The sequence below is a fragment of the Myxocyprinus asiaticus genome, chromosome 37 (genome assembly GCF_019703515.2).
Source record: "Myxocyprinus asiaticus isolate MX2 ecotype Aquarium Trade chromosome 37, UBuf_Myxa_2, whole genome shotgun sequence".
Classification (NCBI taxonomy): Eukaryota; Metazoa; Chordata; class Actinopteri; order Cypriniformes; family Catostomidae; genus Myxocyprinus; species Myxocyprinus asiaticus.
This window is the reverse complement of record NC_059380.1, coordinates 16,871,193-17,159,550: the sequence shown is the minus strand read 5'-3', so window position 1 is coordinate 17,159,550 and position 288,358 is coordinate 16,871,193. Positions and strand designations below refer to the sequence as shown.

The following is a 288,358-nucleotide window of genomic DNA, read 5'->3' as shown; positions in this document are numbered from 1 at the left end:
AAATTGTGAATTTGGAAGCTCTTTTTTGCTAGGTTTGAAAAGGTATCCATTCCTTTATCAATGAACAGTTGGTGATATCTTTTCAGACCTCTATCTGCCCAAAACTTAAATTTATTATCTAATCTATTTGGCATGAAATCAGTATCTTTGGCAATTTCTTGTAAATTAACTATATCTTTATTAATTGTACTATTTTTCTTTTTTTCTGACCAAATTCTAAAAGCACTGTTAATACAAATATTATCTATTGATTTAAATGTGTTGCTTTGTTTGGGTGGGAACAGGGATATACTAATAGGTTCCCCCATTTGATACATTTCCATCTTCCTCCATTTCACTTTAGATTTTTTGTTCATCCAAATCAATATAGGTTGAATTTGAGCAGCTTTATAATATTTGATTAAATTTGGGAATTCTTGTCCTCCGAGCCTTTTTGACAGCTTAATAGGTTTCCTATTATCCCATATATATTTACAAAGTAGTTTATTCCATTGTCTAATAACACCTTTTTGATATACTAACTGGTAGATTTTGAAAAAGGAAAATAAACTTAGGGAGAATATTCATCTTTATTGTCTCTATCTGTTTTGTAATCAATAGTAGCCTATATTTATGTGTAATAGTTTTGAATGATCAATTCAAACAAATATAAAAGCTTTTATATTTTAAATAAATTTGAGCTTTTAAAATTAATAAGCCTGTGTGTTCTTGTTGTGGGCCTATATGAATTAACTTAAGCATTGATATGCCAGCTATTTTAAATTTGTCTTTATCACATTAAGAATTTGTTTGCAGCAGTCCTCTTGAGCTCTCGTAGCAGCCGCTGTTTCTTCTTGTTGTGTAAATGTCTTTAATTGCTTCAAAATTTTACAGTTATCCCTTGTATTGTGTAAATCATGTGTTTTAAGTCTTCATGATTATATATATAAATTTCGTGCCTACATTTTCTTTCATCTTCATTTGACAAAAAAGGTTTTATTTAAAAATACAATGAAAACTGAATGAAAAGTTTCACTTCACTCCAGGGGGCGGCTGGCTGCTCAGAAAACCGAATCCTCCATTTTATCCGTATTTAACTACCAGAAAGTTTTAAATCTCATTGGAGACAATTTTATTCCAGAATATTTTATATATATATATATACAGGTGCATCTCAATAAATTAGAATGTCGTGGAAAAGTTCATTTATTTCAGTAATTCAACTCAAATTGTGAAACTCGTGTATTAAATAAATTCAATGCACACAGACTAAAGTAGTTTAAGTCTTTGGTACTTTTAATTGTGATGATTTTGGCTCACATTTAACAAAAACCCACCAATTCACTATCTCAAAAAATTAGAATATGGTGACATGCCAATCAGCTAATCAACTCAAAACACCTGCAAAGGTTTCCTGAGCCTTCAAAACGGTCTCTCAGTTTGGTTCACTAGGCTACACAATCATGGGGAAGACTGCTGATCTGACAGTTGTCCAGAAGACAATCATTGACACCCTTCACAAGGAGGGTAAGCCACAAACATTCATTGCCAAAGAAGCTGGCTGTTCACAGAGTGCTGTATCCAAGCATGTTAACAGAAAGTTGAGTGGAAGGAAAAAGTGTGGAAGAAAAAGATGTACAACCAACCGAGAGAACCGCAGCCTTATGATTGTCAAGCAAAATCGATTCAAGAATTTGGGTGAACTTCACAAGGAATGGACTGAGGCTGGGGTCAAGGCATCAAGAGCCACCACACACAGACATGTCAAGGAATTTGGCTACAGTTGTCGTATTCCTCTTGTTAAGCCACTCCTGAACCACAGACAACGTCAGAGGCGTCTTACCTGGGCTAAGGAGAAGAAGAACTGGACTGTTGCCCAGTGGTCCAAAGTCCTCTTTTCAGATGAGAGCAAGTTTTGTATTTCATTTGGAAACCAAGGTCCTAGAGTCTGGAGGAAGGGTGGAGAAGCTCATAGCCCAAGTTACTTGAAGTCCAGTGTTAAGTTTCCACAGTCTGTGATGATTTGGGGTGCAATGTCATCTGCTGGTGTTAGTCCATGAAAACCAAAAGTCACTGCACCCATTTACCAAGAAATTTTGGAGCACTTCATGCTTCCTTCTGCTGACCAGCTTTTTAAAGATGCTGATTTCATTTTCCAGCAGGATTTGGCACCTGCCCACACTGCCAAAAGCACCAAAAGTTGGTTAAATGACCATGGTGTTGGTGTGCTTGACTGGCCAGCAAACTCACCAGACCTGAACCCCATAGAGAATCTATGGGGTATTGTCAAGAGGAAAATGAGAAACAAGAGACCAAAAAATGCAGATGAGCTGAAGGCCACTGTCAAAGAAACCTGGGCTTCCATACCACCTCAGCAGTGCCACAAACTGATCACCTCCATGCCACGCCGAATTGAGGCAGTAATTAAAGCAAAAGGAGCCCCTACCAAGTATTGAGTACATATACAGTAAATGAACATACTTTCCAGAAGGCCAACAATTCACTAAAAATGTTTTTCTTATTGGTCTTATGATGTATTCTAATTTGTTGAGATAGTGAATTGGTGGGTTTTTGTTAAATGTGAGCCAAAATCATCACAGTTAAAAGAACCAAAGACTTAAACTACTTCAGTCTGTGTGCACTGAATTTATTTAATACACGAGTTTCACAATTTGAGTTGAATTACTGAAATAAATGAACTTTTCCACGACATTCTAATTTATTGAGATGCACCTGTATAGTATATATATATATATATATATATATATATATATATATATATATATATTTATTTAAACAATGTCTTGTGCACAGTTTAAATAAATTTTAATTCTTATTTTCATAAAAATCAGCTTTCAGCAGAGAGGTAAATCCCGCAGAGTCTCTCGCGAGAAGTGAATCGCGTTCTCTCACACGATTGGTTGTGCGCTGCAAACGTCACTCATTCATGTGCACGAGCGCGTAATCTAATCTTAAAGTCAGAATCAGAATGGAAGCCTGAGTTGACAGAGAAAGTTGATGAGCTGCATCATGGTACCAATTAAGCCTGATTGGATTGGTTTGAATTTGTCAACCTGAAACCAATCCTGAAACCCTGAGTTCGTTCAGCGACCTTCATGGTACAGGCCTCATGATTGCTAACCCTTCGGAGTGCACTATGGAGGCATATTTTATGCGGTTTGGTACGTGTCAGTGTTGAATGATTGACTCACTCGTAACACAATTGTCGCCATCTGCTGGCGCAAACATGCTACATATATAAAAAGCATTTTGTATTGCATTAAAATAATATATTTTCTGTTTTATTTCGCTGTATCTTCTCACTCTTTACATGTTTACAAGATATGGTTTTCCACAAAAAGTAGGCATCAGCACCTGTCATCTCTACTTATCTCTATGCAACAGGAAAAGGTTGGGCAAGGAGGAGGCGGGAACCAGCTGAACAGTAAACAAAGTTTAATAGTAAACTTAAAACAAACATAACGTGCTCCATCACGGGCCAGCCAAGCCCTCCTCCTTGACACACACCTCCCCCGCCCGATTCAGGCCGGGGAGCCACCGGTCTGACTAACCCCACCCCCCATCTCTGTCCGTTCTGTCAGCCGGTGGCGCACCCCGCCTCCTGTGAACCTGAGGGGAGAGACGAGGGGAGGCTTGGGGAGAGGGAAAGGGCGAGCGGAGACACACAGAGAGAGAGAGAAGAGAGAGAGAAGAACTTGCTTGCCGGCTCCCAGACACGCCGTTGCCCAGTCCTCAACCGCTCCTCCGCCCTCTTGCGGACGGCAGCTCACACTTCCCCCGGCAGATGGCAGCGAGTCTTCCGGCCCCTGGTGGATGGAACCGCTCCTCCCCTTCTCGGCAGATGGCCGCAGTTCCTCCGGCTCTCGGTGGCCGGCAGCAACCCCTCCGTCCCCAGGCAGACGGCCGTGGCTGCTCCCCTGGCAGATGGCAGTGGAGAGGACTTCACGACAGCGCATCCCTCCTCCCTCCCGGGTTTCGGCACCACTGTAACACATAAAGGATGGGCAAGGAGGAGGCGGGAACCAGCTGAACAGTAAACATAAAGTTTAATGGTAAACTTAATACCAACATAAACAAACGTGCAGCACAGCCACGTGCGTCTCTCTCTCTCTCTCTCTGTCGAAGTGGCGCCTCCTGCCACCCTTTATCTCACTCTCCCGCTGATCAGCTGATTCAGTGCCGGCCATGCTCCATCACGGGCCGGCCACGCCCTCCTCCTCATCATCCTCTCATAAATGCAATAGCCTGCAGAGCATTCAGGAGCGGGAATGCATGTACAAGAGCACAAGTTTTGCGAGAGAACGCATAGTGTAATAAATCAAACTAGTCTTTTCCTGTCTCGCAGTGGCAGTTTTTTTGAATGCACAATGACTGGGTCCCAACTCCCAGTTACAATAAATTGATGTACTGTAAATGCATATGTGGGTCATGCTTAGAAAACTGTGCCATTTGTGTGCCATGTGTGTCCTTCTGACTTATTACTGATATAATTAAATGCATGAGCGTTTTGCCAAATAAACATACCTCGAGTCTTTAGTGACCAGTGTTACGGTTTAACTGGTTTTAATGTTAAAGGTGCACTCAGTAATTTTTTTCCTCATTTCAAAAGTTTTACTTCTAAAGAAATTAATAGTAATTTTGAAACATACTGTATGTATAGAATCGTAACCACTCATGTGAGATAAAGAGTTCAGTCATATCAGTAACTTTATAAAAGCTCTCTCTTTTTTGCTCCTTTGAATTTCAATAAAATGAAAGTATTTCTTGAATCTTGATTCACTTTGTGACCAGAAAAAAAAAAAAGAATTTTGGTGTTTACCAAAACATTAAGGTGTGCCTTTAGCCTCGTTGTACCCTACTTGATAGTTTACTTCCATGTTGCTTCTTCGTCAAATAGCAATGTCAAATGCAATCACAGAAAATACAGCATCACTTTGAGTAAGAAAAAACAAGTATAACATGTATGAGTACACGCATTTGAAATACTGATAAATCACTATGAAAATCGATATGATATAGTAGTAATTTGTGTGAATATGGCACTGATTTGTCTTGCAATAAACAAAGAAATAGATATCCTGTGATAGTAATGTAGCCAAGTGGAGAAATTTCATGTAATTTGACTCTGGTCGTAGGTTGGACGTGGCCCCTTTGAGAGTTTTGCGACACCCGCTTTCCGGCACTCTCTCATGTTACACACGTGTGCTGGTTGGAATGTGGGGGCATGTATTGCGCAGAAGAGCTCCCGGTTTTGTTCATCGTTTGGGAATTATTGGGTGGATATCAAATTTTACACAAGATGCTTATGGATTGCATTGGGAGTGTGTTCAGAAGAGTCGTGTGTTGAGGTTGAGTGTTTTTTGTGGATTGTATTTGAGGGATGCGTGTGGATTGCATGTGTGGAGTTTGACCATGTTTTTGCATACATGTGATGGCTGGGTATATAAATGTATTATTAATCATATCTTATTTAATGATTTATAGCCCAGGGTGTTTTCCAATTAAGTGATCATATGTAATGAGAATTATTTTGTTTTAAACTGTTACATGTCCTTAAAGCCTGGTTAAAAATGCATAAAATGCCCTGGTTGTATTTTCTTTTGACATTAGCCTCTAATGTATTTTGTTGAACTATATTTCATTTTTGTATTTTATTTCTTTATATTATATATATATATATATATACTTTTTTCTTCTGTAGAACATGTAGAAATTAAGATGGTCAGAACTCTGAAGGTCCAAATATCACATAAAGGCAGCATAAAAGGCAGCATAAAAGGCAGCATAAAAGTAATCTATACGACGCCAGTGTTTTAACCAATGTCTTCTGAAGCAATCCAATCAGTTTGGGGTGAGAACAAATCAAAGTATATCTCCTTTTCACTGTACATCTTGCCATTGCAGTCTCTTGGCATGATTATGATTTCAAGCTCGATTACACTTCCTAGTGCTTGACTCATGTGCAGAGCGCTAGATGGCGCTATAGGAAGTGTAATAGAGGTCTGCACGGGACTGTTTTTTTCCATCCTGCTCCTGCAAGTTTCTATCCCACACTGGAACACTCCCGCTGAATTTTACTCCATGTTCATCCACTCTATGCCTGCAAAGATTTTCTTCCCGACTGCTCCCATTCCCGCAAACTCACATTTGTTTGCCACAAAGCAAAAGCCATTCAAATAAACAACAAGTTTACACAAAGAACGTTTTTTTTTTTCTGTTATTGCCATTATCAGATGACGTGTGAAAATGACACCAATTTGACTTGCCTGAAGTTGGTTTCTTAACACTAAATTGACCATTTTCTAGTCCAGTTTCACATCCTTTGATGACACAGTGTGCACTTTGCTCTGCCGTTCTTCTAATGCCCCACTGACTACCTGCCTGCTCTAAATATTGGCGAATTTAATGCACAAGCTGTGTGCACATTTATTTTACATTATAAAAAAATAACAATTTTTTTGTTTGTTTGTTTTTGCATTCATTAAATAATAAAAATTAAAATCACATCGTATTTTTCAGGCTATTCTCTGACTGCCCACTCCCATCCATATCTCATGGAAGTACCATCCGATCCCTCCTTCAACTCAGAAATGTAATCCCATGCCGCAAGAAATCTAATCGGTCCCGCAGGCCCTGCAGAAGTTCCATGGGAATGTAGACTTCTAAAGTGTAATCAAACTTGAAATCATGGTCGCCAAGGAGACTGCTGTCAAGATTTAGAGTGAAAAAGGAGTTATATTTTGGTCTGTTCTCACCAAAAACTGAGTGGATTGCTTCAGAAGACACAGAGACTAATGGATTACTTTTTTGCTGCCTATGTGATATTTGGACCTTCAGAGTTCTGGCCACCATTTACTTGCATTGTATGGACCTACAGAGTTGAAATATTCTTCTAAAAATCTTTGTTTGTTTTCAGCAGAAGAAAGAAAGTCATACACGTCTTGGATGGCATGAGGGTGAGTAAATGATGAGAGAATTTTCATTTTGAGAGAACTATCCCAAGGGTTAATTGGACACTGAACTCAGTTGCATTATTTGATAGATTTAACTCTGTTTAGCGTTTAATACAAAATTACATAAATTTTATTATTATTTGTATTTTTTTATCTGCCAATTTGCATGTTAAGGACATCCCCCTTACATTTGAAAAGGATATATAAATAAAACAAAAATTCTACTTTATATTTTTTCCCCATAAATGTTTTTTTAATCCTAAAGAAATTAATTGTAATTTTTTAAACATTTGTATAAAATCATGTTCACTCACATGAGATGAGAACTCTAGTCATACCAGTAACCTTATAAAAGCTATTTTATGGAGGCCTGAGTAGCTCAGCGAGTAAAGACTCTGACTACCACCCCTGAAGTCGCAAGTTCAAATCCAGGGCGTGCTGAGTGACTCCAGCCAGTTCTCCTAAGCAACCAAATTGGCTCAATTGCTAGGGAGGGTTGAGTCACATGTGGTAATCTCCTCGTGGTTGCTATAATGTGGTTCTCACTCTTGGTAGGGCACGTGGTTGAGTTGTTTGTGGATGCCGCAGAGAATAGCATGAAGTCTTCATGGTAATGCGCTCAACAACCCACATGATAAAATGCACAGATTGACAGTCACTGCCACCATGAGGATGTAGAGCACATTGGGAATTGGGCATTCCAAATTGGGGAGAAAAGTTGAGAAATGTTTAAAAAAAAAATAAAAGCCCCTATTCTACATGGGGCAGGGGCTCCCTCATGGCAGCCATTTTAGAATCACATGACCAGCTGAATACTAATTGCTTAATCTCAGTAACCGTCTTGTTATTGGACACTTTCACTCTTGGATTAAATGGCTGATTGTGAATAGTGAATTTTTACAATGGCAGAGGCTGTAACTGAAAACTGTTGATTTTAAATGATGCTGCTTCCACACGACAAGTCCAAGATGACACGAACAAAACCTTACTTTTGTCAAAATTCAAATATACTTTCACTATATATAATTTTTTTCTAAAGTGCTTTAGCTGAAATTTTTTTTTAATAAAACAATAAGCTTACTAACCTTTTCTGTGTAAAGTTATATCCAATACTACAACTTCCTTGAAATGACAATGTACCGCCATAAAGCCTAAAACGACCATGCAAATGACGATTTAAACAACTTTACAGCTCAAATACACAAGTTTTAACAGAAAAATCAATGTGTTGATTTTATAAAATGATACACTTCACATTTCTGCCTTTAAACCCTCTAAAAATTGGCCCCATTCACTTCCATTGTAAGTGCCTCACTGTAACCTCCATTTTTGCTTTTTTGTTTTACAGAGAACTATGATTAAAAAAAATATATATATATATATATATATATATATATATATATATATATATATATATATATATATATATTATTTTTTTGGTAATCAACATTATGCAACAAATGCTGTCAGTTGAGCTTAATTTGATTAAACATGGAATATTCCTTTAAACAATGTGGTCTAGTGCAATTATATTTTAGTCACTTTTGCATCTTTAGTCCTGTAACTTTCAAAAGGAAAACACTTTGAATCATAGAGGGTTAGCACAAAACATGTTTTGAAAAATACATGCCATGGGTTATTAATATATTTCAATTACGATGTGCGTTATTACGAGCCACTAAATCTGAGTGATACCGCCATAATTTACTATTTACTAACCTTTAACTTTATCTTTTCGAAGTACTATAAGTAGACCTATATATACACCTATCAGCCACAACATTAAAACCACCTGCCTAATATAGTGTAGGTCCCCTTCGTGCCACCAAAACAGCTCTGACCCATTGAGGCATGGACTCGACAAGACCTCTGAAGGTGTCCTGTGGTATCTGGCACCAAGATGTTAGCAGCAGATCCTTTAAGTCCTGCAAGTTGCAAGGTGGGGCCTCCATGGATCGGACTAGATGGTCCAGCAGATCCCATAGATGCTCAATCTTTAGGTAGGTGGTACATGTCAAAGTAACATCCACATGAATGCCAGAACCCAAGGTTTCCCAGCAGAACATTGCCTAGAGCAACTGTCTCCACCGGCCTGCCTTCTTCCCATGGTGCATCCTGCTGCCATCTTTTCCCCAGGTAAACGGCGCACACGCACTCGGCCGTCCACGTGATCTAAAAGAAAACGTGATTCATCAGACCAGGCCACCATCTTCCATTGGTTCCTGGTCCAGTTCTGACACTCATGTGCCCACTGTAGGTGGTTTAGGCTGTGGACAGGGGTCAGCATGGGCACTCTGACCAGTCTGCGGCTACGCAGCCCCATATGCAGCAATGCGCTGTGTGTTCTGACACCTTTCTATCATGGCCAGCATTAAGTTTTTCAGCAATTTGTGCTACAGTAGCTTCTGTGGGATTGGAACAGACGGGCTAGCCTTTGCTCCTCACGCGCATCAATGAGCCTTGGGCGCCCATGACCCTGTCGCCGGTTCACCAGTTGTCCTTCCTTGGACCACTTTTGGTTGGTACTAACCACTGCATACCAGAAACACCCCAAAAGACCTGCCATTTTGGAGATGCTCTGACCCAGTCGTCAAGCCATCACAATTTGGCCCTTGTCAAAGTCACTCAGATCCTTACGCTTGCCCATTTTTCTTGCTTCCAACACATGAAATTCAAGAACTGACTGTTCACTTGCTGCCTAATATATCCCACCCTTTAACAGGTGCCATTGTAACGATATAATCAATGTTATTCACTTCACCTGTCAGTGGTTTTAATGTTGTGGCTGATCAGTGTAAATTCCAAACTTATTGTGATTGGATCGAAATAAAGTGGCGTTATAGGGTTAGTAACGATAGGCTAAATAACTACTGGTCCTTTGGAAGGCCACATATGTTGGTGGCAATACTTTCAGAATCAGGCACTGAAAAATATTTGTTGACCGCTATTAGGATTAATGGTAGGCTATGCCCTTGTATGCGTTTGTTTAGGATTGTAGTAGCATGTACAGGTGCATCTCAATAAATTAGAATGTTGTGGAAAAGTTCATTTATTTCAGTAATTCAACTCAAATTGTGAAACTCGTTTATTAAATAAATTCAATGCACACAGACTGAAGTAGTTTAAGTCTTTGGTTCTTTTAATTGTGATGATTTTGGCTCACATTTAACAAAAACCCACCAATTCACTATCTCAAAAAATTAGAATATGGTGACATGCCAATCAGCTAATCAACTCAAAACACCTGCAAAGGTTTCCTGAGCCTTCAAAATGGTCTCTCAGTTTGGTTCACTAGGCTACACAATCATGGGGAAGACTGCTGATCTGACAGATGTCCAGAAGACAATCATTGACAGCCTTCACAAGGAGGGTAAGCCACAAACATTCATTGCCAAAAAAGCTGGCTGTTCACAGAGTGCTGTATCCAAGCATGTTAACAGAAAGTTGAGTGGAAGGAAAAAGTCTGGGAGAAAAAGATGCACAACCAACCAAGAGAACCGCAGCCTTATGATTGTCAAGCAAAATCGATTCAAGAATTTGGGTGAACTTCACAAGGAATGGACTGAGGCTGGGGTCAAGGCATCAAGAGCCACCACACACAGACATGTCAAGGAATTTGGCTACAGTTGTCGTATTCCTCTTGTTAAGCCACTCCTGAACCACAGACAGCGTCAGAGGCGTCTTACCTGGGCTAAGGAGAAGAAGAACTGGACTGTTGCCCAGTGGTCCAAAGTCCTCTTTTCAGATGAGAGCAAGTTTTGTATTTCATTTGGAAACCAAGGTCCTAGAGTCTGGAGGAAGGGTGGAGAAGCTCATAGCCCAAGTTGCTTGAAGTCCAGTGTTAAGTTTCCACAGTCTGTGATGATTTGGGGTGCACTGTCATCTGCTGGTGTTGGTCCATTGTGTTTTTTGAAAACCAAAGTCACTGCACCCGTTTACCAAGAAATTTTGGAGCACTTCATGCTTCCTTCTGCTGACTAGCTTTTTAAAGATGCTGATTTCATTTTCCAGCAGGATTTGGCACCTGCCCACACTGCCAAAAGCACCAAAAGTTGGTTAAATGACCATGGTGTTGGTGTGCTTGACTGGCCAGCAAACTCACCAGACCTGAACCCCATAGAGAATCTATGGGGTATTGTCAAGAGGAAAATGAGAAACGAGAGACCAAAAAATGCAGATGAGCTGAAGGCCACTGTCAAAGAAACCTGGGCTTCCATACCACCTCAGCAGTGCCACAAACTGATCACCTCCATGCCACGCCGAATTGAGGCAGTAATTAAATCAAAAGGAGCCCCTACCCAGTATTGAGTACATATACAGTAAATGAACATACTTTCCAGAAGGCCAACAATTCACTAAATGTTTTTTTTTTTTTATTGGTCTTATGATGTATTCTAATTTTTTGAGATAGTGAATTGGTGGGTTTTTGTTAAATGTGAGCCAAAATCATCACAATTAAAAGAACCAAAGACTTAAACTACTTCAGTCTGTGTGCATTGAATTTATTTAATACACGAGTTTCACAATTTGAGTTGAATTACTGAAATAAATGAACTTTTCCATGACATTCTAATTTATTGAGATGCACCTGTATAATGGACGCACTGTGACATCTAGTGGTTAGCATCCAAAGCACACCAAAATAACACCATCAAACAGAGTTATTTGACAGTCACAGACCTGTTAACACTCCCAATTTTACCGGGTCTCTCCCGTTTTTCCTCCCCTCCTCTTGCTGTACTCCCGATTTACAATTTCTCCCGATAAACTCACGATTTTCCGCATCCACACTTTGCTTATGAGAATGTATTAGACCTCGCGTTCCCACGGTGGCAATGCCACCTGTCCCGAAAAATAAGGGATCGTCCCTTTTTTATATATGAAATGATGCGTCCCGAATTAAATCAATAGTCTACGGGACGCGATTTGTCCCGTAAGCTGGTCAGATGGCCTCACGGAGAAGTGGTTCTAGATCGTTAATGTAACTAGTCTCCATTCACTTTTCGCGCTGTTTTGTTTTAGATAAAGTGAAAAAGCGTTAAAGAAAAATTGAAATGAAATTTGCGTCTTCTGCCTGTTTCCATTCAAATGGCCTTTTATCGATTAAAAAAAAAATGGTGTGCGTTATGACGTCATGCTTAAAAAAAACACACTTTGTCGCATACGTTTTGGTTTATCGCAAAATAAATCTGCTCTTAAGCTGTTTCCATCCAGAAATGTGTGTTTATCGCTAACTGAGTTACTTTTCCTCCTAGATGTCCCTAATTTTTTTCTCCCGAAGTTTTGGTCAAATGGGGAGAGTATTGAGACGATTTATTGAAATTAGCCAGCTTACTGTCATTTTAATTTCACAAATAAATGAAATCAGAAGACGAGGAATTGGAAATAAAAGGGGAGCTGATGTCCTTCTGATAGGACTGTAATATTTGTCCTGATGTTGCTCCTATCGCAGGTTGCCACCGGTTTCGACCCGAAAGCGAATCGTCATGACTCATGGTCCTGTTCAAGCTGGCAACCTGCACCAAGTAGTGGGGAAACTTTCGGTCTTAGTATAAGGACCATCCATCGATGTGTATATACTGTGTGCACAGCTATTAAAGAAAAATGTATGCGGTGTAAAATCAGGGTTTACATATGATACATTCCTGATATTCAATAGGCTATTTTGAACAATCATCTAATCTAAAGCATTGCCATCACAGTTGCATTATGTCCTGTATATTTGTCCCACAACTTTTAACGACCAACTGAACTTGATTATCATCTAACATTTATTTTAGCGTCATAATGCAATTTACATTTTCTGAAGAAGCTCAGCAAATGCGATCCGAGGTAAAGAGGGTTAGATTTAAAATATTTAAAAGTTTTCAAATGTTCAAAAGCTGGTTTTCTGAAAGTGAACTCTATTTGCATTGGACAAATAGTTCTGATAGTTTATAGTCTTGAAAAAGTGTAGAACATACTGAGAATGTCATTCAGCCGACTTTTTTCATCTACAGAACAGGGTAAAGCTAATTTATTTTTGTGCAAAGAAAAGGCAAGTATATAGGCCTAACAATATAATTTTTTCATTTGGTAATTTATTTTTAATTTAATGCTTTATTTATTTGGTAATTTATTTTTTTTATACAGGTAATTTTGCCAGCATTTTTTCAAAAGTAAGCTAAATAATAATTTTATAGAATTGGGCTATATGTTAGTGTTCCAAAAAACACACTGATGCTTGTCTTCTAGTATTGTGTATTTATTTTTAATTTAAAACCACTGTGTGCACAGAAATGAAATGTTTTTTGTATTGTGGGCTAATTCCATGACTGCCGTCTATTATTTTGAATGGTGTTGAAAAGCAACTTTAATAAATAAACGGATGGCTACCGTGATTAAATTAATCGCAAAGAGTGGCCATTCATTTGTTCTCCGTGCATTTGTCGATGTGCATGATACGAGATATTTGTGTTGGCACTCCTGGAAGTGTCATGACGCATGTGTCTGCAGCATCGGATCTGTGCAGGTGTGCCGTTAAGACCAATCCATAACAGTGCGAGTAATGTTTCATGTACAATAAATTGGCTTTCATGGATTTATACCTTGTGGTCATGATTAACACAGGCTAACTATTTGGGTAAATTCTGTCATGTGACTAAACTGTTTGATGCCCTACACCTTTTGTCGCAAAAAAATAAAAACCTTGGATGGAAACGTAGTTTGATACAAGTTGGAAATTTTTCAAACGGTGAGTAAGGGGTCGTCTGAAAAGTCCACACATTGTGCTAAAACTGTGGATTTTTTATAATTTTATTTATTATTATTGTTATTATTATTGAAGAACAGAAGGTTTTATGTTAATATAATGAAGGTTACCTTATGTTCAATAAGGTCCGACAATGTGAATACACCCACTGAGTCATAAAGACAAGAATTACAGGTATAGGAAAAATAAATAAATAACTGAAATAAAGTACATAAAAAAAAACATAAAAATACACTTCACTACATAGCATGCAATAAGCTTTCTTGTGGAAGGCATCTAAATGTGCTTATAAGGAATGTACAAAATTTGAAATGTTCTAATAGAATGTTCATTTAAATGATACTAAGTTTAAGTTCCATGTACATAATCAGATTTGTAAATAACAATTTTCTGTATGAACTGAAATATGTAAGTTATATTTACTCACTTAGTTTAACCAATTAATATGTCATGAAGTCAAGTACATTTTACTTAATATTATACCAAAAAGAAAAACTTGAGAAATAACAATTTGGAAAATCTTGCTAGTAATTTTTATTTATTTATTTATTTAGTGTTGATTTACAATACCTAATTTATCATTTTAATTTTTATTTATTTACGAAATAAACAGATTCTTGAGATAAAGGACATTATTCAAATCAGAGTTTTTATTTTTTAATACTAAATTAATTTTAAATGGATATATGTTTAGACAAAGGTCTCACCTAACGAACCATGTAAGGCAGTGGTATTTGTATAATAATATTTGTATTATTTGCTTAATTTGCTCGATGCATTGCATAATTTTAAAGTTTTGTTAATAAATCCAGCAGGCTTACGCATCATGAATGTAAGACCAAACCTTGCGTTTCTTAAATTTAAGCAGATGGAGGGCTATATCTGGGGCCAATAAAATGAAAATGTGAAGACAGAAACTAATAATAAAAGTGGTATTGTTATTATATTTCAAAAATAAGTGAAAAGTCCAATAATATTGCATATTTTGTCACACACTGAAATGCTCATTCTACATTACAGCATTGATTTTGAGTTGGATGTAGATGTACATTTACTGGTATCAACAACAGTAAGGTCATCTATAATATTTATAAAAAGTACCTAATTTATGTGTCTAAATTATTCTAACAGTGTGACTGAGTTAGAAATCCTTTCATCAGGTTCTTTTTGGTTCAAATGAGTCACCTCTTGGAATTTCTGAAGGCAAACAAAATCAGTTATATTTTCTTACACTCAAAAATATTTTAGCCTATTTTTATTTTAGGATTTATGCATTTCTATTTCATCTAAAAAAAAATGTTTTTAAATTCAGTAGGCCTACTCTAAACACATATAAATACAATCAATACAAAATATAAACATTTAAAAGTTGTAGCAAAAATGTATTATATTCCCTCACTCTCCTAATGTAGCCTATGACATATTTAACAGAGTTGAAGTAGTGATATGGTAATATGTATTATGAATCTATTCCTGCCTAAAGTACAGTTAGTTTTGCTATAATAAATTCAAGGGTGGTCATGTAGAATTCTGTGCCGAATTCAAATGGTTTTTGTGCTTCTCACTAGTTCTCGCAGCGCTGCAATGATCAGAGTGTGCATTTAAGAACTCGAGACCGGTCTGTGAGTAAAAACGCACCTGCTTTTCACTCACGCTGCTCTGTCCATTGAGCCATATCCACCTACAGAGTCATACAGGTGCATTAGCGGAGGTTGTGACTTTGCCTGTCTATCTGACGCTGCTAAACCAGATACTTCAGATGCGTCGCTAGACTTCAGAATCAGATGAACCACGGTACAACCTGTATAGTAAGGCGCTGCTGATACAGTTTTACTCAGCAGTCATTGAGTCTGTCCTCTGCACTTCAATAACTGTCTGGTTTGGTGCAGCTATGAAATCAGACATCAGAAGACTACAAAGGACAGTTCAGACTGCTGAGAGTATTATTGGTTGCCCCCCCCCCTTCAAGAACTATACACTTCCAGAGTGAGGAAAAAGCCTGGAAAAATCACTCTGGACCCCACTCACCCTGCCCACTACCTTTTTGAACTGTTGCCTTCTGGCCGACGCTTCAGAGCTCTGAGCACCAGAACCGTCAGGCACAGGAACAGTTTTTTCCCTCAGGCTATCCATCTCATGAACAGTTAAAACTGCCCCTTTGAGCAATAACTATGTGCAATACACAGTTTAGTCTTTTTTTATATTTATCCAACACATCGAACCTCTTCTGCCATTTCATTCCTCTGAAAAAAAAACAAAAAAACAAAAAAACATTTGCACTGTACATAACAGATTTGTATTTGCACTGTACATAACAGATTGTATTAGATTTGCACTACCCATGTGTATGTGTGTATGTATGTATGTGTGTGTCTGTACGTATGTGTATAATTAGTTTTATTTTTTATTATTATCTATATCATGCTGCTGTTTTTGTATTGCTGTACTCTGGAAGCTCCTGTCACCAAGACAAATTCCTTGTATGTGTAAGCATACTTGGCAATAAAGCTGATTCTGATTCTGATTCTGATTTTGATAATGGAGTCTAGATAACATTTTTAATGCAAATAGGAACTTGACAATAGATTTGATTAACATGATTGATATACGCGCCCCATTTGTAACCTGATGTCCCCCATCTGCTAAATTGCTTTCTGCACCCCCTGGCATCCTTTGAATGCCCACTGGGGGCCTGGGTAGCTCAGAGAGTAAAGACGCTGACTACCACCCCTGGGGTTGCGAGTTCAAATCCAGGGCATGCTGAGTGACTCCAGCCAGGTCTCCTAAGAAACCAGATTGGCCTGGTTGCTAGGGAGGGTAGAGTCACATGGGGTAACCTCCTCGTGGTCACTATAATGTGGTTCTCACTCTCGGTGGGGTGTGTGGTGAGTTATGCGTGGATGCCGTGGAGAATAGTGTGAAGCCTCCACACGTGCTATGTCTCCACGGTAATGCGCTCAACAAACCACATGATAAGATGTGCAGATTGACAGTCTCAGACGTGGAGACAGCTGAGATTCATCCTCCACCACCCGGATTGAGGTGAGTCACTACACCACCAAGAGGACTTAGAGAATTGGGCATTCCAAATTGGGGAGAAAACAAAACAAAAACTTTTTTCTGAAAATTGACATTTATTCACTTCATAGCTTACATCTTACTGTCATTTGTGTAAACTCCATCAGACACACTAAAAAGTATTCTATTTAATTTGATCCATCCAACAAGAGTGTAAAGTCTTTAATTTTCTAATAATAGTGTTCAGTAAAGGAGTTAAGTGTTAAAATACATTCTATAAAAAAAAATCTTTTTAAACTATTCTGAAAATGACAAAATTGAAAATATATATATCCATCTGAATGATGTGTTGTACAACTTTGATAGACAGTTTTTTATGGAAAATATTATTTAAAGTGTACTTTATGTATTGTTTGATATCTTACAGATCCCTACTTTTCATTTGATATTTATATTTATGAATTTATTGCATTTTTAAACACTTTATTTGGCAGTTTAACATTGTGACCGCTTGCTGAGGATGGGTTAATTTACATGTGCTTCCAAGCATTTAAAAAATTTCTTATGAAATTCTTTTAAAATATTAGTAATAAATGTATACGCATTTACTTTTCCAGAATATTTATTATTATGAATTTCTTGATTTGAACATAAAGATGACTTTTGTATGTAAGACATGTTTTGTCCATTATCTCAAAAATCAGTAAAACATTAAAAATCTTTGGTACTTCTATCCTCGAAACAAAATTTCCAACATTGTCATATTTTTGCTATAGCTGTTGGGTAAACAAGTGACCACAATAAAACCACACTGGCATACACTACGGCAAGATAAGCCTCAGTAATGGCCCTATAACTGTCAAGATCCTGTCTCTTTGTCAGTCGTGTTTATTGTGGTGACAGGATCCTGACACCCATGTTCTGTGTCTCTTTGTGAGCGCACGGCTTCGGGTGTTATTTCATTGTCGTGCACTCTTCTGTCTATCTGTGTTTTCATGTTCAGAGAGCATGGTGTCTGGATCCTGTCTCTTCAGTCTTGTTCAGTTTTGTTTCAGGATCTGGACACTCATGCTCCATGTCTCGTCTTTGTGAGCTCATGGCTTCGGTTTGGTTCTCTTGCCATACGCTCCTTTGTCTTGTCCCATTTTTTGTTTGAGCACATGGCTTTTGTCAGATTTGTTTGCCATGTGCTCTCCTGTCTCACGTCCAGGCCATGCCCCCTTATTTTTAAAGCTTAATAAAGTCCTTTTGAAATGTTTGCGCTTGAGTCGTCGCCTCTCTACTTCGTATTGTGACAATAATTATATAATGAAAGCTGAAGTGTTTAATTTCTGCTACTATAATCACTAAATGGAATTGTAAAAATAATCACCGTTTTCAAACAGATTCCAGAACTCTCACGCCATCTTCTATTGGTTGTAAAAACAGTTCCGCCCCAAATTCACGCCATTTGTTGAGCCAATGCAGCTGTGTCAGGCTGGACAGGCCACTCAAACAAACAGAAGAATGTTTTGATAGCACCACAGAGCAATGTGTGGCACTGCTAAGTGGAGTCAACCTACAGCTGTCTTACTTATAGCTGACTATGCATATAAAGCAGGAATAAAGAATTTGAACATAAAAAAAATTACATCAGCTTAAGAGGTAGATTTTAACTGAAAAACTGAACTGTATAGGACAAGGGTTGCTATTTTTCATAAATATAATAAGTCAACTTGAGGCAGGTTGTCACGTTTTTTTATTGGGTAAGTTGTCATCACATCTGTATATGTTGGAAATGTATACAACTTATTAATAACACTAGCCAGTCTGTTGGCTAAAACAATGGTTTGATATTTATATAAAATAATGGTTTGATATTTATATATGTTACCTTGATATTTATACATTTTTGCTATTTCATGAATTACTTTGTGCATTATGTTTTACTGTAAAAAATAGCTGAAAAGCCATTGAATAGCCTAAAAAACATCTTTGCATGTGTTTTGTTGTTGGATTATCTTCTTAGTTGACTTCTTGGAGTTTCTCATCAACAGAAGTGGACACGACTTGACCATCCACAAGCTCCTCCACAATGACCTTCACTCTGCGCTGGACATGAGGGTTATGCTCTGCAAGAGTTAAGCAGACAGATTTGTCTTACAGATTCCATTCATCTCTAATCCACATTTGTTGGGTCATTGATTGAAATGGAGGGACTGATGGATGGATAGATAGATAGATGAATAGACAAAAAAAGACTACAGAAGGCTGAGCGATGGGGTCAGCAAAAAGAATGACTTTTCATTTTACACACCTTCCTCTTCCTTTATCTCCACTGTTTTGGTCACTGTCTCTGTTGAAGTCACTGAAGATTCAGACGTGTTTATGACAGTCCTACACAACACAATGACAAACCCTGTCTCATCACAGATACAGTAACTAACCAAATACATTAAAGCAATTGTTCATGCAAAAATGAAAATACTGTCATCATTTACCCACCATCATGATGTTGTTCATTCTTTTGTGGAATACAAAAGGAGATGTCAGGCAGTGTTGGGCCTCATGTATTCAGATAGAAGACAAAGGCAGGCCTAACACAGTCGTAAAAACCTAACTCAAGCCCCCACATTCCAAGTCGTAAATTATACTGATAAAAATCGAGCCAAAATCAAACAAAGGGAGTCCAAAACAGACTGCAAATCCCATGAAGCCTTGCTCACTAAAGGATTGAACCCTCAACTCCTATTGGATGAGGCACACAATAGAACGTCCCTCAAACATGACATCATCAGGAGTTGAAATACCTCTGAAATGCTTTCGGGGATTTGCTTCCAGCGACTTTGTTTACCGAATATAGACGTAGTTTATCGCTGCTTTCAGGTGCAACCTCGTGGCACAAGGAAGTAACGTCCGACTTGAAACTGTAGCCATACAATCTCAATCTCGCTGGACGAGTTGAGATTACTCTGTGTTCCACCGAACACTCTAACGGATCCGAAGGAGACCGCCGAGCAATTCACATCTTCATCCGTTTGCCTACAGAAGTGAAGAGATTAAAGATTTCTCTTCCATCTTCAATCAAGTCGACATTTCTGAGTTCTCCGCCAGCCCGCCGAGAATCAACAGCCGTACCACCCGCAGACAGAGCGAGGAAACGGTCTCCCGTCATCACCTGAGCCTCAAGGAACCGGGTCAGAGTTAAAGGACGGAGGAAAACACATTCTACCTGTGTCCTCATGCGATTCAAGTAAGAGGTTTACGTCTGGGCAGAGATAGAATATTATAGTGTGCTATTCTTGTGTTTCAAGGTTTTTGCTTGTACAGTTTACGGACCGCCATGTCCGTTCATTATTAATACTCAGGGTATTAATTATCACGATTTTGTTTTGCTGTATTCTGGTCCAACCAAATTGGACTGTTGTGCAATTTCGCCATCGCGGGTGAGACAGGTAAACTGAGTTCATCCATTAAAGAGTCAAAGTACGCGGGACTGTTTACGAGCCGTCCACCACATCTCTGAGCGATGAACTAAACAGCTGCTTTCTCTCCCACGATCGTGAAATCGGCTTTAGGGCCGTCACTTCTCTCTCTCGTACTAACCACACACACACACACACACACAAACCTTCATTCATTGTTTTCTTTTCCCCGAAAATCGATATTCTTCAGATGTCGATTTTCCTAAGAAAACAATCTAATATTGAGACTGTTTTACTATCTGGTTATTAGTCCCTGATTCCAGGGTGGTGCCCCGTCAATGTTAATCCTTATTAATATTCTATTGATTTTTGATAATTGATAATTATCTTTGATGATTGTTGAATTTGAATGCTCAATAAGCTAGTGTTAATTTTAATTAATGTTTCATCGATGTTAACAATTAACGATTATCTTTGATAATTGTAGATTTAAAGGATTAAAAAAAGCTAACATTGATTCTCATCAATGTTCTATTGATTTTAATAATTAATAATTATCTTTGATAATTATTAATTATTGCTAATAACCAAACTTGCTCCTAAACATAGCACACTACATTTACTGGAGCCCCATATGAGGTTTTAATGAGTTAGATTCAATTAATTAATTTAATTATTAATTAATAACTAAAGAAATAATTACTAGTTATTTCTGATAGTAACACTGATCTAAACAACCAGTAAAGCCCTACAGCAGAATGTTAGGCCTCAATCACCATTCACTTAATTGCATCTTTATTCCATACAGTGTAAATGTTGACTGAGGCCTAACATTCTGCCTAACATTTTCTGTTTCAAGAAAGAAAGTAAGTCATTCGGGTTTTGAAGAATATGTGAATGAGTGAATAAATGATGACAGAATTTTCAATTTCAGGTGAACTACCCCTTGAACACCAACACCTGAACAGAGAAAAAATTTAAACATCTAAATCCTACATACGCTCGCGCTTCTCCATCCAGCAGCCTCCTGTATTCAGCGATCTCCATTTCCAGCCTCATCTTGATGTCCAGCAGCAGCTGGTACTCTGAGGCCTGATACTGCATGTTGGCATTGAGTTTCTGTAGCTCCTCCTCTAGGTAGTCTATGCGCAACTGCAGCTGACTCAGCTGGGCCGCATAGCACAAGCCCACATCAGTCACACTTTGCTCCAGCTGATGCTTCTGTGGAAAATGAGAAATTGAGAATATGAAATAGTAAGGAGAGGAAATACTTCAGTGCAAATAAAGTCAAGGGTGTTGATGCACATGTATTTTGCTGATGTCAAAGGCTGTGCATCCAACTGTATGGTATTTTGGCGCAAATTTGTTTGTCACTTGGTAATAAAGCTAATTCTAATACAATGTTTGGCCCAGTGTTTGCTCTATGGGCTGGTATCACACTTCTGCTGTTGTTAATTAATAAACTAAATTCAGCCTAGGTTATGTTAATCATTTTCCATATTATCGGGCATACAAAAATATTAACACATTTCAATGTTTGATTGTAAGGACATAAAGTACCTGTTTACTTTTTGATTATAAACAATTCTGGCACTGTGTTGGGTCGCCACTTTACATCCAGTGTAAAATCTAGGTCCTGAAGCAAAACCAGTTGAGAACCACTGTAGTAGTTCATGTTACAGAGACAGTTCTACCAAGAATGAAAATTCTGTCATCATTTTTCCTCCATGGCACAAAAGGAAATGTTAGGCACAATGTTAGGCTCAGTCACCTTTCAATTTTATTGCATTGTTTTTCCATACAATGAAAGTGAATGTAGGATGACATAAATGATGGCAGAATTTTCATTTTGGAGTGAACCATCCTTTTAAGTACAGAAGCTATTTCAGCTATTTAAGACTTAATTTTTTTGAACATAATTGGTCTAAGCACCACCAATACTGATTTAAAGGGATAGTTCTCCCAAAATTGAAAATTTTCTAATCATTTACTCACCCTAATGCCATCCCAGATGTCTATGAATTTCTTTCTTCTGCTGAACTCAAATGAAGATTTTTAGAAGTATTTCTCAGCTCTTTTGGTCCATACAAATCAAGTGAATGGGTGCCAAAATTTTGAAGCTTCAAAAATCACATAACTCAGCATAAAAGTCTCCTGAAGCGAAATGATAGGTGTGGGTGTGAAACAGATCAATATTTAAGTCCTTTTTTACTATAAATTCTCCACCCTGCTGAGTCAATCTCCACTTTAACTTTCACTTTCATTTTTCTTCTTATGTTTTTTGTGGTTCACATTCTTCATATATATCGCCCCCTACTGAGCAGGGAGAAGAATTTCTATTAAAAAAAAAAGGACATAAGTATTGATCTGTTTTTCACCCACACCAATTATATAACTTCTGAAGATATGATTTTACCACTGGAGTTTACTTTTATGATGCCTTTTTGTGCTTTTCGGAGCATAAAAATTTTGGAACCCAATCAATTGCATTGCATAGACCTACAGAGCTGAAATATTCTTCTAAAAATCTTCATTTGTGCTCTACAGAAAAAGAAAGTCATACACATCTGGGATGGCATGAGGGTAAGTAAATGATGAGAGAATTTTCATTTTTGGGTGATCTATCCCTTTAATACTGGGTAAACAACGTTTTTAAGGAATAAGTAATTGTGTTAACATGAGTGTTCATTTTACACACATTTCTCTCGGAGATGTCAATGAAAAGTAAACAGAAATGTCCAGGTTGCTACTCTCTGAGAAAGATGAGGGGTCAGACAGAGACAGGTCAAGGCTGTACCATTTTGAGAAGCCCTTGTAGTTCTATCTCGAGGCTCTGGAATGTTCTCTTGAGATCAGTAAGTTCGGTTTGAGATGTCTTGATTTCAGTGCAGCTGGTGGTCACTTGAGTCTGCAAAACCTCTGCCTAAAAAACAACAACCAATAAGCAAAGAGAGTTCCATGAAAGATGGCAATCGCAGGCAGCTTTGCCCAATCAGAAACTGTGAACAGACCACTTTAACCAGAGTATTTAGATTATTACCTGCTGTCTGCAAACTGGTCTATTGCTGTACAATCTGATAAACTGTCTCAAGCTTGGGACATTCTGATAGATTAAATGCTATTCTGCCCTTACAATTGTCTAAGCCAGTCAAAACAAAATACTTGACAGTTTTGACAGCAGAGCACAAAAGGCTTTTAATGATTACCTGAATACAATCACATAGTTCCTTTTGTTAATGTGGTGTATTGTAATGCATGTTATAAAGCATCCCTTTCATTGTCAGGGGATTTACTTCAAATGTCAGAGAAAATTAATTACATTTAAATCACTTTACATTGTGACATCTGCTGACCTTTACGAAATGTTAACCTTCCTCTCACCACAGAGCTTTGAGAAAATGCAACAGGTTCTGGCGTTTTGTTTCCTTTACAGGAAGCAATGAACTTGTCATACTGGCTTACCTTGCTGTGGAACCATTCTTCAGCCTCCCTGCGTTTTTTTTCAATAAGGGTCTCATACTGAGCTCTCATCTCCTGCAGCTCCTTGTCAAGGTCTGATCGAGCTGTGCAGTCGATCTCCACGTTAACCGAGCCAGATTGCTGTTCACGCAACAAATGCAGGTTCTGTGGAAAAGTTTTGTTAGAAACATTTGTTAGACAAAATCATTGATTGCTTGAATTGTTTGTGTGGGTGTTTTGTTTCTATTAACAGAGAACATGAATGAATGAATGGATGGATGGATGGATGGAGTGTTAAATAAAAAACGAAATGGTAGTGTGACCTCTTCATGGTTCTTCTTGATGTACAGCAGCTCATCCTTCAGTCCAGTGAGCTGGTTCTCCAAGTCTCCAACAGAAAGTTTAATCTCTCCAATTACCCCCTGTAATCGCAACAAATCTGCATCCACAACCATATGCAAGTTCATCTCAGTTTCATACCTGCCACAGCCATGGGGCAAGAAAGGATTGTATGTAATAATGGCATTTTAGGACTTTCAGCCAGCATTGTAAATTAAATGTTTTGTAAAAGTTAACACAATTTTAAATTTGTAAGATATAATAGTATATCATATCCTCTGATTTGAAAATGTGTACGTATTGGTAAGTGAACACATCACGCACTTTATCTGGAAATTATCAGCTGCAATCCTGGTATTGTCCAGCTTTAGACGGAGATCAGCGTTCTGCACTATACAGTGATGAATCTTTCAAGGACAAATGGGAAATGTTTGATTAATCTTGAGCTTTTATGCTGCCAGTAAAAGTTCAGCTGTTACCCTTCAAATTAGCATGATATATCATATGCATGCATGAAAAGTTACTCAGTTCTCTTAAACCAGATTTCAGGTTTAAAAGCAGTGTTCAGGTCAGTGCTCATAAACAGGATTGACCATTTGTGTTTGTGTTATCTGGTATTTGAAACACAAAATATGTTGTAATGGCATAAGGTGAGGCAGTGGGGAGAATACATCAAGACATTTCAGTCATTTCAGGGGTGTGTCCTGCTTCATGTAAATGACAGCAGCACAACTGTACCTGTGTACAAAGCTCTGAGATGGTTACAAAATAACCGCTCATGTCTTTGCTCTTCAGTGGGTTCTTGTTGTCATGAAACTCCTTAATTTGTAGCTCCAGTTTCATGTTGGCGTGCTCCAAAGTGCGCACCTAAAACACATGCAGCTTTAGATATGGGCAGGCGTGCACAATTCTTTATTTATTTTCAGATCTACATCTTCATTATTTCTGAGATTTAGGTCTTAGAGTAATTTTGCAAGGTTTATATATTTCTTTTAAATTAGCCTTGAACACTTTTGAGTAAAATCATGATGATTGTTTATTGGTAATTCTTAAGAAATAAGAACATTTTCCATTACACTTTTTCCAAACCCAAATGTATCGCAATTTTACTGCATAATCTACATGTCTCTAAAATACGACTGTGTATGTCAAGAAACATCCATCGAGATACAATTTGAAGGCAAAAATTAAGAAAACCATAAAAAACTTTTTTAAATTTAATTATTAATTGATGCATTTGTCATAGATGAAGAATATAATTCTATATAAAAATATCTGTGATTTCTGTATTGTCATGATTTTCAGCATGCTGGTAAGAATTTTGCAAACATTTTTGAAGTAAAACAGTTGAATGAATATATAAAAAATGTTAAAGAATGAAACAGGGACTTTATACACATACAGTAGCTAAAAATTAATTGCAGTTATACTCAAAATATACTTAACATATTTTACTAATGTGTTTTACAGTAAAAAAAAAAAAAACATTCATTAGGATTCAATGAAAATAAAACAAAAAATTGAAAATTATATTAAATTAAGACTAACTTTGTGCTCTACACACAAATTGTTTTTTAGGTACTTGTTCTTTGTTGTGGTAGATTAAACAGTAGAATATATTACCCGCTCCAAATAAGATGCCAGGCGGTCATTAAGATTCTGCATTGTCTGTTTCTCATTGGCATACAGTGTGACCTCGTAAGCAGGCATCACCAAGGACGAAGTGGACATAGATCTGGAGATGCGGACACCATTGCCCCCTGAGCTTCCATACTTCTGTCCAGCAAAAGACAAAGAGACACCTGAACTCCCCAATCCATTAATGACCATTCCAGCAGAGGAACCCAGGCTAGATGACCCGAATGCACTTTGTGTGCTAAAGGTCTTACTGCTGCGAATGACTGACATGGTTTGTCAAGGTGAGAAGACTGTTGAATCAGGATGTCCCTCAGTTTTAAAGTTAAACATCTAAGGTAATTCTAAGTCTTATATAGGCTTTAACAATATGTAAAAAAAATCATTTGTTGCTTCCCACATCGCATCAAATTTCAAATTCCACTGAATAAATGCGAGAGAAGACCTGCATGTGCCTACGTGCAGATTAAACCCACTGACTTACAAAACCTACTGTCACACACTTAACCACCCAAAAAACAATGTAAAATGATTAGTAGCTTCAGGAAGATTGCACCATAACTGTTTGCAATTGTATGAGCTGATATTGTTTGTTTTGGGCAGCTGCCAGTTAAAAAAAAAAAAAAAATGAGTCTCTGTAAAAAATATTTAGTTAAATGTTTTTTCTTCTTCTTTGCATACGGTTGCACTAATCTAATGCAACATGAGGGTTTTATTTATTGAATAACTCCTAAACCCATTTTCTCAGAGAAACAGCAATAACCTGGCTGTGACCCATTATGCATTAGATAATTTTTGCCTACCTGACAAGCATGTTCTCTTTCTCAGATGTATGTTTACTTTGTATTTTCATCACAGCATTCAACAGCTTTGCTTTGCCATTAGTAATAATATGAAAAACATTCAACTTGCTCAAGCTTGGTAAAACCACAAAACCAAATGTCCTGTACCTGAACAATAACCATCAACACCACTCATTATTAATGGGCTTTTCAGTGAATTGCCAGTTGTTTGTTGATTTCAGACCCAAATGAAAGCATTAACTCAGCATTAACATCTGTTGCTTGGTTGGCAGCAAGCAAAATGGATGCCATAAATCCAAATGTCCTGTACCTGAACAATAACCATTAACACCACTCATAATTAATGGACTTTTCAGATGACACTCTGTCATGTGTCAGAACGAAGTGAATAACAGCCCTTCCTCTTTAGTAAACTTGTCTGCCAAATCATTGTCTGGTGCAAAGATTTAAAGGGGAAATAGGCTATATGTAAATGTCTTTTTTTTTTTTTTTTAACATGCATGCATGGGAGAGCTTCATAGGAAATGTTAATGAATCATGTTGTCAGACCATTCTGATTTTAGCTGTCAAAACTTGTATAGACTATAAATGGCATGCGACACCATCCATTCTTTGGAAATATTTCAGTCAATGTTTTTTTATGTTTTTAGATAGGCCTACCCCAAATCTCTCACAAACATACCTTTTTCTTAATAACTAAGGGATGGAATGCATTTGGATTGGTGCAGAAAGAAAGAAAGAAAGGGAACATGCAGACATTTAATTCTGCACCATCTCACGTCATAGGTCCTATATCTCAGTGTATTTAAAGTATTGAATGGTGAATTGCCAATTGTTTGTTGACTTCAGATCCAAATGAAAGCATTAACTCAGTGTAAAATCTTTAGGTACATAAATCTAATGATCCTGAGGGGAAGCGACCGATTCTTCAACCACTATAAAAATGAAAAGCACGTCACAGCTTTTCTCCATCCGTACATTTTTATCAATAAGACGATTTTAAAAATGTTATTACATTTTATGGCACCTCATAAACCATACTGCCAATTAGTTCAATGAAATAATGTGCTTTCCTTTGGATGACATGGAAAATAATATATAGGGTATGTAGATGGTATCGCAGCATCAGGACCCGCACCAGCCGACTCCATGACAGCTTCTTCCCCCAAGCAATCAGACTTCTGAACTCTTGATCTCCCACGATCAAAATACATCAGGACTGCACTTTATTACTTTTATATCTCACACCGGACTGTCATAAATTATATTATTATTATATTATATTCTCTCTTAACAACTGACTATCAACCGACAGCCTGAATGTCAATACAGTACAATACTGTACATTCTATATATACTACTATATATTCTTTTTTTATATATTTTTATTTTTATTTTTTATTTTTATTGAATAATGTGTATCTATATAGTGCGTATTGTATACTGTACAGTGTATGTTATTATTTGTATATTGTTGTGTGTAATTATGTGTATATCAGACGTTTAAATTGTGTTGTGTTAATTTGATGTTATTGTAAATTGGTATATGTCTCATCACTGTCACGACTGCTATGTTGATCGGAACTGCACCCAAGAATTTCACACACCATTGCACTTGTGTATATGGCTGTGTGACAATAAAGTGATTTGATTTGATTTGAGACCTTATTCACGCTAGCGCCATCTTTGATTTTTAATGGAAATGACAACGAGGCTGTGAGGGATGCACTTACAGTCTATTCAGTGGGCTGTACTGCAGTTTAAAGTGTTTCTGGATCGTTCCACGGACAAAACATTGATAAAATATCTGTCCAAGAACATTCAGTAGCCTATACAAAGAACTCCAGACAACACGAGTTGTGGAAAATCAGATGTGATGTAGGAGCTTTATACTGTTCGTGCCATTGAAGAAATGGTTTGTCTATCACCAGGTCATTCCCATTAAAAATCAAAGATGGCGCTAATGTGAATAAGGTCACACAGTAAGTGCCGCCACGTTTTCGATCATTTGGTCCTGTAATGTTTGCTTATAGATAAATTCTCATTAAGATGATCGAATTTCCCAGGTCGTGTTCAGTTTACTGGCATGTCTGACGTGTTCTGTTGAAACTTTCCCCCTCTGAATAATAATAATCTGAATCTATTGATTAACACTGTACATTTTTATCTGAGAGATGAAATATAAAGGGACTGAACAACGCAGGATTACAAATCAGGAGTAACCCTGTCAATAGCAATTGCTTTCTGGCTCGGAGTCGGCACTATTCAGGTAAATCGTTGATTTTCTTATAATTTAATATTTATTAATTACATATAGACTGTCTTTCTGAAAATAGGTTAACTGAGATACAACTGATACTGCTGCTTCACTTGCAGTTGTTTTTTACAGAAATGGACAAATGTATTGCTTTTACTGTCATAACGATGCTGGCGGTGGCATGTGTGGCCTCGCCTCTGTCAGAGGAAACACCTGGACGCACAGATGCGACTGAACGGGAGGAGAGAGGAATACCCGAGACACGTGAGAGCGCCACGGGGACTGAGAGACTGCAGTCCCGCGCCGCGAGGTTAAGGCGTTTCGCGTCTTTACCAGAGGATCAGCGCGAGTTCATGTCCCGGCAGATCTTACAGGCACTGTCAGGTGCGTGCCTCTGAAAATAGAAACACTGTAGAGGAAACGAAGCGTCTCAGTCTTACTTAGCTGTTCTTCGTGTCTTTGGCAGAAATCATTCACCGAGACGACTGCGTTACAGATTATCAAGGCTGGGTAGATTTTGGCCGGCGGAGTACAGACTGACCTGCAAAGTCATGAAAACTAAGCACTCTGTTCTTTGTCAATAAAGAAATTTAAATGCAAGTTTATTTGTTCGTGTCTTGGTGGTTTAGTGACAATTTAGGACACTATAATAGGCTACTAATGTCAATCTTGCGAGAAAGTGTATCCTGAAAATGATAGAAATTATCTGCTGTTGTTTTTAAACCAATATATATATATATATATATAAAACAAGTAGTTTTAATGTTTTTTTAAAGTGCTATCATAAATTAAACAGTATAAGAATATAAAATGAAAAGTAAGTCAAATGCATATATGAAATGACATATATGAATAAGAAAATCATAGTGTAGAACAGGGCTAAAAAAAAAAAAAAAAAAAAAGCCCCCCTTTGCAGGGGCTAAAACTCCCTATAAAACACATTGTTTTTCTTAAGTGAGGGGAATTAATTTGTTTTAAAAAACATTTTAAACTGGGATTAGACTGACTGATTCTATCACAATTGAGATTAATTTTTTTTATAGGATACTTGCAATGTCTTGAAATGCCAATTGTGTTTGAAATTAACAGGAAATGGTTAATCCTTTTCTAAAGTAGTTATTTTAAATAAGCATTATCTTAATTTGTTACTTAAAAAAGCATCTTGCTGTCTCGAAATTATTTGCCCCTACAGTATATCACAGGATATCACAAAAAAAAAAAAAAAATCCAAAGGTTGTTTTGATTAAGATTCAGTTTTTATTAAAAGGTGGCGAGGGGCCTTTTACCCCAAGTGAGAAGGGGGCCTTTTACCCTACACTTGGGGTAAAATGCCCCCTCACCACCTTTTTATAAAAACTGAATTTTAATCAAAACAACCTTTTGTTATCATTTATTTTCTCAGAGTTATGTTGTTGCATAAAAAGAAATTTCTATTTTTTTCCAATCCTGATACATTTTGTGACCAGAAAAAGCTAATTTTTCTGCTGTACCTTATAAAAGAAGAAGCACATGTGAAGTACAACACAGATATGTATGCGCTCTTGACACACACACACACAAACTTGTTTTTATATCATTGTGGGAACTCTCCATAGACTTCCATGCATTTTATGGATTTTATACAGATCTAACGATAATTTCTATCCTCTAACCCTAACCCTACCCCTAAACCTAACCCTCACAGAAAACTTTTTGTATTTTTACATTTTCAAAAAAACATTGTTTAGTATGTTTAATAAGCCATTTCTCTTGTGGGGACTGCTGGCTGGGCCCCACAAGGTAGGTGATCTCAGGTTTTACTATCCTCGTGGAGACATTTGGTCCCCACAATGTAGTATACACACACACACACACACACACACACACACACACACACACACACAGGTTGACTTGAAAACAAACAATAGCACCTTTAAACTCAATTTTGCACTGGACTGGAAGCCAGTGGATAGACATCAAGACTGGTGTAATATTGTCCCTCTTTCTATTTTTTTTAAGCCTGACAGCTGCATTCTGGATGGTGACAAATAAAGGGAGTTAAAATAATCCAAGCGAGAGGATATAAAGCAGATTTGGGTGTAATTATTTTATCAGATTTCAGGGTTGGGTCGAAAATAACCTTTTATTGGTAGAGGGAGAAGAGCCAAAACTAGTACAGTATATTCAGTTTCTGTTTCACCTGAACAGAAAGTGCCTTATAAAAAGGTCAAAATATTTGTGGTTTTTCTACAAAAAAAAAAAAAAACCTCAACACATGCACAGTCTTGATGGTCTAAAGGGATCATCTCTGTTTTATGATTTTCTTGTCACACACAAAAAAAGGCTAATTGCATGTGGCCTACGCCACACTGACTGATTAGGCAGACAAAAGTTTTTCAAAAATGTATATTTTAAAACAAAATTGCTTATTTTTTTAAAGGATTATTCCAAACTACTTACGCCAACATTTTTAGTTTTTCAAGAATAACAGACTTTTAATGAAACGTTTTACTGTACAATCTCTGCATGGCCAATTACACCTCCAAGACATGTTTAGTAACTTAAGGCCTACAAATATATATATATATACAGGGTTGGGAGGGTTACTTTTTAAATGTATTCCACTACAGATTACAGAATACATGCTATAAAATGTAATTTGTATTCTGTTAGATTACTCAAGGTCAGTAATGTATTCTAAATATTTTGGATTACTTCTTCAGGACTGGTAGATTTTTTCACTTGTTTTGAATATAAAAACTCTGCCAGTACAGTAAGACAAAATATACATGTTAAAAATACATTCTCTGAAAAACCTAAATATCTTATGCAGTGTTGTTTCTAAAACAAGATACATCAAACTGATCTTGTTTTAAGGATTTTTAGATATTTTTACAGGAAAACAATAAAAAAATTATCAAGAATAAGATTTTTGCCCTAATATCAAAGGTCTTACTAGAAAAAAATAAATTATGATCTAACGAGAATTTTCTTGATAAAAAAAATATGATCGTTCCTGATAACATGTACATGTAAAATGGCTAGAAATAGCATTTTAGCTTTGTGTAAAGCTGACAATTTACACAAGGTTTATTTCTATTTCTTCTGCTCCAAACTTCAAACTTTCTTCTCTGTCTGCTCGTATGAATGTAACACATCATAAGAAAGTGTTTCACCGCTGTTCAAATGCACTTTGGATCGCATCATATATATGTATAAATGTTTTCCATCTGAAAGGACTAAATATTAAATGAAACAAATGACAATAAAATGCAAAGTAATCTCTTCAGTAATCAAAATAATTTTTGAATGTAACTGTATTCTAATTACCAATTATTTAAACTGTAACTATAGTGGAATACAGTTACTTATATTTAGTATTTTAAATACGTATTCCAGTTACATGTATTCTGTTACTCCCCAACCCTGCATATATAAATATAACTGAAAACATGCTCTGTATAGAAGTTGTATAACTAAATGATTTTATGTAATAATTTCATTTTTTTGTGTGTGTTTGCATTTGGTCAGGACATGACCTTTTAAACTTTTAAATAAAAAGGCTAATCTTGTGTTGTAATTTAATAAATTATATACTGTATACTGTATATTAATTTACCAGACTTTCAGAAATACTCTCTGGTATTAAAAAACAGGTGGAAATACATTGAAATCTTTATTCCCATATAGCACAATGTGTTTACAGTTTACAGTGCGCAAAACACTTTACATTAGATACAGTGAGCTCCAGGGCTTGTCCATTTCATTGTGAGACAAGAGTATCTAAACATTGTTCAAATGTGAAAATAAAATCATTACTCAATATTTAGCTTCTCATATTTGTGTTAATCATCAATTCTTTACATATTCTACCAGGGATTGCATATTGTAGTGAGTGATATTTCAGGACTTTGTTTTTTTAAATATATAATTTTTGTTGTTAAATAAACTTGCAAACAAGAACTTCTCCACACACACATTCAACTTTCACCTCATATTACCATGTCACTGCTCATTAAAGTATAGCCCATGAGTATGAGTTTGGTTGACAGACACAAATGCACACAATGAACTTGATTAGAATGGTCTGAAAAGAATAATAAAAGCTGTGATCATTGAACAATATGCCCTATAGTTCCAGTATCCAGTGACTTAGATTCTGCCAATGAAGACCCTACATACATATTATGTTTCACGGATTGTGCTTACTGCTCATGGCTATAGGCCACTTAACTGCAGATAAAACTTTATCACTATATTTACTTTAAATTACTGCATCCCTGATTCTTGAAACACAATCATATACACTACAAACTTTATAATTGGGTGAAAAAAGTGTGTCTGTGATATTCAAGTTGGTTTACATACAGTACATACGTGTGTGTGTGCGCGCGCGCGCAATGTGTCATCACATGAGGTGTTCTTGAATTTTAGCACAGTAAAAATTCAGAAATGAGCACAACATGATCATAAGTGTACATTTACTTATTTTCGCTCAGCAAGACTGTAAAATGAGGCATCACATTTTATACACTAGATTTATATAGCATAACAGGTACAGAACCCATAACATACCAAGCATTCTCTAGGAATAATCTGGTGGAAAGGAGGAATTCAATGCCCAGAAAAGTGCTATCAACGACATGTGTATTTTCTTTAGAGAGCGGGACGCACCACTGACACTTCTGTTGCTTGGTTGCCAGCAAGCTAATGGATGCCATATAGTGCATGTTCCTGTAGTGCTACTACAAAAGAACATTTTCTACTCGTATTAAAAAAACTGTGATTCCAAGACTGATGGTGATGGACAAATTCTTTACAAGATTAGACATGTTAAAAAAAAGTCAACAAATGTACAGCTATTCCCTTCTGAAGAGTGTTCAAAACACGCTATTGCTACAATGATAAAAAAAAAAAAACCTAGATGTATTTGACCTTTCATGAAGAAAAGTCTTTTCAAGTGCAGTCTGTAGATACAATTCCCAGTGCCACATAAGAGACCATCCTTTCAAATGCTAACACAGGCAACAATCACCACAGAAATACAAACCCGATATGTCTTTCAATAAGGCCCCATAAAAAATTGGGGAAGATAAGTTGCGTGCCAAAAGGAGAACGATGCGCAAAATGGCACAGTGAACAGCTCTGTGTTTCATGTGGGACTGGTATTTGAGTCTGTCTTCTCTTTTCCCCTAGAATCCACCAAGCCTCTCTCAACCACTTTATACAAGCCCAAGCTTCTGAGCTTTTCCACAAGATTGACACTGAAAATGTTTTTCTGTCGTTCCTGTCCTCTGCCTCCTTGTTCACTTCCACCAAAATCACGCTGTCTTTCCCCTGAGGCAGTACTGAGGGTGTTAATGGCTCTATTATGGATAGAGGAGCTGGGATGGGTTGCGGCTGAGATGCCATGCTCTGAAACCAGTTGTAGAAGCCCAAGAGATGAGGGGTTTGAGGTCAGATGGAAATGTGCAGAGGAAGCAGAGATGCTCTGGAGGCCTGATGAAATTCTCACGTGCTCACCGCTCCCACAAGCGGATGCACTGCGAGGCCGAAGGCTGGGGAAACAAACGGGGGAAAGCATAAGGCTGTTAAATGCTCCATGGAAAGACTTGGCCAATCACATAAGATCACATCAGAAACAAACTGGGCAGAACACAAGAGTGAGTAAACCATCCAGTCTTTTCGGTTAGAAACGGTTACAATATCTTATCATGCTAATGAATAAATGAAAATGAAACCTGCACAGGTTGAGCAACCTGAGAAGGAGTTTAATGTAAGTTAACATGCACAGTCTACAGTGAGTAAATTCATTCATCTCAAATAAAACATGATCTCAGCAAACAGGTGTTACATATTACAGGTGTGCAAGCAATGTACAGTATAACGCATCACAGGGCCCATATACTTGACCTAAACTAACAATGGGTTCCAAATGTCTGAGGCTGCATTTCATTTTCTTTTGAGGATTCAAAAATATATTTGTACAAAAGATCAGATTTCCTTTTTTCTGTTGAAGCCCACATGCTCTTTGGAACATTCTGAAATCATGCTGGGATAACATGGATCATCAGGTTTTGCACAAACAAAAACTGCCATTTTTGTCCATCCTTTTCACTCAAATTATTATGCTGATAAAATTTTAAAAAAAAATTCCTGGAAAATGATGCATTAAATTAGAAAAGAATGCAAAATAGATAAAAGCATCACTAGTGGTCTCAGACTTTTGGACCCCACTGTATAACTGTACAGGAAAGAAAATGGAATTACTAATAAAACGAATGAAGCCTAAGGTTAAAGAGAAAGTGAGTTAGTAGTTAGATTTCATGGTTCTGAGATGATCCTAGTAAAGTGTTCAAGAAAATCATGCCTGACACTTCTTACTTTAAGGAGTATGGTATTATAACTGTAAAAAGAGCCGGTTCCAACGCTTCCTGTTTCAAAGGGAAGGAGGTAAATATATAATATAAATAATATAAATATAATATTAATATTAATAAGAAATAAAAAGGTAGAAGACTATGTATTTGAATCCAAAAAGACATTTCTTATCTAATGTTAAAGTAAATAATAGCACATTACCAGGGCTCCTAAAATAATAATAATAATTTAAAAAAATATATATTCTTTTTTTTATTTTGTGCAATGTGTATAGAAATTTAGTTAAGGATGTATAGTTTATACAAAGACAACACCATCTATGTTTTTTTTACACACAAGCATTTTTGTTCAGTGTGTGGGTTAAACTGTCAAGAAATGTCTGTCAAAAAATTCTTAATGATACTGAACTTCATTTTCTGCATTCAAAATATAATTTCTTATTTTTCACTTGATATTGGGGTGAAAACTGACCCAGAAATTTGTTCCTGATCTTCAACCAACTGCCTCATAATTGTCTTTAAATGGGAAAATTAACCCCATTGTCTTATATTAATGCAATATGCATTAATATAAGACAATGGGGTTAATTTTCCCATTAATTTTTCCAAAGGCAGTAAGAGCAAGAGCATTTTGATGGATGAACATCCTAAAATAACCACTGTGTGATAAACAGTGTGATCATGTCTTACCTGGTGGAGGAGGACAAGAGGACAGAGGGATGGAGGATCTGACAGCTAGTATTCGGGTGTGTGGGAGTGGTCTTAGGGAGGTTAGGCCCAGATGAAGTGACTGCTTTGATGTGAGGAAACACACAAACACATGCTAAAACTAAGCTATGCATGACAGTTATCCAGAGCACTACACTACAGGCAGGGTGGATCAAAACTATGCATCACAAACAGATGAATAGCATGGAGAAGGCGAAAAAAATATACTTTTTGCAAAACTTTTTGGTGTCTTGACTGTATCAAAAAAAAAAAAAAAAAAAAAAATCTATTCCTGTAATTCCTGTAACTCCCCCAAAAATCTAACAAATGAATGTGAATCCTACATTAGGTAACAGGGCTCTTACCAACAGAGCCATGCAGGAGGTTGGGGAATTTGGACATGTCAGGCTCATCCTCTTCCAGGTCATTAAGGCTGTAAACATGCTGAAAATCCACATCTAGCTCCCTGAAGTCTTTGGTGAGGACTCCAGGCCTTGGGTGAAGGATGCCCCCAAGATTGGGCTTAGCCAGTTGCTGCCATTGGTGCAGAGTGACTGAGCCTAGGGACAATGGCAAGATTAACTAGATTTTTATGTTTTCCGGAAAAACAAACAACAACAAAATCTGTGCTTGCCTGTGCAAAAAACTTGCCAACATGATGATCTTGGGTGATTGCTATGCAATTACAAGAATGTTCTTGGTGTTTTATTACAGACCCAAATCAAAAGAGTCCCTCCCCAAGTCTCTATGATATCATAATATGGCCCTTCAAGTCTGAGGAATTTTTACACCCATTGAAATGTGCTGTAAGCAATAGGGTTAGCCGTTCTAGAACTTCCACAAGATTTAGCTTTTTAATTAGACTTCCCAAGAGTTAGACAAGTCTTCTGATTGGCTAAACAAAGTTTCCAGCAGTTTCCAGAGCCTAGCGCTGTCACAGAGATAGGTGTGATATTTTAATGGCACCAATTTCAGTGTTATCTGACAGGTAATAAGGACGTTTCCTGCATGTCTTTAAAAACAATCAAACACTTATAGCACCTTTAATTGTCTGTCAGGTACAAATTGCATGTCTGATGGCTTAAAAACTAACATCACCCCCCAAATTTGGAAAAGCTTGTATTTAAGCTATATGTGTATATGTCTCCTCACCCTCCAGTGGTTTAACTATCTGCAGACGTTCGGGTAGGTAGGAGCGAGACGAGCCTGTGCCTGAGGAATGTGTGGAGGTTCCAGAATAGTTTGTTCCAGTGGATACAACGCTGTCATTGGGTGTCAGGAAGCCACTGGACCCACCGCCACTACCGCTGCTTCCATTCTGCAGGGCACGCAGTTTCCTCTCTCTCTCCACCTCGAAGAATGGACGCTCTGATGAATGACTCTCCTGACGTTCTGAGAGAGACCGGAGCGCTGCCTCTAAATCCTGCCCACCTGGTGTACCTGGCTGACCCAAACGCTTAGACTCCAGCAACCTATGCAGGAAATATGTGTTATTATTCAGAATTAATGGATGGACTTCTAATCTTCTAATAATAGATCTGATCAAATCTGTGCAGTATAATCTTCAAAATAGTAAATAAATAAATAAATAAATAAACATCAAAACAAACTTTACAAACTGCAAACACTTAAATATCTCAACTGATGTGTACACAGATATTCACACGACAATATACAGTATACTGCTGTGTGGGGAAATACTGTACATACACGGTTGATTGGCTATTTAAATTGGGACACACCAAGGACTCCTATTGTTATTATAGGAAGCTAATTATAACTAGATAGGTAAAGTTTTATAAAAACAAAAAATATGTTAGCTTGAACAAGGCTTGTCTGAAAGTTTAAACTAGTTTTTAGAATTTTAAGTTTGATGGTTATACAGACATTACAGTAAGACAAACAGATAGCAAGCAAAAAAACAAAACAAAAAAAAAAAAACAGTAAGCCAGACAGTCAAATAGACCTTATTCGCAGCAGCGCCATCTTTGATTTTTTTTTCTCCCCTTTTTCTCCCCAATTTGGAATGCCCAATTCCCAATGCGCTCTAAGTCCTTGTGGTGGCGTAGTGACTCGCCTCAATCCGGGTGACGGAGGACGAATCTCAGTTGCCTCCACATCTGAGACCGTCAATCCACGCATCTGATCACGTGGCTTGTTGAGCGCGTTACCGCGGAGACATAGCGCGTGTGGAGGCTTCATGACATCCACCGCGGCATCCACGCACAACTCACCACGCGCCCCACCGAGAACAAACCACATTATAGCGACCATGAGGAGGTTACCCCATGTGCATCTACACTCCCTAGCAACCAGGCCAATTTGGTTGCTTAGGAGACCTGGCTGGAGTCACTCAGCATGCCCTGGGATTCGAACTCGTGAACTTCAGGGGTGGTAGTCAGCGTCTTTACTTGCTGAACTACCCAGGTCCCCCCATCTTTGATTTTTTTGACATGAGTGACAACAAGGCTGTGAGGGGTAGACGTACCATGGGCTGTACCAAAGTTTGAAGTGTTTTTGGATCGATCCGTGGAAAAAATATTGAAAAAATCTCTTTCCAAGAACATTCAGCAGATAAAAAACTCCAGACAACATGAGTTGTGAAAAATCAGATGTGATCTAGGAGCTTTATACAGCTTTATACCGTGCGTGCCACTGAAGATATTCTAAGTCAATCCCTCACAGCCTTGTTTTCATTCCTGTTAAAATCAAAAATCAAAGATGCCGCTTCTGTAAATAAAGACTATAGATAGTCAGACAAACCGTTAGATAGAGAGAGAGAGAGAAAGAGAGCAACTTATAGCAGATCAAAGGCCTTTTATGGGTTTGTTTCCATTTAAATTTCTGACAATTGGAGTTTGAATTGACCCTTCGCTAAACCCCGCCTTAAAAGCGCTTCTGACCAATCCTGTCTTAGCAACTGTTGGCCTGCCATCATTCCTCTGACATGCGTTTGCTATATTCCAGTGACAGCCTATGGAGGTAATGTGTGTTTGAGTACTTTTAAGAGGGATTTTATAAAAATAATCCAAAAATGTAAAGAACGTTGTACATTTGTAATAGTGACACGAGTTACCCACCCTTACAAAAATTGAGAGTTCACTGCAAATTTGCCGCAAACTTGCCGCAATTTCGCCAAAGAGAATTTTCACATGCAAATGAGCTTTACGGCAAACTTGCGACAAATTCTCCATTGTTGCCAAAGGTTTGCTGGAGGTTCACCACTACCGTTGAAGTGCTGCAAACTTCTGGCAAACATTTGCGGCGAATCACAAGCTCATTTGCATGTGAAAATAAAGAGAGGCAAATTTGCTGCAAAGTGAGAGAGGATACACGCAGTGTTTTTATTTCTTTTTTTAAATAATCTTTAAATAGACCTGGAGGAGAGCATGTTATGGATTAAACTGTGCCAGCCCTTATTCCCAAATGAACATATATCATCTGCAATGACACCTTCATTTGCTCCGAGGTAAATTAAAGCTAATAACTGAACGTTAATTAATTTTTGTATTGCTTCAAGTCATAGTAAAAGTTTGCCTTGATTCTGATTCACAGTCTCCACAGTTTTTAATCAAATGTGTAATTTAACAATTTATTTTAGTAGTTACAGTCATTTAGGGACTTTGACCAAAAAAAAAAAAAAAAAAAAAAAAAAAGTATATTTATATATATATATATATAAAGTCAAACCCATGGGTGGGGTCAATGAACATCAACAGGCATAAAATAAATAGCATTTGCTTTATTTATGAATCATTTTGCCAATTGGGGACATCCCTAAATGTTCCCAAAGGGAAGTTTTGTCAGATTTAGGATAAATGTTTCCCAAACTATAGCTATGTATACACACACACACACACACACACACACACACACACACACACACACTGACCCATCTTCCTGTGTGTGTGTTGGGGGAGAGTGCTTGTCCTCCAAGCTGAAGCTTGCAGAGTCTGATTCGTAATAACTGGTACGTGGAGTACTGATACGACTGGAGCGTAATGACCCAGGGCTCGAACCTGGAACCTGGGGAGAGTGGCTTTGGGAGCGCAGCCGAGCCACCTGATTGGCTACCTTCACTGTCTCAAACACACGCAATGGGTGATTCCTGTGGTGGCACATACAAAAGAATAACATCACATCAAAGTCCAATGTTTCTCAACATTTATGTTATCCTGCTATTTTATATAGATAATAAGCATAATTAGCTGCTACTTGTACTCAGGTTATGACTAACTTGTATTCAGTGGGTGCAGGGCTGTCTAGGCCTTTCCGGAAAGTTCCTTCGATCTCAGCGGCGAGTGAGTCCATTGGGAAGACGGCGGCTAGGGTGCTATAACGCTGGACTGTGCTGTTGGGGAGACTCTTATTGCGCAGGTTCTTTATGTCCTCTTGGGCTTCGTGTAGCATGTCCTCACATTCCGAGTACCGCTCCCGCAGTTCCTTCAGCTACCACCAGAGGGAGACGGAGAGCAGAGGTTTCAAGTATCTAATCAATTAAATGATTTAATACACTGGAAACATGATAATAGTGATAGTGAAAAGAGCCAGTAAAGCAGTAAAATGTTTAAGTGTTTATTTATACAGCTTGTGCATGTTCCATGTTGTGAGTTTCATACCTCTGTTTTAAGCTGTGACTGGGTTTCCTGTGAGGCACCCAGATGTTGTGTCAACTCCTCGTTCTCAGCAGTGAGCTGAGGTAAAACAAGATTTATGGATGTTTAGTCTCTAAGTGATATGCAAGGGAAATGTGTGTACAGGCTAGGCTATACTAATATAGTGACTAATATAGTAAAACTTGCCGAAAACCGACTTGTGAGGACACTTGAAGTGGTCCTCGCTATTTAAAAAGGCTCATGAAATGGCCAAATCATCCTTTACTTGAAATCTACTGATATCTAGAGGTTTTGTAAGGATTAGGTTTAAGGGTATGGCAGGGTTGAGATTTAGCATATATCATGACCTCTGTATCAGTAAATCTCACCATAAACTAACCTATGTTATCTAAAAATGTATGACAATTCCTCACTAATATAGTGAAGTGTGTGTGTGTGTGTGTGTGTGTGTGTGTGTGTGTGTGTGTGTGTGTGTGTCTCTAACCCCTTTGCAACGCTGCTCTAGGTCAACAATTTGTCCCAGAAGAGTGCTAATCTCCTCTTGTTGTCTTAGAGAATCTTCCACCCTCCGGGCCAGCTCCTCCGACAGAGATCTGACCTGTTTATTTGCCGTTGCTGGAGAGAGAGGCAAAAAGAGACGAAACTTCACTCTGTTATCAAGAAAACTTCAATGTGATAGCTGGTAATTGTGGATAATGCTGTGTACTTACTGAGTTCATCCACACACACCATCATAAGCTGCTGCTCTTGTTCCTCATAATGGTTGGTCTCAAATGTTAGCTCGTTAGCCTGAGAGAAGAATGATGGGTATGAAAACACATATCTATGTCCGTACTCACAATTCACAAGCAGCTATTTGATGTTTTTCCAACATTGTGTGTATGTGCATGTGTTTCAGCACACCTCTGAGCGCAATTTGAAGTTCTCATCCTCCAAACCCTTGAGTTTTTGCTGCAGGAAGTCATAATTGACGTAGTGACTGAGAGATAAGGACGAATCATTCCGTTTAAGCCTGAAGGAAGATCAAAAACTTATGAATATTACAGAATCAAGTCCTTGATCACTCTGCGTGCGTGTGTGTGTGTGTGTGTGTGTGTGTGTGTGTGTATACTCACAGTGATTCTGTTGCATGTTCTATCTCTTCAGTGCTGGCATAAAAGTGCAGGAGATCATCTCTCATGGAGAGCTCATGACGCAGCTGTGCAATCTGTAAAAAGAGAACCAGGATCAAGTGGTTAAAATATAACAGAAAGTGCATCAACATTTATAACATCATGGGATTAATGTTATAATCTATTAAAACAACTTTTGGAAAATGTCATTAAACACTTTTTGCAATTTATAAAACATACAAGCATTTTAATTCAATACGCTGTGCTGGCAGACAACACAAAAAAGGACTACAGCTACAGTACATATATGTGTCTGTGTATTACAAGTGCAGAATGCCATTGTACTCCAGTTTGGTGTGAACGCCCCTTATCATGCTAAATTTTTTACACACTGACTTAAGTAGCTTGTTGCTTTTATAAAATAGTGGCAACAGCAATATGATAAAATATACTGATTTTCAGTATATTTTATTATTAATAATAATCAGAATTAAAAATATATATTTTTCTTTCGTAATAAGAAAAGTTTTTCCTTCCAAATCTTCCAGAATTTGTGTTCACAGGTGTGCATTTATATTCATTTTACAACAATGTTGATCGTGACTAATCCAAACAGAATTCAGAGTCTGAGCTGTCCGTTTTACAATATTTATGATTTCTCATTTTATTTTCACATTAAACACAGATTAACCTCTTCCTCGGCAGTTTCCAGCTGTTCATCCAGTAGTTTGTTTCGTTCAGTCAGGTCTTTGTTCTGCTTGAGAAGCGATTGGCCAATGCGGGCTGCCAATTCCAGATCCCGCTCTTTCTGCAGATAAAAACGTGGGACATTTATTAATAAATTATTTGAAACATCATTGGAGGTAAAATTATTTATTGATTACAGGGTTATAATTGTTGATGAAAACTAAAAAAAAAATATTTAATTGAAATATAAATAAAAACTGAAATGACTGTAAAAACTGAAACTAAACTAAAATACTTATTCATAACTCCAAAATGGGGAAAAAATTAACTTGAATGAATTTAGTTTTAGTTTTTTATACACAGTAGGGTGAATATGGGCAAAGTGGGACACTTTTGAAATTTTTACTTTTATTGCCACTTTTAATTATGATCCAAATGCCACATAGTCTGACATTTTCTTTTAAAGAAAGCTTAGGATGTCTCCAACCTTAGTCAAAAGCAAAAATTAAGAAATGCTCAATACTGGGAAGAGGAACCTTTAGAGACCCTCTTTTGACCAAATCCCAGATTTGTTTTTTCAGGCAGTGTTGGCAAAGTGGAACAGAGGACAAAATATTGTATAGAAAATATCTACAAATTATTTCAAGTTAATTTTTTACGTTTATCACACAATTTCAAATCATAAATCATCATATTTAACATTTACAAACATTAAGTCAACTTTGACTTTTTATCAAATTTCTGTCATTTTCTTAACCATTGCTTTTCCCACCGGTCGCATTATGATGTAAAATCATTCATTTAAAACTTAAAAAGTTAATTATTTACCTCTAAAAGATTAGTTTAGTAATGATTTTTTTTCCCGCCTCAGTCCGGTGGCGGAGGATGAATCCCAGTTGCCTCCGCGTCTGAGACCGTCAACCCATGCATCTTACCACGTGGCTTGTTGAGCGCGTTGCCACGGAGACAGCGCGTGTGGAGGCTTCACGCCATCCACCGCGGCAACCACGCTCAACTCACCACGCGCCCCACCGAGAACGAACCACATTATAGCGACCACGAGGAGGTTACCCATTGTGACTCTACCCTCCCTAGCAACCGGGCCAATTTGGTTGCTTAGGAGACCTGGCTGGAGTCACTCAGCACGCCCTGGGATTCGAACTAGCGAGCTAGCGAACTCCAGGGGTGGTAGCCAGCATCTTTTACCAAGTTTAGTAATGATTTTTTAACCATTTAAGGAAATATACACTACAGGTCAAAAGTTTTGAAACAGACTGAAATGTTTCTCATGATCTTAAAAATCTTTTGATCTTGAAGGCGTATGCTTAAATATTTGAAATTAGTTTTGTAGACAAAAATATAATTGTGCCACCATATTCATTTATTTCATTAAAAAACTAAAATGTAATGAAAAAAAATAAAGTTTTTTAAATTGATGACTTGGACCAAATAATATAGAAAAGCAGCCAATAAGTGCCCAACATAGAAGGGAACTCCTTCAATACTGTTTAAAAATCATCCCAGGGTGATACCTCAAGATGTTGGTTGAGAAAATGTCAAGAGTACATTTCTGCAAATTCTAGGCAGAGGGTGATTACTTAAATATAACACAGTTTTGATTTATTTTGGATTTTGTTTAGTCACAACATAATTCCCATAGTTCCATTTATTTTATTCCATAGTTTTGATGACTTTACTATTATTCTAAAATGTGAAAAAAAAAAAAAATAAAAAAAATATATATATATATATATATATATATTTTTTTTTTTTTTTTTTTTTTTTAAAGAATGAGTAAGTGTTTCAAAACTTTTGACCGGTAGTGTATATGGTTAAAATAGGGGTCAAGCTTAACTGTCCTACTTCACCCTATATAGTAAATGCTAAACTGAAACTAGAAAACACTGAGACAATGAAAACTAAATTACAACTAACAGACAAAGTGTGAAAATTAATGAAAACTAAACTAAATTGACAAATTGAATATAAAATAGATATAAAAACTATACTCTCTCTCACCTCCTCAAGCAAATGTGTAACTGCCTCAATGTCATGATATGTCTTTGTGATTTGACCAACTCTCTCTGCGCACAGCACTGCAGAGGGAAAAAAGAGAGAGATTGAGAGGGAGAAAGCAAGAAACAGAGGAGAGAGACAATATGTAACAAAAAATATAGACTTCAGCAAAATGTCACGACACGTGTGTCAAAGGAAACTTATATTGGATGGATCAAAACCTACTTAAAGAGTGTGATCTGTGCAGACATGTGTTCCACAGCACTGTGCAAAGTCAAAGTGACCCAGCCAAGAGACAGTTAAACATAGACGTTTGCGCACTTCCAGTGCCTCTTAGCTTGATCCTTATTAAGGGTTAATTCTCTTATTCTCATCCCTCCACATAAATACCACACAGACCTGCATTTACAAACATCTCCTGGAGGAGTATTATTACCTGGACAGAGATCCAGACCAGGATTAAATCGCTGCTCTAAAATATGGACATCAATTTTACTTTTTTAAGTCTGGAGTTTCCAAGCAGAACCCATATGACTTAAATTATTTACTTTAAATTAGCCCTTAGATTTTAAGTAGTGCTAACCTATGTATAAATGCATAACATTTCACATTCTGTTATTTGGAAATAATTAACACAAGTTAGAGGCATTTCATTATTTTAAAAAGGTCATGTATGTGTTCCATTTTGATCATTTAAATTGAATAAATTGAATAAATTTACGCTTTAAAAATTATAAATTTTTATTAGTTCTATTTAACTAATTAAATTATTTTGCAATTATTATGCGGTGCAGTTATTTAAATGAAAAATGGTGTGTATAAGTAATAAAAGGAATAATCTGGGTCTAATACAAGTTAATCTGGGTCACAGTGAGGAAATTAAAATGGAAGTGAATGGGAAACAATTTTTAAAAGTTAAAATACTCACCTTTTCAAAAGTATAGCCACAGGACATAAACAACGTGTGTTAATATGATTTTTGTGTGATAAAATCACATACTAACCTTTTCTGTGTAAAGTTATTACTTCGTTGCCATGGCAATGTAATGTCAACAAACCTTAAAACCCTAAAGTAACTGTAAAAGTTACGATTTAAACAACTTTGCATCTTAAATAATACATGAGTTCTAACAGAAGAATTCATGTAAGTGCTTTTCTAAAATTATAAGCTTCACATTTCTGCTTTAAACCCTCCTAAAAATTGGCTCTGTTCACTTCCATTGTAAGTGCCTCACTGTTACCTAGATTTTTACTTTTTTAAAAGAAAAGAATGGACAAGTTGAAATTAATTTGTGTGGTAATCAACATTATGCCACAAATGCTGTTGATTGAGCTCAACTTGTATTGAACCCAGAATATTCCTTTAAGGCAATTAACAATGCAAAAGACAGCTAGAACGAGCACAGCAGAATACAGGCTCGAGACACATTTTTCAAAGTTTCAAACTACGTTTAGCTTGACACAATGTCCTAAAAGCACAGTGTTTATGGTTAGCGATGCTGAAGACTAGTGAGAACTACGAGAAATTTCATTTGCCATTGGTATTTCTTTCACAATCTCATGAACACCCTGCAGTTCCATTAGGAACTCCTGGGGGGGTTCCTGCTTGAATCCTGCTTGAAGTAATGCTTGCAAAGCATAATCATCTCAAAATCTATTACATAGTTGTTGGTATTTGTGTGTATGGGTTGTGAGGAGGATATATTTAGCTGTAAATCTTTGTTTAAAGGAGTACATTAAAAAAAGCTACACACAGCAGCACTTGGTAGCGTCCTGCCTTTGCCTAAGGCACATCATATTTCAACTGGAATGAGGCATGTTTTGACTTTGCTAATATAAGAGATTGGAAGCAGTTCACAGCTCTGCAAACTGCAAACAGCAGAGTCCACATTAATTAAGGCTTTAACCTTCTACGCTAGAGACCCTGAAATGCACTGCAGAAATTGGGAACATCACAACAGTGCTTTGGCAAGGCCATGAAAAAACAGCTCCTTGCAATCAGTTAGGCAAACAGAAGGTAACAAAACAGACATGAACTTTTGAAGTAGCGAGGAAAACTATCCACACCTCTTTGCCAATGGCTGGATTAGCTCTTTGATGCAAATATTCAAATAATGAAAGCCTGTTCTAAAGCATTCCAGGTGATGATTGACATTAGTTGCTGACATTTCAATCAGTTTTCCACATGTCCTGGCCAGTGACTGAGCCTCTGCTAAATCTGCTATCTTCGGTTGAAAGCAGTTCAGTTCTGCTGTCATTTGCGTCACCGACAGAATTAAAGACATTAAGGACAGTAAGACAGAGCCTACTAGGTTAGAAAAAGAAACTCTGCATACAGGTTAATGTAACTAAACAGATTATGGTGATTTAAGCCCGTCATTTTGAAATGGTTGGAAATGATCCCTACCTTCAATCAATCAATGTTTCAGGAATATTTCAAGTTCACTACAAGTTAAGCTCAATCGACAGCATTTGTAGCATAATGTTGATTGATTACAACAAAAAATAATTTCAACTTGTCCCTTCTTTTCTTAAAAAAAAAAAAGAAAAAGAAAAAGAAAAAATCTGGGTTACAGTGAGGCACTTACAATGAAAGTGAATGGGGCCAATCCGTAAGCGTTAAAATACTCACAGTTTCACCAAAATGTGTAAACAATATGTGTGTTAACATGATTCTAGTTTGATAAAATCACTTACTAACCTTTTCTGTGTAAAGATATTTCAATTTTACAACTTCATTCCCATCACAACGAAAAACCCTAAAACGGCCGCAGAAACGATTTAAACAACTTTACAGCTCAGATAATACACAGGTTTTAACAGCATAATTAATGTAAGTGCTTTTAGAACATTGTAAGCTTCACATTTCTGCCTTTCAACCCTCCAAAAATTGGCCCCATTCACTTCTATTGTAAGTGCCTCACTGTAACCCAGATTTATTTATTTATTTATTTATTTATTTTGTGGTAATCAACGTTTTGGCAAAAATACTGTTGAATGAGCTTAACTTGTATTGAATCCGGAATATTCAAGTTTTAAGTACATGTTTCGCTTTCAAAAATCATTACAGTGGAAATATATTAGGGCTTTTTTTTAAAGGAGTAAATTAACTTAGCCCAAAATAAAAAAGGAACAGAAAAGACATAGACTATATACTTAAAAAGATCTTTCTTTACAACACATAAAGTGAAACTGCATAATGCAAACAAAGGTGTAGGTTAATCTAGCCCACATAAAACAACAGAAATATATCTGCAATTTACATTTACATTAATCATTTAGTAGATACCTTTATCCAAAGAGACTTAAAAATCAGGAAGAGCACTATCAATTTATCACACAGGAGCCAACAATATTAGCAGTACCACAATACAGCAAAAATATAGTTTCAAGAGTAAACCAGAGTAGTCCAGAGGCTAGAGCCTCATGTCTTTAATTCAAATTTATCCAAGAACACTCCACATAGAGCTTTAGTGATGTGTATCAACAAGGTCACCTCAACTGGTCACTCCAGAACCTTGCTTGATCATTATGAAACAGGTACAAGTCTACTGTAACCATGTTTAAGGTGGAACAGCACCGACAATCTGTCCACAGAGCGAGACATTTTTTTTTTCTGCAGATGTTAATCAGTAGTTATAGACATGCTGTGCATGCAAGTGCAGTTGAGGTTGCCAAGACCCCCAGCAAGTTCCTCTTCTGCAAAAAAAGCCTTACATTCCCAGCCTCTGCAGTTATTATGACCTTCATCTCTCCATTTCACATGGCAGGCTCTCCCTCTCCTCACACCCTCTGCATCAATTATTCCTTCTTTTAGCTCACTGCTACAATTAACTCCTCTCCAATGAACCTGAACCACCTCCATTTCTCTCACACTAATTATCTCCCTACCTTTCTCTTTCAGTTACCTTGTACCAGCTCTCTGCACAGTCCCCCAGAGTTGGGTTCCTCATCTTCCTCAGCTTCTTCAGATTCCTCATCATGGCTTGTGCTGCTGTCTCTCTCGCTCTCGTCCATGCCCGAACTGCTCCACACCTCCATATTCCCTTCTTCCATGTCTGCACTTCAGTTCTGCTCTGCCCACTGTCTTCTGTGCAATGCAGTCTGTCCGTTTGTCTCTCTCTCTCTCTCTCTTTGTTTCTCTCTGCAGTCTGTGCACAGCTGATTTATGACACCAATACCGAATCTGTCTCTGCTTGTGTTGCCAGCCACCCGTCTGTAGAACACATAGACTCTCCCCTAGGCTTTTGATACACTAATACATACAACTGTATGCTCCCAGTGTGTGCATACTGATGTTGTTATTGATTCTGCTGAGAGTGTGTATCAATGCAACTCATGCCTGATGGCAGCTCAGACTCACCTGGCTGCACTGGGCCACAAGAGAAGGGCAACTATGAAATGAGGGGAGGGGAGAAAAGCTAAAGGAAACTTCAGAGAGATACATGGATTTGTGTATATATATATTTTTTTTTTGGTGTGTATATATATTAAGCTTAAGTATTCTGGGAGAATTCTTTTGATTTGATTCTAAAAAGTCTAAAAAGAAAGATCACCCCCCTGCTCAAACAGAATATGGTACATTCCAGATTAATGTCATAATACTGCTGCAGCAAAACAGATGGACACATGTCCAGGAGGAATGTATGTTTGTGTGTGACTGATTTCAGCCTTTATTCTTAATCTCATCGTCAATGTGTTGTGGCACATGTTTGAAATAATATGACTGGCTGAGAAAAAGTATGGTTTCGTGACATTATCTTGAACATAAGCTAATGTGAGATTTATGATTAATTATTTTGTATTATATATACATTTTATGGCATAATACTATAATACTTTAAATCTCTGTTTGATGTTTTGATGATTAATCTCAATGTGATTTAAATTTTAAGATCATTATAATTTTAAACGAGAGTTTAAAAAGAACCACACAGAGTGAGGAAACTTCACAAAAATCACCATTACTTACAGAAGTCACAAAAAAAATCACAATGTCCTAATTTGTCCTACACCTCACTCAAGTCCATCTCTAACTGATGAACATGTTGTAACCAAACACGTTTCCAGCCTGGACAAAAGCTAGAAGTTGATTTTCCTGTTTCATCAGATTCATTTATTTAACCCTTCTACAGTCTTCGTTACAAGCAGACACTCTTAGTATACAGTAAAATACAGAGATGTATTTTATTTTATTTTTTAAAGACATAATAACATTTCTTCTGTCCTGAAGTAAAAACAATACAATTATGCACTTCTTTTGGGGTTTTATGATTTTCAGAAATTATTTACATATACATTTCTCGAGTTCGCCATTCATTTGCATATGCAAATAAGCAAATGTATGTAACTTTGCAACAGTAAAAACCTACACTTTCATAAGATAAAACAAGAAGAAAATATGAGAATGTGTCATCTATTGGGGCAGATTGCTACCAACTGGTGTAAAAAGAAAAATAACATGAATTATGAAAATCATGTTATGACAATAATAGCCAGTAGATGGCTGCAGTGTTCTGTGCAGCCACCTACTGTGTAGTAATTCTACTTTTTAATCACAAGTTATGCATTTGGATACATATTTAGACATTATCAAATGATTATTTGTCAAAGTAGCTGTTTTGAAGAGTCAATGATGCAATGATGTCACATTATTACTTACAGTCAAACCTCACCTGGTGTTACATAGAAAAGACATTGAATAATCATTTTGTTACCAATTACTTATTTGAAATATCAAAATATAATAACTCAAAATAAATTAATAATAATGTAAATAAAATGAAGAGTAATAAACAAATAAACAGCAATGGACTGTTTTTTCAGCATTGTGGTTGATTTATATATTGTATTCGACCAAAAATAAAGAAATAATTTTTTTAGTGTATTCCCATTTATTTCCTTTAACTGGTCAATTTTGATGCAAACAGCAAAGATGTTTTTTTGTTTTTTTTAACGGCCCCTTAGACTTATCAAATCAATTCCAAGTTGTTGTATTTTTGTGTGTATTCAGATGGCAAGTGGAGGTAAAATCACTGCTCAGATAAAGGAAACCATTTTTATTACATTAGAAAAAGTGATTTTGGTCAAAAATGACCGAAGACAGTAGAAGGGTTAACTAATTTAATATAAACACTTTTGCTTAGGTCAATGATGGCAGTAATAAGTGATACAAAAAAGAAACAGCAACTTCCTGAGTAAAAACAGTTGTAACGTATCCCTCAATTGTTAACAATTCACACCTACAACCTTCCAACATACACAGAATTTTCTAATTTTACTCATTTGATACACAATTAGGGGAAGTTGCTCAAGTGTGCCAGCCAATCAGTTTTTCATGAACCTGCCAAATCCAGCTTCAAAATGCAAGGATAAACCGCAGTAAAAAAAAACAAAAAAACAAGGAAACAATAAAGAGCAAAATTCAAATCTGACATAGTTTGGCCATTCAGTTTAAATTTCAACCATGTTTAGATATTAACAGCTGTGTTTAGGCTAAAGCCCAGGTAAAGAGATCACTACACACAAGTACAAGAACATCTCTCCTTGCCAAATGGATTAGAACTGAATTAGCAACACCCTAAGTCAAGCAGACCACCCACAGAACAGTCTGTTTACTTTCCCACCATTCAAACTATTAAATCAACATTGATTAAATTTGAATGGTTGGATTTATTCAGCACTGCAAGTTTATGTGTTCAATCTCTGATCAAAGGTTTATAGAGCCAATGCTATGAACGTATATTAAAGCCATTTGACAAACTTCTTAATACTCCTGTTATATCCTAAAACCACCTGTCAGAGTGTACACAAGCTCACTCTGACCACCTCCCAAAACACAGATAATTTCCTGTTTCCAAAAGGTCCACTACAGTGGCCTAGGTTTATCCAATCTTAGCACAGATACTGCAGTGCTTTGTCCTGCTAACGTCAGAGTGTCTGAGACGGGGTGTGGGCAGGGTGCCAGGCCACAGAGAGAAGCCACTGAAAACAGCAGAATGTCTAATTATCCTTAAGCGGTAAGAAGCTAATCTTCTTGATGGCATTTTGCATCTGTGCTCCAGGAGGAAGGGGAGTGGTGGGGATTACAACACAGCCCTGATCTCCAGTAGGCAATATTTTACTTGGAAACTGGAATTCACATGTGCACATACGTTCAACAACGCTTCGTGCTTCGGCCACTGGGGGCAGTGATTTGAATTTTGGTAAGCACAGACCGATTTCAGCTGAAAACTTTTGACCCACTGTCCCCTAATTCACAGTGAGATCAGTCTGGTTGAATAACAGATGTAGGATATGGCTTTGGGATGATATTATGTGGGTATTCAGTTACTAGAGTACTTTATGCCTTATAGTCAATCTAATTATTAGAGCTAAAATTAATAATTCATTTGGAGTTTTCAGTGCTTTACTGTTGTTGTCTGTTTTCTGGAGGTAGGGATACTGTGGTGTGAATAGATGATTTTGCATAAAATGTTGAGGATGATAATTTAAATTACTAACATATTATAATAATTGGATTTTTGGAGTGTTGTCTTATTATTGTAAATCAATGGATTAGCACCTTCAGTTAAAACAAAAACAGCACGAGTTACCAACTTAAAACTCGTTCCAATAAGTTTCATTCATATAGCATTACTACCATGCCATGAACATATAATAGGTGCAGGGGCGTAGATTCCGTAGACGCCCCCAATAATCAAAACAAGCAATTACAACTACCCCCCCCCGCCCTTAGATTTTAGAAAAAGCACAAAGCAATTGTTTAAAATAAATATTTTGTTGATTTTAGACATTGATTAACATCAGCATTACCATCATGGCACAAAAGGGTTGTTGATAGTCTAGTCTTACAGAACAAAAGGAGAATGTGCTCTTTGAAAGTATACTGTAAGCTGCTTTCAATGAAATGCAGTTACTAAATGACAGGTAACCAATCTAAATTAGACGTGTGTTCGTAGTAACCTGCTGCTAGGAAAAATCAGCATGCAAATGATACCAGACACTATTATATATCACGTTACTAGAATCATTACTCTTTAATGGCCTTCTTTGCTTTCATTAACGTTCTTCTGCAAAGCAAGTTTCTTTGTAAGTGTTTTGTTTTTGTGTTTTTTTTTTGTTTGTTTTTTTTTGAATGCAGGATTTATATAAATGAATGTTATGAAACTATAAGGGAGGAAGGTGTGGACTTACAGAAGTACTTGAGTGTTTCCTCGATCTGCTCCTGTGTAAGTCCAAGTGCGGCCTCTGTTGACACCAGAGGAGTGTGCAGCCAGTCGTCATGCTCATACCCAAACACATGATCTGCCCGCAGAGTGTATTTGGGCAACTCCTCCGTCAGCAAGCTGACTATCTCCACCTCTGGCAAATCCACACTGGAGCACAGATCTATTTGTGTGTAATGAATAGAAAGAGAACCATTCAGTTTCACTGCACTAAAAGTTGATCTAATTATTTTATATGAGAATGTCTCATTAGTTCTGTTATGTATGTAAATGAATGTGTTACATAATTTAGACACTCACAAACTTTCATTGATGTAATGTGAAAAAACAAAACAAAAAATAATAATTATCTTGTTGCCAGACTGAACAACTAACTCATATTCACCAAGTGTCATATTCACAAAGCATGAATACGAGTTAGAAGTAGAAGTACTGCCAGGGCCGTAGCTAATGGGGTGAAAGGTGGTAACGATTCTAGGGGTTCACAGGTCAAGGGGGGCCCACAACAAATTTGTAACTGTATTTTTTTAAATGAAAGGGGTCCAGACCGATATACAGTCAGGGGGCACAGAAATCCTTGCTACAGCCTTGATTACAGCAACAGAGGCCAAAGTGATTACAGCAAAGTGGATTTTTCCAGCCCAAATAAATAAATAAATAACAGCTATTTGCAACAATTCTGTTACAGCCAGCGATTAAGTAAAATGTTAATGTCTAAATGAATGCCAGCTGATTAAATGCAGATGGTTAAGGTTTTTCTGTACTGAGGATAGCTGTCTGTAGTAATGTAAAGTACTAATGTAGCTTTATTCAACAGTCAGTTCCAGTTCTCTAATTTGATTGGCCAAGTGGCCTTCAAGAATCCTGATATTTAGTATAACAGCACTGGGACGCTTACTATTTCTATCACTTCACTTGTCTGCATTCGTCGCTTTCCAATGAAAGGTGGGGATTTTGATTAATTGCAGTGACTCAAGTCTTTAAAGTCCATTCACCAAAGAGATTCCTTCACTGTTCATGACTACAGATTACGTATTTACACCAGCAGGTGGCAACAAATGAGCATTTATGAGTGATTCGATATATCATTGACTTAACTGATTGATTAAAAAAATACTGAAGTAGTTAACCACTGAAACAATAGATTTGAATGAAAAATGTTTGTTTCCTTTAAAGATCTGAGAGTATGAGAGCAGAGCAGAGAGCAGTGTTGTGCTTTAAGCTTCAGCTTCTTTTCATAGGCATGATTTGTGGGTGGGACATGTCCCTAGCACTTTATACATTTGCCAATTTTGTCCTCACTAATTTTTGAAACAGCTTTCGTCAGGTAAATATATAATGCAAAAGCAGCAGGAGTTTCTATTTTGTTCATGTGTGTTATATTAAGTGGCGATCCAGTGCTGGAGTTTGCAATTTAGAATGTTATATAAAGTGCTCATTGCAGCTGTTATCAGTGGCGTTGAAGGATAGTGGGCGACGATGTTCTCTCGTGCACCCAGATGCTTTCAAGTAGGGTTTACTTGCTCCACTGTTGTGAAGCTCGAGCTCCTTCCCTGCAAACAAACAGTATGTGTCCCCGCTCATTACATCCACTGACGTTCAGATGCAATCTTCGTTTATTAAAAAAATAAAAAAAAATAAAAATAACAATTATATTAGGGCTGATAAGAACCTGGATCTCCTTGTACTGGAGGCAAAAACTTTGCCACAAGAGAATTCAGTCATTCTAGCAAAAGATTTAACTGACTCGTGTATTTATCCATTGACTAACAAAATCTCAGTACAACAGTTTTAGATGTATGGATCAAGTTATCAAATTAATATTTATTGAAGCGCTTGAATTGATCATCAAGAATGACTATCAAAACAGTAAATGTTTATTTTAGATTACCTGCACTTCACCTAATTAATGTTCATGTGTTCCACCACTTCATATCATCACGCATTTTGAAACTATTTTTGCTGGAGGAGAAGGAAATGGCCCATTTTTGTCAGAAACATACATTGTTCAGTTTTATATACTTGTTTGATGAACAGCACAATTGTGAGTGTGTATTGCTTCAACAGCGCATGCTGTGAGCTTTTAGAATGGATCATAATTAGAAACTGATGGAGCAACACACAAATTAGAACTTCCTTAGGTACCATACTTTTCCCCACCTTTCCTGCCTTTGTCTGCTTTCTGTTCAAAAGGTAAAACAACAAATTCATATCAGTGGTAGATAGCTGTAGGTGGTAGATAACTATTGTGGAATGCACCCTCGATAAGTGAACAATGTAGTATTAACCTCACCAAATTGAAAAGGCAGGTAAAATAATAATAATAATCATATTTTAAATACATAAAAGAAGAAACCTAACAGATTACTTAAAGCTGAAGTGTATGACTTGTTTGAGTAAAAATACTTTCTCCTATCCCAGCTTAATATGCAGAGACAACTTTACTCAAGTCATTCGTAGGTTAATTTTCACGAAAACTTTCAACACTGTATCTGTGGTGCTATAAACACTGAACCCGTCCAGCCCGAACCAGCAAAATTGGCTGGACCACTGGCGCAGTGTAAATTGGTAACTATCTGTTTGTTCGATCAACTGTAGTTTTCGGAAATCTGTATGAATACAATGTTTTAGCAATATTTTGCAATTCCGTTCAGTGGAGCTAGTAACACGGAAATTTCAAACTCATTTAAAGGAATAGTCTGGGTTCGAACATGTTTTGTGCCAACCCTGTGTGATTCAAAATGTTTTACTTTTGAAAGTCACAGTGCTGAAGATGTATATATAATTGAATATCATTGCACTACACCACAATATTTAAAGGAATATTCCATGTTAAATACAATTAAGCTCAATTGACAGTAATTGTGGCATAATTTTAATTACTACAGAAAATGTCTTTTGACTTGTCCCTCCTTTTACAGTGGGGCACTTACAATTGAAGTGAATAGGGCCAACCCATAAACCTTAAAATACTCATTGTTTCAAATGTATTGCCATAAGATGTGAACAATATGCAGGTTAACATGATTTTATTGTGATAAAATTGCTTACTAGCATTTTCTGTGTAAAGTTTATCCCATTTTTCAATTTCATTGCCACGACAATGTAACACTATAAACTCTAAAACCCTAAATGACCATAAAAATGACTATTAAAACAATTTTACAGCTTAAATAATACACAAGTTATAACAGAAGAAATAATGTAAGTGCTTTTCATAAGCTTCACATTTCTGCCTTAAAACCCTAAAAAAAAATGGCCCCATGCAGTTCTATTGTAAAAGCCTCACTGTAACCTTGATTTTTGCTATTATTACAGAAAAGGAGGGAAGATGAGACAAAATAATTTTTTGTGATCGAGCTTAAAAATAGAATGTTCCAGGTTAAATAGAACTGAAGCTTTCTCAAAAGCAACTGTGGCATGCTGTCGATTACCACAAAAAATTTAGACTTGACCCACAGAATCAAACAAACAGGTGCTTACAATAAAATTCTATGGGAACAACGTAAGTAAGATAATTGTATTTGCCCATTGGGTTTATGTTGCAGAAATTTTAATAAAAACAACTATATGGTAACAGCTTACGTAAAACCTGGAAACAGTCACACCCCTACAAAATCCCTAACTGTACCCGTGAGAGTTGACACATCATGGAAGCTCTGTGTTAGCAGAAGATCCTCATTCAGGTTCCCAGGACTGAGGCAGGGTTCCTGGGCGAGGGTCCTGCATCCCTCTCCCTGCTCTCCATGGAGGATGAGGGCCCCTGGGGACTCCAGGGAGGGCTGAGGGGGGCTGGCAGGAGAAGAAGGAGCAGGATCAGGGTAGTGAGACAGTGTGACAGGCCTGCTGGGGTTCAGGGTGATGGGTGCTTGGGGCCCTCAACAGACTGTTGTGAAATTGGTCTGGAATAGGCAGACAGACTCAAGGCACATGTCTTCATGTAACCTAGTAAGGAAAGACAGAGAGAAAGAGATACAATGCTGTTAATTCGTAAAGAAAAGGAATTTGCTTTTCTAAAGTTGTGCTCTCTCTATCTAGATATTGCGCATTATGGAGTACTTTTATAGTGTATGTTTTTTTTTTTTTTTTTAGAGCTTGAGAGCCACTGGTCACAATATGGTTTCATTGCATGGAAAAGAGCAGTCAGGAGATCTTAAGTCCTATAACTGGTATCATTATTTATTTATTTATTTTTGCTAAGTTCATGGTCCTGTGGTGTGACAAATACATTTTTAAAAATACAAATTTTCCATAGTTTATATGGTAATAACAGCTGCCTGCATAATAAGAATTGAAAGAATTTTCAAAATGCTATTTAAAATGGATTTATATGGAACATAGCATGTCACACCACAGGTCATATCAAATTGTTAAGTCAACTATACTCCACAAAGAGCCAGAGTTCAATGGGAAAGTCATCAGGTATACATATGTCCCTGTTGAAATGGGTAATTTGATTATCTCATGTGACTAAAAGACATTGGATTCTCTTTCTCTTTCTTTTTTCAGTAACACTTTACAATAAGGTTGTTTTTGTTAACATTAGTTATCGAAGAAGTTTACATGAACCATCGATGGCAATGAACAAGACTTTTACAGTATTTATTAATCTTGCTAAATGTTAATTTCTACATTTACCAATATATTTGTTGTATTAACAGTTGTAACATTAGTTGATGCATCATGAACTAACAAGACATTGCAATAGTATATTCAAGGGATAGTTCACCCCAAAATGAAAATTCTCTCATCATTTACTCACCCTCATACCATCCCAGATGTGTATGACTTTCGTTCTACAGCAGAACACAAAGATTTTTAGAAAAATATCTCAGCTCTGTAGGTCCTCACAATGCAAGTGAATGGTGATCAGACCTTTGTAGCTCCAAAAATCACATAAAGGAAACATAAAAGTAATCCATAAGACTCCAGTGGTTAAATCTATATCTTCAGAAGCAACATAATAGGTGTGGGTGAGAAACAGATAAAAATGTAAGTCCTTTTTTTACTCTAAATCTCCACTTTCACTTTTACATCTGAAAGTCACATGTGGTGACTTTTTATTTTCACTTTTACATCTGAAAGTTAAAGTGGAGATTTAGAGTAAAAAAGGACTTAAATATTGTTCTGTTTCTCACCGACACCTATTATATCGCTTCTGAAGATATGGATTTAAACACTGGAGTCATGTGTTTAAATCTACCTACCTTTGTAGTGATTTTTGGAGCCACAAAGGTCTGATCACCATTCACTTGCATTGTGAGGACCTACAGGGTTAAGCTATTTTTCTTAAAGTCTTTGTTTGTGTTCTGCTGAAGAAAGAAAGTCATCTGGGATGGCATGAGGGTGAGTAAATGATAAGAGAATTTTCATTTTTAGGTGAACTATTCCTTTAATACATCACCATTAACCAAGATTAATCAATGCTATAAAAATCATTATTTATTATTTACAGAATACCTAATGCATTAATTGATGCTAACAAATAGAACCTAATTGTAAAGTGTTACCCTTTTTTCTTTCTTTTGGCTCACACTACTTTTGCCCCCATGCACATCTTTTGATGAGAAAATGACATTGTTGAGAAAGCAGAATGATTCACATCATCAGTGAAGGAAAGCAAAATGTAACACGGAAATATAAGCTTATTTCCTATAACTCCTGTCAGTTACAATAAGTTTTTCCTCTGATTTGCATCAGTGATACAGTAGATTGATTGCCCGCAATAAACCATGGACTACATGTTCAGACCAACAAAGGTGTGGCTGAATACAGATAAGAACGAGTACAACAATTCAGGCTGAACCATCAAAATCAAATGAAATAACAACCTAGAAGTGCAGTGCTTTAAACACATTACGTTTAGCCCATTTTTTTTATCATAAGTGCATAAGGAATCATATTTTACCTTCTGCTTGATAATCCTTTACATCCAACCTTTAAATTAATGATCTAACTGGATGGTCTAATTGTCTTATTTCAAAATATTTTGATCAAGTTTAATGTCATGTAATTGATGTTGGCTCTCAATAGCAAGTTCAGGTACATTTTGCTAAAAAGAGATCTAAGGAAAGACTTCTATCTCTGTCTCACAGGTGTGGAGTGGTGGTGGTGTAGTGGACTAAAGCACTGAATTGGTAAGCAAAAGGTTGTTGGTTCAATCCACAGCCACCACCATTGTGTCCTTGGAGCAAGGCACTTATCTCCAGGTTGCTCCAGGGGGACTGTCCCTGTAATAAGGGCACTGTAAGTCGCTTTGGATAAAAGTGTCTGCCAAATGCATAAATGTAAATGATAGATACATTTCCCCTATCCCTGCTGTATCTGTATCTGAGCAACTATCAAAACAATTACCATTGCTGACGAGCAGTCCTACACACACTCTATCAGACTAAAGAGGCCTTAAAAGGACAAACAAATCATAAAAGTGCAAACAGGTGACACAACATGTCCTGCTTTGGAGGAATAGGATTATTACTACAGTAAATGTACAGTAAAAGTTTCCTGGTGCAATCATAAGAAGTACTTGCTGTAAGGATTCAATAAAAGGTTCCAGTTCATCTTAAGGAAGAGCTTTTTGCTCCTGCTTCCATGCAGGAAAACACTTCATACATTCAGGGGTGAAGTAGGCCTCTTTGATTTGTGCTTTTGACTCATTCTGATTGAGGTTTTAATGAATAAAGCTCTGATGGCCTTTTAAGAGCAGACCGCCACAATTAAATTCAAAATGATTTACAGGGTTTATTATATTTTATTTCATTTTTGAGAGGCTAAAAGAGAAAATGCAAAAATGAAAATTGAGAATCACTGAAAATTGTATTCTCCACACAGCTCTGTCTGACCTCTGACTAAAGATGCTGCCGTTTATCTCCGGCATCAGCAGAAAATATAGATGAAAGTGCACGCTTACTGTCATGTTAGGACAACAAACACGCAAACCATACATGTCTAAGAGTCATGACTATGACATCACCTCTACCTGTCCCGCCCCTCCCTTTCTTTCTCACAGGTAGTTTGCTCTGGTTTAATCCTCATTGAATCAGGTCTACCACACAAAGAGTGGGAAATTAAACATTAACTCAAGCACATGTTGTCTGACTAATAAAAAACTTTCCATTTACCTCTAAACGTTTTTTCTAAACACCTATATGAACTTTGCAAATAAAAAGGTACAAATTTGAGCTCAGTAAAGTTTGCATTTTTTCTTCAAAGGTGTACCATGTGAGACCTGAAATAGGGCACAAGAAACCAACAATCTATTCTTCTCACCACAATTGTACAGAGCGGTTATCTGAGTTACCGTAGACTTTGTCAGTTCAAACCAGTCAGACCATTCTCTGTTGAACTCTCTCATCAACAAGGCATTTCTGTCCGCATAACTGCTGCTCGCTGGATTTTTTTTTGTTTTTGACACCATTCGGAGTAAATTCTAGAGACTGTTGAGTGTGAAAATCCCTGGAGATCAGCAGTTACAGAAATACTCAAACCAGCCCATCTGGCACCAACAATCATGCCACGGTCCAAATCACTGAGATCACATTTTTTCTCCATTTTGATGGTTGATGTGAACATTAACTGAAGCTCCTGACCTGTATCTGCATGATTTTATGCACTGCACTGCTGCCACAGATTGGCTGATTAGTTAATTGCATGGATGATTGTTGGTGCCAGATGGGCTGGTTTGAGTATTTCTGTAACTGCTGATCTCCAGGGATTTTCACGCACAACAGTCTGTAGAATTTACTCCGAATGGTGCCAAAAACAAAAAAACATCCAGTGAGTGGCAATTCTGTGGACAGAAATGGCTTGTTGATGAGAGATGTCAACAGAGAATGGCCAGACTGGTTAGAATGGACAAAGTCTACAGTAAATCAGATAACCGCTCTGTACAATTAGCCTCAGACTAAGACTTATGACTAAGGAAAAAAAAAAGAGTAAAACTCCAAAGTAACTTTCTTAAAGAATCTGGAGAGCTGAATCCTTAAATTAGTCTGTTAAACAAAATGTTTTTTTTTTTAAAGGCTGGTCTTATTAAACTACATATAACGTGCAGCTGCCTAAAACTATTGCAATTATGTTATTTGTTCCTAACACTTTACAATAAGGTTCCATTCATTAATATTAGTTCTTGCATTAGGTATCATGAACTAACAATGAATAATTATTAAAAATATATAATAATAATAATGTTTAAAAATCTTGATTATTGTTAATATTGTAAATATATTATTAATTGTGAGGTCATGTTAGTTCATAATTCATTAACTAATGTTAATGAATACAAGTTTTAATGTAAAAAAAAACATAGCCTATATGTAGAAATGAATATTTATCAAGATTAATAAATGCTGTAAAAGTACTGTTTATTATTATTTAATGTTGACTATAGTTATATAAAGTGGAGTGTTAACAAATACAACAAATGTTAACAAATACAAGTTTGTTGTATAAAGTGCTACTTTTAAGTGTTATTTTCGTTTTGTCTTACACTGTGAACTGTAATGTATGTTTTGTAGGGACATTAAAAACAATCATTATCTTTAATTATTAAAATACAAAAACATAACTGTCCCTAAAATGGCCTGCAAACAAACCAATGCAATCTCAGGGCAGTTATTAAACTAGGTGACAAATACAAAAAGTTGTGTCCAAACAAGATTGGCAGACAGATCATTCTTAGAGGATGGAAGTCAATCGGTGCTCCCTCATTTCAAGAATGGTACATCGTATTGGGCAGGGTGGCATATAAACAGTTTGGCAGATTGGACGCATAAGAAATGGGACAGATATTTGTCCTTTCTTGAAGGCTCTCAGTGAGGACCATGTGGATAGAGACAAAATTGTGGTAGTTATTGTGGATTCTGTTCTTTGTGGAATTCTATTTTTTTTTGTTTGTTTATATGTGTGCACTGTGTAATGTAGGCTTTGACCACAGGGATGTTTGTTGAGCGACAGGTTGGGGTTGGGGAGGGGGAAATAATGGGGGTTAAAGTTGATTCTGTATATATATATATATATATATATATATATATATATATATATATATATATATATATATTTCGTTTATTCTGTTTTTTCTATATAAGAATCAATAAAAAGTGTTAATAGCAAAAACCAATGCAATCTCTGCTGATCTCTTTTGTGTATCCAGGGCGACTGAAGTGGACACACACACGCACACAAAACTGCCAAAGACATTTTAAGACATTCAGAATTATTACATAACCTTCTCAGGTAAACATCAGTATCATCCTTTTAAAAAAAAAGATGTTTGTTAAAGACAATGATCAAAAGGGCTATAAATCCAGAGATGTACCAAAGATGCATGCACATGCATACACACATGATCACCATTAATGTCAGAAGCTGACAATGAGCAATGTTGTCAGCACCAGCATTCAGTTAACATTTTTATTTATTCTGTTCTGTGTGCAGATTTGTATCATATCCTTCTGCACACCCAGCAGCACTCAAATAAATTTAATGCTTACAATGCACCAAAATGCAAAACTGTCATTATCTCAACAATGTAACATGCTGAAGTACAACTGAGGGTCCTGTAATAGGACATGCCGACAGCTGAAAGCTACAACTGAAGAGTCAGGCACTTAGCTACTTACAGCAATTGACAGATGATCCCTGCATTGGGTGAAAGGAGAGCCGCTCTCCCAGGGCAACAGACGAAAGGTCACACACAGGAGCTTGTGTCCTTCTTGACAGAGTCCTTAGCCGCTGCTCAAGGTTGCCTTACTCTCTCTTTCTATTGACTCTCCTATGCACTGTGAGCACTTTCTAAACAGAGAAAAAGAGAGAGGGTGGAGTAAAAGGAGTGGGTGAGGGAGGGACAATATGGGCAAGAGAGAGAGAGAATGAGAGAATCTGTGAGCCAGCACTCTGCACCTCATATGGCAATACAGCTAAAAGCAGTTCCACCAGTGCCAGGTCAATTTAATCAAATCACTTATATAAAGTCAGATTCATCTTATTTATTCACTATAGCTGATTAATTAAACCTTATCATTCATTTGACACTAAAGTAGATGATTATGGGCTCTTGTGATGCTGTTGATGAAGTTCTTTAACATGGATAGAAATTAGACTGCAATACTTAAATAAATATTCCAGGTTCAGTACAAGTTAAGCTCAATTGGTAGCATTGTTGGCACAATGTTGATCACCACAAAAATAATTTTGACTCATTCCTCCTTTTCTTTTCTTTCTTTTCTTAAATAAAAAGACATTGAGGCACTTACAAATGGAAGTGTATGGGGCCAATGGAAGTGTATAAAGGCAGAAATATGAAGCTAATAATTTTATAAAATAACTTACATTAATTCTTCTGTTAAAACTTGTGTATTATTTGAGCTGTGGTGTTGTTTAAAATGTAATTTCTACTGTCATTTTAGGATAGCATGTTGTCATGGATTAGATATAACAAATTAGATATAGATAATTAGATATAACTTTACACTGAAAAGGTTAATAAGCGATTTGATCACAGTAAAATCATGTTAATGCACATGTTGTTTACATCTTGTGGCTATACTTTTGAAACGATTAGTATTTTAACGTTTATGGATTGGCCCCATTCACTTCAATTGTAAGTGCCTCACTGTAACTCAGATTTTTGCTTTTTTTTTTTTTTTTTAAGAAAAGGAGGGAAAAGTCGAAATTAATGTTTGTGGTAATCAATATTATGCCACAAATGCTGTAAAACAAGCTTAACTTGTACTGAACCCAGAATATACCTTTAATTAATTTGATAATATTATTGACCACAGACTGAATCAAAATAATCTATATTCTGAGTAAAATTACTCATTTTCTATCATTCATATGATATCATGACTGTTATACCAAGCAATAAAATATTTTCTCATAACAAAGGAACATCTGAAACAAATATTCATGACTTCCAGTTCATATTTCTCCTCATAATGTTTTCCTTGTGAGTGCAGAATCATACTCTATAATCTGAGTCATCACTTTGCTTCCTTTAACAATATTCTGGAAAGTCTGTGTCCCAGTCAATTGTTTTACAATAATAGGAGCACATGCACAAATGGCAGAGATCTCTGTTTTGCATTTGTTGGCAAAGGTTTTATTGAGGAGAGCTGGACTAACCACTCACAGCAAATAAGACAACAGCACAGGTGTGCACAGGCACAGGAGCCGATCTCATGTTATATAAATATATCCACTCTCTGAGGCCATATAAAGAAGAAGAAGAAAAAAGCATTTTGGTACATTTTGCACCAATTTCTAAAATACTGAGAGCTTAAAGGGATAGTTCACCCAAAAATAAAAATTCAGTCATAATTCATTCACCCTCATGTTGTTCTTTCTTTCGTGGAACATAAAAGGAGATGTTGGCAGAATTTTAGCCACAGAACACAATTCACTTTCAGTGATTGGAAAAAAGATGAAAGTGAATGGTGAATGAGGCTAACAGTCTGCCTAACATCTTTTATGTTCCATGGAAGAATAAAAGTCATACAGGTTTGGAACAATATGAAGGTGAGTAAATGATGACAGAAATTCCCTGAAAAATACATGTATTCACACAAAATGTACATTTCCCCTGTTACTAAACTGACTGTTACTTAAAAAACAGGCATTCTCCATTATATGAAGGTAAATGTCATAATTTTCATTAATGAAAATATAATTTTAACCTGTGATGTCTGTAAAAAATATGTCAGTAAAAAACATTTTATTTTAATATTTTAATATATATATATATATATATATATATATATTTACAAACAAAATATAGTATTATAAAAAAATGTCCCCTAAAAATACATTTATTCACACCAAATTTACATTTTTCAGCAAATATTGCTAATTGGAATAAACGTATGACTTAAAGGGGTAGTTTACCCAAAAAAATTCTCTCATCATTTACTCATCCTCATGCCATCCCAGTTGTGTATGACTTTCTTTCTTCTGCAGAACACAAATTAAGATTTTTAGAAGAATATTTCAGCTCTGTAGGTCCATACAATCAAGTGAATGGGTGCCAAGATTTTGACACCATAGGGCACCATAAAAGTAATCCGTATGACTCCAGTGGTTAAATCCACATCTTCTGATGTTATATGATAGGTATGGGTAAGAAACAGATCAATAGTCAATTTTAGCTTGAAATTCTTCTTCCTGCCCAGTAGGGGTATGGATGCAAAATGTGAATCACCAAAAACACAAGAAGAAGAAAGTGAAAGTGAAAAAGTACAGCCTGACTGAGCAGGGAGGAGAATTTATGGTAAAAATGGACTTAAATATTGATCTGTTTCTCACCCACACCTATCAAATCGCTTCTGGGACAGGATTTAACCACTGGAGTCATATGGATTACTTTTATGCTGACTTGTGTAATTTTTGGAGCTTCAAAATGTTGGCACCCATTCACTTGCACTGTGTGAACCAAAAGAGCTGAGAAATTCCTCTAAAAATCATAATTTGTGTTCTGCTGAAGAAAGAAAGTCACAAACATCTGGGATGGCATAAGGGTGAGTAAATGATGAGAGAATTTTCTATTCTATTCCATTAATTTGATGCTACATTTGTGACACACGATATTGAGTTTATGGTACAAGTAGTCATATTAATGAAAAAAAACAAAAACTCTTTTGAGTGTCAAAATTAATCTGGAGTTTGGTAAACTCCAAAGTTGATTTTTGCTGCTTGTTCAGTTTACTTAATTAAAATGAAACCATCACAATTTCAATCAGTGAAATACACTCAAGATTTGTAAAATATCAGTTTACTTAATCCATTTGTGTTGGGACAACAAATTTTTTTGTATTTTGCATTACTATAACTTTAACTGATTTCTAAAACTTAAAAATATCGGTACATTTAGCAGAAAAAGAATATAAAAATGCTACAGTAAAAAAACTTTAAGTGGTTAACAGCTAGTAACATTTCAGGTTCATGTTATGAATTCCAATAATAATATGTTCCTGATTCTTGAGCAGCTTTACAAAGCAAATTGTTCTTTAAATATTGAATGCCCTCTAATGAATAGGCTACAAATCTTCCCAAACACCATAAAAAATGATGTGAAGTGGCTGTTAACAATATTCCAACCTTAATTAACCATGATAGTTTGAGTAACTTTCTCCTACCATTAAAAATGAACAAAGTGATCTGCTAGTTAGAACTGGATCATTCATTCAGTGGTCAGTCACGCAAATACATCATTCAGTAACCCAGGTTCAAATCCTGGTTCATCAAGTGCATCTGTATCTTTGCTTCAGGTTATGATGTACTTTTAATAGATCTATTGAAAACTATTTTGTAAAACATCTACACAATTTATTATTTTGTTTTAAACAAATTTAGCAAACTTTCAATCAAATCTGATAGCCAGTAATCACAGTTTAACCTACTGAATTTTCTGAGAATGGTTGAATTACTGAGAAGAAAATTATGAACTATGCTGTCTATAGTTTACAGACTTTTTTTTTAAATTGTCAAACAGTATATTTAAGATAAAATCTTAAGATCTTAATATTTGGCCAAACAAATGAAATCATTGTTTCTGAAGAACTTTCACAGAGTATCATTTATCATTGGTCAGTTTGGCCTTTGTACATGCTCTCCAGTCTCCACACAAAAACAGAATTGCACTTCTGAAAGATCAACTTTTGGCAGTGTCATGGGTAATCATAAATATACAACATTATCATGCACAGAACCTTTGAAAGGACAGGATATTAATATATCAACTTAATTAAACTGACAGATATTTACTGGGGAATTGAACCTGGGTCTTTTCGCATGGTTACAACCACGCTACTGCTAGACCACCCGGCTTTTCCATTATCTATCAACAATAATTTTCTTAAACTTATACAACAATTTTTTTTTTTTTAATAAACTGAAGTAGCCTAATTTAAAAGTATATGCCTATTATTGACACATTTCAGCCTATGATGTTTTAGTGTTGCAAATTAAAGAGTTCCACTTACGATTTACTGCCCTGACAAGTTTAATCGCCAGTTCCCATTCAAACCAATGTCCCACATTAACATGGGAAACCAGATGTTACCCTGTGAAACTGTTAAAATCACTCTTAAAATTGTGTCAAATTTATTGGAACAGACATCGAACAAAGCGGGTTAATAATGATACCAAATTTTTTTTCATGTGCAAAATGTCTTTTCTTTACTCATTGACAATTCACATTGAACGTATCTGCCGCTAAAGGAGCAAGGTTAAGATTTTGATATTCCAGATGCATTCAGCAATAAACCGTGATAACTCTTAAACGGCTAAGAAAATATTTTCCAAAATAGTATTACTTTAAAACATGGAAAGCTAATATTCTTCAAGCTTGTTTTCATTATTTTCACTCGATATTATGAGCATTTGCCTGCAAAATCCGTCGCAATGTGAGTTACCCCGGGAAGAGGTCCTCCTGTAGCAGCGGTAAGTAAAGGACCATGGAGAAAGTCTTTTTTATTTATTTTTTATATATTTTTTGTAATAGCTTGGTGTGTGAACTGCATGTCCAATATAAACCTTCTTTTTGTAATAGCTTTTTTGTTGAAGGAGACAGAGACACGAAACCAACGTCATTCAATAGACGAGGACAGTGCGCAACTTTCACAACCTTTCCTTTTACCCCTAGTGATTGAATAGGGAACTGCATGTCCAAAATCACCTTTCTTTTTGTAAAAGCTTTTTTGTTGTAAAACAGAAGCACGAAACCAATGTCATTCAATAGAGGAGGACAGTGTGCAACTTTCACAACCATTCGTTTTACCTCTAGTGGTTCACTCGGCGGCCATCTTTGGAGTGCTCCCGGGAGCTATTTTTCTATGTAAACAAGCAGCATGCCGGTTCAGCTCCTATCTACTTGAATGGGGAAAGACCGAAATCTCCAAAACGGTGGGTCTAGATTATGATCAAAGAAACATTTTCAAATCAGCTGTAAAATCTGACTATACTGGTATAATAAATTGTGCTTCTTTACCTCAGATTATGTAAAAAAAAAACAAAAAACTACATTTTCCCGTCTTGTTTAGTTAATGCGCCTGTGTGTTCTCGAGTTGATTGACAGGCGGTGTCTGCATCTAAAAGATGATTGGCTCTTTTACCTGAAGGCGGAACGTCCGTTCTACATCTGTTGACCTTTGTTCATTCCAATTTCTCCCATTCATTTTAACAGAAGTGACTCTTAAATGACTCTAAAGAGTCTCTGGGCTTGCAAACCACACAAACCAAAACACCTCCTAAAGCAGAGTGCATGATATATATTCACTTCCTTGTAACTGTTGTGAAGCAGAGGCTGCAGTTTTATCCCTTGCCTGTACATGTGTCTGAAATTGTGGCATGTCAGCACTTTAAATTATGCCAAAAATATACAAAATTAACAAAAAGCTAAATCTAAAAATTCTGTTTAATAAATGTCTTATCAAATGATCTTCTGGAGGGCACACTCCAAAAACTTGCCTATATTTCAGATTTACGCATTTCAATTTCATAACAAAACTCCATGAGATTTTAAACAAAATTAAATGAATAAAACCTCAATATTTAAATTGTATTCATTTAATTTTTATAAAACTTACTAAATTCAATTTGAAGGAATTTTGTTATGAATTTTGTTTGTTTAAGTGAATGAAATTCTATCCATTTATCAACCTAAATAATGTTTAAGACAACTTCACTTATATCCATTAACAAAACACAGCAAAAGGTAAAAAACAGGCTGTACTCACAATTAGAACAACTGAATGCACCAAGTGCTGGTGTTAAAACTCTTGTCTTGAGGACCGTATCTCCACTTATGTATGCACTTTTTAGTTACATCATTTATATCATTCATTCATCCTTATCCTAGGTAAAATCCTTTTCTTAAATCCATTTCCTTCTTTTAGCCTTTGAGCCTCTGAGCTCTGACTGAATTACATAGCAGAAAACATTTTTCTAATTAGGAAAAGAGAGCAGTTAATTGGCCAGACAGCATAACTCCTGTCCCCACCTTCCACCTGAAATGTTCAATTACTCACTACAAATAGTTTAAGGATTAATTTGCTTGGGGTGTCAAGTGACGCCATGTGAGGTTCGGACGTGTGAACGGAGAGCTTTGCGCACTTTGCTAGTTTTAACACTATTAATGTCATAAACTGGTGAGATTCGATACACTCTGTTCCATAACCATTCTAGGAGGACAATTTGTCAAAGAATTCAAAATCCTTGGGCTCTGGAGACATTAAAAGACACTTACGTGCTCAAGCTGACCCCCCCCCCCCCAAAGAGTCCCCGAGCCCGGGAGTCGATTTGGTCAGAGAAATGAGGGAAATTCGGCGAGAAATGTTGAACATGTCGGCAGTGCTGATGAAGTTTGTTGCTGACTTGGAGAATCTTGCTGTAATACGTCGATCGATCACTGCCATGGAGACGAAATTCAATGAGGTGGTTCAAGAGTGGGGTATGTCGAGAAACTGAATAATTATCTGGAGTCATCGGAGAGGGAATTATCTGCTAATCTGCTAGCAACCAAGATAGACTTGCAATGTGTCTGGGAAAAACTGGAGGATTTGGAGAATCGTAGTAGGTGAAACAACGTCCGAATTCTTGGAATTCCTGAGCATGAAGAAGGTCAAGATATGGTGAAATTCCTAGAAGAACTCTTCCCGAGTCTGCTCGACATAACAAGCCAGTGAGCTCACAGAGTCCCAGCTCGCAGATCCGTGGAGGGAGACAGATCCCGATCAATTCTGGCCAAATTTCTGAGATCATCCAATAAAGATCTCGTGTTGCACGAGGCGAGGAGCAAAGGAAAGCTTTTTTGGAAGAACAACAGCATTTTCTTGTTCCCAGACTTTGAGAATTCAACAGAGAGAAACGTGATCGATTCAAGGAATGCAAGAAACTCTTACATCAATGGAAGATCGTTTTTGCACTTATGTTTCTGGCCAAGCTGAGAATAGATATTAAGGATGGCTGCAAAATATTTACATGTCCCCAGCAAGCATTGTCTTTCATAGAGTCAATGGGGTGAGTTAGCCATTTGGTGATTTTCATGTGGTCCCCAAGTGAGCTGTCTTGCTGTACATACTCTTGACTGTCTGAGGAAGCTGGGTGCCTTTTTTTTGTTTCTTTTTGTGTTGGTTCCACCTAGCGGCTTGAGTTTGTTTTGTGGAATGACACTCCTTCAAGAGGCATTTGCATCGACGGAGGATCGCTTTTGCACTGATGTTACCGGCAGGGTTGAGAATGGATGCTAAGGATGGCCGCAGAGTATTTGCATGCCCACAGCAAGTGATGTCTTTCATAAAATTGATGGGACTGAAGATATCATGGTGTGTTTCTCACATTGCCTCCAAGTGAGTTTGTCTCGCTGAACATACACTTGATCGTCCGAGGGAGCTGGATACCTGTTTTGTTTCTTTTTGTGCTGGTTCCGCCTAGCAGCTGGAGTTTGTTTTGTGGAATAACACTCCTTCGGGACAGTTGTGGATGAATCTGCACATGCCTTGTGCTTATGCCTCCTGTGGCCTGGAGTTTGTTTTGTGAAGTATTTTGTGCAGGTCGTTGGAATGATTAGGTCATCTGCTGCACTTATGAAAAAGCTGGCTCACTCAACATTTGTTTGTCTGTCCAAGGAAGCTGAAAGGCCCTTGCTTTTTTTGGGCTGGTTCCGCTAGATGCTGGAGATTTTTTTTTAGGAGGAACACACCTTTGATACAGTTCTGGGAATGAATCTACATGTTCTTTGTGTTTATTCTGCCTATTGGCTGGAGTTTGTTTTACAGAGTATTTTCTGTTATGTAATTCTGCCTCACAAAATTTGTACAGAAACACTGGACTTGAGCAATCCGATGGCAAAGTTGTCGCGTGGACTCTCGTAGGCGTACATGGACTGTTTGAGTTTTGAGGGATGGATGCCGGTTGCCGCTGTCGTGTGCAGGGTTAATGCGCACGTTTTTCTTTTCTTCTGTTTGTTTGGTTCGGGGGGGAAGTTCGGGGTTTGATTGTTGCACTAATGGGGAATGTGGTCTTTATAATCTTGTTTCTGACACACAATCAATTTTTTTCTAATATGTCAAAATGTCAAGTGTTAATATGAGTGGACTGTCTTTCTCCATGTGGAATGTGAATGGGTTGGGGCACCCCATAAATAGAAGGAAGGTTATTTCTTTTCTTAAGTGTAAGAAATATGATATAGTGTTTCTTCAAGAAACGCATCTTTCCCCACAGGAAGCTGAAAAATTTGGGAAGATATGGGGTGGGCATGTTTTTTTTAGTGTTGGCTCAAGTAAGAGCAGGGGAGTCATTACATTGATATGTAAACATCTACAATTCAAATGTCTCAAACAGATTAAAGATAAATTAGGAAGAGTCATTATTGTTTTAGCTGAAATTCAGGGGGAAAGGTTGATTTTGGCTAATATTTATGCACCTAACGCTGATGATCAGGGCTTTTTTATAGATCTTGAAGGGATATTGCAAACCGCAGGCACCACTCATGATATAATATTGGGAGGAGACTTTTATCTACTGATGGACTCAGTCCCTGATCATAGTGAAGCAAAAGTGTGTAAGCCCCTTAGTGTAAAATTGACGCTTCACAGGATGTGTAAAAATCTTGGTCTTGCAGCTATTTGAAGACTTTTGAACCCATCTGGTAGGGACTATACATTCTTTTCATCAGTCCACAAGATTTATTCTAGAATAGATTTATATATATATATATATATATATATATATATATATATATATATATATATATATATATATATATATATATCCAAGTCCCTCATTTCATCTGTTGTTGACTGCTCAATTGGAAACATCTTAGTCTCAGATCACGCCCTGCTGAGTTTAGAGGTGTTGTCACATATGAAGAAAAAGAAATCATATAGTTGCCGCTTTAATGTATCACTTTTGCAAAATCCTGATTTCCATCAAATGTTAAAGGCTGAAATCAATGTGTATATGGAGACCAACTGGTCCTCAGTATCTTCTGTGGGCGTGGCTTGGGAGGCACTTAAGGTGGTTCTTAGGGGTCGGATCATACGGTATGCCTCATTCATCAAAAAATCCAAAATATGGAAGGGAATATTAAAAGTGTTGAGGCAGAGCTGAGGCGCCGAATGTCTTCTGATGGCCTCAGAGAACTGACCCAATTGAAATACAGATATAATACTATTTTGTCAAAGAACGTGGAGTTTTGGTTATTCAGGGCAAGATAGCCATACTTTGAGTCGGGGGACAAAGCAGGGAAGCTTTTGGCTAGATATATAAAGCAGAGAGAGTCTTTTTCTACCATTCCCTTAGTGAAATCTGCTGGTAGTGAAATATTTACTTCAGCCATTGATATTAATAATGCTTTTAAAGAGTTCTATTTTGATCTTTATAGTTCCATGTCTTCGTCTACTGATGAGGATATTAGAAACTTTGTGGAACCATTAAAACTTCCTAAACTGACAGCTGAGCAAAAAAAAATCTCTTGATTCTGAGATAATCTTGGAGGAGCTTGCAGAGGTAATTAAGGCCAATTGACAAAGGTGGACTAGGCCTACCCAAGATTTTACAGGCAAGGCTCCGGGGCCAGATGGCTTTGCCGCTGAGGTTTTTAGATCTAATACTACAGAACTGGCTCCAATTTTGCTAGAAGTTTATACAGAATCATTAAAGAATGGAAAGCTTCCAACAACCATGATGCAAGCCCAGATCAGTCTGATTCTTAAAAAGGACAAAGATCCAAGCGAGTGTAAGAGTTACTGTCCAATTTCCCTGATCCAGCTAGACGTTAAAATATTGTCAAAAATTTTGACTAACCGATTAAGTAAAGTTATGACATCTTTTATACATATAGATCAGGTGAGGTTTATTCGGGGCTGTAGCTCTTCTGATAACATTAGGCGTTTCATCAATATCATGTGGTCAGTGGCAAATGATCATACTCCGGTCACTGCCATCTCAGTTGACGCTGAAAAGGCGTTTGATATGGTAGAATGGGATTATCTTTTTAAGATTTTGGAAATGTATGGGTTCGGGAATACTTCTATTTGTTTATTGGAGTTTAAGTTACTTTATAGACACCCGGTAGCGGCGGAACAAACTAATGAATTAATTTCAGATTATTTTACTCTGTATAGGGGCACCCTTTCCCCATTATTGTTCTGTCTTGCCCTGGAACCATTAGCAGCCATGATAAGAAAGGAGGAGGATTTTCCAGGGCAGGCGGTGGGAGGTGCTTTTCGCAGATGATATTTTATTATTCGTCACTGACCCTACTAGATCTATGCCTTGCCTCCACAGAATTATTAATTCCTTTTCTAAGTTCTCGGGATACAGAGTTAATTGGTCTAAATCCGAACCCTACCAGGGCATTAAGTATTTGGGCATTTTATTCCCAGAAAATTTGTGTGATTTAGTTAGAGTTAATTTTGACCCTTTAATAAAAAGGTTTTCGAGCAATGTGGGCAGGTGGGCTTCATTACATTTATCTATGATTGGGAAGGTTAATGTTATTAAAATGAATTGTATTCCCAAATTCAACTACCTGCTACAGTCTCTCCCTATAGATGTCCCCCTCTCTTATTTCAAGCAATTTGATAATATAGCGAAGTCCTTCATTTGGAATGATAAATGTCCCTGATTACATTTCAGTAAGTTGCATAGGCCGATTGACAAAGGTGGACTAGGCCTACCCAAGATTTTATTTTATTATTATGCATTCGGTCTCAGACATTTGGCTCATTGGTTGCTTCCACCTGAGAGAGCCCCTCCCTGGTTTTGTATTGAACAGGAAGTTCTTTCCCCTATTTCGCCATTGCAAAGCCTTTCTATCAAACTAATCTGAGAAGTTAAGTTACACCCCGTTATCTCGCATTTGTACTCGTTATGGACAAAAGTGTCCAGAGTGTTTAATTCATACATTTATTTAAATGTTGCCTCAAGTATATGGCTGAACACAAAATTACGTATTAATAAGTCCCCTTTCTGCTGGTCAGAGTGGATTGTGAGGGAGGTGAATACACTTGGTGATCTATATGAGAGTGGAGTGTTGAGATCCTTTGGAAATTTGGTTCAACATTTTGGGATTCCCAGATCTCAGTTCTTTATGTATTTACAGCTGCGCCGCCTGCTCTGTACTATTTTTGGGAGTAGCATACACCCCCCTAAAGTGGCAGATACTCTGAGAGTGGTGATTACTGTCTTTGGAAAAAGTCATGAGGCATCAGAGTATTACTCCCTGCTAATTCAGAGTCTAGGGGATGGAGCTTTAACTTCTGTCAAGAGACTATGGGAGAAAGACTTAAACATGGTATTGGAGGAGGGAGTGTGGTCTAGGATTCTAAAAAATGTTAAGGGTTTGCCTTATGCAATTCAAGATTTTACATAGATTCTATTGGACCCCCTCTAGATTGTATAGGCTTGATTCTTAAAGACACACCCACCTGCTGGCAATGCCAATCAGAAGCTGGAGACACAACCCATGTTTTTGGTGGTGTGTTAAGATCCAAGAATTTTGGTTGAAGGTTCAGAGTATTATGTGCGATGTATAGGGCACTCAAATTTCATTTTGCCCCAGGCTCTGTATTTTAGGCGATGGGTCTGTCATCAATATAGGGGATAAACACGTTAAAAATTGGGTCCTAACCAGTGTTATGATCAGCAAACAAATTGTTTTAAGGGGATGGAAGTCGGCTGGAACGCCCTCATTTCAAGAATGGTGCATGGAGGGTGGTGGCTTTTGAGGAAGTGTTATGTAGAATTGGGATTCTTTTGATGAGAAATGGGGCAGCTATTTGGCATTTTTGGAGGGCTCTCGGGGAGGGCAGTGGAGAGAGAAGTTTAGTTTTAAATGTGTGTGATTATTATATATATATATATATTGTGTGTGTCTATAATCATGCGTGACCACAGGGATGTTGTTGAGGGTCAGGGTGGGGTTGGGGATTGGGAGGGGGGAAGGGGTAATAGTGGGGGTTAAACTTTGATTCTGTGAATATATGTTTTGCTTTTCTTGTTATCTATATTAATCAATAAAAAATGTTAATCAGTAGGATTAATTTGCTTTACTTCTTTAATTTATTTTGCAATTTAGTTGAAAATGTAGGCTTGCAAAAAAAAAAAAAAAAAGGTAAAACACATTTAAGATATAATAACTAAATTATAAAAAATGGTTCAAATACAACATTTTGACAGAGGGGGCACAGTTGTCTGACTGAGAGAGCACTGCTAAAACTAAAACTAAAAACTAAAATGACCACTCAAAAGTAATTTATTGTTATTCAATGTTATGTCAAGAACGGCTTCAATAAGATAAAACAAACGACAGTACATCATTATTTTTATGACATAAAGGTCAGTCAAAATGGACAATTGCAACTACTTTGAAAGTATCGTCAAGTGCAGTCGTCTAATCCATAAAGCGCTGTTATTAAACTCTCATGAGGTCCGCCACAGGAATATAACATCCTGAGTTAAACCTGCTGGAGAGGATAAGCTCATTAGATTTACCTGCCTCAGAAATCTGAAATTAAATGGGATTGCAGCAAAAATAAATGTTTCAGAGTTAAAGAAACTGACAATTCTCAACATCAAATGTTCAGAGGAGACTGCATGAATTAGGCTTTCATGGTAGAATTGGAGCAAACAAACCACTACCAAAAAGGACAACAATAATAAGAAGAGACTTAAGTAGGCGCAGAAATAAGAGCAATGGACATTAGACCAGTGGAAATCTGTACTTTTGTCAGATTATTTCAAAGGTCAAAGATGTTTTAGTATCCAACCGCCTTGTGTTAGTGAGACACAGAGTAGGTGAAGGGATGATCTCTGTATGTGTGGATCACAACTTAAAAAATGGAGTAGGAGGTGTGATGATGTGAGGGTGATTTTCTGTTGACACAGTCAGTGAATATATTTAAAATTCAAGGCACACTAAGCCAGTGAGGCTACCACAACATTATGCAGCAATATGCCATCACATCTGGTTTGTGCTTAGTGGGTCTATAATTTATTTTTCAACAGGACAATGATACAAAACACAACTCTAGGCTGTGTAAAGGCTAACTGAGCATAAGGAGAGTGAAGGAGGGCTGCATTAAATGACCTGGCCTCTACAATCACCTGACCTCCACCTAATTTGAGATGGTTTGGGATGAGTTGTACCGCAAAAATGACAGAATAACAAGATTGTGCAATGCTATAATCATGGCAGTGGGTGGCTACTCTGAAGAATTAAAAATATAAAATATATTTGGATGTCTTTCAAAGGTCACTTTTTGCTACTACATGATTACATATGTGTTATATCATAGGTTTGATGCATTCAATATTATTGTACAACGTATAAACTATTTAAAATAAATATAAAACATTGAATGATTATTATTGTCCAAACCTTTGACTGGTACTGCATTATGCACAAACATTCTTAACTCCACCATACTGTATGCTAAAGATATCCGTCATTTGAAATGCTCACTGTCCTCCTATTAAAAAGAGAAGGTTAATTTTGGACATGCAGTAAAATGAAAGGTTGTGAAAGTTGCACACTGTCCTCTATTGAATGACGTTGGTTTTGTGTCTCTATCTCCTTCAACAAAAAAGCTATTACAAAAAGAAACTTAATTTTGGACATGCAGTTCCTTATTCAACCACTAGGGGTAAAACGAAAAGTTGTGAAAGTTGTGCACTGTCCTCCTCTACTGAATGACGTTGGTTTTGTGTCTCTATCTCCTTCAACAAAAAAAGCTATTACAAAAAGAAGGTTTATATTGGACATGCAGTTCACACACCAAGCTATTACAAAACGGAAAAGAAAAGAAAAGGAAAATTGCACATTCTCCACGGCCCCTTACTTACCGCTGCTACAGGAGGACCTCTTCCCGGGGTAACTCACATTGCGACGGATGTTGCAAGGCAAATGCTCATAATATCGAGTGAAATTTATGAAAACAAGCTTGAATATTATTAGCTTTCCATGTTTTACAGTAATACTATTTTGGAAAGTATTCTCTAAGCCGTTAAGAGTTATCACCGTTTATCGCTGAATGTGTCTGGGAAATCAAAAACACAACTATCTTAACCTCGCTCTGAAAGCGGCGAGTAAAATCATTCACATGCACGCGCACATCCCCATTTAACATGATCCCCAGTTGATCCATAACACCGGCACTTATGACGAACTGCTTGCTATGATTCCGGCAAGCACCGGACACATAAATGCGTTGTGTGTCTATTCAGTACCATTTAACATCATTAAAAAGAGTACGACAGAATAAACAAACCAATACAGTTCTGTCTTAAAGCTGTCCATTACTTAACCTTATCTGGTAGTGAGGAAGTGCACTAGGCAAAGAACAAAGTAAATAAATCTATTTTCGCTGCATTAACATTAAACAGAATAGGTGCGTTTAATACCATTAACCATTATAGAAAATATACGCAAGTCAACTGTGGTGCTAGATGTTTGTAGTCCCAATGCATGAGTAGAGATAAAAAAGCCTCGAACCAAAAAAAAAAAAAAAAAAAAAAAAAAAAACGCCTTAACGCCCTGCCAAACAAAGGGAACAGTAGGCTGTTTCGCTTCCACGGACCATTGGCCAAGCAGGTCAGTCTATTGACAATTCATTTATGAACACTTACTTTATCTCGTTTGTCCTGTTTTGCCCATGTATCGCTCAAGTTTTGCCCCGAGTAAAGTTTTTGTCGGTAGCGCCTCGGGCTGTCATGAGTCACTGGTCAGATCTGTTTCACTCGGCCGCTGCGGGAGCACAGGATTTAAGAGCGCGCGGTCCATTAGAGGTCGCTCCATCACTGAGGAATGCTCAGCTGTTCTTCTCAATACAGTGTCTCAGATGTGCTGTCAGAAAACCGATTTGAGTGGATTAAAAACTGACAGCTGAAGCAACTGTGTAAGACATTTAAAGTAGGCTGAATTCAGTTGAATTGGGCCATTTTTGCATGAAATTGGTGCATTCTAATTGAGTTGAGTTGGCTTTTTTTACATTTATAATTTTCTTTCAGTTAACTGTAACTTTAATGTCTTGTATGTTATATAGTGTCAACTAAATTGTGTGTATGTATATATATATATATATATATATATATATATATATATATATATATATATATATATATATATATATATATATATATATAAAGATGCTTAGCAAAGAGGAGCTAGTCTGGATTTCACGGCATATTTCTAGCAGTTTAAATTACACCCCTTCTAGCCTCATATTTAACCCTTAAATGCATGGGAATTTCACCAAACCCTCTACAAAATATCCAGATTGTGTACAATTATATGAAGCATTTTCAAGACAATTAGAAAATAATTGAATAGAATATATTCTGATTCATTTTTATGTTTTATTTTTCATATATCAAAGAGATGATGCAACAAATCAGGACATATATAACTAGATTTGTTACTTTCACACTGAGATTTCATGAGACACAACAGGCTGTCAAACACATATTGAGCTACACATTACACATAAGTTACACATAAGTATTTTCTCAGGCACATATTAAGTCTTATTGAGTCTCAGGCAGTTATTTAAATAGATGCACAACTTAGATAATTTCAATAGTACACCCAAATGACAATAGTCATATCATACTGTTCATGTGTTGTACTTGCTATAGTTTACTTTCATGTTGTTTCTTCATCAAATAGCAATGTCAAATGTAAATCAAGTCAATCACTGAAACATCAGCGCCACCTTGAGTAACAATTAGCCTGCACAATATGTATGTGTACATGCATTTGGGATGCTGATAATTCAATATTGTTGCACAGAAATATGGAATATGGTACTCGTTTCTCTTGTAATAAACAAAGAAATAGATATCCTGTGATAGTAAACTTATATACATATGAAATGATCATAAAAACATAATGCAAAAAAAGAGACACTATTACATACCTAGGGTCTCTAAATAACCTTTTTTTTTTTTTTTTTTTTTTTTGCAATTTTGGGGGAAAATATGGTGTTCCACTATTTATAAGAGAAAGGTTGAGGAATACTCAAGAGGTGTGGGCACAACTCCAAAAAATGGATGAGGGGAAGGGGGTGGAATGAGGTCCCGGTCACTAAAGACCCAAGTTATGCGTTTAAGGGTTAACGCTTGGATTGAAGTAACAAAGGTTATATTCAACAAGCATGATTTTAATTTGAATTCATATCAAGAAACATTTGGCATCATGAGAATTCAGCCAAAACAAAACTTGAACAGCTTAATCTATCAACAAAGACTCCTTTTTATTACTACTAGCACTAATTGCTTTTGTTCACATTACTTGCAGTAATTTGGATAAGAATATTCCTTCAAGAAGCATGTCCATATGGCATCTTTCTCCTATAAGACAATAAGAGCTGTTTATTATGCGATGTCTGTCTAGCTTGTTGAGGCGTATGAATGAAATCCCCACAAAAGAGACTGTTCAGTGCAGCTACAGTATGTGGTTGCGGAAACACATGTCTGTGTCTGCTGCACATGTTGAGCTATTTTGGCTCTCTTAGCTAAGCATGAAAGGCAGCCTGGGAATGCCGGCCTCTGACCTCTATTCAGACTATAAGGAATTTTATTTTATTTTTTGTTCACAAACTGAAGCTGTTGTGTCAGTTGTATTTTGTTGTTACTATGTACTTATACTTATGTAACTTTTGGAGCAAAAATCCAAAATACAACATTTGCAGCCTACAGTCCAGCCTATTGCGGGTCCTTTTTAAAAGCCATTTACACAACAATCTAATTGTTTTTATGCATTTCACTCTGTTTCATTCAGAATCAGTATAAATAGATCAGCATTGATCATAGAAGTGTCAGTTTTGATTGCAGCATTGAAACTAGCTTTTTTGAGCTCTTTTCTGTTTGTCTTCGTCTTCCTGATTTAATGTTAAAAAGCAGAAGTTGTTTTTAGTCCGAAGAAATGTACATTATCTAACATGCAGTTGTGCAGTTCATGCAGTTCTTTGTTAAACTTCCTGAATTTTGAGCAGTTGATTTGTACTTTCTTCTTTGTTTCAAATGTCATGCATTTAACACTAAGGAGTGGCCCTGCCACACCCTTTTCCCTCCTCCACCCCTTCATGATTTTTTCTCTAGCTCCTTTTCTCTCCTATTGCACATGACTAAACAATCATATTAATCACTCACTCCACAGCAATTAAACCACTGCCAAATGCAACACTAGCCTCAACAGGTGTTGTTGAGCTAATTAGAATGAGTAATGAGCAAGTGGTCAGTGTCTTAGTATATTTTAAAATATAATTAGATCTACTACAACTACGGGTAAATCAGGATATTATTTTATGATGTCGGTAAGCAGCTCATAGGCATGAGTGCTAATAGATATGTTGCTGATTCCTTATAACTTTGACAAGTGGTCAATTAACAAACATATAAACTTGAGGTGAAAAATAAGAAAAAATGATAAACATTGTCGGGTAAATTACTTCTGAAATGTAATCTGGTATACTGATTACAAATTCCACAACTAAAAATGTAATTAGTAACAATTTTTAAGATTTCGGATTGCTTTGCAATACTCCTTTAGTACAGTCAATGAAAGGGCTATAGTTAGGGCGGTGCAACTGATGCAACCCCGCACATCGAGGGCCCCCAGTAAGGTGGTCGCTACCAAAGGCCCCCACCCCCACCCCCACCCCCAAGCAACCTCTCTCATCTGATTCTTTGCCAGAGTCAATGGCAGGCACATGCACAGACGTTGCACACAGACGAGGACTGTCCATGTGTTGAGAAAATCTGGGCTATGCGCTGACAGTCCACACGGACTGTGCTGATGTCGAAATTTGCATCATGCATACTGTCCGCAGAGTGATCAACAACGCAGACAACCGAAGTATACTTCGGCCTTAAAGGGACAGTTCACCTATAAATGAAAATATTGTCTGGTTTACTTACCCTCCAGGCATCCCAGATGTGCATGACTTTCTTTCTTCTGCAGAACACAATTTAACACAATTTAGTCATCTGGAGTACTTTTATGTTGCCCTTATGTGGATTTTGGAGCTTCGAAATTTTGGCACCCATTCACTTGCATTGTATGGACCTACAGAGCTGAGAAATTATTCTAAAAATCTTAGTTTGTGTTCAGCAGATAAAAGAAAGTCATACACATCTTGGATGGCATGAGGATGAGTAAATGATAAGAGAATTTCCTCTTTTTTGGTGAACTAACCCTTTAAGCCCCCTCACTTTTTAATGAAAAAATAAACATAAAAAGTAATTTATCTGATTACACATCTGATTACATAATCAATACATGTAGTCCGTTACTTTACAAATTAAGATTTGATCGTTTATTTATTGAACCCTGACAACTATTCATTTTATAACAGAAGAACCATTTCAATGGAGAACTGTAAAGTTCACGAGGCAGACATGTCATCATAATACCTTGCTTTGTCTGAGAATCTCGTAACTCATGACGCAGCGACTTGTATGTCGAAACATCAAGGTGCGGTCGCTGTTGTGGGAATATGCCCTACAGGTAGAAGATCTCACTGCTTAATGTAAGGACTGAGATGCCTTACTTGTTTAAATCCTTGTATGTCCATGCATCTTAACTATTTCAAAAGTATGAGCACCCAAACCAATCAGATTTTAATGTAATAAAAAAGTATATGCAGAAAGTGTCCAGTGCAATGTGTCTTTTTGCCGTACGTGTTGCTAAAGAGAGTGCTGGGGTGTGGGTTTGGGTGTGGTGCAGGGCTCGAATAGTATCGGGAGGCGGAGCTCTGGAAGAGACTTTGCTCTCTGCCCAACGCATTGTTCAGCCTCATTTGAATGCAGGAGAAAGTGTCGCGCTCACTGGTACTCTGCGCAGTGGGGGAAACTAAAATACTCTTGAATCACTGTCAGCAGCAGTGTTTGGAGACGAGTTGTTTAAAGGTAAATCAAAATATATTATTTTACATTTGTATTCAATAAGGGCACAGGCTGTACTATTGTGTTGTACGCTGTCGATGCGAGTTTAAAACTGTTCTGTTCTTTTTTATATTCAGTCCACATCTTTGATACTCCTAAATCAGCTTTAAATTCGTATTCAGATCTCTTGGGAATTTCTTTTATCGTGGTGATCTGGGTTGTCGGTGTTGGTTTACCTACCTGTGCGACATTCGCTCCCACTACCGTGTGTTACAGCTGATATACAGACTCATTTACTCCGCTAAACAATGACTAATTAATCGCAATTTAACACAATATTTACTTAGTGTAGATGAACATTCACTTATATTTAACCTATACACAAAGGAAGAGCACATTGGGAATACAAAGAGACGGCTGATCTTTTCCTTTTTCGGACACTGGCAAAAACAGCCTCCCCACATTCCCCAAATGTCAGTTTGAACTGTTGACATGAACCAGAAGTAATGGCCTAAGATCATTACAAATAACAAGTACAAAATATAAGTAAAATACTGTAAACTTAAGATATATCAGCTCTGGATTAACCGTCTCACTTTTTGTTGAGGATATAGTTTAGTAGTGTATAGTGGGCTAGCGTTTATTGTATAGTTTTTGTTTAAAATAGCTGACATTGACAGGTATACTGTTGACATATACATATTTGACTGGATAAACATGCAGGTGCATAAACACCTGCATGTTGTGAGTGTTGCCATACATTTAACACCTTGCAGGGGTCCTGTTGAGTTTCACTTACATGTTTACTGTGAGTCTATAGGCTACAGTGTGTGTGAAATGTATGAATTTAAGTATATTCATTTAACATTGTGTATGTCTTAGTCTTTACATTGATAGCCTGGGTCTAATGTTGTGTGTGAGAGTCTGGGTGGGGTTGTTGCATGTTTTATTTACTGTACTTCTCAACTGAGAACACTAACATTACAAGATGACTTAATCATCTGTGTGCGTTCATTCTAAAGAAATATGAGTAACACTTTAAAATAAGATTACATGTGTTAACAATATTAGTTAACATGAACTAACAATGAACAATACTTTTACAGCAATTATTAGTCTTCGTTAATTCTATTTTCAACATATACAAAAATGTGTTTATGTTAACATTAGTTAATGCACTATTAACTAACAATGAACAATTGTATTTTCATTAACTAACATTAACAAACATTAATAAATACTGTAAAAAATGTATTGTTCATTGTTATTTCATGAAACCTAATGCATTTATTAATGTTAACAAATGTAACCTTATTATAAAGTGCTACTTATTATAGCACCTTATTATAAATTTTTCTCACAGTTCAGTAGTTGTTGAGTGGTTTCTGCATGTTTCAAAGAAATCATTTAATTAATCTGCCTCCAAGGAAATAACGTTCCTTATGATACACCCTTTCCTTTATGTCTGGTTAGCAAGGAAGCCAAAAGACTTGTCCTTGGTCAGTGATTTTTCTCTTAAAAAAGCAACTAAATTCTGCAAACATTAATAACATGGACTTAGCCAGCATGACCAAGTCTTAACAGTTTTGGCCGGATGTACTCAAAAGAGAGATTTTTGGATGGCATCAGCATGACCTACTGGCACATAGAGTTTGGCACAGATAATTGTAAGACTTGGATATGTCCTCTTCCTCGCTTACACAATATAATATGGGTAGCCAAAGTGCCATGTGACAGTCTATTTTTACAGTATATTTAAATGGGTCAGTTACAGTAGATATTAACACAGACAGTATGTGGCATTTGCTCTTTGAGGGAGTTCCTGAGTTGTGCACATTGTGATTAGTAGTGCAGTCAGGGGCGGCTGGTTCCTTTACCGACTGACTGGCGTGGTTTTAGGCTGAGATTTACTGCATGTGGGCTCACACATAGCCGTTAATCCCCCTACAGGCACAAATCCCTGATATTGTCCTACATTAGGACAGCAAGGGGTAGTGTGATCCCACTTCATAAATACACTTTCAGAGGGGGCAAAGGAGAAAACCCATCAGCACCATTTGCTCAGAATATCTGTCAGTTATGCTGGTGTTTTAAAACTTTTTCAAATCAACTAGCTTCTTTCTTTTTCTTTCTCTTTTTGAGATGTCCCAGCAAATGATGGTCCCAGAACTGTAATCTGCTCTTTCCATATATTCATACCTAATGTGCCATATGTCCTCAATGAATATGGCATAAGATCCATAGCTGTGTATGAAATCTACGATGAGTGCCCAGATGGCTCTGAAAAGTATCAAATGATATGGTAGCTTCATAATCTGTGTAGGGTTAAGCCAATTGCTTCACTCTTCTACAGAACATTTAATAAACCCAAAACATATCTTCCTCTAAAACCCTTCCTGAACCAATGAATATTTAAAGGCTAGTTTGCAATGCCCAAACAAGCGCCACCAAACACCAAATTCCAACTGTTGTTGGGTTTTGTTAGATCAGTGTGTTTGACCATGACATTTGTTTCCTAACACTCTAAATCCAACAGTCAACTTTAGAATGATTAAAATGTTAGAACCACTGATTATTAACTGCATAGACATAACTTAGATCTGTTGGCCTTTAGATTCACACTTAATTAGTTTTACCTCTCTAGGATCTTATTCCACACTGCTTTCTTTTCCTACCTAATCTTGTCAGACTTACATAGTCAGTGCTTCCGTCATTTGGTCAGCTCTTCTCTCATTAAATATTAACAGAGTCCTCCTCAGATGTCAATAAACAGCTCCAGCACCAGCACAGACCCACTGAATTAAACCTGCAGAGTCACAAAGGAAAACAGAATGTCCCCTATGCAGACCCCCTCCCCGTTGTCTCCTCAAACTCCACTCTCAATATAAAACCAACATCAAGTCCTCATCCTGAGAGTCAAAGTGAGAAAATAAGTTTGACACTGCCATTAACATGAATAATTGAATGAATACACCTCTGTGGACTAGTGGCTCTATAAAGGGAATATTTCTTGTTGCAAACCCCAAGTATTACTTCAGTTTAAACTGTGAAACTGTTGATGTGCATGTGTAAATGAGCTTAAAGGGTAGTTCTACCTACATACGACAGACTTCCGACTTGAATTTCAGTATTGGATTTGCTTGATTCGATAAGTTTAACAAACCATGTGGGTGAAGTTTTGGGTGTAATATCAAAATTAGTGATAAGTGTTGTAAGGTTCTATATCAGGACCACTGTACTAAACCACTTTGAGATTCAGCCATGGGAGCAGCTTCACACAACATGAGTCAAAAGTTGTGGGAGGGTTTGGGCATGTATCATCAACACAGACCATCTCAAATCCTTAATTCAGCTGTACCGGGAGGTGTAGAGTAACCAGAGAGAGGTGGAGAAAGGGGCTATTCATGGAAATGAATCATAATTGTGAAGAGGCCTCCTTTTATTTCCTCTCGGTAGCAAAAAACATTCCCTTAGTCATTTGTAATATAGTTGTTCTCTGTTAGCCCCTGTAAGGTATTAAAATAAATACTACTGCTAGCATTTCAAGTCCAAAAGCAAATGTTTGTTCTACAGATCTCTGTAGATAGCATAGTAATTCGTGGAGGATTTGTTTGCTGTTAACCCCTGTGAGGTTTTTAAAGTAACCACTATGAAAGCTACTAATGGCTTTTTACGGCCAAAACCAAATGCATGCTTACTAGATCTCTGTAGATATCAGCAGATATCACTGTACCAGTGAGTCACTAGACTGATCTCACAGTGAAATCGGAAACCGTAGGTTGACTTTTCTTTATCTAAAATCGGTGTGTGCTTTCTGAAATTTGAAACACTGCCCTCAGTGGTCAGAGTGGTAACTGTTGTTGGGCGTATGTGTACGTGTGAGCTCCATTTTCCAGATGAATTGTCCACATAGGGGCACCAAATGAGTTGTGATGCAAGTTGTTTTCAGCCGTAGAGGCTGTAATGCAGTGAAAAGGAATGCACATAACCAAAACCTAACCATCTGTGGAGTAAAAATGCAATGCTAGAGGGTAAAATGCAACCTCCTAATCACATTCATCACAGATTATGTGAACGAGATTACTTCTTGGTTTTAACGTGAACCTGGGTCTCCCACATTGCTTACGCAACACGCTTCCGGTCGTGCCACAGGTGAACGTAAACACGCTGGAGCCGATGCAGAAATGTCTGATTGATGATCTTGCTTGTTGGAGAGTCAGTATAATAGGCCCTTTCCCACTGCAGGTACTAAAGCCTGTTTTAGGTACTTTTCCTTGGGACTAGTATTTTTCATTGCTTTTGCACCTGAGGAACTATAGTTCCTCGAAGCCGTTTTAGGGGAAATTTTAGCTCCTACTCTGGGGCAGGTACTTTTGGGGCTGTGCGTTGAACATGCAATACACGGACGCATTTAACGGTTGCGCACCATCTCCGTGTCAACAACTGCATCTCCCGTTGAAAGTGTTTAGATGCGCTCCTCCCGCGAACATGGATAGGGGAAAATGGGGTGGCGGACACCACCTGGGCCCCATAGGAGTTGTGGGCACCTGGGCTTTAGCCCGTGTAAGCCAGTGCGTTAATACACTCCTGGTTGTTGCTACTGAATCGCGCATGCAAATAACGTTACAAGAAAAATGGTAGATACTACATGATGTCACTACAGGGGTTACTTTGGTGAGTGCGAATGCAAGAGGGGAAGAGTCTCCTTGGGTGTACCATTCCTCTTCAGAGTTCTCATCTAGAAAGATACTAAGGGAAAAGTACCAGGACTTTAGGTGGGAAAGAGCCTAATGTGACCGATCTTGGGGTACCGAAACTCTCATGTGTGATCATGTTGGAGTCAAAACACCAAAAGGGAACATCAGTAAGAATTTGGTAAACAGTGTGGAATATAAACAAATTAAACTATATTATCTAGATTCTGTTTCCTTTCATGAAATATTTCAAGTGCCAGATGCAGTTATACTCCAGCTCTTCATATAGCAGGAGCCCAATTCAGTCTCTTCTCCTGTGAAACATTAACCAAGATGTCTTCCTGAGTTTAACTTTCTCTAGAATAGTGTGGTGTCCTTCCAAATCCCTTCAGATTTATGCAGTGCCAGTGAAGTTTCCCTTTGGATGTCTCGGGCTGATGAAATATTTAACAGCTGTCACATTGGCTCAGTTTTGCTCTACAAACTCATGCATACATGTGATGAAGAAGCTTCCTTGAAATGACCAGGCACAGTGGACTAAACTCATGACATTTATGTGCACAACAGACACCAAGATGTTCATGATAAATGTGTTTCCTGAAACATTGACTGAATGCTGGTAAAATGTCAAACTCTGACTCTGTCTCAGATAACGCCTCACTTACCATCAAGTGGCTCTCCTAATGACTCAGATGTGAAACAACTTACAATAATGTAAATTGTGACTGATAGTCCATTAAGCCACAGGCAGGCATATAGCTGACCACATTAAGTCAAGTCCTCCATTCATACAAAAGAACTCTTTTGATTCAAGTGGCATAAAACAGATGGGGGATTATGGGATGGATGTTTGAAAATTTACATGATACTGGAAACTGAATTTGCCCACTGTCCTGACTTTCTCCTATTGCATATGTTGAAATCTATCACATCGAACAGGGAAAGGAGACTCAGGCGTGCAGCGAGCAGACAGACAGCATTTGTCAATGCTCTGTCTCTTCCTGTCTGAGTTAATCTAAGCACTTACTGCAAGTGACACCCATGACCAAATACCTATCGTTTAGCTGCAATATGCTTTTAAAAAGCGTATAAGTGGAATGGTATGGATCATGTAATCTACTCTCTCTATAACACAGATTCACAGATTATCTGTGTTAAAACTGGATCGTTTAAATACTTTAACTGTCCTTGAGGTTGCTTTATGCATTGTATGCATCCATTTATATGCATTTATTTTGTCATAAGTCCTGACAATTTTCATCCTTTTTCTAGACTTGTTTGTCATTTAATGGCTCTCATGGTTAGGTAGAGTCTGAAAAAATGCAGCCTGTCCGTACATGCTGGAGACCTCAATGTGGTGTTATCTGACATTTACTGCTTCAAGAGCAGTTTTCATGATATTCCAAGATAGGCGTTATGCTACAGTGGAGTTGTGCAACAACATTGCTGTGTAACATGAGCTGGATTTGCATTGTTTTGCGCTGATTGGCCACAAGAAAATAATATGTTCACTGAAGCAACAATTCCAAGAAAGTGTCAAATCTGTCTCGAGCAATTTTATCTGAAATGTTACATTACATGTATTTTGGAGAATTTTCCATATGGAGTATTTGAAGTGGCTAAATGGGTGCAGCAACAATATTATTGCATTAGGAGGAGGCAGTATAGGGAGTGATCCTGATGCTGGGGTTCATTCTATCAATGTAAACCTTAAAGGCCTATTCACACAAAGAGTGAGACAAAAAAGTGCTGCAAGTTGCAAAATGTGAAATGATTCTCACCAAGAACGTGAAAAAAGGGAGCAAAACTGTTCATGCAGAGAACGAAACGATTTGCAAACAACCAATGAACAAAAGAACAGAATAACTACCTAAAATGTTTGCAAACAGACCTAAAAAGGAAAAGACTGAGAAAGCAAAGACAACCGTAGTGCCACGCCCATCTTGGATTATGGTTCTGCATTAGTGCCACCATGTGCTCTGGAGAATGGAGCAATGGCTCCAAATACGTTACAAAAAATCTTATCAGCCAATGAGATTTTTTCTCCAGTCCAAGGGGAAAAAAACGACCTTATTTTTAACCACTATTTGAAGAGGCCCATTGGAATGCACAAATCTTGTTTGCAGTATTTAGTCTGTTGTGAATAGGGCTTTAGGCCCTCCAAAAATCCTTTCTAATAAGCAATTATCCAAGATTATAATCACATATTCAGGATTGGGGGTCCAAGTTTAATAGTTTAAGAATTGGCCATTGAAAAACCCATATTGGTCGACCAATAATCTGCATTAATCAGATATTAATCTGAGAGGATGTGTCCTTCTAAATGTCTGTGGCGGTTACGGCCCTGCACCTATCCATTATTTTGGGACTGTTCAGCTCATGTCAGCCATGTAGAATCTAGTTTGCAGAGTGATCATGACCTACTGTGTTAACAGTGTAATTGGATGTGCCAGTTGATGGATCTGCATGTTGAGAGGCCTCTCCTATTTTGCCTGGGGTTAAAGAAACCCGATGGCCAGAGTCAGGGCAGACCACCTGCTTTCCCACTCGTAATCTCCTGCGGAAGCAAACTGATCGTCTGGGGAGCCCTCAGACACAGCAGGCTCTTAACAGTAGGGGCTCAGCTGGCCATTGCCAGGTCGCAAAATCATTACCAGTGTATGTGTGTGTTTTTCTGTGTGGGAGGCTTTGGATTTCATCCTACTGAATGAAAGCTATGAGGCATAGCAGCTGTATAATCTCTGGAGACAGACTCTGAAATCATAAGGGCTGCTTTTTGCCGGCAATTCAAAAGTAAATGTGGTAATGGCTCATTATGGTGGGTGTAAAAATACAGACAAGCCACAGCCTGAATATGGGTAGGCCTAAATGTGAGGAATTTGTTACATTTGTAGTGGCCGTTGTTTATCATAATGGGGAGTAAAAAAAATTCTGTTTTATTTTCAAAAACGCAAAAAGAGTGTGAGGCATTGGGAGGTGAGAACCCTAAAATAACAACATCAGTTTGATGCACATGTATTTTCAATCAGCTCTTTTTCTTATTTATCCCCCTTCTATGTTGTTTGATGTCAAATTGTCAAAAATCAACTCGCTTTACTATGGTTTGAGTGTGTATGAATTTCAGGATCCTAATAGTTACAGCTCCATGATCTTGTGTGCATCCGGCCTTAAAGAGGTTGTCACACACACACACCCATACACACACACCCACACACACACACACACACACACACACACACACACACACACACACACACACACACACACACACACACACACACACGTAGGTGCGGCTATCCTTATGAGGACTCTCCATAGACATAATGATTTTTATACTGTACAAACTATAGATTCTGTCCCCCTAACCCCACCCCTGAACCTAACCCTCACTAAAAACTCTCTGCATTTTTACATTTTCAAAAAAACATAGTTTATTATGTTTTTTTTTTAAGCGATTTGAATTATGGGGACACTAGAAATGTCCTCATAAACCACTTTTATAGCATAATACCCATGTACTTACAAGTTTGTAGCCTAAAAAGTCCTCGTAAACCACCCAAACCCGCCCACACACACACACACACACACTAACTTACACCTGAGTCATATCAGTGGCACTCCCTGTCTGTCCCGAGGGCTGGGCAGTGTGCTGCTGTGATTATGGTGACAGCACATGGTGTCAGTACTTAGTATTGTCATGTGAATTAGCACCATCAGCACATCTGATTCTGACATTCTTTAGCCATCAGGTCACGTGAGGGTAAGACACAGGAAAAGGGAGCGATTTAGATAAACAGAGGGAGATTTTGTGTATGTAACATAAAAAAAATACCTTTATTGAGCACAACAGTTGGGTTCCGGTGATGAAAAATACCATTCTTTTTTCCATAGAGAAATAGATTTTTTTAGTAATAACATATATGCCATTCAAGACAGAATTACCATGAGCTTCAATGTTATAAGTGAGAGTACATGCTAATGTAGATGGCAACAAGTAATTGTAATTTTAGTTAATTTTTAAGAAATCATATTTAATTTGCTGGATACTTGGTGAAGAAGTACATTGGCCATAATCCCGACAAGAGGTCCACCAATTTGAGAAGTTGTTGTAAGCAAGGAATCAATAATCACAACAAAAGAGGTCAGTAATGACCACCAGCTCCCCTGAATTTTTAAACAAATTATATATTTGAATATTTTGCAGTCAATTTTAAAAACTATTGACTAAATCTATCACTGCATCTGAATATCTATACTTTCTCAGTTCTCAGTTCAGTGTACTGGTGACTCGTGAACTTCTGCAAACGACTCTACTGAATGTACTGTTGACGTCCCCGGATCAGTGTACTTACTTGTTCACTAAAAAGAACCGGTTCAAAAGAACGATTCATTCATGAACTGGACATCACTAGGTGGGTGTAACGGGTTCACAGGATGGGCAAGGAGGAGGCGGGAACCGGCTGAGCAGTCAACGTAAACTTTTAATGACACAAATGAACAAAACATAGCATAAAACTGCTTTCCAGCATAACACAAAACACACACACACACACAAGACTGCTGCGTGCGTCTCTCTCTCTCGAACTGGCGTCCCCCGGCTCCTCTTTATCCCTCTCTCGGATGATTGGGCTGATTCAGCGCCGGGCGTCCATCTTTACAGCCCGGCCATGCCCTTCTACTCGTCACAGTTGGACAGTGAGAGGCAGGACATCGTGGTCTAGTGTGGAATGTCACATTAGGATTAGAGTTTTGGGAATCTGCCATATAATGGGTCATGTCCACAGCTCATTCTGACTCCTCATGAGTCAAACTAATTTCAGCCTCGTTTTAGAAACATCCAAGCTGATAAATGCCTCGGATCCATTGGGGGTAGGCGGAGTCCTGCAGGTGGGCGTGGGAGACGATTCTACAGGGTGTGTGACATACGGTTGCTCAGTTTTCTTGGTGTGAAATTAAATGTACAGTAATAAACTGTTCTAATAAACTGAACTAATCGTCATCATAGCTTTGTGTAAAGTAGAGACTGTGATTCACCTCCCACCTCACAGAGACTGCGCTTTGGAAATTGTGGAGTCGTATTCAGAAATAACATATTATATTGTTTTAAAAATAACATGTATAATTTGTTTTTTTACATTTGTACATTTTATTTTGAAATGATAGAGAAAACAAGATTTATTAGGGGTGCTTGTCCATGCAAAAGTTGTTATGCAGTTGCTAGGTGTTCTGGGTGGTTGCCTACTGACCCAGGTAAAAAGAACTCACCTCCAATCAAGTCTAATCACTTAGAAAAGTTATAACACCCCTATTTTCAATAAGGCAAAAGATTTAAAAAATTGCTTATGACTGTAGCACAAACATTCAACTGAAGCTTAATACTTTAGGTTAGGAGATTGTTCAGATCCCTAACCCAAAGTATGAGCAATAGAAATTAGGGCTGGGTATTGCTAATCACCTCACAATACGATACATGCGTCACGATAAAAGAAGGGCTGCTTGTTGCACAAAAGCTCTTCATACATGTTTCTCAAAAAGTGTGAACGGCAGGGTAACTTAAAGGGGGTCACACACCGCACATGTCTGGTGGCTGATATGGCACATTCTAAAATTAGAAATAATTATTTTCTATGAAGGTACTTGCACCACCGCCACTCTGCGTATATCGGCAGTGCCCAGCTACGACTCCGGAGACTGCTTAAAATTCTGCAGAGCCACGGAGCAAATCTCACATAGTTTTCTGTTATATTCGACCCAAATCTTTATCAAAGGACATACAATATTTATTCTAGCTATCACTGGATGTTATATTGTGTATATGTATCTTTCATATAGCTTACACAATGTCTATTTTAGTTGCAAGTATATGTTTTTGTGGTTTTATAGCTTGAATGAAACCTATTCAAGACTACATACAGAGAAATTGCATAATAAATGTCGCCATTTCTAATCGTTCAGTTGCACAGTTACACAAGTGTCATACACTAACCTGCAAGTTAATTCTTGAAGAAGTACAAAAACCTGCGTAACTTTTGTGTGTATATGGTGACTAGACTCACAACTTTGGACTGCCACCTGCACCGCATTAACGCATCCTGTGTGCGACACCTTTGCCTTGTCCTACCAGTGACGCCGCACTCCTAGTCCGATGTGCGACCAATAAGTACAGTAAATGTTCTCTCAAAGCTATTACGCCTTACTACATTAAACGGAAGGCCAACTGACAGTGAATTGTCAAATCAAATTGTCAAATCATACAAATTAGGCTTCTAATCTAAATGTCGGCTAATGTTAATATATCGATACGTCAAAAACTTATAGAGAAAATAACGTGCAGATCAATAATCAATGTATCAGTTATTTTATGACATTACTAATATATATAAATCAATCTAAATACAAAATATAATACTCTCTCTCTCTCTCTCTCTCTCTCTCTCTCTCTCTCTATATATATATATATATATACTGTGTGTGTGTGTGTGTATGTAAAACATTTTTAACAAATTTCTTCCCAGGTGTCACTAACCTCACCCTCTGATAAAATTGCAAGCAAGCATGTTGCACTAAATAAGACTTACTAACTGTGATCGTTTGGAACAAAATCAGAATGATCTTGAATCTTGAATGATGAAGTCATTTATCCAATCTGCAGTAATTAGTAGGGATGGGCGGATCGATCCTAAAGTATTGGTACTTCTGATACTGATGTTGGATCAAAAATATCGATCCTCACACAGAAATATAGATTCTAAAAAAATTTTAGACTAGGGCTATTATTATTTGGTTACAGTAATGAATTTGGGTTCATTATATGAACATGAACAATAATCATAAGCTGCAAAGTGAAATAAAAAGGATTAGGCTATATTAGCAAATACTTGTGCAGGATGGGAACTATTTCTCCTTCCGCTCATCTTAACATGCATGCTGAAAGACACAAGCAGACAAGCTCTTGCGCTGTCACAAGGCTCGTTCAAACAAGAGGGATCAGTGCCTTGTAGAGGTAATGATAGAAAATCAGAGAAATAGCTTCTAATTCACGCTAAAATAACCACATATCTAAAGGTGACATTTCTTATGAGCTTGTAATTGTTGTTAATAAATAAATAAATAAAATAGTTAACCATGGTTCTACTTAAGTAATATTGTAGTAACCATGTTTTTTTTTTTGCTGAGATGATTGTTGCAGTCGTATTGTAGTAGTAACCATGGTTAATTGTGTGGTAACTATGGTTTAACTAAATACCAAGGTTAAACTATAGTTACTGTAGTGAAACCATGGTTAATTTTTGTAAGGGTAAACAAAACAGAAGTCTAATAATTTTCTATTTAGGTTCACAAATGTAAAAAAAAAAAAAAAAAAAAAAAAAGATGAATTATGACTAAAAATAATGTTTTAAATTACCATTTTATCCCAAGAAATAAAAAAAAATAAAAATAAAAAAACTTATTTAATAGAAGTATCGGTATTGGTATCCAAAAGAAAATAAGTGGTATCGCCCATCCCTAGTAATTAACTATGTTTTATTAGTGTTTTTGCAAACTGCAGGTGTATAAACACTGCATATTTTGAAGTGGGTGTGTAAATGCATTTCTTTTCCTCACAAGACTAGGAGCTTGGGAAACCATCCACACCCCAGTGTTCATAGACGCTTGCAATCGTTCACCTGCAGGGCTGACAGTGTGAGTCGCTGCGTGTTGCGTGTTTTTACATGTTTGTTGCTTGGCCACACCCAGTTAGGTATGTTCTAATGATGTTGCTGTGGCGAAGAGAGTTTCCACTCACAGGACCTTGATATGCAAAATGTAACAATAGCTAGTAGATTAGATCAATTAACTCTAATTTAGATTAGTAGATTAACTCTTCATAAAACGGCACTACATTTCCGTCCAGCTACATGCGAACAGACACTATACAGTATATGTCAGCATGTGACATAACACCCATAACAGTCGCAAACAAACATCTGCTTTGAATTGTCAAATGTATTGTTTAGAGAATAATGTTCCACAAAGAAACTCCGTTCTTACTGGTCACGCCACCTCAACCACACACACACACACACCACGTGTACGTGTTCACACTCTCTTCGAGTGTCAACATGTAAGGCATCCAAAATATGTCTTAACTTTGTACACATGATGTTCTGAGTTCAGTATTTTTGTCAAGTGCGTGCAGCACATCTTCACAAAGTGGGGCAGTAAACATATGATCTTTTCGAAACCAAAAAGTTTGTAATTTCATTTCAATCTGTAACTTTGTTCCCGGTTTGTAAGGATTGTGGCCTGGTGTCAAATTCCTGCTGGTTAGGAGATGTTTTCAACCCTCTGATTACATACCAGTCCCTTTCCTGCTGTGCAATTTGAAAACTTTGTTGGATCAAATCCATCAAATCACTTAACTGTGCATTCAGGTGCTAAGATTTGTACTAAGATTCTATACAGAATTTATCCATTGCATTTTTTGTGCAAAAGTTTTGCTAACGCTTATTGGCCATGCTAATAAACCAATCAGGTTCTTCTTATTTCCTGAGGCCAATCCCTGTTCAGTCCCACTTCATTTAGGAATAAAACCAGAACAGAACAGCTGTCATGAGTGCAGGGATGCTCAGGCTGGTTATTATTATCTGATTGGCAATAAAGAAGCTAGAATATTTTGATAAGATATAGTATGTGCTTATCTGTCTTCTTTGAAAAAAACTTTCTCTTGTCCTCTAGAGTTCAAAGATTGTGGTAAGGCACACTCCGAATATGGAATTAGAGAGAGAGAGAGAGAGAGAGAGAGACAGAAAGAATTGAAGATGTAAGATACCTGGAGGAGTGTAGGAAAGAAATAATTGCTAACTGCATTATTCAGGGTGCTGATAAAACGTTACGATAAGCAAGTCCATCTTGTCTGTTCCCTGCTTAGTTTCAGAATGAGGTTATATTGTAGCCAGTGTTCATTTATTTTGTCCAATGAATGGATGTTTAGAGACAATACAAGTCCAGTATTGAGCTTTGGCATGAAATGGATATTTCAGGAGTTTGTTTGAGTGTGTGTGCGTCTGTGTGTGTGATAGAGATAGCTGGGGGAGGGGTTTGGCGTTTATAGGTGTGTGAATGTTGAAACACGCAGAGCCGGTTTTGTGATGGTGTTGTGGTTGCAGTGTAGCATTCAGCTCACACGCCTTGTTTGAGGAGTCAAGGGTCAGAAACTAGTGCTGGCATTCCCAACCCCCCTTCGCTCCCTCTTTTCAGTGCTCCTGTGATCCTCTGTGCAGTTTCGCTCGCTCATGTTTGTTTGAACTTTTGCCACACTGATCAAGAACAGATTTTTTAATGTAGCAGGACTTCATCAGATTTTTAACAGGCTGCATTTTTGTATTCGAGTAATCCATGCATGTCTTTATTTTTTTACAGGTTTTATTTTTGGACCATTTGGTTTGAGCCTAGGAGGCCAAAATGGAAATGCACAGTAAGTAAACAGAATTATATTTAAATGAATAAATAATAATAATAGTAATAGTAATAGTAATAATAACAAACCAAACAAAAAAAATAATACTTCTTTAATACTGTACATTTCTTTCTTTTTGTTGATGTTTTTTTTATTTTTATTTTTTTATTACAGTAAATAGTATTAGTGTTTTTAATATTTTATATAATAAAAAAGGAACTTGGAAGTGATAGATCAGGAATTCAAGCTAATGTTTGTGTGTATCAGTGACAGAGCACGCAGGTTCGGTGAAGGTCTCGGAGTGGCAACAGTCGTATTATGGGACAGATTCAGGCATCCAATCAGGAGCCGCTACAGTTCGCTCAGACGATGGTGGAACAGAGTACAGCACCAAGAAATTCATCTACACCAGCACGCTCGCAGAGAACCCTGCAGGTGAGATACACCATTCGTGGAAGATTAATTAATTATGCAGCGTTTTTTCCTTTGTTCGTTTACCAACCCCCTTGGTTGTGCCTAACCTAGCTTTGAGCCCGACAAAAAACACAATATATTGTTATATATATTTTCTGATGTCTGACACATTCAGTGATTGATCTACATGTACGAGATATATCATTGTCATTAGATTAGTGCAGTATGTTTCATACAAGCAGCCCTCATGGAATGTGTGCCCGTAGAACAGAATTGGAATGCCTGTATTCAAAATTCTACACATCCCCTGTCTGTTGCATATTTGTTTATTAAATGTTTTGGCTAATTTGATTATGCTGACAGCTACCAATAAGAGTGTAGTAATCTCAGCTCCATTTAACACATTTTACTATGTTTAAATTCATTCCACATACTTTCTCCTGAAATCAACACAGAAAATAATCTCGGTACCCTGTATGTTAGTATTATAAACTATGTTGTAGTTAGTAATATTTCTCTTTCTATCACTGTCTCCTGTAGAAGTGGAGTCTCAGTACACAATGACCCGTGCCCAGCGCGTGAGGGCTGCCATGTTTCCGGAGACAGTGACGGAGGGTACAGCCATCCTGTCCACACAGATTAATTCGTCCCAGCAGACCAATGTACAGAAGCTGGCCGAACCCTCTCAGCAGCTCAAAGCCGCCATCATTCACCTCATCAACTACCAGGACGATGCCGAGCTTGCCACTCGTGCCATTCCAGAGCTCACCAAACTCCTTAACGACGATGATCAGGTGCCTGACTGCTCATTTTTATTATCTGATGATATCATAGGCTTTAACAGCGCGCTTTAACATTTTTTGATGCCTGATACTGCCTGATACTGCTGAAAAGCCATCTTAAACCAGCCTAAGATGATTAAAGATGGTCTCCCAGCTTGGCCAAGCTTGTGCTCAACTGGTTTAATTGGTTAACTGGTTGGTCTCCCAGCCTAACCAGCTGAAAGTGCCCAAGTACCCCTCTAAAACCAGCCAACAGACCAGATTGATCAGACAAGGAGCATCATCTTGGCCAGCAGGCCAAGCAGTTTTGGGCTGGCTTAAGCAGTTTTGTCTTTTTTTTTTTTTTTTTAGCAGGTCATACAGGATTTCACAAATCTGTTTAAAGGTAATATTAATTTATTATGCTTTTGAATATTAAGCACTCTTTAGTGTTTCGTTAGAAATGTGATACCTCAGTTTTTGAATGTTTTTATCTGAATCTTCAAGGGATAGTTCAACCAAAAATGAAAATTCTTTCATCATTTACTCACCCTCATGCCATCTCAGATGTGTATGACTTTCATTCTTCTACTGAACACAAATGAATATTTTTAGAAGAATATCTCCTCACAATGCAAGTGAATGGGTACCAACATTTTGAAGCTCCAAAAAGCATATAAAGGCAGCATAAAAGTAATCCATACGACTCAAGTTGTTAAACCCATATCTTCAGAAGTAATATGATAGGTGTGGGTGAGAAACAGATCAATGTTTAAGTTCTTTTTTACCATCAATCTCCACTTTCACTTTCACATTCTTCTTTTGTTTTTGGTGATTCACATTCTTTGTGCATATCACCACCTACTGGGCAGGGAGGAGAATTTATAATAGAAAAAAAAGGACTTCAATATTCATCTGTTTCTCACCAACACCAATTATATCACTTCTGAACATATAGATTTAAGCACTGGAGTCTTATGGATTACTTTTATGCTGCCTTTATATGCTTTTTGGAGCTTCAAAATTTTGTTACCCATTCATTTGCATTGTGATGAAAGACGGAGCTGAGATATTCTTCTACAAGTCTTCGTTTGTGTTCGGCAGAAGTAAAAGTCATACACATCTGGGATGGCATGAGGGTGAATAAATTATGAGAGAATTTTCATTTTTGGGTGAACTATTCCTTTAAGAGGACACACATGCTTCAGACACATTGAGCTGTGGCACGTGCGGCTTATGCGGGAGACGCATGTTCGAATCCAGCTTCCGATCTCTTCTGCCCTTTTGTCCCCATCCATTTCCTGTAATCGCTTTGGTGTTGCTATCAATGAAATAGGAACATAACCCAAATTTTAGTATTAAAAGACTTCTCCTGACTCTTAACCCTCTCCTCTTGACCTCAGGTTATAGTGAATAAGGCCGCTATGATCGTGAACCAGCTGACCCGTAAGGAGGCGTCACGGCGGGCTCTGATGCAGTCCCCGCAGATGGTGGCAGCAGTGGTAAGAGCCATGCAGAACACATCAGACATGGAGACAACCCGTGCCACTGCCAGCATCCTGCACAACCTTTCACACCAGCGCGAGGGGCTGCTAGCCATCTTCAAATCAGGGGGCATTCCAGCTCTTGTGCGCATGCTGAGGTATGAGAGAGACAAAGTACAGAGGTTCTTATAATAATAAATTTAAAATAAATCTTCATCTATGAAGTCTCCATATATTGTTTGTGTTTGACACCTTAAACCAAGATAAAAATAATTTACTAGGTTTGATCCATGCCCATGCAACTCTTTTTCAGCTCTCCAATGGATTCAGTTCTTTTCTATGCCATCACCACCCTCCATAACCTACTCCTGCACCAGGAGGGAGCCAAGATGGCAGTGCGTCTTGCTGATGGGCTTCAGAGGATGGTACCCCTGCTGAAGAAGAGTAATCCCAAGTTCCTGGCTATCACCACAGACTGCCTACAGCTACTTTCCTATGGCAACCAGGAGAGCAAGGTGTTTATATTTTGCCTGTTTATCAAGTATGGTGATTTTTTTTTTATAGTACAGTTTTTGATGGTGTGTTATTGCACATGTTAACATCAGTCTAACTGTCTCTCAGCTGATAATCTTGGCCAATGGGGGTCCTGAGGGTCTTGTTAACATCATGAGGACCTACAACTACGAGAAGCTGCTGTGGACCACCAGTCGTGTTCTCAAAGTGCTCTCTGTCTGTCCTAGTAACAAGCCTGCTATTGTAGATGCTGGTAAGTCACACAGAGGGTCAGAATGAGGGTGGAAAATTATCATGTTTTTAAAAAATATAGGACTATTTTTTTGTGTGCAAAAAGTAAATGTAAATGGCAACTAATATTATAAGACATCAAGGAACATTAAAATAATGAAAAAGGCATGTCATGACCCCTTTAAAATGTTAAGTAAACTGTGTTTTATTGAATGTGCTTGCTAAGGCTCATTTTGACGTGTAATTTGCCCAACACTGTTTGCACTACATACATGAATGATATTTCACATCACGCCTGTGGCGTGTGGTGGACTTTTGAAATGAGGAGGCAGAGAACCATCTCAGTGTTTTATATATAAGTCCAATATAAATTCCTATTTCAGTTCCAGTTGACATTTAAATAGCTTTCTGGTTAAGCCCATACAAATCATTTCAAATTATATGAAAACATAGGCCTGCATAAAAATATATAATATAAAAAGTCACATATTTTGCTTTAAATGCAACAACATAAAAACAAAATACTAAAAATGGCTGTTCTATATGGAACATATACAGTGTTTTTCTATCAGTTTATTATCATCACATTTGTATAGGCTTTTTATATATATGCCCCCCAAAATGTATATTATGTATGTTAATTGCCATATATCAGATTTCTGTATGTGAAGGCATACAAATGGAGTCAAAATTTTACATACACTTAGGTTGAAGTCATTTTTTTAACCACTCCACAGATTTCATATTAGCAAACTATAGTTTTGCCAAGCTGTTTAGGACATCTTCTTTGTGCATGACACAAGTAATTTGTCCAACAATTGTTTACAAACAGATTGTTTTACTTTTAATTGACTATATCATAATTCCAGTGGGTCAGAACTTTACATACACTAAGTTAACTCTGACTTTAAGTTGCTTGGAAAATTCCAGAAAATGTCAAGCCTTTAGACAATTAGCCAATTAGCTTCTGATAGAAGGTGTACTGAATTGGAGGTGTACCTGTGGATGTATTTTAAGGCCTACCTTCAATCTCAGTGCCTCTTTGCTTGACATGATGAGAAAATCAAAAGAAATCAGCCAAGACCTTAGAAAAAATTGTGGAGCTCCACAACTCTGGTTCATCCATGGGAGCAATTTCTAAATGCCTGAAGGTACCACGTTCATCTGTACAAACAATAGTACAAAAGTATAAACAGCATGGGACCACGCAGCCATCATACTGCTCAGGAAGGAGATGCATTCTGTTCCTAGAAATGAACGTAGTTTGGTGGGAAAAGTGCAAATCAATCCCAGAGCAACAGCAATGGAAACAGGTAGATACGGATCTATGTCCACAGTAAATTAAGTCCTATATCGACATAACCTGAAAGGCTGCTCAGCAAGGAAGAAGCCACTGCTCCAAAACCACCATAAAAAGCCAGACTACAGTTTGCAAGTGCACATGGGGACAAGGATCTTACTTTTTTGGAGAAATGTCCTCTGGTCTGATGAAACAAAAATTGAACTATTTGGCCATAATGACCATCGTTATTTTTGGAGGAAAAAGGGTGAGGCTTGCAAGCCGAAGAACACCATCCCAACTGTGAAGCATGGGGGTTGCAACATCATGTTGTGGGGCTGCTTTGCTGCAGGAGGGACTGGTGCACTTCACAAAATAGATGGCATCATGAGGAAGGAAAATTATGTGGATATATTGAAGCAAAATCTCAAGACATCAGCCAGGAAGTTAAAGCTCGGTCGCCAATGGGTCTTCCAAATGGACAGTGACCCCAAGCATACCGCCAAAGTTGTGGCAAAATGGCTTAAGGACAACAAAGTCAAGGTATTGGAGTGGCCATCATAAAGCCCTAACCTCAATCTGATAGAACATTTGTGGGCAGAACTGAAAAAGCATGTGCGAGTAAGGAGGCCTACAAACCTGACTCGCACATGAGAGAAGCTTGTGGAAGGCTACCCAAAACAGTTGACCCAAGTTAAACAATTTAAAGGAAATGCTACCAAATACTAACAAAGTGTATGTAAACTTATGACCCACTGGGAATGTGATGAAAGGAATAAAAGCTGAAATAAATAATTCTCTCTACTATTATTCTGACATTTCACATTCTTCAAAAAAAGTAGTGACCCTAACTGACTTAAGACAGGGAATGTTTTCTACGATCAAATTTCAGGAATTGTGAAAAACTGAGTTTAAATGTATTTGGCTAAGGTGTATGTAAACTTCTGACTTCAATTGTAACAAATACCTTTTAACTTACACTGTAAATAAGCATGAAATACTTATTTTTGTATGTTGATATTAACACCATTTATTAAATCAAGTCAAATCAAAGACTCATCAAGTGTATACATTGTTTTATAATTATTCTATTTTCACTGTCTCAAAAACAATACCTACAACAATACAGCAACAAGCATATTTCATGAATATTTAATGTGTTGGCCTATTATTTTTATAGTCATCTTATTTTTGGATCATCCATCATCTACTCCTTGGTAAACAACACAGGGTTCGTGATGTCACGGAACTTTACTTTTAAGAGCGAGTGCTCACTAAAAAGCGCGTCACTCACATACCATTTCAGATTTCAAGTAATTTTAAGTTCATTTTGATTTAGATGTGACCAAAAGTGCGATTGACTGTGTCAGTTAGTTGTTTTCTGTGCAAATAGTTTCTGCACTTCAGTCCGTTTGTCCCATTTATAGCGATCTGCATAGACCTGCCGTGAGGACGAGGGCATGAGAGGCGGGCACTGTCGCATTGATTGATTGACAGCGTATTGAACTAATCCGCGCTAATTGGAGCCAATGTCTCCCCTCATGTAACTTTTCGCTGTATTCGGCGGTTACCTCCCCTCACATTCGCGCCACGTTTTAGGAGCTGAGTGAGACTGCAATGAGATGGAGGGAGGGACTGCCTTCCTCTGAAACTTTATCCACTGGGTGTTGCTGTTTGACAGAGTGATTTTAGAAAATGATTGCCATACATTTCATAATACTTTATTTATGTACTGTCGTTTATTTTGCTTACCCGAATTTTTGAGGAGGCACTGCCTCCTTTGCCTACTCGGAGAAATCGCGACTGCATCACGTGGCTTGTTGAGGAGAGGTCAGAGTTGTGCTATTGCATTTCTTAGCAATCAGACTTATGATTTTTGCCTGGCAGATAATACAATGGGCAAAAAAATCCCATATACTTGCATTGAAGCCTTGTCTAGGGCCTAGATTATCATAGAGACTCGGGGGTTGGCACTTTTGACTTGGCTAGTACCACCTAGAATACCCTAGAATCATAGCAACAAGTTTTGCATGGTCAAGCACCACACACTTTTTTTTATTTCTTTTTTCAGAAAATGTAAAAAATGTGGATATAATGGTAATTGCTTTACCAATACTTAAAGAACAGTAATTCACTTTTTCCCTCTCTCAGGTGGAATGCAAGCTCTTGGTAAACATCTGACTGGCTCTAGTCAACGCCTGATGCAGAACTGCCTGTGGACCTTGAGAAACTTGTCAGACGCTGCAACCAAACAGGTCTATTTTTACTTTATACACTTAACCCGTCTTATACAGAGACACATTTACTTAGCTATATAAATTATAACTTACCATAGACTTGTATTGTTTTCATTAGCAAATTATATATTGGTTTCATAAGCGGATTATAAATACTTTATAGACTAACCCTAATCCACACTCTGAACCCTCCCCTAAAATATATATATATATATATTATTTTTGTATGTGGCATTTTCAGAATTTATTCATTTGCATTTCACATTGTTTAATATATTAATCTTTTTTAAAATTATTATTAAATATGTCCCAAATGGATGGTTTTGTCAGATTTATTTAACTTATTTGTCCCCAAACTATAGTAAAGTATCCATATACACACACACACACACATACACACACATACACAAACATTGTGTTTTTCTATCATGGTGGGAATTTCTTTAACTTTGGTTGTTTGTATGCTGAGCGAGTGATATTTTCTATCGCCTAACCCTACACCTACCCCTAAACCTAACCCTTACACAAACCATTTTATTAAGAAATGTAGGGAGTTTACTGAAGCCATTTATTAAGCCGTTGTCCTACATTGTGTTCCTACAATGTTGGTGATTTTTTTTTTACTTTACTATCTAGACACACACACACACACTGGATTATTTCCAATGCCTCTATACAAATTGTACTAAGAAATTACCAATCAATAGCCCTGCCCATGCTACTTGAGCTGAACTGGAATATGCTCTCTCTCGCCCCCTGCAGGATGGAATGGAAAATCTGCTGCAAGTACTGGTCAGTCTGCTGTCCTCAGATGACATCAACATGCTAACCTGTGCCACAGGCATCCTGTCCAACCTCACCTGCAATAACACTCGCAACAAAACCCAGGTAACCCAGAGTAACGGTGTGGAGGCTCTGATTCACGCCATCCTGAGGGCCGGTTCGAAACAGGACGTAGTTGAGCCAGCTGTCTGCGCCCTGCGGCACCTTACCAGCCGACATCCTGAGGCTGAGACCGCGCAGAACAGCGTACGAATCCATTACGGCATCCCCGCTATTGTCAAATTGCTCAATCAGCCCTACTCCTGGCCAGTTGTTAAGGTAAGTGAGAAAGAAATAGAGAGAACTGACAAACGAGTACCTTATAGATAGCAAGTGATCTGTTACTTTATTAAAAACCACAGAAGATATAAATCCTTTTAGTGAACTTTTTATCCATTACTCGCAGTGACCTCGTGAGATCAAAATCAAGGTTTTGTGGCTTTTAGTTTGTGTCTCTTAATTTTGAGGCCTGCAATATGCTATTGTACTGTAAAACGTTTAGAAAATAATAATAGTCTTTCTCTTTTGGGAAAGTTGACAAAAATAATGATGTCTTATATGCAGGTGTGTTGTGGAATTTTTTGTCCAATAAAACACTCTAGAATGAGAATGTCTCCTTCCATTAATACATCTAATACACTAACTAGCAATTGCAGGTAGTTCATGACTGTGACGTAAACTAAAGACTATTGGTTATTTTAAAAGAAAGGGCAAGCCCTTCGTCATATCCTACCTCCTAACTTCCTGTTTCAGTAAGAAACGTGTCACAAAAAGAAAGAAAAGAAATTGTGCTTATCAAATATTTATATTGGCTCTCTATGTAAAAAATATAATTGATATAACTTAATTCATTAATTTTGTTTATTCAGTGTCTTGACCCCATGTGTTCTCTTCATTACAGGCTGTGGTTGGTCTGATCCGCAACCTGGCTCTGTGTCCAGCCAATCAGGCTCATTTGAGAGATGCTGAGGCCATTCCCAAACTGGTCACCTTGCTTCTGAAAGCTCACCAGGATGCACAGAAACACGGTTCATCCGCTCAGCAAACATACCAGGCATGACTTTCTTATCTGTCACTGTAACCCTCAAGCACAATCTACAAATTAGTTACTAAATTAACTAAATATCCATGGCCAGGTCTAAGGGGGGGGGCATTTTCCTTGTGCTCCTATATGACAGCCCTCCGGACCAATAGCAAAACACGATTAAGGGAGACAAACACAAGAGATACAGAGATGTCCCACACAGAGATAAACAGTTGCCCACCCTAAAGATCTTTTGTCTTCCTCTCTCTCAGGATGGAGTGAGAATGGAGGAGATTGTGGAGGGCTGCACTGCTGCTCTGCATATCATGGCCAGAGATCCTGTTAACAAAGCCACTATTGCCAGCATGGACACTATTCCTCTGTTTGTACAGGTAATGTTTGAATTATGTTATCAGTTTATTCTGTATTCGGATGAATCTCACCAAACCTGTCAAGCAAATGTCTGGGTCATATTTCACAAAAAATAAAAAAATAAATTATATTTTGTTTTAAGAAAACTAGGCCTATTTTTTGGACCATTAAGGTTGTTTTTCATCATAACAATTATGCATATATTAATATGCCAGTGGGTCCATGGGGGAAAATGTTTTCACTTAAAGCGTTAAAAGTCCCCATATACATGGGGCCTGGGTAGCTCAACGAGTATTGGCATTGACTACCACCCCTGGAGTCGTGAGTTTGAATCCAGGGTGTGCTGACTGACTCCAGACAGGTCTCCTAAGCAACCAAATTGGCCCAGTTGCTTGTAAGGGTAGAGTCACATGGGGTAACCTCCTCGTGGTCGCTATAATGTGGTTCTCGCTCTCAGTGGGGCTCGTGGTGAGTTGTGCGTGGATGCTGTGGAGAATAGAGTGAAGCCTCCACATGCACTATGTCTCCGTGGTAACAAGTCACGTGATAAGATGCGCAGGTTGACGGTCTCAGACACGGAGGCAACTGAGATTCGTCCTCCGTCACCCGGATTGAGGCGAGTCACTACGCCACCACGAGGACTTAGAGAGCGCATTGGGAATTGGGCATTCCAAATTGGGGAGAAAATCCCCCCCATAAAAGGTGAAATGTGACCTGCAATTTTTTTTACAAATTTTTTTTGTGTGTGTGTGAAATTCACTCTTTCCTGCTTTAATGGAACGTGTTTGAGGTTTTGTGGGTTTTCTCCTTTTGCCGTAACGCCATTGTTGGTGTATATAGATGATTTTTTTTAAGTCCGTTTTCTCTCCATGCAGTTGTTGTATTCTCCATTGGATAATGTCAAGCGTGTGGCAGCTGGTGTTCTGTGTGAACTGGCTCTTGATAAACAGTCGGCTGAGATCATTGACGCAGAGGGCGCCTGTGCTCCTCTCATGGAGCTCCTTCACTCCAGCAATGAAGGGATCGGTGAGTAAGACATATAAAGAAATCAAATACAGTAAGCAAGAACAGAAGAAAATGAGCTTTGTATTTGGTTTTGGTTTATTTAACAATAAAATTTAAATGAATCACAACTCATTGTCAAGGCTAACACAATAAAGTTAAAAACGTATTTCCATTGTGGTCCTTGATTGATAGCGACTGGTTCACTGACATTGAAAGTAACATTAACTGGTGTCATGATATTATAATGAGAGTACTGTCTCTCATTAATTAACATTAATGAGAGTGTAATATTTGTGTTTTCTGTTCGTCAGCCACCTACGCTGCCGCTGTACTCTTCCGAATTTCTGAGGACAAAAACCCTGACTATAAGAAGCGAGTATCAGTGGAACTCACACACTCGCTCTTCAAACACGACCCTGATGCATGGGAGATGGTGAGTTTGCACCCTGGGGGTGAGGACGTACCATAACATGGCCATCACATTTCAGTGTCTTATTTATTCACAACACTGGTGAAAAGGCAAAGTGACATGGCGTTCGGAACCCATTTACTTCCGTAGTGTGGTGTACTTTCAAGGGAAATGGGATACTCAGCAAGTAAAAATGTAGGGTGAAACTTTTTATCTATTGATTAGATTGTGTATAGTGGGTGTTCCATACCAGAGTTTGTAGTCAGTTTTGTTGGACTACATCCCTCCTGAAACAACATCATCACCACTGATATATAAATAGATAGTTCTATATATATATCAGTGGTCGTCACCCATTGGTTGAAACTTAAGCAGCCTTGGTGACGTCAGCCAAAAGGCAATGTCATTTTAGTACACGGAGCAAGTTACGAAGACAAACATTTTTGTTCTTTGGAATAACGTTCACAGATGAATTGTCCACAAAGACCAGAAACAAGTATTAAGAAAGTAAATGGGGTCCATTTTTATTTCATGTTGACTCATACCAATATTTAAACACTAGACCTCAGGTTTTGATCGTTGTCTTGTTACATTTTTTTCAGGCACACAACAATACCATGATGGAACCACTTCCTGGTGATGGTCAGTATATCCTCTTTCTTGCCCAGGTTTTGCAGCCATTACTCTATGACTGTTATTTACATCTTTAATGACTCATAGAAATACATTGGGAGATCAGCCTTTATTGTTTCTACGGCGAACATAAAATTGTGGAGATCACTTTTCAGTAATGCGCAACACTCATGTGCCTTGTCTTTTACAGAGCTTGATGGCTATGGTCCAGGAGCATATCAAGGATATAGTGATGGCATGCAAATGGAAAACATGACTCTAGATCAAGACATGCTAGATGATTACAGGCAAGGCCTACCTTACGATCCCATGTCCAGAGGCTACAATGAACCCTACTAACAGGTTATTACAACTCAAGTCCTCTAGATATCACTCAAATACTTAAACGTTTAAAGAAGAACTGGCTCCTTTTCTGTATTGGGTTGACGTATGTTTGGTCCATTGTCTTTTTTTTTTTTTTTTGATAACATCAAGATTGTAGGTTAAAAATTAATATGAATGTTTAAATGAAACTGTATACCTAAGGTTCTGTAACTGGTCATCAAGTCTTTTAAACACCCTTTTGCCTTCAGTAGTTCATTTTAAATGGTCCAGCAGTGACAAATTAATTTTTTAAAGTTCATGTAGTCTCTTTAGGAGTCATAAAAGCTGTATGGATAATAATTTTAAAAGAATTGCTGCAAAATGTTGTTTAAAATATTTTTATGTTATGACATCAATTGTGCAAAATGTCAATTTAGTCACTAACTTCACTAAACTGGATGTTATGTGTTCATTTCATAGCCTGATGATGAACTGAGCTTTGCTGGAAGAGGAATATGAAAGTACAGAAAAGGAAGAAACTCCTGGTTTTTCATTGCTGGGTGGCTGTGGTTTATTTTTCTGTAAACACACACTCATACACTGACACTGCTGTAATATACGCAAGTTTTCACTGTGCTGGGAGAGGCAGAATTGAGTACAACTTTACACTGCCTGACAGCTTGCTGCATTTTACACTTTTTTTGTAGAAAATGTTATATTTTAGCTTTTCTTATGGGTGCATTATTACATTGTTGGTAAAAGGACTGGTTAACTATGCCAAAGAGATTTTATTATCATATTTTATAATAATAATCATGTTGCTTTTTTATAGTTTTAAAAATTTGAAAAATGCTATCAATGATTCAGACTCACAATAACTGACTCGAGGTCAGCTTTCTATCTTTGTTTATAATGGTATTAGTCAGACAAGGTTGATCAGAACTGTAATCTGTAATCAGCTTTAGTGAATGGAAATGTCTGCCATGTTGATTTCCTACTTAACAGACCTCACTACGACGATACCTTTGGTCTCTGAAGAACAAACACAACAGCTTTGGCAGTAACAAATATTGCTTATGCATATGGCATTTGAAATGCATCTCCATATCTCTTCTTTTACATACAGAGACTTTACTAGAAGAGTTTTTTCATGTGTGAGCATTTTTTTTCACTATTTTCTTGTTTTGCTGAAATGTTCTTAATGTATATACAAGGAAATACTTGTTTTATTAACATCATGAATAAATGCTGTGCTGATTAAAAAGGGATTAACGTTTAACCACAAATGAACCTTAAGAGTCACAAAAAAACAACAAAACAAAAAACAAACACTAGCTTTAGATTTGTTAAAATTATTTACACAGAGGAATCAAACTGAACAGACAATGGGGTTACTTTCTTTGTAGCATTTTTACTTCACATTGTCCAAAAAATAAAAATAAAATCATGTTATATAATGCTCTGTGATGTAATTTATTGTTATTGAAAGATGGGACAGCAACAACCATGCTGAACCTGACAGCAAACCAGTGTTGTTTCTCATTTCACATGCAATGGTAATTTATAGAAAGTATATAGTAACACTTTACAATAAGGTACAATTTACTACATTTGTTAAGTTATAACAATACTTTCAGAGCATTTATTAATCTTGGTTAATGTTAATTTCAATATTTACTAATACTTTAAAAGTTGGATGTTAACACTAGTTAATGCACTATGAACACGGTTTAACATGAACAAAGATCAATAAACGCTTTTTAAATGTATTGTTCATTCTTATGTTAACAAATGAAACCTTATTGTAAAGTGTTACCAGGTATAGTAGAAAATAAAAACAGCCCATCAAGGATCAGAAAGGTGGAGAATGGTCATAACATTTTTTAGGGTATTGTTTTAAAGGAATATTTCATCCATTTAAATTCTCATAATCTACTCATCCTACGCCATCCCAAATGTGTATGACTTTGTTTTATATGCTGAACTCAAATGAAGATTTTTAGAAGAATATCTCCATACAACGCAAGTGAATGGGTGCCAAAATTTTGAAGCTCCAAAAAAAAAATCACATAATTCAGCATGAAAGTAATCCATACGACTCCAGTGGTTAAATAGATGCCTTCAGAAGCAATATGAAAGGTGGGGATGAAAAATAGATCAATATTTAAGTCCTACATTACTATAAATTATCCTACCTGCTAAGTCACTCCACTTTAACATTCTTCTTCTTGTGTTTTTGGCAATTCAAATTAGTCATGCATATCGCCCTCTACTGGGCAGGGAGAATTTCTAGTTTAAAAAAAATAAATAAATATTGATCACTCCCACATATCACATCACTTCTGAAAATACAGATTAAAACACAGGAAGTCATATGGATTCATTTTATGATGGGTAAATGTGATTTTTGGAGCATCAAATTTTTGGCTCCCATTTCATTTGCATTGTATGGACCAAAATATTCTTCCAAAAATCATAATGTGTATTGCAGAAGGTCATACGTTTGAGATGGCATAAGGGTGAATAAACAATGAGAATTTTCATTTTTGGGTGAACTATCCCTTTAAAGGCAAATCTTTTTTTTTTTTTTTGGATTTTAGGGAATAATAGCCATATTGAAGTGGTAAAGAAAGACCAGAAGCCATGCACATTTAGCTTTTTATTAAAACCACCCCCCCAAAAAAAAAAAAAAACTTTATAAAGTTGATTTACAATATAAAATGAGGCACTTCTCATTTGAAATACCAAAGAATTTATATAAAAAATACAAATAAACCACTAAGGCTGGCAAAATGTTTGCCACAAACATAATAAAATGACATCAACCCTTTTGGATCAAATTATCTCAAACACAATCTCATAAACAAGCCTTTCATAACTGAGCAATAATAATAATAAAAATATTTACAAGTTCGAGATATTTAAAAATGAAATTCACAAAAAGTAGTAAAATCTTTCCCAGAACATGTCAGGTGGAACAATAGATGAATGAAAGTGTATCATGGCAGACCATCCGCTAATATGCTTCCAAGAAGAGTTCGATCTTTAAGAGCATTCTCCACATCTCTCTCCTCAATCTTCAGGAAGACCTTGAAAGGTAGGGGAAAACAAATACTGATTTTAGAACTTTTATTGAATTTACTTAATTCGAATTTAAGACTTAACTGGTATTGTATTCAACCCATGCTGGGTAAAGCGGACTAACTATTTACAAAGCCCATAAAAGGCTCTTACTTTAGTCAGTCGAGCCTCCTTGGCCTTTTTGAGAGTGAAGATTCCTCTACTCTCCAGCAGACTGCAGAGAGACGAACACTCCGTCTGCCCAACTCCACCCACTTGCCTCTGTTTACACAACTTACTGTACACTTCACACAACTGGAGATAAGAAACACAAAAACAAGGTTATCAATCACAATGATAAAAACATTTAATGCACCCTTACATGTTTAAGATCATTACACTTCATTTTGGCTTTCATGTTAAGAAGTCCGAAGGTACATTTTTTAACTCACTTTGCCCAACTGGACCTCTTTGCTCTTGCCGTTGCGAATTATCAGCAGGAGGCAGCACACTAGAAGTTTCTGCTGCAGAGGGAAACTCTCGCCGTCACCTCCACTGCTGGATGACATGCGGTCGCCGTACACCTCAGACAAAACCCGTGCCACCTGAGGAATGCTCACACGCGACACTGCAAAAAGAGGTTACATACAAATCCTATGTTATGCTTATCAAGAGATTTCATCTCATTTCCGATCTCTTAATACAATTACAGACAAATAATTTACAGCTATTTCTACCTTTAGGACTTTCTGCAGTTTCGGATGCCGTTTTCGACCGGTCACTCGCTTCCACAATCTCCACCGCTCTCCTGTAGGATGTACACACATGCGGGAAAACCTCAAACTCAATGTCACATTCCTGTAGTGGAGGCAGTTTAAAGTCAAGTTCTTTTACCTGCAGATGTCAAGAGCTTTGCGTGCATCTCCCGACACTGCGGAGACTTTCCTTGCACAGAACTGAACAGCTGCCGCGTCCAGAACACCTTCACCTGACACCTGAACGCACACAAACACACCAATACATTATTATTTTGGAATGTGTGCCTGTATAAGTGATGCATGCGAAGGCATACAAACAAAGGCATACTTGTGCAAGTCGGTCTTGGACTATGGCATTGAGCTCCTCTCGGCTGTAGGGGGGAAAGTGGAGTAGTCTGGGTCTGCAGTGTGGTTTTGCCTGCAGTCTGGGCAGAATACGGTCCGTCAGGTCCAGCGCATTAGCAATACCTGAGGAGTCAAATGTTCACTGATCAGGAGATGGTCAGAATTAAGAACCATAAGAAAAGTTCCCATGCTTTCAGTGTTTTATGTCTTGAGCTAATAGTTTAGGTACACAGTAGTATTTAAATTCTTTTGATCACATTTGAGGTAAACGGATCACCAGCTTACCAATGAGACAGAGACGAGAGTTGGGTAGATAAGGCCACTCAAAGATTGTGTAGAGAACCTCCTGAGACTTGCTGTCCAACTGATCCATCTCATCGAGAACCAACAGACTGTTACACACAGTAAGGATTAACCACAAGACTTACTAAGGTCAAAAACTGAACATGCATGATGAGAACACAAGGCCTGTACATTTGAGAGAGTGCAAAAACAAACCTTGGTCACAGTATGAGTTTCTAGATCAATTAACTTACACAGTAGGCCCTGATTTTGTCAGTAGTTTCGCCAGTCGAGCCTCGCTGTGGCCCTTGGGGACCCCTAGTCTCTCCCCCAGCATGGGAAAGATGGCATGAGAGCTACGCAAATTCATACAGTTGATGACCACAGTCTGAACTCCTTTCAACAGAGCCTGGAATTAAAAGGAACTCACTTTGTGAGCAACTACGTGTGTGTATATTTTATATTAAAAAAATATATATATATATATATCACACACACACTATGTACACATCAGCCAAGTACACAAATGAAAATTAGGGATGTGCACGAGTAATTGATTAATCGTTCTGCACCAACTAGTCGACTATTAAACACTACTCGAATATCGCACATTGATTTTCCTTTACACATTTATCTGCTGTAAGCAACACTGAATTATACTGTACTTTCCCTCTGAATCTCTTACCAAATCTCAGTTACAGTTAAAGGAATAGTTCACCCAAAAATGAAAATTCTCATAAATTTACTCACCCTTATGCCATCCCAGATGTGCATGACTTTTTCATCTACTGAACTCAAATGAAGATTTTTAGAAGAATCTATCTTCTGGTCTTTGGTCCATACAATATAAGTGAATGGGTGCCAAAATTTTGAAGATATAGATAAGTGATCCACATGACTCCAGTGGTTAAATCAATGTCTTCAGAAGTGATAGTTGTGGGTGAGAAACTGATAAATATTTACGTCCTTTTTTTTTTTTTTTAACTATAAATTCTCATCCCTGCTCAGTCTTTCTTCTTGTGTTTTTGGTGATTCACATTCATGCATATCGCCCCCTACTGGGCAAGGAGAAGAATTTCTAGCAAAAAAGGACTTAAATTTTTCTGTTTCTTACCCACACCCATCATATCACTTCTGAAAATATGGATTAAACCACTGGAGTCGTATGGTTTACTTTTATGATGCCTTTAGTACTTTTTGGAGAGTCAAAATGTTGGCACCCATTCACTTGTATTGTATGGACCTACAGCTCTGAAATATTCTTCTAAAAATCATAATTTGTGTACTGCAGAAGAAAGTCATACACACCTGGGATGGCATGTGGGTGAGTAAATGAGAGTATTTTCATTTCAGATTAATTATCCCTTGGGATAGTCCAATGGGTGTGTACATCACGTCAAGGTGTTGGATGAGAAAAGGATTTATGATGGTGTCTTTGGCCAAGTGTTAAGTCAAGTTTGGCAATACTTTATATATTTTGATTCTTACTGTATTGGTATTCAGTTCTTGTAAAGACGTAGCCCTACAAGAAACTCGGAAGCTTATCAACAGTATACGTGTATGTGCGTTAAATCTCTGAACACTGACAGAACGCATTTTATAAAGCCAACTTTCACCAATTGTTTTACTGAATAACATGTAAAATGAGAAAAATGCGATAGACTTTATGAAGACTCAAAATAATACTAACGGCATTAGGCTAATGCACATATAAACTATGTAAGTCCAGGAGTGCAAATATTTTTGCGGTTATTTTAAATCTTTTCAATATTTTCCTTATTTTTTTATTAATGCATCCTATTAATTTTTTTTTTTTCTCCACAAAAAAAAAAAGCATAGGCTGTTAATGTTAGCTTATATAAAAACTATTCCTGGTAAGATTTGTGAATAAAACAATATACATTTCACATTAATGTCCAACTTTTTAGCTTACATTTGAATTTAAAATCAATCGGTTATTTGTGGGTTAGAGTGCTTGACTACAACATTACTCAACTGCCCATCCCTAATGAAAAAGTGAAAATTCTAATGCTAACAACATTATATTGTTCTAAAAACTGCAATACACATGCAGAGTTTATTCTAGCTACAATTTCATACCCAAAGTATGAGCTTATATTTCATAGACTCAGAATATTGCACTCTTAAAAATGCAGGTGTATTTAAATACTAGTGCTTTTTGATTTGAAGTTGAACTCACCTTTTGCTCCTGGAGAACACAGTTCAGACAGGCTGTCTTGCCTGTGCCAGGTGCCCCAGAGATGTAGAGGCTGGAGGGTTTTGCTGCCACCACGTGGTTTTCCAGGAAGGAGACAATGGTAGCTCTCTCTGCCTCACGAGACAGAAGACGCTCTGGCACTGCGGTGTGAAGAGCCTGCTTTATATTCTGATAGCCCAACTCTGCAGGAGAAAGAGCATGCCAAAGATTTAGATTTAATACTTTCTGAAAGTAAAAATATTTTACATAGTGGTGGCCAAAAATATTGGCACCCTTGGTAAATATGAGCAAAGGTGGCTGTAAAAAAAAATAAAAAAAAAAAAAAAAAAACTGCATTGTTTATCCTTTTGATCTTTCATTCAAAAAAAATTCACAAAAATCTAACCTTTAATTGAAGTAATACATTTGAAAGAGGAGAAGTATCTCTTTATTAAATAAATATTTTTTATATTCTGTATGGAGGAATGGTCTCAGATCCCTTGCCAGGTGTTCTCCAACCTCATTAAGCATTATAAGTGAAGACTCAAAGGGAGGTTGCAAAAAGTATTGAATAAAAGGGTGCCAATAATTATGGCCAATGCGTTTTGGAGAAAATTATTTAATAATTAGATATTTCCCCGGTTTCAATTGTTTTACTTCAATTAAAAGGTTCGATTTTTGTGTTTTTTTTTTTGTTTTTTTTAATGAAAGATCAAAAGGATAAACAATGGAGCCGCCTTTGCTCATATTTACCAAGGGTGCCAATATTTTTGGCCACCACTGTAATATCAAATACCATGTACAACATCTCACAAAGTTAACATTGTAAGCAAGCTAGCAAAAATGACATTGAACAAAACCTACTTTTTAAAGGAAAGAGCCGTGCAACGGGGGTCTTCCCCTCCGCCTGGGGGAGTGGACTGGCGCTGGCAGTCTCCTGAGGCCGTGTGGGCGATGGACGGGAGATAGGAGACAGGGGAACTTTCAGTGGAGGAGGAGCGGGACGTGGAGGGGAGAAGACTGGCGTGTTCTCATTGAAGGACAGTTTACGAGGGGAGCAGCTCTGTTTAGGCGGAGAGCCGAGCAAAGAGATCGGGAGGTTACATCCATTCTCATCACCTGAAACACAAACAGGAGACATAGCATTACACACATGGGATCTGGATATTTTATCAATGGATACTCCGAATGTGGAATAGTTATTGATCGTACAAGCTTCACTAGTAAAGATATGAATCACTTTACTATAAAGACTGTAACCCAGAACTTAATGGGTTCAGCAAGAAGTGAGATGATTGTCTCAAAGGTGCTATTTTACTCACCTGTGCGTTTGCGGGGGCTCAGAGGCAGTCTCTCAGACAGAGAGGTGTTTTTCAACACCGAGTTACTAGGAGACAGACAAACGCTTCGTGCATCCACCACATTAGTCTTTCTTGGGGAGAGGGGGGTGGTCTGGGTGTCCAATGTTTTCTCTGCAGAGCTCTTAGGTCGAGAACCCAACCTGGACGATTTGCGCCTAGGGAATTGGAGGGTGGGCTGATTCTGTGAGCGAGTGCTGGGCATTTTTAGTTTAAAACCAGGAAGCAGGTCTGAAAACAAAAACAAAGTCATGGTTTAGCTTATAGGACATTTGACTGCAATAGTTTTGATTTATTCTGAAAATAATTTGTTTGTAAAAGCTCTGGAGATGCCATTTACTATCACACTTTGTCTTATGCAAATGTTTTTATTTTACAGTATTGCATTATATTTGTTTCACTATTGTTTTGTTCAGTGTCTTTCATTGTTGATTGGCTGTATTGATAGTAATGCCTTTTTGGTTGTATATTGGTTTTGTATTTCAATAAATAAATAAAAGACTGCTGTAATACAGGAAGCTCATGATAATCATCCCAGTTAAGAGTGTTAGATGCACATTTCCCCCCTGTTAATGTAGTTGAAGTCACAAACCTTAACTAGTTTTCAATTCTGAATGCACGCTAGGTCTACTTATAGGCTATTCACTCAGTAACCTTAGGACTGTAGTTTGTGGAGGTATCGGAGAGAAACTATTCGTAATTTAGCAAGTCGGTGTCTTTTTTTTTTTTTTTTTTTTTTTAAGAATCTGCATCGGGGTGCGAGTTAACGACAGAGCCATATAAACCTAAAACCTGTTGGCTTTTTAGTAGGATACTTAAAATAAATTTAAAAAAAAAACTAAGATTTCATTTCATTCCTTGTCAAACAGATAATTTCCCCCCTCTTATCTACCTAATCATGGCTGAATTTGGTAGAGCACAGTAATAGGCTACTTCCTGTCAGTACTATTTCCAACCATCCCGCTACAGATAACTACATTAAGAAAATAAACATACAAACGCACACGTGCTGATCCGTTATGTCTCCGACTATAAACCAGATCAACGAATATTGTACATTAATAGTGTATACTGATAGTGTACACTAAAAGTGGGTCCCGCAGTTCCTGGTGCGGGTCATTTGGCGCCAAGTTCTGAACAACTCTAAATAAAAGCAGTCTTCTTATAATGATACAGCTCGACAACCTCCTACAAATAAAATTACTATTAGCATATTTGATGTCTTACCTGACTAGTTAATCTGGTGTTGTTTCTTCATGAAATTCGTTGCAAGCACATGCAGCAGGTTTCACAGCACCTTCTCCTCAGACTGATTCGCCGTCAAACTAGCGCCAAATCTTTGCTGAACTCCTCTTCTAAACAGCTGACGCGCTGGCCTGTGACGTATGGACCCGTGTCAACGCATTTCATTGGTTGAGGAAGCTCCTCTGCTGTGTAGCAACCAATACGATTCTTAGACCCTTCCCCCATCTGCTTGACTGTAAAGGCGGGAAGTTCTTTGTTGATTTTTTTGGCGGAAAGAATTTCCCGGGAAATATTAAAGTATTTACACAATATTCAGTTATTTATGCGATGCTTTTTGCAAATTAGAAATTCAAATCTTTGGCCTCATAAAATGTAATATTGTGAATGTGACCTTCTCCATCATTTTAAGTCCTTTGACCTTAAAAAACATTTTGAGTTTTATTCATTAAAATAAAATAAAAAAAAAAGAAAGTCTCAGCGTTCCAGTGATTGAATTATGTTTCTACTCCAAGACGTTCTCAAAATGTTTGAGAACCGCTGTTTGATGTAATCATTTGAATGCTTTCCTTGTTACTTGGGTGCACAGAACTCAAAACGACTCTAAATCACTATTCTTACGTAAATGGTTGCATTTAGCTCAATGCAACCATTTACGTAAGAATGGTTTTACGAACGATTTACACAAATCTGCTTGTTTCATGAATGAAGCCCATTGTGTATTTAATCAATTAGCACATTTAATTACTTAACATAACCAATTACTAGATTAAACTAAATAGAACAATAAACTGCACACACATTTTCCCATTCCCTTTTTTTAATTTCAAAAGTATCATGTTGACGCCATTTAACACATACAAAGACACAGGTAAAATGACATTGACAAGTTAGAATTAACAATCACCCTAATAAAAACTTTTGAAGTTAATGGTCAAAAGTGCCTCAGCCTGAACATTATTAACATAGTCAACATTTGCAACTTGGCCACTTTTTGAAAACATACACTGTAGATACCATTAACATGTGTCTTTACTATTTGACACATTAAATTCCTTATGATACAATGTCACACAATTGAAACAACCCTCTTGGAAAACACCCATACTTGTAGTGTTTTATACAAAATAATCTAATAAGATATATATATATATATATATATATATATATATATATAATCCTGAAATTCAGCTTTGTTTGAAAAAAAAAAAAAAAAAAGATTAAAAAGGCAATGTGTAAATGACCTTAAAAAACCCTTGGTACCTAGTAGGAGAAAGGGTGCAGATGAGCCATATGATGGCACTACAGGGCTGCATCACATGCAAGAGAAGCAGACCTGTATACTGATGCAAAAATACACAGCTAACCGACATGTACGTCTTTGGGAGATCCTGTGGCACTTAGTGTTTATACGGTCAGATATAAAACAGGTTAGATTCAACATTGAGCAGAAACATGGTTCTTCTCTTAGTTCAGATAACTGTACTGGCTATTAAAGTTACTCATGACAAAGACCAAGCAAACAAGGGGTGGTAGGCTCAAGAAATAAATGATGTTCTCATTCTCGCATTCTAAGTTTACAATACACTATTATAAAGCTAAAATAAGCAAGAAATAATGTAGTGACTAATTGCTAATGTTCCCTATCCACAGCATACTGCTCTGTACTGTGACCAGGAAAATGAAAGAATACCTGATTATGGTTTGAACATGAAAAGGCACTTCATGGCCTTTGTAGTGTGATCAACTAACTTATTCCTGGACAGACCTCTTTGAGTTAAAAAAAAAAAAAAAAAAAGAGGATAAAATACAGAAACAAACAAAAAGTCAAACAGAAATCGATATACAGTAAAATGATTGTCCAGAGAAAAACAGACGTGCTTCTCCTAAGAATCCATATGCATAGACATCAATAATCTACAAGTGCTACACATTTTCCCACTTATTAAAAAATTCTAAAATTTTGGTAACTGAAAGAGGTGGAATGTATGCATCTAACTCCATGGTAAGTGGAGTTGTCTCTTCTGGCTTGGTCACTACATTGTGCCTCTGTTATCAGGCACAATTTGAGAAGGTGCATTTTCTAGGCAGCACAGGGATATTGCACAGTGTTTTCAGGTTTCAGAGGTACAGCATTCTGGAGTGGTTTGGATAATAAGTCATGTAGTGTATGAATATAGTGTTGCCTAAGAATGATGTTGATTTGATGTATTAGTGTGTTTGTGTACATGTATGTAATTACTGATTGTGTTACACACACAAACAAATATATAAAGTATATGGCATGTATGTATTTGTGTGTGTGTGTGTGTGTCATCTCTTTTTGGTCCTTCTCTCCCCTGAATGGTGTTCACCTGCCAACAGGAGGCAGTGGAGGAGCACCTCTTGTTATAGCTAGAAAAAGGCAAAGAAGAATTGAGAAAATCAGTGGAATCAAACCTTGCAGTATAAGCCAGTCTCCTGTTTTATAAACACATCTGTCTCTATGGAAATATAAATGTATATATATATATATATATATATATATATATATATATATATATATATATATATATATATATATATATATATATACAATGGCGGCCAAAAGTTTGGAATAATGTACAAATTTTGCTCTTATGGAAAGAAGTTGGTACTTTTATTCACCAAAGTGGTATTCAACTGATCACAATGTATAATCAGGACATTAATAATGTAAAAAATACTAATTTTCAAAAACAATTTGAAAAATAACACACTTTTCCAATTATCTGATGTTCAATGTCCATGTTTCTTTGCCCACTCTAACCTTTTCTTTTTGTTTTCTGTTTCAAAAGTGGCTTTTTCTTTGCAATTCTTCCCATAAGACCTGCACCCCTGAGTCTTCTCTTTACTGCTGTTCATGAAACTGTTGTTGAGCGGGTAGAATTCAATGAAGCTGTCAGCTGAGGACATGTGAGGCATCTATTTCTCAAACTAGAGACACTGATGTACTTATCCTCTTGTTTAGTTGTACATCTGGGCCTTCCACATCTCTTTCTGTCCTTGTTAGAGCCAGTTGTCCTTTGTCTTTGAAGACTGTAGTGTACACTTTTGTATGAAATCTTCAGTTTTTTGGCAATTTCAAGCATTGTATAGCCTTCTTTCCTCAAAACAATGATTGACTGACGAGTTTTTAGAGAACTAATTTTTTGCCATTTTTGACCTAATATTGACCTTAAGACATGCCAGTCTATTGCATACTGTGGCAACTCAAAAACAAACATAAAGACAATGTTAAGCTTCATTTAATGAACCAAATAGCTTTCAGCTGTGTTTGATATAATGGCAAGTGATTTTCTAGTACCAAATTAGCAATTTAGCATGATTACTCAAGGATAATGTTTTAGAGTGATGGCTGCTGAAAATGGGGCCTGTCTAGATTTGATCAAAAATTACTTTTTCAAAAAGTGATGGTGCTGTTTTTTACATCAGTAATGTCCTGAATATACTTTGTGATCAGCTGAATGCCACTTTGGTGAATTAAAGTACCAATTTCCTTCCGAAACAGCAAAATCTGTACATTATTCCTAATTTTTGGCCGCCAGTATATATATTATACTACCTATATTCTGAAAATATACTGTAGCCTGTACTATACTACATGATCTGAATAGCACCATATTGCAGGCAATGATTCTAACATTTTTATATGATAAAAATCAATATTTTAATCAGAGGAAACCATGGTAGATTTCTGAAGAAATTACGTAGTTCAAAGCTAATGACGGTCTTTACCACTTTTGGATTTGCTGGGATAGATCTTCTGGAAAGGTCTGTATTCTTCAGGAGGGGGCAGATCCTCTAAAGCGTGGAATGTGTACCTGGCCTCGAAATCATCTGAGAAGAGAAGCAACTAAGGATTATTTTGATAATCGATAAAATAAAAAAATAAAAATAAAAATAAACATTTTATAATAGATAATAAAAAAAGAAATGTTATTTCCTGTCTTTTATTAAAATGTGATAAAAAAAAAAAAACCCAGAAATTATAAAGGGCGTAAGGATTTGGTTGTTTTTATGATACTGAATTCACGATTTGATACTCTAACAAAACTTTAAATAAAGTATGAATCATAAAAAGTTAAGTTTGAAATTATTAGCACTTTTTATTATTATTACTTTTAGGGCATATGCAAAACAGTTCCTTTTAACTTGTAAAACTTAACAAAAAGTACTGTTTATTAAAGTGCTAAATGATCTATCGGGGATGGAATGGGACTAAAAATCAGCTCAGCAGTGGGCAATGGTGACACCCGAATATCACTTTAATAATTCTGCAAGCTAAAAAAAGAATTATGTTAGACACATATGCTTTTACTCTGTCACTCATTACTTACATTTTAAGTATTTGTACGTTTTAAAATAGTATTGTCACTGATTACTTGTTTCTAAACTATTCTTTTCAAAAATAAATTTTGAATGATAGTGTATGCTTATCCGGTCAAAAAATACAAAATATTATATGCGCGTGCTTGCTTGCTCACTGAAGTTTAAAGGAGACCTGCTTGTAGTAATGACAAACAGTTTTGCGAAATAAAAATATGTGCCTGATTTTGAATTAATAACATGTATACATTATAAAACATAGAAAATAGCAGTAAAATGTAAGTCATGCCCTGGAGAGAAACAACTCTCAAGCACATCGAACAGCACAAGCAACGCAGCTGATGCAGCAACTGGTCCACATTAAACTGTATGCTTATTATGATCATCTTTGGCATGTTTTTAAGTGCTCTCATGCACTGGACAACTCAAACGTTGTCTCCATCATTTTTCAAATGAGTTACCATGCATTTTGCCCAAGGAAACAAGGGGGCCACATTTGAATTACTGAGAGGTCATTTGACTGCAGGGTTATTTTCAAATGCTGATAAAACACAAAAGGCTACAGATGCAGTGTGGCAAACTAGCTAGGAATCAATGTTCTCATCTTCAGACACTCCCCATAAACAAACAAATTCAAAAATATATAAAAGAATTGACATGAATTGATGGTTATTGCAGCAGAAAAAGTTTAAATAACATTACATTACATTGTCATGTTTGATAAAAAAAAAAGAGACACATTTTTGAAAGTAGATTGTGCAGCTGATTCACCAGCAAACGACTTGGAGACAGACGGTGGATGTCCATTCCGGAGAGGTGGAGGAGGAGGAGGAGGAGGAGGTGCGTGTCCTGAAGGCTGACGCCCGGTGGAGGAGAGAGCAGGGGGCTTTACTCGACTGGGGGTTTCAGTGGAGGTTTGTGACCGGTAAGCAGGAGGAGGGGGTGGCGTTTCCCGAATCCCGTTACGAGACCCAGGAGGAGGAACCTGAGGAGCTAAATGAGCACATCACTTTAAATGATGTCTACATTTCATTGTTTTCATTGTGGCTACAATACAGTGTTTCCTGCCTCTACTAATGCTAAATCTAAAACACCATGGCAAAATACATTTTAAATAAAAGTTACCAGAGATGATTCCAGTTTGAATTGAGAATTTGGTAAGTCAAAGCTTAAGTGTGTAACCAAAGAGAATTGCAAAAACATTGTGTTCAAACAGTTTTTTTTTTTTTTCGAATACTACCCCCGTCCACTGATCAAACAAACAGACAGTCCTGCCCCAAACTAGGGTTGCACTGTATACCCAGAATATTGCAATACCAAAAAAATTTAAAATGGTACAATATCATCTTGTTGCTAATTTTGGTACCACACTAAAGTATGTTGCTACTAGTAAAATTTTACAGGATGTGATGTTTTTTTTTAAGATGAACTCAATGACAATTTGACAATCAATCAAATTCAAATATCAAAATGACCAAGTGTGATCATTAAACAGCTAAAGGATGATATTTAATGTGCAGACTATAACTCAAAGGTCGCCGAAATAAAAGTTCTGCCAAAATAAAAGCTCTATTCAAATGGATGCATGAATTTGAAGACATTACTACAGATAAATATTACTACTGTATAAAAAAATGTATATTCAAAGTGGTAGCAATAATACTATTATACTAACAATTTAATATTAAATGTTTGTATTGTTATTATTATGAGGTTACAACAGGGTTAAATGCTCCCCGGGGAAAAAAGGCACATTTGATTTTATTTTCTGCCAAAACACTAAATATAGCAACAAAAACTACCACAGTACTTTCCTAACCACCTGTATGTCACTGTGCACTGCAAAACTTTCCGGATCCATGAGATCATTGCATGCACCAGTCAACCAATCTAAAGTTTGATTTTGAGGTAATTTAATCTAATATTTAATATTGTTTAAAATGTTGCAAATTTATGTAGCCATTGAAAAACCCTGAAATTATAACTTTTATTTTTAGACAAAATACTTATAATTTTTAGTTTTGTTCCGGATGATTAAACGAAAAGTTTTTTAATAACTGTCCGATAACTGAAAGGACAGTTTTTGGGGTAAAAAGCCCTCTTTTGCAGGGACTAAAGGCCCCTATAAAACACATTGTTTTTCTTATGTGGGGGGCATAGATTTCTTATGAAAAATGCTCAAAGTTGGCTCAAATTGACTGATCCAACCACAATGGAGATTCATTTATTTATAAAATACTTGAGATGTTATGAAATGCCAAATGTGAATGAAATGAACAAAGAAAATAGTTAACCCTTTTATTTTAAATAAATATTATCTTAATTTGTTATTCACTATAACATAAACACACTGGACAGAACGCGTTGCAGAGGAATTGGCTCGTCCGATAGCATCGCCTGGTTGAACAGCAGCTGGGTATGCGGTGCGGGGGACACAGAACATGAGGTAGGACAGTTCTTGGTAACTAGTAAGTGAAGATACATATTCTGAGCAATTCTAGAGTGTGTAGCTTACCTGTCGAGAAGCAACTCGGCAAGAATCGAACCCCAAATATATATACACATTTTTTTTTTTCGTCATGTGGCGACACATATGTGGAATTTCCTCACATTATGAGATCAATACTACAATATGCAAAACAAAAATGGGCCTTAACATTTTATAGTGACAGGTGAAGTTTCACTGAGAGACAGAGACTGGCTAATCTAGAATAAATATGATAACTAAATAATAATTTTCATATGGACAAAAATAAATATATATATAAAAAAAACAAAAAAAAAAACTGGAAATTACAGTTTGCTTGTCAGAAACAAATTTATGGCTGGTAAATTTTCTCATTTTGCCCACCATTGACAGGTGTGGCAAAAAGTTCCTTTTGGTCCCAGTGTCTGCATTTACAATCTTTACAAGAGCCACAATCATTACAAAATACAGAACTTGCATACCTGTGCTGCGGCCCACTGGGTCGCGTGCTGGTGGTGGGGGTCGTCTGTTCTGTTGGGCAGGAGGGGGAGGAGGTGGAGCTTGACCACGGGTGTTAGCATTGGAGTGGCCCCTCTTGTTCAGTGAGTTTCGCCTCTGTGGCAACTCAGGAGCTGGGTCAACATTTGTGACATTAGGTGGCTGACGATAAGGAGGAGGTGGTGGGGGCGCATTTGAAGAGGGTGAGGATGAAGAAGAGCGAGATGAAAGGGGAGGATGTCTAGGAGGCCCATCACGAGAAGACGATGGTGGTGGAGGCCCCTTGGTTACAGGAGGTGGTGGAAGGGGTTTCTCGCGACTATGGGAAGACCCAGAACCCTGTTGGGCTGAAGATGGTCCACGGTTGCCGTCGCGATTGAATGGTGGTGGTGGAGGTGGGGCAGGTTTAGTGGAGCTGCTGGCAGCAGATGATTTGGGGACGTCTGGTAGTGAGGAACGTTGGTTTCGTGGTTGTTCAAGAGGTGTGACGCGATCTCCTTCTCCACTACGGGCAGAACCATCCAGCTCTGAATGACTTGCAGCACGGGGCACTGCAGAGCGAGAGCCGGGTGGCCGCAGTGCAGACCTTCCCACAGAGCTGTCTGTGAGGACATATCAATAAACACAAATATTAAAACAACTTCTGAAAACTACAACTTCTTCAGAAACAGTAGCTCTGTTCCAAAATATAGTGAGCAGCCTACCTAGTAGAGGTCAACCAATAGTAGATTCATAGAATGTCAAAAACATTTCTTATTATTTCCTTACTATGACAGGCACAGACAAAGAGTCCTAAATGTATAAAATCCCAGATGCAGTTTATTGTTCAATGAAAATCCCCGAAAATTCAACAAATTCAACGAAAATAAACAGAAAAAATGAAGATTCTGTGCATAACGCTGGACTTTTAAGTATAAACAAGCCCGGAACACACCGGGGACTCAACTATTTTAACTATTTATAAAACAACTATTTTATATCTGTGGCAACTATCGCCACAGATTTATCCCCGATAACGATAGTTCCAAAAAGAAACTATCGGCACAGATTAATCCGTAAATATATATCAGTCTACCTCTACTACATAGAGAGAATTTTACAGAAATATTCCAGGGTCAATACAAGTCAAGCTCAATCGACAGCATTTGTGGCATACTGTTGATTACCAAAAATTTCGACTTGTCGCTCTTTTTCTTAAAAGAAAAAGAAAAAAAAAAAAGAGCAAAATTCTAGGTTACAGTGAGGTTCTTACAATGGAAGTGAATTAAGCCAATTTTTGGAAGGTTTAAAGGTAAGGGAGGGTTTAATGTTTTAATGGCCATTTTAGGGTTTATGGCTTTACGTCGTTATGGCAACAAAGTTGTAAAATTGGATTTAACTTGTCACAGAAAAAGTTAGTAAAGGCCCCTGCACACTTCCTACGAAATCAAAGAATGAACAGGTGTGACATCATTTAGAACAAAATCTGGTCAAAAAGAAGGTGTTTTTGAGTTAGTTTTGGTGGTTCGTAACAACTCGCCAGGGCGAACTTACATGAAAACTTCTTACTGGCTGCTAAACAACTTACTGCCACTGGACCACATCATTAGTATATGTGACCTGGATCTACTTTGAGGCCGAAAACCAACTGTCCCTTTGGACAACTAATTTGCCATTGTACCATATCATTGGTAGTTTTGACCTGGAGCTCCATCTACTTTGAGGCTGACAACTAACTGAACTAACTGAAGGAGTGTTTGAGTTTGTTTCAGTGGTTCGTCACAGTTCATCCGGGAAAACTTACATGAAAACTTCATATAGGAATCATGAAGGAAATGGGAACATACCTCCTACAGGCCGTAGTTTAGGTACTCCTCCACTGAACAACCCTCCCATGGCCATCGGCCCAGAACCACCTCCAAATCCTCCACCCCCCCCACCTCCACCTCCCCCTCCCCCACTGGCACCACTGCTGCCACCTCGACCTCCAGGCTCTGCCAGAAAAAACATGGCATGATTAGCAATTGGTCTTGTCAATCAGTAACTGTATTTTCAACCAAGCATAAATGCATTTCTGATGACTTACTTTCAATAACAGGGGCACTTCTGTCATTGACCACGGTGACTTTCTTTAAATTCGCGCCTTTGCAGATGTCTGACAGCAAAGCTCCTCTTCCCTTTGCTTCATCTCGAGAAATTTTGGGAGGAGTGGTGTTTGCCTGAATGTAAACACATTCAAAGGTGTCAGGACTTGTGATACACCATGAAATCGGCCAAACCAATTATCTGGACGATATGTGGCTATTTTGAGATTATCACTATCGGATGATTAACAGAGGGTGGTCATTCTACCTAGAGTCAAAAAATTGGAGTAAATATTGTGTAAAATAAGTGCTTACATTTTTTCAAAATGATATTGTAAAACGATTGTTTTTTTTAATTTCCTATCATTAAAATGGCATTTTATACAGTATATGGTGGGGTCCAAATGTCTAAGACCATTTGTAAAAAATGCTTAAATTTAGCGATTTTTCAAATTTAATAAAAAAATAATTATTTACAAATTACATTATCAACATAACAATTTGAGAGTTAAGTTGAAGTGAAAAATAAACACGAATTTCAGAATTTGTTTGATTAGTGATCAAGATGTGTAATGATAGTGTAATGATTTGCAGATAATGCAAACATGTTTTCATGGTTTAGAAACAACAGGAAGAATAAATTGTTGCTTCCTTCTTAGTAAGAGTGGTATACATGCAGTGTCCGTGCTATGCTTTACACTGACCTGGCTAAAGGTTGGTGGTGGTGGAGGTCCAGGTGGTGGGGGTGGAGGAACAGGCATCTCGATAAATTTCTGAGATGTTGACAGTCACCTCAATTTGTATGTGGTCTGTTTTCCGCAAAAAACTCTGCAAAATGAAAGAATTACACATCTCAATGATTGAAAATGGGTGGTTAACAGCATTAACATAACGTCACAGTACCTCATAAGCATACCTGACACTTCCAGGAACTACTCTGCACTGGGTAGAGTGCAGTCTCCACACAGAAGACCATCGAAAAAGTTCACAGATTTTCAAAAAATATTAGAAGATAATAAATACCTATTTCCACAGATTGATCTACCAATGGGGCACTGTTTAAACTTTCCCTTCAGCTCCTGCATGGGATATGCGCACACTCAAATATACTCAGATGAAGTGGGGTGATACAAAACTCAAACAGGACTAACTGGAATGTTGCTAAGCCGGATCTGCAATGACGCAATGACTAATGGGAGTGAGAGAGTGTGAAAATGGGGGAAGAAAAGGGACTGAACCAGAACTTTAAATAAAGCCTGTGCTAACGCTCTACACGTTGCTTATGCCCTGAATGGGTCATCTTCAGTACTTTTCAAGCTATAAGCCTTAGTAATGAACACTCTTGTCACTGTCTGCTCTGCATTATGATGATCATGGCTTTGTCTGTGTATTATTTTCCATGCATACCAACAATTTAGCACTATACAGTGCATTCAGAAAGTATTCAGACCCCTTCATTTTTTTCACATTTTGTTATGTTGCAGCCTTATACTAAAATGCTTTTAATTATTTTTCTTTTCACATCAATCTACACTCCATACCCCACAATGACACAGCAAAAACCAGATTTTTGATAACTTTGCTATGACATTTGAAATTTAGCTCAGGTGCATCCCATTTCTCTGGATCATCTTTGAGATGTTTCTACACTTTGATTGGAGTCCACCTGTGGCAAATTTGATTTGGAAAGGCATTTGATTTTTGATTTGGAAAGGCACACAGCTGATGCATAGATCTAGTAGGGTCGGAGACTAAAAATAAAATATCATCTGTATAAAGCAAAAGCTTATGCGCTACACCTCCCGCCATCACCCCTGGAAAATCATCATCCTTTCTTATCGTGGCTGCTAATGGTTCCAGGGCAAGACAGAACAATAAGAGGGAAAGAGGGCAACCCTGCCAGGTGCCCCTATCCAGAATAAAATAATCTGAAATTAATCCATTCGTTTGAACCACCGCTACCAGGCGTCTATAAAGTAAATTAATCCACACAATAAAAGTATTCTCGAACCCCTACATTTCCAAAATCTTAAAAAGATAATCCCATTCTACCATATCAAACGCCTTTTCGGCATCAAGTGAACTGGCAGCGACTGGAGTCTGATCATTCGCCACTGCCCACATGACATTAATGAAACGCCTAATGTTATCAGAAGAGTTACGGCCCCGAATAAACCCCACCTGATCTATATGTATAAGAGATGTCATAACTTTACTTAATCGGTTAGCCAAAATTTTTGACAATATTTTAACGTCTAGCTGGATCAGGGAAATTGGACGGTAACTCTTACACTCACTTGGATCTTTGTCCTTTTTAAGAATCAGACTGATCCGGGCTTGCATCATGGTTGGTGGAAGCTTACTATTCTTTAATGATTCCGTATAAACTTCTAGCAAAAGTGGAGCCAGTTCTGTAGCATAAGATCTAAAAAAATCCAGCGCCAAAGCCATTTGTAGGCAAGGCCTTTATCACCTCGCCAAGCTTAAAGTTTAAAAGCATTATTTTTTTGTTGTTGATTTTCTCCTTTTTTCTCCCCAATTTGGAATGCCTAATTCCCAATGTGCTTTAAATCCTCATGGTAGCATAGTGACTCGCCTCAATCTGGGTGGCAGAGGACAAATCTCAGTTGCCTCCACGTCTGAGACCGTCAATCCATGCAACTTATCACGTGGCTTGTTGAGCATGTTACCGTGGAGACCTAGCGCATGTAGAGGCTTCACACTATTCTTTGCGGCATCCACGCACAACTCACCACGCGCCCCACCGAGAGCGAGAACCACATTATGGTGACCACAAGGAGGTTAACCCAACGTGACTCTACCCACCCTAGCAACTGGGCCAATTGGTTGTTTAGGAAGCCTGACTGGAGTCACTCAGCACGCACTGGATTCGAAATTGCGACTCCAGGTGAGGTAGTCAGCGTCTTTACTTGCTGAGCTACCCAAGCCCCCTATAAAAGCATTATTAATATCAGTGGCTGAGGTAAATATTTCACCACCAGCAGATTTCACTGAAGAAATGGTAGAAAAAGACTCTCTCTGTTTTATATATATAGCCAAAAGTTTTCCTGCCTTGTCCCCCGACTCAAAAGTATGACTGCCCTGCCCTGAATAGCCAAAACTCCACCTTCCGCAACAAAATGGTATTATATCTGTATTTCAATAGGGTCAATTCCCTGAGGCCATTAGACGACATTTGGCGCTTCAGCTCTGTCTCGGCACTTTTAATATTCCCTTCCAATTCAATGAGTTCTTGTGCTTTGAATTTTTTGGTGAATGAGGCATACTGTATGATCCAGCCCATAAGAACCACCTTAAGTGCCTCCCAAGCCATGCCCACAGAGGATACTGAGGACCGGTTGGTCTCCATATAGACACTGATTTCAGCGTTTGCTGGAATTCAGGATTTTGCAAAAGAGATACATTAAAGTGCCAACTATCTGATTTCCTTTTTTCCATATGTGGCAACCTCTAAACCAGTTATTTCTTTTTAATAAATTTGCAAAGTTATCACAAATCTGTTTTTTGCTTTGTCATTATGGGGTATGGAGTGTAGACTGATGTGGATTTTTTTTAAAGCATTTTAGCATTAGGTTGCAACATAACAAAATGTGAAAAATCGGAATACTTTCTGAAAGCACTGTATCAGATTATGTAAATCTTTAAAGAGGATTAATGTAAATTAACCTCAGGATTTTTGTGTGTAAGCTTCCTTGTAATATTGCACATTTGGTATTTGGCTTTTTGAAATTGTCAAATAAACAGAACTACAACAGAAATTTCATAAACCACAACAAATATTGCATGGGGTACAACAGGGTTAAATTTTCCACTCTGTTTCTGGCCCTCTGTCTCAAACGTACAGTTTTGGCACCAGCGTCTCCTTTAAACTTAAATGTAAACGTCCACTGTTCTGATTAGCTAACACCATGCAGCCCCTCAAATACAGCCTTATATATTTTAAATTAAATTGGAAGAGAATGAACAAGCTCTCCACAACATTATAAAACTAAATTTCAGGGTTTACATATAACGCACATCCAACAAACTGTATCCGAATATATTATACCGTTCAATCAAGCACATCAGCACCATAACTATCAAACAGTCATGACATATGAAATATTCATAAATTAAACTGTTTACTTGCGATTTTGCAGTCAAGTACAAGCGTGTTTAACTGCCCCATTCTTCAAAAACAGTTCCTTTGCAATGCTTAAATTGTATTAAGAACATCCACGTTGAGGCTACCACCCCTGGAGTTCGCTATTTCGCTAGTTCTAATCCCAGGGCGTGGCCAAATTGGCCCGGTTGCTAGGAAGGGTAGAGTCACATGGGGTAACCTCCTCGTGGTCGCTATAATGTGGTTTGTTCTCGGTGGGGCGTGTGGTGAGTTGTGCATGGATGCCGCGGCGGATGGCGTGAAGCCTCCACATGCGCTATGTCTCCGTGGCAACACGCTCAACAAGCCACGTGATAAGATGCACGTTTTGACGGTCTCAGACACGGAGGCAATTGGGATTCATCCTCCGCCACCCGGATTAAGGCGAATCACTACGCGACCACAAGGACTTAAAAGCACATTGGGAATTGGGCATTCCAAATTGGGAGAAAATGAAAAAAAAAAAAAAAAAAAAAAAAAACCATCCACGCTGATATTAGCACATACACAGTCCATAGTACGGTGAAACATGACACACACACATAGGTGCACTGAGGCGCAGTTCACCAGAAACGCATCCTAGTGCTTGTTTACGTACACCAACAATTAAAATTGTGCAGATGGGCACAAGAACAACAAGCAGAGCAGCTGAATGAAACTGAATGGCATCTCCATTTCTGAGTTGTAATTTGACACTGCTGCTTTTAAAAGTGGTGAGATAAACATGACAACGGTCAAAGACGTCTGTTTAATGCATGTTATATGCACAAAAAAAAACTTCAAAATAGTCCAGATGGGTCTTGCTTGGTGTTCAGGAATAGTTGGTCACACTCTCTCTCTCTCCCTCTCTGTTTACAATACAATTGTGGGCCAAGGGTGCAATGACACATGTTTAATTTTAATTTAATTATATTTATCACACATTTGCACATATACAGTGAAATTCTTTTTTTCCCCAAAAAGTGCAGGGTCAGCCATGATATGGTGCCCCTGGAGCAGATAGGGTCAAGGGCCTTGCTCAAGGGCCCAACAGTGGCATCTTGGTGGTGCTGGGGCTTGAACCCCCAACCTCCTGATCAGTAACCCAGAGCCTTAGCTGCTGAGCCAAAATTTGAGCGATTTATCATGAAATGGCACGCTGTTAAACCCAATGACTACTTACAAGGACTATAGGCCTTTTTTCCTTTAGAAATCCTATATTCACTGTGCATTATCACATTGAGAATCAATGGGTTTATCCAAAAGCTGAAAAATTTTGCTTTCAGAGGATTTATATGGAGTTAGGATGAAAGTAAGGTGCATTTTTTTTTTCTAACTGTTCTGAGACCAGTGCAGGCAGACAGCACACTGGAGGTTAAGTCATTCACTAAACAGGGAGCAAGGGAGCATATCGCTTTCCTATGCAGCCAAGTGCATTCACTCCTAACATCTGACCAGAAGATCAGTTTCAGGCTGCAGATGATATTTGGACCACTCAACATATTTGGCAGACATGGGACAATGGTAATCAGTACACAGATTCAGAAATAATGTAAAATTTTAGATTTGTTTTAGATTTGACTCCAATTCACAAGCTCTCGATTCAATTAGATTCATATTCGATTCGATATCGATTCATTTATAATGTCCCTTTTGCTTACATTTGAAAGAAATTCTCTCCCAGCTAATGCTGTTAATTATACAGGGGACCGTCTAACTAGGTACATTAGGAAAATATTAATTTTACTAATTATATTTTATAAATATTTCATCATTTTGGTCACATTGTGGTCACACTGTGGCTTTTTAAAATTGAACAAGTCAATGTATTCAATCAATAATATATATTTCATATGTTATTTTATGTTATATATTTATCATTTAATTGCATAATTTGTACTTTTTACAAGTATTTACATTAAATTGTTGGAACATGCTAAAACTGGTACTTTCTCTTAAACAAGAACCGGCATTTCTGTAAAGAGCATCTGTAGAAGAGTACGTTATCACGAGAGGACTCGAATGGCTTTACCTCATCTGTGTTATGCATGATTAGAATTAAATGTTTATTTTTTGTTGTTTATGATCAAAAACTGACTGTAAAGAACAGAAAGGCTATTAAAAGAGACATTATTCAATGACAAATGGATTGCGTGGATCTTGTCCTTTGACACACATTACATGGAACAACTTTTACTCTCAACACGCTGTGAAAGGATCTCGCTGCTGAATACTTCACAACTAAACTACGCAATAACTGGTGAGTGAAATGGAAACATTTACCAGCCAGATGCCAAATATATACATTTTAGTGGTATAGCACGAAGAACACATCAGCTGGTGGAGTGTTTCTTGATGGCGAAGCAGAGATGAGAGGGCTTGTCAAGACGAGAGATCAACTCGCTGTCTTGAAGGAGAAGAATTCTGAGAAAATGGTGGTTTTGCACCCGCTTATATAGGCCAAACACCACTGCCAATTTTAGAAATGCCATTATTGTACAAAGGGCTTCAACTAGGCTGTTGAGAAAGGAATTTCCCATAGTGTCAGTGACATAATGTTGAGAGACCGTAATCAAAAAGGGAACAATTAAAACTCATGTGAATGAGACCGTTTTAAACGTAGGGAAACTTGTTTTCATTGGGTTTTCAATTAATTACAACCTAAATTCTGATCAGTTCCTCACTCAAATGTATATAGAGTATGTATTATATGGCTTTAGGGATAACTGAGTATTAGTCTTTTGCTTCCTGTTTGTAGCATGACATCCACCAGCATCTGCTTTCATTGTATGGAAGACATCTGCTTGGATATTCAGCTAAATAACTTGCATGTAAGTAACTTTTGTGTAACATGGAACAAGAACAATATTAAGGGTTTCACATGAGCATACAATTGTATTAATGACAGAAGTTTTAATTGTGGGTAAACTGTCCTTTGAGTTAGTAATCCAGATGACACGTAAGCCTTCCAGCTCAACAGATAGAGCAGGGTCTTGGCAACATAAAGAGCATGGGTTCAAATCCCACATCAGGCACCATCCAAACTACAAGTTATTGTCACTTATCAGAATTGTTGATTGCTGCTTATTAAATAGCAGCAAAGCAGGCTAAGATGTGGCTTACTGGGTAGTGCAAGTCCTTTGTCATGATTCATTAAGGTATGCATGCTGGTAACCTATGTTTAAGTCTGGCCTGCATCAAAGAAGGTTGAAAATTATTAAAAATACACAAAATAATATTTCTAAAATCCAAGTCATGTAAGATGTGTTATAGGTGTTGTAAATATATTGCAGGTGGTGTGACATCATCAGGTCACATAATCTGGAAGTTATATGGATTTAAATATTTAAAAAATACAGAAAAAATACAGAAAATCATATCTCCAAATCCAAGTCGTGTCAAATGTGTGTGAATACATTACAGGTGGTCTGACATCAGTAGGTCACATGACCAATAAGCTATATACAGTAGATTTGAAAATTTCAAAAATTCATAAAAAAATAAAAATAAAACAAAAAAACACAACATAATAATATAATATAATATTTCTAAAATCCAAGTCGTGTAAGATGTGTGTCAGGTGTGTGTAAATGCATTACAGGTGGTCTGACGTCACTAGGTCACATGACCAAGAAGTTATTTAGATTTTAATATTTCAAAAATTCCTAAAAAAAACACACAAAATCATATTTTCAAAATCCAAGGCATGTAAGATGTGTGTCAGATGTGTGTGAATGCATTACAGGTGGTCTGCCATCACTAGGTCACATGACCAAGAAGTTATTTAGATTTTAAAATTTCAAAAATTCCTAAAAAAATACACAAAATCATATTTCCAAATTTCAAGCCATGTAAGATGTGTTATAGGTGTTTGTGAATATTTTACAGGTGGTGTGACATCATCAGGTGAGATGAACTAGAAGTTAAATGGATTTTAGTATTTTATAAATTCCAGACAAATACACAAAAACATATTTCCACAATCAAAGCTGTGGAAGATATGTAGCAGGTGTTTATAAATACAATGCAGGTGATGTGAGATCTTTAGGTAAAAAGCCAGAAAGTTAAATAGATTTATTTCATTAAAGCATTCAGTTTACATTAAATAGTTATAACAGGGATATAAATCATAAGAAAATTAAAAATGATCTAAATATAACTTAATTTGTTTACCAACATAAACATTACATATGTAAAAAGAACCACTTTTTAACGTAGTCATGGAATAATGTATCTCTTAACTGATATTTTTGCGTTTTGCACTTTTGAGACACTCCCTACCTTGGACTGCCCTTGTTGGGATCCCTGTTTTGCATTTTTCACTTTTGATGCTTAAAACCAGGGGCGTTGCTAGGGTCGGAAGCGATAAGGGGCTTAGCCCCCTGAGAACAAGCCCAGAGCAACCAGGCCAATTTGGTTGCTTAGGAGACCTGGCTGGAGTCACTCAGCATGCCCTGGATTCGAACTCGCGACTCCAGGGGTGGTAGTCACACAGACGGCTTCTTTAAACATTACTGCTTCAGCCAAATCCAGATTCACTCTTTGCAGATATTTGTGCAATCCATCTGTGATGGACAACAGACACTCAAACATTACCATCATGTAGACAACAGCAAACTTGCACAACTTCATCCTGAGGCCTACTGCCACAGGTGTCCCAATTTCTTCAAGACACATTAAGACAGCACTGTAGTTTTCTAGCATTGGGGTAACAGATGCAAGCTGACAGGACCAGCAAGTTCTTGAAAGCTGAACAAGTTCATGGCCATGCAGTCCAAGCTGTTTCTGTACAGCAATCAGCTTCTCATGGTTTACAAGAGAGGTGTTAGAAAAGAAAGTGTATACACATTCTAGGCACTCAAAAAAATCTGCTCCTTCTTGAATGGCCCTGTATGTGTAACACAGGACGAGGTTTAGTTTGTGTGTGTAGCAGTGTATATAAATGGCTTCCGGGTGATTTGCACGGAAAACAGCCTGCCCACCACCAGATACGCTGCTCATCACAGGTTCACCGTCATACGACTGAGCTACACATGTCAGATTTCCCAATTCATTGGCATCAAGCAGTGCTTCAGTTGTATTTGTAATGGTCTTTGCATCAAAGACTTTTAGGTCTTGAAGGCCCAGGAACCATTCCATCACTTTACCCTCTCAGCTGACGTATTGTACGTAAACAGCTAATTGTTCTTTCTTGCCATCTCTTGCCTCAATCTGCCATTAAAGCATACATGCCTGATCTCCGCAGTAACCTCTTCAGCAAAGCTTTGAATGGAGAGAGATAGGTGAAATTAGAGGCAACCGTGAAATTCTGAAGGAACAGGTCAAACTGAGACAGTAGCTTGAAGCACTCTAAGAAATGTCCTTGATTCTCACTGCTCTCTTTTTCACTATGTCCCCGAAATGGTATACCTTGTCTTGCTAGAAATCCTGTTATTAACGAGGAAAGTTATTCACGCCTTTCCTCAATTTAATTTATACTGGCCGAGTGTCATTGCGTCATATACCACCATGCTCTTTAGTACTTTCCAAGCCTTGCCATGAGACCATGCTGGCAGTGTGAACAGAGGTTTTTTCTGAATGAACTGAGGGCTTTCTTCCCATTTTTGAAGCCCTGACTCTGCAGTTTGTCATTGTTGGATTGTGTATGTTGTTTCTCAAAGAGGCAACAGCAGTAGCAAAACGCTGCATCTTTTCTATTGAGTACTCAAGCTAGAAAAAAACTATCATACCATTTTTAATTGAATGCCCTCATTTGAAACTTAAAACGGCTCAATGGATATTGGGCAAGTTTCACTTGTTTAGGGTCTGTCTCAAGGTCACCCAGGTCATCCTTGTCTTCCCTAGCTCTCCCTAAATCATCTCCTGTTCTTTCAATAGTGTCATGCTCTTCCCTTATCCTCACAGGTTGATCTACAAAGTGGAAATTATATATATATATATATATATATTAGTAAACAAATGATGTACAAATCTGACATGCGTACTGTAACACTTAAATATGTAACATGTCACATGAATAGCTTTTTTTTTTTTTACAGGAGATATATCATTTTCTTAGTATTTGCTTGCAGAATACTTTGCGATTTTCATGAAACCACACAAGTAAAGAAAGGGTTTGGTGATAAACTATTAGTCATCAATTTGCCTGAAATAATCGTTTTAAGATGAATACTTGTGTAACTTAATAACTTGGGTCTAAGACTTTGGTAAATGTCATTATTTAGCGCACTGATTTAGTGCTGGAGAGCTAGCAGTGAGCTACCTTCTGGATGCTGACCCTCACTGACCACATATTTGATGCTTTATCTGACTAAAATAAAATAAAAAAATAAATAAAAAAATTACAGACATGTATTCGTTTACATGGCATGTGGATAAATGACCAACTCTGAACTTCTAAAGAAAAATTTAAAATGTGAAAAAAAAAAAAAAAACACGGTCTGCATAAATCAACGCACTTCTCATTTACTGCTCTGTAAAGGGTCATATCATATCTGGTGAGCCCCCTATCTCCTCCTGATTAGCAGTGTCTGTTTTCAAAAAAAATTTTTGTTTTTGTCTGCATGTCTTCAGTTCACATCTGAAAATATGATTTATATTATGGTGTAAGCTGTCAGCTTGTATGAAGCATCCAAACATGCTACAAGGCTGCAAACATATTAATTTGGATAAAGTGATTAACTAAGGTGTAGCAAGCTAGCCAACCAATCTCTGATTTAACTATGAGTTATAGCTTGCTTAAGTAGGAACTACGGATTTGCCCAACACTAGATAACATTACAGTAACAGATGTTATCAGACAGTTGCCTAGCTAGCTATATCAAATCTAGATAAAATAGCTAGCTCATAAAATGTACAAGAACATTGCACCATTATAATGTAAGTGTATTTATACATTTATGACGTACATTTTATTGGTTAAAGTTATTTAATTTCCCCAATACTACAAACTTACAAGTTCACATTGTAAACTGCGAACAATTATTATGTCATGCTTATGGGAAGGACGAGACAACTGAGGATCCAAATGCAGAATACTTTATTTACAAAGAAAACGAGAGAAGATGATGAATATGAAACAAACACTTCATTAAGAAAGGAAATTAAACGTCACAGCAGTAGGCTGGAGAAATAACATAACTTTTAAACTATCCTATATATATATATATATATATATATATATATAAAAAATTTTGAATGTGTTGAAACTTGACACCAGGCAACGCACCCTAAAAACTGCACCGTTAGATCGGTTTCATACTGAAGAGCCGCTTAAAAGTACGTTTTTTTCCCCCTTGCTCTCGTAAATGTAAACGAGTGTAAATGCCAACACCATCATATATGTCGAAAGGACTGAAACCTGTCAACCAAAACATGAGCTCATTGATGTCATTAAGTGAGTCTGCTTTTTTTATTCCATCAGTTACTCCTGGTCGGAGGCTTCCGTAAATATTTAGTTTATACATAGGGTTATATCCTACATAAATTTAACGGTGCAATGCTCAAATATTTAGGAGTGCATACATTTTGACTACGTGCCCATTTACGCCACAACCAGGCCAAGTTGTAACGTACGTATAGCTGGTGCAACCGGCTCCTGACGTTTTAGCTATTTATTGTATTTTTATGTATTCTTTATTTTAATGGTCAGCATTTTACTGATACGAAACAGTACTACTGATGTTTATTTAGCTATTTATTTTATTTGAATTTATTATTTATTTTAATTGTCAGCAACTGACTGATACTGAACATACAGTACTGATGTTTTTTAAGCTATTTATGGTATTTATATTTATTCTTTATTTTCTCAGTGTTCATTTCTAGAATTTGTATAATAATAAATGTCAAATATTCTTTGATAAAAATATTTAAGAAAGCAGCCTTCCGAGTACCTTTGCGTAGTCATATCGGTGCAAAATCGGTGAAAAATCCATATAGAAAAGGTCTGTTTTCATTCCAACTCAAAAATCAAATATACTGGCCACCATATCGGTAATCAGTGAATTTTTCCCCTTTAAAATTGGTATCGGTCTGAAAATTCCCATATCGGTCAGGCTCTATTTCAAACTCACAACCATACAAACAAGAACTGACAGGAGGAAGGAAAACAAGAAGGGACTACATACACATGGGGACTAAAGACATTACAATGAACAGCTGGGAACCATGATCAGAGGGAATTGGGAACAGGTGTGTGTGATGAGGATGTCTGGAAGGTGCATGATGGGAAATGTAGTTCTGAACAAACATAAGATAACCATGATAACCATGATCAACAGTATAGGAACATTATGACACAGGATCGCCTCAGTGGTCTTGAGAAAATAAGTATCAACCATTTGATTGCTGGGCAGATATGAAAAATTAATTGATGATTTTGTATCAATGAAAACTAGGAGGGGAGGGTTAAATTTTAAATGAGTAATTATAATAATGTGTGTAATAGCACAAGCAGCAATCTGTTAGTATTCTGCCATTTTATTTATTGACTCTAAAATTTAATTTAGCAATTTAGGTTATATATAAATAATGTACATGTTAATATGATTTGCCAATAATATTATATTTATATATATATATATATGCACACTGTATATAGTTCATTTCTATATTCATTGTCTAGTTATTTTTATTTAAAGGGACAGTTCACCCAAAAATTCTCTCATCATTTACTCACAGTCATGCCATTCCAGAAACATGGCTTTCTTTCTTTTACAGAAGACAAATTAAGATTTTTAGAAGAATATCTCGTTGGTCCATAAAATGCAAGTGAATGTTGGCCAGAACTTTGAAGCTCCAAAAAGCGCATTAAGGCAGCATAAAAGTAATCCATAAGACTCCAATGGTTAAATCCATGTCTTCAGAAGTGATATGATAGGTGTGGGTGAGAAGCAATATTTAATATTTAAGTCCCTTTTTACTCTAAGTCTTCAGATGTGAAAGTGAAATACATCACATGTGACTTTCAGACGTGAAAGTTGAGATTTAGAGTAAAAAAAGGACTTAAATATTTATCTGTTTCTCACCCACACCTATCATGCCGCTTCTGATGATATGGATTAAAACACTGGAGTCTTATGGATTACTTTTATGCTCCCTTTAAGAGATTTTTGGAGCTTCAAAGTTCTGGTCAACATTCACTTCCATTGAATAGACCTACAAAGCTGAGATATTCTTCTAAAAATCTTCATTTGTCTTCTGCAAAAGAATAAATTCATACACATCTGGGGTGTCATGAGTAAATGATGAGAGAATGAGGAGTTAAGGGGGGTGCCACGTCAGATCTCGCCTAGGGCACCAAATAAGCCAGAACCGCCACTGAGAACAGACATCGATGAAACAACTCTGTTTAATAACGACACCAACATTTTTTTATAATGTGCAAAACGTATTTTCTTTACTCATTGACAACTCACACTGAACGAATCTGCTGAAAAGGCAAGTCAAATTATTCACATGCACGCGCACATCACCAGTTAACATGATCCCCAGTTGATCCACCGGCTGTAAAGACGTTAGCAAAGCTTAATGTCTTACCTGTCTGTCGCGCTTTGAGTTCTTGACCCAAACAACATTAATGTTAAATAGTAACAGGCTGATCTTTCCGTAGATTACGTGCCGTCTGACCGGTCACCTATTTAAAACTGGTAACTAAGTAACTATTCGGAAGAGAGCTTGTTGTTGTCCACTGTCATACTGACGGCTGGTTATTGCCAACTCTAGAAACTTATTCCAAATAGTTTACAGCGTAAAAAGGAAACAATTCACAGAAGCTGTTCTCTTGTTCATATCAACATTGCTGTCAAGCGATTGAGGCCGGTTTTAGTTTCTCTGGTTGTTCACTGGGCTTGATCAAACCCAGTTCTACGATATCCCAGAGTCGGTACAAAATGGAGGCAGGCGGCCGAAAAACTCCGATTGTAACCGGAAACCGAGACCTGTAACTATATGACCAACCTCTTTCACTCACAAAAATGTAGTGGTAAGCCTAGTTTCTGCCAAAATGCAATAGGCTACGACAGTTATTGTTACTGCTCATTCAAACCGTGTAAGAAAATTACAGAATCGTAATTTTATTTTATTTTTAATTACAGTGGTGGATAGTACTGTTGAAACCATGATTATAGTTACCATGTTCCTTTTTTGTAGTTAGACTTACTTAGGCATTATAACTTACACTGTGTAACACTTTTTCTTTTCTTTCTTTTTTTTTTTTTTTTTTTCCTGGGTAGTAAGTGTTATTTCCTAATTGCTTATGCCTCAAAAGTATAGAAAATGGCTATTATTCCCCACAAACTTTGCTTTTGTGACCACGACAGTGATATTTTGAAATTTACCTATTTCCAATGAGAAAACGGGTGAATTTGTGTCTTTTTGTTCACAAAGTCAGAAAAACAACAACATATGAATCCAAATTAACATGTATTTTTATACTAAAGTAATATTCAAAGCCGTATTGGTCCATAATGGTAACAAGTACCCGTCTCTTCCCCTGGATCACTCGGTGCACCTCAAAGAGGATTGCAACAGCATCAAGACTTTGCTGGACGCCTTGAAGTATGATGAGTACGGCTGGGAGGTCATAGGAGACTTCAAAATGGTGGCATTCCTGATGGGTCTCCAAGGCGGTTTTACCAAGTTTCCCTGCTATCTTTGCCTTTGGGACAGCAGGGACACCAAGGTGCACTACCACAGGTGGGACTGGCCACAGCGGACCGAGTTCTCTGTGGGGAGGAACAACGTCAAGCGGGAGCCACTGGTGGACCCCCGGAAGGTGCTGATGCCTCCACTGCACACCAAATTGGGCCTTATGAAACAATTTGTCCTTATCCTCTAGATAAGGAGTCAGCAGCCTTCAAGTACCTTCAAGACTTCTTCCCTAAGCTGTCTGAGGCAAAGGTCAAAGCTGGTGTCTTCGTTGGACCACAGATAAAGAAGGATTTTGGATTCATATGTTGTTTTTTTCTGACTTTATGTGAACAGAAAGACACAAATTCGCCCGTTTTCTCATTGAAAATAGGTACATTTCAAAATATCACTGTCCTGGTCACAAAAGCAAAGTTTATGGGGAATAATAGCCATTTTCTATACTTTTGAGGCATAAGCAATTAGGAAATAACACTTACTACCCAGGAACAAAAATTGTGTTACATAGTGTTATCGATATGTTGCAAGGACACATTTTATTTTATTTTTAAGACCTCAAACTGGACATTGCATAACTGTCGTATAGTTTATCAAGTGTGCTTTGAAATGCCACATTGTAAAACATACATTTACGGTTAATAAACTATTTTAAAGATCAATATTACATACATTTAATCAATTTTAAATATAACCATGTAACTAAATGTTAAATCTAAAAGTCATCTAAATCTAGAGAAATAAGGGAGGCCCTGGCCCTGGGCGTTAACCTCTCAAATGTTTTAGGATATAAGCATTTCAATTTCGTAACAAAATTCCATCAAACTGAATAAAGTAATCTTTAACCAAATAAAACTAAATATTTTAAGTTTATTTATTTAATTTTGTTAAAAATGACTTTGATGGAATTTTGTTATGAAATTGAAATATGTAAATCTTAAAAAAGGCTAAAGATTATTTTTTTGAGTGCAGAGGTTTCACTTACTAGAATCCTACTGCAAGCAACGGAGACCCATAAGATCCGCTTCTAGCACAGGGCCGGTACTAAGATGCGATCTTTGGGGGTACACTTTGATCTTTAGGGTGGGCAAGTGGTTGTCTCTTCTTTGGACCTGGAGGGGTGTGTCAGAAGTTTCTGGAGGGCACAAGGAAAATCTAGGGCAATGCCCCCCCAGACCCAGCCATGTCCCCCTAGACAAATATCCAGTGAGAGATCTTTGAGGTATGGTTTCGTTATTAAAAAGCAATGACAGTTAGAAATGTAAACAACTAGAATATGTTTCTATTGTTATATTTTATTCAGTGTGCAGATCCTGTTGGAAAGGTCATGTAGTATGGGGTACAATGGGGCCTATATTTTTAATGCCTTTCCAATATGGGATACAATAGAGCTAAATGCATCCCTTAAAGAAAAGTTGTTTTTCCCTTCTCAAATGTGTATAGTGATAGAATATACAGTATATATATTTATTTGTATTAAATATGGGTGGGGAATCACAATTAGTGTCAACAGATATTATAAAAGTAGTTTTTTATTTTTAAAAAAGGTACAGAGGGGGAATGGAGGGCAGTGCCCCCCCCTCCCCCCACACACACACACTCACAGACCCCACCCCCATCCGACGACATAACACTCACACTCCCCCACTATTTGCAAATATTTTTGATACAGCAAGACATTTTTGCATTTTTCAAAATAACCACACTATTAAAGGGTGTACAATTTCCTGTTTATTTCAGTCACTTTTGCAATTCATTAGGTATTAGCCCTATGGTACCCTTATGTTGCACTGAATGCATTAATGCTATGAAATAAGTGCAATAACAGTAACAAACTCTTATGGCAAAAAATTATCCTAAACAAATATTTTTTTTTTTCAGAGGTCCACTTTTTACACACGTGTAATTAATTCACATTGTATTTATACAATACAGCAGCATTTTACATAATTTACAATGTGTGAATATTAAATGTACAATGTAACCAGGCTTGCTCCACATAAAGTTGTCATTAGTATATACATAAAAATAAATAGTAGTTTTAAAAACACCTCATACTTGGAATGTATTTGATTAGAGGCATATGATCTATAAGTGCAAGTGTACGTTAACGTTTAAAATATAACTTCTCTTTTATGGAGAGGTTTGTTCTTCAGTGTTAAGTGTAAAGATAAAGTTTGTGCAAACCCATTTACAGTGTCTACTTTAGGTGATTTATACAAACATGCTACATAAATCAGCCCACTAACAAATTATTTGTAAACTTGATTACCAAGCTTATTCTTGTCTCTCATTTGCCCTCCTTTTAATTATCCCATTAGTTTAAGAGGGTTAAATCTTCTTAACACTTTCAAAGTGCTTTCTGGAACCTCTAGATCCATTGCATGTGACTGCAGTACTCTTATTGTTTGTCTATGGTCACTTGATGTCTGTCCATATTCAGTTTGCCTGTTTCCCCTTCCATCTCCACTTGGCATCCCTTTCCAAATATAGCATATGTCATCAGTAGTGTAATGACGCTTAGGAATCTTGTGAGATCTCCCATAATTACCTGCATTGTCTACAATTTGGGGTGATACTCGCATGGGGTTCATTCCCATATTTGAATGTGTCATAGCCAAATTTTCTCTACTTCTTGAAGCTTGAAGTTTAGGCACTGACATAGTGTTCCAGTTTTCATCAAGATCAGATCCATCTGGTATTCTTTTGTCTTTTGAGAGAGCATCCAGATCATATGTTTTGGCTCCTTTAATTTTACCCTGTGGGACTGCAAGGTTGTTAGTGTGCATTTGTGCATGGGCACCAAAATCAAAATGAGTCTCCATGTCTTGAAAATCAGGCCTATCAATTCCCCTTCTTATTTTTGGGATATTCATCTTCTGAGAATTGAGTTTAAGATCCGGTCCTTCTAGCTTGCTACCTGAGAGACTCACTTTTGGCAGTTTCAGTTTACCTGAAGGAGCATCAGTGTCAAAGTCTAGTGCGTTCATGTCAAGATTGGGCTTCTTTATGTTTAGTGCTTTAATTTTACTTTTAGGCATATCAACATTCATGTCTGGGGAATCAAAGTCTGCCTTAATCTTTGAAGCCGACAAATCCATTTCAGGGGTCTTAAGTTCATAGTCAGGTGTCTTTATTTTGGGTCTTGAGAGACCAATATCAGGCATCTTTAAAGTGGGCATTTTCAGTTTTCTGGAAGGCATGTCCATGTCTGGATGTGGAAGGTCTGTTTTTGGTCCTCTGAGATCAGCATTAGGTCCATGAAAGTCAATATCAGGACAGTTTATCCCCGCATTTAGTTTGGGAGTTGATGTGCTCAGATTAATGTCTGGCTGATCAATGTCAGCATCCACATTTATATGTGGTCCTTTCAAGCCTGACAGGCCAAAACTTGGCATCTTAAATTTTGGCATATTGAATTTACCTGAAGGGCCATTAATGTCAATATCAGGTGAAATGATATCTAGGTTCGGGCCTTCCAAATCAGGTTGATGCAGAGTCAAATCTATCTCTGGGGTACCAAGTCCTTCCTTAATTTTGGGGTTTTTGAGATTCAGCTCTGGAGAATTGATTTCAAGATTGGGTCCTTTTGGCTTGCTACCCGAGAAACCAAATTTTGGCATCTTTAGTTTTGCTGAGGAGGCATTTATATCAGTGTCAGGTGCTTTTACATCATGACTGGGCTTCTTTAAATTTGGTCCTTTAAATTTACCTTTAGGGATATCAACATTCATGTCAGGGGCTGTGATATCTGGCTTATGACCTCTAATGTTAAAGTCTGGGGAATTGAGGTCTGCCTTAATCTTTGGAGCTGACAGATCCATTTCAGGCGTCTTTATTTTGGGACCTGACAGACCAAAATTAGGCATATTGAAAGTGGGTGTTTTCAGTTTACCGGATGACATGTCCATGTCTGGAAGTTTAAGCTCTGTTTTTGGAGCTTTTAGATCAGCATTAGGTCCATGAATGTCAATATCAGGATCGTTTATCCCAGCATTTAGTTTGGTAGTTGATGTGCTCAGATTAATATCTGGCCTTTCAATGTCAGCACCCACATTCATTTGTGGTTCTTTCAAGCCTGACAGGCCAAAACTTGGCATCTTTATCTTTTGCATATTAAATTTACCAGAGGGGCTATTAAAGTTAATTTCGGGTGAATTTATATCTAGGTTCGGGCCTTCCAAAACAGACTGAGGGAGAGTTAAATCCATGTCTGGGCATTCGAGTCCTCCCTTAATTTTGGGGCTTTTGAGATTCAGCTTTGGAGAATTGATTTTAAAATCGGGACATTTGGGCTCACTACCTGAAAAGCCAAATTTTGGCAGCTTTAGTTTACCTGAAGGGGCATTTATGTCAAGGTCAGGTGCATTCACATCTAGATTGGGTTTATTTAAATGTGGTCCTTTAATTTTACCTTTAGGATTATCTACATTCATATCTGGGGCGGTGATATCTGGCTTATGACCTCTGATGTTGAAGTCTGGGGAATCAAAGTCTGCCTTAATCTTTGGAGCTGACAGATCAATTTCAGAAGTCTTCAGTTCATAGTCAGGCATCTTTATTTTGGGTCCTGAGAGACCAAAATCAGACAAGTTGAAAGTGGGCATTTTCAGTTTCCTAGATGGCATGTCCATGTCTGAAAGTGTAAGGTTTGTTTTCAGACCTTTAAGATCAGCTTTTGTTCCATCAAATTGAATATTAGAATCATTAAGCCCTGCACCTAGTTCAGAGGATGACACTGCCAGTTTTGAGCCCTTACTTCCATCGTAAGCAATGTCTGTCTTGTTGAATCCAGGGAAGTTAAACTTGGACGGTTTTAATTTGGGCTTTTTGAACTTACTTGATGGTACATCCATATCAATATTATGGGCATAAAGCCCTGCTTTTGGGCCTCTGAAACTGCCTTTTGTGAGTTCTATCACAGGGGCTCCTTTGGTATTTGGCAGTGCAAGATTTGAATCTGGTGTACTGATACCAAGATCTATTTTTGGATCTTTAAACTTCCCTCCATGTAGGTTGATTTCATTATCAACATCACTAGCAGTGTCGGCTTTGATCTTTCCTACTCTCATTAGGTCACGTCCTTGTAATAATAAGTCTGAGTTGAATATACTTGTAGAATTCCTGGTGTCATCATAGGACATTGATGCCCTAAATTTATTAGCAGGTTCTGCTGCATATGGAGTGAGTCGCATACGATCTGCATTCTGGAGGAATGCTGCAACATTTACCTCGATTTTACAGTCAGCAGCTGGGAAATCCATTAAATGGGAATTACTGAGGTCAGAGGCAAGTCTTTCACTGTGGCCTGTCAATGACCCATTATGGAAGCCATCTTTGTTTTCCTGAACAGCTTGATTTCCTATCATGAATTTCTTGACTTTGGCATTGAAGAGCTTTTCATAAGAATCTTTCCACATCTGTTGACACATTTGAATTAGAAAAACTTAGTGTATTTTGGTGTAATTTAGGGTTGCAAGACAATATGAATCTGATGTGCACACACCTCATTTGGAGCTTTGACACTCTGATCCAGACTGTCCATGCTCTTGCTGGATTTCATACCGTACTTCGTCAACACTTGAACCTTATCATTTTCAATAAATTTCAAAACGTCAAGGCCTTTATTCCTTTTTTGCTGATTGAAGTGAATGTTTGCACCCACAATTCCATCTTCTGAAATATCAGTGTAATGTACAATGTAGTCTGTTATCAACGGTATACTTAAGAATTGTTCATCAAGGATTTCTCCAAGTCAAGGTTCATGGCAAAAGCAATTTTCTCCACAGTATCAACATTTTGTAACAGAACAGTCAATCTGATGCTATCAATAAAAATACATGTTGGCTGATGTACAAAATACAAAGGATATTCATATAGTCATTAAACTGTACCTTTATGAAAATCAAGGTCTGTGAACTCAGACTTCTCTCCAGATACATTTTCATCAAGCAGCAGGCTGTCAGAGAGGCTTCTTCGATGACCAGCCTGCAAATTGCAAGAATCTGTTTTGCTATTTTTTTCATGAAATAAACATGTATGTATATTTGTAGATAAGTATAAAAATGCAAAAAAAAAAAAAAAAAAAAAAGACAAATTAAAAACTAAATAAAATGACATGAGAGTTTGGATGAAATACCTAGCTCAGCCAAATGCTTTTTAACATTTATTCCGTATAGGAGGAAGTATGAAAATTATACCAAGATGTAAAAAATATATTTGATTTGATTAAGCTTGACACAAAGTGCATACACATAATATTGTTAGGATATAGACTGGATAATAAAATTCAATAATATACCATTTTACAAGTATATATTTACAGCAAAAGAAGGCCTCAAACTTAAACCTGTTGATTTAAAAGAAAATATTCAGCAGGTGTAACTCTGTGGCTTGTCATTTCTGAATCAAACTCAAATCACAGTGCTGATGATTTTTGATCTTATAAAAAAACAAATGAAATTGTTAGGTTTGGTTATGCACTGACAGATTTGTCCGTTGAAGTCCTCTATGAATATATGGGACATTGGCAGTCACTGAAATTTGTCACTTGCAAAAAAAGGACATTTCTCTAAGCGAGTAATTCATCCTTGCTTTACAATATTATCTTTCATTTTGCTAAAGTCTGAATCATCATACTGGGATTAAATGTACACAGGGATGTAAACAGAGAGATGAAACTGTGAGGTATTGAAGGAATTGTTCTGGGATAATGTAACAGAGAAAGTTAGGAACAGGTTACGCCAGAACAAACAAAACTGAACAGACCTCACCTTGTTAACCACACCCTCTGTTTTAAACATGTGTAATCACTGTGGTAGTTGGTGCTCCCATGATCATCTTTGCCATCTGTATAAAACACATTTTGAAAACCAGTCCCACCATATTTTAATGCAGTCTTATGTCATTGAAACATAGGCTCCAAAAACCACCCAATTACCATCTACTATAACCTATGCAGTCTATTTCACATGCGTTAATTTTTTCTTGAATATTTCCAGTAACCACAAAATAAAGGTTTATATGGGCACGAGATCTGAATATGTGCTTTCAGTTTTTCCTAATAAGTAATAACGTGTTGGAAAAAGTAGTCCCCAAAGTTAATGCATGTACTTCACATTGCATTCGCTCACTTAGAACTTTAAATAACAGTGCCATGTGACCATCCATGTGCAATGCTTCATATTTTAATATGCAGCTTTGGTGTGATTTGTGAGATGGATGCATTAAACTTTACCTAAGTTACAGAAGAAAACCTTATTATATTGGTACAGCATGTTTTTTTGTTTTATTCTTGGAATGTACATGCTCACCATAATCATTCATAGTAGTTAGAACAGAATGCCTGCACTTTCAAAACATCCAAACTTTACCTTCACCACTACTGGCTGTTTTACGCAAACTTTGTACAGTACAAACTTCTTATGTAAAATCTACAAACAGAATAGCAAACTGTAAACCCGAATAAGTTAGCAGAACTCAAAAACTTTGAGGTAGTCAGTTACATCAAATTTTGTAAGTTAATAAATTCCAAATTTAAGTTAGTGAAACTGTCAGGTTTTGATTTTGTACTGCTTATGCATGCTAATTGCTCTTAACTTGAAACATTGAGTAAGCTAACTCATACATTTTGATGGCACTTAAAATTTTGAGTAAACCACCAGATTTTTTTTTTTTTTTAATTTACTTTTTTTAAACAAATCAATTATTTCCATCACTTTATTCACCCAAGTTAAGTCTGACTAGTGACTTGCTTAATAATGGATAAATCAATGAGTAAGATACACACTTGGTATTGGTCCTCAACCTTAGCTCAACTCCACTCTTCACCGTAATGGTAACCCCCAAAACGCCAACATAACAGAAACTCTTCTAAATGGCAACATAAAACATTAAACACTAACAAGTTCCCCCCTTTGCATTCATGTTGCAAAAACACATAAAATAACACTTAATTTTAACATTTACTTTCTCTGTCAAGTCCCATGCAAAGCATGCTGGGAACAAGAAATCCTCTGCCCAATTTGAGTTTACCAAACAAAAAAAATTAAGTTAATTAAACTCAAAACTATAAAATAGTTCAGGTTACTTAAAAGGTGTCAGTTTCATGAACTCAAAAGAAAAAGTTCTAAAAACTCATCAACATTAATTAATTTGTATTAATTTGAATGATTTAATTTTTCCCTACTCAATACAATTAATTACATTGAGCATTGGGGTTTACAGTGCAAAGAAAACCCATACCTTGTATCCTATGAGACTGTATTAAGCTTTTAAATCCTTGTTACATATCAGCAGTGATAATGTGCCATGCTGAGGATGACAGTTTCCACGCACTGACAGATGAGACTGTGTTTACCTCTGTTCTTCTCTTACCGTTTATGGAATTCTCAATGCAGTAGGTAATACACTTTAAGAGTGGACAAACTGGTTTAACCTCCAGCACACAGAGCTGGTCAAACACATACCTCAAACCTTATAATCCTTCTGCATCACTGCCTGTCCTGCACTAGAGGCAGGGTTACATAACAACAACAAGCCACTTCCTAAATCCAGATTGATGGGAAGTAATCAAAAGAAATTGTGGGGGCCTGGGTAGCTCAGTGGTAAAAGACGCTGGCTACCACCCCTGGAGTATGCTAGTTCGAATCCCAGGGCGTGCTGAGTGACTCCAGCCAGGACTCTTAAGCAACCAAATTGGTCCGGTTGCTAGGGAGGGTAGAGTCACATGGGGTAACCTCCTCCTGGTGGCTATAATGTGGTTCGTTCTCGGTGGGGCGCGTGGTGAGTTGAGCGCGGATGCCGCGGTGGATGGCGTGAAGCCTCCACACGCGCTACGTCTCCGTGGCAATGCGCTCAACAAGCCACGTGATAAGATGCGCGGGTTGATGGTCTCAGACGCGGAGGCAACTGGGATTCATCCTCCGCCACCCGGATTGAGGCGAATCACTACGTGACCACGAGGACTTAAAAGCGCACTGGGAATTGGGTGAAAAAAAAAAAGAAATTGTAAAAAAAAAAGAAGAAAAAGTACAACTATGCACATACTCCCATATGATTCATATCTTCTGAGTTCTGACAACCACCTGTACAAGGGGTAGTCACTCTCCAGAATGAAAAGGGTTGTTCTGTGATGAGATGGATTATTGCGATTGAGTTCACAACTTTAATGGAACTAGTTATGCATTATGAACATTCTCAGAAGAGACAATGTGCTGAAACCACAGTAATAAATAATATTGAAACGCAGTAGAATACTCATGCCTTACTTTGAAAGAAAAAATAAATGCACCTATTTGAAAAATGAAAAAGTAGATTCTCCCCCAAAAAAATAATAAATAAATAAAATGAAAAAATAGATTTAAAGTTGATAACGTTTATAAACCATACAAATATATAAACAGGCCAAAAATTAGAAGAAAATAGTTTTGAGACGGCCATATTTTACATTCAGAAAAAGACTGCATTTTGGTATCACCCTTACAAAAGTACGGAACCCCTTAGATGATAGGGCGAGCATTTTTTTCTGAAATAGTTTTGCGTTCCCTCGCAATAAGTTTAGCGTGCCCTCACCTAGTTTGTATATACAAACTAGAAACCTCACAACAAATTTACCATGGTTTTTATACAGTAACCAAATTTTAACCATGATATTCATAGTGAAACCATAGTGATAACACAGGAAAATGAAAACTATGGTAATAAAACCATATTTTTGTGGTTATTATGGTTTTACTACAAATACCATAATTTAACTATGGTTTTACTATAGTAATATTGTAGACGGTAGTAATCATAGTTGGCAGAAACCATGGTTTTATTACAGTATGCTTTATCATTTCATTTTAATTTTTAAATGTCCGAAAAGGAAAAGGTTAAAGCCAGAGCTTCTGATGTCTACCCTTTTTACCCCTCTAGTTTTATATTATCTCTTGAAATATTTCCATTTACAGTCAAAACGTAAACACATAAGAGCAAGATGGCTATGACATTTATAAATTTAACTTATTAACAAATAAATTATTTGAATCAAACTTAAAATTTACAGTTGGCTTTAACTGCTTAATTTCTATATACATGACACATATACATTTATGTAAACATATATACATAATACAGTGTTGCTTTCAACCCATTCTTTCATTCTTTTTAAACACCTCAATTTTAAACATTCACTTAAATGCATTAATTATGTTACACAATTTTAACTGATTTTTAAGCTTAAATACCTACCGTGGTATTTGTAGTAAAACATAATAACCACACAATTATGATTTTTATTACCATAGTTTTCATTTTACTGTATATGAATATCATGATTAAAATATGGTTTCTATAATAAAACTCATGGTAAATAAAATGTATTGTGAGGGAACGCATACTATTGCGAGGGCATGCAAAACTATTTCAGAAAAAAAAGATTCCTGCCCTGTCACCTAAGGGGCTCGCTCCGTACTGTACTAATGTGACCATTTATAAAAGAAAAAACATTTTCCCTGAGTTTTACATGATATAACATGATAAACTACAGGTATTTGCAAGTATCTAATGACCATGCACCCGACTCTGTAAGAGACAGAGATATGGATTAGTGCTGTGCCTTATTTAAATCCTACTACATTCTTAGCTGAAAATACAGTCCAAAAGCAGTCCTAAAAAAATAGAAATATGAATGAATCTTCCTTGAATCTTTCTTTTTTTTTTTTTTTTTTTGTAATGGCAGTTGATAAGGACCCACAAGTATAATAAAAGTAGTCCATGTGACTTATGTGTCATATTCAAAGTCTTCTAATACAAAATGTAGCCATTTTCAGTAAAAAATCTTGAAGCATGTTCATGAGCGCATGAGAGAAGCTTGTTTACAGCAGCATGCATGTTCACTCAAGAACTTATTTTTTATCACTAAAAAACGCTTAAGCATGAACACATGAGCCACTGCAAACGAGCTTGTCTCACAATGTTCATGAACATGCAAAAGATGTCAATATTTTAACTGAAAAATGACTTAAATTTCAGGTCTATTGTATGGCTTAAGAACACTTGGAACATGACGCATGTGTTTCATGGACTGGTGACACTTTTGGGTTCTTTTTGAGTCATCAACAGACATTGTATTGAAAAGACGGAAGATCGGAATATTGCATAAAATATCTCCTTTTGTGTTCTGCATAAGAAAGCAACATAACGGTGAATAAATTATGACATTTTAATTTTTGGGTGAACTGTTCCTTTAACTGCCACATCTTGCACAGCTAATTGTTGCAACCCTATTAATTGTGGCAACAGAAATACTCCAAACATTTTTATGGCAAATGTAGTGAATAACAATATTAGTGTCAAATATGTCTCAAAATCAAAACAAGTTACTGAAACAGCAGATAAAAAAGGCAGATGGTGTTTCATTATGTAGTGTTAATCAGACAACAAGTCATCCAAGTATACGGAGTACATAAGTACACAGAAGTATTACAATTTTTCTCAGTCGCTTTGGCACAATCGTAGAATGACTATTAAACTTTGTCAAACTATATGATTAACTATATGAACATTAGGTCATTTGTTCACATGACTAGTCATTTATAATTGCTTTGGCACAAAATACATTGAGTAAGCCTTGCAGATCAAAATAGTTTGCATTAATTTGCTATTGAATGATATTAATCTCAAATGCAATTATACACGTTCATTGTGTAAATCCCTACATGCTAAATAGAACAACCAACAATCACAATAACCTGTCACACATATATTAGATACATAATAGTTATGTGGTATTATTGTAATAGTTGTCAGATGGATAGATGGATAGATGTAGGCTAGATGCACAATTTAGAGCTATGTGTGTACAGGTAAGTATTCATCGTTGTACACTACACAGTGCTGTAATCTCCTTGTCTTTCAGTATTGACAAGTACAACCTGTATATGCAGAATATGTTACACAATGTGGGATATGTGTAACTATGATTTACAATATCTACTGTAAATTATTTCCTAAATTGCTAAATTACTTTACTCTCTTTTATAGAGAGTGATGGAGCTGGAGGCTGATGAACCCCCACACATTTTTGTGTATGTTGATGAGGCAGGATTCAACTTGACCAAAGTTAGGAGACATGGCCGTAATATTATTGGTCACCGAGCCACTGCTGATGTGCCCACTGTATTCCCCATTCCTAAATCCCATTGAGGAGTTGTTTTCTGCATGGAGATGGAAGGTCTATGATCATCGTCCTCATGACCAGTTGTTCTTACTGGGTGCAATGGATGCTGGTTGTGAGGATATTACAGCAGATTGTTGTAGAGGGTGGCTGCATCATGCCAAAAGGTTTTCCCTCGTTGCATTGCAAGGGAGGATATCAGGTGTGATGTAGAGGAAATGTTGTGGCCAGACAGAGAGGAGAGACTGGAAGACCCATGAGGTTGATGAACTTGCAGCATATTTTCTTATTTCTTGCACATATTGCAGTTCCAGAAATTTGCTGTTGTATATATTTTTTTCTGTTCAAGCTTTCTTTACGTATTTTCAGTTGGCTGTAAAGTGTGTACATACAATGATGAGAAATGTTTGAATACATTTTTTGTTGAAAGTACAGTGTGTGCCATGACTTTTTGACATCAATTCTATTCAGCTGCCTACATATACAATGTTAGCAATTGGACAATATTACATAGTGGGTAACTATCACACTTTCAGATTACACTGTCATTTGACAAGATGTCTTTGCATTTTGACTGTCTTGGTCTAAGCAATGATAAAGGAACCTTTTGTTTTGATGACAATGATTTATTCATTGATGTATTTATTTACATTTAAACATGAGTTAATTCTTTTGATCGAGTAATCACATTTTGCAGGTCACATAGAGTGGTGTGCTGAATGAACTACGTGATGTGAGGACTGTACTTAGAGTTTTGACAATTGTAAGTTTGTTTCAGTATATGTGCCAAATCAATTGAGAAAAACTGTAATAGCAGTTTGTGACCTGTGGGAGATTGTAAGAACGGTTTTATCCTTGAATTTTTCTTTGATAGTTTTCTGTAGAAGCAGGTCAGTCTTCTGGTCTACACTTGCTGTGGCCTCGTCAATGCATAAAATCTACTGGAGTATTAATGTTTTAAAGTAGATAGTTAGTAAGTTGGCAGTGAGTAACAGGTATTTACTGGTATTTGCAATTTTTTATATTTCATTTTAACTAACATCCTGCTTACACTGGAAGTGACCAATGATGTGTGGCATACACATCACCTCAGAATGTTCACGAACCAAGGACCAATCAGCTGTGAGCTTGAGGATAGACTTCATAAACTAAAATGAAAACAAAATACAACAGAAATCTCTTGGTATATGTGGTGGGGGGCGAGATCAGGAGATGAGAACGGTAAGGATCATCACCTGGGAATGATCGTCTCTAACAGCTGTTTTTCATTGCAGTGATAGTGGAGACGGCCTTTAAGAGCGAGCCGGACGCCAGTGAGAGGGAGAGAGCTGCCACGCACATGGAATTAGAAGTTAAATGCATACAAAGAAAATTCATAGCATAACATGGGCGGTGAACATAAAGTGGCTGAAGAAGCTATGCAGCTCATCAGAAAAAGAAACGGGGTGTCCATCAACTTAGGCTATGTTCACACTGCAGCTGAATGTGGCCCAAATCTGTTTTTTCACTCACTTGTGACACAGATCTGATAACTGGATGATAGTGTGAACAGCCAAAAGCACTTTGAATCTGACATTTTCAAATCCGATCTCGGCCACTTTCATATGTGGAAATAAATCGGATAAATGTGATTTTTACATCCCTCAACATTCGTCATTTGCACGCTTGATTTCCAGCCTATATACGTCTGTTATATTTTAAGACTTTTAAGTGCGAGTCATATCTGTTTAGTTAATGCATTCAGTTTCTTTTTAAGGAAATAAAATAATAGTATAGGCTTCAACAGTTTTTATGGTGTGTTTCGCTCGTAGGTAATATTGCACTTGAACTTCGATGATAATTTTAATTCCACCATACGAAGACAAAAATTACTACATAAAAATACTTTAACTATCAATGGTCTTTCTCCATCACGCGCGACATATTATCAGATAGGCATGTGTCCTATCTGCGTTAAAAACGGATAATTACGTTTTTAATTATAATGCCGAAGTTTGTTAAACGCATGCGGGTCAGTTAAGGAGTGTCGGCTGTCCAGACCAGTGTCTGATATGGGCTACATTTAAAATTTCATGTGAACAACCTAACAAAACAAATAAGATTTGAGCAAAAAATCAGATCTGGGCCACACTCAGTAGCGGTGTGAACGTCACCTAAAGGTATATAACAACATCATGTAATCCTTGAGTGCAGACAGCTTCATTAATTATAACAGGAGCAATTTAGTTTTGACGCATCGTGGCTCGACTGCGGTAAAGTTAGTTTTACGTTTGACATTCAGTTTCATAACCATTAAACTCTTTGCGCATTTTATGTTTTGAACCTAAACCAACTTAGATAAATATAAACAACTGTCCATTGCACAGCACAAGGCTTAAATAATAATAATAATAATAATAATAATAATAATTAGCCTTATAAATCAATTCAACAATTTTACCATATGACGTTACAGCATCGCACTAATAGTGAAATTCTCAGAAAAATATCCCATTCATAGCACAAGACTCTGGGGAATATACGTTTTACAAATTGTATAATCATTTTATAACTTTAAATGTATGTAATACTCTAAATCAGTTAAACTCAGGGACCGTTTGAGATAAAGATGTCAAAACAATTTCAGTAAACTCAGAATATTATTCCCTACATAGCACAAGCATAAGCACTTATTTATGAGAGTTTTTATTTGGTATTTTTTTATAGAGAATTTTTTTTTATCCATATAAATCAATTAAACTCCAAGACCATTTGACCTAAAGATGTCAAACCAACTGCAAATTACTCAGAATAGTATTCCCTACATAGCACAAGGCTTATTTTTGGGAGTTTTTATTTGTTTATATATATAGAGAGAGAGAGAGAGAGAGAGAGAGAGAGAGAGAGAGAGAGAGAGAGAGAGAGAGAATATTTAATCCAAATAAATCAATTAAACTCAGGGACCGTTTGACCTAAAGATATCCAACCAACTTCAGTAAACTCAGAATATTATTCTTTATATATCCCAAGTTTTATTTTTGAGAGTTTTTATTTAGTATTATATAATTGATTTATAAGGCTAATTATTTTATTTTTATTTAAGCCTTGTGCAATGCAAAGGACAACTGTTTATGTATATCTAAGTTGGTTTGGGATCAAAACATGAAATGCACAGAGAGTTTAATGTTTATAAAACCGAATGTCCAACGAATGTCAAATGTAATACCGCAGTCGTGGCACGTCATTCCAGTGTAGACACGGCGTAACATGCAACAGGTACATTTGCATCTGTGAGCAGAGCACGAGCCTTTGGCCCACAGACAGAGACTTTCCCCTCTCCCCAACCTCAGAATCCAGGACACCTGTCATGGGATGGGTATATAAAGCAAATGAAAAAAAGACTTCCCAATAAATATACAAAACTGAAAGCATCTTTTTATGGCCTGGGCAAATCCTTTTAGAGCAGATGGATTCATCTTGAACATGACAACTCTCACCGATTCTATGTACTACATCTCCCAGGTGGCATTGCTGAAGATTGTTCAGTAACTGATAGTCTGAATGAAGTCCATGGGGATCAAGGTTCTCTCTCACCAAGCTAGAGAACAGGAACGGATCCTTAGGGATGATAGCAAGCTTTGAACTATAGAGGGCGTCACAAAGTAGTTCCAGAGTTATCAGAAGCAAGTTCATTGGCAAGTCAAACACTTGTCTCTTGAAGACTGGTACAACCAGAAAAAAAAAAACTAAAATAACTAAACTGTTGTATGGGAAACTTATCTTACTTTTTACCCTCACCTCCGAGCTGATGTCCACTCCATCCAGCATGATCTGACCCTGGTTCAGCTCCACCACGCGGAACAGGGCGAGGAACAATGAGGATTTTCCTGAGCCTGTACGCCCCACAGTGCCAACCCTCTCACCAGGTAATACCTCCAAGCTTACCCCATCGAGAGCATTGGGCAAGCCTGGCCGGTAAGCCAGCACAGCACCCACAAACTCAACTTGGCCCTGTTCAGGCCACAAGTCATGAACCTGCAGATGTAGAGTTCAGGCTAAGGTTGTGCATTAAACTTTAAAACATATTGAATTGTTTAACATTGGGTTCCCCGTGCAGGTGTTTGTGATAGAACTGCAAGGGGTTTGTGAGATTGTTACAGAAATGCCAATGGCACATGAAATCAAATTAAACACTGATGTGTACAATTTTTTAAATAAAATATATACAATTACAACAATCAAAACATAACATTTTACTCTGACCTTTTATACAAAAACAAGTCATTAAATATTTTATAAAATATATTAATTGAAAGGTTAGAACATTACTTTTAACTTCTAAGGTTACTTCAAGTGAACAATTATGGTTCATCAAGTGAACAATTACCTCCGTTCCCTTTCACCCACATGCCTTTCCACTGCTGTATCTACCTCTCTTCCCTCACAAAACTTATTTCCACCCTGGATGTAAACACTGCCACAGACACACTAAGCTCTACTTTAACAACCTGTCTACAGCATCTGTCCTCTCTCCTCTAGGCCAGCACGTATGACACCGCCCAGCCACTGGCTCTCTGACATTCTTCATGAACATCGGACTGACCATAGGGTGGCTGAGAGGAGATGGCGGAAATCTAAAGATCCAGCAGATCTGAGTAAGTATCAGTCTCTGCTTGCATCTTTTTCAGATAACGTTAAATCTGCAAAAACTTCCTATTACCAGGACAAGATCAACAGCACAACAGACACTCGCAGCCTATTTAGAACATTCAACAGACTCCTCTGTCCTCCTCTTCCACTGCCTGACACCTCACTGACAGCAGATGTCTTCGCCACATTTTTTACTAATAAGGTTATAGCCATCAGCAATACATTCTCAAACACCCTGTCCCCTTGACCCCATTCCTTCCCACCTTCACCAAGCCATCTTTCCGTCCATCCTACCTGCACATCTCTACATACAGGCATTTTCCCCACTACATTTAAGCAGACTCGAGTAACCCTGCTAACCCTACACAAGTAGAACATTACAGACCAGTCTCTCTCATCCCATTCATGGTGAAAACATTTGAAAGGGCAGTTTTCAATCAGATCTCTGCCTATCTCTTGCAGAACAAGCTGCTGGATGACAATCAGTCAAGCTTCAAGGTCATGGTCAAGGATATCTTTATTGTCCCCAAGAGGCAATTTGTTGTACAGTCAGCAGTAAACAAACAACCATCAGACAACATTAATAAATAGACAATAAATACAAAATAAACAAAAAATCACACTGAATTATTTAAAAAGCCAATGGCAGCTGGAACAAATTAGTTCTTAAGTCTATTTGTCCTACATGTTGGCAGATTATATCTGCGGCCAGACTTAAACTTCTTGGACAGGGGGTGGCTAGAATCAGCCAAAATTGACAGGGCCTTCTTCAAAACCCTGACCTTGTACAGATGAGTTAAGTAATTCAAGTTCATGCCTGCAATTTTGCTGCACACTTTAATGATACCCTGCAATCTGTTTCTATTTTTAAGGTTAAGTGACCCATACCAGCTGACAAAAGAAAACGTAAGGACAGATTCAATAAAACAGGAATAAAACATTTTCATAAAAGTATTATAAACATTAAATCTTCAAAGCTTATGAAAAAAGTACATATGTTGATGGGCTTTTCTACACACAGCATCCACCTGATACTCAAAGGTTAACTTGTCATCAGTGACAGTGCCAAGATATTTATACTGCTGCACAAACTCAACAGCCTGATCATTAAACACTACACAGGATATAACCATTGAGTTCCTCGTAAAATCTATGGTCACCTTTTTAGTTTTAGATACATTAATGTAAAAAAAGGATGACTTACACCAATCCGTGAATTCTTCCACTACAGGGCCATGATCAGAATCATCACTACTGAGGAGAGAAACGATCACTGAATCATCAGCAAACTTAATGATATGACGCCTCACAAATTGGTTTTGGCACTCGTTAGTGTATAGCACAAATAAAAGAGGCGAGAGGACGCACCACTGGGGAAATCCGGTGGAGGAGAAAGTAACATCTGATAAGACACCATTTACCTTCACATGTTGCGACCTTCCAGTTAAAAAATCCATCAGCCAACATATCAGGCCAGGATCAATGTTGTGGATACTGCCTAGCCTATCTGCTAAGATATGAGGCTGGATACAATTAAAAGCTGAGGAGTAATCAATAAAGACTAATCGTATAAAAGTCTTTGCACCCTCAAAGTGTGATTGAATCTTGTTTAATAGGGTGCCTGTCGCATCGTCAGCACCGCTACCTGACCTGTAGGCAAATTGGAACATCTTTCCAAAGACAAGGAATCCTATGTACCATCAGCACTAGGCCTTTTCCTCTTTTACGCCCCGGAAAAGTTTCAGGACCTTGCCCTTATCAACACCTACAATATTTTGTTCAAGATTAGCATTTTTGAAAACTGACAGTTCATCACTGAAATTATGAACATTAAAATGATTATAAAAATTATTTTCAGTTCATTAGAAAGGTCAAGGTCAAGCTTGCCATCAAAGGAAATTTGACATTTCTTAGACTGCATCCCCATCATTGATTTTACACCTTCCCATGCAGGGTGTGAATTACCAGTACTGAGCATATACTTAACTTTGTCCTTATTGCTACACTTAGCAAGCTTAATTTCTTTTTTTTTTTACTTGTTTCTGTAATTTTTTACTTGTTTCTGTTTCTGTCACATCCCCTTTGTTAAAACTAATATTTCTCTGTATAATTGTGTGTTTTACAGATTTGGATACCCATGGTTTATTATTTGGATCAATGGAAATTGATTTCCGGGGGATGACCAAATCCTCACAAAAAGTGATATATGCTGACACAGTCTCTGTAAGTTCATCCGAATCACCGCTGACATTTTTAAACATGTCCCAGTCTGTGCAACTATAACAGTCTTGGAAACATTCAATAGACTCCTCTGACCAGACTGGAACTAATTGTCGTTCCGGCTTGTTTCTCTTCAGGACCGGTTTATAGGATGGAACCAAATACACAACACTGTGGTCAGACATACCAAGTGGAGCTCTATGAAAGGATTTATAAGCTCCTTTGACAGATCCATCACAAAGGTCCAGACATTTAGTATGTTATGTCGAACATGTCACATACTGGTAAAAGTTACACAAAGACTTTCCTGGTTTACAGTGATTAAAATCACCCATAACAAGGTTTGGTGTGTCCGGCGCAATCCCTTGAAGCCATTGCTCTGTTTTTACAATAGCCCAAGTAGCCATATCAACATTAGCCTTCGGGTGAATATACACAAGCATAACAAAAACTGTGGAAACTCCCTGGGTAAATAAAAAGGGTCGTAGGGATACAGACAAGAGTTGACAATGTAAGGTGTGCATAATGTCTCCCTAACGACCACCGTTTTACACCAGTTTTTGTTGACATAGAAACACAAGCCTCCACCGAGTGATTTACTGGTCACTGTGGAGTCTCTGTCCAGGCGAAAAGATACCCCCGAAACCATCAATTTCCAGATCTGAATAAGGATCTTGTTCATTGAGCCATGTCTCCATTAGAGCAAGAAGACAAGCGCTGTTATCCTCCATCAGGAACTTGACATTTGCCTGAACCTCGTCAACTTTGTTACGGAGTGATTGAACATTAGCCAGGATGACTGTCGGAAGGGGTATCCCAGTGGCCCTGTCTCCTAAGCCTCTGGCATATGCCGCCACGCCTCCCCCTTTTCCTCACACCCATCGGCTTGGATGCCCAGCTCCAATTCCCCTCAGAAGGATCCTGCTGGATGATCTCCGTGGGGAAAGCTGCCGAGGGGTCCCACACCGGAGTTGCGCAGTAGCAGGAGGAACTCACGGCTATACTGGAGAGGCTCCCGGTACTCACAAAGTCCAATCAAAATGTGGCATACAACCATAAAAAGGAGAAAGAAGCCCGTCGAATTAAGGTGAGTCATTGTTGCTTCTGTTTGCCCGCAGAGTAGTTGAAGAAAACCAGTAGTGACGATAAAATAAAAGCAAAACAAGACAGGTTAAAACTAGCACACTGCCATCCTTCCTTTAAAAGTGGACATTCCACAGAGACTGCCCTGCTGTCTGTCACTGAGTCGCTGAGAGAGGCAAGAGCTGGATCCAGGTCATCCGTCCTGATTCTACTGGACCTTTCTGCAGCCTTTGACACAGTCAACCATCAGACTTTACTGTCCACCCTCTCTACTCTGGGCATCACAGGAACTGTGCTTGGCTGGATTAATTCCTATCTCTCAGGTAGGTCCTTCAAGGTAGCCTGGATATATGATGTGTCCAAGTCACATCAGCTACTTACTGGGGTACCTCAGGGCTCAGTGCTTGGGCCACTTCTCTTCTTTATATACACAACATCACTGGGACCCATCATTCAAGCACATAGGTTCTTTTACCACTGCTACGCCAATGTCACACAGCTCAGCTTGTCTTTCCAGACCAACGACACCACGATGACTGCTCAAATCTTGGCCTGTTTGGCAGATATCTCGGCCTGGATGAAGGAACACCACCTGTAACTTAACCCAGCAAAGACTGAGCTCCTCATCTTTCCAGCCAACCCTGCTGTTGAACACAACATCACCGTTCAGCTGGGTTCGACTACAATAACGCCTTCCGAAATGGTCAGAAATCTAGGGATAACCATCGATAACAACTCAGTTTCACAGACCACATCTCAAAGACAGCATGATCATGTAGATTTACACTCTACAATATCAGGAAAAAAGACCTTCCTCTCTGACAACTTCTTGATCAGTCACATGTCATACCTAGACTGTACTACTTTAACGCTCTCATTGCAGGCCTACCTTCATGCGCAATTAGGCCCCTGCAAATGATCCAGAATGCAGCAGTATGTCTGGTATTCAAGGAACCAAAGAGAGCGCATGTTACACAATTTCAAAGGACTTCAGTTAACAAAAAAGGTTGGGAACCCCTGGTTTCCAAACAAATGACAAAACACAACTGGTCCTGGATCAGTGTTTTCAGTGGGATGTTGGTGGAATACTCCTCAGTACGATCTACGCTCACCAGCTGCATCTCTGTCTGTGCAAAGCTGAAAAGCTGGCCTGACAGCAGGTTGGTGATCGGCAGCGCATAAGACAAAGACAGACCTACCAGACCTGACAGAAAAGAGAAATGCCAAGGCAGATTTTAGCACTTCAAACTTCTTGCAAAAGGGATTTTAATTTCATTACCTTCAAATGTAAAATTTCTAAAAGGGATAGTGCCAAAAACTCAAATAGGAACAGTAGACAGCCCAGGAAAGTTTTCCCATTTGCTTTTGTTCCTCCCCATCTTTACCTCGACCACTGGCTCCAACTCATTGGCCTCCACTTCCTCTCTGCTTATCCCATCTAAGAAAGATGCTTTGTTTACATGATTACAGTTGAGGTGTACTATAAAATAAGACTGCCACAAATTGTGTGGTCATTCAGCATTAATACCTTTCTCTTTTGCATTGCTGTTGTTCTTGCTGTCTTTAGGCACAGCTTTTACCAGAGACAGGACTTCATGTCTCTTAAAACAAAACCATTACTCATTTAGCAAATGAAAATCACAGCTATCAGGTATAAAACTCAAATAGTTAAGTATATATTAAAATTCTCTCATCATTTACTCACCCTCATGCCATCCCAGATGTGTATGACTTTCTTTCTTCTGCAGAACACAAATTTAGATATTTAGAAGAATATTGCAGCTCTGTAGGTCCATACAGTGCAAGTGAATGGGTGCCAGAATTTAGACACTCCAAAAAGCAAGCACTTCAGAAGTGATAGGATAGGTGTGGGTGAGAAACAGATCAATATTTAAGTCCTTTTTTGCTTTAAATTCTTCTCTCTGCCCAGTAAGGGCCGGTATGCATAAAGAATGTGAATCACCAAAAACACAAGAAGAATAAGGTGAAAGTGAAAATTAATGTGGCGATTGAGCAGGGTGGAGAATTTATTGTAAAAAAGGACTTAAATATTGATCTGTTTCTCACCCACACCTATCATATTGCTTTTGAAGATATTGATTTAACCACTGGAGTCTGACTTTTGGATCTTCAAAATTTTGCCACCCATTCACTTGCATTGTGAGGACCTACACAGCTGAGAAATTCTTCCAAAAATCTTAATTTGAGTTCGGCAAAAGAAAGAAAGTCATACACATCTGGGATGTCATGAGGGATGGATTACTTCTGTTTCCTTTATGAGATTTTTGGAGCTACAAAGGTCTTGTCACATTCTCTTGCATTGTATGGACCTACAGAGCTGATATATTCTTCTAAAAATCTTTGTTTGTGTTCTGAGGAAGAAAGAAAGTCATACACATCTGGGATGGCATGAGGATGAGTAAATGATGAGAGAATTTTCATTTTTGGGTGAACTATCCTGAAGTGTGAGGAAGCGCTGAATGCGGTCCAAAGACACCTTAGCCTCCAGTGTCCCATAAGCACCAGCTCAGATGGTCCAAACACACCTGTATTTCCCCCCATGGCTCTGACATCTGAGGGCTGAGGCATTGAGGGGTAGAATAAGCCTCCCCACAAGAGCCAATGTACTAAACATCTGCCAAACAAACAATACATGTAGGGCAATTAAACATTGGAGGGAGTGTGTATAACAATATTTGGCAATTTTAAATTCCTGTGATATTGAATCACTTAAGCACAGAGGTACTGGTAGGGCTGTTTGCACAATTTAAAGGGGCATGCACACCTTTGCAGCGGTGAGATTGTTTCCCAGTAGGACATATGTGATGAAGGTGAGGATAGAAATGACCACAGGTAGAGCAGCCCAGGTGTACACACACACACATCATCCAGGTACTTCAGAACCTTCAGATGATGTAACTCTTGTTTCCGGACCTCAGCAGTCTTCTAAGAGAAGTTTTACTCCCAATTATAATAATTTAGGATGCAAATTCCAAACAGGATCTCTGTATTCTTGCATCCTTGTGCACCAGCATATTTTTGTTGTTTTCAAGAATTCTGAATGCAATGACTTTATTCAAAGGCACAAGCAGCAGAGCCACGCCCACTTAGCTAGCATACTTGCTACAAACTTCAACACAACCAATAGGTAGTAGCGTAAACCAAAAGCCTTGTGCAACACTTGCAGAAGCCTGACATCCGATTGTTTTCCACATTCAGAAATCTTTTCTGGCTGGGCCTCACTCCAGGAGTTGTCCTGCAGGTTTCCTCTTGGAAGTCTATCCTGTCTCTCTGATCTCTCCAGATCACTTCGATTCAGACATTTCTGCCAGCACTGGTGGAACTGGAGAGTGACTGCTTTGGTACATAGCCGATGGGGCAGCTGGAAGACGTCACATGACCTCTGCAACAGTTACAGCTTCATCGAGCTCTGAGACAATTAAAGAAGCCACATTTTCGCCGTTACAGGAAAGGAGGTCCCTTTGAGTTCTGTGACAGGGAAAGGTATAACCAAGCAGGTAGACCAAAACCAGAACTGCCCTGGTTATTGTCAAGGCTAGACAGACTACATACAGAGTATCTGAGACACCAAAGTAAATGCTTTCTTGGATGTAAGCAGTGAGGGTGAAAGCTAGATTAGGGATGGAGATAATAACCACAACAGGAAGCACAACAGGACTTCGGTTTCTTAAGTAAATATACCTTTGTAAGACCATAACTCACCAAAATGGACCAACCAGGCCAACACACGCCACATTCATCAGCTAAGACGTCCAGTTATATGTCAAGGGCCTGGAGCTCAGAAACCAGAACCAAATCTCCACTAAAGAGGAGAGCCAACAACAGGGTAGATGCAGTCCTGAAGCCCCAGCCAATAGGAAGGGAGGACACAATATTGCTCAAACTGTGGGGAATAAGACAAGGATTGTGAAAAAGATAATAAGCAAAAATTGAGGTTACAGTGAAGCACTTACAATGGAAGTGAACGGGGCCATTATTTTGGAGGGTGTTAAAGCAGAAACGTGAAGCTTATAATTTTCTACAAGCACTTCCATTAATTGATCTGTTAAAACTTGTTTATTATCTGAGCTGTAAAGTCGTTTATGGTTGTTTTAGGGTTTACGGCGTTACAAAATGAAGTTGTAAAAATGGATGTTACTTTAGACAGAAAATGTTATGAAGTGATCTTATCACAATAAAATCATGTTTACACGAATACTGTTTACGTTTTGAGGCTATCATTTTGAAAAAGTGAGTATTTTAACATTTATGGATTGGCCCCATTCACTTCCATTGTACTGTATGTGCCTCACTATAAACCAGATTTTTGCTTTTTTAAAGAAAAGGATGTACAAGTAGAAATTTTTGTGGTAATCAACAATATGTCACAAATGCTTTCGATTGAGCTTAACTTGTATTGAACCCAGAATAGTACTTTAACACAAATAAAGAATTCGCAACTCATGTTTCGCAACCCATGTTACTTTCATAATCTGATGTATTTCTGAGAGAATCAGGAAAATTTACAAGAAAAAATTTAGGTGGGAACTTGATTTTATAAATCAGAATTGATTGGACTGTAAAGAGTGGGTGTACATACCAGAATGGAGCTAGTAGAAAAAATGCAGTCAAAAGTCATTTCAGAGGTGGAGCAAATAATTACATTTAAATGAAAGATTAGCAAAACAAACTTTTTTTCTTTGTAATAATGTGCACTAATTGTGCAAAATATGACCAAAAACATCTATTAAGAAAATATGCAAGTAATTAGGGTTGATTTGGATTTTATGTTGACTTTAAATAACAGAGGTGTACAACTGTTTTGTTCACACACATATTCCAATATTTGCTTCCAGAGTGGACATCATATAATGTATTACACCTACCTTGGCACCCTTATGTAACAGGCACTAATTATCGCAACAACTGCATGTGAAAGTGATCCCAATAGCTGGTTAAGACAGGGACTGATGGTGCCATTCTGCCACACAGGCAATGGATTATCCACATTAGTGTGACAGAGCTCTGATATTAGCTCAGATGGTCCAAACACACCTGTATTTCCCCCATGGCTCTGATATCTGAGGGCTGAAATACAGTCCTAGGGCAGACAGGTTTGAAAACATCTGTATTAGTGTCAGTACCAATAATTTTTTATAATTAAAGTTTAACATTTGCCCGCTAGAACTGATTTTTGTGGGAACTTTTTACATTTGCGAGGGAATTTACTGTATATATACATATGCTTACTATCATATTTTCCATCCAAACAACTTTTCTATTAGAAATATTTTCTATTCAACAATTCTATTATCACATGACAGTAAATACAGATATCTAACAGCTTCAGTTAACTACTGTGTCTGCAGAAGCAACCCTCTCACTAAATAGGCTTAACAGAGTTCATAAAATATATATGGCTACATGTTTACTCCATTTTTAAATATCTGGGGCATTTTTGTCACTTTCAGAGCCGATGGTTAGGCTATAAAATAATGCGTTGACAGTACTAATGCCCAAACATGCTGTCTTGGTAGACAGCTCACTAGGTTTTGAGACACAGCCGATGTCATACTGCATTGACATTTCCTGATTACATATATTAACAATGGGTATGTTCATATACTGTAACTGTATATACAATTTCACTGGGTTTAAACTTAAATGATTTTCAAATGTATCGACAGAAACATTTATTTCTGCAAAAGTTTAGTCTGATATATTCTATGAAGTATAAGTAGCTGATTTTTGTGATCTTATAATAGTTAACATTAGTATTAAACTCTGACGTAAAGATGACGAGTCCACACGGTTCTGCTAATACTTTTGTAGTAATACATTTGACAAGGCTCTGTCCCTGAGTATTTTATTCTCCAGACATTGTTTAATCAGCACAGACTGTGCAGTGACACACTGTGAGGGATCATTACGACTGCGACAGTCCCATTTAAAATAAATGTCCCCTGTCAACGTCATAAAATTTAGGAATCATTTACTCCAAAAAAAAAAAAAAAAAATTGTTTTTCGATTTACCATCATATCATTGCAAATCCTTTTGAGATATATATATATATATATATATATATATATATATATATATATATATATATATATATATATTTTTTTTTTTCATCCGTGGAACACAAAATTATACGTTTAGCAGAATATCAAAGCTACTCTTTTCCTTACGACAAAAGTGGATGGGTACTTGGCCTCTCAAGTGGTCCATATGACTTCAAAGTCTTATAAAGCCATCACTTTGTGTGAGAAAAATACAAATTTAAGTCATTATTCACTGAAAACTTTAACATCTATCCCATTATTTGCAGTGAACTCAACTGTGTGCAATGTCTGGTGAGGCATCAGGTTTGAATATGATCTGTGAGATCATATTCAAAGGCAAGAGTTAAGGTTTTTAGTGAATGATGACTTAAATTTTTATTTTCTCACACAAAGTGATGTTTATCATGCAAGGCTATTGCTAAATGGATTACTTTTATGGTACTTTTCAGAGTTTGAAAGCCTGCTTTCATTGTTAATAAAAGAACAGTGTGGACATTTAGCTAAACATCTTTTGTGTTCCAAGTAAGGAAGATATAGAGATTTATAATGCCATGAAGGTGATATAACTATGACAGATTTGTTATTTATGCATTAACTATCATGGTGAGATAATTATGACAGATTTATGTATGGGTTAACTATCACTTTAAATGTAACTATCATGTTCACCTCAAAAATACAGAGAAACTCAGAGCGTTGTGTTATGCTTTATTAGGTGAGGTGGAGAGGTGGTCTGACTGTAGAAAAAGATAGCAAGTTCTCTGGTCTAAGCTCCTTAATACAGGTTATACAAACACAGGATTACCTACCAATGTTCAAAGTCAGGGCTCCTTACAGATGGGGTATATCAAGGAAAGATAAAAGGACTCCTTTAAATCAGTCAAATCAAAAGGTATTTAAACCAAATAATTAACTTATCCACTCAGTGAAACCCCTGAATTTGGTCAGTGCACATAAATTGGCATTTCTTAACACTTCATAAGTTAGACCAAAAATAAAGCAGTTCTACAAATACAGACAAATCTCTTTAAATACGGGGTGCTGCAGACTAAGGCACCTTTTAGTTAATAAAAAGGGTAATCTATTAATCTTGCACATTATAGGAATGAAAACTATACAATGCTTTTTCTTCTCATTTACACTGTACACAGTCCACATCATTCATGATCGGCAGCACAAGCCAATGCACATTTGTGTAACAATTATCCTACATTTTATGCCCAAATACAACAGTATGAATTTAGACACTATACATACATACATGAGCACAGAATTTTTTTTTCCTATTAAGGCCTCTTTAAGAGAGCTTGTGCAAAAATTTAGATTAACTTAAATGGAATGACTTTATTTCACAAACCATTAGTTTGTAGCTGGTTTAACTGCACATAAGGTGAAATAAAAACTTTTATATATTCACAACCAGAATCGATCAGACCGATATCACCACAGAAATTTTGTCCTGTTTCATGAATTCAGAAAACAAACATGAGTTCTTGTTTATCTACATTTTTGCATGGATACTTAAACAATCTTAACAAACAGACATGTTTTCAAATATAAATTATTCCTTATTTCAAATGTGATAAAAAGTGGGTTACCACCTTTACACCTGTAGCAAGTCCCATGATATTTACCTTACCACCTCTGTACACAAAACGCAATTGTCAAACCAAGTAGTATGTAAAAGCCTAAACAAAAATCTTTTTTTAAAATCCAATCAACCAAGGTTTTATGAATCATGTTTAATAACTTTCAAGCTTCTGTTTAAAAGTCTAAATCAGCCATAAAATTCATTCAACAACTTAAATTACTTCAAATGGGTTAAAGAGTTTGTCCACAGAGTTACTTCTGAATTAAAATTTGCCAAAGTATGTAAAAATGTATGTTTGAATGTATGAAAACAAACATTTACACAATAATAGCCAGGAAACACTGAGGGGGCACGATAGCTAAAATAACCAAAAACATACATGTGAATAATTTGAAATGAGACGGGAAAGGATATTTTTTTGGCTGGAGTGTTTGTTGATGCTGTAGTTCAAACTGAGATAGACTTCCTTTCCACTCCGTACGAAGAAATCAACCAGACACAACTGGTATCCATGTGTTCTTTGTATCTCAGGTAAGGGCCACACGTGCAGCTGGCCAGCCTTTCTCTGACAATGAGTATAAGTTAAAAAAGGGGACAGCAGGAGTGTAGTCTGAAATGGCTGGTATTAACAGGTGACTTTCCAGGGGCATATCGTACACATGAAGGGGGTTGACCTCTTTGTTTTCTCCCTTCTTTCAAAGCCCTGGGAAGAGCGTTTCCCCCCCAAAGTTCTTGAAACCAGGTAAAAGGAGCTGTTCACAGGGTCTTTGTGTTGATGTGTGTTTTGTAATGCTTTGTGAGGTGGTCACTCCGCATGAAACGTTTCTGACACTTATTGCACTCAAAACGTTTGTCTCCTGAAAACAGATACAAACACACACAAGTGTTAATTAATGTGATGAACTACACCTGTGGTTACATTCAGAAAAGTGAAGTTAGTTCTGAGAAAAGGTCTAGCAACACTTGCTAGCAGATGCCACTTGGTTTGATATTTTGGTTTATAATGCAGTTGACATTCAGACATCTTTAAGTGTTACTCAAGTCTTAATATATAAAAGTATATTGGTTTGTTCTGTACCTGTGTGTGTCCTGGCGTGTCGTTGCAGTTCATCACTGCGTGTGAATCGTTTTCCGCAGAAGACCCAGCTGCACACAAAGGGTCTCTCACCAGTGTGCAGCCGGACATGCGCCCGCAGTAGGGATGTCTTTCGGAAGGTTTTTTCACAGCCTGCTATGTGGCAGATGTGTTTTCTTTTCCCCACCTCTCCTGGCCTGCAGCAAACAAAAACCACGTCACTACAGTTTTCAACATTGTTTTCATGGTCAACATGAAGACATTGCATCATCAAAGTAATAGATCAATCTTTATCTGTCATCTTTTGTAATCTTATTTAAGCATACTTGGATTCAGTCTTCACTGGGAAAGTTCATTTCAAATGGATTTTAAGGAATAGTTCACCCAAAAATGAAAGTTCTCTCATCATTTACTCACCCTCATGCCATCCCAGATGTGTATGACTTTCTTTCTTCTGCAGAACACCAATTTTGATTTTTAGAAGTATATCTCAGCTCTTTAGGTCCATACAATGCAACAGAATGGTGGCCAGAATTCGGAAGCTCCAAAAAGCACATAAAGCCAGCATAAAAATAATCCATACGACTGCAGTGGTTTAATCCATGTCTTCTGAAGCGATCCAATTGGTTTTGAGTGAGAACAGACCAAAATGTAATTACTTTTTCACTATAAATCTTGACAGCAGTTTCCTTGGCAATCATGATTTCAAGTTCGATTACACTTCCTATACAGTTGAAATCAGAAGTTTACATACACTTAGGTTGAAGTCATTAAAACTTATTTTTTAACCACTTCACAGATTTCATATTAGCAAACTATCATTTTGGCAAGTCGTTTAGGACATCTACTTTGTGCATGACGTGTAATTTTTCCAACAATTGTTTACAAACAGATTGTTTCACTTTGAATTGACTATATCACAATTCCAGTAGGTCAGAAGTTAACATACACTAAGTTAACTGTGCCTTTAAGCAGCTTGGGAAATTCCAGAAAATTATGTCAAGCCTTTAGGCAATTAGCTTCTGATAGGCTAATTGGAGTCAATTGGAGGTGTACCTGTGGATGTATTTTAAGGCCTACCTTCAAACTCAGTACCTCTTTGCTTAACATCATGGGAAAATCAAAAGAAATCAGCCAAGACCTCAGAAAAACCTCCACAAGTCTGGTTTATCATTGGGAGCAATTTCCAAATGGCTGAAGGTACTATGTTCATCTGTACAAACAAAAGTACTCAAGTATAAACACCATGGGACCACGCAGGCATCATACCGCTCAGGAAGGAGATGCATTCTGTCTCCTAGAGATGAACGTAGTTTGGAGCGAAAAGTGCAAATTAATCCCAGAACAACAGCAAAGGACCTCGTGAGGAAACAGGTAGACAAGTATCTATATCCACAGTAAAACGAGTCCTATATCGACATAACCTGAAAGGCTGCTCAGCAAGGAAGAAGCCACTGCTCCAAAAGTGCCATAAAAAAGCCAGACTACAGTTTGCAAGTGCACATGGGGACAAAGATCTTACTTTTTGGAGAAATGTCCTCTGGTCTGATGAAACAAATATTTAACTGTTTGGCCATAATGACCATCATTATTTTTGGAGGAAAAAGGGTGAGGCTTGCAAGCCGAAGATCACCATCACAACCGTGAAGCATGGGGGTGGCAGCATCATGTTGTGGGGGTGCTTTGCTGCAGGAGGGACTGGTGCACTTCACAAAATAGATGGCATCATGAGGAAGGAAAATTACGTGAATATATTGAAGCAACATCTCAAGACATCAGCCAGGAAGTTAAAGCTCGGTCGCAAAAGGGTCCTCCAAATGGACAATGACCCCAAGCATACCTCCAAAGTTGTGGCAAAATGGCTGAAGGACAACAACGTCAAGGTATTGGAGTGGCCATCACAAAGCCCTGACCTCAATCCGAACTGAAAAAGCGTGTGCGAGCAAGGAGGCCTACAAACCTGACTCAGTTACACCAGTTCTGTCTGGAGGAATGGGCCAAAATTCCAGCAACTTATTGCGAGAAGCTTGTGGAAGGCTACCCAAGATGTTTGACCCAAGTTAAACAATTTAAAGGCAATGCTACCAAATACTAACAAAGTGTATGTAAACTTATGACCCACTGGGAATGTGATGAAAGAAATAAAATGAAATAAATTATTCTCTCTACTACTATTCAGACATTTCACATTCTTAAAATAAAGTAGTGATCCTAACTGATGTAAGACAGGGAATGTTTTCTACAATAAAATTTCAGGAATGGTGAAAAACTGAGTTTAAATGTGTTTGGCTAAGGTGTATGTAAACTTCTGACTTCAACTGTAGACCATTTCAAGGACTGTTCGTTGGTGACGTCAAGTGACGTCATTGTTACATGAACATTTCCAGTTTGTCAAAACAGAGACTATTTAGCAGAGACGGGCCACTTCTGTTAAAATGAATGGGAGAAATTGGAACACACAGTGGTCAATGGAAGTAGAAAGGAAGTCCCGCTTACAGGTAAAACAGCCAATCACTTTTAGATACAGAAAATGCCTGTCAATCAACTCGAGAACGCGCATGCGCATTAGCTATACAAGACGGTAAAAACGCACAATTTATTATACCAGTTGTAACAGAACAACATGCCTCTCCCGTGGATCATCGTCGCCCTAAGGTGACTTTTCCCCATTTGGCGACTCGTGATGGAGCTCACCTGAACCCAATGAAGAGCTTCATCACCGTTGCATTTAAACACTGAGCGCACCTCTCTTCGGAAGACCGGTCTCTACCTGCTAGTGTCGTCGCAGGTCCAGGAACAGAGTGGGGAGGAAGTTAGATGCGTTGCCAGACCCGCACCCGGAACCCCAGTGCAAGTTAGATGCGACGCCATGAATTGGAGCACACGTCGCGGTCGCCGGGCCAGAATGCTGGGCTGCTATTCCCCTCGAGTGCCGACACCCAGGGAAGTCGGGCCGCTCGAGTGAAGGGAGCGCGTTGCGGCTGCCGGGACCCCTCCTACTATCACCTGGACCTTACCCTGTCTTCACTACTCTTCTTTCACATAGCACTTTCCACCATGAAGAACATACAACCCCATTGTTTTGGACACTATCCCCTTTGGACATTTTATTCCCCCTTTTCTGTTGTTTATTATTTTAAATAAATGCCTCTCCAAAGCCTGAATCCACACCCACTTTGTCCATCTCTTTCTCACCCCACCACACAGTGTGGACAGATTTTACTGCTTATTTTAAATATGTTCTTTTATCGTAATCTTGGCCAACCGTTTTGGAGATTTCGGTCTTTCCCCCCTTCAAGTACATAGGAGCTGCACTTTCATGCCGCTTGTTTACATAAAAATAGCTGCCAAAACTGCCCAAATTAACGTTCCAAAAATAGCCGTCAAGTGGACTGACTTACCTTGAAAAAGAGACTTTGTTAAAAGGATCTGGAAATACATCTGGACCATTCTAATTCCTTTGTTTTTGTTTACATTCTTGAAATGGTCAATAGCGCCATCTAGCGCTCTGTGCATGCATCAAGCACTAGGAAGTGTAATCAAGCTTGAAATCATGATTGTGCTTAGAGACTGCAATGGCAAGATGTACAGTGATAAAGGAGTTATAAGCATTTGGATCACTTCAGAAGACACTGATTAAACCACTGGAGTCATATGGATTACTTGTATGATGCCTTTATGTGATATTTGGACATTCTGAGTTCTGACCACCATTCCCTTGCATTGTATGGAGCTACAGAGCAGAGATATTCTTCTAAAAATCTTCATTTGTGTTCTGCAGAAGACAAAAAGTCATACACATCTCGGATGGCATGGGGGTGAGTTAATGATAAGATTATTATCATTTTTGGGTGAACTATGCCTTTAAAGTTGCCTACCTCTTTTCTGCATCTTTGCAGTTTGGGCAGGTGCAGGCCATGCGCCGTTTTTTTTCTCCAGGCTGACTGTGCAATTCCAATGCGAGTGTCTGTGCTTGCTCCACCTGCATGGTCTGTGTTTGGGTACTGCCCAGCTGTAGACCCCCACCTGGAACCGTCTGCACAGTGAGATGCTGCTGGCCTAAAAAAAAAAAAATAATTTCCATAAACACACACACATCACACACAGCCATTCAGTTACTTTATTTTTAAAGTCATAGTACAGAGATGATGGAAAAGAGAAGGGGAAACGAGAATTGTTACAATTGTTGAACTCGCATCACCCACATGAGCATCACAGCTCAACATGTCAAAACATGGAAGCTATTCAATAGGCCACTGCTCTGACAATCTTACATTACTATAACACACTCATAATCAGATTTATTAGGAGTGTCTGGTTCACTGTATATGAACAGACAGAATGGCGATGGCAATTATTGAAACGTGTGAAGCACACTCACTCACCCCCGGCGTTGGTGATAGTTACAGGAACACCCTGCACCTGCACACCATTAATACTGATGGTCTGAACAGCCTGAGCAGCAGAAGCTAGCTGGGCTGCATTCAGTGTTATCAGACCCTCTCTAGCCGGGGCAATCTTAGGAAGAGTCCTCTCTTTCCGTGTCCCTGTTTGGGCCTTTTTAGAGACCACTGCTGGTGTGGGGGTGCTGGCTGATGAGGTTGGTGTAGTCACCATGGCCTCCTGTAGCTGTACAGCCTGCCATTCACCTGAGGCTGTTTTAATCAGCACCTGGGAGAGCATGCAATACACATGTCTAACTTTAATGTCAATATATCTTCGGTACCTATGAGAACATCAGATATTTGACTCCTTGATTCACGTTTAAACTTGAGAACTGTAGACAGGCTAAAAAAGATTTTACATTATTTGACAGTATGAAAATATAAGGTTTTTAAAAGTACCTGTGTGGGTTCTGGAGGTGTAACTTGCACACTGGGGGTGACTGTCTGTCTCTGTGGTACAGGGGGAAGTGTGGCAGAGGCGGCCTGTACCACTTTTAATGCCTGCGGGGGGATCTGAACAACCTGTTGGTCTGATTTCTGCTGAACCAACTGCACCTGCTGCACCACAGCAGGCTGACTCCCCCCTGGACTTTGCACGATCAGGAGATTATTCCCTGCCTAGGACAAGATATTATAATGAACATACACATTCAAAAATAATGGGTGGATCTCATTAAAAACATGACCAGGAATTTTCCTGCACTGAAAATTCAATGTAAGCAAAATGTTTTTTTTTTTTTTTTTAAATACACAATACATCCGCTTCTCATGTAAAAAAAAACCATGCATTTTCCTGGTTTTCCAAGATTTGTTTTCTCGGGAGAATATCACTATAGCAACTATCACCATAGATCTTTGCTGATAACAGATAGTTCCAAAAAGCCACTATCAGCACAGATTCATTGGTAAAACTGATATATTAATCTACCTCTAATTACGGCAAATATTCAGGTCATGGGACAAAGCCCACATTCTTGGATTAAGTAGGAATGTATTCAAACCAGAGATCTTTTATATTGAGATAACCAGGGGTGTAAAGTAACGAATTATAAATACTCATGTTACTGTAATTAACTACTTTTTCCCAAGAATTGCACTTTAAGTAGTTTAAAAAAAATTTATTTTTACTTTTACTTGAGTACATTTTAAGTGCTGTAACTGTACTTTTACTGCGCTATTTTCCCACCGTCTGTGTTCACTACTTCCCTGTCCTGATTTTATTTTTATCTATCAACATGATTGGCTAGGGAAAGTCTCGTGACTCCCATCAAATCACACGTAAAAAAACTTGAATGGCAGTTGCAGATCTGGCGGCAACTGTGGAGGATGCCTCAAGCACAGTTTACAGCTGAACATAACCGGCCGCACCTGAAAGGGCTTTTCGCAGTGAAAAAGGCCAATTGCTTGATCGTGTCATGTGAGTTTAACTAGCTCAAGCCATATATCAGCATTTATCCTGCCTGTAATTTGAAGAAACATATCGAGGTAAATTTCATATTTCTGCTTACTAGATTCTGTGTGGCTATAACGTAGACTGTAATTTAACTATCTATCACTGAGATTATTGGGCTGCTGTGAGAGATTAATGCAATGTTATCAATAGGGCTGGGAAATAAAATGATCTATATGTTTATCGGAAAAAAGAGAGATGTCCTCGATCAAACTTTTGAGTAATTTTCTATATTTAGCCTATGTTCTACATCTAGAACAGGGGTGTTCATTACATCAATCGCGATAGCAAGACAACCACTGGTTGGTTGATCTAGATGAAATATAAAAGATTGACTTTTTATTTCCTGACGTCTGTAGCTGCGCGCTGTTTGATTGACAGGCGGTTAATGTTTGTATGCTTTACATGCGCGTGTGTTCCGAAAGCGCTAATGCAGGTACGCACCTAAATGGTCAAATACACTTTATAATTCCGCCTTTGCCCGTCTTGGTGATGATTTAATGTAAACACAGTCGTTTATGTCTAAAGTGAACTTAAACAGTGGGACAAAAAGCGTATTTGCATCAAAATGTTGGACTTGAAGTGTACATGTAACCGAATTGAGCACTGTCTGGAAGGCTATGTCATATAAAGGCTATTAATCAAACAACATAAACAAGGAAATGAGAAAACCACTCACTACTTTTGGCTGAATAACTTGAGTAGCTTTAAAAGTATTAATGTAATAGAATAAAACAGTGACATTTTTAATAATAATATATTTTTTAAATATTGTTCATTTTTTTTAATAATACTGACCCTTGATGTAGAGAGTGTGTTAATTGGTATAATAAATTACCAGGAAAGTAGAGATGATAAAATAATTTATAATTATGTTTAGCCTTTATAAAGATAGAAAAGTATCAACATTTGTAGAGCAATACTTCAGCAGAACATTCCACCAGTCACAAACTTCAGAAAATTGTGCATCATGCATTAGAATGAGACCACAACTATATCTTGGCTTAAAAGATACAAGAACTAAATCAATGTTGAACATTATATCTCGAAAGGAGGACAATGTGGCCCCCCATGTGCTACTTAAAGAAATAATTCACACAAAAATGAAAATTCTCTTATCATTTACTCACCCTCATGCCAAAAAGCACACAAAAACAGCATAAAAGTAATACATACAACTCCAGTGGTTTAATCCATGACTTCAGAATTGATATGACAGGTGTGGGTGAGAAACAGATCAATATTTAAGTCCATTTTTGCTAGAAATTCTTCTCTCTGCCCAGTAGGTGGCGATATGCATGAAGAATGTGAATCACCAAAAACACAAGAAGAAAGTGAAAGTTAAAGTGGAGATTGACTGAGCAGGGAGTAATAGTAAAAAAGGACTTAAATATTGATCTGTTTTTCACCTACACTTATCACTTCTGAAGACATTAATTTTACCGTATGGAGTCGTATGGATTACTTTAATGCTTCCTTTATGACATTTTTGGATCTTCGGAGTTCTGGTTACCATTCACTTTCATTGTATGGACCAAAAGAGCTGAGATATTCTTCTAAAAATCTTAAATTGTGTTCTGCAGAAGAAAGAAAGTCATACACATCCAGGATGGCATGAGGGTGAGTAAATGATGAGAGAATGTTCATTTTTGGGTGAATTTTTCCTTTTTAAGCGTGATGTAGGCCCTGTACCAAACAACTTTTCCCATGCCTGCTCCACCTCCTCTATTGTGCAGGACATGACGTGCCAAGTGATCCTGCTTATTTAGCATTTTTCTGCATTCCTTGCATTGTTTGAACATGTTTTATGCACAACAATAATGCTCTGTCGGCATTAAGGGAAATTTAGACCCTACACATAAACTGATTTTAATGTAATTGTTTCATACATTACGATTTAAAATGGTGATCAGTGTACTGAAAATAACTTTTTAATCTTTTCATTTCTGTTATCATGTCTCCCTTTTATTTTTTGGAATCAGATTCATGTAGTTTATCATAGATAAGTGATGTATTTTAAAAGTTGGCATACAGTGTTCATTATAATGGGGCATAGGTTTTGCAACTCGGTACTCAATACTCACTACTCATGAGTACTTTTAAATGAGCTACTCTTTTACTCTTACTTGAGTAGTTTTTAGGACAGCTACTTTTACTCTACTCACACTACAATTTTTGGGAAGTAACAGTACTTCTACTTGAGTATGATTTTTTGAGATAACAACCTCTGCATTTTACCATAGGACAGAGCGTAAATCACCGTTTGCGGATAGCATACATATGAATTGGGAGAGCCGCAAAATTATCCGTGTTTTCTCGTATAAAACAGTTATTTTTTTCCTAGTAAACTGCACACATAGTTCATTCCAAAAGGATTTAGTGTAAAACATGTTGAGGGTTAACAGATAGGTGGTCAATTTATTAAGTGATGAGCTGTTTCCTCACAAAAGCAGTTTATACAGCACACTGGCCCCTGGTCTCCTCGCCAGTGTACCGCCCATAGAATGTCTATGGGACAGCCGTACTATGCATTTTGTGGCTAACCTTGTAGGCTCCCTTTGGTAGAAGGGCTCTGTTCATACTACTCACCTGCATGCCTAAAGAATGTACTTTATTATTACCGGCCGAGAAGTGCATCCTTCATCAAATGCAGACCACACTCTGACAGAACATGATTTCGGACACGGCAGTTCTTAGAAAGCAAAAGAAGAACTACAGAAATTCGCACATACCTGAATTATATTATCAGCTGTGGTCTCTATTAGCAATGCCTCCACCTGCTCTGCCACTGGTGGCGGTGAGGCTGGTTGAGGTGCTGGTGTGGGTGAGGCTACAGCCACCTGCCTCTTCCTTCCCCTCTTGCCCTTCACTGGAGCAGTAGCAGTCTCTGTGACAACCTGAGCTCCTCCCACATCACCCGTAGTAACGTTGAGAGGCAGCGTGAGTCCACTAGGAAGTCGTACAACATTAGCATTTGCATTATTCGGTCGACGCTTTAGTGAGGATGGCTTGATCGCCACTGTCTTTTGTGGCGTAACTGGCGCTGGAGCCAAAGGTGGTGGGGCGGGTGTGGCAGCCTGAACTGTTACAGGTGAGGTGAAAAAGGCCTGGTTGGTTCCAGGGATGATCTGGATCTGTCCTCCCTGAGGCATCATCTGAATGGTCTGAGACCCCTGGAACTGAGGAATCACCTGGTACTGGATGTTGGGAGTGGATGTGCCTGCCGGGCGTGAAGGGCTCTGTATAGTGAAGACTATGGGACTGGCCCCTGAGGAACCAAGGCCTGCAGGCAGCTGGATAAGATTCCCTTTTGCTGAGAGGAACCCAAGGTTTTTGGGTGGAGCCGGAGCAATAGGGGCGGGCTTGATGGGGTGCAGACGCCGTGTGGTTGGCTGAGCCGGTGGCGTGCTGACTGGGGCTTGGGCAGCAGGAGGCCCGATCTTACTGCAGGTAGCTGCCAGAAGGGCCAGTGGGGAGGGCTGTGAATCCTAAGAAAATGTGGATACACTATTACCAACAACAAACTTGATTTAACATAGTTTGCTGACAGCTTCAAATTTGTTTTAAAAAAGGTGTTGAAAACTCTCCCCAAAACAACTGAATTTCATTCTCAATGCAAACTATTAACTAAAAAACTAAAGTAAACTTGCAATTTTGTACATTTAGAAATAATGTGAGAATAAAGACTGTGAAGTGATACAAGAGACACAAAACTACCACAGCTTTGTAGCAAACAGGTTGCCTCGGACAGTCAATTATACAATTTAGCTGTCATTATACCAAATCTTTTGACTACAAAATGCCACGATTGACCAATCAGAATCATGTATTCCATAGAGCTGATTATTAATACAATATAAAAGTAGAATATGGCTTAAAAAAACATATATGGTTGTTTGTAGATCACAGGGAACCTACTTGAGAAGTGGTGGTAGAGGGCTGAAGATATTCACTGGGGCTGACTGCGACAGTGGTGGCCATACTGTCCTTTTGATCTGTGAGAAGAAGATGTATCTATTTATGTAAAGAAAACATCAGAACTACCCAACTATGATTTCAATTTGAGAGAGGAGTGACGCAGCAGGAATTCTTTGAGCAACTGAACTCAGCAACATTCTGTAGTTCCGTGCTTAGAATTTCTTTGCCCTTCCTTATTATTCTCATGCACCACAGTTTTGTAATCACTGTTTCCATAGACAACCAGGAATACCCAAAATCAAAATCCGTATTTGTGAGGATTTCAAAAAGGGAAGGAAAAAAAAAAACATGAAAGTTGTTCACTTTCAGTTATGTGTGTAGCTAAGGAGGCGTCACCATTGATTACCTAAACACTGGATAGGAGTGATTCACTGGGATAGGGTTTAAATTCAAACCTCTAATAGCACGCGATGGCAGAGGCACTTTACACCACCAGCAAATGCTAAACTATACAAAACTCTGTGGTAAACACACAGCATTGCCCCCACTGACCCCGCATGTACAAAGATCTCAGATCCCAACCCAAATAAACACTAGATGTTTTGTTGCCTTCCAACTGGCTGCCACAGTTAGCTAAATGCACTGCTTGTAACCATTATTTTGGCTTTCTTTTAAGTCTACAAGTGTACTAATAAGTCTGAAGTCAACATGAGAGAGACCTAGACTACAGTGATCACTAAGCCATCAAATTCAACAGTTCTGCCACTTTACACTATGAAAACTTGCTCTCACAACCAGTTTACAGGCTGTCTGATCTTGTTTCACCCATGCGCTCTCACTGACAGATACGTGCAAATGGATGAGTTAGGGGCCGTGCACACCAAACGTGTTATTTCATGCATCTGCTCTGTTTTTCATTGTTTTCCTATGTAAATGCACTGGACAAACATCCTTGACTGCTGCACCGAATCTCACTGTTTCTTCAGTGTCTCACGATGAACCGGCAAATTTTTAGAACTTCAGGTTTCAAAAACGCATGTCGAGACACCTGCGCTCTGTTTCATTTGCAGGGGTGGGTTTATGATTTCTGAAGCCCCAATCAACCGACCAACCCGGGGTGCCATTTAGAAAATTTTAGCTTATAATTTACATAAAATTGATTTGAAATTCATCAGCCGTTGTAGCCAAGAACATTCATACTGTTTTATGAAATAAAAATCTAGTTAAAGATAATTAATGCCTGTTTTCCAGTTTTTCCACAATACAGTGATTAAAAAAGCAATTCTTACCTACATATATGTTTACAAAACACTTTTTTAATGAACAGGGTGTGCAAAACCTACTACTTCACCCAATAACATTTTGGAATTCAGTTGTTATTTATTAATGTTATAACCCAACAATTATTTATTGTTGTCCAGTTTGTCATTATAATATGATACAGTATTATTATTATTATTACTTTGATGATTTGATGCAATAGTAATATATTCCTGTCTTATTTACTTTCACCTGGAGCTTATATTCTGGCGCTGTAATGTATTGTTCACCATGTTGCAAAAGTCTGTATTTTTTGTAAGTATTGTAGGCAACATTCGTAACAGTATTGTAACAGTAAACATACACGGCAGCCCCTCAGCACACTAGAGCAGAAGAGAAAAAAAAAAAACTTTGCTTGGTGCAGAACAATTCTGTATAACATACAGAATAATGTTAAACATCGTAACAGTCACCTCTTTGCAACCTGAACTTGTTTAGAACATTAAATCTTTGAGACACCTATGCTTACAATCTAGATGCAGCGTAACGAATGAAACAGAGCGCAGGTGTCTCGACATGCGTTTTTGAAACCTGAAGTTCTCATTAACTTGACACAGTGTCTAAAAATGTGCCGGTTCATCGTGAGACACTGAAGAAACAGCAAGACGCAGTTCTAACTAGGGATGGGCACGAGTACTCGAGTAACGATGATCGATGTTGATCAAGTATGATGTGACTTTTCACTTAATTCGAAATTCAGTGACAATTACCTGACAACTAAACACAAACGTGTCGAAGAGGGAGCTTATTTTTAATTCTGAGATCGATTACATTGTGATTTTGAGGGGTACACTGATTGTCAGAGATGTCTCATAGCAACCAAACTGATATACGACGTTGCAATGCTATCGTAACGATCATCAAAAGAGAGTGTAATTAACCGTGTTTTCAACACCTGTCTCTGCAAAACATTTGTCACTGACTGTAAACTTCCCTGCCCTGGGTGCCGAAATGTTTGCGTGAAGTAACACACACCTGCATCTTGACGAAATGGGAGTTGAAGAGTTTCCAAGTTATAAGTCTGACATATAAGTCCGACATAAAGTGTCATTCCGTTGCACTTTCCCCAGTTGAAAGGTGGAAATTCCGATTCTCCGTGTTGAATAGAACGCTTCATAATTCATCACAGCAACAACAATACGGAGCATCGCGGCTTTCCCCACAGGAGCGAACACTTGGGGACACACACACACACACCAGGCACATGTGGCAGTGGACTCAACACGCTGCGAGTGTTTCAAAAAGTTAGACAGAGTGCAGCTAAATGGAACAGAATGCAGCATCTTCAAAACTGAACTTCAACTTAACACGCATATTAAAAACGCGATGGCTACGGCATCTCCTGTTAAGCCAAACGTGATTTGAAAATAGACGGTTCAGACAGTCACTATAAAAACTGGTGCGCACTTACTAAGATTACTACGGTAGCCTGAAGGAAGAACAGACAGATGTGCATTCTTTCATAGAGTTGGGCAGCAAATCTTCACATAATGACAAAATATGATGCATTATATTTTGATTATGCAATCGTTTGTACATTTTGTAACAGATTATTTTATATCAGCCTATAATAATGAATAGACGATACACTGGAACAAGACACAATGCAGCAGCCAAAGACGTTTGTTAGACATGTTATTATATATACTGTTATGTACATGTCATTGCCCCTCGAGTACTCGACAAGTACTCAAATAATTAGTCCGAGTACTCGAGTAGACAAAATGACCAGTATGCCCATCCCTAGTTCTAACGTGAACCGGCTTCTAACGTGAACCGCTCTGATAGTGCTGAGAACAGCGTATTCGCACATGTGCCCAGAACAACGTCACCCCTAAAGCGATTTTTGCAGAGCTTTCCTACAGGGCCCCCCGCAATTGCGTGGTGGTTAAAACCGCTACTGTTCATTCGTTGCGCTGCATCTAGATTGTAAGCGCAGGTGTCACAAAGATTTAATGTTCTAAACAAGTTCAGGTTGCAAAGAGGTGACTATTACGATGTTTAACATTATTCCAGATTGTTCTGCACCTAGCAAAGTTTTTTTTTCTCTTCTGCTCTAGTGTGCTGAGGGGCCTCCGTGCCTTGTATGTTTACTGTTACAATACTGTTACGAATGTTGCCTACAATACTTACAAAAAATACAGACTTTTGCAACATGGTGAACAATACATTACAGCGCCAGAATATAAGCTCCAGGTTAAAGTAAATAAGACAGGAATATATTACTATTGCATCAAATCCTCAAAGTTATAAAAATAATACTGTATCATATTATAATGACAAACTGGACAACAATAAATAATTGTTGGGTTATAACATTAATAAATAACAACTGAATTCCAAAATGTTACTGGGTGAAGTAGTAGGTTTTGCACACCCTGTTCATTAAAAAAGTGTTTTGTAAACATATATGTAGGTATAAACATATATGTATTGCTTTTTTATCACTGTATTGTGGAAAAACTGGAAAACAGGCATTAATTATCTTTAACTAGATTTTTATTTAATTAAACATTACGAATGTACTTGGCTACAACGTCTGATAGGATTAATTTAAAATTAGGATTTCAAATCAATTGTATGTAATTTATAAGCTAAAATGTTCTAAATGGCTCCCCGGGTTGGTCGGTTACTTGGGGCCTCAGAAATAGTAAACCCGCCCCTGCTCATAACCAGCTAATCAGATCATCATGCTGAAATTTATGACAGTTCTGAAACGTTTAGAGCTAATCAAAATAATCAAGTTTGTGCATTTAAATTTACGGCTAAATTTCGTGGTTGGAGGGAGTAAACGATCATTTTCTGCATAAGTCTAACTAGTTTGATATTAAGATGCAAGCTGAACCCAGCGGCTAACGCTTAACAAGCTAAACATCAGACAAGTGGTTGAGCTATGCTCATTGAATTGAATGCCTTAAATATTGTGGAAATCCGCTTGTCTAGATACTTTAATCAGCCTTCTACACGTTTACAGCTTTCTATGAGCATGCAGAGTGATATGAGAGTATGTGTGAGGAATAAGCAGGCAGAGAGAGTCTGAGTGCGCCGATGGAGAAGGAAACTGCTGGCTTAGCATGCTAAAGTGCTAACTAGCCAGATAAACTCTTCGCTGCGGAAAAGAAGCCTGATTCCGGAAGTGAGCATTTAGCGAAAACGCCGTGCTACACTTGATTTTTAAAACACGTATGTGCGTGCTAGGACATCAAATATATTTCACTTAAATCTCCGAAGGAAAGGTTTAGGAAAAGTAACATAGTAATATAAACATCAATGTTATAATTCCTACCCACCGCTCATGACGACATTCACTCTCCGTGAAGACTTGAAGAGCCCACACGGGAGACCGCCCAACCCGGGCCCCCTGACCAATCCGTGTAGCCGTCAATCAATGAGAGATAGTCATTCTTACCAATCAGAGTAATGCATTTGTTTGATTGAAGTTTATTTTGGCCAATGGAAGAAGGTAGTGTTTGTGTGACAGTTGAAAGATATACTATTGACCAATAGATTGTCGAGTTTTCAGGAGAAAAGGCGGGTGTTATGGGCAGTCAAAATTATGAGCTGCACCAATTATACTCATGCTTGACTTTCACTGACTTGAAGCTTGCCCAGTTAGAAATGGGAAAAGCACATCAATCAAAAGTAATTGACAACCATTTCGATCGATCAACCCGACATTACTGTATTAGTTTTCTAATTCTACAGGAAACTGAGAAGGATACAGCACGTGCGATGTCTTCCCTCAAAACGATTTTAAAGGCGATAGCAATTTCAGTAATTCAGTCAGCCCATCTGTCTCACTCCGTCAAAAACTAAATGCTTTAATTCTCTGAACATAACATTTTGGAGAGTTTCACAGTTGGCCTTGTGACCATATACATGATAGAAATAGCTAAAGAGAGAGTATAGTTTGACTGTTTGGCAATGCATTTTGTTTTCTTGAAGAGTATAAAATCGTTACTGAACAATCTAAAAAGTATACGTTTTAAAAACCTCTGAAACATTGCATGTTTAAAAATGGCAGTATTTTATTCCATCTCTGTATTCCCCCAAAAATGGTCATCTGAGCTATGGGCTTTAAAAGAAGAGTTCACAAAAAAGTTACAATTTTCTCATCATTTATTTACCCTCATGCCATCCCAGATGTGTATGACTTTCTTTTTTCTGCAGAACACAAAGAATATCTCCATATATTTTAGAAGAATATCTCAATTCTGTAGGTCCATACAATGCAAGTGAATGATGACCAAATCTTTGAAGCTCCAAAAAGCACATAAAGGCAGCATAATAGTAACCCACATGACTCTACTGGTCTAATCAATGTCTTCTGAAGCAATCGAATCGGTTTTGGGTCAGAAAAGACCAAAGTATAAAAAAACTTTCAGTATAAATCTTGCCATCGCAGTCTCTAGGAGCGATCATTATTTTAGGCTTCCTAGTGCTTGAAGCATACGCAGTGCGCTAGATTCCGCTAGGAAGTGTAATCAAGCTTGAAATCATGATCGCCAAAGAGACTGATGTCAAGATTTACAGTGAAAAGTAGTTATATTTTGGTCTGTTCTCACCCAAAACTGATTGGATCACTTCAGAAGACATGGATTAAACAACTGGAGTTGTATGGATTACTTTCATGCTGTCTTTATGTGCTTTTTGAAGCTTCAAAGTTTTGGTCACCATTCACTTGCATTGTATGGACCTACAGTGCTGAGACATTCTTCTAAAAATATTTTTGTTCTGCAGAAAAAAAAGCCATTCACATCTGGCATGAGGATGAGTAAATGTTGAGAGAATTTTTATGTTTTTGTGTGAATTATCCCTTTAAATAAAACAATCAAGTTAGAGCACTGCTGAGTTTATATTTAGAAAAATCTAAATTGTAAGGCAGATTTGATTTGTTAAAAAAAATGTGGTCATGACATAATCCCCATACTTCAAATTGTGTTATTGAATGTGTTTTACTATTATTCTAAAATGTGGAAAAAAGTAATAATAAAGAATGAGTGGCTCTAAAATTTTTGTGTGTGAGTTTGGGGCAGCATCCCTTTCAAAAAAGTAATGTGGTCGTACCAGTGGCATAACTATAGGAAGCGCAGGGTTGGTAGCCGCCCTAGGGCCTGGGGTGAATGATAAAAACAACCGTGGGCCCAACGGGTGATAAAAACACCAAGGGGCATGAATTAAATTGTAATCATAAATAATAAGTCATCAAGTGCACCACCACTTATTTTAAAGTTTACTTTGTCTTTTACTCAAAATACAGTTCAAGTGGTCTTATCAGACTGAAGGAGTTACAGTCAGGGAAAGGACAAATAAAGGGGTCACACACTCCCCCCCAGGGACAGGGTGCCTGTTGGGAAAAGAAAGAAGAACCAAACAGAGGAGAAGGATTCACAAACTGGCCAGTTCAAAAACTCCAGTGTAATATTCCATAAGTAACCTACAGATGAAGGCTTTTGCTAGTACCCCAAAGCAAATGCCCTCGTTCCTATTTTTTGTTTAATTTATTATTATTTTTTAAGTCCACTGTAAGATGTCCACTGTGAAGTTTCAAGTCCATTGTCTATCTTTCAGTCTCTGGATTTATTTGCCTGCTCAACATATACAGTATTCCAGCACTCCTCTGTATTCCCTCTGTCTGTGTATTGGTCAAAGAGGAGGGGCCAGTCTGCTGATGTTCATTGGCTTCTGCTGGAAGACTGGCAGAGTGTTGGAGCAGAGCTGTGCACCAGGTAGTGTCCATGTGCTGTTCCATCTATTATCCACACACAGCAATTAAAAAAAAAAAAAACAATCAAATTTTTTGTTTTAGTTTAAATGTGGAATAAAACCGCTAAACATGTGGCAGGCCATGGAGCATTTAACAGTTACATAATGTATGTAGAACAATCAAATGCATCACTGCTTCAAGTACTTACGGTGAAAAGGACCGATCTCGCTATGTTTCAGACTCGGCTTCCTGTTCCACACCTGCTGCCTGGCGCATGCCTTTGATTGACAGGTACATCTCTTCCTCTGGGTCATAGTAATAGAACTTCCTCAGGTAGACAATGAGCGGTCTAGAATAAGAAAGAAAAGTTAAGAGTTTATTGACACTTTGTAAACAGCTATGCTGTAAAATAATGTAAAGAATGAGGTGGTCATACTTGGGGAGGGGCAGCTCCTGGATGTGGTCTATGCGGACGAGTTGTCGGATGCAGAAACGGCACAAATGCTGGAGTGATTTCACATTGCTGAAGCGTGAGACTGGATAGAGCAGCTGCACAGGGGTCGGGGGCAGTCCTGAAACAGACACCAGATCTTTTATTTCTCTAACTGTTTTCGGTTTTTAAATACAAAGTAAACTCTGCCTCTAACATCTGTAAACATTACTCCAGCAACTATTTTAGCACAATGTACTCAGTGTTTTGAATTGGAATTTCAACACTGAAAGGGCTACAAGCATCAATAAACAGAGCTAATAGGGAGCTTTTTATTCTATCTGTTGATTGCCAATGTCCGTTTAGAAGACCAAGATATTTGCAGAGATTTACCAGGTACTCGTGAACGCAGGAAATAGAGGAATTTGCCATTTTTAGAGTGCATGATGGCTCGCTCAATAAATTCAACCACAGAATGGCAGCGATCCTCAAACTTAGGGTGGCACCATAAACTGAAGGTTCCTAAGGAGTAAGAGAAAAACATAATTAAAAAAGTGAAAGTCTATAAGAAAAAACAATTCTGTCAGAAAATAGGTGTGTGAAAACATTTTATAGCTACCTTTGTGTGAACTTTGCCATGTGGTGCCCAATGTGTGTGTGTGTGTGTGTGTGTGTGTGTGTGTGAAGACCACAGTGTAAATGGCCTGGTAAACACCTGGTATTGATGGAAGATTCTGGGTTCAATACAAGTTAAAGGGGTAGTTCAACCAAAAATGAAAATTCTCTCATGATTTATTCACTCTCATGCCATCCCAGATGTGTATGACTTTCTTTCTTCTGCAAAACGCAAATGAAGATTTTTGGAAGAATATTTCAGCTCTGTAAGTCCAAACAATGGATGTGAATGAAATCCACATAAAGGCATCATAAAAGTGATCCATAAGACTCCAGTGGATAAATCCATGTGTTCAGACGCGATATGATGATGGTGTGGGTGAGAAACAGATCAATATTTAAGAATTTTTTTTTATCATAAATTTTCCTCTCTGCCCATTAGGCGGGCAATATGCACGAAGAATGTGAATCACCAAAAATAGGAGAAAGTGAAAGTGAAGGAAAAAGGCCTTAAATATTGATCTTTTCTCACCCACACCTATCATATCGCTTTTGAAGATATGGATTTAACCACCAGAGTCATCTGAAGTACTTTTATGTTGCCCTTTTATGGATTTTGGAGCTTTAAAAGTTTGGCACCCATTCACTTAGATTGTATGGATCTACAGAGCTGAAATATTCTTCTAAAAATCTTCGTTTGTGTTCTGCAGAAGAAAGAAAGTCATTCTTATCTGGGATGGCATGAGGGTGAGTAAATCATGTGAGAATTTTCATTTTTGGATGAACTAACCCTTTAAGCTCATTTTTGGCATAACCACAAAAAAATAAGTTCTACTCACCCCTTCTTTTCTTTAAAAAAGCCAAAATCAAGGTTACAGTGAGGCATTTAAGAGTGAATGGGGCAAGTTTTTGGAGGGTTTGAATGCAGAAATGAGATGCTTAAAAAAAAAAAAAAAAAAAAAAAAAAAGCACTTACAATAATTAATGTGTTAAAACTCGCTTAATATTTGAGCTGTAAAATGTTGTTTAAATTGTTATTTTAGAGTTTTTGGGGTTTACGCAGTTATGTTGTCATGGCAACAAAGGTGCTAAGTTGGATATAAATTTACACAGAAAAGGTTAGTAAGTGATTTCATTACACTAAAATCATGTTAACACTCATATAGTGTTTACATCTTGTGGCTATAGTTTTGAAACAGAGTATTTTAATGTTTACGGATTGCTTCCGTCCACTTTTATGCGTCACTGTAACCCAGATTTTTGCTTTTATTTTAATAGAAATGGAAGAAACTCTACAAGTCGGAATACATTTTGTGGTAATCAACATTATGCCAGAAATCCTGCTGAATGAGCTTATCTTGTAGTGAAACCAGAATATGCCTTTAAAATCCTTCTCAGGTGACCTGATCACAAGTGGTCAGGCAAAACATGTCACCATTTACACCTGGTTGTATTACACATCTCAAATGCATCTTCTGTGACCACTATTGTTCAGCTTTCAAACGAAGGGTCTCTGATTTCATGTCTGCATACATTACATACTATACCATTGTGCTAATGTATGACAGAGTGCAAAAAAGTAGCATAAAAATCAGTGCAGTGTTTCTCCCAATTATACTTACATTTGAATCTAAGCAAAAATGTGACATTTTAAGTAAATGTTTGTTTATTTTAGTGGCATATTCTGTATTAACTGTACTAGAAATCTGCATGCTTCCCATAATCTGTGTCATTACTCATTGCATGTAAATATTAGGCATACTAAAGAGGGTAATGATTGACAGGTGAGTAGTTGGTCCTTCGCTGCTGTCCGGTACACATCAGGAAGAATTAGCATTAACACTACAATTGCAATGTAGTCACGTGTGTCTGACTCCACCAAATGTGGTTTGAGTGATCAGATAACAAAACGTATTGCACCCATTTACACCTGTATTTAGCTCTGTACACTTGTGGTCGCATCACCCGAGACAGATCTGAATTCAAGGTGTTTGTTTTATACTTATAAGTTAAGTAAATATGAGCACTGTAAGTATGTGTGTTTACCTCTATAGTGCTCCATGCGTGTGTGATGCGTTACTCCCTGTGAGCGAAAGCTGAGGCTAAGGATATATCGTGGGTCTGAACTGTCCCGCACCAAAAATGAGCCATCAGGCTTTCCTCTCAGCTTCATTTCAGCATCCTCCCAGTTCATCGGCCCCCAATACCAGCCACACTACAGACACAAACACACACAATGACCTTCCAACAATGTTTGCAGAGAAAAGCTGCTTATAGAGAAAACACACAAAAACCCGTGAAGTAATGTGGAAAACCACAGGAAGCCACAGTCATTGTTTAGCAAAGTCTATAAATAAAGCAACATGCCGAATGATGATTTCCTATCATGTTATGACTGTCAGTGCTGTAGCATTTTCTTGAACTGACCCGCTCCAGCTCTCTCAGACTGGCAGTGAAGCTGCTGGAATCAGCCCCTCTCAGTGGACAAATAATCGGGGGCGGGGCAACTCTGGCAGGGGCTTGAGTCTCCATTGGTGATGGGGCCGAATGAGGAAGTGCTCGGAAGAAAGCATCTGAGACACAAATGGATAATGTTTGTTAGTACATGAGCAAATATAGGTTTGTGATCAGCAAAGAATGAGTATTGAGTGACTGCTTATTCCTTCTAGGTTTTCTAGAAGTGATCATGAGAGAATAAATGTGTATGCATGCTACATTGGCCCAAAAAACTATTTAAACATTTAAGCCACACCAAAAGGCATAGTTAACCCAAAAATGAAAATACTTTCATCATTTACTCACCCTCATGCCATCCCAGATGTGTATGACTTTCCTTCTTCTGCTGGACACAAAGATTTTTAGAAGAATATTTCAACTTTGTTAGTCCATACAATGCAAGTGAAGAACTCTGAAGGTCCAAAAAGCACATAAAGGCAGCATAAACGTAATCCATATGACTCCAGTGGTTAAATTCATATCTTTAGAAGTGATATGATAGGTGTGGTTGAGAGATCAATATTTAAGTCCTTTTTTACAATAAAACTCCACCTTTCACCAGCTCGACCAGCCTGTGTCGATATACACGAAGAATGCAAATCACCAAAAATCAAAAGAAGAAAAATGTGAAAGTGGAGATTTATAGTAAAAAAAAAAAAAAGGACATAAATATTGATCTTTTTTTTACCCACACCTGTAATTTCGCTTCTGAAGACATGGATTTAACCACTGGAGTCTTATGGATTACTGGGGTTCTGGCCACCATTCACTTGCTTTGAATGGACCTACAGAGTTGAGATATTCTTCTAAAAATCTTTGTTTGTGTTCTGCAGAAGAAAGAAAGTCATACACATCTGAGATGGCATGAAGGTGAGTTAATGATGTGAGAATTTTCACTTTTGGGTGAACTATCCTTTAAGAATGAATCCGTTTCAATCTGCAATGCAAAACAAACGATGCTAAAATCTGACTTCAGAACTAACTTCACTTTTCTCAGCAATTTTTGCAATTACTTTTAAACACCTGGTTTCACAGAAATTTTAGTGGATGTGTGAAGTCAGTTCCCCTGAAGTTCACACAGGTGTCCTACCAGTGTAACCAAAGGTGTATGTACAGTAGTTCATTGATCAACTATGGCCCTGTTCCACTAACATTTGACTTCCAGAAAGTGTTCAAATACTATTTTTCAATCTTCATTTTGAACCATATATCTATTGTTTTATATAATTTATGACCTAACACACTTTTTTATTCAATGACTTGCTTTAAAAGTGTGCTTGTGTTTTTTTTATTTTTAAAACAGATACCACTTTTTTTGTCAGTATTTACAGTTTATGTTGCTTAAGTGTCCAAAAACTTTTTGGGGCCACTGTACGTCAAATCAATTAGTCATATCTTTGATATTATTCTTGAGAACACAAAATCTAAGCATTTTGATTACTTATATCTTAAAAATGAATTATGTTGTTACATCAAGACACATTGTACAGAAGAACTATAACACAGATTATGTGTAAACTCTGCAGTATCTCACTCTCACTTCCTCTCTTTACAAACGCACATTAGTCACACCACCTTTTTTCATCAAAGTGCAAAAGGAAACCACAGGGTCAACCAAAGCCTTTGTTAAACAAAGCAATACATGCGACTGGAGGCATGTATTGTCTTTGCCTTTCACCAAGTTCACAAAGTGTTTCATGGAGTTAAGGTGCTTCTGAGGGCAGAGCACATGACAGTCAGTCCACAAAGAGGAGAGGAAGGTTTGGAGTCTGCTCTCAGAACCAGAAAGGCTCCCTAAAACACCAACACACACTGCCCCCTCCACTGCACCCAAGTCTTACCATTGAGGCTGAGACTATGCTGGATGGTAGCGTGGAGAGGGGGAGGAGGAGGAAGAGGCAGAGGGAGAGACTGCAGGGAGGCCCCCATTACACTCACTAGGAAAGGCCCAGGCTGCGGCCCACCTATATCGTCTGGAAGAGAGCAGGAGGGAGGGTTCAGAGCCAGGAGAGTATGGAGATGTCACAGAAAAGCAATGGAGTGAAACACAGGAGTAAAGAGAAGGTTGAACTCTATTAGACAGAGGCAGGTGCCCAAGGCTAAGAAGAGGAATCAGAACATGACTGAATTTAACTCTCATACTCAGCTTCAGAGCAAAGGGTCAGCAAAATCTTTCTTGAATATATTACCAAAAATAGACTTTAAAAAATGCAGCCGGATTTCAGAAGATTTAGATTATACTGTGCAAACCACAGTATCGGATCAAATCTAGGCTAATACGAATATTACATTCAATGACTTGTGCTTTATAGGGAACATTTATGTATGAAGAATGTGTCATTTTGCCAGTCTGAACCATAAAGCAGCAAGACAAATCCTCCAATTATGTGACAATAGCTTATCCTCTTACAGCACTTTAAGAGAAAGACACCATGACAGGAGGCATATCACACATGAACTGCAACCAGTGGAAACAACATGGATATCAGTTAGCACAAATCCATACACCGATGTGTACATTCAATCACACGCTCACGAAAAATTTATTTCATTATGATTGTGAAGAGATGAGGTGGAGAATTTTGTTAACCCAGAAGACATGAACCAACTTCATGAACTAAATGAACTAAACCTCTACCACCTACCAGTACTGTAGCATAAATGTACAAATTGTTCACCTACACATAATAAAGAATCTGCCTCCTAGTCCAAACAGAAAAGACTGAATAACACCAATAATCCCACATACCTAATCCTCTTCTCTCACTGATGACAAAGAACGCTTCATCATACATAAACATACAGATCTAATACCTATATATCTAGTATTGAGATTATTTGCCTTCAGTCCCAGATCCCACACTACGACACTGAAGCTGATAAACTAGCAAACTGCATCAACTGTGAAGATGCTTCACATCACTCAAAACAGAACTAAGTGTGCCAAATATTGGTGACCACACTTTTTTTATGCTTGCAGAATGTAATCTGAGACCATGAAATGAAAAGAATGAAATGACTGAAGTCAGAATGAAAAAGGGGAAATGAAAGGAGGAAGTGAAAGAATAGACATGTGGGTTTGAGGTCACTCACAAGTGTGGAAGTATAGAAGAGAAACTGGAAGTATAGAAGATGGGGCAGCAGTACAAAAAATAAAAGGAATATACTAAGGGGGTATATAGGGGATCAGGGGAGAAAATTGTAAAAAGTGTAAAACAGATGGAGATGTGAAAGCCAAAAAAACGAAGAAGAGCACTAATGCAGGAGATCAAAGTGGTTATGTGTGAACGTGTGTAGAGGGGCTCACCTAGCAGACTGAGGCTTCGGCGTGGAGGTGGTGGAGGTGTGGGAGGGTGAGGGGAGTTCCTCTCTCTCTGGGAGATGTCCACATCAACCAAGGACACAGTCTCTCCTGGAACCAGAGCGATGGTACGAACAGAACTTATAAGGATGACATTAACAACATTTCTTACAATAATTTAGCTTAATTCCTAAAATTGGCCTAAGATTAGACTAACCTCACCCAAATCATGTGTCTGTGTTATTATGTTCCCCGTACGCACTGTGTAAGCTCATTAGTGGTTTATCAGTATTAATCAACTGCCTAATATACAGTTTTTTATGCAAGGATCCCTTAAGCTTTCACAGCACTATCTTCCCTTAAATCTTCTTTTTATAAGAGATCTGTTTACCTGTAAAAAAAGGAGCAAAAGTGGCTGCAGAGAAGGCACTTTGTGCCCTTGTTAGTCCAGGTTGGCTGTGGGAAGGAAAATGTAATGGTAAATATAATAGTTTGAGAAAGCAGGTATATTTAGGCTACAAAAACAAAAGTCTATAGTTAAAAGAATAGTTCATACAAAAATGTCATTATTTACACACCCTCATGTTGTTCCAAACCAATATGACTTTCTTCTGTGGGACACAAAATATGTTAAAAGATTATAGCCTCAGTCACAATACACTTTCACAGCATCTTTTTACCATTCAGTGCCCTGTAATATCTAATGTTGTCATTACTGGAAAAATCAAGTTGTCTTAATTAAACATTACATGAAATGTCAAGTTTTGGGCTCATAACTCAAATATATACACTGGCGGTTAAAAGTTTGGAACAATGTACAGATTTTTCTCTTATGGAAAGAAATTGGTACTTTTATTCACCAAGGTGGCATTCAACTGATCACAATGTGTAGTCAGGACATTAATAACGTGAAAAATTACTATTGCAAATTGAAAAAAATTCAGAACTACTTCAAAGGGTTCTCATCAAAAAATCTTCCACGTGCAGCAATGACAGCTTTGCAGATCCTTGGCATTCTAGCTGTCAGTTTGTCCAGATACTCAGGTGACATTTCACCCCAAGCTTCCTGTAGCACTTGCCATAGATGTGGCTGTCTTGTCAGGCACTTCTCACGCACCTTACAGTCTAGCTGATCCCACAAAAGCTCAGTGGGGTTAAGATCCATAACACTCTTTTCCAATTATCTGTTGTCCAATGTCTGTGTTTCTTTGCCCACTCTAACCTTTTCCTTTTGTTTTTCTGTTTCAAAAGTGTTTTTTTCTTTGCAATTCTTCCCATAAGGCCTGCACCCCTGAGTCTTCTCTTTACTGTTGTGCATGAAACTGGTGTTGAGCGGGTAGAATTCAATGAAGCTGTCAGCTGAGGACATGTGAGGCGTCTATTTCTCAAACTCGACTTGTTAGAGCCAGTTGTCCTTTGTCTTTGAAGACTAGTGTACCCCTTTGTATGAAATCTTCAGTTTTTTGGCAATTTCAAGCATTGTATAGCCTTCATTCCTCAAAACAATGATTGACTGACGAGTTTCTAGAGAAAGCTGTTTATTTTTTGCCATTTTTGACCTAATATTGACCTTAAGACATGCAAGTCTATTGCATACTGTGGCAACTCAAAAACAAACACAAACACAATGTTAAGCTTCATTTAACGAACTAAATAGTTTTCAGCTGTGTTGGCAAGTGATTTTCTAGTACCAAATTAGCAATTTATCACGATTACTCAAGGATAAGGTGTTGGAGTGATGGCTGCTGGAAATGTCTAGATTTGATAAAAAAAAATGACTTTTTTCAAAAAGTGATGGTGCTGTTTTTTTACATCAGTAATGTCCTGACTATGCTTTGTGATCAGTTGAATGCCACTTTGGTGAATTAAAGTACCAATTTCCTTCCGAAACAGCAAAATCTGTACATTATTCCAAACTTTTGTTCCTTGAACTTATCTTAAATCTATACACTTAAGATTTTAAGTGTTAATAACTCAAATGATTGAGGCTATCGGAAATACCCATACCCATACACAGTTATGTTCATTGTACATGAACACCAAGTTAAGTGAACTTAATTACACAAGTTTTTGAGACACAATTACTCAATTCAATTGAGGTAACGAGTTTATTCAATCAATTAAGTAAAGTCAACTTCTTAGGTTTTTCAGTGTGAAATTGAAAGATGACTGATGCTAGAATTCTGCTCAGAATCTCCTTTCGTGTTCCACAAAAGACAGTAAATCATTCGGGTTTCGAACAAGGTGAATGAGTGAATGATGACAGAATTTTCCTTTTTGAACGTTACTATTCTGTCCTGTATTAAAAGTTTAGTGGTATTTAGTCTGTCGTGTATTATGCATTAAAGGTATACACATAATCATAAGACTGATGTTTACAATGTCAGTCTGCTGTAAGGAGGGTCAAACACTCACCTGCCCGCGTCTTCTGCCCCACCACTCTGTCCTGACATGTCAACTAAACTGCCAGCTGAGGATATGGAGAACGTAACTGAAGGTCTTTTGTCCAAAATGTTGTTAGAGCCACTACAGCTTTTAGTTCTGAAAAGTTTACTCAGGCGGATTTTAAGTGACCCCTTCCTGGATTTTCCTGGTACTTTCAGAGTCTTCTCTCCTACGCTCGCCCCATGCGCTCGAGACGCGCTTCTGTCCGCCCGGGACTTCGGAGTGGATGCCTGGCTGGAGCACGGGGTGTCCTGGCTCGGTTCGGACGGTGGTGATAGGACTTCGGGCGTCAGTTTGTCGGTGGTGGTGTCACCCTGAGCCCTGGTGTTTACCGAGTCTCGCAACAAACAACATAGCCGCGATTCACTACATGCCGGCGAACAAAGTCCCCTTGAGACCCCCATGGCTTGTCCGGACAGTACCGACGGGAAACATTTGAGTGTAAACGCACCTGGCATCGTGTTCACCATGTCCCTCTGCCCGTGCTCCAGATTGTGTGACTCAGTCTTTTGACAGGTATTGATGCCCAGGCCATTCACCTCTTCTGACCCGAGGCCCTCCAGCACCAGCAGCGCATCACTGGTCTCGGTCGGGTCCTCGCCTTGTCTGATTCCAGCCGAACCGAGAACGCTTTGACATGAACAGTGCGGCAGCTCGCCGTCTTTGAGTAAAAATTCGGTTACCGGAGCAACTCCCAGCTCCCCGAATTTCCTCGCAAGCTCTAACACAGGACCGTCGGGTAGCTGGAGTTGCCGCTGCGCCGTTGTGCAGCTCCAGCCGGGCTCTGTCACCGAAACAGCGTTGGTTTTATCCGCTACAGGCAGCCAGTCTTTTTTGTCTGTGATCAAACGATGCCGGTGGCAGAGCTCTGCTGCCTCCGTATCTGCAGCAACCGTCGGCAGCTTGTGCTGTGGATGCAGCGTCCATGTAGGAGGATGCTGAGCATCCACGGCGCTGAACATGTTGTTATTGATGCTGCCGCTAGACTCGGAGGCAAGCACCGCTTGGTCCTCAAAAGCCCTGACTTGACGCTGATCATCCGAATTATTTTCAGCAGAGTCTCTAGATATGTTTCGGAATACCAACAGCTGAGGCCCTATTCCGCCTCTGTGGGTGAGATCGTAGCCGTGGGCCTCGGTCGAATGAAGCGCGGGAGGCGGTACAGACAGCGAAGGTCTAGTCGCCATCACTCCAGTGTCAGGTGCCTCCGTTCCGCTGGCTTGCGGAGCTTTGTTCACCGCTGAGATGTGGCCGTGTCGGGCAAGGCCGACCATTTGATTCTGTGTGCATTCAAAGTTACCCTTAATACCTCCATGAGCCAAGACCTCCTGCACTGTCGACGACAGATTCCCATTCTCCTCGTCCAAGCGGTCATCCTCGGCCGCGGAGACCAGGCGCATTAAGACAAAATCGGGAGACATATCTTGCGCGTTGTTCATTATTATTCCTCAATATACTGAAGGAATGAGCGATATCAGCGTTTCACATTGCTCCAGTCATAAGATATCGGTTGTCTAACGGTAATAGGAGTCTAATCCTCTTGGTGTTAGTTAGCCCACTCACTCACTCACTCACTCACTCACTCTCCGCTAGACAATTAGAGAATATAAACTCTATTTCTCGCGCTCCTTCAAAACTGCGCAAGTTAGCCTTCGCACGGACCCCGGTGATTTTCATATATCAGCGTCGTTTAATGTCCGGCCTCAAAAATCTCCACGGGCCTTTGCAGGGTCATACATAACGCTTCATTTCACGGAATCCTAACGGCGTCTGTGGTCATATTACGGTCTCTACGGCACACAGCGAGGCCCCACCCGCGCGCTCACTTCCGCAAATTCGATGCGTTTCGCGTTTGGTCTTATCGGTGCCATTGCTGTCCACTTGGCTGCAGGCTATGTGTTATCCCCCTTAGTGATGTGCACCGTGGTGTAATGAATTTTTTTTCTCACGTCCTGCTGTCCACACAGATGTCATTTACCGCGCTGTTGTCTGGAAGATGGCCTGCGCTTATCAACTGATGTTTGTTATGGTTCATAAATTGTCTCCTCCTAATTTGAGCAGAATTGGAACTTTTATAGCTCTAGTCAGTTTACTTAGGAGACCTAGTATACTTATTTAAAACATCATGTAATTTATAAGGCCAGTAAATTAAAGCAAGAGAATATCATCATGTTGCACATTGCATTTTCAATATAGGACTATATTTTGTGGCATAAATAAATGCATCTTACTTATAAACACTATATTCATATATAATATATATGCACATTAACAGACATAGAGAGACAAAACAGTTATTGTTTACATTCATCCATTGTTCCGTGGTCAAGACTTAATCTGCGCTATATTTGTATTGCATGTGTAAAGCAACTGCTTTGATGGGCCGGATGATGTCGCTGTACACAAACATTTACACATTTTGACAAGCCCAAAGAGCCCTTTAAAACCTACAATCTCATAACACAAAGAGTTTATGGTTTTTATTACAGTGAAGGGTTTACACAAACATTCAGAAGAAGAAAATATGTTTTCACTGAATCTCATTTGAGAAATATTGAATGCTTTAACATCCTCTGCTATTAAATAATTGAATGCACACAAAACTGAACACACTTGTCTATCCCTAAAATCATGTTCACAATTTTGGCTTTGACAGTTGTGTGCATGTATATAGATACACATATACGTATAATACATACACACAGATACAGCCTCTGCAGTCCTGAGTGGGGGTGGGGCCTCACAGGAATGAGTGTTGAAACTCAGTACCCTGTTGCCATGGCACCACAACAAGGATTTGCCTGCATTACCCAGTATGACTGGATATGTCTGAATCATCTTTTTCATTCTCTCTGTCTTTCTTTCTCTTTCTCTTTCTCTCTTCTCTCTCTCTCTCTCTCTCTCTCTCTCGCTCGCTCTCTCTCTCTCTCTCTCTCTCACACACACACACACACACACACACACACACACACACACACACACAGACACACACACACGGACAGAGATTCATTCATTCAGTGCACATGTGGAGCATGTTTTTGCTTCTTTTATTTTTTTGTTTCCTTGTTTGAAGATCATATTTAAATTTTTTGTCAGAGATTAAACTTTTAGTGCATATCTTCTGACAGACAGATGCATGCTTATAAATTGCTGTAGGCACACAAATGCACATGCTCACTGTCACAGATGCACAAACTCACACACATACACAGTCCTTAAAAAGACCACTCATGGCTGACCCAGCCGGGGAGTGTTGGGTTAATCCACAAAGCGGTGAGATTCTGATGCCTACACTAGCAGAGCGGATTACCCTCCCATTCTCTCATCCATCAGCCCATCCTCATACACACACTCATAACAATCCAACATTAACAGATGTGCTTCTCTCCACACTCAGCACTACCGGGAGATTGGAAGAGCGAGAAAGGGAGAGAGAGAGATTTACAGGAGGACTGCAGAGAGAGTGTGAGGGAGAACCAGTGACATTTGTTTTTTACTCTGATTTTTTTCTGGTCTCTGTCTGGTTTCTCTTAGGCTGATGGACTCCATGCTGGATGATGATCAGTCTCTTTGTTGTCATAGCAGCATCTGAGACCTCAATTTTGCAGCAGCATCATCTTGATTAGCTTTATCCAAGAAGCAGCTGTCAGCGTACGAACCAACAGATACACTGGGCACAGGAGAGTATGAAACTTAAGCTTTGCCTCCTTTGAGCTTCATCTTCAGCTTTGAAAATGTGTAATGTATGTCAGTCTGTGCATGCACATTCATATCTGTGTGAAACCTAGACGCTGGTGGCAGCAAAGTACGGTACAACCCCACTCCACTATTACCACTGACACCTGCTGCAGCGTGTCTGTCTGTATACCTGCACTAAAACATTTAAGAGAAGAAAGAAGCAGAGGAGAAATGGGAGCGTGCACTCCGAAAACTTCTGTCAGGATGTGAGAAAGCAGGAAGCTGACCTTTTCCTTTGAGGAATATCACAAAAGGCACTGGAGGAGAAGCGATGCACAGATCTGCAAGGATGGGCCCCTGTGATGGTGCGCTATTGCTCTTGTTGCCCTGCTTGATTTTTGCTCAACTCAGCACTTTGTCTGAACTTGGGGGCATTTCCAGCCAGGAGCCCACATCAGCGCCCCTTCTTACGACCTCAAATACCAGCATCATAGCAGGGAAGAGCCTCTCCCTCAGCATCCTGCCCACTAGTCAGGGCCCTAGCCCAACTGTAAAAGTGAGCGTGGAGGAGGACTGGTCTGCTGCAGAGAATTACCTCTACACAGGTGATACCTCCTCTTTGGCTTCCTCTACCTGTACACAGCCTTTCCAGCTGCCAATTCTGACGGGAGCTCCACCTAGAAACCTTCCCCCTCTCTTGCATCAAGCCATAGGATCTCTGACCAATGCTGCCAACTTCCTCAACTTGATTTTCCAAGCTAGTGAGCTTAGAGAAACGAGTGTGAGAGAGGATATTGAGTGGTACCATGCACTGGTCCGGGCCATGCTCGAAGGGTACAGGCCAGGCCTGGTCAGACGAGCTTTTCTGACTTTTGATGCAGACCCCATTATCCAGCAGCCCCAACTGGTGCTCCGTGCCTCCAAGGGCTCAGCACAGGACATTCTCCTGCAAGACCTCACTGCTGCCTGGAGTGGGTTCCTTCCTCCTGCCCCGGACCAGGGCTGGTTTAACACATTCAAGTCCAGCTCCCCACCCCTCCATGCCATGTCTAAACGGGTTTTGCTAAATGATCTAAGCACCCTAGACACTCCCAAGTGGGCACGTGGGGACAGTTACGTGATCAATAGCAGTGGGGTCCACTGGGGCGAAGCACCTTTCCTTGAGTGTGAAGGTGGCCGTTTTTTGCCAGGATGGCTCATTAGCCTCTCCATGCCCTTTTACGGGCTGAAGCCAGACCTCCGCCCAGAGTTCAGGTCAGTAAACCTTATTCTAGATGTTACTGAACTTTGTTCATCTTTGTTGTCTAGATGGTGGTTTTGTTTACTTGTGATCAAGTTTTTTATTACTGTCTTTGAATTACATCACTTTAATAAACCATTTAGTCTTCATTCTTTTAATTGGACTCTTCTCCCAAGTCTTCCATCATTACCGTTACTCGTCATTACTGTATCTTTGTTGTCTTTCCATCCGTTCTGATGGTAGGGGTGTGGTCCGTGTCGACGTGAACATCCAGGGATTCAATATGGATCAGTGTGCCATTGGAAACTTCTGGTTTGCAAACACACACCAGTGTAATCGTACCAGCATGGAGGTGAGTGTACACTGCCTACATGCAGATAATAATAATTCACTACTTACTGTTACACTATAGATGTTTACTAAGAAGTGCCAAAAGCTGAAAATACAGTGAGGTCCATAAGGGACTTACTGTGGATACTGGGCAATTGTCAAGAGGCATGTCATCCTGTGTGTATCATATGTGATACATGTCTAAAGCCTCTACATCATCAACATGATAACTACTTTGCTGAAAACCCTGTTTTAGGCAATGTACTCCTGGAAGAAGAAGACCTTGTAACAGGCCCAGTTCCACATAAAAATCACTGAGGGTGCTTCTGAAAATAGTGGGGGTGCTCTCTCTGTATAAAATGGAGATGTATTTATTTATTTTTTTAATGAAATCATGGGTGTTTCACTGCTTTTGGCCCAAGACAGCTGGCATATGCTCCAGCACGCCCTGCAATCCTGCATAGGACAAGCGGCTATAGAAGAAGGATGGATGTTTAATGCTACCAAAACAACTTAATATTTAATCCACAAACTACATTATCTTCAATTTATGAAAGTTTTTTATGTACAGTCATTTATAGCTATGTTTTCTCTGCACATGAATGCAGCAAGCGAAGTCGGAAGATGTTATCTGCAACCTCTGATCTAGAGTGAGTATTCGTGTTGTACTAATAGTTAAAGTTTGGATTTGGCTTTGGGAAACTTAGACCAGTGGTTATTGGTCACTTTATCCCTGAGCAGAAATCAGAAACAACTAGCGTTGGACTGAGCGAGATAATTCCACTACAAATTCTCTATATGCGAGCAGAGGTCTTAACCTATATTTTTGGCGGGATTCAAGGAAATCGGCTTTGCCAGTATACAGTATTATTAGGCTAGTATTATTAGGCTTACATATTCAATTTAGGGTACTCTAAGGTTCGTTTTGGGGTGCTAAGCACCCTGAAGCACCCACATAGAACTGGGCCTGCCTTGCAACGTCTTTTCCAAACTGGTCGTTTTCATACTGTGATGCATATTTCTTTTTGCTGTGAAATCTTTTTGCTGATTGTCATAAATTCAAAGGAACAATAATGTTTATATTGCTACTGTTATTTAAAAAAATAGCATTTGCTGAATTGAAGCAACTTGTGCTTGGCAAAAATGTATTTTTTTGAAATGCATGTAACAAATATGATACAACAGGCTTTTAAAGGTATCTCTCAATCATCATTACATTCCATTCACACTTACTGCAATAAAAAACACAAAGCTTTGAAAATACTGACATGTAATTTTTACAAGATATATTTTAAGTGGGAACTGATATTTACATGTATTTTATATACTGTATGCAGCCTGCTCTGTCATTATAAAGTTCTTATTGTTTAATATTGCAAGCTATTATGATGATATTATGATCTTACTATAATCTCCTGAAACCCAGCAAAAAAAAAAAAAAAAAAAAAAAAAGGTTTTACAATGTTTTTTTTAAAAACATTAATATATTGTTTTGTGCATAAAAAGCATATGATAATAATTGTTTATATATAATTGTTTATATCTGATTTGATGTGCTGAATTGTAATGTCATATATTTATATAGACCAAGAACATGGAGTTGTCATGGCCAAACTCCCAAACATTTGATTTGTGGCATGTAAGGACTACAGTGGTGTGCACAGACCTCAGCAGGGACAGGGGCGAAATGATAAAAAAAGGGCACTGATTTTTATTTAATTTATATATATATTTATTTATTTATTTTTAAAGAGTAGCACTTACATACTGTATACTTAACTAATTCTTTGCTTTTTGAGTATAGCATTAATCTTGTATTATATACATGTTTTTTTCCCCCATTATTTCTTTTATGACAAATAATAGCCTATTCTGTTATATTCCTAACAAAAAGCACCATATTTTACACTTTTTCTTTTTTCTTTCTTTCTTTTTTTTCAGATATGTTCTGTGATAATCCCATGTTTTTGACATGTATCATAGTAAAACCATGGTAATTTTGAAGTACCTTGGAATAGATCATGACAGTATCATGAAATATGAATCATTCAGAACCATGGTATTGGCCTGGTAACAGTACTGTGTAATATATTTTTTTTTAATTTAAATTTATTTTTTATTTTTTTATTATTATTATTATTATTATAGGGTTCAAATTTTTTTCTTGTCTCATCACTCTTTTCACTTTTCTCATATCTGCTCCCTCACTTTACTCTATCATTTCATCTCTGCTGCTTCCACTCTGACCTCATCACCATGGTTTTGGATGGTTATCATGGCAGTCTACATGTCCAAAAATGGTAATACCATGGTATTTTCCTGAAAGTGATTAGTCTATTGGTTTAAATAAAAAACAAACTGGCTTTGGCTGAATCAGACAGCTCCATCAGTTTATGACTGTATTCGCCTGCTCCCATTATAATTAATAATCGAGTATTATTCTGTTGATGAACTTACAAAACAATACATGGAGAGGACTTTTTATCTGACCTGTGTTGGTTTGCATTTAGTTCTGCGTTGGTGTGTCTGCGTCGTTCTGTCGGTACACAGCCAAAATGCTAACTACATGTTTCATAAATAAACAAAAGCAATGCAAGCAATGTATTTTCTGGATTTAAAAACATTTATTAAATTATTACAGCATCAAAAATGTGTTAAAAGTATGTGAACATGTTGAAATTTAGTTACATATGATTTATTATTCATGTTGCCTGCACTGCAGGCAGAAAATAAATGAGGAAATTATAATATGCTTGCTCTTGACTCGCTTAAATAATATTACATAAATATGTTTTGGCATACTTTTGACGTTCTGTGCTGAAAAAGAAATCATCAAATTAATTAATAACTACTCAACTGAATTACACAAAATGGTTGTCGTTTCAAAGGCTTTGCAATGCTTAAGCAATTAAACCAACTTTTACCAGGTGATTTTTAATTTGCTGACACATTAAAAGTGCTCCGTTTCCATAACTAACTAAATATGATTATTTACTGTACAAATACTGTCAAACATACGGTCAAATCAACCTGCCGATAGGAAAGTTTGTGAGTGAAAAACGTAGTAACCTCGGTTCCTTGAGAAGAAGGGAACGAGACATTGCGTTACAACGCATATGGGGAATTCCTTTTTATATGACCTAGTAGAAACCTCTCTACAATAACGCCAATATTCTAATATTGGCTATGGTGATTGAGCCCCGCCTATTTTGGCGTGAAACTGTCTGCTATAAAAACAGGTGCACAAACACCATTTCCTCAGAATTTCTGACTGAAAACAAGGAGCGCATCGCTAGTACCTCAAGAACTCTGAGTCTTGTTGTGCGGCTAGCATTCGCAATGTCTCGTTCCCTTCGTCTCAGGGAACCGAGGTTACGTACGTAACCTAGACGTTCCCTTACGACTCAGTACACTAGACCATGCGTAGCAACGCATATGGGGAACAGAATCCCATCACGCCGCACTACACAACATAACTTCCCAGAGAGGAACATTACGCCGGAGTCTCATGGGATGGCGACCGACATGAGTATGCTGCAGTGAGTGATCCTCCTGTTGGCCAGGAAGGGAGCACTCATAACAATATATGAACTATAGTCATATAGTATGAATTAACTCCTTATGAACCCAGTTGGGAAGGGAGTTTATTTATAATGAAAGTGCTTGTGGCTTTATGGTAAATTATAATGGCCTGCATGCAGGCGGTTGTGTAAATGATGTGGAGCCCGTACTTAAAGGGAGGGGCACAAGTATATATATTTGGCCAATGAATAGCAAGTGCTCTAAACAGAGAGGACTTATGAAGTAGAGACGTAATGTCTAGGTTGTAAAACCTTGCGAATGTGTTTTGAGAGGACCATCCTGCTGCAAAACATATGTCTTGTAAGGACACACCATTTGTCCATGCCCATGAGGAGGCCATGCCTCTAGTTGAGGCTGCTTTAACACCAATTGGACAAGTCTTACCCTGCAACTCATAAGCCAGGGCAATTGCATCGACAATCCAGTGGAGAGCCTTTGCTTGGAGACTTACATTCCTTTTGTGCATCTTCCATAGCATATAAAGGAGCTGATCAGACAGTCTGAACTGGCAAGTATGCTCAAGGTATGCATGTAGTGCCCGCACAGGGCATAACAAATGCAATGATTGTTCCTCATCTGAATTAAATGGTGGAGGGAAGTAGGCCTGAAGGTGAACCACCTGCGCTTTGAAGGGCGTGGTTAGGATCTTAGGCACATAGCCTTTCCTGGGTTTGACAGTGGCTCTTGAAAGACCAGGGCCAAACTCCAGAAATGAATTGTCGACTGATAGTGCATGCAGGTCAACTAACCGTTTTACTGAGGCCAGAGCCAGCAGTAGTGCTTTCTTAATGTAGAGCATGCACAAATCAACAGAGTCCAAAGGCTCGAAGGGAGGCCATGCGAGAGCTTTTAGGACTAAAGTTAAGTCCCAAGTCGGGACTGTAGCAGGCCAAGGTGGGTTTAATTGTCTTGCTCCCTTAAGGATCTTTATGATTAAATCATGCTTGCCTATAGAGGCGCCGGCTTCATGTGTGTGAAATAGTTGCCATATACAATTTGTGCATTGACGGGGTGAGTCCTGCGTCTAATCGCTCTTGAAGAAATATCAGAATTTCATATATGGGACAGTTTACTGGGTCTTTCCTATGTAAGAGACACCAATCAGTGAACACCTTCCATTTAGTGCATAGAGGCATCTCGTGGACGGTGCTCTGGCCTGTAAAATGGTGTTCATGACTGAACACGTCAGTTCTGGCATGTCTAGTGCACCCATTCAGGGGCCACATATGCAGGTTCCACAGCTGGGGCTGTGGATGCCAGATTGTGCCTTGCGCTTGAGAGAAGAGATCCCTCCTCAGTGGTTTTTGCCATGGTGAGCTGTACAGCATCTCCATAATTTCTGGAAACCATGGCTGGTTGGGACATTTTGGTGCAACTAATAAAACCATTTCCTTGTCCTCTCGGACTTTGCATATGACAGAGTGAATCAGGCATACTGGGGGAAATGCATATTTGCGTTTCGCCAGCCATGTGTGTGCCATTGGGTCTGCTCCCAGTGGGGCTTGGGACTTCGAGTACCAGAGGGGAGAGTGGGCATTCTCCACTGAGGCAAATAGATTGATTTCTGCTTTGCCGAATATTTCCCAAATCCTCAATACAGTTTGAGGATGAAGTCTTTTCACCCAGTATCACCCCTTGGTGTGACAGTAGGGCCGCACCGTAATTCAGGAGGCCTAGGACATATGTCGCTTTCAGGGAGAGGAGATGATGTTCACCCCATAGGAGGAGGCGAAGCGTCAGTCTCAACAGTGACAGTGAATGAATTCCACCTTGGCGGTTTATATATGCCACAACTGTCATGTTGTCTGAGCAAACCAGGACATGACAGCTCACTATTTCTGACTGAAAATCCTTTAAGGCTAGAAATACAGCCGATAGCTCTAGGCAGTTGATGTGCTATGCTTTCTTCGCTCCTGTCCAGGTGCCGAAAGTTGGGCGTCCATTGCACACAGCCCCCCAACCTGTGTTGGAAGCATCCGTGGTCACCACTTTCTGCCTGACAATTTGCCCCAGCGCAACACCTCGCTGGTAAAACACAAGAGCTTTCCATGGTGCTAAAGCAGCTATACAGCAGCGGGATATAGTGATGCGCATGCGCCCTTGGCGCCAAGCATGTTGTGGCACACGGCGCTTCAGCCAGCACTGCAGAGGTCTCGTGTAAGAGACCTAATGGAACGCCGGCGCCATAAATCCCAGTGCTTTCTTAAACAGCTTCAATGGAAGTTTTCTCCCCAATTTGAACTGAGACGGACACTGTAGAATGGCCTGAATGTGCTCGCTCGTAAGGTGCACGCACCTGCTCGTGGAGTCAAGGCAAACTCCCAAAAAGGAGATTTGTTGGCTGGGGGAGAGCGTGCTTTTCGCCCAGTTCACATTGAGGCCCAAACTGTTTAGATGCTGAAGCAGTAAGTCTCTGTGCTGGCATAACAGAGCCTCTGATTGTGCCAGTAACAGCCAATCGTCGAGGTAGTTCAAGATGCGTACGCTGCTCAGTCTTAGAGGGGCGAGAACCGCATCGATGCACTTCGTGAATGTGCTAGGAGCCAGAGACAGTCCGAAGGGCCGGACTTTGAATTGATACGCTGTTCCCTTGAACACGAATCACAAAAACATCCTGTGATGTCGTACAATTTGGATATGAAAGTACACATTCTTCAGATCTTTCGACGCAAACCAATCGTGTGGGCGTACATGCGATAAGATCCGTTTCCAAGTAATCATTTTGAATGCGCACTTTGTGAGTGTGTGATTTAAATGTCTCATATCCAGGATTGGCCGAAGACTGCCGTCTTTCTTTGTAACAAGAAAATAAAGGCTGTAAAACCCTTTTTGTGTTTGACAATTTGGCACAATCTCTATTGCGTTTTTCATCATGAGATTGTGTATTTTTTAGCTCATAACACTGGTGCAGATTGGATCATATAATCATGCTTTATAGTTTTTTGCACCCATTCTGAAATACCCGTTAGGGCTCGCCACACGTCCGTGTAAAGGGACAGAGGGCAATTTGGATTGCTCACTGTATGATGTGATGTGACGCTCACTATAGGGAAGTGGTTGCACGTAATGTGTGTGCTTTGAAGAGGAACAGGGCTTTTTTGAGAATGTGTGAGCATCTCGTGCATTTGCAACAAGTGCTGTATTCTTTTTTGCACTTATTGCATTTTTTATTGCATTTATTTGAGTGCAAGACACAGAAACAACATTTTGAACAATATTGTGAACAACAATATTCCTTTCCCAACAACCAGTAGTGGGGAGATGGGGAACAGTGTTTTGTGTCTCCAATCGAGCCTTTTTTGGAGCAGACCTGGAGGGAACTGCAGGCTCTGCTTTCCACTTCAAAGGGTTGTGCCCATCAGGAGCGCTTTTGCTGCACGTGCTGATACGCAGGTGCCGGTGAGGCAGCAGGTATGGGGCTTTTAGTCGGGCGGTGGCTCAAAACAGAGCAAGGGCGAACTGGCTGTGATATACTCCATTTGGGCATAGAATGTCTCATTGCCTGTGACTGTAAAGAGTCATAAAGTAACGCTCAGAAAACATAATCACAGAGCCGCCAAAGAGGTCGGCTGGAGACACTGGACCATCCAAAAGAGTGGCTTTTTCCTTATCACTCATTTCTGTGAGGGTCAGCCATATATGTTGATCCAGAACTCCCAGGTTGCCCATGGACTTGCCGATGGCCTGCGCAGTGACTTTCGTGGCATGCAGCGCTAAGTCGGTAGCGGTGCGTAGCTCTTTGAATGTTTCTGGATAGAAGCCGTGCTTGTCCATTTGCCTGAGGAGCTTGGCTTGAAATACATGGAGCACCGCCATTGCGTGGAGTGCTGATCCAGCTTGTCCTGCTGCTGAGTAAGCTTTTCCCGCCAGTGCAGACGTTTGTCAAGGACGTTTGGAAGGATGTATGGAGTGTGATTTCCACACCCTGTTACTCGATGGGCAGAGGTGTGCCGCTACCGCCTCCTCCACAGGGGGTAATTGGGCATAACTGTTTTCTTTCCTGTGATCCACATTAAAGAGGATGACGTCACTGCGGGAGCACGCCGAGAAGGGCGCGCGCCAGGACTTAGATAGTTGATAGTTGAAATGAACTTCGGGGAAGAATGGGGCAAATTTGTGGGACGCTGTCATTTGACAGCATCCAGACAGCAGGAACCATTCATTGAGGCAAGACTGTTCAGGTTCCTCTGGGAGAGACCACTCAAGGTGAAGCACTTCGACTGCCCTTGTAAGGACGCGGAGCATCTCCCTGTCAGTGGCGCGTGCACATTCCTCTCCCTCACTAGGGGGAGGGGCGGCAGCATCATCCACTGACCACTCGCCTGATGCAGCGAGAGACATGACATCATCATTATCATCCCCAGCGTCAGAACCGCTGCACTAGACGAGGCCGCCCACTCTTTCAGAAGGTCGGAGCTCATCTCGCACATTGAGGAGAGATTGAGGGGCTCACGGGGCGTGTGCCGCCACGAGGACCACCTCAAAGTCATCTTGCTCGACCTTGCAGCCCTGCCGTGCCTCCTTGTGTGAATCCTCTGGTATCACAGAAGAGGCGGGTGGGAGGGCGCGTGAGGCTGAATCGTCCCTCAGAGCGAGGGTGATTCGTGAGCGAATCGTCTTGAGACTCATGCCCTCACAGTGAGGGCGGTCTGTCTCCATGAGAGCTGACTCTGCATGGGTGCGGCCCAGACAGTAAACGCAGCTCTCATGCTGATCTGATGGTGGAATGTGCCTCTTGCACAAGGAACACTTACGAAACGACATCTTTAAAAAGACGCGAACACGTAAGTGACTCTTTTAGATGTATAAATATATAAATTAATATATATGTAAAAGCTCCAGCAAGAAGGAAGCAGGAAGCGGGGTGGCAGTCCAGGTAAGTCAGCTTTTTATTCAATCGTTTTCAGCTTCACAATCAAAGTATTGGCTTTTTAGCTTCACAACAGAGTATTGGCTTTTTAGCTTCACAACAGAGAACTGGCTTTTCAGCTTGCAGCTTCAGGAGTGTGTTTGTCTCTGACTCTCTCCCCTGTTCTGTCACTCTGGTGGTCCTTTATAGCCCGTCTCCGTCGTCACTGAAACGAGACACAGGTGTTTAATATTAACAATCACCAGGTGATGGCCCTTACCGCTTCCTCTCTCCCCATTGACAGACACACGACCATGTCCCGCTCCACAATATATTTATATTTACATATATTTATATTTATATATTTATCACACAATATACAATACACAATATACAATTGCTTTGTAAGGATACACAAACCCTGCTGAAGCAGCGGGGAATCAGCATGCTGAGGCCCATTCACCAGCAAAGCGTCAATCGGCGAGGCGGTGTGATGTTCGATGGAGCACTGCAGGGGAACGGAAAGTCTTCCTGCGAAGATTCTGCCTGCTGACTCGTGTATATCGACGGCAAAGATTGAAGGCTTCTAGATGAGATGATCACTGTCTTGAAGAAATTCTGAGGAAATGGTGTTTGTGCACCTGTTTTTATAGCGGACAGTATTGCGCCAAAACAGGTGGGGATCAATCACCATAGCCAAAATTAGAATAGTGGTGTTATTGTAGAGAGGTTTCAACTAGGTCGTATAAGAAGGTATTCCCCATATGCATTGCTACGCAATGTCAAGTGTACTGAGTTGTAAGGAACCAAGCTTGTGAGCTTGCGCCCCTGCTGCCCCTGTTCTGTGCACATCACTGATGGGCTAAGAGAAACTCAAATAACAAAAATCCTATTAAAAAATGAATTGCTGTGTACCAGGATGATAGGCTTTACAGGGTTAAACTAATTCAGTTTTTGGTTAGAAATTGAAAGCTGGTCCTTTGCATCATCTACATTTTTTAAATGGCTTTAGAGGAAAAAGATTAACAAGGCTAGTTTCAGCCTTTTGTGATTTCAAGGTAATCTGTCATAATTGTCTCATGAGATGTTTCTGAGGTAAGGGCTCTTGTTTAGATGCTTATAATCTTTAACACAGATGCCTGTGATCAGTAGTTTTGGATAATAACAGGTTGGACACTGAGATACTTTTACTCACAGTTACTTTTATAACCGACATTATGTGCATGGGTGGATTCCACTCACCAGGGACAGGCAGTGCCAGAGCACATTCAGAGATACACTTGAAACACTGTCACTAAATGTCAAGAGGACATTTATAGTGAAGTGATTTATTTTGCATGTGTTTCTGTTGGTCTGTGAGCATGATTGACATCACAAGATCAGGTTTTAATATTTCTAGTTGCACATTCATTACAAATGGACACAATTTAAATAACACTATAAACAATTTCTTTACCTAGACTTCTTTATTTGGGCTCTTATGTACTTTTAATAATCTCATGACGTCTGTTGCCATCATAAACTGAAGATTTGACATCTATATATCATCACATGGTAATTTTTCTAAATCTGCACAAACCACTTTTTTTTTTTGCATTTTCTCACCATACTATTATATATCACATTTTCCATCTTCTGTTCCCACCCTTTTTCATCATCATCCTCCCACTTTCATCCAGTCCTTCTATTTAAAGATGTGAGCACTGGGTGCAGGATGATCTGAAGGATTAAGATGATAATCCTGTGATGCTCACATACCCCCACAACTCCGACCCCCTCCCAGCCTACCCCAAGAGGGCAGGAGCTCACAAACTCCCCCTTCCAAAAGACCCCCCACCCTCCGAACCCACCAACAGTGCACAAGCTCAGAGGTGTTAGCAGGTTCAACAACAGCAGGATTTGGAACACTGAACGAATTTAATGAGAGTTGAGTTGATCCGACCACAAATTAATGGAGCAACATATAAATAGAACAGTTTTGTGTCATAATGATGGCATTATTATAACAAAACATTAGTTTGGCACATTAAATGATACATTACCATGCATCGTTTAGAGGTTACATATGATGTTGGAAATCTTGGCACAATCACTAATTGTTTTATTAATTTAGTTTAAATGCATTTTCATTAAAATGAATGTAAAGTATGTACAGGAATGTAAAGTAAAGTATACTTTATTGTCCCAGAATGGAAATTTGTTGTGGACTTCTTGTTGCTGCATAGACAAAATAAGAAAAAACACATCACAAAAGCATCAAACATTACCACACAGCCACACAAATAGTACATATAATATAATAAAGAACATGACATGAGTGTTGGGTTTACTGAGGAACCACTTGATACCGTGAAGATCTGGAAAAATGTTTTCAGCTATACATTATTACTCTGCGCGTTACGCATTAACAAAATAATATGAGTGAACAGAGACTTACAAAGTAGTTTCTGTGTCTATGTATGTGTAGGGTGCTGGATTTCCCTGAATAAAAAAATATCAAACTCCGCCAATAGAAGTATTACCCCTCCATTTAGGATTTAGCTTAGATTAACTCAGAGTGAGTCCGATGTGTGGGTCAGCCGACTCTCACAGATAAGCCGCTGATGAGAGACTGTATATGCAATTAATGGGAGAAAGCAGAGAGAAAACAATCCCACACAATCCCACATCACTGGCAGAAACATACATGTTCATTGCCCCTTTTAAAGAGCTAGAAATGTGTTTTTTACCAGGTAAAACACGAGCAATTTATGAAGCCACTCTCTCTTTTTTCTTTCCAGTGCGAGCCAATCCCGCAACAGGGTTTCCGGATGGGTCAGTACTGCTGCCGATGTAAAAAGGGCTATTACAGCCCAGTTCCAGACATAAGACACAAAAGTAAGAGGCTTAAAACAATCATAAATTGGTTGCTTATGAACAATCTACAATGGATTTTGTTGTATTTGATAAGACAACATATAGCAAACAATGCATAAAATAGTCTCTGAATTGAATGATTAGATAAAGGTCAAAGTAGAATGCAAGAAGAAACCTTAGGTTTTATTTGCTATATCTATGATGAGCAACCCTTGCCCCTGGTGTTACAGTGGGGAGCCGTGTGAATGGTACCCGAGCTTGTTACCCTGAAGTCCCTGTGTGTCTACCCTGTTGGCCTGGCTGTGCTCAGTGTGAGGATGGGACCCCGTGTTGGGTGCAAGAAGACTGGCTCCTCAGAGCAGGTGTTCTGGCTGTGCAGGGACTCTTTATGGTCCTTGTGGTTATCAGCATGCTAGTGGCATATCAGTGCAGAAGAACCAAGGTAAGTTTTCAATGAGCCATTTTCACATTTCCGGGAATGAAATGAGGATGTAAACTATAACATGGTAAACATTTATAGCGGTGATGGGAAACCACAGCAAATATTATTTTTGCAATCCCGTTTGCAAAAACCCATCGCAGCAGTGCGGACTATGTTTTTAATTATTTAATGCCAGGGTAATATAACTATAAGAAAATTTTAAGTTTACACTATATATAATAGGAAATGTACATATAATAGGAAAGTTTGCTGGATTTACACTGCTAAATAAGGAGGAAATGCATAATCACAGTCAGTGAGAAGGATTTATATGCTATACAGGATATAACCTCACACAGTTTATCACCTTGGTGTTTACAATGCCATGTGATGATGACAGGATCCGTAATATCTGACACTCAGAATGGTACCACCTGGGGCTATGCACATGTTGCCCGACTTGATGTTTTTCCAGTTAATAATGGGTGTTACTTTAAAAACTGACTTTGTTGCATGTTGTATTAACTTCAATTGATCTTTAAAGCCCATGCAAATCCAAATGCTACAATGAAGTAAAATTAAATTAAAGTGTGTTAATTACAGAATGTTCTGAGTTTTACTGTTATCAAATGCGAATTATTACATTTTGGATAGTTGGTCAGAATTACCAACTGATACAAGTTTCAGGTAGCTGAGTAACGTGCACAAGTGGTGGCAGCTGTTTATCAGTAATGATTTACAATGGTAAGCTTTTCTGATGACCCAGAATTTTTAAACTTTACATCAGTTGAGTGACACATTCAAAGTCATAGTGTGAATATATAACCTAATATTTCTAAATAGCAGGATTTTTTTAAAATACAGCCATGTCATAATTAGTCAACCCCTATTGCATGTAGCTGTTTCTTAAATATGTAAGGCTACACAAGTAATTGTTTTAAAACAAAATTAAGTCATCAATCTGCAATGGCACTTATTTAAGTTTTAAAATTTAAGTTTAGCGTTGTAAGCAAAAATGTATTTCTATGCAAAAAAAATATTAAAAATAAGCTGTCTCAAAAGCTGATAGAGGAGCTTATTTCATTACACTAGAAAGGTCATGGCTAAAAGTACATTTCCAAGGCACTTCAATTTCCAATAGACAAAGTTGGCAGCACCATTCATACATTTTTTAAATATGGTACAACAGCAACCTTCTTGGGGTGTGGAAGAAAGCCAAACTTCACCAAGGGAAATGTTGACTTGAATATTCAAAAAGTAATTAGGAAAGAAGTAGGAAAGACCTGTGGAGTCCTGGAAGAAGGTTTTATAGACGTATGACACTAAACTGAAAATGAGTTTTAGACCCATGGGTCAGCAGTACGTCTGGAGTAAGATGACAAGGTGATGACAAGAACGACACCATCCCCACAGTCAAGCATGGAGGTGGGTCAGTCCTGTTATGGGGGTGTTTTGCGGCTGCAGGAAACGGCTATCCTGACTATGTGACTGACACCATGGATTCTTTCAGGTATCAGGCCATTTTGGCATGAAAAATGTGATGCCTTCAGTGTGTAAATTGAAGCTCGGTGATCACTAGACTTTCCATCAAGACAATAACACCAAGGATACATCCAAGTTGTCCAAAATCTGGTTCAGGGATAGGTCGTGGAATGTCCTTAAATGGCCCTTTCAGTCCATCATTAAAATCCCTTTGCAAACCTTTGTTGGGATTTCAAGGAAGCAGTGGCAGCACAGAAACCAAAGAATGTCAATGAGCTGGAAGCTTTTGCTCATGAGAAATGTGTAAAAATTCTAATAGAGAGGTGTCTGAAGCCTGAGAACACTTACCTGAAACATGTATTTGCGGTTATTAAGGATAAAGGATGCTCCACATATGATTGACTTTGGGGGTTGAATATTTTTTACATGACATTTGTGGAGAGAATTAGTTTTTTTTTTTTTTTTTTTTTTTTGGGTAAACTGAACTCTTTGTTCTCAAATTCACTCAAATGTATATTAAAATCTTACTTTGACTGTTTACTGAGGTTTTAGTTGATGTGTTTTAATTCACATCACTTGATTGCTGGTCAGGGGGCAACTGTAGCTGCTTTTTTATTTGAAATAATCAACAGACATATAAAAATGTTAGATTTATATGTCAGCAAATTTTGGCCCAGTTTCTATGTAAAATCCCAGGCCGATTTCTCTTCCCAGTCCACCCCTGATTTGAATATTCCACAACAGCACTGAGCAATTATCTACATTAAAGTTTGTGCACACTGCACAGATGATGCATTTGAAAGCTTCAGCAATTTCACTTGTTCTCAGTCACACTCCACTTCTCACCTCTTTTTCTATCTTTCAGCGGATCCGGTCATCAGGGCTTTTGCTGTTGGAAATGATCCTGTGTGGTTCTCTGTTGCTGTACTTCCCGGTGAGTGTGCAAATAAAATCTTCTTTTCAGATTACTGCACTGCATTTGAAATAATAATAGCTGTATATCAAGTGGGAGAGAGAAAATGATCACTTCATTGGTTATCTTATGAATCCACCGCAATTCCTAATATAAACAATCTATATTACTAATTATGCTCTTGATTAGGACTAGATTAATATTAGTTTAAATAGTTTCTCCTTACGATTTTTTTTTTGTATCTGTGCTTAGTATAGCATTTTTTTACCATTCAGAATTTGCTTTAAATGTTGAACTCCCTGCTGTTTTGTTATCTAAAGGATTTACTACATAACATACTCCAGTCCTGATTGAAAGTTTTTAGTGAACAATATGTTAATATAAACATTTAAGCATATATTAAGCAAATATTTACTAAACAAAAATAGGATTTTTACACCTTCCATAAATAATTTTATCAGTCTCATGTCTGTCCTTGATTTGTTTTTTAAATCTTTGTTTACAGGTCTTCATTCTGTACTTCAAACCCAGCACTTTCCGGTGCATTCTTCTCCGCTGGGTCCGTCTGCTTGGTTTTGCCATTGTTTATGGAACTGTGACACTCAAGATGTACCGGTCTGTGGCACATCAATCCTGTCATTTGTGATCTTAGCCCTCTCTCCTAATTGTCTCTCCTGTATATCTGTCCTCAGAACATAATGTTGTAAAAGCACCAGTAATGTTGCATAATAAAACACCACCCGAAATGCACCCTCTGAAGGCTAAATAAGAATACACTAGGTTATTGATCTGTTTTGACCTTACAGAAGTTCACAAGGACTGATAGGATCTTTGGGTAGTATTTAACCAGCTCAATGTCTTTCTTTTGATCATAATTCTCTTTTGAATATTTTGAGCCAGAAATGACTTTGGCCACATTTGCACTGTCAACCAATTTCACCAATATCTGGCACATCTTGTTGCATGCATGTAAACATCAAAATAAATCAGCAATCAAAATAAACCGAATCAGATTTTTGTATCCTATTTGGGCCTATGTGGTTCTAAATCTGATCCGTTTCCAATATCTGGCCATCTAAAAATGTAAAAACTTGTATCTCCTCTTAATTGATTTTTTTTTTTAAAAGAGGCTGTTTGTTTTTTTGCTCATAAATTTTCATAAATGATGGACATAAATGAGAATGAATGATTTCATAAAATTATTGAGCAGAATTATTAAAATGCAAATAATAATATTGCCAGCTTAGTAAGCCTTGGCATGAAAACACAGTCGATTATGTTTTATGTAAACAGGTTGGACAAAAAAAGTATGTGCCTTGCAATGTAAATGCAGACTTCAGTCACATGAAAACAACAAGACAATGAAGTCTATGAATAGTAAAAAAGCGGTCACTGGAAATAAATAAAGCTGGTTTAAAGGAATAGTTCACCTGAAAATGATCATTTTCTTATCATTTCTTTACCCTACAGCAGTCTCATACTTGTATGACTTTCTATCTTCTGCGGAACAGAAACAAAGTTTTATTTGAAGAATGTATGATGTGCTTTTGTCTATTCAACGTAAATCAATGGGTCCAAAATTTCCAAGTTCTGAAAAGGACATAAAGTCAGCATTAAAGTAATCCATACAATTTGAGTGGTTTAATCCATGTCTTCTGAAGCAATACAATCACTTTGGATCACAAAGCAAAACTTCAGTCCTTATTTGACAGACCCCCCCCCCCCCAATGCACGTTCATAAAAGAAGCGTCACGTGTCGTATGAAAACTTATGTGCTGCCTTTATGTCCTTTTCAGAGTTTTGGACCCCATTGACTTACACTGTATGGACAATAACAGCCAAGATATTCTTCAAAAAAATCTGTTTGTGTTCCGCAGAAGATACAAAGTCATGCGTATTTGATACAGCATAAGGTTGAGTAAACGATAAGAGAATGATCATTTTTGGGGTTACTATCCCTTTAACCTAACTAACCCTCAAAATGAATCAGCCAATGTTTTCTTGTGCTTCCAGGGTTCTGAAAGTGTTCCTCTCGCGAACAGCCCAGAGAGTGCCATACATCACTACCACAGGTGTGCTGAGGATGCTGGGAGTCATTGTGCTAACTGTCAGCTGGTTTCTGTGTGCATGGACTGTGGGCGTCCTGCAGAATCGAGACCGGAATGTTCCATTACTTATCATATCCACCACCTCAGAAGGACAGGGCTTCAATGTGTGCGACCTGGACCGGTGGGACTACATGATGGCCGTGGGTGAGTGATGTCATTTTTGACTAGTGGCAGTAGTCCATGGTTTTTCTTTGGTGTCTGGCAGAGAGATTAATTGAAAATGGGGCACATTAGTAGATCAGACAAATTAAAGGATAAATGCTCCTGGATAATTTAATGTTTCTTCAAGCATTTAGCTGATGATTTGAAAATTGTTAACCATAGTCATTGGAAATGATTCAGCACTAGCCACTAGTTACAATACTAATACATTTTACAACAAATAATAATAATGTTACTGCTATAATGCCATAAATTAGTAAATGAGGGACTGAACTGAAATGGCTTTTTGGTTTTGATCTGTCCCAGCGGAGCTGTTGTTTCTTTGCTGGGGCAGTTTCCTATGCAGTGCAGTGAAGACGGTACCCTCAGCATTTCATGAACCACGTTACATAAGCATCGCTATCCACAATGAGCTACTGCTCTCCTCCTTGTTTCATCTTCTCAGGTGGGGGAATGGAGATGTTGTGATTTAAAACTAGGCATAAGAGATTCTATTGTTTTAAATGTGTTTTTGTTTGCCTGTCATTTTCAGATTTGTCACACCATCACTTCATCCTGATTGGATGCTCTTGCTGTTCTTTACGCACACGCATGTCACAATTACAGTAACACTCGGCCTGCTCTTCATACCAAAGGTACTGTTTCTAGTACTAATGTTTCCTGTGTGCAGTGTTTTAACCCGTTGGTTAATGCTTTTCAATGATATTTGCATCCTTCAGGTGGATCACTGCAGTAGCCTAAAAGTTAGCTGTCTAAGTAACAAATAAAGACACTCCCTGAGTCCCAGTTAACATACTAGATTAGAATAAGAGTCTTACAATATGTTCAAAATAGTAAGTCAAAGGTGCCCGGAAATTATACTTTATCCAGATTTTTAAAGTGTGTATTTGTGCATGCTTTGTGACTAACACTGGCGCAACTAAACAGGAGGAGTTTGTGTATGAAGATAAATTAGTGCCTAAAAAATTTGCATGTGCAGAGAAAGATTTGTGAAAGCGCAACTCAAATTGAAAGCGTAAAAATAAATTGCATGCACACAGAAAGTTTGGTAAAGGTGTAAATCAAGTTGCTAACATAAGAAAATAATATTAGCAATACTTTGCACAAGTGTAATTCACGTGTTGTGAATTTGTAAATTCATATTAACACAAATGTATTCTTCTGACTTTTTTCACTCTTATAAAAAATAACAAAATGACAGAATTAACAGAAAGAGTAAAATATATTTACTGTTAACTTTTAATGTTCAGAGAATTTAGTTTTATATGGTTTACTTTACCATTTTGTTTTCTATCAAGAGGTCTATGATACCAGAAAATTCCATCCATCAATCCAAATGCCATGACAATAATAATTAAAATTAAAAATATAATAAAAATAAGAAACAAGAAAAAACAAGAAGGAACATTTGAACACTAGATTGAGATTCATATTTAAATCAATAAATGGTGTCGGCTCAATTTTAAACACAAAATATTAGAATAATGTACAGATTTTGCTGTTTCGGAAGGAAATTGGTACTTTAATTCACCAAAGTGGCATTCAACTGATCAGGACATTAAAAAAACAGCACCATCACTATTTGAAAAAGTAATTTTTGATCAAATCTAGACAGGCCCCATTTCCAGCAGCCATCTCTCCAACACCTTATCCTTGAGTAATCATGCTAAATTGCTAATTTGGTACTAGAAAATCACTTGTCATTATATCAAACACAGCTGAAAGCTATTTGGTTCGTTAAATGAAGCTTAACATTGTGTTTGATTTTGAGTTGCCACAGTATGCAATAGACTGGCATGTCTTAAGGTCAATATTAGGTCAGAAATGGCAAAAAAAAAAAAAAAAAAAAAGCTTTCTCTAGAAACTCGTCAGTCAATCATTGTTTTGAGGAATGAAGCCTATACAATGCTTGAAATTGCGAAAAAACTGAATATTTCATACAAAGGTGTTCACTACAGTCTTCAAAGACAAAGGACAACTGGCTCTAACAAGGACAGAAAGAGATGTGGAAGGCCAGATGTACAACTAAACAAGAGAATAAGTACATCAGAGACTCTAGTTTGAGAAACAGATGCCTCATATGTCCTCAGCTGACAGCTTTATTGAATTCTACCCGCTCAACAACAGTGAAAAGAAGACTCAGGGGTGCAGGCCTTATGGGAAGAATTGCAAAGAAAAAAACACTTTTGAAACAGAAAATCAAAAGGAAAAGGTTAGAGTGGGCAAAGAAACACAGACATTGGACAGCAGATAATTGGAAAAGAGTGTTATGGATCTTAACCCCATTGAGTTTTTGTGGGATCAGCTAGACTGTAAGGTGTGTGAGAAGTGCCTGACAAGACAGCCACATCTATGGCAAGTGCTACAGGAAGCGTGGGGTGAAATGTCACCTGAGTATCTGGACAAACTGACAGCTAGAATGCCAAGGATCTGCAAAGCTGTCATTGCTGCATGCGGAGGATTTTTTGATGAGAACTCTGAAGTAGTTTAATAAGTTCTGCGTTGGTTTGTTTTTTTTTCAAATTGTAATAGTAATTTTTCATGTAATGTCCTGACTATACATTGTGATTAGTCGAATGCCACTTTGGTGAATAAAAGAACCAATTTCTTTCCATAAGAGCAAAATCTGTACATTATTCCAAACTTCTGGCCGCCAGTGTAGTTCACCCCAAAATGAAAATTCTCTCATGATTTACTCACCCTCATGACATCCCAGATGTGTGTGACTTTCTTTCTTCAGCAGAACACAAATTAAGATTTTTAGAAGAATTTCTCAGCTCTTTTGGTCCATACAATGCAAGTGAATGGGTGTTTTTGCCACAAACACGTACGTGGTCAATCCATTTAGCTGTTCATGACACCCTTTCTTTGCGTGCATATCACTGATTGCAGGTTTGCAGTGTTTTTGGCCATGTATAGGTGCTAAACCAGTGCCAAAAGTCAAAAGAATACAGATCAAAATTTATTTTATGTTAATATGAAGTTACAGATTCATAACACATTACACTTTAAGCATTAAAATATTGCAAATAATTTTTTTCTTATGCTTGCCACTTCCTTTACACCTTAACAAAACTTTCTATGAACATGCAAATTGTTTTACACTTGAAATTTGATTTACACTTTCACAAATATTATTCTGCACATGCAAATCTTTCTATCATACTTGCAACTTCATTTACCCTTTGCAAATCTTACTCTGCGCATGCAAATCATTTAGCCACTATTTTATACTTTATATTTGTGCCCCATTTTCAGTTGTACAGAATGACAAGGAACACATGGCAGAAGATGCAGTTTTTAAATGCACAAACCTTAAAGCATGTAACTTTTTTAGTGTTAAAATACTTTCTTTTATCCCATATGCAAAGACAACTATAAGTAAGCCATTCATAGGTTCATTTTCTAGAAAACTGTAAACACTTTGTCTCTGTGGCACTAAAAAAAATTCCTCTGTTTGTTTTTGAGTGACCCGCTTTGACTTGCCCCAACAACGTAACTCAACCAATGGTGTTAGTTGGGGGCGGGACTATATGAACAATAGCAGATGAGGGGCGTATTCGGAAAGCTGTTTTGGAAATATTGTTTATTTTTGCAATTCCATTCAGTGGCGCTAATGTCGCAGGAATGAGATATTTCAGCTTTAAATATTATCAATAGTAAATATAAAGGTGATCAATTTAGCTAGATGCTAATGTTTACATGCAAACACTGCACAGCAAAGGGGCCTGTGGAATCAAGATGCAATTTCATGACATGGTATTATGTGTATGAATTCTGGCCTACTTTTTTCAACCCTTAAATGTACAGCATGTACATTCCCGAAACAATCTTTGTGTGATGAACAAAACGTTAAGAAACTCTAAGTAACATCTCACGGTTCACAGCGCGTCTCCTGACCAAACATCATGATGTCATGTCGCTAGAACCAATGAGGTTTGACGATGTAGCCACCATATTCTATTTTTGTATTTTATTTTAAGTGTAAAAAAACAATGGGTTTGGAGCAAATCCATGACAAAAATATATATTTTTGGATTAACCATAGCTTTAATGGACAAATAAAGTTTTTATCGCAATGCATGGCATCTTACATTTCTGTTAGCTGTGTGTAAGAATAATACTAGTATAAGAAAAACATTAGCATTGATGTTTTTGTGTTGCAGTTTCTACACATGTCACGGCCGGGCCGGGAAGAAATCGCTGCAGAGGTATACGAGGATGAGGTGGACCTGCGGCGCTCGTGCTCTTACCTCAACAGCAGTTTCACCTCTAACTGCTGGAGTGATCACAGTCTGGACCCCGATGACATTCGGGTAAACTCCCTGGCCCCGCTTCAGCCCTACTAACACACACACCCTCACATTGCCCTGTGAAGAAAAGCACGGACAATAACACACTATGACAATGTCTACCTATGGCATTAATAGCATTCATTTTACATTATCAGTAAATTAATCTAAACAAGTCTAAACTCTTTCTAATATAAACAATTCTCACAAACATTATACTAATTAAAACTAACAGTTCATAATAAAGATAAAGTTAATATTTCTGCATTTTTAAAGAATAATTACAAAAGTATTATTACATTACCTGTTTTCCTTCTCCTCTTCTGCCTTTATTTGCCCTGTTATGAAATATTGCCCTGTAATTTGTGTGTTTTGAACATCATGTTTTCTACACACCATCAACGAACTGTCCTACTGTATTGCTCCCTCCAACTTTCCTTTTTTCTCCTCTGCACCAGGATGAGCTGAAGAAACTGTATTCTCAGCTTGAGGTTCACAAGACCAAGAGGATGACAAACAACAACCCCCATCTGCCAAAGAAGCGCAGCTCTCGTCTCAGTATTGGACGCTCCCTCATTAAACGAATCACTGAGATCCCAGAAAGTTTAAGCAGACAATGCAGCCGTGAAGACAAGGACGTCAGTGCTGCCATAGGAACTATAACCCGATCAGGATCTTATTACAAAAGTCATCAAACCACAAGCATTAATATGATGAATGAAATTTTAATGCAGCCCTCCCCAAAGCTTCGAAAATCCCATAGTGCCTATGACTGTACCCCAGAGAGAGACGTCTCCCTATTAAATGCCTCCATAAGGAGCACAACAGACAGGCGGGCTTCACAGCATTCTGACGCAGGATCCATCAACACAACATTACTGGTCTGCAAGTCTGCCAGTGCCCACAATCTAACAGTAGACACTAACCTTCTACTTCCTGAGCCCACTAGGTTTCAGAAGTCACTTAGCGTCATAGAACGCAATGATCATCGCTCTCTGACTCCATGCAGAAGCATTGAAAATGTGTCACTTCCTGGCAAAGCAACCCCAGCAGAAAAGCCCCAGCAAACTGTAAAGGTCAGTATAAAGAAGCAGACTTCAAGTGCCTTGCTCTCAGAGTCATTTGACAAGGCAGAGGTCTGCCCGTGGGAGGTTCCAGAGGAGCTTCCCGCAAACAAGAATCAAAAACATGTCACATATTCTCTTTCAAATCAAGAAGAACCCAAATCTCCTGGTGCCAAATCATCACCAACGCTATTATATGTCTGTCCATGGGAATACTTGCCACCTCCTACTCCCCCTGCAACAGAAACTGGGAATGGAATACAAGCAGATGTTGATTCCACAAAATCCAAGCCTCCGATCTCCTGTAGTGCTCCAGGGTCTCCACATACAATCTCAGGCAAGCCACAGGAGTTTCGTGTTTTCTCTTTTCGCTCAGCTACCCAAAGCTTTCTTGCGGCAAAGGGCATGGAAGAGATTGGAAGAAGTATGAGCAGAGAGAAAAGCCTCCAAGAAAGCAATGTTAAGGAGGGGATGCTACAAAAATCCCTGTCCACTTCCATGAGACTGTCCCCAGGGAGTGCAGCTTTAGACAAACGTACCCCGCAGACACAAAGACGGGCTATGACTACCATTGGTACTAAACCTTGCCTTGTGAAACAAGCAGCAGTACGGCTGCCATCTACAGATTCTCCTGAGAGAAGCCCCAAACATACTGCTCCTGTTCACATCTGCCCATGGGAGTCAGAGGAGGTGATCATGGAGGTCAAGAAGCAGATTGTGAATGAAAATGTATTACAAAGACAATACAGTGACAAGCAAACACAGTCTGTGATGCTATGTAATGATAGCTACAAATCCCCTGGTTTCCAACTTAAATCTTTATTGGCTGTTCCAAATACAGAGGTATGTCCATGGGATGTTCCAAAATCTTTTCATCAAACCAGCATTTCTGAAGTTTGTCCTTGGGAGGTTGTGGAACCAGAACCATTGCAAACCAAAAGCATCTGTACTGATGTTTGTCCATGGGAAACAGATTGCAACGAAACAAGGGACACTGAAGATGGTACACTTAATACAACTGTTGGGGTGGGGGACGTACAAAAGCAGGCAAATGTGAAGCCTGAAGTATGTCCTTTGAATGTACTAGACACTAATACATCTCAGGTTAGACTGGACTCCACCAAAACCCCTAGTGACACAATAAAACCTGGTGAAAGGATAATTTATGTTCATGCAGGACAAAGTCCAGAAGACCAAGAAACAGTTCAGGGTGATGCACTTTCCTGGGAAATAAGTGAAACACAGAAACAAGAAGAAAGTGATTTTCCTGAACCACCTCCACCTGTAACTGACATAAATCTTAGGGATTCAGAGCCTAATACAAAGACACCCTCTTTACATGAGACAATGATTAAAAAAGCAACTGTATGTCCATGGGAATTAGAGGACTCTGAGAGGTTAGAAGGGATGGAAAATGCCAAGAACAAGGGGCCAACGAAATTAGGACAAAAAGAAAGTGTTCTTGCTGATGTTTGTCCATGGGGGACAAGTGAACCAGTTAAGATGTTGCAGAAACAGGAAAGTGTTCGTGCAGATGTTTGTCCATGGGAAACTGAAGTGCCAGTGAAGACCTTGCAGAAGCAAGAAAGTGTCCATGCAGATGTTTGTCCATGGAAGACAAGTGAGCCAGCAAAGACCTTGCAGAAGCAAGAGAGTGTCCATGCAGATGCTTGTCCATCGGAAACAAGTGAACCAACAAAGACTTTGCAGAAGCAAGAGAGTGTTCGTGCAGATGTTTGTCCATGGGAGACAAGTGAGCCAGCAAAGACCTTGCAGAAACAAGAGAGTGTCCGAACAGATGTTTGTCCATGGGAGACAAGTGAGCCAGCAAAGACCTTGCAGAAGCAAGAGAGTGTCCGTGCAGATGTTTGTCCATGGGAGACAATTGAGCCAGCAAAGACCTTGCAGAAGCAAGAGAGTGTGCATACAGATGTTTGTCCATCGAAAACAAGTGAGCCAACAAAGACCTTGCAGAATCAAGAGAGTGTCTGTGCAGATGTTTGTCCATGGGAGACAAGTGAGCCAGCAAAGACCTTGCAGAAACAAGTGAGTGTCCGAGCAGATGTTTGTCCATGGGAGACAGGTGAGCCAGCAAAGACCTTGCAGAAGCAAGAGAGTGTCCGTGCAGATGTTTTTCCATGGGAGACAAGTGAGCCAGCAAAGACCTTGCAGAAACAAGAGAGTGTCCGAACAGATGTTTGTCCATGGGAGACAATTGAGCCAGCAAAGACCTTGCAGAAACAAGAGAGTGTCCGAACAGATGTTTGTCCATGGGAAACAAGTGAGACAGTTAAGTCCTTGCAGAAGCAAGAGAGTGTCTGTGCAGATGTTTGTCCATGGGAAACTGAAGTTCCAGTGAAATCACTGCAAAAACAAGAAAGTCTTCGTTCAGATGTCTGTCCATGGGAAACAAGTGAGCCAGTGAAGACCTTGCAGAAGCAAGAAAGTGTTCATTCAGATGCCTGTCCATGGGAGGCAAAACCATCACCCAAACAATCTGTGTCACAAGATACCCTTGCTGTCAGATTTGAAACAACAGCAAAAACAGAAGGAAGCACTAGTCAAATTCCCACAGAGCAGGGAGACATAGGTGCAATACAGCCTGCAGAAGATATGAGGGTTAACACTCCGCTGGCTCGGCGTGATGCATTGTGCCCTTGGGAAATGGAGGGGGGCAGACAAGAATCTATAACAGTGCATGATAATTCAGATGTCTTCACTTGGGAGGAGACCGTACCAGAGGAAGATGATGGTGATGCAGAAACTGCTGCGGAGGCCTTCATCTTCCCTCCAGACTTATGAACTGCGAGGGCAATGTCATTGTGCTTTAACTTGAAAGACTCAAAAGTTGTGACAAAATGGACCAATGGTCACACATTTAAGCTAATGAAGAATGTCCCTCACTGCCACCAGCAAACTGTAATGATGGTTATTTAAAAAAGATTCCACCTATGGCAACTTTCTCTCTACCTTATCAGCTTAATAAGCAGTTTGTGAAGACTATGGCTTCAAGACAGCGACTGCTCTCCTGTGCACATTTCCCTTTGGCCTTACATTAACTTGAACCCCTCATTTAATTTGGTATTGTTTTGTGTGTGTGTTCGTACGGCTATGTAGATTGTTTAAGTACTGTATTTGAAAACCTGCATCACTTTCAAAATCAGATGCTGACATACACAGGGTGGAACATTTAGAACATCAACATTTTCAGTCATAATCCGTTGTTTAAAGTTTCAACAAAGTGAAGAGGAAAGCTGTTACTGTACATCCATGTTGTTTCAATTTAAGCTCTATCAACAGCATTATTCTTTTCCAACCAACCAAGTTTACTTTAAATAATGACTAAACAGGTTATGAATCTAGAAAATATCTGATCTGGAGTGCCATATACATATCATTAATTAAAAAAAAAAAATCTAAAAATTTAAATTTAAAAACAGTAACAGTACTGTATTACCTATTACATATCAATTTGACTCATACTTTATTGTAATCACAATGACAATAATAGCAATCCTGAATTAAAATGTGCTTAACAAAAATGTTAAATATAAAGTCCACATTGTTCATAATTACTATTCTGTTTTTTACTATGCATTTAATTAATTACACAATAACATGTTTGTTAAAAATGTCTGTAATCTTGTTCCAAGGAAAAGTTATCTTGATCTATAAGGAAATATGATGAAAGTCCAACCAATTCCTATTAATTAAATATATTTAAGTTTTTAAAAATTATATTAATTACATATTCTTTTTGCTTTGTAGAATTCAGTTTTGAAGTCCACTCGTGTGTGAATACATATGGAAAAACCCCTTGAAAGTTACAAAATAAATCTTTCAGTCTGCATGTTTAGGTTGTTACAACTCAACCTATTTACATGCTGCTTTTTTCTAAAAAGTCATGACAGAAATTATCACAAGTAATTATTTTGGAAATGCACTTATAATTCCTGCTAGAGTTAGATTGTTTGGTTATTTCTGTAATTTTAAATGTACTTGCAGTGTTACAGCAACTTCCCAAATAGGAACATTAAACTGTCTTTTTGTATGAGGGAACATTTTTGTATGAGAACAGTCGATTTTCAATAGTAGCCAAAAGAAGTTTCCATTAACTTAAGTCAATGTGAAATAAATGCAGCATTTTATTTTTATATTCTTGAAAATCTGTCAAATGATCATTCTGAAATAAACTTTTCAACCACACAAAGTAGCTTTTAATCAAGTTTCATGTGTGATCAATGTAAAATCAATGTACGTGTGTGTTAAATCACTGTATTTAACAAATATACAGTACTTGTGCATGTCCCTGTGAATTTTATTGAGCCATCAAGATGTAAAAACAGAACATAAAAAGGTGAGGAAAAGCAACAACCCAAGACTGCGTAAATACAGCAAACATTTATTTAGGAAGGTAATGAACATTTTGAATGAGTCTGTACAGAACGGAGCTTTGCTGGGGCAGAACAAGGCACCACCATTCAGAATTACTTGTACCACTGCATTGCCTTGGGCTTTGGTACCTGGTAATTCAGATCCTCAAACTCTTCCTCGGGCTTGAGCTTAGGGCCAGGAATCATTACAGTCTGTTGAAATAAAAAGCCAGAATTTTATTTGGGTTCTGCATGTAAAATGGGACAATAGTAAACATACTGCATCCTAGCAATGAGACAAAATGTTTAAAATAAAAACAATAATATAGAAACCCTTAAAACCCTGTCGTTAAAATAGGATCTTCTGATGGAGCAATATGGCAGAATTTTATACTAAAATCTAAATGATCTTTATTATAGAAAGCATAAATACTCTGACCTTAATAATGGGATCTTTTGGTGGAGCCCACGCTGGAACAATCTTGCCGTGAAGTCTCCAGCGCCCATAAGGGTTGACCAGATGCCTCTCTAGCACCAGGTATTCCAGGACATCCCTGGGTTCCTCCTCATCCCCAAGCATCAACCGACCAAAGCGGTCATAGATTGCCAATGTCTGAGATGGCAAGACCAGATGGCAGAAGAAAAAAAAAGGGGATCGATGCACTTTTTAATAGCAGGTATTATAAGCATCAACTCAGGTTACACCCATATACAATTGTGCTCAAAAGTTTGCATACCCTTGGAGAATTGGTAATATACCATTTTTAAAGAAAACATGAGTGAGCAGGCAAAACACATTTCTTTTATTTCTTATGGGATTCATATTTAACTGTAGGTTATAACACAATGGCACAATCATAAAACAAAACATGGCAACAAAAGAAAAAAAAGTCTGCATACCTTTAGTTCTTAATACTGTGTATTGCCCCCTTTAGCATCAATGACAGCGTGCAGTCTTTTGTAATAGTTGTCTATGAGGCCCCAAATTCTTGCAGGTGGTATAGCTGCCCATTCGTCTTGGCAAAATGCCTCCAGGTCATGCAAAGTCTTTGGTCGTCTTGCATGAACCGCACGTTTGAGATCTCCCCAGAGTGGCTCGATGATATTAAGGTCAGGAGACTGTGATGGCCACTCCAGAACCTTCACCTTTTTCTGCTGTAACCACTGGAGGGTCAACTTGGCCTTGTTCTTAGGATCATTGTCGTGCTGGAAAGTCAAAGAACGTCCCATGCGCAGCTTTCGTGCAGAAGAATGCAAATTGTCTGCCAGTATTTTCTAATAACATGCTGCATTCATCTTGCCATCAATTTTCACAAGATTCCCCGTGCCTTTAGAGCTCACACCCCCCCAAAACACCAGTGAGCCACCACTATGCTTCACAGTGGGGATGGTATTCTTTTCACTATAGGCCTTGTTGACCCCTCTCCAAACATAGCACTTATGGTTGTGACCATAAAGCTCTATTTTGGTCTCGTCACTCCAAATTACAGTGTGCCAGAAGCTGTGAGGCGTGTCAAGGTGTTGTCGGGCATATTGTAACCGGGCTTTTTTGTGGCATTAGCGCAGTAAAGGCTTCTTTCTGGCAACTCGACCAAGCAGCTCATTTTTGTTCAAGTATCGTTGTATTGTGCTCCTTGAAACAACCACACCATCTTTTTCCAGAGCAGCCTATATTTCTCCTGAGGTTACCTGTGGGTTTTTCTTTGTATCCCGAACAATTCTTCTGGCAGTTGTGGCTGAAATCTTTCTTGATCTACCTGACCGTGGCTTGGTATCAAGAGATCCCTGAATTTTCCACTTCTTAATAAGTGACTGAACAGTACTGACTGGCATTTTCAAGGATTTGGATATCTTTTTATATCCTTTTCGATCTTTATAAAGTTCCATTACCTTGTTACGCAGGTCTTTTGACAGTTCTTTTCTACTCCCCATGGCTCAGTATCTAGCCTGCTCAATGCATCCACGTGAGAGCTAACAAACTCATTGACTATTTATACACAGGCACTAATTGCAATTTAAAAAGCCACAGGTGTGGGAAATTAACCTTTAATTGCCATTTAAACCTGTGTGTCACCTTGTGTGTCTGTAACAAGGCCAAACATTTAAGGGTATGTAAACTTTTGATCAGGGCCATTTGGCTGATTTCTGTTATCATTATGATTTAAAAAGGAACCAAACAACTATGTGATGATAAATGGCTTCATATGATCACTATCCTTAAATAAAAGACATTTTTTTTGCATGATCAGTCATATTTTCAAAATCAATGCCAAAATTTCACAATTTCTGCCAGGGTATGCAAACTTTTGAGCACAACTGTAATTACAATTTTGCACACAGCTGTTTGGTCGCTCACCTGTCTGGAGTGCATGCGGAGAGTCACCTGAGCGTACAGGTTGCCCTTGCTGATCATGTCAGGACATCGTGCATGAACCACCCGTGGTGGTTCCAGTGACTCAATGAAGCGCCAGCGCAGTGTCTTATAGCGGTTTCCCCGAACCACCTCCTACAAAACATGCATGCACACACTGGTCAGATGACTGAATAGATACATTGGAGTTTGAGAGAAGGTTGATTGCTTTTTATCATTATGGACAAACAATGAGTTTGAAATTTGAAAGATTTACTTACTGGGTAACACCTCTCTGTCACCAAAGAATGAAGCTTTTCTTTGTTAAACCTGGGGAGCATGTAAAGATGATATTTAAGACCAAATCTATAGTCTTTAAAGGAATGGTTCTCCCAAAGCTGAAAATTCATAGAATTCATGAGCTTCTCTGAGCACTCATTAAAGTGCAAAGGAGAGCCATGGCGAAAGTCAAGATTATTACTGTAAAATAGCTTAAATTTTATGGTGGTTTCTCACTAAAACCTATAGCATGCCTTCAGAAGACTTGGAATGTGACGCATGAGTCACATGGACTATTTCTACTCCTTTTTTGAGCTTTAAAGTGAGTCACTATCAACTGCCATTCTATTGAATATTAGAGAACAGAACATCTTTATTATAAACATCTTTATAATTCCTCCTATTATGTTCTGCAGAAGAAAGATAGTCAGACAGGTTTGGAATGACATGAGGGTGAGAAAATAATGACAAAATTTTCATTTTAGGGTGTAATCTTTCCCTCATTAAAAATGTTTTACTCCACAATAAATGATTTGTAATTTGGTAAAAATATTTATAAATGCATTACCACTTACATAAGGTGAAGACTTCAGTCATATACTGTATATTAACCTTATAAAAGCTATTTTGTTCTTCATGGAGAGGGTCCCCTCATGGGGGCTGCCATGTTTGGATCACATGGCAAGCCAAGTACTTCTTGCTTATGCTGCATTCACATCATGTCGGAATTACTGTAATTACAAGATGGCAACTCAGAGGTTCTACTCGGAGCTGTTCACGTCCTGGGAACTTGGAAGTTATTTGTTTGTATGACAACACACATAATGCCAAAATGGCTTTGTTGTTGATAACAGCAAAATATTTATCACTACATCAATTAATTAAATGGATAGTTCACCTAAAAATGAAAATTATCTCATCATTTACTTACCCTAATGCCATCCCAGTTGTGTATGACTTTCTTTCATCTGAAGAACAAAAACCAAGATTATTAGAAGAATTTCTCAGCTCTGTAGATCCATATAATGCAAGTGAATGGGTGCCAAAATTTTGAAGATCCAAAATCCACATAAGGGCAACATAAAAGTACTCCAGACGACTCTGGTAGTTTAAGCCACATCTTCTGAAGTGATATGACAGGTGTGGGTGAGAAACAGATCAATATTTATGTTAGTTTTTACAATAAATTCTCCTACCTGCTCAGTCATTCTTCTTCTTGTGTTTTATGTGATTCACATTCTTTGTGCATATCGCCCCCTACTGGGCAGGGAGAAGAATTTATGCACACACAAAATTTTTTTTTAATATTGATCTGTTTCTCACCCACACCTATCATATCATGTCTGAACACATGGATTTAACCACTGGAGTCTTATGGATTACATTTATGCTCCCTTTATGTGGATTTTATGTGGGAGTGACGTCACTTGCTGTTGCTGATGGCACACTGCGTGAGTGTTTGTTGCTTGCTAGCCTGCTTAGCATTGCTTATTCTTATTCGTTCATCGTTTTATCTTTTCCATTTTACCGTGTGCTTCGGGTTTTTGCGCTTTTCTACTGTTTCATCTGTGTGTATTATATCGTACACACCCGTTTCTCTCCTTTTTTCCGCTTGTCTACATCTCGCATCTCGACTGCGCGCATTCGTTTTTTTCTCCACTGTGTTTTACACTGATTATTACATCAATCTCAAACATCTGCTGATTAGGAACCACATCGATCTCAAACCCTCGATGCTCAAGAACAACCATAACAACAACAAACAACTGTGGTAAGTCATGGTATACTCTCATGTTATTTCTTCCTGCATTGCATGCCATGTTTACTACAGCTTCTTCCAACAGCAGTGAGGGATTTACATGTGATAAATGTAAGGAATTAGTCAGGCTGACGGAGAAGGTTAATGAGTTTGAGACACACATCCGAACGCTAATGTAGATCAGTGAGAAAGAAAAGCTGGTAGATACTGTTTCGGATGCAGGTAATATAGCAACCAACACACACACTTTGGTTCCGGCTGAAGATCCCCTGCAGCAGGGCGATTGGGTGACGTCTCGGTGGCATACTCGCTCAGCAAAGCAACACCACTCTCTCATTCCTGTTAGGGTTTCCAATCAATTCTCCCCACTCAGTGATGCACCTACTGATAATCATGTTGAAAGAGCCATAATAATTGGTGATTCTATTGTAAGGAATGTGGAAATAGAGACTCCAGCCAACATTGTTAAATGCATTGCGGGGGCTCAGGCATCTGACATCAGATCAAATTTACAAGTGCTGGCTAATGCTAAACGTAGATTTTCTAAAATTGTTATTTAAGTTGGCACTAATGATGTCCGGCTTCGCCAGTCCGAGATCAATAGAGATAATGTTAAAGAGGTGTGTGAACTTGCAAAAACCATGTCAGACACTGTAATATGCTCAAGCCCCCTACCCTACACGTCGTGGTGACGAGGTTTATTGTAGATTCGTGTCACTGAATGGCTGGAAGTCTGAGTGGTGTCTGGAGAATAGCATTTGGAAGAGTTTTTGAGGTAGACCTGACCTGCTAAAGAGAGATGGACTCCATCCCTCCAGGGAAGGTGCCGCTCTCCTCTCTAGTAATTTGGGTCATAGTCTTAATAGTGACAGTATTTGACTAACTAGGGCCCAGGTCAGGAAGTAGACAAACTGGTTAATCCGAACGTCTGCTAGCTGCCTTGAGACATCACATAGGTCACATAAACTACAACACACAGAGACTGTATCACCTAGATATCACATAGAGACTGTGTCTATTCCCCAAACTACCAAACATAAAACTTTCACTAAATCATTTAGAAAAAATTAGATTAAGGTCAAACTTAAAAACTAATAAAAAAAATAAAAAAATACATTAAAAAAAATGAAGATAAACATCATATAACGTTAAGGCTACTAAACATTAGATCTCTTTCTACCAAAGCACTAATTGTAAATGAAATTATTACAGATCATAGTTTGGATGTGCTCTGTTTGACTGAAACCTGGCTTAAACCAGATGAATATATTAGTTTAAACGAATCTTCTCCCCCAGGTTATTGTTATAAACATGAGCCTCATCTGAAGGGTCGAGAAGGAGGTGTTGCTACAATTTACAGTGAAGTTTTTTGTGTTATTCAGAGGACAGGATACAAGTTTAAGTCTTTTGAACTAATAATGCTTAATATGACACCATCAGATATAAATAAAAAATCATCTTTTGCCCTTGCTACAGTGTATAGGTAACCCGTGCCTTATTCTGATTTCCTTGGTGAATTTGCAAATGTTCTATCTGATCTAGTAGTTAATGTAGATAGAGCTTTAATTGTTGGTGACTTCAACATTCACATAGATAATGAAAATGACATATTGGGAATAGCATTTATCGATATTCTCAACTCTCTTGGAGTCAGACAAAATGTGACAGGACCAACTCATCGCCATAATCATACGCTAGATTTAATTCTGTCATATGGAGTTGATGCTGATACTATAGAAATTCTACCGCTGAGTGATGACATCTCGGATCATTACCTCATCTCTTGTATGCTGCGATCAGCTAATATTACTCAATCTACACCACACTATCGTTCAGGTAGAACTATTCTTTCGACCACTAAAGATAGCTTCAATAATAATCTTCCAGAATTGTCTCACATACTCAGTAAGTCAAAAAGTCTAGAAGAACTTATATAAATACAGTCTTCTCTAGCACTCTTGATAGTGTCGCCCCCCTTCGATTAAAGAAAATTAAAGAAAATCACACTCATGCTCTCAAGAGAGCAGCTCGGAAAATGAAGCACAAGTGGAAGAATACAAAATTAGAGGTATTTCACGGTGCATGGAAGGATAGTGTCTGTAGCTACATCAAAGTTCAGCATATTTTAGCAAACTCATAGAAAATAACCACAACAATCTGAGGTGTTTATTCAGTACTGTGGCTAAATTGGTTAGGAATACATTTTCGACTGAACCAGATATTCCGTCGCAGCACAATAGTAATGACTTCATGAATTTCTTTACTGATAAAATTGAAATAATCAGAAATAAAATTGGAACTATGCAATCAACTGTTACAGCACCTCAGAAAACAATGTATCATAAATTTTGCTCACGGACAATTTCAATCCTTTGCTGTTATGTCATGAAGGGCTAAAAAAACTAAAAGCCACAACAGGTGTTAGATCTAATACCAACTAAGCTCTTAAAAGAGGTATTCCCAGTAATCTCAGAACCTCTTCTTAATATTATTAACGCCTCGATATCCTTAGGACATGTCCCAAGTAACTTTAAAATTGCAGTTATTAAACCATTTATTAAGAAGCCACAGCTTGATCCTAGAGAATTTGCTAATTGCAGACCGATTTCAAATCTACCATTTATGTCGTAAATACTAGAAAAGGTAGTGTCCTCCCAACTATGTTAATTTCTACAGAGAAATGGTATATATGAACAATTTCAGTCATGATTTAGGCCCCATCACAGTACAGAGACTGCACTTATCAGAGTTACAAATGACTTGCTCTTATCATCTGATCACAGCTGCATTTCTCTTCTAGTGCTTTTAGATCTTAGTGCTGCATTCGACACTATAGATCACGACATTCTCTTGAATAGGCTAGAGAATTATGTTGGAATTTGTGGACTTGCATTAGCATGGTTTAGGCCATATTTATCAGCCTGCAACCACTTTGTCTGTGTAAATGAGGATTTGTCAAATCAAACAAAAGTATGGTATGCCACAGGGATCAGTTTTAGGACCTCTTCTCTTCTCCTTATACACGCTTCCCCTGGGAGATATTATCAGGAATCATGGAATAAGTTTCCACTGTTATGCTGACGATACCCAACTTTATATTTCTTCTAAACCCAACGATATATTACAATTCTCCAAATTAGCAGTGTATCAATGAAATCAAAGATTGGATGGCCAGAAATTTCCTTCTACTCAATTCTGACAAAAAAGAGGTACTAATGATTGGACCAAAAACCTCTCAAAATAAGCCGCTAAAATATAATTTTCACTCGATGGTTGTTCTGTTACATCATCTTCTACAGTGAAGAACTTGGGTGTTATATTTGATACCAATCTGTCCTTTGAAAATCAAATTTCCAATGTTTGTAGAACAGTATTCTTTCACCTGAGAAATATTGCTAAATTACGACACATGCTCTCTGTTGCTGATGCCAAAAAACTAATTCATGTTTTCATGACCTCAAGACTAAATTACTGTAATAAATTACTGCTGGTGTCAAACTCAGTTCCTGGAGGGCCGCAGCCCTGCAGAGTTTAGTTCCAGCCCTGCTCCAAAATGCCTCCTTGTAATCTTCAAGCACTCCTGAAGACCTTGATTAGCTGCTTCAGGTGTGTTTAATTTGGGTTGGAGCTAAACTCTGCTGGACTGTGGCCCTCCAGGAACTGAGTTTGACAGCCCTTCATTACTGGGAGGATGTCCAGCAAGTTCAATAAATAAACTTCAATTGGTTCAAAATGCAGCTGCCAAAGTGCTGACTAGAACCAAGAAACATGATCATATTAGCCCAATTTTATCGTCGTTACATTGGTTACCAGTTAAATTTCATATTAATTTTAAAATTCTGTTAACTACATACAAAGCTTTGAATGGTCTAGCTCCACAGTACTTAAATGACCTTCTACCATGCTATATTCCATCACGTTCATTACGATCACAAAATTCTGGCTTGTTAATAATTCCAAGAATATCAAAATCCACAAATGGAGGTAGATCCTTTTCATAATTGGCTCTTAAACTATGGAATATTCTCCCTAACACTGTTTGGGAAGCAGACACACTCACTCAGTTTATGTCTAGACTAAAGACTCATCTATTTAGCCAGGCATACACCTAATTTATCCTTCAACTCACAATTAGGCTGCTTTAGTTAGGTCTGCCGGAACCAGAAACATCCATCATGATCTATAACTCTGCATAAAATTGAATGGCATCTACGCTAATATTATTCTATTTTTTTCCATGTCTCAACCGGATTCATATCCCGAGGTTACCAGAGCCGGCCAGATCCAGCTCCATTCCAGCTTGGTATCGGACTCAACTGCTACGTGTCGCCGAGAGATTACGACAAACTACAGCCGGTGCTAGCCAGACATCACTTCAGTCTTTTGACTTTAGAGGATGAACTGATGCCAACTACAACTGTAAGACATCGGATACTTCATATGCCATTGTCTGAACCTTGGATTTAGGATGGACTCCACCGAAACTCTCCGAAATGACCTGCCAGTTGAACTGCGATGCACCTCATTAATCTCTGCCTACCTCACCTTTGTCTATTGATGGACTACACTCTTGAAATGGAATACATAAATTATCATTTAACTGCCAACAAAAGCCTTCATCAGCCATCTAACCAAGGACAATGCATCTGTGTGAACTTCTGCAGCTAATCCAGGATGAACTTCAAAGACATTAGTCATTAATCTTACGGTTCATAAAAATCTTTTTTTAAACACTGGACCTTAACGCTTACTTAATTTACAAATTTAAAACCATGACTTGCACTGCACACAAATAACTAATATTGGCATTATATTCATGCTGTTTAGCCAGAGGGGAACTGGCCCCCACAGTGAGCCTGGTTTCTCCCAAGGTTATTTTTCTCCATTAACCAACATCTTATGGAGATTTGTGTTCCTTGCCACAGTCGCCATCAGCTTGCTCACAGGGGTTCGAAATACAATTATTATTTATTTAATTTCTATACACATTTTACAATCATATTTAATCAAATTACACAATAATAACTGTAAGACATTATAGATATTACGGTTTCATTTTTTTGTTTTTGTTAATGCATGAAGTCCTGTAAAGCTGCTTTGAAATGATGTGTGTTGTGAAAAGCGCTATACAAATAAAAATGACGACTTGATTTTGGAGCTTCAAATTTTGGCACCCATTCAATTGCATTGTATGGACCTACAGAACTGAAATATTCTTCTAAAAATCTTAATTTGTGTTCTGCAGAATGGTATGGTAGTTCCGACAAGACGTGAATGCACTATTAATCTCAATGACAGCCATGGATGAAATTAATCATGGCTCACTGTAAATAGTCAATTTCTACAATGGCACGGGTAACTGAAAACTATTTCATTTGAATGATGCTGCATCCACACCCATAGGTGTTAGTGTACGTCCAAGACGACATAAAAAAAATCACTGTGTGCACCTTTAGTAAGAAATTTGAGATCACAACAAACTGGGAAAAGTTAAAAAAAAGTATAATGACAAACAAGTACAATATAAAGCCGTCACTGTAGATGCAAAATCAAATCTCTGCACTAGTTTATCAATTCCTGAATTTCTTTCTTACTGTGTGAGTGCTGCATGAGCCTCGATGAAAATCTCCTGTGCTCGAGCTGGGAACTCCTTTGTGGAGAACTCTGAGTCATGGTCCTTTATTTTACGAATCCTGATAAAAATCAAAATGATACCATTATTAAAATAATTTTGTTGCATTACACTTCATGCATGAGTTTATAAATCAGGGAGATCAATAGATGGTGCTTACGCCAGCTGTGAAGCTGCACTCTGACGGAGCTGCTCTGTGCGCTGTTTCAGACCTTCTTTGGACAGTGTGGAAAGTCGAGCGTCTCCTTCAGGAGGAACGTAAGGATCAAAGATGCCCGCTGGGAAACAAATCATATATAAAAGAAATCCATAGTGACCTTATACAGTGTTTTTGACAGTAAAATGTATCTGAACTAAAGACAAGATATCACAAATGCTGATAAACTCAATACACTGCCAGCCAAAAGTCTAGACACACGACTTAATTGATGTTTCGAATATCTTAAAAACCTTTTGATCAAAGGGCTTGTTCTTAATGCTTGAAATTAGTTTAGCATGCAATGGCAGGATATAGCTTGACGTGTACCTGTGCATGAGATGTTGATGGCTCTCTCCATGTACTGCTGCCGAACCACAACACCCGCAGCTCGGGCTTGAGCTTCCTGCTCGGCTTGTGTTTTTTGTTTCACGTTCACAGCCGGAGGAATGAAATAGCGCTTCTTTGTGCGGACCGGAACCACCACCGACCTCGGGAGCCGCACGTCCAGCAGCGGCGCAACATACTGGATAGCACACGGGATTATCGACATTATATGGGTGTAACATTAAAACCATATTTATTTATTTATTTATCTGGCCTATCCAGTCTTAACATACACTAATCTTTAAATAAAAGACATTTTCATTTTTAAACATACAATTTCAGCATGCTGTCATTAAAGCCATGCTGCTAAGTGTGCTTTAAACTTTTTGTCAAGACGAGCAGCATTGCACATCCATACTCTATGATCGCAACAGTTGCCCTAAAGAAACTAATTTAAGATTTTAATATTTTCATACCTTAATATTATGACATGTTGTTAGATGAAGGGATTTCAACGTCCTACAGATGGACGTCGCCATCTTTTTCACAACTTCTTCGTGTGCCTGAATAGTCACAAACAAAGTGCGAATCTGTCGTCAGCGCCTCCCGGTGGAGAGGAAAGGCCAAAGTGTTTTTAGCAAGTCTGTCCACTGTCGGCCATCTTTGAAACGTCTCTGGAAGCTATTTCCAGTCATGACAGTGCAGCTCCTATCTACTTGAATGGAGAAAGACCAAAATCTCCAAAACGGTTGGTCAAGATTAGGGTCAAAGAACATATTTCAAATCAGCAATACAATCTGGCAGTACTTGTATCATAAATTGTGATTCTTTACACCATATTACGCTAAAAAACGAAATTTTTCAGGCTTTTATAGCTAATGCGTGTGAGTTCCAGAGTTAATTGACAGGTAATGTCTGTATCTAAAAGGTGATTGGCTCTTTTTTGTAAGGTGGGACTTGAATGGGAGTGAATGGTAGATCACAGAAAATATTATTTTAACTCACCCATTTGCTCCAAGACCAAAAGAAAAAATCCACTATTACGTTTTAATGACTTCCAGAAGAGGACAAAAATAGAGAGTGGTGGATTAAGCAAGTCAGATGGGAGAAGATGCCAAATTTACTGTCACTCTCTCAGCAGCTGTAATAGAAATCCCCTAGCGGCTGTGGTAATACTTTTTAAAAAACGAATTCCAGGGTAATATAACAATAAGCATAATGTTATAAATTTACACTCAATATTTAAAAAATGTATAATATAAAAAACAAATTGCGAGATTTACACTGCTAAATAAGGCGGAAATGCGTCATCACAGTCTGTGGGAAAAGGTCTATTCCATGTGCTGCGGGACCTGACGCCAAGGTTTGGGGTGTGCAAGGCGCAGAAATTATACTTGCTTTAAACATGCATACTAAGAACTTTCTTTCTTTATTTTATATTGTATTTTATTTGCAAAAATAAAACTTAAAGGTTTATATATTAACATTTTAAAAATTCAATCAACAAATCTACAGTGAGATGACTGACCAGGTTACTGGAGCAGTGGCTTTGCCCTATGCAGCCAGCTCAAAGCTCTTCTGGACCAAGAGGCCCTATATCAGCCCAAACTCAGTGGACTCCGATTTATTGAGTCTGCTCAGGATAATGGCCTTAGGACGACTGTCAATTTGAGAGATTCTGAAGTGAGAGATCTTCTCTCCTTGACACGATTCTTTAGTTTCTGTGCAGAGACATTCTCCCTTGCTGTGAATCTTCTAGATCGATTCCTGGCTGCGATGAAGATTCAGCCCAAGCACATGTCTTGTGCTGGCCTTTGCTGCTTCTGCATTGCTGTGAAAACTTCAGAAGAGGAGAGGAATGTGCTTTTGGCCAATGACCTCATTAGGATCAGCCAGAACCGCTTCACTGTCCATGACATGATGAGGATGGAGAAGATCATTCTGGAAGGTTAAGGCTCCAACAGCTCTTCACTTCCTCCGATTTTTTTCACTCTCACATTCAAGAACAGTTGGATACAGAAAGAGGATTCTGAACATTGAGAGGCTTGAGGCTCAGTTGAAGGCTTGTCATTGCTCCTTGGCTTTCATTCAAATTAAGCCTTCGATACTTGCTCTGTCACTGCTAGCTCTGGAGATCCAGGAACAGCATGAATGTGAAGCCATTCCTGCTCTGAATGAAGCGCTAGATGGTCTGCAGGAGAGTTTGTGTGTGAAAGATGTAGATTTGGTTTGTGTGAGAGAAGTTGTTGCTAAGTGCCTAGTTGAATATGCCACCACCAAGTGGATGAAGCCAAATAGTCAAAGACTGCGATGGATCATTTCGGGTAGAACGTCACGAGAGCTGAAGCACAGCTTCACCCAAAATGAATTTTTCAGAGAGTGCTTTATATCTCTAAGCCCCAATCTTTATGTTCTGTTATACCTGCCATGCAAGTATTTATTTACATCAGTACTGACTCCAATTTGGAGGTTTCCAGTCAAGGGTGGGTTTCAGCAAGTTGTACAGTATGTGTACAGTATGCGCTGGTTTTTTAAAGCACTGAAGTATAGAACCGCCTAGGTCCCTGTGTGGAAGAGGAGGGAGAAGGGTTTTGTGAATCAAGATGACAACGGAACCAAGAGATCAATCCCAAAACCCTTAAACTCCCACCCTAGGTTGTAAATTGTAAAATGCACACTCCTACCCAAGGTGATGAAATGTTGTTCTTTCTTTTCTTATTATGGTGTTATGCTTTCTAACATGATGTGATGAAAAGAGGATGACTATGGAAATAGTCATTCTGGTTTTAACTCTTAATAATATGCATCTAATGAAAAACAAGGTAGTTTCAATTAACCAGGTTGAAGTTTATTTGACATTTGGTTACTCCTTACTTCAACTGTATGTGACCATGACCATTTGTTTGTACCTGATATAAATTCTAACAGAAAATTAGTGGTTAAAATGGAAATGGATTGAGTTCAATTTTCAAGTGGATATAAGGAAGAATAAGCCTGAAGAAGCTTTTATTTTTGTCACACAATATACATTTGCATATATACAGTGAATTTTTTTTTTTTCACATATCCCAGCTAAGCTGGGGTTAGAGCACAGGGTCAGCCATGTTATGGTGCCCCTGGAGCAGATGGGGTCAAGGGCCTTGCTTGATGGCCAAACAGTGTCATCTTGGGGTCAGTAACCCAGAGCCTTAACTGCTTCTCTGACTGTCGTAATCCACCGTTCTTTATTATTTTTTTTCTTAATTTGAAAAGTTGTGGAAATGTAATAGTGACTATCTTTTGATGTTGGATCAAATGGGTAAGCAAAAATTATATTTGCTGTGGTCTCCTTTGCTTCCTTTGATTTATTGTAAAAAGGAATTATATATTGATCCCACACATATTATATCTCTTATTATATCAAGTAAATGATGAGAGAATTTTCATTTTTGGGTGAACTATTCCTTCAAGAGGATGATAAGAATGATTTTTATTTACCCTCATGAAGATAAGTTCTCTCTTGTTGTAAAGTTCAGGTGAAAACAGCTGCCATATCCCGGTATTCTTACAGATATGATGACCATATAAATAGAAAAGTGACAAGGCTTGACCCCTTAACCTACTTTCAAATAAAAATGTATGTGCCAAATCTGTTTCAAGTAATCAATCCTTACATGAGTTTATATATATATATATACATACACAGTTGAAGTCAGAAGTTTACATACACTTAGGTTGAAGTCATTAAAACTCATTTTTCAACCAATTATTCGAACAATTGTTTACAAACAGATTGTTTCACTTTTAATTGACTATATCACAATTCCAGTGGGTCAGAAGTTTACAAACACTAAGTTAACTGACTGTGCCTTTTTCAGAAAATGATGTCAAGCCTTTAGCCAATTAGCTTCTGATAGGCTAATTTGAGTCAATTGGAGGTGTACCTGTGGATGTATTTCAAGGTCAACCTTCAGTCTCAGTACCTCTTTGCTTGACATCATGGGAATATATATTTTTAAAAAATCAGTCAAGACCTGTCAAGAGTCTGGTTCATCCTTGGGAGCAATTTCCAAATGCCTGAAGGTACCACGTTCATCTGTACAAACAATAGTACACAAGTATAAACACCATGGGACCACGCAGCCATCATACCGCTAAGGAAGAAGATGCACTCTGTCTCCCAGAGATGAATGTAGTTTGGTGCAAAAAGTGCAAAACAATAAAACAGCAAAAGACCTTGTGAAGAAGCTGGAAGAAACAGGTAGATAAGTATCTATATCCACAGTAAAACGAGCCCTATATCGACATAACCTGAAAGGCTGCTCAGCAAGGAAGAAGCCACTGCTCCAAAACCACCATAAAAAGGCAAGACTACAGTTTGCAAGTGTACGTGGGGACAAAGATCTTAATTTTTGGAGAAATGTCCTTTGGTCTGATAAAAACAAATATTTAACTGTTTGGCCATAATGACCATTGTTATATTTGGAGAAAAAAGGGTGAGGCTTGCAAGCCAAAGAACACCATCCCAATCGTGAAGCATGGGGGTGGCAGTATCATGTTGTGGGGGTGCTTTGCTGCAGGAGGGACTGGTGAACTTCACAAAATAGATGGCATCATGAGGAAGGAAAAGTATGTGGATATATTGAAGCAACATCAGCCAGGAAGTTTATTGTCTTTATTTGGAGTCCCACAGACACCCTATACCAACCCCTACCCCTCACGATACATATGTGTGTGTGTGTGTGTGTGTGTGTGTGTGTGTGTATATATATATATATATATATATATATATATATATATATATATATATATATATATACACACACACACAGGTGGCCAAAACTTTGGAATAATGTACAGATTTTGCTGTTTCGAAGGAAATTGGTACTTTAATTCATTAAAGTGGCATTCAACTGATCACAAAGCATAGTCAGGACATTACTGATGTAAAAAACAGCACAATCACTATTTGAAAAAAGTAATTTTTGATCAAATCTAAACAGGCCCCATTTCAAGCAGCCATCACTCCAACACCTTATCCTTGAGTAATCATGCTAAATTGCTTATTTGGTACTAGAAAATCACTTGTCATTATCTCAAACACAGACGAAAGCTGTTTTGCTTCTTTAAATGAAACTTAACATTGTTGTTGTGTTTGTTTTTGAGTTGCCACAGTATGCAATAGACTGGCATGTCTTAAGGTCAAAATTAGGTCAAAAAAAAAAAAAAGAAACAGCTTTCTCTAGAAACTCATCAGTCAATCATTGTTTTGAGGAATGAAGGCTATACAATGCTTGAAATAGTCAAACAAACTGAATATTTCATACAAAGATGTACACTACAGTCTTGAAAGACAAAGGACAACTGGCTCTAACAAGGACAGAAAGAGATGTGGAAGGCCAGATGTACAACTAAACAAGAGGATAAGTACATCAGAGTCTCTAGTTTGAGAAATAGATGCCTCACATGTCCTCAGCTGACAGCTTCATTGAATTCTACCCGTTCAACACCAGTTTCATGTACAACAGTAAAGTGAAGACTCAGGGGTGCAGGTCTTATGGGAAGAATTGCAAAGAAAAAAACACTTTTGAAACAGAAAAAAAAAAGAAAAGGTTAGAGTGAGCAAAGAAACACAGACATTGGACAACAGATAATTGGAAAAGAGTGTTATGGATCTTAACCCCACTGAGCTTTTGTGGGATCAGCTAGACTGTAAGGTGTGTGAGAAGTGCCCGACCAGACAGCCACATCTATGGCAAGTGCTACAGGAAGCGTGGGGTGAAATGTCACCTGAGTGTCTGGGAAAACTGACAGCTAGAATGCCAAAGATCTGCAAAGCTGTCATTGCTGCACGTGGAGGATTTTTTGATGAGAACCCTTTGAAGTAGTTTTTTTTTCAAATTGCAATAGTAATTTTTCATGTTATCAATGTCCTGACTATACATTGTGATCAGTTGAATGGCACTTTGGTGAATAAAAATACCAATTTCTTTCCATAAGAGCAAAATCTGTACATTATTCCAAACTTTTGGCCGCCAGTGTATGTGTGTGTGTGTGTGTGTGTGTGTATATATATATATATATATATATATATATATATATATACACACACACACACACAAACACATACATACAGTTGTGCTCAAAAGTTTGCATACCAGACAGGTGAGCGACCAAACAGCTGTGTGCAAAATTGTAATTACAGTTGTGCTCAAAAGTTTGCATACCCTGGCAGAAATTGTGAAATTTTGGCATTGATTTTGAAAATATGACTGATCATGCAAAAAAAATGTCTTTTATTTAAAGATAGTGATCATATGAAGCCATTTATCATCACATAGTTGTTTGGCTCCTTTTTAGAAATCACCCAAATGGCCCTGATCAAAAGTTTACATACCCTTGAATGTTTGGCCTTGTTAGACACACAAGGTGACACACACAGGTTTAAATGGCAATTAAAGGTTAATTTCCCACACCTGTGTCTTTTTAAATTGCAATTAGTGTCTGTGTATAAATAGTCAATGAGTTTGTTATCTCTCACGTGGATGCACTGAGCAGGATAGATACTGAGCCATGGGGAGCAGAAAATAACTGTCAAAAGACCTGCGTAACAAGGTAATGGAACTTTTATAAAGATGGAAAAGGATATAAAAAGATATCCAAAGCCTTGAAAATGCCAGTCAGTACTGTTCAATCGCTTACTAAGAAGTGGAAAATTCGGGGATCTCTTGATACCAAGCCAAGGTCAGGTAGACCAAGAAAGATTTCAGCCACAACTGCCAGAAGAATTGTTCGGGATACAAAGAAAAACCCACAGGTAACCTCAGGAGAAATACAGGCTGCTCTGGAAAAAGACGGTGTGGTTGTTTCAAGGAGCACATTACGACGATACTTGAACAAAAATTAGCTGCATGGTCGAGCTGCCAGAAAGAAGCCTTTACTGCACCAGTGCCACAAATAAACACCTTGACATGCCTCACAGCTTCTGGCACACTGTAATTTAGAGTGACGAGACCAAAATAGAGCTTTGTGGTCACAACCATAAGCGCTATGTTTGGAGAGGGGTCAACAAGGCCTATAGTGAAAAGAATACCATCCCCACTGTGAAGCATGGTGGTGGCTCACTGATGTTTTGGGGGTGTGTGAGCTCTAAAGGCACGGGGAATCTTGTGAAAATTGATGGCAAGATGAATGCAGCATGTTATCAGAAAATACTTGCAGACAATTTGCATTCTTCTGCACGTAAGCTGCGTATAGGACGCTCTTGGACTTTCCAGCACGACAATGACCCTAAGCACAAGGCCAAGTTGACCCTCCAGTGGTTACAGCAGAAAAAGGTGAAGGTTCTGGAGCGGCCATCACAGTCTCCTGGCCTTAATATCATCGAGCCACTATGGGGAGATCTCAAACGCGCGGTTCATGCAAGACGACCAAAGACTTTGCATGACCTGGAGGCATTTTGCCAAGACGAATGGGCAGCTATACCACCTGCAAGAATTTGGGGCCTCATAGACAACTATTACAAAAGACTGCACGCTGTCATTGATGCTAAAGGGGGCAATACACAGTATTAAGAACTAAGGGTATGCAGACTTTTGAACAGGGGTCATTTCAGTTTTTTCATTGTTGCCATGTTTTGTTTTATGATTGTGCCATTCTGTTATAACCTACAGTTGACTATGAATCCCATAAGAAATAATGTGTTTTGCCTGCTCACTCATGTTTTCTTTAAAAATGGTACATATATTACCAATTCTCCAAGGGTATGCAAACTTTTGAGCACAACTGTAATATATATATATATATATGTTTATATAAAAATGGCTGTTGACCTTTATCATCCAGATTTAAGCTACCAGCAAATGTGGTTATGCTTGAATATGCACCTACCTCTCTAAAGTTCACAATAATACACAAATAGTCCATTGCTCAAGGTTTCTGATCTTATGACAACATAAAAGCAGATTATGACTATTGCTGATGTTTAAGTTCTGACTCAACCAGACATGCAAGCTTCTGCCTGCCTTTTGTACTTTCATCACAATTACAGTATCTCTCATCTCTGTGTTTAAGCGGCCCAATAATGAGTATTTCTACATCTTTTAAAACCAAAGTCCTTATTTTTTCTCCTATGGTACATTAATTGGAATCACTTTTTATATTTGTCTTCATAAAGTTGTATTTATATTGTTGAAGATACTGTGTGAACCAGCACAATAGCATAATTTACATTTAGGGGACATTAATTTGACTAGTTTAAAAAAATCCACACAAATATGTAAAAGAGCATGAACAGTTACACATCATCATGCATACAAATCAAACATACTGTTCTCACAATACATTTTTTTGTCCATATTTTTTCTCATCTTCTTTAATGAACATCGATTTAATTTTTAAAACAAAACCACATTTCAGGGAAAGATTCAGAGACAGAATTTGATGATCATGATTTCACATAACGAGCCAGCTCTGTGCATCTCATCAACAGTAACCATGCCATTGAACAATCGCTTATGCAAATCAGGTTTACCAATTTAAGGCCTCTGAGTTTAATACTAGGTTGAATCATGATTCTGTGAGCTCAGATTAGACACGGCCCAAATGCCATTCAAGTGTGCTTTCCACAACAGCAAAATCATTAAATACATCTTATAAAATATCTAAACAGCTTTGCATTATTATGACAAATGGTAATGACATTGAAGCCTTTCTGTGTATTTTAGCTTTCCATTCTATTCACTTTTTTTCTGAAATTTCTGGATGAACCACTGGAAGTGTGCTGTAGAACAGGTGATTTTGACGTACAGGAGACAAGGGCAAATATCAGAGATCAAATGCGTGTGTGTGTGTGTATGTGTATATATATACATACACACACACACAAACACACACACATATATATACACATATGTATATATAAAATAACATTTTAGATTAATTGAATGTCTCAGAACTAATGCTTACCGTATACAATATACACACAGTACCATGCTTATGCTTCTTCAGTCCTAACCGTTAATAACGATGGGATTCAGAGCCGTTACCATAGAGTCCATTCTGTTACCAGTGCATCTCAACCTCTAACCCCCATTCTGCCCAGTCACACTGCAGCGGATTCGGATAAAATGCATAATGGCCATTATTAATAAAAGGGAAGGAGATAATTTTTTGCACAGAAAAAAAAAATCCCAACAAATTTAAAACTGAGCGTATCAACATCATGCTTGTGTTTTCTATTGGGGAACGGAAAAGGTAGACAGATGTTTCATGATTAACTTATAATACCACTGTGTGTGAGGAGCGCCATACTGAAGGAACAATGTGCGTACATGCATTACCAGCCCATAAAATAACACATGGAGAATCTCTTCCATTTCAGTCACAGCTCTGTACGGGTGCTCTTGTGCCTCCCACTGGCAGAATGGGGAATTACACCACACTTAAGGAGTGAATAACAGTCTTGCTTCCTAGTGTCCTTCTCTTTATCTCTAAGGTTATTCTTAAAATGAAGTTGCAGTTTTGTATTCATTTCTGTTTTTGCTGAATATAGCGAGATGACGCTCATTTTGGAGTGTGTGGGTCAGGGAGGGGTCAAAGTTCAGAGGTCAGACAGGGGGTGCTTTCCTCTGCAACATGTACTGGTGGATGTCATCTGCATCCCTCTTGAGCCAGGCAGCGTTCAGGAGAATGTTCTCACAGCACTGCTGTACCGTGCGCTCAGCGGCGGGTGCGTGGTGACTTTCAAAGAAACTCTGTCAACAAAAACATCACAAAATTCCTGTTAACTAAGAACAGGAACCTGGAGGGGTTGACGGTCTTCCAACTTAAACATTTACATTTAATCATGTAAATGCATTTAACATTTTGTGAAAGCAAATAATGTTACTTACCTTAACCTCAGCAGCCATTTTATCTATAGCAAACCCATCCACTGTGAGCTACAGTGAAGAAACAGAGCACAAATGAAACATTAATAAGGAATATTCTAGGTTCAACACAAGCTCAATCGACAGCATTTGTGGCATAATGTTCCTTACCACAAAAAATTTAATTTGACTTCTTAAAAAAAAAAAAAAAAAAAAAAGAAAAAAAGAAAGAGACTACAATAGAAATGAATGTGGCCAATTTTTGGAAAGTTTAAAAGGCAGAAATGTGAAGCATATAATTTCATAAAAGCACTAACGTTAATTATTCTTTTAAAATATATGTATTATTTGAGCAGTAAAATTGTTTAAATTGTCATTTTAGGGTTTTAGAATTTGTTGACATTACATCATCATGGCAACGAAGTTTTAAAATTGTCTACGTATACGTTTACACAGAAAAGGTTATTAAGTGATTATCACACTAAAATCGTGTTAACACACATTGTTTGTCTTGTGGCTACACTTTGAAAAAGTGAGCATTTTAACGTTAAAAAACTGGTCCCCATTCACTTGGGGACCCAGATTTTTGCATTTTTAAAAGAGAAGGAGGGGCAAGTCGAAATAAATTTTTGTGATAATGCACATAATGCCACAAATGCTGTTGATTGAGCTTAAAGGGTTAGTTCTCCCAAAAATGAAAATTCTCTCATTTACTCACCCTCATGCCATCCCAGATGTGTATGACTTTCTTCTGCAGAACACAAATTATGATTTTTAGAAGAATATCTCGGCTCTGTAGGTCCATACAATGCAAGTGAATGGGTGCCAAAATTTTGAAGCTCCAAAATCCACATAAGGGCAACATAAAAGTACTCCAGATGACTGGTGGTTAAATTAATATCTTCTGAAGCGATATGATAGGTATGGGTGAGAAACAGATCAATATCTAAGTCCTTTTCCTTTACTTTTTCCTGTTTTTGGTAATTTACAGTCTTCATGCATATCGCCCCCCACTGGGCAGGGAGAAAAATTAGATCAAAAATTACTAAAATATTGATCTGTTTCTCACACACACCTATCATATCATGTGTAAACACATGGATTTAACCACCAGAGTCATCTGGAGTACTTTTATGCTCCCTTTGTGTGGATTTTGGAGCCTCAAAAATTGTGGCACTCATTCACTTGCATTTTATGGACCTGCAGAGCCGAGATATTTCTCTAAAAAATTTCATTTGTGTTCTGCAGAAGAAAGAAAGTCATACACATCTGGGATGCCAGGAGGGCAAGTAAATCATGAGAATTTTCATTTTTGGGTGAACTATCCCTTTAACTTGTATTGAACCCAGAATATTCCTTTAACACTGCTACCTAGTTTAATCCTCTAGATAGTTAATGATACATAATGAATAAATTAGGTTTTGCACTACACATGTCATGATGACTTAATGTTGTTTATTTTGTATGTAATGCATCTGTTTCACCTTGATAAGTCTTGATATGAGGAAGCCGCCCTGGTAACGGTTATGAAGCTCTTCCCAGTTGTCCTTCACAAATTTCCATGCAGCTTTGCGGCCCTGTTTGCTGCTTCCAGCAACTCCCCCAATTACAGACACTGTGTCCTGGGGACGAACTTCCTCCTAAAAATAGCACAGCCACAATCAGTGTCACTGTTCACACTTCTGAGATTTGTCAATTTGTACAGTTCAGATTGAAGTGAGAATGTCAGATTTATGAGATGGAACTTTATTGATTCCCTTGCCTGAGGGGAAATTGCAGCGCTGCAGCATTAAACTTTAATCACAGGCACAGAAATAATACAAGTCCTTAAAGGTGCAAGTTTTACTCCTAAAGTAATGAATAGTACTTTGGAAACATATGTATAAAATCATAACTCACATGAGATGAGGACTTCAGTATAACCAATAACTTCATAAAAAGCATTTTTATTCTACATGGAGAGGGTCCCCTCATGGGGGCTGCCATGTTGGGATCGCATGACCAGCCGAATACTACTAGCTTAATCTAAATAACTGCCCTGTTTTTTGGACATTTTCACTCATGGATTTAATCAATCCTGGCTGAAATTGAAAACAGAACATAAATACAATAAAACCAAATAAACAAAACAGGAATATTAAGTACAGTCGATTGTGCAATAGGTTTCTTAAGTACTGTCCATTGTGCAATAAGTTATTGAGAAGTTGTGCAAATCAGCTGCGTTGAGCAAATATTGAGCATAAAATTGTGCCAAAAAAAGGAGGTGAATTAAATGATGCACAAATGCATCTGTTCATGTGTCATTTGGTCAGAGTACTGTTATGGATCAATGAATGTATATGCACAGTACATGAATTAGAAGATAGCATAAATAGAACTGTTCAAGAACGAAAAGAACAATAAATCAACAAATGTGATAGGATGAAAAATAAGAACATTAGCTCAGGGTGTTGTTATACATTCTGATCGCAGCAGGTAAGAATGTAATAGGGTGAATCTTATGAAATCATGTCCAGGTGATGTTTCACAATGAATGAACAAAAAAAAAAAAAAAAAAAAAAAAAATATATATATATATATATATATATATATATATATATATATATATATATATATATATATATATATATATATTGCATTAAAGATGCCTAGAATTTCACCTAACAATTGTCATTACTGTAACATCCAATTTTTTTTTTGTAATTCAAATGGTAATTCTTATTATATTCTAATTCTTGTACAGCATTTATTTAACTGAATTAAAGTAAAATATAAAAATAATTAAAAATACATTATTTTAAAATCAGCATTCTAACGCAGTACAAAAAATATTAATAATTAATAATTGAAATAGTATATATACAAGAACCCTAATTGTCCTAAAATTGCCTTCATTTTCTTTCGGCAAAATTGTATTTCTTGTTTTGAGATTCACCCAAAAATACTTTTCTAATGCGTCCTTCCCTTTATCGTTCAAACATTTCACTCATTTCAAACACAATTCTGGTACTTTAAAATTTCTACAGCCTGACCTATTTTTCTACAGGGAGCGTGTGTGCATTTGCGTACCGACAGGGAGAAGTTAAGCACCCTCTGGATGAGGTCAGGGGCAGGAATGGCTCCCAGCACTCGCTCGATACGGTTCTTCTCCTCCTGCATGTCTGCCTGCTTATGAAGCTGAACAGAAACATGAGAAATGCTGTATTACATGATTGCCAATAGCAGGATTCACAAAACATTCTTAGCATTAAAATTCTTCTTAACTACTATTTTCTTCTTATTTTTCAATTAAAAAAAAAAAAAAAATAAAAAAACAAAGTTACGAATATTTTGTATTTCAGAAAAGATTTCTTAATGTTTATTTTGTTTTATAATATATTGCATTTAGGAACATCCTTACAAACCTATCATTTATCCTAAAAATTTTATTTATTATGTTTTTAATTTAGTTAATCTGGCCTCAGATTTCAATGTACTGACATTCAGTGCGGGTTCTACTTTTATTCATTTGCATCTTAAAATACTTTTGCTGTGTAATGTTCAGAAATGTGGTAATTGTCACCTTAAGCATTGTTTCAAGTGTTGTACTGTCTCCGTGCTTCAGAACTGTTAGGTAGACCTAGAAGGATACAAATAACACCAATGTGAATTTACAGGGACATGCAAATCCAAGACTATTAAAAAGAATGCATCATCCATGAAAGTGCAGTGAATATGCAGTGAATGAAGGAGGTGCAAGAGGACTCACTGGACTCCTGAGGTCTGCAGACAGAATCTGTTTACCCTCCACATTCTCTTTGAATCTCCGCCGGGCCTCCTCCAGAGTGGCTTTATGACCAGCTTTACCCAGCTTCCCCAGCACCAGACCCCGCAGCAGGGCATCCAAATGTCCTGAGAGAGAGATAGAGAGAAAGGGGCAACAAAACAAGCCTTTTGTTTGATAAAAGCTATTTACCCAGTCCACGCAAATCATTTATTTACAACTAAGCTGTAAAGTTTGATTGTTCAAAAATCAGTCATATTTATGACATTTAGGGCTCTATTTTCGTGACCGAGCAAGGTGCTGTGTAACGCGTAATGAATGACTGTGAGTAACATCCGATCTAATTTTTGTGAGAATGCAAATTCTACGCAAAATTTTCGTGCCAGCGCAAAGCGCACATGGGCATGTTTGCGCTATCTGTGGGTGTATGCACGCAAACTGTGGGTGTGTTTCATGTTAATGAAGTGGTGCAAAGCACAAATTCTAAAATCAGTTCCTGCATTTGCAGTTTTGTTGTAGCCATTTTATTATACAAAACTTTATGAGATTTGTGTAAAACCTTTTAGAGGTTATGGTTTATTTTTCAATTATTATGTTGTCTTAGAGTGATTTTTAAGTCACTGCATAAGAGGCCAGTGGAAGAAGTTGGAGATGATAACATGTTTGGATTTTATGACAGGAATTTGACCACTTTGTTATTTTGATTAGATTTTTGTTTAAAGTGTAACTTGCATTTATAAATATATTTGGTTTAAAATAATTGTGTTTTTCAATAAACTAATTTCATTTTTAAAGCAAAATTGACATGTAGAAGTGTGTGCAAAGATCCACAGCCGAACCTGAAAGGCTGATACAATCACTGTAAATTCTAGCCATGATTTGTGTCACTTGATCAATATGATTAATAATACTTACGTTCTCTTTAATTTAATAGAGCCTACATCCAAATCCAGACGAGAACCACATTTTCCAGGCGTATAAAAAGAGCGTCACTCCAGTTAATGCACAAAAGAAGCCCAAATTTCTATTCTTTAAATATATTGCATACAGCCTATTTACACTACCAACTTGTTATGAATGTGCTGTCTTTGTTTAGAATGCTGGTGCATGACAGGAAATGGAACATATAATAGGATGTAGATGGTGCAATAACCGGAGAAGAACCTTAGAATTAAATTGCATTTGACCCAGCCCATTAGCGCTTTGTGCGCGCAATTTCGTCAAACCCACTTGCGCCTAGACTTAACGCATGTAGACATTGGCCGATATTCAATAATAAGGTATCCGTGATAATATGCACAATATTGTTATAGTGAGCACTTCAAAATACCATGAACATTTCTAGATAACCTATATTAACCAAATTGTTAATGCACCATCAATAATTCAACATTCCAAACACTCTAACTCTTACAGTAAACAGGAACAAGGAAAAACAAGGAACAAGGAAACTCTAACATTCATGTTTCTTTTTTAATTAAATTTTTTCTTACCATTGTTGTTACTTGTTCATTTGCAATGAAAATAAATTATAATAAATTAGATAAATGCAAAATAGAATTATTGGACTCCGACTTTTGAAAGCCACCATGTCTCTTTGAATCTTATATAGTTTGATATTTACAAAGTTACTTTCTTTGTGATCTTTTAATTTAAAAAGTACAAAATAAGTAACTAAATCTTCTAATTAAGAACAACAGGAAAGTTATATTATCTTTCAACCCATTTTGTAATTCAAAACAATACTGTGAGAATACCGTATACCATGATAAATGCTTCAGCAATTATTGTGATATAAAAATGTAATACCGTCACATCTCTAAACGCATGCTTGCACGAAAATACCAAAATGATTGCATAGCGCTATGCATACAAGTATCGCCCTTAAAATAGGGTTCTACAACAACAAGCACATTAACATATGGCCCACTTTTACACAATTTAACAAAAACGGAATGAGGTCACAGATTGGGTGAAAAAAAGGTTAGATAAACAAATTATGCTGTACTTCAGGGGAAAAACAAAGTGCAACAGAAGTGCAGAATATGACTCTCACCCTCTCCAGGCTTGCTGTCCCAACCTAGCTTCAGGCCAATTGGGGTGAAAAGGTCTCGGATGAACTCCTGGATCTCCTCATGGTAGTCGGTGTGTGAGAGTAGAGAGGACAGAACACCCAGATTACAGCTCAGGTCACTCCACACCGTGTAGTTTGGCTCATTCACAAAAGCTTCCATCAACGTTAACACCTCCACAGTACTGATCATACCTGCACGAGCCTGAGGGCACGAGAGTGCGAGACAGCAAAACACTATTAAAAACATAAGGTGAAATACAGGCAGAGGAAGAAAGAGAAACAGAAATGGATATTGTTTTTTAGGTTTTGTAGCTTGCAAAACCGTTCAGTAAAACACAATTACAACACGGCTTATCACTCAAAAAGACAAACATACAATAAGCTTTAGAATTAACCAAATTTGAAAGCATCATCAAAGGATCAAAATTTAAAGTTACTAATGGGGCTTTTCCACTGGACGGTACAGCTCGACTCGACTCTGCTCGCTTTTTGGGGGTTTTCCACTGTGGATAGTACCTGGTACTTTTTTTAGTACCACCTCGGTCGAGGTTCCAAGTGAGCCGAGCCGATACTAAATGTGACGTCAAAACCCTGCAAATCACTGATTGGTCAGAGAGAATCGACACTACCAGCTTCACTGGATTTGCAACACGAGACATCAACCCGCTAGTTTTAAAGTTAGCAACAGCGATAGCAGTATCATTTGTTCACGCGACTTTTGAATTGTAAAAAGAAATGGCTGTGCGCAAAACCACGCCGTGGTCAATAAACAAGGTGCAGACGTTCCTCTCGTTAGCGACGAACGAAACGATGCGAAACGAAAAAGTCTTTCAGGAAGTTTCTCAGCTGTTGGCTGCACACGGCTACCACCGGACCCACCAACAGTGTAAGGAAAAGTTAAAAAAACTTAAGTGACTACAGAACCATCAAGGACCATAACAGCCGGAGTGGTTCAAACAGAAGAAAGTGGAAGTGGTTCGACCAAATGGACGCTATCTATGGCAATAGAGAGAAATGGGAGGGAGAGTGCCCAGGATTCAGCCACAGCGTTGCTGGAGTCCACGATGGAGGATGGTACATTTTGTTACGTTAACTCTATACTCTGCTTGAAAGCTTCACTTTATTTAGTTGATCAGCTACTGTAAAGCTTGCTTCTAAAACAACCAGGCCAAATTAACTGTTACACTTGTGTAAAATCACCATGCAACAACTGCTTTATGCAAAATGAGCTAGTAACTAACAGCTAGCGGTCGTGTTATTGTTTATTGTCAGTAATGTTTGTGTCGCGTTTAAGATGATGTCACGGCAGTAGAGGCGGCACAACTATGACGATCAGCCTATAATCCCACCCACGTTGAGGCGGCACTAAACTGCATTGGAAAAGCAAGCTCAGAAAAGTAAAGCGAGCAGAGTCGAGTCGAACCATAACGTGCAGTGGAAAAGTGCCATAAGAGAGCAGTAGTACTTAAATAGAAGGCTAGATTGAATACTGCATTCTTTTACTAAATCAACAGCCATGGACCCACTGAATCCATCAATGTAAAAAAATATACATGGTATCTAATTATAAACTCCTCTTAATATTAGAATATACATTTTAACAATCTTATTACTTTTTTTACTGTGTCCAGCAAAACGCCAATAGAAATACTTAAAATAAAGCATTTCTGTATTCATATTGTATAACTATCCATCTAATATTCAGCACTGTGTAAAAATGTTAGGCTCTTGTGTAAAATAGTGAGGATGTCTTCAAAAATAATGCCATAAATTGTTTACATTTATCAAAGTCCAGTAAAGATAAAAAAGCTAAATCAATATTTGGTGTGACAACCTTTGCCTTCAAAACAGCACCAATTTCCAACATCTGGACACAGTTTTTTTCTTGGTTGTTGGCAGATAGGATGTTTCAAGCTTCTTGTAGATCTTGCCACAGTTCTTCTATATATTTAGGCTGTCTCAATTGCTTCAGTCTCTTCATATAAACCCAGACTGACTCGATGTTGAGATACGGGCTCTGCGGGGGCCATAACATCTGTTGTGGAGCTCCTTTTTCTTCTTCTATTCAATTGTATTTGCAAGGAATTTTTTTGCAATGGAATGTTGAAATCTAAAACTGATATTTCCAACTGATACACTAAAAAGCAGAATATATAAAATAACCATTTTAAGACAAATGTTTCTGTGAAAATACAATGTGCTTAAAACTTTTGCACAGTACTGAATATTTCTTTGTTATAGCTAAAGAAAATAGCAAAAATAAATAATTGTGTATGATGTATTTGACAGCCAAGAAGACCTGAAAGAACCTGACTTGCATAAGACCTTGTCACTTGAGACATCACTCAAGTCTTTTACTATCAGTACTTGACTCAGTCCTGGAAGATGGAGACCTGAGCCTTGAGTCTGACTTGCAAAACTATGACTTGTCAATGCCATGTGTGGTGTCTCACCAAGGAGAAGAGGTCGTTCTGCAGACCCAGGCGGTCCACAGGAAGCAGTGTCAGGTCTCGGATACCGGGCAAGAGACACTCCAGCATGGCTGAGCTGTACTGGATCCTGTAGAATCCCACGGTACCTGGATTAATCTGCACACAAACACAATTTTACCATCAAAATGTACAATCTGTTTGAACAATGAGTGAAAGATGGGAATTATAAACATTTTATATTTTTCTCTAAAGTACACTTATGATTAAGTTTTTCACTCTGTCTTTGACATTTTTAAAATATGAATTCCCTATTCAACCATTATTCAGCATATTCTTTTTCAAATCAAGGATACATAATCCTAGATGCAGATACACACACACACACACACACACACACAGCAACCTGACCTTGATCCAATGATCAGGTGCGACGTTTGGGATGGTAACTGTGGTTTCAGACTGGTCCAACAAAACCTTCATCTTGGTGCAGCTTGGATCCTCATTGGTACAGATACTGATGGGAACCATCCAACTGAGGCAGTCCTCACCTAGCACACAGCAAGCTTATTAGGGTACATTAGAGTAATGTGAAGTTTGAAAAATACTGAAATATAAATTGTTAAACATAGTCAGCAGTTTCAGTGCATAGTTTAACTGCTCTTTTTCTTGCAAATACCATTGCGTGGTCCACTAGCACAAAACTTCTTCTGGGAGATTTTCAGCACACGGTCATTGCCATGCTGGAGAAAAGAAAAAAAATCAAAACCAATTATCTTCACCGCTGATTAAATCTAGTTATTCCCAAGACAACAGTTGTTATTACCAGATGCTCCCTGAAAAGCTCGTACTGTATCTCAGAAAGCCATCTCAATACCCAGAGGGTAATCTACATGATATTGCAAACTTCAGGAAACAACATCCAAAGACCTATGAGTGACTAACAATTCAACAGTGCTTTCCCATGTTTATAAGAATTAGTTATTCAGTAAATGTTACCTGCTCTTGATCCACTACTATAATAGGAAAGCCCATTTGTTTGGTCCAGGAATTCATCACTGCTGCGATAGGCTTCCCACTCGCCTGCTCCAAGCATTCCCATAGGTCCTCTGGAGTAGGGAAAGAGAAGAAAAGACAGTCATGCTTTTTATTTCTGAATACACAACAATTAACAACGTACTGTAATAACAGTGGGTCCAAATCACAGCATCGCCCAAAACAACTATTATATCACCCAGACAGATACTATGCCATGTCAGAATTACAATTTAACACACTGTGTAATTACTACAGTTAAAATCTTTTTATTTTTTGGAAAGTTTAGTGGGCCACACAGCAATACTAAATCAGTTCATGATGCACACACTTCCCTTATTACAGACCCTGACCAACTAAACAAGTGAATATTTGAATGACTAATATTTGCTATTAATTTACCTAAAAAATCATTAGGAATACAATAATGTTATGTTTTAAGTTAGTAAAAAATCAGATTAAACATAGAGGAATAGTTCACCCAAAGATGAATATTCTGTCATTATTTACTCCAGTGATGTGTACAAGTAATTGATTAATCGAGTACTCGTTCAGCTTGAAATATTCGACTAGTAAAAACACTACTCGAATATTGCAATTTGATTTTCCTTTGTGCCTAAGCCTGCCGTGGGCAACAGTGAAACTCACCTAAATCTTGCCGTTACAAAATGCATTGGATGGCACTGTGGATGCATGACATTATTACAGGAATAGTTTACCCCCCCCCACCCCCCCCCCCCCCAAAATTTTTTGTTGAAACTTGGGTTACGAGGTCATTTAGCTGTGTAACCATCAAGAAATTACCACAGGGACAATGCTTAAGCCCAAAGTATACTACGGTTAGACATGAACGCTAGGTGTCTGTGTACAAGACGCGTGTCGCAAATTTCGTCATTCTGTCCATTTTTCTAATCGTGTGTACCCTGAATGCACTGCATGCACATGCGCCTGGAATTATTTGACACTAATTAGTGGGTCCACAAGGTGGCAACACTCACAGTTTAGTATTGCTGTAACGAAGAGGAGCTAGATGTTATTGCCGTTAAAAACAGGAGATGAAGGTAGAACAACAACAGTTGATGTGCACGTCAAAAGCGCATGTGTGAGGAGGTCAGGAGTTACTTGAATTTGTATAACATGAGTCTGAAAGAATATAAAGACATCTCAATGGATCTGAACTCCTGAAGAGAAATAGCTTTTCATCTGTGGCCATTAAGACACCTGCTCTGAGAGAAGTTTCTAACCTCCACAAGATCTGCTGGTATGATCTCAGCATTCAAGAAGCAGCTGAAAACACATCTGTCCCATGAGCACTTATTTAACAGTTTAAAAAAAATACAAAAAAAGGCATATTCCTTGTCTGTCTCTTTCTTCTACGCTAGCGTCTTTACTACTCCAGCCACTGTGAGAACTTGAAAGTGGGATACTGCAGATATTGTTGACATTTGTATGACAAATTGCTTGTTATATTCCTCATTTGTAAGTCGCTTTGGATAAAAGCATCTGCCAAATGACTAAATGTTAATGTAAACAGTCCAGGCTCTCAAAGCAGTCATAGCGTGTATGCAGACAAATAAAGTATACTTTGAAGTGTTCACGTCAAAACCAAAGTATACTTTAGGCTTAATCAGCATGAAGATTGTGAAGAGATATCTTACCAGTAGATGCATTTTTGTGCTGAAACTTCAACAGGTAAGCATTCATTCCCTTTCTAAAATCCTACAAAAAGATAAGAAGTCATTCCAAACCAAAGCTCTGTAAATGGGTCTAATAATCAGCATTAACACTGCAACAGTAGTCACACAAATTAACAAAAATCATCTGTCAGATTAAAAACGCCAAGAGTTTTCCCACTCCAGAAAATTTCAAAAAGCAAGAGCCTAGCAGACTCAGACAGTTGATAAACATGTCTTTCCAGACCCCCTCCTGGGGTAGCCACATTAACCACCTGTCTCTCTGCAGCTGGCCGAAAGTATAACCTCTCACCTCATCGCCAATGTAGTTATGCAGCATGCGAATGACAGAGGCCCCTTTGCTGTATGATATGGCATCAAATATTTCATCTACTTCTGAAGGGTGTCCGACATCAACCTGCCATTCAAAACAGACACAAACACAGACTGAAATGTGACTTGAAGATCAATATTTCATAAGGATAAATCTAGGTCTGGAATTTAAATGCTGTAAATGATATGGCTGAGTAGACAAAGAATGACAAACAAACTCCAAATCAAAGCTTTCTGCTCCACACAAACACTTTAAGAAAACAACAAACACCAGTGGGAGAGGAGTGGAGAAACACACTAGGAGTGCAGGGGGTTAGAGGAGAGATAAACTCTTGTGGACCTCAATAGGATGACTGTTATCTAAAGCATCCAGGTCCAGAGCTCTGGTGTAGTCCGCAGATACAAACTGGGTCCAGATGTCGTACTCAGGGAAACAGTGGTCCACACAGAGGTACTCGATCCATGACGCGAAACCTTCGTTAAGCCACAAATGAGTCCACCATTCCTGTGGCGAAAGACAGCACTTTGAATGCCACAGACATTTTCAACTAACACTCGACAGCTATGAACGTACCACAACTGGTTTCTTCAGAATAAGTTTAAACTCTGTTTTGGCTTTGCTATAGGCTTAATTTTTTTTTTTTTTAAACCAACTGATCTCAGTTCAGGAGACTCTAGGCTATCATTAAAGGGTTAAACTTTCAGTGCACAGAGTCATGTGACAAAACAACATGGTGCCAATCTCGGCCGAGTTTGTCTTTTGGACAAACGGCAACAAAACTACATCTAGTAAGAAACCAGCTTAAGTTTTCACATTAAAATCTGTTTAAGTCAAAAGAGTAGAGCCTCTAGATTCATCCGATATACAATTTTAAAAATGTCATTGATATACCGCAAAACGGCACACTGTTAAACACAATGTCCACGTACGTGGACAATAGGACTAACTTTCCATAAAAATCCTACATTCACTGTACATTATCACATTGCGAATCAATGTACGTTTCCAAAAGCTGGAAAATGTTATTTTCAGAGGCTGTATATGGAGTTAGCATGAAAATAAGGTGCATTTCAAACTGTTCTGAGACCAGTGAAGACAAACAGCACACTGGAGGTTAAGTCATTCACTAATTAGGGAGCAAGAGAGCAAGGGAGCATCCTATAACTTTCCTATGCAGATAAGTGCATTAACTTCTAACATCTGGCCAAAAGTTCAGTTTCATGCTGCAGATGATGTTTGGACCACTCAACATGTTTGGTAGACTTGGGACAATAATAATCAGTATATAGATTCAGAATTTTATAATGCTAAATTTTATTTTAACACGGCAGTGATTTGATGATGCTGGCTATTACTTTTAATCAGAATTATTTATTCAGCTTTATAGGAAAAAACTTGTATAACCAACACTCCTGGATACATAAACTATTTCATGAAAAAAAAAAAAAAAAATCTGACATTTTATAGCTTGAAATTACTTGCTTAGTCCTGTCGTGCACATATGTGGACATACATTTTTAGAAAAACTATTTGCTCTAGAATTTGTTTCTTTTCTTTTTTTTTTTTTTTTGCTTGTTTATTAAGTGCTACTAGTTACAAATCAAAAAGGGAAATGGAAAATGCAAACAGTAGTCATGCGGGGGTCTCAGGAGGTTAATAATTCCTGACTCATGCTGACAAAAGTGCAATAAACTTTTCTAATGCAATGACATGTGCAAAGTCCAAATCAGCTCAGCACTGGTAATTATTTGGGTTTTTATGATAGTAGCCCCACAATAACAAAATCTTCATGTTGTTTGTCTCAGTCTTATACTTTTCAGTAAATCAAAATTCAAAACACATTCAGAATAATTTTAGAGAGAAAGTGCAATAATCTCACAATACAAAAAAAAAAAAAACATCTATTTAAGTTGCACTACGTAACTTTGTGCTCTCAAGCAACATCTGTGGTTGAAACTTAAAATTGCAAGCAATTTGCGGAAGAATACATTACATAATTCGTGTTCTGGCACTGCTCTTCTGGCGGATGAATCTCCCAATTTGAGCTTACCTTGACATCGCCTGTGTGTGAGATCATGACTGGAGCCGGTACTTCTTTCCTGTGTGTGCGGACATGACGTAATGACGCAAGGATAAACGTCATAAGACAGCGATTTTGTGCCAAATTGAACCCGACAGCTCAAAATACAAATAATTTTTATGGGCTTAACATAGTCACAAAAGACATTGTTTTGAACACTGATTGTTTATGTACTCAATCAATAATGGCAATTTGTTCATTTTTAACCAAAAAAAAACTTACATAGTGCAACTTTAATGGATGTCTAATACAGGTTTTTCCATGCCAATATTACGAGAACAGGGTGGATGGTGGCAAATATAACTATGCTTCATATACAATTTAATGAAATTTTTAACATTTATTTTACACAGTATTTTCTTATTTTTTGCATTTTGATAAAGCTATTGGTACATTCTGGAACAGACAGGTGGTGGAAATATCTCTTTTGTTAATCGACAAAGCATGCATGCTTATTTAACGATGCAGATCATCTCAAAATAGCCAAATATCAGCCAATTCATTGGCTTGTCTGTCACTATTATCTAAATGAACAATGTTATTATCAGCAAAAAGCTAACCCAGCAAGAACTGTGCAGTAACTGAATAAACAAACTCACCATGGTAACCAGGTTCCCAAACCACTGATGTGCCAGTTCATGGCCGACCACCAGGGCGACCCACTGCCGGGATGATGCACACGAGTTCTTTGGGTCAATCAGCAAAGCTGTCTCCCTGCAAGGGGACAGACACAAGTTTTTAAAGCAGCAAATAAAAAATAAATAAGAACAGAACACAGAACATAATGCGTCTCATATTATTGAGGTATGCTGGGGCATTAACCTGCTAGCAAGACAGATTATATTTTAATTACCCTTTTTTGAATGTAGGGCCCTATGATTTCAGCATTGCGGAAAACACGGAAGGAATCCTGAATCCAGTCATAAAAACGGAATTAGCAATAAAACGCAGAATGTCACGAAATTTGACATAATTGGGATAAAATGAATGTATAAATGCACAATTCATCAAATTAAAATCGTAATACGTCCAAGTGTGATGATTAAACCACAAAAGGCAGAGATTTAATGAATCATATATACTGTTTGCGTGAGATGCACTTTAACAGTAAGTGAATGGGATATGGGAGATGCTGGTGTTATGGTTCAACTGGTTTTCATGCTAACTGGTGACCTTATTCCGTTTTACACCAGATGTGAACGACCGGCCGCAGATACCGAAAATCATGCTTCTGACTCAATATTTTGCTCTCCATTAAATGTAAATTTACTACATGATGCTGGCATCATTGTACATTTTAAAATAAGTGGTTTTATTAGATGAAATGGCAGAAGTATGCAAGATTTGAAAAATAATAACTGAGGTAGGAGATTCAAACTCGGCCATCAATAATATGATCAGCGTGACATTATATCGCACTATCCAATTTTAGGAGGCATCTTTGTATTCACATGAGTGTGTGTTCGGTGTGAAATGGTGCATATAATCCAGAAGTGTGTCCACGTTAACTTGTGCCTCAGTGTACAAGCTGATGGTCTTGTCCAATTATAACATTGTTTGAAATCTGAACGTAATTTTCGCTTCGAAGCGCTGCACCCAAATATTATGCAATATCATAAAATCAGTCAGTAATAGAATTAACAATTTTGAACAATCTCTATGAATATATTCAGACATAAATAGACACATCCTCACTTTTATTTACCCACTGCTCATGTGTAGATTGTTTACCACAAGCTCTTCAGAGCTTTGAAAGGTCAGAGTATAAAATTAATCAACCCCTCTTTTGCAATTTGAACAAATAGTCTGGTAGTCTGCTGTCTGGTACAGTTAATAGCACTATTAGACACAATAACCTATTGCATGCCAGCATGACAAACCATTTCATCAAATGTTGAAATGACAGTAAATTAAGTAAACTTGTTGACAATGGGCAACAATGGGTAATTTTAACTTGTTTTTCTGATCTTATGATGTTCTACATTAATGTCACTATTAGCACCCAAGCCTACTAAGCATATGTCCACACTAATAACAAACAAACTCAGTATGGCTTTATTAATGTTGGAAGTTTGTTCATTAAATTACTGATTGATTTTATGATAATCGCATAATATTTGGGTGCAGTGTTTCGACGAGAATATGACGTTCATATTTCATACAATGTCATAATCGGCAAGACCATCAGCTTGTAAACTAAGGCACAATTTAACTTGGACACACTGCTGGCTTATATGCACCGTTTCACACCAAACACACACTCATGTGAATACAAAGATGCCTGCTTAAATTGTTGCTGTCTAGCAGCTAACATGGTTAGTGCACTATAGTGTCACATTGATCATATTATTGAGGGCCGAGTTCGAATCTCCTAACTCAGTTAATTTATTTTTTTATCTTGCGTTCTTCTGCCATTTGATCTAATAATACCACTTATTTTAATCTGTACAATTATGCCAGCATCATGTAGAAAGTTTACATTTAATGGATAGAAAAATATTGAGTCAGAAGCACGATTTTCGGAATCGACGAATCTGTGGCCGGTCGTTCACATCTGGTGTAAAACGGAAGGAGGTCACCAGTTAACATGAAAACCAGTTGAACCGTAACACCGGCTGCCAGGGGTGGACTGGCCATTGGGAAAACCGGGACTTTTCCTGGTGGGCCTGCCATGAAACAGGGCTGAACGGGAGGCAATAAGCTGAAACAGTCCGTTGCGTTATGCCAAACGGGCCGCGACTGGCTGAAGAGGGCTGGAGGGGGCCACGATATGCAGAAAAGGAAAGCGACCACTCCCCCCCAAACAACTTTTGGGCCGGTTTCTATGTTCAATCCAAGGCCGAATTCTCTTCCCAGTCCGCCCCTGCCGGCTGCTCTACACTACACTAATGGCATCATTAACATCACGTGCACTCTGTGTGTGTATAAATGACAAAGAGAAGATACAAGTATTCACTGTGACCCGCAACACATGCATATTTTATATTTATATAATTAAATGATAGGCTTTAGCCGTTTAATAAGCACATTAGCCCATATAGTGAATGGCTTTTCAGGTAGCTGAGAAAAAACACTGGTTTTGCAGTAAAATGGCAAAATAAAAGCCCTATTTAGTAAGCACAAAAAATTGAAAAATTGGAAAAATATAAAATGGATTTCATAGGGCCCAATGAATGGCTGCTTTCAAAAAGAAAAAAAGGTTCTGTGTTTCCATGAAGGCTTATGAGGTTGGCTATATAATCATTTAATGTAAACGTCACCTGTAAGTTACAAGGCCCCAGTTTTCCATGGCACCTAGAAGAGACAAGAGTGCCAAAATAAAATACAAAAAAAACACTGACAAAGTCCATTATAGCAGACGTTCAATGTCATGAGAAAACAATGATACAAACCAGCAGCAAAATCAGCAATAGCAATTAGATCAATTTTAGGCAACGGATAAGGAACACTGAAATAATCTTTGTAGAACGGAAGGGTCTTTGTAGCAACCTGAAAGGAAAGAAAGAAAACAAATGGGTGTAATTACAAGCACAGCATTAACTGATCACTCTTTAAATGCCCAGCACTGAGACAGTCACAGTTAGACAGCAAACAGTTAGGGTAGCTCTCATACCTCCAGTGCAAATTTCCCTTGCTCTGCCTTTCCGACAGGTGTGTAGACACGGACTGTCACACCATCTGACGACTGACTCTCCACAAAGTCATATTCGCCAATGACAAATGCCACCAGGTAGGTGGACATGATGGGTGTAGTGGCAAACTTCACCTCCACCAGACTGTTATCCTCTGGATATGGCTTTCGATCGACAACATTCTGCACAACAGGAAAAACATGAGGAACATTATTGAGAAATAAAATAAATTACTTTGGTACAGGAACTAGTCCCCCTTAGCCAGACTTTTAACTATCGTTATAAAGTCTGGTTCAATATGCTGCTTATTCTGGTTGAGATCAGGGCACAGTGTGGAAGGGGCAGTTTGACTGGCATGTAAAGTGACAAACCACAATTAGTTTACAAATAAATGGATTATTGCACAATAACAAACAATACTAGATTTAATGATTTTTAGTTCAATCATGAAACTCTACATGGCGCAAGCTGATAGGTCCTTTGAACATGTAATCTGTTAGCAATCGGTTCGCACACACCATGGGCCGAACTGATAGGTCCTTTGACATGTAACCTTATAGCCAGTCAACTTGTGTAATCTCTGTCTGACAAGCATTTAAATTGCTCAGTTGTTTGCAGATAAGCCGGTTTCAAGGCAGTACGCTTTGAGAATTTTTCTCTGAAACCCTCCTCCTCCCCAGCATCAATTGTCTAAATCTGCTTAAAGGGCATTGTATGTCTTTTGTGCAGCAGCATGTCCTACATGCTTGATGCAGCATGTCCTACATGCTTGATGCAGCATGTCCTACATGCTTGATGCAGCATGTCCTACATGCTTGATGCAGCATGTCCTGTGTATGTCTAATTGTGCAGCAGCAGCTTCATGTCGCACATGCTCAACAAAGTACATCTGTGCATGTTCTAGAAGTAGCAAGTCTTCATTCAGCAGCGTAGCAGATCTAGTTTGCCAAGACCAAATCATACCAACTTGTCATATCCATATTAACACCCTGAATTTATTCTGAGGTTTGTCATGAATGAAATGCAACAAACTTTGTAAACTTTGTCACATTTAATGACTAGTTCTCCCTTGGAAGCTCTAACTGTAACAGCCTGGTACCTCTGGCAGAGTGATAAAAACAAAACTTGTAAACCCTAACTCCAGGAAGTCATGCAGCAGCTAACCTATCAGACAGAAACTGGTTTTGTTTGGTATTTTTGACAGCTTTGGCATTAGGTTAGCAGAAAAAAATTCTATGAACATTTATAAGCATCAGACAGTCTATCAACGGTTCATGAGCCAACACTGCTCTTTAATGCAACTACTTTCAGAGTGAAGAGCTGCATAACTATTTTACAAGACATCACAACAGCCTAGTTCACCTTGAATCTACTCTCCTGTATGAAATCCAGAACGGCAACATTTCTAAGCATGCACATTAAAATGCATTTATTTCAGCGTATCTTGGTCACAAAACAAAAGCAGACATCAGACATTTATTATCGTTGGACTAGACCAAAATAAAAGATTAAAACAATCAGATTTCTGGTTTGAACATAGGGGGATTTAAAGATGTCCTCTGCTCTCTAAAGAATGAGATCTTTTTATTTATTTGAACTATTTTTGCCTTTTGCATTTTTTATTACATAGTGACAGGAAAATAATGGGAAGGGGGATGGGATCGGCACACGTCACAGGCCAGACTTGAACCTGCGTCACCCACATGAGCACCGAAGTCGTGACTCTAACAGAGAGTGAGAGCTGGTCTACATCAGTTGCGGTAACACACAATGCCTCCGAGCCTGTGTTAGATAATGTACACGTCTGACAGTAATGTGAATCAAGCCGTTTCCAGAGGGAAGGATTAAAAAAAGAAAAATGACACATACCATATTCGACAAGGCTACTCTGTCCTTAGGGACGATGAGGGTGATGTCAAAAGTGGCTTTGATAGCTGGTTCGTCCCAGCAAGGAAAAGCTCGGCGTGCATCCGTGGCCTAGAGCAGGTGACAGACGGTGAGAGAGCGAGAGAGAGAGAGGATGAGAGAGAGGTCTCAGGGTCAGTGTAGGTTGCAGTCATGCGATTCATACACGTGCAAGGACATATGCATTGTATCAAAGACAAATAAAAATGTACATGCCTGAACATGCACACCAACATTAACCCTAATATTGATCATCTTTCCCCTGTGATTTTCTCTATTCCAACTCAGTGCCTATATGGTTGGTCTACTTATTATGCTCTAAGCCTCAGAGGCCACTGATAAAATATGTGCCTTTGTCAAGAGACACAGTAAAGAGCTCAGAGTAAAATGAGTGATCAAATGGAAAAAGCGAGAGGGGACATGACAAAGGACAAGACAAAAGCAAACAGAGAACGTAAGTGAGCAAACAAATGAATGAACAGAGTGCCCTGATTTGGGTTTACCTCAAACTGTGTGACAGCAGCATAGCGGGTTTCTCCTGAAGGAGTTGCATATTTACTCCTATAGAAACCTTTCATTTTGTCATTCAGCTCTCCGACAAAGTCTATTTTCAACGATCCTGACCCTGGAAAATAAGATTGCCATGATTTAAAAAAAAAAAAAAAAAAGAAGAAGACAGAGGGGAAAAAAAGGATAGAGAAAGGAAGGCCCATTCATCTGTTAACAAGAAGCTGATAAAGCCTCTTTCAAGCCGACATATTATAGCAACTAATTACACAGTGATTGTTGACATGACAGCAGCAGGGTTCTTTCCCATGCCACACGATGCGCTCTTTACCTTTCTGCAGAATGCTGGGGAAACACAGGGTGACTTTTTCGTCCTCATTCTGATAGTTAAATCCTGTAGCATTAATTTCTAAATGGATGGGGAGAAAATGAGCACAGTTAATCCTAAAAAGAAGACATTAAAGCATTAAATGCAGGTTGAACCTGAATACTGAATGTGGGTTACAGTAGCGGCACTGGTTTTTTGAGTCTGTCACTCACCTTCCCCCCCTTCAGGCACAAAAGAAGCAGTAATTATGTCTATATCAGCACAGTTCATCACAATCTGGTTTGTCCCTTGTGTTACCTGTCAAGACAAATTACAGTTCTGTTTAAATCATTTATATAGCTTTCAAAATACAGTTTTCAGTTTTTGTTAGATCCTTTCCTTTTCTAGTAACAAGACAGCCTGTAGAAAAAAAAAAAAGAAAAGAAAAAAACCTCATTGCCTCTGCATGCTTTGATGCCTTTGTTTCATAGATAACACCCATAAAAAGGAACAATCTCACTTCACTACATACAATAGAATCAATCACTGCAGGAAAATTCTTAGGCCATAAAGCGCAAATACTAAACCTGTCCCACTGACGCAGCAAGAGTTAGCTCTGAGGCTGCAAATAAACCTGCAGGTTTGAAATAATGTGGGTGGAATGTGGGCAAAAATCTGTGTGAGTGAATATGTGTTGGGATCATCAAGTTTTGTTGATATACAATCAGTAATGCGCCGGCAGTAGCAAATAAAAAACAGCGCCATCAATCTAAAGACACAGCAAAATGTATAAGTACACACCTCTGTGCTACTTTGCACGTCAACATAAAATGTAATAGTGCATTATTCATCTTGTATTGTCATAGGAGACTTCCAGGAGTAAAATCAAACCCAACACACATGGAAAATAACTCTCCTGAATCCGTTTTCAAGGCTTTGCTGAGGCTCAAGGGCCATCTCCTGCTGCTGCAATTATGAAAATCCGATGTGTGCATATATAATCAGATTATGAATAAAAAGAAAAACAACAGTTTGCATGGCCTCATGTTGCAATACGGCCTTTAAAAGTGCATTCATTGCGTAATGCAGGAGTGAAACTTTCACAGGACGATCAATAGCTTTTAGTCTTTCCTCAGCTCTCCATAAGCTGTTTTTCACAACTGAAAACATTACAGACTTTTGCATCCCAGAAAATGCACTGCTTTAATTCTTAGCTGGTCTATTATAACCCTTTATTTAAGGCGAACTGCTTCCTACATAATGACATGTTTTGTGTTGTTTAGAGGCCTGAATTTGCCAAGGTGAAGCTTTAGAGAGTACATGTGGCTTGTTGAAGCTGGATGTGACTTGGATGCAAAAGTGGACTGGGTCATGTGATAATAAGCCACCACTAGCAGTAAACTATTTTAATACCGTTTATAAATGTGAGACATATCTGAGTGGGAATGATGGTCATAATGTGTATTGCATTTTGGGGGATGTAGTTAATGCTTCATTAAGTCTTGGCATCTAGACAGCATCAACAGCAAAGCGACTTTCACAACAGCACAGCATTAGAGTGAGGTACAAAATGACTTAACATGTGAAGCCATTGGTCAATAAAAAGGCTCCACAATCTTGCCCAAAGGGCAATGCCAGAGGCCGAATATCAACATCATCATATCTGCCCCTTGTTAACCACTACCATAATATTACCTGTATACTGGATCCACCAGAGAAATTTACCCATGAGTACAGATTACTCAGCAGGGCTCGACAATAAGGACTGCCCAATGGCCCGGGGCCAGTGTGAGAGAGATTCGGGCCAGTTGCTAGAACTGTCACTTGCCCGATCGGGCCAGTGCTGCATTTATAACATTAGTGCAAGAAAACAACAAGTGAGAAAGCACAACGATTACACTGAGCGTATTCTAACCGACGAGCGAGCGCGATTCTATTTAGCTCGCAAAGATGCGTAAATGCAATATACTGGACGCGCCAAGGCACAGTCGCGTGCAAACACAGAGCGCACTCTCCTAGAACTGTCCTTGCTCTTTTCCAAGTGTCTTAGCAGCAGCTATTACCAATGCGTAGAAAAAAAACCGTAGCGGAATTGCACGTCATGTGCAACATTTTAAGTATCCCCACACATTCCGTGTTCACGTTTTTCGTGAACGTAGTTCGTGTTCGTTTTTAAATGTTGGTGAAAAGCAGTAATCCACACATTGGAACACAAGAAATCAACAGTTTCATTCTATCGGACTGAAAATCCATGTCTCTCCGTGCATATGTCTCATCATCATATCTCTCCGTGCAGCGTAGACTGTTTAACGTGCATGCGCTCTCAATAAGGTACAGAACGCTAGTTTTATTCCTAATGTAAACAAAAAAAAGCACATTTTCTCTCATTAATTTGCCTTTAGAGATGAAGCGCCGAATGAAATGTAATAAACTTTGTTAAACCCCAGTTATACACGTGCCTGGAAATCACGAGCTGCTCAATATCCAAAATATAAGTATAGATTTAATTAGGTTTGTTTCAAAATGTAATCATTAATTCGACATGATAATGGCAATTGATATGAAAAGAAGCAAGATCACTATGGCTATTAGGCTATTTTTATTAGAGCTGTTTAGCTGCAGGGTGAAGATGAATATTCAAAACAGTCTTCTTCATATCATCCTCATGAAACAGCTGTTATACTTCTCATTTCTGGACCGTACAGGTATTTTTGTTTTCGTGCTTTGTGCATCAGTCTGTGTTGGTCTTTAAGTTGTCTGATTTCATGTTATATACACATTCTTAATTCACAGATTAGGCCTAATATCTCCCTAATGTATATTACACGTCACAACCGATTTGGTAGCAAGTCTCTTCTCAGGGATTCATATGTTTATTACATTCAGCCAATAATCACATCTTCAACTCAGTGATTAAATCTTTGATCCTGTGTTTGAATACACTACACATGGCCAAAAGTTGCATGACTAAACGGGTGACCGAAAACACATCATCTCCTCCACAGAATTCTTCACTTAAAAACTCAGGTGTAAATGGCAGGATGACTGAGGTTAATATGATGTATTTATGAATTTATATCTGTAAAGCACTTATATGGGATTACATGTGATTCAGTTTGGGTGGACATTGTCTTAAAAACATAATATATGTAAAAAATAATTATCTTCGGACACATTTTTAAAGCCATGATGGTAAAAACAGCTATTTATCATTTTTGTGTTGGGGCCAGTGAAAATTTTGGCAGGGCCAGTAAAAATCTGAACCATTGGCCCGACTGGGCCAGTAGAAAAAATCCTTAGCGTTGAGCCCTGCTCAGAAGTAACTGTTGAGAGTTTACTGGTGAAAAGCATGATTAAAGTGATAGTTTGTCCAAAAATGAAAATTCTGTCATCACTTTTGTACCCTCATGTTGTTCTAAACCTGTATGACTTCCTTTCTTCTGTGGCACACAAAATGAAAAATTAGGAAAATGTTTGCTAGGGCTGAACGATATATACAATTTACAGAAATATCGCAAATGTACATACTGCAATATGCATTGCATCTTGCAAGGGCTTGCGATTACGGAATGATTTGAATACAGTAACGTTCAAGACAACAGTAGAGAATAGACTGGGCTCGTAGTTGTCACTTGGTGTGTTTGCATGCAGTGTGCATAAGCGCAGACTCAAATGATGGAGCGCATCACAATTTGTGCGTGTGTAGTTGTAATCGGCGCTATCTTTGTGCGCAAATAATGAGATCAGACACCGGTATACAAACTCAAAATTGGCTTGTTTATGCTGACTACCACCCCTGGAGTCGTGAGTTCGAATCCAGGGTGTGCTGAGTGACTCCAGCCAGGTCTCCTAAGCAAACAAATTGACCCAGTTGCTAAGGAGGGTAGAGTCACATGGGGTACACTCCTTGTGGTCACGATTGGCAGTTCTCACTCTTAATGGGGCACGTGGTAAATTGTGCGTGGATCGCGGAGAGTAGCATGAGCCTCCACATGCTGTGAGTCTCCGCGGTGTCATGCACAACGAGCCACATGATAAAATGCGCGGACTGACTGTCACAGAAGGGGAGGCAACTGAGACTTGTCCTCCACCACCCGGATTAAGGTGAGTATCCGCGCCACCACAAGGACCTACTAAGTAGTGGGAATTGGCCATTCCAAATTGGGGAGAAAAAGGGGATTAAAAAATAAATAAATAAAAAAATTGGCTTGTTTATTGCACACTGTGGTCTGTGTGGATATATCAAAGGATGGTTTTCAATTAATTGATTGTCCCGTGAAATCATTCCTATCAGTACCAAGTTCAGCGTACACTGCCAACAAGCACGTTTAACCAAAGCAGAAAGCCAATGTCTACGTAAGCACTTCTAAACATAATTTTTCAAAATAAACGTCCCACATTATATGAACTACTTTTAAAATGAATACGAACATGAATTTTAGTGTAAAAATTTTATATTTTACAACACAGATTCTTTTAGGATATCCCACAATATGGTGAAATTAACTTTATATTCATGTGCTTTTTACAAGAAAATACAAATAACTGAAGAAAATGTTTAATATCTGCTACACAGCTAATGGAAAATCCTATATTTTATATGCAGTCTATATGCAATTTGGAAGACTATTTGTGATCTCTGGGATAAATGGCCTTTTTTTATTCCAATAAACTTCAGTTTATTTGGGCAGTGGAGGTTTCGATGTTCTGCGCTCCGGTGACCTCATAATAGGATTATTTTATCGCACTTCCTCCATATCATGCAGCCCTAATGTTAGCCATAGTCACCATTCACTTTCATTGCATCTTTTTTTATGACAGGGAGAAATGACTGAGGCTGTTGGTGCCAAACATTCTGCCTGATATCTCCTTTTTTGTACCACAGAATAAAGTCACACGGGTTAGGAAGAACACAAGGGCGAGTTAACATAAGGGCGAGACAGGATTTTCATTTTAAGGTGAACTATCCCTTTAAGAACTGTAAAACAATGCACACCATGACAGTTGTTGTATATATATACACACACACACACACACCTGGGGGTGATCATATGGCGTAAACTAAAGAGACATCTAGTATTACATTTAGGCCAAAGACATTTGAGATGCTTTTGATTCTTGAAGGTGTTGGATCGAATCAGATAAACCAGGTATTAAAGATGTAGAATACTAATAAAATTAAGATCATGCGTTACGTGATACGTTTTAATAAGCAAGATATTTTGAGTTGAGTAGTGCAATGTTTTATACCAAGCCACAAAGTCCACATTAAGCTTAAATGTTTCTTTGGGCACTAAACTGTGCACTCATGTAAACTGTCAGACAGGCTCAGAGTAACTCAGGAGCTTGCAGACAGGACTAATTCAATGTCTCCGCCATGCATGGGCAAAACTAAGACCTCAAACGAGGTTAAAAATGCGACATATTCGTGCATTTGGACACAAAATTGACTCGTCGTTTTATGACAGCAGCTCTGCAGGCTAACAGGGTTAGCAGTGTGGCGCTAGTTAGCAATATAGCTTGCTGGGTGAAAAATAAACTGCTTATTCCTCTTTATTATTATAGCCAGACTTCAGAGGACACAATGTTCAGGAATTTTAACCCTAAGTAACCTAATTCGAACCTGCTGAAACTCATCATTAAGGACGTTTTGTGTAAAGCCGCTCACTGTTTCATTAGCAGGTAGCTCGTCAGATTAGCAGCAACATCAGTATCAGCAGTTATTAAAACGCAAACTCAAAAACTCAGGCTTAACGTGAACATTGCATGACATTTTGGGCCCGGACCAGAGCGTGGCTGAGGGGCTGCATGGCATCGGGTTCAACATTACCTCCACGGCTGCCTCCAGTTTGCCCTCGAAGGTGAAGTCGATGAGGTCAGGCTTGAGGCGCAGCCCGTAGTTGACGGGGTAGACGTCAGTGGGCAACCGCACGAAAGGCCTCCGCTCGGGCATGCTGAATAATGTCGATGTGCGGGAGACCGAATAAAAACTGCGGACTAGGAGTGTGCTGGCTCGGAGACTCGAAGACACGGGCTTCGGTAGTGGAGTCGGATTGCGGGGTAGGGCTAGCCGTATGAGTGACAGAGACACCCGACAACTCATGAAAAACAACATACGAACCGTTGCAAGTACTTCAGAGTGCAGTCTGGATGATAAGGCGTGGCGACACATTGGGGCGGGGCAACACGTGTAGCTCCGCCCACTTCCGATTTCATTGGTTTATACAGCAGATCTTAGTGATTTATGGTGTTGAGAAGTTTGACGCTTCAATCTAAGCCTACACAGATATATTAGGACATACATAAATCATTATGTCTGTGTGAATGCTCAAAAGTAAACGAAGAGAAAGAAAGAGCAAAAACCCGGCGCACAGTTTCTCTTAATTATAAGCAAACCTGATGTTCAGAGCAGAATTCTGTTATTTTAGTGCAGTACCTGCAGTTTTGAACTAACAATCAACAATTGTATTTTTATTTACTAATATTAATAAATATTAATAAATGCTGTAAAAAAATATATTGTTAATTGTTTGTTCATGATACCTAATGCATTAACTAATATTAACAAATAAAAATTATTGTAAAGTGTTACCAAAAAGACAATTCAAAAAGCAATATTTTGTTTATTTCCATATTACTGAACTTATGTCATCTGCCTGTCATTGGCCACAGTTCACAGCAATCTATTTTGCAATTGAATCAGCTTTTCTAAGGATGTGTCAATGTCTTGTTTGCGTCGCATCATAAACATACAGTTTTTAGGTCACTGTGTCAAGTAAAACATAGTTTGAAACTTGGAAACACATGCCCTGAGATCCTTGCGTTCGTATTTGCGCTCCATCAAGCTGTGTTTGAACGCGAGAACATGTTCTCATCTTGTGCTGTCTGCTGTTTGTGAGTGTGGTTTGTTCTCTGTATAAGCACGTTGCCCAAACAGCTGAAGTTTGGCTTACTGCCCCCTGGAGAAAACAGGTGGTACTTCAAGCTTGAATTGCACAGATGGAAGGAATATTCTTGATCACAGTCCAGGGACATGATTACTTGTGTTAATTTTTTGTAACATGCTATTTTTTATATAATTAATCGCACTGAATTAACACGTTAAATTAACAGCCCTAGTTTTAAGTGGACAGCACAGAATTATCACTGCTCTAGCTGACTATTGATGTATATGCAGCTAAAATACTTTAATTGGATTTATTTAACATCAAAAGCTTAAGAATTACATTTCAGCTTTAAATTTTTTCCCTAATTTTAGAGATTGCTGTCCGCACACTGAAATATTATCCAGACTAGTCAAGTCTATCAAAAATTATCCATCTTTATTGTTTACAAAATTCCATACTGATAAAAATGGAATTTGGAATGTGCACTTTTTTCTCACTATGGAATTTTGTATACAATAAAGATGGATTATATTTGATAGACTTGACTAGTCTGGATAATATTTCAGTGTGCAAGATTCTCTGGCTCCACGCACCTGCAGGAATTTTCAGTTTTTGTGAGCGCAACAACTCTCTACACAGCTTTGAAAAATAAGAAGAATCAACATACTGGCCCACATACATATTTTATTAAAAGGTAAATGAGGGACACATGGAATGAGTTTGCCATAACTTTTTATTAGCACTTATTCTGCAATGCAAGTGAACTTTATCATTTTATTTGGCTTGCAATGGAGTGGACATCTACTAATATGCCTCCTGCTGCTTACGTTCTGTCTGTGATAAGACAGTATGGTGCTTCATATTTACTGTGAATGACACTGAGATATGCTTAAGCTATTAAGCCACATTTGATTCTCGAACATCTCACCAATGTCCTCATGTTCACCCTCCTACTAAATCGTTCCACTGTTTTAAGTTTGAACCGCCCCTTTTATCAGAGCTATTCGGCATTTAAGGGCGTGTGTCACCCTGCCCCATCGTCCAGGCTGCAATCTGGGGCTACACAACCATTGTGGATGATCGTCGTGGTGCCCCGCCCCACTCTCTGACGGACAGAGCAGAGCCAGTAAAGAAAAATGAAGTACCTGGATGGGAAAATGGTTTTAAGACACGTGCAGAGGGGCCTGGGTAGCTCAGCGAGTACTGATGCTGACTACCACCCCTGGAGTCGCAAGTTCGAATCCAGGGCATGCTGAGTGACTCCAGCCAGGTCTCCTAAGCAACCAAATTGCCCCGGTTGCTAGGGAAGGTAGAGTTACATGGGGTGACCTCCCCGTGGTCGTGATTAGGGGTTCTCACTCTCAGTGGGGTGCGTGGTACATTGTGTGTGGATCGCGGAGAGTAGCATGAGCCTCCACATGCTGTGAGTCTCTGCGGTGTCATGCACAGCGAGCCACGTGATAAGATACGCGTATTGACTGTCTCAGAAGTGGAGGCAACTGAGAATTGTCATCTGCCACCCAGACTGAGGTGAGTAACCATGCCACCACGAGGACCTACTAAGTAGTGGGAATTGGGCATTTCAAATTGGGAGAAAATGGGAAACATTTTTTTTTTTTTTTTAAGACGTGCAAAATGGTGTTACATCTGTAGATGCTCACTGTTTTGTGATGAGAAATCTCAATGAATGTTTAAAGAGGTCATGACATACTTTTAAATGATTTTAATATGTTTCTTGAGGTTCATTTATGATAAAGTTTTTTGATAAAAGATAATTTTCCACCCTCGTTGTGACCATCTGTCAGAAACGCTCAGTTTTGTTGCTGCTTCTCCTTTAAGACTTGACAATAAATGGTCACTGTTATAATTGGCTCTCTGCTCTTGGCTGACCTGCTCTCTACTTGCCATCTCACTGCTCACCGCTACTGTGCAGGCTACGGAAGTAAAAAGGTAAAGTAGGCATTGATATGTTGTTGTGGAGACAGTCAGATTCAAATGTCTACCACAGTGTGACATCACAATGTGGAGGAAGTAGAGAATGAGTCTCTAAACAATAAAATTGCTACCTACATGTTGGTTACAACACATAAATTTGGTGGACAAAAGTGTTTTTAAAGTTTAATCATATTTTAAAACACAATTGGTTCACTGCTTAATTTTCATATAATAATAATAATAACAGATTATTCTACACTACTCAAGCCAACATTTCTTCTTTCAAGGATTTCAGCTTTTAATGAGACTTTTAATGACTTTTTTTTCTTTTTTTCTCCTATCTCTGGATGATTACACCACATGACAATTTTTCTTTAAGTGCTTATCATAGAAGAGGCATATTTAATAGTTTTGTGTGAATTGCATTTTTATATATTTTTTAATAATTTAATAGATCTGGACAAAAAATGAGTGTCACGTCATTGAGCCCCTGAGGTCAGTGTGTGATATGTTTCGATCTTCTATTGGTCACACGTCTTGTCGTCATCCAGATTTGCAAATCAGACTCAGGGTTCACCAAACTTGAACGTTCCTTCACAGCGTAGTGCAAAAGTTCTTCACATGAGCTTGCATTTCCGGTCTTCTGCGTTCGGATACATTTGAATTGGAGTGAATTAAGAGCAAAGTGTAGTGTGCAGAACTTTACGCAGAACAGAAATACAAATATTTTAAAAGTCTTCACAGCGCTTTTAGCCATACAATGAAAGTGAAAAGTGACTTTGCACTGTCAAGATGCAAAAAGGACAAAAAATACCATAAAACCACAGTAAAAGTAATCGATTCTTTCCCAAACATACTACTTCCACCATGTTAGCATTGTAATTTGACTCTTTGAACTATGATGTATTAAAAACAACAGTGAAAAATTCCTTTAATTTATTATTTAATTTAACACCCCTCACCCATGGTAAAATCACTGTAATGCACTGACTAATTTGAGAGGCTATTGCTTTTATAAATCAGCGGTAGTTGACAGATGTCAAAAATAAGGTGGTGGCGCACACTAAGAAATTGCAGAACAACTGTTTTAGAATAACCAAACAGGGCTTGGCCTGTGAGCTGATTCATCACTTAACACATTACTGAAGTATTGGTATGTGGACTGGAAACAGCGTCCGGACTAAGCAAGTATTCTAGGATTTGATCTTATCTATCAACCAGGTTTGTAGACTTAGATGTGATGAAGTGTAAAATACGTTATTTCGTAATTGGCCCTCATAACATGTTAAGAGTTTGTGAACTATGTACATGTCTGCAGGGTTGTTTTTAGACAAGCTTTAAATCAGATGTGTAATATGTTTTTAGTATATGTATAGTGTAGTGTATATCTCAATATATAGTATATTTAGCATAGTTTTATAGTGTATATAGTATAATATAGTGTATTACATATACTGTACTGCAGAGAATACATTTCTACAGATTTTGTAAAGGGACATTTTTTAATGAATATTCCGGGCTGTCTTTTCAATTCAATAGCTGTTGATAGGGACTAACTTAAAAGCTTAAAGGACCCAAAAGTATCATATAAGTAGTCCATGCGGCTTGTACATTATATTCCAAGTCTTCTTAAGACATACAAAATGTAAGTAATTTAATTTTAAGAAGAATATAATGTACAAGTTGCATGATTGCTTTATGATTTGGGGTCTTTTTAAGCAATAAATAAGGCATTTTCAGTGGCGACTGCTTTAAGACTACACAGGAAGTACGGCTTCCATTGAAATTTTAGAGGAAATGCGGCAATGACGAGTTGAATGCATGTACAAATAATTTGTTTAAATACATATCACTCTTTGTCAATTTAAATATTTGAGCAAATAAAGGTTTTGCAATATCACACATCACTATCGCGCTGTTGTAGTAACGCAATCCGCTTTTTTCTACATGAATGTATCCATAGAAGTCTGAAGCTCTGCTTCAGTAGTCTAGGGCAGATACGTACATGTACTGGTCCCATTCATATCAATGGCATTAAAGGTCGATGTTCATTGGAAAAGAAGCTCTAAATGCGTCATTTTGGGTCTTGCCCAAAAGCTGTGCTTCTCTGGAAATCTATGAGAGCTTTGTGAGCACTATTTGTATTGGATCTGCATCTAATTGCCTTTTGGATATTGAGCTTTCAATCAATATTTTTTTTCCTGCCTGGAAGCCTGGCTTCTCTATATGATGATTGGTCAAGCTCTCAAATGAGCGGGAATTTGTGTTATTGACAGTGCAAAATGTAAAAGCACTGCTGTCGAGAGCGAAGTGCTTGGCGGCTCAGAGACACACACGCAGTCATTTGCAATCTGATGTAACATGTATTTCAGCTTTTATAATGTGATATTTTCCCTTTTTTGTTGCAAAAACAGTTTTGAGCTTAGTTCATTACTTTTATCTAGAAATTTCATGGTTTGAGCAGCAGCTTGAGCAGGGGTGTATCATTCATTTTAAAAGTGTGTGTGTTTGGCTGCTGTCAGTATGTGGTATTAATATATTACAGCATACACTGATCAGACACAACATTAAAACCACTGACAGGTGAAGTGAATAACATTTATTATCTTGTTACAATGGCACCTGTCAAGGGGTGGGATATATTAGGCAGCAAGTGAGCAGTCAGTTCTTGAATTTCATGTGTTGGAAGCAGGAGAAATGGGCAAGCGAAGGATCTGAGTGACTTTGACCAGGGCCAAATTGTGATAGCTACACGACTGGTTCAGAGCATCTCCAAAACGGCAGGTCTTGTGGGGTGTTCCCGGTATGCAGTGGTTAGTACCTACCAAAAGTGGTCCAATGAAGGACAACCGGTGAACCGGCGACAGGGTCATGGGCACCCAAGGCTCACTGATGTGCGTGAGGAGCAAAGGCTAGCCAGTCTTGTCCGATCCCACAGAAAAGCTACTGTAGCACAAATTGCTGAAAATCTTAATTCTGGCCATGATAGAAAGGTGTCAGAACACACAGTGCATCGCAGCTTGCTGTGTATGTGGCTGCGTAGCCGCTCAGAGTACCCATGCTGACCCCTGTCAACTGCCGAAAGTGCCTACAATGGGCACATGAGCGTCAGAACTGGACCATGAAGCAATGGAAGAAGGTGGCCTGGTCTGATGAATCACATTTTCTTTTAGATCATGTGGATGACTGGGTACGTGTGCGTTGTTTACCTGGGGAAGAGATGGCAGCAGGATGCACAATGGGAAGGAAGCAGTGTGATGCTCTGGGCAATTTTCTGCTGGGAAACTCTGGGTCCTGGCATTCATGTGGATGTTACTTTGACATGTACCACCTACCTAAAGGTTGTTGCAGACCACGTACACCCCTTCATGGCAACGGTATTCCCTGATGGCAGTGGCATCTTTCAGCAGGATAATGCGCCCTGCCACACTGCAAAAATTGTTCAGGAATGATTTGAGGAACATGACAAAAAGTTGAAGGTGTTGACATGGCCTCCAAATTCCCCAGATCTCAATCTGATTGAGCATCTATGGGATGTACTGGACCAACAAGTCTGATCAATGGAGACCCCACCTTGCAACTTACAGGACTTTAAGGATCTGCTGCTAATGTCTTGGTGCCAGATACCACAGGCCACCTTCAGAGGTCTTGTCGAGTCCATGCCTCAATGAGTCAGAGCTGTTTTGGTGGCATGAGGGGGACCTACACGATATTAGGCAGGTGGTTTTAATGTTGTGGCTGATCGGTGTATATTAATATAGAAGTATGATACAGGTATTATATTAATATATAAGTATTATTTACTTTTAATATTTGTAGTATTTTAAAGATTCAATTATTGCAAAGTAATTGCAATATTTTGCTAATTTAGCTGCAAAAATAAAGGGCATCTTGTGGAGCACTTGCTTCTGTTTCACACATGACAATAAAAGACGGAGCACAAGCTGGTCCTGAATAAATTATTTAATCAATTACAATAATGACAACTGTGCATGTGCACAATTTTATTTTTTACTCTGTGCTTGTGCATTGTGGGATTTAAATGTATCCAAGTGGCTTGAGTGTTTTGACTACGTTCACCAAAATTCGTTCAGATCCATTTAATTATTCAGTGACCGATTCTGGTGATGCCAGAAGGTGGTGACAAATGAGTGTCTTATGTGAAATTAGTTAGTCAATGAATCAACGATCAAAAGAAAATTTTAATCCTTTACAATTTGTATGTGTACAGACCTACAAAGAGAATTTAGTAGGTTTTAACATTAGAAGAACAAAGCAAATCTAAAATTTCCCTACAGTTTGTGAGCTGCTGAGCATGACTTTTATCAAAAGACAACAATAATAGTCTTATAATAATTATGAGTTTCAATAACGTCCGTACATTCTCATGTATAAAAAAGCGTGTCTACATATCTATTCACTTCAGTATAATGCATGTGTTCTAAGAACACAGCAGATCTATCTTTTTTCCTACAGTTTGTCGACTGCACACCAACATAGAGGTAAAAAAACAGGAGCTGATTTTAAAAATAGCTTTACATATTTAACACAGATCAAGTAATCTGCTTAAATTGGCAAAAACAACCGATCAAACTATTTCCTCACGTAGATAATGTAAAAAGCATAACATTTCACGTAATGCTCCCAATCAAGAGTGATATGCCAATAAATAACTCTCATTTGTGTGTTCCTCATCTCTAGATTATTAATTTAGAGCAACATCAATGCCAATAAAAACATGGATAAATGTGCATTGCTGAAAGCAACTTTGTAGAAATGAATGGAGCCACGTTGATTAGACTGTCTGATGGACGACCTATTACATAAGGGTTGTTTCGGCTCATGAAACTCACCTGTGATTGGCTTGATGGTCGCTCAATCAGCCCAAAGTAACAAAACGCAAAGAATGCTGTACACAAATCCACCATTTGGACTCTATATGGGTTTAGCTTGGAAAAGTGCAGGGGACAAAAATCACCTTTTTTTAAAGTGTCCCCCACGTCCCCTGTGGCTGCTACGCCCTTGAGCTTGAGCAACTTTTAGGTGCAACATTGCAGATTCCAAAAACCAAAATAGTCTGCGCTTCCCCACTTTTGATAAGCACCAAACGCCCCTGGGCACTAACCACTGCCATTGTAATGAAAAGACAGACTGGAATATTCATTAAAATATTCTCTTTTTTCTGCAAAAGCAAGAAAGTCATACGAGTTTGGAAGAACATGAGGGTGAGTAAATTATGACAGAATTTGTATTTTCTTTAAGGTAGGCAAAAATTAGGATCTGAAAAAAGCGCCTCCACCTGGTCAGGAGATGCTTTCACTGAACAATAACAGAAATTTCAAATACTTTCCAGAGACAGGCAGTAAAACCTTAAAAATACTTCCTGTGCTAAAACATAATCCATTTTGATCGACTCTTCTCAGTAGCTTCAATGCAAACAAGAAATTAGATGACAAGATTAGGAAGGGGCGCGGAAAAGGGGCGGGGCTGAATATTTTTTATTTTTTATTTTTTTAATTAAATGCTGGACACAGAATACAAACATATATATACATATATATATATATATATATATATATATATATATATATATATATATATAAAACAAGACTTCCAGATAAGCACCAACATAGGAATAATAATAATAATAATAATAAAAATAATAATAATAAAACAACAACAACAGGGGGTTTACATTAAAAAAAAAAAAACAAGACAGCATTTCAAAGTCTTACTTTTCAAATATCTTTAACTCTTTATCAACTAAAATCGTATATCTAGATTTTTTGTTATATATACAGTTAAGAGAGTCCATAAACATAAAAATGTATTTCATAAATACCTTAAAACACGGTTTAGAGTTGGTCCTTTTGCTTTTGCGAATATGAAATTTTCCAAATAAAATCATAAGATTCACCATGAAATTAACAGGTATAGTCTTTGATTAAAAGTATATAAAAACATCTTTGTAAGTTATATCAAAAATATGTCCAGATTTCCGTTGAACATATAAAGATATAATCTTCCCAAATGGCTTTGGAATAACAACAGTTAAAAAAATAAAAAACATTCTGGCTGCTCTGAACAAAACGAACAACTTACACCAATGTCTGAAAAATTTGATAAAGTGTAATTCCCGAATTTTGTTAATTATACAGAAACGAAAAGGGCGTGACCAAGCTTTTTTCCATATGATCTCTGGGAAACAAGAATTCCTCAAAAACAATTCCCTCGAGGTTGCGGGGCTGGTGAATAGTGCCACACACCTGGTGCGTCGTCATGTACCTGCATACTGCTTTAATTCTTGGAAAAGATCGTTTACAAGGTTAAAAAAATAGTTACGACAATGCAAATAGACTATATGGACTTATGGACTATATGGACAATCAAAATCTAAAATTGAGGAAATCATTACAGGTTTGAGTGTCAATTCTCAATTTAATAAAAGAAATTGACCTCTAAACTTTTCTATTTGTTCCCGTTAGTAAGATGAATGGCACTGGACAGATAAAAGTCTGAGTCTCGCTGTATCGCTCAGGCTGCACTGCAGTGTCTATTCACAGGCGCGATCCCACTACTGATCGACACGGGGGCTTTGACCTGCTCCGTTTCCGACCTGGACCGGTTGACCCCTCCTTAGGCGACCTGGTGGTCCCGGGCTCCCCCTAGAGCACCATATCGATACCGAACTTAGTGCGGACACCCGATCGGCATAGTCCACTGCAGCCCAGAACCCCTGAGCTCAAGCGATCCGCCAGCCTCAGCCTTCCAGTAGCTTGAATTACAGGCGCACGCCACCGCGCCCGGCGAAAACACAGAGAATCTGCACCGGTATTAAATACTGCACTCAGCTCACCCAGAATACTGTTCGATGGTAGATAGGCACTACCACGGCAACATACTGTATGTCTTCAGACCATTTACCTGTAATAATATCATCAAAAGTTTGCTTCACATTAAAGATTGAATGAAGATTCAATCAACAATGAAAATACAATCAGGGTTGGGAGGGTTACTTCTGAAGTGTATTCCACTACAGATTACAGAATACATGCTGTAAAATGTAATTTGTAATGTATTCTGTTAGATTACTCAAGGTCAGTAATGTATTCTAAATACTTTGGATTACTTCTTCAGCACTGGTAGATTTTTTCCCTTTTTTTTTATTTATAAAAACTCTGCCAGTACAGTAAGACAAAATATACATGTTAAAAATACATTCTCTGAAAAACCTAAATATCTTATGCAGTGTTGTTTCTAAAACAAGATACATCAAATTGATCTCGTTTTAAGGATTTTTAGATATTTTTTACAGGAAAACAATACAAAAATTATTATCAAGAATAAAATTTTTGCCCTAATATCAAAGGTCTTACTAGAAAAAAAGAAACTATGATCTAATGTGAATTTACTTGATAAAAAACATGATCGTGCCTGGTAACGTGCATGTAAAATGGCTAGAAATAGCATTTTAGCTTAGCGTAAAGCTGACAATTTACACAAGGTTTATTCTATTTATTCTGCTCTAGATTTACTTCAAACTTCTCTGTCTGCTCGTATGAATGTAACACAACATAAGAAAGTGTTTCACCGCTGTTCAAATGCACTTTGGATCACATCATTTATATGTATAAATGTTTTCCATCTGAAAGGACTAAATATTAAATGAAAGAAATGACAATAAAATGCAAAATAATCTCTTCAGTAATCAAAATACTTTTTGAATGTAACTGTATTCTAAATACCAATGATTTAAACTGTAACTGTAGTGGAATACAGTTACTTATATTTAGTATTTTAAATACGTATTCCCATTACATGTATTTCGTTACTCCCCAACCCTGCATATATATATATATATATATATATATATATATATATATATATATATATATATATACATACATACAGTGGATATAAATGTCTACACACCCCTGTTAAAACAGCAGGTTTTTGTGATGTAAAAAATAAAACAAAGATAAATCATATCAGACTTTTTGCACCTTTAATGTAAAAATTACAACATATACATCCATGTTATCTATTACAGACAGTTTACACGATATAGACGCAAGATACAACGCAACCCACACAACCTACGGCCACTTTGCACTTCAGCACCTGCACCGCTTTCTTTCTCAGTGGGACTCTGGAACTGCCAGTCAGCTGTGAACAAAGCGGACTTCATTCCAGCCTTCGCCACACAGTCCAACCTCAGCATCCTTGCACTGACAGAAACATGGATATGTTCAGAGGATACAGCAATACCCGCTGCTCTCTCCAACAACTTCTCCTTCTCTCATAACCCTCGACACACCGGTAGGGGTGGGGAAACAGGTATGCTCATTCAAAACAATTGGACATTTTCACCACACTCCTCTCTATGTAACAACACTTCTTTTGAATTCCATGCTATTACTACAACGCAACCCACAAAAATGTTTTTTTGTTGTTGTCATCTATCGCCCTCCTGGTCAGCAGGAAAACTTTCTGGAGGAGTTGGATGTCCTGCTGTCCTCCTTCCTGGAAGAAGGTAGGCCACTTGTGGTTCTTGGAGATTTCAACATACACCAAGACAAGCCCCAGGCCACTGAACTTCATGCTCTTCTGGCCTCGTTTGACTTGGAAAGACTAAGCACTACAGCAACTCACAGATCGGGCAACTAGCTGGACCTCATTTTTACACGTAACTGTACCAACTCAAATATACTTGTTACTTCTTTACATGTCTCTGATCACTACTTTGTTCAATTCAACATGACTCTCCCATCTATATTAAAACAGACTCTGCTTTGGTTTCCTTTCGCTGTAACCTCTGTTCTCTTTCACCCTCGTGCCTTTCCACTGCTGTCTCTACCTCTCTTCCCACACAAAACTTATTTTCCACCCTGGATGTAAACACTGCCACAGACATACTAAGCTCTACTTTAACAACCTGTCTAGACAGCATCTGTCCTCTCTCCTCTAGGCCAGCATTTACTACACCACCCAGTCCCTGGCTCTCTGATGTCCTTTGTGAACATCGGAGTGACCTCAGGGTGGCTGAGAGGAGATGGCGGAAATCTAAAGATCCAGCAGATCTGGGTAAGTATCAGTCTCTGCTTGCAACTTTTTCAGATAACGTTAAATCTGCAAAAACTTCCTATTACCAAAACAAGATCAACACCACCACAGACACTCACAACTTGTTTAGAACATTCAACACACTTCTCTGTCCTCTCCCCTCCAACGCTTGACACATCACTGACAGCAGATGTCTTCGCCACATGTTTTACTAATAAGGTTACTGCCATCAGCAATACATTCTCAGCACCACACCCTGTCAAACACCCGCCTCCTGTATGCAGCTCTTCTGTCTCTATGTTCTCTCCTCTGACTGACAATGAGGTCTCTAAACTCCTCCTCTCCAACCACCCCACCACCTGTTCCCTTGACCCCATTCCTTCCCACCTTTTCCAGGCCATCTCTCCGTCTATCCTACCTGCACTCACACACATAATTAACACATCTCTACTTACAGGCATTTTTCCCACTACATTTAAACAGGCTCGAGTAACCCCACTGCTGAAAAAACCTGCACTTAACCCCACACATATAGAACACTACAGACCAGTCTCTCTCATCCCATTCATGGCGAAAACACTTGAAAGTGCAGTTTTCAATCAGATCTCTGCCTATCTCTCACAGAACAAGTTGCTGGATGACAGTCAGTCAGGCTTCAAAAGCGGACACTCCACCGAGTCTGCCTTGCTGTCTGTCACTGAGTCGCTGAGACAAGCGAAAGCTGGATCCAGATCATCTGTCCTGATTCTACCTGACCTTTCTGCAGCTTTTGACACAGTCAACCATCAGATCCTACTCTCCACACTCTCTACTCTGGGCATCACAGGAACTGTGCTTGACTAGTTTAATTCCTATCTCTCAGGTATGTCCTTCAATGTAGCCTGGAGAAGTGAGGTGTCGAAGTCACATCAGGTGCTTACTGGGGTACCTCATGCCTCAGTGCTTGGGCCACTTCTCTTCTCTATATACACAACATCACTGGGACCCATCATTCAGGCACATGGTTTCTCTTACTGCTGCTACACCGATGACACACAGCTCTACTTGTCTTTCCAGCCTAACGACACCACGGTGACTGCTCGAATCTCTGCCTGTTTGGCAGACATCTCGGCCTGGATGAAGGAACACCACCTGCAGCTTAACCCAGCCAAGACTGAACTCCTTGTCTTTCCAGCCAACTCTGCTGTTGAACACAACATCAGCGTGCAGCTGGGTTTAACTACAGTACGCATTTCAAAACGGTCAGAAATCTATGGGTAACAATCGATAACCAGCTAAATCTCACAGACCACATCTCAAAGATGTAGATTTCTCTACAATATCAGGAAAATAAGACCCTTCCTCTCTGAACAAGCCACACAACTTCTTGTTCAGTCACATGTCATAACTAGACTGGACTACTGTAACGCTCTCATTGCAGGCCTCCCAACTCCATCCGTGAAGCTGACTCACTTTCTGTCTTCAAAAAACAGCAAAAAACACATCTTTTCCATGAGCACTTAACCAGTCACTAAAAAAAAAAAAAAATTTTTAAATTGCTTTAATCTGTCTCGAATACTATTATTCTGATGCTAGTGAAACTTTGTAATACAGCACTTTTCGTACCACTGTCTCCTAAAGATGATTCGCTTATAATGTATTCCTCTTTTGTAAGTCGCTTTGGATAAAAGCATCTGCCAAATGAATAAATGTAAATGTAAAATGTAAAATGTAAATACGCCAATGTTTCCCAATAGTTCTTAAGTTTGATTAACTTTATTTAATTTTAATTTATTTATTTTTTATTTATCATTGAAACTTACAGATATTTTCTGATACACAATATGATTATTTTAATGAGTTACCTTTGGCTATTATATTTTATGAATTTTACTATACTGCAAAATTATGATTGAGCCTCTGGCTATTACCATGTTTAGGCAAGAAAGGGTGAGTTAGGAGTGATTGACAATTGTCAAAGATAACATGGGGGTGTCTGTCCTGAAATTTTGAGAACCACAGGTGTAGGGTATGTATCAGAGTTTGACTGTTCCTAGGCAGACCTAAAAAGGACTGGCCTCTGATACTTTCTGCTTTGTTTATTCAAGGAGGAATTTTTGTGTTAAAATGTGGCATGCAAAATGTGGAAATGTTAATCATATAAATAGACTGTATTTCATTGTAAAGTTTATAAATAAAGAAATAAATCAAGAAGCTTTAGGAATCTCCCATTCAGCAGCCCTGTAGTGGCATAGTAAAGAATTGAATGGAGGTAAATACATCATCGGCCAGGACCCTCCCTTACATTATTTGTTTACATTTGGTGTTGTTTTATATTACTTGTGTACATTGGACTTCTGTTTCTGTCATACACAAATAGGTTGAGGAACACAGCCGACTTGAAGCATAGAAAAAAATAATATTAAAGCAGAACAAACTACACGTAACTTAGATATCTAAAAATATTTAATTTGTAGCAGATAAATATGGTTATTATATAGAAGATTTAAAAGAGGAGTTACAGATGCTGACACAAAATGTATTACAATGTTGCTTGGTCTCCCCTACTGCAATGGAAAATGCATAATAAAATGTATGATGTCATGGATAAATGAACTTTGAATCAGAACATGAAAGTGTTATTTAATGATAATTATTAATGTGTTTCCATGATTGGTGGGGGCCTAGGTAGCTCAGCGAGTATTGATGCTTACTACCACCCCTGGAGTCATGAGTTTGAATCCAGGGAGTGCTGAGTGACTCCAGCCAGGTCTCCCAATCGACCAATTGGACCAGTTGCTAGGGAGGGTAGAGTCACATGGGGTAACCTCCTCATGGTCATGATTAGGGGGTTCTCACTCTCAAGGGGGCACGTGGCAAGTTGTGCATGGATCGCAGAGAACAGCATGATCCTCCACATGCTGTGAATCTCCTCTGTGTCATGCACAGTGAGCCACATGATAAGATGCACAGATTGATGGTCTCAGAGGCAGAGGCAACTGAGACTTGTCCTCCACCACCTGGATTAGGTGAGTAACCATGACACCACGAGGACCTACTAAGTAGTGAGAATTGGGCATTCCAAATTGGGAGAAAAGGGGAAAAAATAAAAAATGTGCTTCCATGATTTGTTGTGATACATGTGAAGTGTTTAATTTCTGCAAGGCTGGCAGCACCAAACAGAATAGAAAAACAATTATTGTTTACAATGGATATTATTATCATAAATATTATTTGTTTTATTTGGATATAGTGTTAAAGAAAGTTTGTCTGTTTTTCCTATACTTATGTACCCACAAGTGACTTCAAGAGACTTATTTTTCACTTTTAATTAATAAAGAAATGTGGTTTTATCTTTATCAGAGAGCAATGCTGAGCTAGCAAATACATTAGCTCGAACATTGCTTTATTTCAGGTTGTTCAATAGTAATCTTCTATTTTAATACACTAGAGGGCGCGCTGAGTGCAGTATTTAATACCGGTGCAGATTCTCTGTGTTTTCGCCGGGCGCGGTGGCGTGCGCCTGTAATTCAAGCTACTGGAAGGCTGAGGCTGGCGGATTGCTTGAGCTCAGGGGTTCTGGGCTGCAGTGGACTATGCCGATCGGGTGTCCGCACTAAGTTCGGTATCGATATGGTGCTCCTGAGGGAGCCCGGGACCACCAGGTCGCCTAAGGAGGGGTCAACCGGTCCAGGTCGGAAACGGAGCAGGTCAAAGCCCCCGTGTCGAACAGTAGTGGGATCGCGCCTGTGAATAGACACGGCAGTGCAGCCTGAGCGATACAGCGAGACTCAGACTTTTGGGCTTATATCTGT

At 38.2% G+C, this 288,358-nt stretch overlaps 12 protein-coding genes, 1 long non-coding RNA gene and 2 pseudogenes across 22 annotated transcripts; 4 read left to right on the top strand and 11 right to left on the bottom strand.

Moving 5' to 3' along the window:
• Positions 1-18,448: 18,448 nt before the first annotated feature.
• Positions 18,449-25,864, bottom strand: LOC127428371 (keratin, type I cytoskeletal 47 kDa-like). Of its 2 annotated transcripts, XM_051676714.1 has the most exons (9): positions 25,548-25,864; positions 24,663-24,791; positions 24,249-24,331; positions 23,909-24,065; positions 23,589-23,750; positions 22,924-23,049; positions 21,127-21,347; positions 19,019-19,098; positions 18,449-18,833 (listed from the first exon to the last, which is right to left on the bottom strand). In XM_051676714.1, exons 1-9 carry the CDS (start codon positions 25,830-25,832, stop codon positions 18,727-18,729), a joined length of 1,350 nt encoding a protein of 449 aa, XP_051532674.1. In that variant the 5' UTR covers positions 25,833-25,864; the 3' UTR covers positions 18,449-18,726. The 2 variants fall into 2 exon arrangements, with proteins under 2 accessions (XP_051532674.1, XP_051532676.1); XM_051676716.1 differs by lacking the exon at positions 24,249-24,331 and having other exon boundaries at positions 23,909-24,007.
• A 2,751-nt stretch (positions 25,865-28,615) lies between these two features.
• On the top strand, positions 28,616-29,183 carry LOC127428378 (gastrin/cholecystokinin-like peptide). Its single transcript, XM_051676726.1, has 3 exons — positions 28,616-28,631; positions 28,752-29,003; positions 29,086-29,183. The coding sequence occupies exons 2-3, from the start codon at positions 28,754-28,756 to the stop codon at positions 29,157-29,159; spliced, it is 324 nt and encodes a 107-aa protein (XP_051532686.1). The 5' UTR covers positions 28,616-28,631; positions 28,752-28,753; the 3' UTR covers positions 29,160-29,183.
• A 3,078-nt stretch (positions 29,184-32,261) lies between these two features.
• On the bottom strand, positions 32,262-48,490 carry LOC127428365 (trafficking kinesin-binding protein 1-like). 4 transcript variants are annotated; one of them, XM_051676706.1, is made up of 15 exons: positions 48,026-48,490; positions 44,121-44,197; positions 42,106-42,222; positions 41,418-41,509; positions 41,206-41,314; positions 41,013-41,091; positions 40,787-40,917; positions 40,306-40,380; positions 39,924-40,135; positions 39,579-39,794; positions 36,839-37,158; positions 36,052-36,246; positions 35,669-35,768; positions 34,983-35,032; positions 34,013-34,156 (listed from the first exon to the last, which is right to left on the bottom strand). In XM_051676706.1, exons 1-14 carry the CDS (start codon positions 48,171-48,173, stop codon positions 34,999-35,001), a joined length of 1,905 nt encoding a protein of 634 aa, XP_051532666.1. In that variant the 5' UTR covers positions 48,174-48,490; the 3' UTR covers positions 34,013-34,156; positions 34,983-34,998. The 4 variants fall into 4 exon arrangements, with proteins under 4 accessions (XP_051532664.1, XP_051532663.1, XP_051532666.1 ...); XM_051676705.1 differs by having other exon boundaries at positions 35,669-35,771; positions 48,026-48,488; XM_051676704.1 differs by lacking the exon at positions 34,983-35,032 and having other exon boundaries at positions 32,262-34,156; positions 48,026-48,483.
• A 7,587-nt stretch (positions 48,491-56,077) lies between these two features.
• Positions 56,078-77,167, bottom strand: LOC127428379 (uncharacterized). The gene is made up of 3 exons (XR_007895099.1): positions 76,970-77,167; positions 61,966-62,137; positions 56,078-56,290 (listed from the first exon to the last, which is right to left on the bottom strand). It is a non-coding gene; the product is annotated as an uncharacterized LOC127428379 (long non-coding RNA).
• Positions 77,168-81,102: 3,935 nt separating this feature from the next.
• On the top strand, positions 81,103-108,303 carry LOC127428366 (junction plakoglobin-like). The gene is made up of 16 exons (XM_051676707.1): positions 81,103-81,250; positions 95,323-95,377; positions 95,627-95,794; positions 96,314-96,567; positions 97,938-98,176; positions 98,332-98,533; positions 98,640-98,784; positions 102,193-102,296; positions 103,041-103,379; positions 104,002-104,154; positions 104,397-104,516; positions 105,372-105,522; positions 105,813-105,934; positions 106,513-106,552; positions 106,734-106,885; positions 107,327-108,303. The coding sequence occupies exons 2-15, from the start codon at positions 95,365-95,367 to the stop codon at positions 106,880-106,882; spliced, it is 2,199 nt and encodes a 732-aa protein (XP_051532667.1). The 5' UTR covers positions 81,103-81,250; positions 95,323-95,364; the 3' UTR covers positions 106,883-106,885; positions 107,327-108,303.
• A 1,220-nt stretch (positions 108,304-109,523) lies between these two features.
• Positions 109,524-116,202, bottom strand: cdc6 (cell division cycle 6 homolog (S. cerevisiae)). The gene is made up of 12 exons (XM_051676709.1): positions 116,074-116,202; positions 114,811-115,077; positions 114,353-114,607; positions 113,492-113,691; positions 111,546-111,700; positions 111,295-111,401; positions 110,993-111,132; positions 110,801-110,901; positions 110,644-110,714; positions 110,359-110,534; positions 110,081-110,221; positions 109,524-109,935 (listed from the first exon to the last, which is right to left on the bottom strand). Exons 2-12 carry the CDS (start codon positions 115,049-115,051, stop codon positions 109,846-109,848), a joined length of 1,677 nt encoding a protein of 558 aa, XP_051532669.1. The 5' UTR covers positions 115,052-115,077; positions 116,074-116,202; the 3' UTR covers positions 109,524-109,845.
• A 2,181-nt stretch (positions 116,203-118,383) lies between these two features.
• LOC127428372 (WAS/WASL-interacting protein family member 2-like) lies at positions 118,384-141,384 on the bottom strand. Of its 5 annotated transcripts, XM_051676720.1 has the most exons (9): positions 139,145-139,502; positions 133,886-134,169; positions 126,168-126,291; positions 125,466-125,598; positions 125,227-125,373; positions 123,385-124,002; positions 121,207-121,428; positions 119,845-119,946; positions 118,384-118,482 (listed from the first exon to the last, which is right to left on the bottom strand). In XM_051676720.1, exons 3-9 carry the CDS (start codon positions 126,222-126,224, stop codon positions 118,439-118,441), a joined length of 1,323 nt encoding a protein of 440 aa, XP_051532680.1. In that variant the 5' UTR covers positions 126,225-126,291; positions 133,886-134,169; positions 139,145-139,502; the 3' UTR covers positions 118,384-118,438. The 5 variants fall into 5 exon arrangements, with proteins under 5 accessions (XP_051532680.1, XP_051532679.1, XP_051532678.1 ...); XM_051676719.1 differs by lacking the exons at positions 133,886-134,169; positions 139,145-139,502 and adding an exon at positions 141,237-141,384; XM_051676718.1 differs by lacking the exon at positions 133,886-134,169.
• Positions 141,385-141,970: 586 nt separating this feature from the next.
• On the bottom strand, positions 141,971-148,615 carry LOC127428362 (neuroblast differentiation-associated protein AHNAK-like). The gene is made up of 4 exons (XM_051676698.1): positions 148,496-148,615; positions 147,025-147,100; positions 146,146-146,239; positions 141,971-145,927 (listed from the first exon to the last, which is right to left on the bottom strand). The coding sequence occupies exon 4, from the start codon at positions 145,681-145,683 to the stop codon at positions 142,561-142,563; it is 3,123 nt and encodes a 1,040-aa protein (XP_051532658.1). The 5' UTR covers positions 145,684-145,927; positions 146,146-146,239; positions 147,025-147,100; positions 148,496-148,615; the 3' UTR covers positions 141,971-142,560.
• A 4,587-nt stretch (positions 148,616-153,202) lies between these two features.
• On the bottom strand, positions 153,203-167,571 carry LOC127427778 (ATP-binding cassette sub-family C member 10-like; annotated as a pseudogene).
• LOC127428367 (transcription factor Sp2-like) lies at positions 167,095-183,551 on the bottom strand. The gene is made up of 8 exons (XM_051676708.1): positions 183,496-183,551; positions 178,886-178,962; positions 177,700-178,455; positions 173,917-174,135; positions 173,458-173,743; positions 172,951-173,131; positions 169,076-169,269; positions 167,095-168,854 (listed from the first exon to the last, which is right to left on the bottom strand). The coding sequence occupies exons 1-8, from the start codon at positions 183,500-183,502 to the stop codon at positions 168,754-168,756; spliced, it is 1,821 nt and encodes a 606-aa protein (XP_051532668.1). The 5' UTR covers positions 183,503-183,551; the 3' UTR covers positions 167,095-168,753.
• A 1,379-nt stretch (positions 183,552-184,930) lies between these two features.
• Positions 184,931-197,012, bottom strand: LOC127428364 (suppressor of cytokine signaling 7-like). 2 transcript variants are annotated; one of them, XM_051676700.1, is made up of 10 exons: positions 195,170-197,012; positions 193,146-193,210; positions 192,761-192,865; positions 191,295-191,426; positions 189,385-189,530; positions 189,004-189,172; positions 186,736-186,864; positions 186,349-186,484; positions 186,121-186,261; positions 184,931-185,957 (listed from the first exon to the last, which is right to left on the bottom strand). In XM_051676700.1, the coding sequence occupies exons 1-9, from the start codon at positions 196,636-196,638 to the stop codon at positions 186,141-186,143; spliced, it is 2,472 nt and encodes an 823-aa protein (XP_051532660.1). In that variant the 5' UTR covers positions 196,639-197,012; the 3' UTR covers positions 184,931-185,957; positions 186,121-186,140. The 2 variants fall into 2 exon arrangements, with proteins under 2 accessions (XP_051532660.1, XP_051532661.1); XM_051676701.1 differs by lacking the exon at positions 191,295-191,426 and having other exon boundaries at positions 184,933-185,957; positions 195,170-197,009.
• Positions 197,013-199,193: 2,181 nt separating this feature from the next.
• LOC127428360 (probable G-protein coupled receptor 179) lies at positions 199,194-226,433 on the top strand. Its single transcript, XM_051676697.1, has 12 exons — positions 199,194-200,131; positions 200,361-200,469; positions 211,659-211,755; positions 211,965-212,176; positions 214,503-214,571; positions 215,056-215,165; positions 216,564-216,802; positions 217,127-217,265; positions 217,353-217,455; positions 220,987-221,136; positions 221,571-224,589; positions 224,686-226,433. Exons 1-12 carry the CDS (start codon positions 199,209-199,211, stop codon positions 224,976-224,978), a joined length of 5,463 nt encoding a protein of 1,820 aa, XP_051532657.1. The 5' UTR covers positions 199,194-199,208; the 3' UTR covers positions 224,979-226,433.
• A 129-nt stretch (positions 226,434-226,562) lies between these two features.
• Positions 226,563-237,673, bottom strand: LOC127428374 (39S ribosomal protein L45, mitochondrial-like). The gene is made up of 8 exons (XM_051676722.1): positions 237,569-237,673; positions 237,096-237,291; positions 236,730-236,847; positions 236,532-236,630; positions 229,181-229,229; positions 228,906-229,055; positions 226,989-227,162; positions 226,563-226,762 (listed from the first exon to the last, which is right to left on the bottom strand). The coding sequence occupies exons 1-8, from the start codon at positions 237,629-237,631 to the stop codon at positions 226,664-226,666; spliced, it is 948 nt and encodes a 315-aa protein (XP_051532682.1). The 5' UTR covers positions 237,632-237,673; the 3' UTR covers positions 226,563-226,663.
• Positions 237,674-238,611: 938 nt separating this feature from the next.
• LOC127428375 (cyclin-G1-like) lies at positions 238,612-246,525 on the top strand (annotated as a pseudogene).
• Positions 245,414-272,837, bottom strand: LOC127428363 (puromycin-sensitive aminopeptidase-like). The gene is made up of 23 exons (XM_051676699.1): positions 272,510-272,837; positions 266,913-266,997; positions 266,704-266,781; positions 266,369-266,490; positions 265,830-265,937; positions 263,942-264,142; positions 263,721-263,817; positions 263,589-263,622; positions 260,928-261,042; positions 258,588-258,752; positions 258,228-258,332; positions 257,900-257,960; positions 256,206-256,315; positions 255,886-255,949; positions 255,618-255,757; positions 255,231-255,365; positions 252,760-252,979; positions 250,689-250,831; positions 250,503-250,559; positions 250,010-250,117; positions 248,425-248,580; positions 246,965-247,012; positions 245,414-246,826 (listed from the first exon to the last, which is right to left on the bottom strand). Exons 1-23 carry the CDS (start codon positions 272,792-272,794, stop codon positions 246,680-246,682), a joined length of 2,784 nt encoding a protein of 927 aa, XP_051532659.1. The 5' UTR covers positions 272,795-272,837; the 3' UTR covers positions 245,414-246,679.
• Between the last annotated feature and the right edge of the window lie 15,521 nt (positions 272,838-288,358).

Coding starts and splice junctions, on each gene's coding strand:
- LOC127428371 (XM_051676714.1), bottom strand. CDS start 25,832: ATGTCAGTCATTCGCAGCAGTAAGACCTTTAGCACACAAAGTGCATTC. Junction 24,792..25,547: donor TGGCATCTTATTTGGAGCGG/GTAATATATTCT, acceptor CATGTGTTTTAG/GTGCGCACTTTGGAGCACGC. Junction 23,050..23,588: donor AAGAATGGTTCCACAGCAAG/GTAAGCCAGTAT, acceptor GTTGTTTTTTAG/GCAGAGGTTTTGCAGACTCA.
- LOC127428378 (XM_051676726.1), top strand. CDS start 28,754: ATGGACAAATGTATTGCTTTTACTGTCATAACGATGCTGGCGGTGGCA. Junction 29,004..29,085: donor GATCTTACAGGCACTGTCAG/GTGCGTGCCTCT, acceptor TGTCTTTGGCAG/AAATCATTCACCGAGACGAC.
- LOC127428365 (XM_051676703.1), bottom strand. CDS start 48,173: ATGGAAGAAGGGAATATGGAGGTGTGGAGCAGTTCGGGCATGGACGAG. Junction 40,136..40,305: donor AGTCACAGCTTAAAACAGAG/GTATGAAACTCA, acceptor CTCTGGTGGTAG/CTGAAGGAACTGCGGGAGCG. Junction 37,159..39,578: donor ACACACACACAGGAAGATGG/GTCAGTGTGTGT, acceptor TTTCCTGCATAG/GTTGCTGGAGTCTAAGCGTT.
- LOC127428366 (XM_051676707.1), top strand. Junction 103,380..104,001: donor ACTCCTGGCCAGTTGTTAAG/GTAAGTGAGAAA, acceptor TCTTCATTACAG/GCTGTGGTTGGTCTGATCCG. Junction 104,517..105,371: donor CTATTCCTCTGTTTGTACAG/GTAATGTTTGAA, acceptor CTCTCCATGCAG/TTGTTGTATTCTCCATTGGA.
- cdc6 (XM_051676709.1), bottom strand. CDS start 115,051: ATGCCCAGCACTCGCTCACAGAATCAGCCCACCCTCCAATTCCCTAGG. Junction 114,608..114,810: donor GAGCCCCCGCAAACGCACAG/GTGAGTAAAATA, acceptor TTTGTGTTTCAG/GTGATGAGAATGGATGTAAC. Junction 110,222..110,358: donor AAGAGGTCCAGTTGGGCAAA/GTGAGTTAAAAA, acceptor TCTTATCTCCAG/TTGTGTGAAGTGTACAGTAA.
- LOC127428372 (XM_051676719.1), bottom strand. CDS start 126,224: ATGCCTGTTCCTCCACCCCCACCACCTGGACCTCCACCACCACCAACC. Junction 125,599..126,167: donor CACCACCAACCTTTAGCCAG/GTCAGTGTAAAG, acceptor GTTTACATTCAG/GCAAACACCACTCCTCCCAA. Junction 119,947..121,206: donor TGTCTCCAAGTCGTTTGCTG/GTGAATCAGCTG, acceptor TTCTCTTCTCAG/ATGATTTCGAGGCCAGGTAC.
- LOC127428362 (XM_051676698.1), bottom strand. CDS start 145,683: ATGTGTCAACAGATGTGGAAAGATTCTTATGAAAAGCTCTTCAATGCC.
- LOC127428367 (XM_051676708.1), bottom strand. Junction 174,136..177,699: donor CAGCTGATAATATAATTCAG/GTATGTGCGAAT, acceptor ATCTTGTCCTAG/GCAGGGAATAATCTCCTGAT. Junction 168,855..169,075: donor ACACGCCAGGACACACACAG/GTACAGAACAAA, acceptor ATCTGTTTTCAG/GAGACAAACGTTTTGAGTGC.
- LOC127428364 (XM_051676700.1), bottom strand. CDS start 196,638: ATGAACAACGCGCAAGATATGTCTCCCGATTTTGTCTTAATGCGCCTG. Junction 193,211..195,169: donor GGGGCAGAAGACGCGGGCAG/GTGAGTGTTTGA, acceptor TCCTTCCCACAG/CCAACCTGGACTAACAAGGG. Junction 186,485..186,735: donor CCTGCGTTCACGAGTACCTG/GTAAATCTCTGC, acceptor TGTCTGTTTCAG/GACTGCCCCCGACCCCTGTG.
- LOC127428360 (XM_051676697.1), top strand. CDS start 199,209: ATGCACAGATCTGCAAGGATGGGCCCCTGTGATGGTGCGCTATTGCTC. Junction 200,470..211,658: donor GTAATCGTACCAGCATGGAG/GTGAGTGTACAC, acceptor TTTTCTTTCCAG/TGCGAGCCAATCCCGCAACA. Junction 217,456..220,986: donor GCCTGCTCTTCATACCAAAG/GTACTGTTTCTA, acceptor TTTGTGTTGCAG/TTTCTACACATGTCACGGCC.
- LOC127428374 (XM_051676722.1), bottom strand. CDS start 237,631: ATGGCGACGTCCATCTGTAGGACGTTGAAATCCCTTCATCTAACAACA. Junction 229,230..236,531: donor GCTCATGCAGCACTCACACA/GTAAGAAAGAAA, acceptor CATGCTCCCCAG/GTTTAACAAAGAAAAGCTTC. Junction 226,763..226,988: donor CAAAAGATCCCATTATTAAG/GTCAGAGTATTT, acceptor TTATTTCAACAG/ACTGTAATGATTCCTGGCCC.
- LOC127428363 (XM_051676699.1), bottom strand. CDS start 272,794: ATGTTGTTTTTCATGAGTTGTCGGGTGTCTCTGTCACTCATACGGCTA. Junction 266,782..266,912: donor TGTGCCTGAAGGGGGGGAAG/GTGAGTGACAGA, acceptor CCATCCATTTAG/AAATTAATGCTACAGGATTT. Junction 252,980..255,230: donor AGAACGACCTCTTCTCCTTG/GTGAGACACCAC, acceptor TCGTGCCCTCAG/GCTCGTGCAGGTATGATCAG.